The 262102-nt window shown below is 41.9% G+C and overlaps 1 protein-coding gene and 1 pseudogene across 2 annotated transcripts; one reads left to right on the forward strand and one right to left on the reverse strand.

The window, feature by feature from the left end:
* Positions 1-50081: 50081 nt before the first annotated feature.
* Positions 50082-220956, reverse strand: LOC146752385 (receptor-type tyrosine-protein phosphatase T-like). Of its 2 annotated transcripts, XM_085531988.1 has the most exons (10): positions 220849-220956; positions 216140-216224; positions 214626-214846; positions 151155-151280; positions 96044-96315; positions 91824-91905; positions 88791-88906; positions 86464-86638; positions 52069-52362; positions 50082-51427 (listed from the first exon to the last, which is right to left on the reverse strand). In XM_085531988.1, exons 3-10 carry the CDS (start codon positions 214747-214749, stop codon positions 51405-51407), a joined length of 1212 nt encoding a protein of 403 aa, XP_085388114.1. In that variant the 5' UTR covers positions 214750-214846; positions 216140-216224; positions 220849-220956; the 3' UTR covers positions 50082-51404. The 2 variants fall into 2 exon arrangements, with proteins under 2 accessions (XP_085388114.1, XP_085388113.1); XM_085531987.1 differs by lacking the exon at positions 50082-51427 and having other exon boundaries at positions 51611-52362.
* Positions 114129-116491, forward strand: LOC146752386 (uncharacterized; annotated as a pseudogene).
* Positions 220957-262102: the final 41146 nt, after the last annotated feature.

A 262102-nucleotide genomic window follows, 5' to 3' on the forward strand; every position in this document is an offset into this window, starting at 1 on the left:
GCTCAGAAGCAGCAGCCTGCATGAAAGGAAATGCTCTGTGGTTTTCTCTTGATTTGTCCCGTTTATTTCCCATGCTACCCGCACTGGTCTACAGGCACTATAGGGCAGCAGCAGGTTGGGGTTACCCCCAGAGGGTACACAGTAAGATTTAGGACGGGGTATTGGCAACAAGACCTCCTCTGAGGAATCCTCACACAATCCTATGGAACAACTCAGGGGCTTTCCCTGCAATCTCCAACAGCAACAACATCCCTCAGCCCTTCTCTGTCAGATCCAGTTCCCCTCCCTTCGCCCTTTAGACCTGGTTTAAAGCCCTTTAATCAATCAGTGCAGGAGCATTTCAGATGGGGTCATGGAGGAGGCAGACTGCCATTCTTGGGGTGGCCATTTTCCCAGGAGGGCATGGTGGGAGGGCTTGTCCCGTCCAGTTCAACCAACACTTGCATCCACCCAGAAGAAGGCTGTGCCCTCTGTGTCCCACTTGACCTCTGCATGGAGCTTACAGTTGGCAGTGACATAGCTGAGGAGCTCTGGGCATGGATTAAGGGACAGGGAAGTAATGTGCCTTCCTAACTTCCTCCCTGCATACCTTAGCAACTTCCTTGTAATCTCCCCAAGTATCCTGTCCCTTTTTCCAGAGGACGGAGATTCTCTTTTTCTTCCTGAGTCTCAACAATTGTTCCCAGTTCATCTGCACTGGTCTTCTTCCCCTATGGCTCACCTTATGGCATTCAGGGACAGCCTGATCTTGTGCCTTTAAGATTTCCATCTTGAGGAGTGTCCAGGCTTCCTGGACCCCGTTACCCATAAGAGCGACTCCCAAGGGACCTGTGCTACAAGTGTTCTGAACAGGTCAAAGTCCGCCCTCTAGAAGTTCAGGATAGTAGTTTTGCTAGTCACCCTTCTGACATCTCCAAGAATAGAGAATTCTACCATTTCATGGCCACCCTGCCCAAGACAGTCCTCAGCCTTCTCAACTCCTACCAGTCCTTCACTGTTAGTGAAGAGCAGGTCTAGCAAGGAACCACCCCTGGTAGGCCTTCATACCAGCTGAGTAAGGAAGCTGTCTTCCATACAATCTAGAAACCTCTTGGACTGATTCCTCTGCTCTTTATTATATTCCGAGCATATATCAGGGAGGTTGAAGTCTCCCAAGAGAATGAGTGCTGGCGATCGTGCGACTTCAGTAAGCTGCTCATAGAATGCCTCACCCATCAATTCACCTTGATTAGGCGGTCTATAAGAGACTTTTAGCAAGATGTCACACCTACAGGTCTTTCCCCTGATCCTTACAAACATGCACTTCATTCTGAAGCCCAAGCTCTTCAACATCAAAACTCTCTTTAATATAAAGGGCCACACCACCACCCTTCCTTCCTCATCTATCCCTTCTGAAGAGCTTGTAACCATCCATCACAGCACTCCAGTCATGGCAGTGGTCCCACCATGGGTCGGTAATAGCAACTAGGTCATGGTTTTTCGGATGCACAGTTGCTTCCAGCTCCTCCTGCTTGTTGACCAAGCTGCGTGCGTTGGTGTAGACGCACTTCAGCTGAGGCATCTGCCTCTCTCCCAGTTCAAACAGCATTTCCCTAGGCTTATATCTGGTAAGCCCTGTTTTGTTCCCTCCCCCATCGTAGCTAGTTTAAAGCTCTTTCGATAAGCCCCGCTACCGTCTGTGCTAGGATTCACTTCCCCCTTTGAGACAGTTGGGTTCCATTCATGGATAACAGACCATGGGCCAAGTAAACTGCCCTGTGATCAAAGAACTCAAAGTTTCTGGCTCAATACCAGTCTCTGAGACAACTGTTCATTGCTTTGCTTTCCAAGCCTGCTCCGTGTCCCTCACTGCCCCTGAAGGTATAGAACAAAAAATCACTTGATCTCCCACTCTGTGAACTAAATGGCCTAAATTCCTGAAATCTCTTTTTATAGTTTGTAGTCTTATCTAAGAAATTTCATCACTGCCCACCTAAACTATGAGTAGTGGAAAATAATCAGTGGACCTAACCAGCATTGGGAGTTTCCTTGTTATGTCCCTGACCTGCAGCCAAGAAGGCAGCAGACTTCCTGACAACTCAGGTCCAGTCTGCAAATGGGGCCCTCTATTCCTCTGAGAAGGGAGTCACCCACCACGACCACCCTTCTTTCTTTCATGGCAGAGGAAGTCACAAGGCTTGGTAGTGACTGCCTTGCATTAGGTTCCCTCCTAGGCAGATCCTCCATTGCCTCTCCATTCTTATCTCCTTCAGATTTCAGAGTGTCAAACCTGTTGCTTATATGGATCAGTGGTCGAGGGCTATGCAGGCATGGGGGGGCTCCTGTGATGTTGAGCTGGGACTCTCTTCCAACCCTCCTCATCAGTCAGGTCTGTCTGACTGTGACAGGGCAGGGAGTCAACCACTTATCTGGGGGTATCTGCCTGGCAGCCTTCCCTCGGGGATGCCAGCAAGTCACTCCACCAGCCCATCTCCCGATCACACACCCTGATGGTAAATTGTGAGTAAAACCTTGAGTAAAGAGAGAGTTCACCTAGATAAAAGTATGAGTAGAAACCTGGATTGACGTGAGGGTAAACCCAGAGTAAACCCAGGATCCCATCCATCATCATGCTCAGCCTCTAAGGGGAACATTTTCCAGTGTTGCTGTGTAAAAATATAGGTTCCTCACATCTAACCTATGTCTCCCCTTTTTAATTTAAATCCGTTTCCATTTGTCCTGTTATCAACAGACCATCCCATCCTTATTCTAGCGTTAGGCATCTCATCCTCAGATGGAAACCCTGGGGCTGAATTGGGATCAGTTTTTCAAAGAACCACGGGAGCTGCAAGTTCACCTAGCTGAGTTCAGATGTGCACAGTGAGGTGTCTGTGTGTGAGTCCCTCATCTGAATCCTTGGTTTTTATTCCACAGCGACTGCACTGCTCGTACACAGTCTCTCAGTGATGCCCAAGGTGCCTTGGGTGATCCTAGTTTTGTGCTAGTGCTTGTAAACTGTGACGGAAAATCTATGAGATAGACAGCTCCTTCTGGAGCATCAGCTGAGGGCCAGAAGGGAGGTATTCTTGGCCATCCTAAATACCACTGCAGCCCCATGCTTAGGGCACCCAGTGTGTCTTTTGCACCTGATCCCATGGAGTACATAGTGATATTCAGCTTATCGAAAGGATGAGCTCAGAACAGAAGAGGCAGATTTTCCTCTCTGCTCCATCTGTGGCATAGTCTGGATTTCAAGGCATTGCAAAGCTATGGCACATCTATGTTCTTGCAGTGATGACACTTTAGCATGCTCTGGGCTTGCATTTCAATGGCATCTAATAAATCTAGGGTCATACCTGTTGACAGGAAGCTGGCAAATGTTGTCACATTGTAAGGAAGAGAAAGAAAGATGACACGGGCAACTATGGACCTGTCAGTCTCACTACAGTGCTTGGTAAAATTTTGGAGAAAATGATGGTGGGAGTTATGGAAAAACAACTGAAGGACAGGTCACAGACAACACAAGATACAGAGGGGAAGGTCCTATTTAATTTCAGGTCTTTTTATGATACCTTTATCCATTGAGCTGAACAAGGGAAGGCAGTTGATGTAATCCTTGAGGATTTCAGTAGAGCTTTTGATACTATTTCTCCAGCACCCTTCTGGACAGAAATTCCTGCATACAGCTAGACAGAAACAGAACGTGGTGTGTTGTAATACAAGAAGAATTTTACAGAGCAGCAGCCATGGATTGAGATAAGGAGTTCACAGAGCAGCAGCTGCGGAGCAGGATAAACAGCATGAGAACCAAGGACATCTCTAGGAAAAGAATGAATGGCTCGTGGCTTTGAAGGGGGGTTATAGGGTTGTTATTGCAGTAGCTTTCCTCCAATTAGCGTGTGTGATTTTTGGACACCCTTGTCTGTCTCCTTTAAAATCATGGCTTTTCGGGCAATAAATTGACGCAGCTATATGTAACCATATTGGTGTTTGTCTGTTTGTCCCAGCATGCTGACATTTTGCCTTTCAGGTTCACCAGCAGTGGTGGGTGAGCAGTTGGCCAGTAGTTCTGTCCCAAAGGATTATAGTCAGTGGGTTCCATCGGGCTGGTAGATGGTCACTTCCAGAGTTCCCCAGGGTTCCATTTTGGGGCCACTTTCCTTTCATGTTTATGCATATGACTTGCATGCAGGACTAGAAGATGTTCTGAGCAAGTTTGCTGGTGAGACCAGATGAGGAGGTGCTGTTGCCTCCACTGAGGGTGGAGAGGACTTGCAGAGAGATGTGGACAAGTCAGAGAACTGGGTACCAGTTGGTACTAAGCACCAAGTGCATAATGCATAACAAGAACAAGTGCCTGATTGTGCACCTGGGTATACCTGGACATAAACACTGTCTGTATATTGGACACATGAGAGACGTCTGACTGAAAAGGATTGGGGGTCCTGCTCAACATAAAATTTTAAGTGAGTCAGCAGTGTGCCCAGCCAGCCAAGAAGGCCAACAGTCCCCTAAAGTGCATCAAGCAATTTATTGCCAGCTGGGTGGGAGAAAGGTTTGTCCCTCTTTGCTCTGCACTGCTACAGCCTCACCTGGAGCACTGGGTGCACTTCTGGGCAATGCAGAACATAAAGAACATCAAACTATGGGAGAGTGTGCACAGGAGGGCAATGGAACTGAGAGATCTGAAGTTCAGAGTTTCACTGGGATTGACTGCTTGTTCAGACTGGGCCCTTCTCACACCCCACATCCTGTGATGAGACACAGGGCACATGTGGGATATGAACTTTAACAGCATCCTTGCACCACATGCAAATGCTTTTCCCAGTGCTTCAGTGTTCCACCACCCATTGCTTTCAACGTAGTTTTCAACACCCCATTGTATCTTTTAATTTTACCAGAAGCTGGTGCATGGTAGGGGATATGATAAATCCACTCAATGCCGTGAACTTTGGCCCGAGTATTTATTAAGGGAATTTTTGAAATGTGTCCCATTATGAGACTCAGTTCTTTCTGAGGTGTCATGTCTCTATAGGACTTGTTTCTAACAACCCAATATTGTGTTTCTGGCAGTAGCATGGGGTACTGCGTATGTTTCAAGCCACCCAGTGGTTGCTTCCACCATGGTAAGCACAAAACACTTATCACTATGAGATCCTGGCAAGGTGACGTCATTCACCTGTCACTCCTCCCCATATTTATACTTTTGCCTTGGCCTTCCCCCCAGAGAGGCTTCATATTCTTGGCTTGTTTAATTATGGCACATGATTCACAGTCATGAATAACCAGTGCAATAGCATCCATAGTTAAGTCCACCCCTCAGTCTCTAGCCCAGTTATATGTTATGTCTATTCCTTGATGGCCTGAGGTCTCATGGAACCATCAAGCTTGAAATAATTCACTCTTGTTCTGCCAGTCCAAGTCTATTTGAGCCACCTCAATTCTGGCAGCTCGACCTACCTGATGGTTGTTTTGTTGTTCTGCAATAGCCCAACTCTTGAGCAAGTGTGCATCCACGTGACACACCTTTACAATCATATCTTTTTTTTGAGCAGTTATGTTTTTCTACAGTTCAGCAGCCCAAATAGGTTTACACATCTGTTGGCAGTTATTTTGTTCCCACTGCTGTAACAACCCCCATAAGGCATTTGCCACCATCCATGAGTCAGTATAAAGATACAGCATTGGCCACCTCTCCCGTTCAGCCACATCTAAGGTCAGCTGGACAGCTTTTACCTCTGCAAACTGACTTGATTCTCCTTTACCTTCAGTGGCCTCTGCGACCTGTCGTGTGGGGCTCCAAACAGCAGCTTTCCATCTCTGATGCTTCCCTACAATATGAAATGATCCATCAGTGAAAAGAGCATATTTCTTTTCATTTTCTGGTAGTTCGATGTATGGTGGGGCCGCTTTAGCACATGACACCTCTTCTCCTGGTGATGTTCCAAACTTTTTATCTTCAGTCCAGTTCATGATCACTTCTAAAATTCCTGGACGATTGAGGTTCCCCATCCGCGCTTGTTGTCTAATCAGTGCAATCCACTTGCTCCAGGTGGCATCGGTAGCATGATGGGTGGAGGGAACCTCCCCTTTCAACATCCGGTTCATCATTGACAGTCGAGGTGCCAGAAAGAGCTGCATTTCAGTACCAGCTACTTCGGAAGCAGCCCGAGCCCCCTCATACGCGGCTAAGATCTCCTTCTCAGTTGGAGTGTAGCACTCTTCAGACCCCTTGTACGCTCAGCTCCAAAGTCCCGGGGGTTGGTCTTGGGTCCCTCCTGAGGCTCTTTGCCACAAACTCCAAGTGGGACCTTTCTCTCCAGCAGCAGTATAGAGGATGTTCTTTACATCCTGTCCAGTCCGTACTGGCCCCAGGTCCACGGCACAGGCTATCTCCTGTTTAATCTGTTCAAAAGCCTGCTGATGCTCTGGGCCCTATGCAAAATCATTCTTCTTCTGCATCACCTGATAAAGGGGGCTTACAATGAGGCTGTAGTTTGGAATATGCATCCTCCAAAAGCCCACTGCACCCAGGAAAGATTGTGTCTCTTTCTTGCTAGTTGGTGGAGACATGGCAGTGATTTTGTCAATCACTGTTGGGATGTGATGACATCCATCCTGCCACTTTATACCTAAGAACTGAATTTCCTGGGCAGGCCCTTTTACTTTGCTTCACTTAATAGCAAAACTGGCTCATAGAAGAATTTGAATTATTTGCTCTCCAGCACAGCAGCACTCAGTGGGGGTGTGACCTCATTCAGGCCACGGTAGTCTACTGTCAGCCTCCATTCTCCACTGGCTTTACGCACTGGCCATATGGAGCTGTTAAAAGGTGAGTGAGTTTTACTGATCACTCCCTGATTCTCCAACTGGCGAATCAAATCATGAATGGGGAGCAAGGAATCCCTGTTGGTGCGATACTGCCGTCTGTGCACTGTCTTTGTAGCAATCAGTACCTGCTGCTCTTTTATTTTTACTCGTAGCAGCCTCACAACAGACGGGTCCTCTGACAGGCCAGGTAAAAATGACAGCCGCTTAATGTTGTCCGTATCTACAACAGCAATTCCAAAGGCCCAGTGATACCCCTTAGTATCCTTGAAATGCCCTCTTCTGAGGTAATCAATACCAAGTATGAACGGAAACCCTGGGCCACTCACATAGGATGGCTTTTCCAGTCTTTACCAGTGAGGCTTATTTCAGCCTCCAACACAGTCAATTCTTGAGAGATATCCAGAAATATGGATTGATTCTGTCCCTTCATGACTGGAGGGCATTAGGGTGCACTGTGCACCGGTATCCACCAGTGCCTTATATTTCTGTGGTTCTGATGTGCCAGGCCATCAAATCCACACAGTCCAATAAACTCTATTATCCCTTCCACTCCCTTGACTGAGGGCAGGGCCCCTCTATTGGTTACCTGTGATAACTGGAGCAGCCGTACTGGTGGTTGGACTGTTTTGTAGTTCCCTCACCCGTGCTCATAGTACAGGAGTAGGCTGGTCATGCCACTTCCTCATGTCTTCTCTGTGGGCACATAGGTAACACCACAAGGAAACACGTGGTGCAATTGTACTGTTGTTCCTTGCTCGATCTGGAAAGCGTTTGTGTCTAATAGCTGAGAATTTTAATGATACACATGAAGGCTTTATGATCATTAATTTCTTTACGATCTCTCGCCTTCAACTGAAGCAGCAGCTAGGCCAATTACCAAGTGACACCAAGGAGATGAAGTGGCAAAATGGCGATTTATTGAAACAGACACATCCTTATATAACCTACGCCTTTTTGTCTACACCCACTGTATTACACTAAGATTCTTCCAGAATATGGGGAAGGGACTGTCACATCACAACAAGCTACCGTCCCAGCTGTCCCAACAGCGAAGCAACCAGGTAACAAGAGATTCATTCTGGTGCCGTGTGTACTCCTTTCTTACGCCTTGGATTTCAGTCATCTTCAGGGGTCGACAAACAGTAATAGAGATTTCCTCCTCATCACTCTCTTCTTCATGCCACTTTTCCTTTTGCCTTTCTCGGTGCTGATCCAAACCTGTCACCTGGATCTTCTGTTGACTCCTCCTCCACTTCTTTTTTCCGTTCTAGACGTGAGGACATCCATTTCCATTTCTTGCCTTCCACAGGGGCAACTGATATTGTTACTGGTGCCTCCTGTGACTGATCAAAATTGACTTGGGGATTTCACTTTTTGGCTTGAACCTCAGCTCGGAAACTCTCTCTTTTCGGAACAGTGTTCTATAGAGCACGGTAAGCACAAGCCAAGCCCCAAATAAGTCGTACCCCCTTGGACATCTCCAGGGATGAACAGGGCATAAACCTCAATGTCTAAAAGCAACAAACCTACAAGCATCATTCCCCATTGATTCCCCTAGAAACTGTACCAAGAAATTACCAACAAGCCATTTTTGGACTCTTCTAGACCTGTTTTATACCAGCTGTGTGGTATTCACACTTAATGTCTGGCAAGTTGAAGTCACCATAAGGACAAGAGTGCCTGATCCACAGGTACCTCTCAGGTCCTTAAAGAATACATCACCAGTGTCATCATCCCAGGCTGGTGGCCTATGGTAGATGACACTTCACTTCCTCTCCCACAACTGCCCTGCCTGTCACTGATGGTCAGTAACAGTCCATCAGGACACAACAGGCACAGGGCTCTTCCCAACACATTTTGCTAATGCCAATGACACTGCAGCTATGGGACAGAGCCAAGACTTCCAGCTGCTCTACCTACTTCCACCTACTGTGAATTGGTGTATAAACATTTCAAGTGTGCTTCACTGTACCCTATTACTCATGGAAATGTCGGAAGGATCTCAGTAACACACAATCCCTAAAATTCTGGAGACTTCTCCCATGGTTTATCACCAGTGAGCCTGGTTTTATTTCTTTTCACACTTCAAATCATATGCACCCTTCATCCTCCTTCAAAACCAGCGCCATTGCCTCCCCACGCCCAACACAGCCATGTTTTGGTCACCATGGGACATTCTAACGGTCACAACTGCCACAGCTTTCTGATGTCACAAACCACCTCCCTGACAACCGCTATAAATACAGGGACCCTGACAACAGAACATCAGTCTTCAGTAGACTCGCGACTTGGTTGCACGCTTGTGGCCCAAGGAGCAATTCAAAAAGTCCCTTCCCACCTTTTGTGTTGTCCCTCGTGGAGGAGGATGGATCCTCCTCCACCAAAGAAGCCGCGGCTTCAGGGGAGCAGCAGCAAACCTGAGCCGATGGATGTCGATCCACCTGAGAGCAGCGTCGAGCCTATGGAGGTGGACATCCCTCTGGAAGAGGAACCCATGGAGGTGGATCCACCTCCATCGAGGCAGGGCAGGCACCACAACATCGTGTCTGCCTGGCGACGCTGCTACCTCCATCGGCGGCGCACCAGGGGCTCTCCATTTCCATCTTGGCGTTGAAATGGCACCATCCGCCAGAGAGCCCCTGCGCCAGCTGCTGCTCCCTGCCGCCCTTTCTTCCCCGCCCTCCATCCTCAGCCTTCCCCAAGACCTCTCACCTCTTCTTCCCCTAACTCTGAGGAGACGGGAAGGACTGGCACTGCTGTCCTAGAAGCTGCTGCACCGGGACAAGACAAGGAGTCCAACAGATGGCTTTCAGCTTCCTGCAGCCTCCAGCTGAGCCCTGACAAGAGGGCAGGACTGGGACTGGTGTCCTCTCAGCTGCTGCACCACCACAGCACGAGGAGTCCAGCGGACGGCCCCGAGCTCCCTGCGGCCTCCAGGCGCTGGCACAGAAGCTACAGAGGCGGCTGTTCCTTTGGAGAAGCAGAGGACTTGGCTTTGGACGGGAAGAAGGGCTCAAGGGCAGCATGAAGGTCCACCGCAGTTGCTCCACTGGGACTTTTGTTTCAACACTGGGCCACAACCGATTTAAAAGGACAACACAAAGTAATAACAATAAAAACCTGAGCAATTCTTAAAAAAGCAAAACCAGTCTGTGCCTCTCCATGTGGGTACTTGAGGGTCTGCCCAGGCACGGCCTGTGCTTGGTGCTGGGCCCAGAAGGCCCAGGGGGGACAAGGGCGGTGATGATCTCCCGGCACGGCCCCCACCGGGCACGGAGCCGCGGCCTCCGCAGCCTCAATAACCGCCGCAGCCGCCCGGACGCGGCTCCGCATCCAACGTGCGGCCGGGCCTCGGGCTGCAGGGCTGCCCGGCTCTGTCAGCGCCCGACGGCAGCAGCAGGAACCGCTGCGGGAGCTGCACCCAACCCGTGTCCCTGCCCTCGAGGCAGACGCAGCTCCTCCCAGCTGAGGCGCTGAACACGTGCTGACACGTTTCAAAGTGGACAGTAATTAAAAGAAACGTGCTCCATGCCGTAGTTTCTTTCCTTAACACGACCTGTTCATTACAGCAACCCACGAACAGCGGATGGGTTTGACTTCCTAAGCCAGAATCTAAACTATCAATTTCTGCTATAGGACTGAGACCCCCCTACACAAGCACAGAACATCCTGCATTATCTCCTTCCTCAAAGGAAATTTGGATCTTCAGACATAAGAGGACAAAGCAACATGTCTGTCACCCATTAAGCACTCTTACCTACTTCCTTTATATATATATAATATATATAAAGGTCAGCTGGATATATACATACATACATATATATATGTGTATGTATGTATGTATATATCCAGCTGAGCTTTGAAGTTCATGGGTTGAGCATCCTTAGCAGTGTAGCCATTGAAATAGGCTGCAGTAGCCACATATGCTGCAATGCAAGTACCAACTCAGTAAATGCTGGTTTCTGAGCTGCTGCTGAATCCCAGGCTCTTCTGGGCTATGTGTCCAACAGGTCATTTACAAATCACCTTTGGATAACCGCAAAACCCACAGACAGTAACACCAGAGAGCAGTAAAAAACATGGATATGCAGTAAATATGCAAACAAACCATCAGAGAACAAGTACTGAGGAAAGAACTAGAAACGGAGGAAAGGAAATGTTCAGCCACAGAGTTATTGTGCTTGTGATAATAATCCTCCTATCCAAGATATGACAAATCCAACTTCCTAGGAGATGGCTTTGAGAAGTGAAATAAAGCTGCATTCAGCAGCAGTGGACAGAACACATCTGGTGCTTCTATTATAGGCAGAAATTAATACCCAGGTAGAAATAACCATAAATCAGTCTTACTTAGCTCATGAGCTGAAATACCAGCCTTTACATAAGAATACATCTTTGGCATTTCCAATCTTGTACGTCACTGTGATAAAAAGTCAGCCCTGTCAGTTAATCCTGGTCTGCTAATCAGGCAACCTGAGAAGAGGAGCTCACATCCCATCATTCCACATCTGAAGCAGCAGTGTGATGGAAGCTGCTCTGCTTACAGTGTGCATACAAATCTCTTTCCTACTTTTCCAACCCCTAAGTTTTAAATGGAGTACAGGATAATACTAAAAACATCTTAGGTCTGCTATTCATCAATAGCCGTGACATGAGAAAAGGGAACACTCACGTGTCCTGGCCTTCAATTTCTACCTATATCCAGTAGGAAAAAAATCCTTGAGCAGGAAAGAAATTTTTGGCCCACGGATACAATAAAGAGGCAGCCATTCTGCTTCACACTTGAAAGCTTCCAACTTACCCTGACACAAAGATTGCTGTGATGTGATATTTCTGTTTCATTTGAATCTCTTGCAAAATGTCAGTCAGTTTGGGAACATCCCGCAGCTGGATCAGATGCAACAGGAATAGAACACCCCAGTCCCAGAGCTATTCAAGAGTTGGATTTCTGCCTCAGCAACTGGAATACCAATAATGACTCCAGGTTCAGCTTGTCAATGGTACTAAGGTGAGGCCCACACAGCCACAAGCATGGTCTATCCCCTCGTATAGAAAAGAACCACTGAGAAAGAACTTGTGCCACAACAGCTGTGTTCAGGAGCACAGAATGACAGAGTAAGCCTGGCTTTATCCAATTTGACACCTGAATATCAGTGCTCACAGAGATCATCTATAGCCAAGCAAAGACAAAGGGAAATTGCTCTCTTTCATTAGTGACAGACTGCTTCTACCTCAAAACTTCCTTTTCCCAGTCCAGAACTGCAGTATTAATCAAATGGGAATAGAAAGGATTTTCTTTGATGAGTACCTCATGCTGATGGCAAACAGCTGAAGCTAAGTAGATGCAACCCTTACACATTAAAGATAGCAGAGCTGTGAGCTTCTCTCTGTTGTGTTTCAGTCTCAGAAGGTGTATTTTTATGAATGAACACCTGCATAGGAAGCAGAGGTGATGCTTGGTTTGTGCCAGCGTCTTGCTGGAGGCTCAGGGCCTTCCCCACTCCCAGCCCTGGCGGAGCAGCCCCCCACTTGCTGCTCCAAGTTCTAAATTTGCCATTGAATTCTAAACATTAAAACAAACCTTGGTATTCCTTCCATGAATGTATCAGCAGTTGTTTAGTTTAGCATTTCTATCTTTGAATTTTTAGCAAACTTCTGCTTTAGTTCATTCTCAATGCTTGCAATAGCAAGGACTGAGTTCTGTATCTGGATGTCATTTTGTCCACTCCAGGCAAGGCTTTTGTCAGCTGATAGTCGTAGCTGATATGCTTATACTGACCTATTTAGAATCTCAAATGGTTATAAAAGATGGGAAGCTTTTCAAAAGGCACTTCCAGAAGTGTTATTCAAAAGTAGAATGGTCCCATTTGTCAGAAATGTACGTTTGCCCTTTAGCACAGACCTGGTGCATATAATTGCTGACAAACTCCTTTCAAACCAGCTGCTCTCTTTGGGTTTCCATTGCCAACACTGAAAACACACTTTGATCTCAGTGCAGAGGGCATCCATTTTGCTTTAAGCTGCTCAAGAAGAAGAGGAAGTTGATCGTCCCTGGCACCAGCAGCCACCACTGGCTTCTCTTCATTGGAACATGCTCTTAACACATCTTCAATCTTGATAGACTTTAATTTGCCGTAAGGAAGAGAAGGGCAGGAATGAAATGCCTGTGCTGAAGGAGCACAGGATGAGCCCTACAGTGTGAACCGCTGTCATGGTTATGAGGTTTCCTTGCTGCTTTCAAACCATTTTGGATTGTGTTTTAGTACAATTGCTGCACATCCTTTTCTTTTTGTCCTAGCGTAGGTAACCTTGGAGATAAATTGTTCGTGAATCAGCAAATAGTTGCATGTGTTCTTAAGATTTTCTGAAGTGAGATATTTACATCCTTAAATAATCCTAAGAGGAAACAGGTGGCTCTTCAATGTACTTGTGGCTTTTTCAATTACATGCTCAGGCTCACAGAACAGGCACTCAGGGGAGGGTGGTTAGTTGCTGTGTAATTGCCCTGCCATGGTAGGCAGTGTTAGAATAGCACTGAAATCTCCCTTACTAAACAGGAATGCATTGGTTTGCTTGTATGCAATTTGTACTATGGTATTGGTCTTGAATAGCTTTGCATTTGAATGCAAGCTGAACACATTTATTTCCATCTACTTTCACAGTTTACTTTGCATCCAGATTATAAGAACTTGTATGCACATTATGCTACAGACTAAAGAATGTAAATGGGGGCTGTTCTGGGATACACTGAGCAACTGAAACAAGAAACAGGTCTCAAGTCCTCGCCTTTCTCCCAAAGCAACAGAAAAACACTGTAGCTTGGATGGGTGCTGTGGAGATGGTACTGAGATCATTACATCAGAAACACGACCAAAGAGATGAAGGAAATCGGGGTTAGGAAGCAATACATTAATTATTTCTTCATCAAAAAGGGCCTTAAGCAGTCCATGCAAACAGGAGGGTAAAAAAGCGTGCACTGGCATTCTGACACAGGTGCTTTTTATGGTCCCTGTACAATGCCTTGGAGATTTCTCTGTCAGTCAAACTAAAGGCATTCGGATTTGCTCGTTATCTAATGCATCCAAATGAGTTTCATGAGGTCTGGAGACTGAAAGCACATTTGTAAATTAGCAGCTACTGACCTGTGATTGGCCTTCAATGAGTGTGATCAATAGAGTGGTCAGTACCAGAGAGGATTAAAGACTGAAATTCTTCAAGCAAGTCCCAGTGAGATCAATCACATCGTGATCAGAAGTCCCCGAACTATTTTACAACAGATTTCCTTTTAAATACAGCTTTTCCTTAGACTTTTTTTTTTTTTTGGCCACCTGTTACTCAAGGCCTTTTAACTAAAAACCTGTTGTAAAATGAACAAGCACAACAAGACATGTGCTGTCACACTGCTCCAATCATCCACCACATCCATTCTGTTTCCATGCAAGAGGTTCTGTATGACAACCACTCCTCCTGAAGCAACACGTTTTGAACTGGCATCCTTCTAACCCATCAACACAAACGCTCACAAGTTTGTTCATATCTAAGACCCGATATCAGAAAAAGTGACAGAAAAATATAAATGATCCTCTTTTCCAAAACATTACACTTACACAAACATGAAATTTAAATTAGCTCTGCCTCAGGACCACAGATCATTAAGATAATGTCCTCTGTCTCTGTAAAGCATGCTGTAGGAAATGAGCTGGCACTGCAATTTCCGTTCTAATCTTAAATGCCCCAGGCAGAGGTTACTAATTCTAATACATTTCCCAAGACTGAGGTTTATAATTATTATTTTGCTTTTGCTTTCTTTATTTCCATTCAACTATTCATAGCCATATTCTCGGTGTCATCCCAAATTCTTCTTCCCTCTCAATGTTTACAAATGTGTAAATTATTAATTTTCACTCTCTGCCCAGATGTTGGCCAATAGAGGCACAACACGTACATCTAATTACCTCTCCACAACCCACGTCTCTTTCCAGTTCCCTGAGCATTTGGAGTACTATTATTTCTAATCCTTCCAACTTTGCAGCATCTTGAAGATACCTGTGGATTACAACAGCGTGTTCATGAATGCAGCTTCTTCCCTTCGCATCTCTTCATGCTTCAAGCAGAACATGAGATGAGATGGGATGCCCCATCCCTGGAGGCATTCAAGGCCAGGCTGGTTGTGGCTCTGGGCAGCCTGGTCTGGTGGTTGGTGACCCTGCAGATAGCAGGGGGTTGAAACCAGATGGTCATTGTGGTCCTTTTCAACCCAGGCCATTCTATGGTTGTAAGATTCTATGTGCCTCTAAGACCCCTAAGGTCGGTAGGTCCAGCAGTCATTGATGCTGGGAAGCAGGCAGCTACCTGCCTCTTTTTGTCCTCCTTTTGAACTCAGCATCCAAAAATACTGTGAAAAAGAAGTATCTGAAAATGAATTTTAATGCCAAAGTTTGTGCATTATGTGGGGACAATGAGGAAGCATAGACAAATGTCACAAATAAATGATGAGGAAACAAATCTATCAAACAGGCATGGGGGGAGATGGGATGAGAGCTGGGCAGAATGTTTGCAGAACCACTAGAGAAAGGGTCAGATATTTCAAACAGTGCGGACAGAAACAGAGAGCTTGGAAGGTATTTCTGATTGGAAATGGCAGGGAAATTCTAATCTATCCCTTTCAATCACTTCCCAAAACCCTTCTAAAGTTTGTTTATTCAAATGAAGGACTTGGGCCAAAATGTAACCGGAGACATTTACTGCAGCCCAAATCTCAGTTCTAATTCTGAAACAGCAATTACATCTGTGCTGAGATATGCCAGTTTTGCTTTAGAAAGCAGCAAAATACAGGATTCAGAATCCATTTGATTCAATTCAGAAGTTCCCGTGGTACATAAATTAGTTTCACTTCTTTCTCTAATATTCAGCATCAAAATTAAGGGTGCCTCCTATTCTGGGAGCACAAACCGACTGCTGCATGTTTCCTGCTGATCTTACCAAGAACTTCAAGAAACTTTATCCCCACTGAACACCAATGAGCATAAGACTCTGTTTTCTCCCATTTTTATAGTGGCTAATTAGCACGTCGTTGCAAGAGGTTAATAATCTACTGTCTTCCAAGGAGATGTTTGTTTAACAGTCAAAAATCAGCACATGGTTCACATCATTCACTGAAGCAATCAGAACACACTCCAGTCAACACCATTTATCAATGTCAACCCGAGGAGCAATTATATTTCATCCAAGCAAAAATAAACAGGCATCACAGATTGGATGGCACACAAACTACCAGCTGGAAGGCTCTCACCAAGTCCCCACTGACAACCAGTTGTACGCAGGTATTGGTGCTGGCAAGGGAATGGACTTGGTTGGAGTAATTAGAAAACAAAATTAGAACATGCTTGAAGAAGGTAAGTGAAGAACATAAAGCCTGGATGATGAAAAGGAAAAATAACAACATCAACATATATAATTCTGTGCTGTAAAGCCAGCATAACCCCACTAATATAAGCTCTCTGGTGGATGCAAGGGGAAGGACTCCGATGTAGGTTATTTTATGAAGCTAACACATGGAATCACAAGCCTATTAAACATTCAGCACTCTTCTCTGCTTAATACCAGCCACAATATGCTTTATTGCCTAATGTTTATCTCAAAGTGGTACCTGGAGAATCCAGTCAAGGTTAATGCACTGACATGCACAGAGCTCCATGAAGTCATAGGGGCTACTGAGTGATTTAGAATATATTAAGAGAAGTCAAACAGAAAAAGCAGGTAAGATACATATGCATTTGTGTACATTCTATTCTTATAAGGAATATAAGCTAACACCACATGTACCTACTGCTTTGAGAGCCTTATGGCTTTCAGCCACTTCTAACCACACTACCTAAATTTCCCCTCTAAGACCTGCTTTCCTTGCTCTTATGTATGAATCTGGTTCTCAATAGCAACAAAACACTCCAAGCAGGAAATTACTAGATATTAATGAATTTCTCAGGTGGTTTAAGCCACTTAATCTTTGGCCTCATGCCTTATAGTAACACCCAAGGCAGACTATAATCACCCTGAAATGCACTGCTTGATGTGTCTTTATTGCTTAATTATCAAGGTGAGATGCTCATATTTAATTAGGCATTTAATCATAAACACACAACTCTAAGCATTACTACCAAAAAAAGTTTACTTAGATAAATAATTTCTATTTTTGTTGTTGATGTTCCATTCTTGCATGATACCGAATTATACTTCGGAGCACAGCTGTTACCTTTGCCAAATGGATCTTGAAGCAGAAACTATACCAAGCTTTGGCTTATAGACATTAATGTTAGGTCAAACTGCAAAGCTGCCATTTAACCTGACTGCATCTCTCTATGCTCACTATAGACATGGGAAATAAATTACTCTCTTCTTTCCTTTAATGTTCTTGAAGAACACTATGTGCTTTACATGCTGTTCTCCAGACAAAACCACCCTAATGATTAATCTTGCCTTCCAGACCTCTGATTGTTCTTAATGCTTTCCCTTGGGCTCTTCCTATTGCTTTCCAGGTCTTACTTTGCAACATCCAATACTGGATTTGATTCTTCAGCTGCAGCCTTATTAATGCCTTATTACAATTGAGAGATAACAATGGTAAGGGGAACTCGGCTCAACAGCTGAAAGTTATGATGGAAAACAAAGTTTGTCCCTGACAGAGGTTAAAAGATTCAGGGTTAGCATGCAAAGATGTGGCTGTCCAGACTGACCTGCTTCTGGGACAACAGGCATCGTTTTTTCATAGGGTAAGAAGGGTGGCAGAGACCATTTCAGCCCATTCCACACACACTTGAACAGATACACACCGTACTGCAAGTTTTCCACAGACTTCAAGTACTGATTGCAGCATCTGAAGCTTGCCTAGAAACAACAGCTGACTGTAAAAGCAACATACAACAAGCCTTGGGAGATTAATTATTCCATTTTTAATAATGCTGTCTTGTTCCCCAAACACCTGCAGGCCACTTCTTCATAGGAGCCTTTTTGCATTACATTTGCAAAAGCAGTCTGAGTACTGCGATCTCTTTAGGATTTGCTGCAGGTACTTCACAAGCCAACAATAGAGGTAGAAGAGATGAAATCTACTACAAGAGCCCAAAAACTTTGCTGTAAGCAACCTGCCATAAAACACAGGCTGCCAGAAATGTCGCCCTTGGTTGATGAGCTTTTGGGGTTTGTCCATTGTGCTTGTTTTCTTCCTTCCTAGATAACAGCTCACTCTCCTGAGAGATCAGATGTATCATTTTAGACTTTGAGGCATGGAACAATTCATGTACTCCACAGTCACATCTGGAAGCTGATAAAATAGGGAGGAAGATAACCAGTATCTCATAGTAATGAGTGAGGGGAAACAACCACGAGCCACATTCCCACCTGCCAGACCATGTAGGAGCGGCTTAAGGAGAGAGGGAATCATTCTCCTCTCCTCTCCCATTTCCTTGAATCCCATCCCCAAACCAGGCGACCAGCTGGAGCTTATTAGAAACGATCTTCCCCATCTACAACATCAAGCTTTCAGATCCAGACAAAATGAACTGAGTTACAGCGTAAAAGAATATTTTAACATCTTTCTTCTCTTCCTGCACTATTTTAAGACCCACATTTAGAACCAGCTTAATGATCTTAACGTTCTCTTCCACCTGAATGATTCAGTGACTCTCAGAGTTCTGGAAAGCTGAAATGCAATACTACAAATAGGGCTGTTACTTTGGAGGCAGTAACTTACCTCAGACCAGCCACTGCAACTCTAATATTTACAGATAAGCATTTTTCTGGTGTTTGATTTTGTTTAGTTTGGGGTTTTTCTTTGCTTGTTTGTTTGGTGTTTTGGTGTTGTTGGGTTTTTTTTGGCTAACTGGATCAAAAGCTCTCATGTTTGTGCTGGAAATATAATCAATCAATGTTTTCTATTTTATTAATCATATGCAAGAGAAGAGTTCCTGGTTTTACATGACACTTCTGCTAGAACTGGAAGCAGTCCCTAAAACCAAATGTATTGCCTGTGCCTCACACAGGAGCCCATGCATCTTTCTGAGCATCCGATATAGCAGACTAATGGCAAAAGCAGATGAGAAAGGCTGCATAAAGACACACACAGCAGAAACACCACCGACCATCAGCATGCTCTGCCACCTGTGCTCTCAGTCTCCAAAGTTCCAGATATCTTTGAGACATGAACATTATCTGTGACACTCCTTGAACAACGTGGGGTTTGCATTTTATCTTATCAGCCTCTTTCCTACCACTGCCCCACTCTTCCCAAACACACAACATGCATCCCTCTTCAATACACAGCAGTGAAGAAACATAACCTTGGGAAACTACTCTTAAGAAGCTTTTCATTCCAAGCACTGCAGTAAGCATGAGAGGGGGGAGGTGTTCTTTGATCGGCTCAAGATAATTCACTTTGCAATGCGGGACCGTAGGACAGCAAGTTTGATATCCTGCAGTTTGACACCTAATCCTTACAGTGCTGCAGGATGTTTGATCTGTTGGGTTTGACCCAGTGGGCATCCTTTGAAACAGTCCTTGAATGAGCTGCATTTTCTCTGAGTTTAGCTTTGTCGTGTTAATAATTACACTTGTGTTTGGATAATGAACTTAGATTTATAAAAGCGCCTTTCTGGCCTGTCAAAGAAGAGTAAAAAGAAGGTCCTGGCAATAAGCAGCCTCCTCCAGGGCACGAGGAAATGCATGAATGTACCATAAAATTAAAAACCAATAATAAGAAATCGACTGAGTCCCCATTCCAGAAGCAGCCCATTTGCTATTATGAAGTCCTCTCACAGACAGAAACTGCTGACTATTTCACACCAACAGGCACTAAGCCTTTTTTCCTCCTCCTAGAAATAAACATATACTCCCCAAACACACCGAGTTGCAGAGCCTACAATTAAGTACTAAAGTTTGTCATTGCAGTGCTACACTCCCATAGCCTGACACCAACTTCTGTCCATCTGGACAGGCACAGCAGTGCACAACATGACCTTGCACATGTGGGTATTCATGTGTTTGAGACCTCCTATTTCTATGTCTTATTTCTTAGAGCAGAACAAAATATTCTAAGTGCTTTTTTTCCCCACCGAAGCACCGCATAGGAAGTGGTGATCTTTCCCTCATTCACTTTATATACTCTATTGGCTTCCTATCTCACAAGAAGTGAAGAAACAATTGACATACAATGCCAACTCAGCAACAGAACCCAGTTTTAAAACTGATACTTCTCCGCAAACAGTCTGAGCAGCCCTGCTACGTTCAGAATTGCTCTTCTGTCTTTAGCAAACCATTCTAAAATCAGGTATTTCATAATGTGAAATACAGATGTCCATCAGATTTGTTATATATCTACAGTTCTCCCACGGAAAAACGCAACACGAGAAGATAAATGTGTAGCTCCTGTTTACGGGAGCACCAGCTGACTGCAAAACTTCCCATCTTTTTAATCATTCTCAGAAAAGCAATGGAAAACTTGTTAAACAGCCTGTGTGCAGCACTGGGCAGCAGAGGGACACCCTGCAGTGCTCCAGCTCCGTTGGGAAGATGCGTCCTACTAATCTAGCTTGACAGAAGGAACCAATCTCATTCTATCTTTCCACTTGTAAATACTCCCACGTACTTCTCACCTAGTGGACGAGGATATTACTTCTCCACCTCTGAAAGCAATAAGAATTCATAAGACAAGAGAAAAGCTGCTGGTGTGATCCAAGGGAAAGGAAATAAGGTCTTCAATTCCAGTAGCTAGAAGTGCAACTAGAGAGAGCACCTAACCATCAGTTAGCATTCACATGAACATCAGACAAAGGGAATCACTATAATGGGCCAGTCTTGGATGACTGCAAGAGCGGAAAGGAAGCAAACAGACTATGCTTTCCATTTATCACACCTTCCTAGCTCAATTAATGCCAAAGGAGAGGTGTTAAATGGACAGAGCAGCTCCTGGGCAAGGTGCATGTGGGGAAACATAAGAGAAATTTTCTCATTTAGAAAAGAAACAGAACCGGTGGATCAAACCACTCATTGCTTCTGCAGGCCCAGCTGGCAGGGACACCACACTAGAGCCAGCAGCACAGTTTAGAGGGCACAGCAATTAAACTGGCATTTTACTGTCAGGTTGTCAAAGCTGTTCTTTTTCTTCTTTTCACTCTTTTATCAATTCAACATCAACAACTTCCCCTGACATTGCGTATGTGGCGCTGCAGGCATGGAAACCTGAGCAACCGGCACAGAGACTAACTATGGCAATTTGAAAATTATCCAAAGGGAAAAAAAATACCTGAAGAGAAAATACATGATGTTCAAGCAGTTGGCTTTTCCTTCCAAACTGTGCTCTGGGCTGACATTCTCCTACAGTGCCAGGCTGGACTCTGTCTTCTGCCCCAGGAGGTATCGGTGCCCAAACTCTGCAGTGCTCCATGGCAGGGATTTGCTGCTGGCTGTGGGATGCAGCCACGGCCTTACATGGATGCACCAAACCGGGAGGCTCTCAAGAAGTCCTAATCATGGTTCCAAATGAAAGACTTCACCCAGAAATGCCTCGTTTTTGCTCTACTCTTCAAAAACAGGATCTTATCACAATGGAACTAGTGGCATAAATAGCAATAAGAGGCTATTGCATAACTTCTCCTTAACTCACAGAAGATAATTAAAGCAAAAAGCACCAACCCCTTCTAACACCCAGTAGTTAAGAACACATCCAAAGAGAGTCATTAGGGATTGCTGAGACAGAATTTCAATGTTCTTTGAACATTTGAACCTGCACTGTTAACACCTCAGGTTCAATGCAAAGGAATTCACTCTGCATTCCACTGAGAAAAATCTCTCACTTTGCCCTGGGAGGTCACTGCATCAAAACCAGAAGGAAACTACATTAGTAACCAATACCAGCTCATCTGCACAGAGTTAACTTTTCCTCTATCTGAAAAGCCATTTAGGGAAAAGTATTCATACTAATCTGGAAGGAATAAAATGTGTGTGTCCCATTAGCACTGTTATTAATACCTGACTGCCCTGATGCAGCACAAGTATGCAGAACAGAAACAGAGACATAAAATGCGAGTATATTGGCATAAAGCATTTTCTGCCTACATACAGTAGCACTACGAGATTAACACTAATAATGCAACTCCCCAATCCCTCTTAGGGCCGAAGGTTGCTAACAACACCCAAGAGCAGCTCTGGGACAAGACCTGCTGCCTTATTCCCAGCTCAGAGAAAGGAGGGCTGCCAGCTGCATCCCCGAACTCTTAGAAGTGTGGGACCCAAGGAAGAAGAGCTGACATCACTTAGGAGAACTGCTGGTGTAGAAATGAGAGGTAGAATTTTGCAGTTGTAATGTACCATGCATCTTTTCATGCATGGGTGGCACCAAAATCAATAGCGAGGTGCCCTGCATGAGGAAACATACAGCAGTTGAAGCATTGCAGCTTATGGGCAAGCTGATAGACTGACAAAAATCCTTTGATTCCTCCTGGGCAGATCTTTGATGTTTATGCCACAGCACGTTCCGTTCGCTGTTTTTACATCTTCAAAGGCATCTAAAAACATTTTCTCTGGCCAAATTTCCCTCTAGCAATTCATTTATAGAGAAATGAAAAAACGAAACAGAACAAAACAGACAGTGGGGGTGGTGTGAACAACCAAGTTCCTGCCTGCAAATGAGCGGCATCCAAACACATTTGTACTCATCCTCCAGGAAGGAAAACAAAATGAACACCTTGGTTTCAAAGCTGTAGCCGCCCCTCTGTATCTGAGCACCGCCGGGCTGGTGTGTTATTCGTGCCTGGGTTCTCTGCAGTAATACTCTTTCATTTCAACACTGCTGTCACATAAGAGATCCAACAATATCAAACAGAATTTATAGAAGCATACACTGCTCTTGCCAAAGGCTACAGCTATAAAATCCAGATTCTGCCTGCTTTTTTATTGTTTGTTTAATTTTAAATATATAGGGAGCAATAACAAAGTTTTAGTCCATCTATTCCAACGTTATTAGAACGAGGCACTAAATCAAGAAGTTCAATTAGATTTCTGTTTGAGCAGACTGACGTCTAATCTCATCTGCAGCAATACAGCACAAAGGTAAAAGCATAAAACAATACGAGTCAATAACGGATGGTGCTTTGCTACTCTGCTTGTGCATTGTATTTGAAGGCACTGTGGCATTAGAAGGCTCAGCCATCTTCTAATTAGTCACAATGGGCAGACAGAATATTTGCTTGTTGGCTGGCCATGGTTTTATAAAATATTTACACATCTATCACAGCCTAAACAATATTAAGATTGCTTTCTGTTTGCCCCTTTTCTAGTTCACACTGGGAAAGTTCACTGCTCAAAACATTTTAAAAGCAAACACAAAAACAACCAAAGAAAACCACCCACAAACAGCATTTTTGGTCAGAAATTAATTCCAATCCCCAAATCCAACAACCCCTGAAATGATACCACTCTCTACTTTGAAATGCTGCCCATTGACTTCTGTTGCGCTCCCTTTCCAAGCAATGCATTTTCCTTTCTTACACACACACCTCTTCCACAGCACAGAACCAGCTATTGCACACTATTGACATTTTTTATATCGTAGCTATGAAGAAACCTGAGCATTAATTGCACCTATAATGAGCTGCAGTGGGAAAGGTTAGCTACCTGTTAATGCTCTCTATGCAAACTGCCCTCACAACCATCGAGGCTTTGAGCCTCATGATAGCATTTAAACCTCACTGAAGAGCCAAGAGAACAAAGTCATCTGTTGGCAAATGTTTGGGGGATCTTCTGAGGAAGAATTTCCGCAAATGCAGTTCCTCCAACATATCACAGATCATGAGCTCAGGTGTCACTTACTTATAACCCAGTTTCTGGGTTTTACACAATGAAAGGCAAAATAAAATCTCACAGATGTAACCGATGACCTGAACAAGTAAACTCTGTGACCAGCAGCCCTCAGATGGCATCCAAACAATATCCCTGTGCACAAGAAACAGCGCTGTGTTGATGATGCATTTTATCCTCTGCAGTCTGGGTGTGCCCAGTGGTTTGGTTTGGGCTCTGGGTCTGTATGGGGCAGCATGGGGAGCTCCAGTCACTGTTCTGCAGCTGAATTTAGAACACCAGTAACATTACTGAGGCTATTTAGGTAAAAAATAAGACCCTCATCTCTATTTGATACCACAAATGCCAGAGATCAGCCTTTCCTCATCCTACATACTGTATTCATTGAGGTCTTCACTCCCCATGAAGCACTGGAAGACTCTAACAGCGCCTTTCTGTTATGCAAACACCACTCAGGGATGCTTTTCCCATCTTTTTCTACTGCCCAAACATTTTTGCTGTACTTCAGAATGGTGTATGTTCGCTGAACTGAGATGTATTATCTTCTCTTTGCAAAGAAGTTGTTAGCTCTTTTATCCACATCCAAATTGAATTTCATATTGATTAGAAGTTCAGACAGACTAGTGATGTCTAGTTATCCCTGATGGGGAAGGACCTCACAAAATATTTAATTTTTCTATTACCCTCTATATTCAGTGTTTTCATATCACTGTATATTTTATCGCTGCTATAGAATTTTATGTGGGAAAGTCTTAAAAAAACACATTAGGAATAGACATTATAGAACCACAGAATGGCCTGGGTTGAAAAGGACCACAATGATCATCTGGTTTCAACCCCCCCTGCTATGTACAGGGTCGCCACTGCCCAGAGCCACATCCAGCCTGGCCTTGAATGCCTGCAGGGATGGGGCATCCACAGCCTCCTCGGGCAACCTGTTCCAGTGCATCACCACCCTCTGGGTGAAAAGCTTCCTCCTAAGATCCAACCTAAACCTCCCCTGTCTCAGTTTAAAACCATTCCTCCTTGTCTTATCGCTGCCCACCCTCACAAAAAGCCATTCCCCCTCCTGTTTATACACTCCCTTCAAGTACTGGAAGGCCACAATGAAGTCTCCCTGGAGCCTTTTCTTCTCCAAGCTAAACAAGCCCAGTTCCCTCAACCTTTCCTCACAGGAGAGGTGCTCCAGCCCCCTGATCATCTTAGTGACCCTCCTCTGGACCCACTCCAACAGCTCTTTATTAATTTCTGCTGCTTTTAGAAGCAGGATCCTGTTGGTTTCATCCTTCAGACACCATTCACGGTGTTTTGCAGGACACACAGAGATCAGCAGTGCAATACCTGCAGCACCCTCAAGCACTCAGGAGCTAGCTGTCATCTTCCCTGATGAATAACTGTTTAAATCAAACAGCGTATAAGGGTCAAAACTATGAAGCAATGAACCTGCAGCAAATGCTTTTTCCACCTAACAACGGTTCCTTTGAAAATAACTGATGTGCTCCTTTCTTCTAATTAAAGCATGAAATGAAACCACTAGGAGAGATGTAGAACAAGATATGGAAACAAACCACAATTGGCTGCGTAGCTGAACGTGTAACACCAGAGAAAAGGAAAAACCTGGTTTGAAACTCAGCAGTGACTTCGAGGGATGGATGGGAAAGGAAACAGTGTGAAGCAGTGACCCACAAGGGCGATTAAATGCCTGCTCACTCTAACCAAAGCGTTTGAGAAGAATAAGGCAATGCAATTCAATTGGGCTTCTTCATCAAAACACATCTGACTTCAGCCACCTTATGCTGGAGCTATGGAAATGCACTCCTACATTTTAGTTCCAGAGCCAGGAAGGTGCTGATGGGATGCTCAGCACCCAGCAGTGCACACTCACCTTCAGACAGCTCCGTCATTGGTGACACTTTGATTTCCTATCCTGCAGGACTGGCGTGGAACCAAGCACGCAGAAAAAGGAAAGATTAACAATATAGGAAAGAAACAAGCAGTCCCAACATTATAGCAGTGGCCTGAGGGCACATCCTAAGTGTTTTCAAGCATTACTCCAGTGTATTTTTCAAGTATCTCATACTTCCAGAAGCCTCTATAAAATGCAGCCAATACTCATACTATATTGCTGTGGTCACTGCCACAAAATGTGTTCTGGAAACAGCTGGGAATGTTTTATTGCATGGCCTTAATAGGAAGTAGCCTAAAGGTTTATAGGCTTAATAGCGAAAAAGAAATCTGCTGCTCCCCAGCCTTGTTGTTCTGTGCATTCCCATTACTGATGGCTCCATCACTGCACTGTATGAGCGCTGCAGTGCTGCACATTCGCCTGTACTGACATAGTCAAGGTATTTTTTTCCTTCTGCCAGCGTTTCCTCTTCCATCTGTCCCCACACCATCCAGCACCAAGCTCATTTCCCATTTAAATTTCATTCTGGAAACTAAAAGGAATGCTCACAGATCCAGGGCTGCCAACCTGGGATCACTTGGGGTTTCCTATTGAGAAATAGAGGATGAGCTACAACTCCATGAATTGTTTTGAAAAAATGGTTACCAATACTGCATTTAAAAGGATTTCTATATTTTTCTGGTTTTCTTGTCATCTCATAGATGCAAATACAGCCTAATTCTTCAAGCTATATACACACGGGGGCTTCATAAAGTCAAGGTGGGTGGCTGCATGCAGGTAATTAATGGGGTCACAGGACAACAATCCTACCCAAACCAAGGGGTGCTCCTGAAGATGCTGTTTCCCCTTCTGCCATGCAGCAGAACATTCTTTTCCCCCCAACCAGAACACAGTCCTCAGCAGCCATGGGGCACTTCATACTATGCCTGGTCCCAGCAGACTTCAAATAACCCATGGGGAGGGCAAGGCAAAGCAAAACAAAAAAAGCCTTGATGTGGGTCTTTAATGCCACTCACGGAGCACATGAGTGCTGTGAAACAAGGGGCAGGGCCCTCATCCCACATGCACTGGCAAGGAAGCAGAGCTGCCTGTGCTTCTCCTACTGGCCTGATGCTTAAGCTCTCCCAAAAGCTCTGTAAAATCATTGAGTTTCTCTTTGCAGGCCTATATGCAGATTACACAGATTTCCATCAACAGAACAGCTAGGGAAATGAATCAAAATTTAAAGCAGATAAATGTGGAATTATCTGCACCTTTGTATTTTTCAAGCTTCATGCAGGAACTGAACTTTTTGATGCAGTTCCTCTTATCACTTGGTTGGCAACGGTCTCTGAGCCAATCAAACAGCCAGGGTGTGCTCTGCCAACATCATCCATATTCCAAAATCTCTTTACAACAATGGTTCCAAGTTTCAGAACATGGAACACCACCAAATCACACAGTTATCTGCAGTGTGTCAGGTCACATTTACTATGTGTCACTGATTTTCATGTATATGAAATGAACTGTTATAGTCCACGTGAATGCATGCATGCACGCATATGCCTGTCTGCATATGCCTTCTGTCTTCCCATTCTATTTCTTCAGCAAGCCATGGTGTACACCAAAGTGTTCTCTAGGATGTATGGTTTTTACCTGGGAAATAAACCTTCATGCAATGCAAAAGCACCTAAGACTTCTTTATTTGTTTTTAAAAGGGGGGAACAAGCACGTCCTCCTCACGTTTGCTATATGCTGAGCTACAAAAATCCAACCAAGGACTGCTACTGCCTCAGATTTTTGCTTCTGTTGACCTCTGGAAGTGAAATGAGAGGATTCTGTTCTGACTCTTGTGGAAGCTGGCAACAAAACAAGCCCATGAGCAACAGCAGGAAGAAATCCTCCTTCACCTCTGCACACTTGTCTGGGATGCTTCAGCCTTCTTCAGGGGCAGCTCAGGCAGCAAGGAGCAGCATTTCAGCCTCATGTTCCTCACTGAGCTTCTTGCTGGAGCACCCAATAAGTACATGGGTCTTCAGGAAACAGAATTGAGATTGCAAAATTTCACATAGAAGAAAATGGGAGATATATTTTTCTAGCATCTACAAGCTGCTTTTTAGGTAATTATTTCATCTTCTGGCCTTTTTTTGTTTTGTTGTTTGCTTTTTGTTTTAATGCTGATTTTCCCAGGCTCTTTAGTACTACAGACCGTACACATTCATTAAGCTTTAAACAAATGTTGCATCCCAGACTTGCTTGGGAACTTTGGAACAGAACAAGTTGCAGCTGCTGCTCAGGAGCCATGAAGATGCAGCAGTCGTGTCACTCACTGAGCCAGCTCAGCTTCACTCCTGCAGCTGGGTGCTGAGAAGAGGGGAATGTCCCTCTGTTCTCCTCTGCAAGAGGTGCAAGAAGAAAAGAGCTCTTTCCAAACTTGCATCTCCAAGAATGAATCAATATCACTTACTACAGCTAACAATTCTTCAAACAGCAGCCTTGAATGCAAACCTGGTTTTGTTTTTCTCCTGTAGCATGTTCAATCACCTTTACTCCAACTCGAAAGCATTGATCTTTGCACTCCTAACAGTTTCAGTGGAAAACAGCAGCATCTGTCTAAAAAGCAGGCTGAGATAAGCTGCGACTTCTAAAACTTAATCATAAAGATAAGCAATGTAACATAAGCAATGTAACATTATTTTCTCAACCTCATGAACTACAAAAAATGAAGAGGTCACTGAGGTCGAATAAGCCTTTTCACCTTCACCTGTGTAATGGACATGGCTCCTGCAGGGCATGCTGCCGATAAGGATGTATGACATGGACCCGTGCTACCAGCTCCTTGTGTTAAGGTGCTTTCTGTCTCTAGCTGTGATGATACTAAGACAGGGATAAGCAAACTCTGTGAGCTGCTGCTGCCATCACAGAGGGGCAGAGCAGTGGAATAGCAAAGAAGAGCTGTTCTGGAGGCTCCCAGTGCAGCTGTCCCATAACCAAGTGGATCATAGGGAACTGCTCCCTGGGCTCTTCTGGGCCAGTCAGGTGGGTTGAAAGCTCCAACTTTCAGCTTCAGGTTTGCTTTCTGTTCAGACATCCTCTGCAGCCTGGGTCTGATTGAAAGCAGCATGTCAGCGTGGCTCTGGATGGAAGGCTAACGATGGTATTTGGAGAGATATTTAGCGGGAACATATTGCCATATAAAATATCTTTAAGTAGAATGTTAGCCTACTGGGAAGACTCCTGGGCTCTTTAAATTTGTGCTTTTTATTTCTGACTCCTCAACAGAAAATCAGGCTTGCTTTATCATTTAAATCTCTAATACAGCAAAGATCAAAGTGCGGTGCTGCACAGTTTGCGCGCCTGATGAGCTAATCAGCAGCACTGCCTCCAGTTTGGGGGTATGCATAATGTAAGCAACAAAAAGCAAGAGGCAAATAAAAAGCAATCTGTACAAGAGCCTCGTGGCAAACCCACCCCCCTTCAGCAGACTAAAGCTCAGCTGGGCACAGCACAGAAGAGCTCGGCTTTCTACACAACTGAGACCTCACCATCAGAAGCAGCACAGTCCTCTCAGGTCTCTTCCATCTCAGGTTATTTCAGTACTGCTGTACCTGTAACGGCTGCTATTCTGCTATACTTGATGTGACTGCCATCCCAGCGTACAAAAACAGTTCATAAATGTACAAACCAATGCTAATGCGTATCAGAGCATCATATACATGAATGAGGACAGGAAAGCACTGCAGGACCAATACAGAACCTGAAGAGCCAATGCCCATTTTCTTTTTTACCACTAAGTAAAACAGACCCTAAGTACAAACCCGGGTACTGAGCATCCTGTTGTAAATGCCGCTGTGATATTGGGCCACTAAAGTTTGCACAGACACCAACATGCATCTCTGCACAGCGGTTTGCAGGCACAAAGAACTTTGGTTTATGATCGCAACTGAACCACCAGGCAGAAAAAAATGCATCCAACACAAGTTGTGATTGAAAACAAACCTCATCGACCCCAGTCTGACAGAAAACCCAGGCTAATGCAGCGATGCAATGAAAATCGTGTGGGCTCTAATGAAGCCAATGACACTTGGAGCTTCCATGGGGTGTGGCAGACAGACCCGGCTCCTTCCCAAAGACCCAAAGCAACAGATGGAGAAATTAGCTCCCTGCCCCTCAATATTGCTGGGCTTGGAACTGAGGGTGCCAGGGAAGATAATTGCTTTCCCTGCTCTCTTGGAGTATGCCACACTGTTTGCTGACAAATTCTCTTACTCAAAGCACACAGCAGAAAGCCCAGGGCACTGAAGCACTTGTCTGCCTTCGTAAACACATGTAAGCACCAAAACTCATCCCTAGTGCAACATCCAGCATGGGGAGGTCAGTCTCTGGAGCTGGGGATACATCAGCGTGCTGCCTTTATGTGCACTAAAATGGAGAGTTAAGAGATGCCTCCCCCCCCTCGTACCTCAAGCTACTGGTTAGTATATAACGTTCCCAAACAACATTAAAATGCCTGCCGTGGCTTCTCCTGGTAGCCACATTTCAGCAGCAGGCAATTTATGCCTGGCATTGTGGCACAGAGAGGAAAACTGGCTACAAAATGATAATTAAGCATTTTGAATTAATTATTATTATGGCCCTGACATTTAAACTTGTCAGTTCCCTGTAAGAGAAATATGACTGTTAGGGCTGCTTCAGCCTATGGTTCTTTACTTCTCCCTGCGAAACGTTATTTATACAATTAAAGCAAAGCATTTACAAACACATTTACAACCTCCATGTTCCTCAGCACACTGTAGCTGTGCACATACTTTGGTTTAACAACATTAGCAGGCTGAGAATAATGCTGGGTCATTCCTCACACCTAAATGGTCATGGAGACCATCCCTCCCCATAGAAACCCTTATAGAACCACAGAGTGGTCTGGCTTGAAAAGGGCCACAATGCTCATCTGGTTTCAACCGCCTGCTGTGTGCAGGGCTGTCAACCAACAGACCAGGCTGCCCAGAGCCACATCCAGCCTGGCCTTGAATGTCTGCAGGGATGGGGCATCCACAGCCTCCTTGGGCAACCTGTTCCAGTGCATCTCCACCCTCTGGGTGAAAAACTTGCTGCTCACACAAGTTGTTCTGCTTGCAGAACATATCAGTCTGGTGTTTTTTCCAACTGCTTTAACAAGCCACATGTGACTGATCAGGAACAACGCAGCCAGAGATTATTTCCCAAGACATCTCATGTCAGGTAGGTTCAATCCCCAGCTTTGCAGCATATTAATGAGCGTCACCTGTAACATATTCTGCCTTGAGATTATTTATGCAGTGCCCCAGAATTTGCCAAGTGCCATCCTTGATGATTTGCATCCTTAGTGAGATCTGATCATGTAAACCAGACTTGAAGATCTCCATGGGTTTGGACAGAACTCAGCACCTGCCAAAGGCTGCTCACGTAAATCTATTACAGGACTGACACACAGAAACGGTAACATTTGCTATGAAACGACACATTTTAAGCACAGCATATTGTGTGATGTTTCTCCCTAATGGAGCCGTCCTGCTCCTCGCTGTTCATTTAGCAGCTGGTGAATTCCAGCCCCCAGCCAATGCTCTCTCTGTCACTGCTTGACTTTCTATCTTCAGTTTCTTTTCCAGAAGAACTGAGTGGCTGTCAGATAGAGCAGGGCCACCGGACTCTATGCCTGAAGCCACACACACATCGTTTCTGCCAGCCCAGCAAAGCACCTCTGCAGAAGCAGCTCCGTGGCCTTGGTGTGTCAGAGTTCTGCAGGATGCATGTGGTTTCATAGTGGAAATAGGGCATTATTTATAGTAAGTGGCAGAACATTATTTATTCATTTGGCATTGACTGTAAAGACAAAATGAGCCATCATGTCACTCGCAGGACCGTGCACAGCACAGTTCTGCTGCAGTTCAGCACAAAGGACTCCGAAAGTATTTGATGTGAGAATGGTTCTTCAAGGATGTCTACAAGCAGCAGGACGGTAGTGGGAATCTACCCATGCTACTACAGCCCTGCTTTATCAGAGATAATTTGTTGCAGGGCCATTACCTACAACATGCAAAGTCACAGTATTTATCGGAGGGTCTGCCAAATCCTACTCTTTGCAGCACCGTGTGCTCTCCTGCTTCAGAACCTGGCACCGTGTTTCACTTGTGAAGTCATCAACGTGTTTATCTGGAAGATGGGATATTTCATATCACCACCTTCTGCTGTTGAATTCCCAGCAAGGAAAGCAGATGCTATGGAAAATCCTCATTGACAAGAGGCCTATGCCCCCAGCACGAGGGGCAAAAGCCCACTTGAGACACATGTAGCAGCACACAGCATCCCAAGTGCCTTAACCCAGGCAGTGCTAGGACCGGACCTGCCCTTAGCAGCTCCCAGTAGGCAGCACCTCCTGCCCCTGAAGTGCTCCAGCCAACACAAACCCACTTGGCTGCAACCAGCGGTGACTTTAAGAAGATCCTGATGGAAACTGCATCATTTCCATGACCATGGAAGCACTGAACTACTTCTCCTCCCAGCTGCCACTGGAAGGCTCACTGTCCTTTCTCTAGTTTTATCCCTCAGAAAGACCTGATGGCAACAACAGATGCCACTAGAAGATCTTTTTGCACTTCAGTCTGCCTCAGCATCCTTTGTGCAACACTACTACACAGATCAGGCAGGGAACAAACATGAAGGCAGCACCCAGCTGAAGCACACTGTAAACACTGTTAAGTGCACCAGGATATCTGGGGTAACATCTTGTTGCTGTTTACCAAAGAGAGGATGGCAATGTGCTACAGATATCGTAGGGCTCCTACAATTGCAGTACCTAAAATAAACAAAAAAACACTATGCAAAGCAGCATTGCTAATCCTTGTTTTACAGATGGGAAAATGAAATGAACTCTTTATTTCCCCAGTGACTTCCAGGTCCTTTCAGGCTTTCCAACAACTCAGCCTTCCAGCTGAACCAACCCTACAAAACATCCAGTGCTTACAGGCAAAGAAACCAAGTCACAAAGACAGCAAGGACACTTTCTGCCCCTTCAGTCCATTAGAGATAGCACTTGGCAGTGGTCCCAGGGCAGGTAAAACAAACTGAGAGGTCCTCCCCGCACTGCAAGCTTCCAAAAGACTATTTAGATATACCTGTGTTCATCCTGCTCTTGTACCTCACATCACCACCAACATCCTGTACCCCTAGAAGGGCAGATTCTTTGCCCCATGTATCTGGCAATCCCTTCTGCACTCCATGTTCTGAGGTTGTAAGAGAAAAAGAGATTATGAGTGTCATCACTGAGCCCCAGCACTGCACCAATACACAACATGTGCTTCAGTCTTGCACCAATGACTGTGCCGTCCTGCCAAGATGGCCATGGAAACATGTTAAAACAAGAAACACTTCCCTATCCCAAACCAGCATCAACTTCAAGCTCTTGGAGAAAGAACTCAGCTCCAGACTGGTTTAATCTTAATTTTCAGTAGTTTGAAATGCCCAAGTTTGGGAGCTCAAACAAACTTCCCTAAAAGTGACAAATGCTCTCCATTAGTGAAGTGCTATTGCCTCCTCCATGGCCAGTCTGTAATGATGGCCTGTGCAGGGCTGTTCAAGGTCAGGGATCTATTGCTCTGCTAAATATTAATCATGCTGATTTCAGTCATAAAATATGAGGCTATTGAATCCTCATCCATGTGCTTATACATACTGTGTACTTGCCTGCTCAGCAAAACCATCACCAGCCCAGCAGTGATTTTTCTTTCATAATGGTAACATTATGGAGTCTCCAAGGTGACAGAGAACCTATGGCTGGGGACTTCCCTTGCCCCATGATTTTTCACATCACCCTGCAGAGCTTTGAGCGCATGATAAAAGTTCACCCAAAGAAATCTCAGTCTAGACTGTACATGAGCTATCCACCCCGACAAACGCTTGCTGTAACAGATAGCACAATGTCTTTCTTTTTTTGTCTTTTCTTTTGTCAGGGATTCCTTTCTGTTATTATAATCTTTTATCAGCTTTCATTCTCAGTTGTCCACTTTGATTTAAGGTACATCTTTCTCTAGACCAACGAGGCAGCACGAAGCGGGCATATCAAAGATGAAGCCTTATTTACTTGGGAAATGCCAGCTTTGAAGATCTCTTTTTCCCTTAAATGAAGTCTTTCAAAGTCCAGTGTCTGCAATTCCCCACTGAGTAAAATCACTACACTTCTCATGCTGCTGCTTTTTGGTAGTTTGTGATACATCTGGGAGCTCTGGCAATTTATAAACGTGGCATAATAGAGTTAACACAAAATGCTGTTACCTCAGAGTTAAAAACACAATAAAGTTACATGAAGAACAGCGTAAAGAAGGTATTTGCAGAAAGAGTTCTCCATCAGTTCTGCATGCAGCAAGGCCTTTGTTCATAGCACCCATGGGAGAACAGCTGGCTTTTGCAGAACAACAATCCCCTCACAGGGTGACCTTAAAGTCGCATTTTTTCCCCTGTTCTCCTGAATCCTTGACTAAAAGTCCTCTGGTCCTTGATTTAGTTTGCAGCTTCCTCATCCTTCCCCCCCCACCACCAACACCAGCCAATAGCTGGTGCAGCAACATTAAAAATCAAGAGTAACACACTCCTGGTCAGAAGGCAGAATTTGTTGAATAAGTGGAACAGTAAATGAAAAGTGTCAGTTAAAGGACAAGAGAAGCTGTTCTATAACCCAGTAAGGGTTGTGATGAAGAGGGATAAAAGCCAAAGAGGGAAAAAAGCCAATCCTGACGTCATTCGGGTTGGGGGAAACCTTTGCAAGTCATCTGGTCCAACAACTCCACATCCAAAACAGAATTTCAAAGTTACATTCAACTTCAAAATTCAACAGATATATTCTTCTGATCCTCTCCCTGTGCATCAAAAGGATGATTTCACTGTGTTCTCTCTATTACAGTTCACATAACAGCTACAGCAATCAGACACCATTCCCCTCCAGACCCACGTTTTCAGGTGGAACAAACTCATTTTAACTTCTCCTAGAAAGGCCTGGGCTGGAAAGGACCTCAAAGAGCATCCAGTTCCAACAATCACCTACCAAATGATTCAAGTTCTAATCTTTTTCATAGAATTGTTCTTGCTGCACTCCAAAAGCTTCTCGGACTGTTCATATCCTGCCATGCTGCCCTCCCAGCAGATGTTGGGGTTATTGAAGTTCAGCATGGGAATGGTACTTCCAAGAGGGTCTGTGGGCTTTCACAAGACCCCACAAACAGGCTTCATACCTCAAGTCCTGCCAGTCCACAGCTCTGTGTTACCACCATTGACCTGAAAGCAGCCGCACAGCCAGTTCATCCCCATCAAAACTACACTAGCACAAATAAGTGATCTTCATTTCACAAGCATCAAACATTGTAGTGAAAAGAGAGTAGTTGTATTTTACTATCAAAGAAAAAAAATATATATAGCAAAAAAATCACCATACTGAACATATGTTGCTTATGATCTTGGATAGGGAGAAATCTCTCAACGCCCTTCTCATTCCTTGATGTCAGAGAGCTTGCCAGGTTCTCCTTCTTCCCATTCACACCAGAGGTTGGTTTTGTGGGTTTTTCTTTTAGCTGAAATATACTGTATGAAGTTTTGACAGCCTTGACAGCATCGTGTGTCATCCAAAGCTTTCCAGCACAAGCAAGAAAAAAATAGAAATGAAAAGGGAGTATAATTTCATGACTCACTAAGGGACAATTTGTGTGAGAGTCTGCACAGTGCTTTTGGTTAACTCATCAAGATTTTACACCAAAACAAAGCTCCCGTGACTCTACCCTGCTCTCCAAAAAGCAGGTAGGGTCCCCGCATCATTTTTGACAGCTCTCCCTTAAAAACGGAAAGAATCGCCTTGCAAATAGAATTCATCCCTGGAGGACATTAAACCCTGTTAATTTCAGTGGCCTTTATTCTTTATTTGACATCTCAGTTGCCTTGCTAGCAGTGTGGAATCAAGGCTTGATGCCTACTTTGCTGCTCAGCTCACCATGCAAAGAGCAGGTGGCAAATCTATGGATAGAATACTGAAACACAAAGCAAGTCCACAGCATTAATGCTGGAACCACGTTATGTGATTTTACACAGACAGGTTTTCCAGATTGTGACCGACTGGGAGGTGCAGAATTTCATCACATATCTCAGAAGCACCAAAAGTGTTCGGTTAAATCCATTGCTGATGTGTGGCTATTTCAGTCCATGACTCTACGGTGATGTGCACCTGTTAAATACATGCAATCAAACACTAGCTATGTAAATGAATGCTGTCAGATTGAGTACAGGCATTAGGAAGAGATTAAGAAGTCTCTTCAGGAAACTAGTAAATTAACTAATATTGAACAGAGTATCAGGTGCCTCATTAAGAATGTAGAGCAACGTTCCACTGTATTTCCTTTCACTAACTTCTAAATTTAACAATACACTCAACAATTCAAATTCTCTCATTAAACAACTCACAGTAACATGCAATCTGCATTACAGATGTCCAACTCTGCTTTCAGATATGTGCCAACAGGACTCTAGTATGCTGGGCAAAAGTCTAGCCAAAGTTTATCTCAAAAGGTTTAATCCCCATTTCCAGAGGAAGTCCAATTTCCAGTTAAGGTCAATAGAACAAGGCTTCCCTGAATGTGAAAGACAGAAGATAAAATCAAGAAAACCACGCACCAGCAAAGCATGAAGAATTACGTGTCCATCACACTAAACTGTGAGCAACACTGAGCCCATTGAGACCTGGGTCATCTGCATTTCTGAAACCACCAAGATTTCTAGTACATCCAACAGACTCAGCATACATGTGCTGCTTGCAAGGCCACATCTGTGACAGAAAAACCAACAGCACACAGCATCAAGAAGTCTCAGCAGTTTTCTAGAGCCTGGGATTCTCCCCGGAGTGCTCCTGAAATGCCCACCCCAAACACACACTAAACCTCTGTCCTTACTGAAGGCTGTAAGGTCTACATCACTTGATTTGCACCAAAACCTCAGGGAGCCGAGTCTCAAGGAACCACACACACTTTTTATCTCTTTGAAAAGATAGATGGTGAAATAGATACTGAGTGGCAGAACTTGCAGGCTTGTTCTGCTGGAGGGCTGAGAGCAGTGCTGCTGACAGGGCAGTCCCAGCCCAGTCCAAAAGGAAGGACAGCACAGCCTCACCCCTGGCCATGTGCATGGAGCAGAAACTTCGCAGGTATAGAACTACAAGTGACAATCTTGCTCCTCCCCTGGTGAAAACTCTAGTTGAAACTACAGAAGATCATCTTTGCCTTTAAAAAGATTAAAAAGTAATAGCAGCTAACGAGTTCCTGCAGCATTCTATGCTGTCTAGTATTAACCAAGCACAATGTAAAAACGTTGATTCTCCATAAAGCTACAGAAAGCAACAACCATCAGGCAAACTATTCCGTAAAACCCACAAATCCTTCACGACTCGATGTGTTTAATAACAGTACTTCACTCAATGAATAACACACAACAATGACTCCACTAATATAACAATTACTTTTTTTGCTTCCCAACTATCTGCCACTACATAAAGTAGAATTTGGATCTATTATTATTATTAATTTTATTATCTTTTTTTTTTTTTTTTTTTTTTTTTTTTTACAATTACCATTTTTTTCCTCTATTTAGAAACAAATGTAATTACTTCAGCTAGAGAAGACAGAATTACTTCTGCAGCACAGTCAAAACATGCATCAACACTCATTTTCTGTAATTATTTCACAAGCGCTCTGTCTGGCATCATTCTCACATGAAAAGAGTTTTCAGAAGGGCCTTTGGCTACTTGATGCGCGGCGCACAATCACAGGCACAGCTGAAGAATGAAATGAAAGGAAAAGAGAGGTTCTCGCCATTCATTTAACCTTCTCTTTTGGTGTCTGCCTTGAAACGAGAAGTAACTTCAGAGAACAAGATGAATCTCTTCATCCCCTCTCTTTCCCGCTGTACTTGACAAACAGAAGAGTTGCCAATCTCTTCTATGACTGAGAGGTGTCAAAACTGGGATATAAATACATACTGTGTGCCCATGTTTCACTTCGTAGTAATTTATTATTGGAGCACCTTGAAAAGTGTGTTGTCATTAACCTTAACTTTTTGAAATGATCATTTGTCAAGGTTGTTGTCTAGACAGAAAAAATCCAGCTCCCAAATCCCAGGCGAATCAGCGCACCCTAGAATGTCCATACTTAAAACAGTTGCGGAGCTGAACATAACGAGTAGAAACAAACATGGTTTAGAGTAACCTTCAGAAGACAAGAATAAGGCACATCATCGCGTTCACTAAAAGCCAGTAGCATGAGCAGGGCAGTGAGCATCGCCAGCTGAATGCCTGGATTAGCTGGAGCTTTGTTTCTGCTGCACATTGCAAGGAGTGGAAGCTGAGGATTGGAGGAACAAAGCAGGCAAGAGGAGACAGGCTGATCTTGACAGCCAGATTCTTCTCCTCTCTCATCAGTCTTAAGCTAAAATAAAATGTGACACGAGCATGACAAAAGGCTATTCCCTTCCCACTAGCTTCCTAAAGAAAAGATATGCAGGAAGTCCTATGTATTCTTCTAGCCTCCGCTCACGCAAATTCATCCCCTTCTGACACCCACAGCCTGACAACTCCTGCCATGAGCTTTTTTGAATTAAAAAAAAAAAAAAGTTATTTTAAATTCAAATATGGTGACACAGTTATTTTTATACTCCTCTGCACTTCTAAGACAAACTTCCTCCAGGTCTCTTCCCAAATAGGTGCTCTGAGGCATGGATGAGTGAACTGTGCACTCTGCTTCCTCTCTCCATTCATTTTATTGCCAATAGCCGTCAGCATCACAGCAAAACACATTAAACGAAAGGGCTGAGGAGTCAAGAGTGGGTCCAACCTGAAGAAAGAACAGTTCCAAGAAAGTGCCGCAGCAGTGCATCATGCTAATAAGTAATGAAAGCAACGAGGAAGCTTCAGGTTTCAGCAGTACTAAGCTCAGATCATTGCGAGATTAGCGTTCATTTGGCAGGGAAAAAATTAAACTTCTAAAGATAAATCTGTAGAATCACAGACGATTTGTAAAACGATGTCAAACAGTTTGCTATATATTTAAGGGATATTCAATGCAGCGAACAATCGTAAGATCTCCAATCCAGATAACAAGGCGGAACAGAATCTGGATGTTTCAAGAACCAAAGATGAATTTTAATGACTTAGGAGAAAATTGAGAAGGGAAATTGCCTTTCAAATCTTCTTCCACAGCAGTTAACGCTTCAAACTGCCAGTGACTGCACCAGATGAAACCTCATTTTGTCTCATCTCAGGATAGCAGAAACAGTAACTGAGAACCCAGAGCTGAACCTGCGCTGCATTTTAAATGCCACAGTTACTGCGTGGGTCAGGAGTCAGACTGAAACCTCATTTACCACAGACTTGTTTATTTCTGTATTTAGAACCTAAACTAGATCACTTATTTTCACTAAAACTATTTTTTGTATGGCATGCAGGGACAGGAAGGAAGCTGCTCCATTTGCTGTTTGGATGTCAGAGGCTGTGTTTGAAGAGCAGAGGAAGGCCACAGCCTGCTGGCCCTGCAACGAGTCCCATCCAGGGAGCAAGGAAAAGGACTCTTAATGCACTTCATATATTACACTATACACTATATATATATACACTATTAACGCTCAATGCTACAGACTCACTGAATGGGCTACAGGCCAGAAAGAAATTGATCAAACATTTGCAAGCTACTGATAGATACTTACAGATATTATATACAGAAAATTGCTCCTTGGTACTGATTCACACAGAAAGTTAAATAGAAAATTTCTTACTTTCCCCGTTAAATATTAAGCTTAACATCCCTACAATGGAAATGTTTTGTTGCTCATGGGGTTGAAAGGGATTCAAGATATCATTGAGTCCAGTCCCTGCTACAGCAGTTCCCTACAATAGGTCACACAGATGGGCATCCAGCCAGGCCTCGAATAACTCCATAGGAGACTCCCCAACCTTTGTGGGCAGCCTGCCGCAGCACTTCATCACCCTTACATAAAGAAGTTCTTCCACACGTTAGTACTGGACTTTCTATGTTCAACATTAAGGAGGCCATCGCTCCCCGTCCTATTGCTACACAACACCAAGAAGAGCTTGGCCCCATCCATTCGACAGAACACCAACCAAACACCAGTATTTAGACTTGGGTAGAATTAGAAGATTCTTCCTCTTTTGTGCAGCCTCAGCGACACTAAAAACAACAGAAGCCTTCAGTCTTCAAGTTTTGTCACAGAAATGGCTGCTCACCCACTTTTTGTGCGTGCACATTCAAGGATGGAGAAGGGCACAAAGTGCATCCATCCAGTTGCCAAAGTCTGATGCAATTCAATGATGCTCTTACCACATTTCACATCTCCTTCTACATTTATTAGTATTACATCAGTATTTTGGAGCCCTGGGTCCAGTTCAGGTTCCCACTGCACAAAAAGACAGGACTGCAGTTTCTACTGAGCACTTCTATGCACACAGACAACATGCATCAATACAACACACCGCAGGAGCATGATGTCTCCAGCTTCTGTTATTACAAAGGATACTCTATATGGTATCAAATAATGAGATCTTCCACAAAGCTGCTACTAAGCAAGTGACATTGCTTAGATGTTTAATTGCCACACATTTTATTCAGAGGTTTTTTGCCTTTCCCCACACAGATAATTTTTAAAATTTAGGTTCTCGAGCAATTTGACCTGGAGTTATAAAACCGTATCTAAGGAATGTTAATAAGAGTTTGATTATTTGAAAACGTGGTGTTTTCCAGTGACATGCAAGGCCCTAAGGAGCTTAAATATAACCCAAAGGCTTTGCAGATGACACAGTATGAGGGATGAAAAACCCCCATTCCGTGATGCTTCATCCTCCTAGGACAATACCTGGAATTCACGCACTACCCACCTGACACAGCAGTCAAAGCAAGGAGGCACTCGAGAGCTGAAAGCTGGCACAGTGCTTAAAGAAAGCAGAGATCTGAGACTGTGCTTGGAGGGAGGAGAAGGTGAGCTCTTATTCCCGTGAGGATGAAGCATCAGCTCAACTCTGAAATTTAAAAATACTTCTTTTTCAGTGGAAGGAAAAGAGATAATAAAATTTAAAGAAAATAATGGAAACAGAAGCAAGAGATGTTAATGTGAAAGCTGAGCAGCACTCAGCCCAGCACTGCTGTATCTGCAGTAAACTCAACAGCATTCCAGACATCACTGCTCTTCTCCACTAAATTCAGCACTGCATATTAATACCATAATAGCTCTGTATATATATAAAAAATAAATATACATTGGTATAATGCAATGCAAAGGCTGCCAAGAAGCTGTGCTGTTCTGAAGCTTCATGTCAAACCTCCCCTTATAAATGTCTCTCTAGTATGGTACATCTTGACACCCATATGTTGTCTCAGCAGTGTAGGAAACGTAAAGCTTTGCAGATCACACTGACTGGCACAGTTCCTGAGCTCCCACGCTTCCTTTCAAGCAGACAACATACTACACAGAATAAGGCTCCCTAGATAGTCTAGGATAATATTTTAGTGTAAGTAGAGCTAAAATTATTGCAAGCTACATGATTTGGCAATTAGCATTGCAAGAAGCCCAGGAAGCTCAAAGGAATTGTTTGAGTTAATTGCGACCAGGTAAAGAGCAGTGCAGCAAAGATGCTCCTGGTGCTCTACAGAGACAGCAGGAGAAAATACCAGACCCTCTGCCATCAGCCCTGCAGTGCAAACAAATAGCACAGTCCTGGGGCAGCACATCCCACCACCTGCTGACTCTTTTGGGGCTGGACTCGAGGACAAACAGGCAGCAGAACCAACAAAGCAGTTTTTAGCAGCCTGCCCCCCAACTTGCCTTCTAGACAGAAAAGCTGTTGGTTTTACCACTGTGGAAATGTATTCAGTCTTGAAGTGGAGCAATGCAGAAGAGAGGATGCATGTAGATGGCAGCCTGGAGGCACAGCTCAGTGCCTGTGGTTTTTGCATGGAGAACAAAACATCCATTTATGACTGTTAAATACACATGAAAGCATAAGCAAAAAGAAGGTTTAAAAACAAAAACCAGACCAGTTTTCCTGAGGTTGTTGGATGCAGGGAGTGGCGAATCAGATAGATGGTTTCTGACTCCAAAATTTTCAAGCTCTTTGGACCAATGGTACTAGAACTGTCATAAAAATCACAAAAGCAAAGCAGAAAGGGTTTTTAAGGATAGACCTGTCAACACAATCTGGGAATCGCTCAGCTTTGCTGCCCAGAATCCGATCACGTTGTTGTTCCTTCCATGCTCTGAATACACAAGAAGGCAACCTGCAGCTGTGTGAAGGGTGCCCAGAGCATCTCACGCTGTCCTTGTGCTCTCAGGAGGGAACAGATGGACGGCTGCAGGCTACAATTTGCTATTTTTCAGCCTGACTCCTTTGAGAAAGACCAATTGAAAGGAAATGCTGAAGGTGATACACCACCAGTGCCCCAGTCCTTAACCCAGGGGACAACCCAAGGTAGGATTTTTTTTCATAAACCCTTTAAGGTATTTAGGTTTCAAAGCTGTCAACACATTCAAGTACATTATCTGAGGCAATGGCATTTCATGAATCCCATGCAGCTGCCATGCAAAGTATGGCCATTTTTGTCCTGCAATGGAGAATACTGGAGATTTCTTCATGATGTTTATGAAGTCTGTCACTCAGGCAGCAGTTTAATCATGCCTTCTTGGATATATCTTTTTCCCCCTTAACCCCAGGGAGGATAACCTGGTTTTATTTACCTGAAATGGAAAATATATGGTCAAACAGATGTTGGTATAAGGGGGTAACTGTTAAGGTTTGCTGACAACTGGAAAGGTCTGAGCAATCAAACTGTCAATGGTTAAACAGATAAAAGTGACCGTGCCAAGTGGGACAGCTAACTGAGGACAGGCACTCCAGCAGAGAGAAAACCATCACCGAGTGCAGGCAAGCTGTTTGCAGGGACCGGAGGGCATCGATTCCAGGCATGTAAGAGAAAACTCAACTCTGATTTCAGAAATCAGAGATAGAAGAAAATATTATTTGAAAGGAAAGGTTGAATTAGATGAAAGCTTCACAGGCAGGAATTTGTTTAGAATTGAGGCAGAGACAGAGACAGGAGAAAACAAAAATGCATACGGATGTCTAACTCTCCATATTCTTATAGCAGCAATTGCTTGAGATTTCTTTTATAAAACCCTGTCACAAGCACTTCCAATGATGGGCCATTCCCAACGAAATAGCTGGAAGCCCTGAATTCCCCCAGCTGGTGGTTCAGAGGAATCCCCCACCTCCAATACAGACTGCCCAGGGCAGAGCTTCGGCCACAGCACCAGGTTTGGAGTGTCCAGGTCACAGACCTGTTCCTGGATGGCAGTGACAAAGAGTGCCTGCCCCACAGCTGTTGGGCCCTGCTTCCCAGAGCACGGCTGCTGCTTTGGCTTGAAATACAAATGCATAGTTCTACATCTCAGATGCAACACCAGAAACCTCTGGTGTCTCCCGCAAGCTGAGCTGTAGCATCATGCTGCTCTAACGTTAATCTTCCTATTACTCCTGTGAGGAAACAAAATACATAATATATCTATAACGTGAATAGCATAATGCCTCATAATCCGTTCTATCTCACTGTTTATATGATTCCATATGTACTTCTGTGGATACTACCGCTTCCAGATCTGAAACTGAGGAATCAATGCAGCAATTATGGACAAAGAAATGCAGAATTATACACAGGGTTATTTTTCATGCTGTGAATGAAGGCAAGTGCATTGCAAAAACAAAACTCATTATCCATTCTTTAAAATAATTATTTTCATGAAGCCAAAGTATTCTTTAGGATATTTAAATGCAGATTCAATCCAACACCTACCAACTTCACCCAGCATTTTTCTTATGCAAAAACTTCCAACATGTGCACAATTGCACATACGCCAATATTTATGGTGGCCACACAAACTGCAAGTCAAACACCACCGAGATATTTTGCTAGACAAACTAAGTTTCACTGCACATATGCAGACTGACTTTACATTTGTTCATTCCACTGTCATCCGTGTCATCTACAGTTAAGACTCAGGTATGTTCTGTGTTTTTATAACTCCTATTACTTTAACTTTCTCTTGCCACATGCATAGGAAAACAAGATCCAAGGATCTCAGGGTTACTGGAGGATCACATGGCTTAAGGATGAACGCGAGGAGAACATTCTTCATTTTTAATTACTGTCTCTGAGTGAAATGATTGAGAAAATTTCAGGTGAACGTAAATATTTTGTAGCAAACGGCTCCAATCAGAAGGAAAAACAACATCAAAAAAAACCACAACAACCCTTTTCCTGCACAAAGAAACTCAGCACTGAAGTGATTCAGCTCAGAACACACACATCCCCAGAAAACAGCCTGTGATTTGAAACCAATTTTTAGAGTGTTTTTCAGTACAGTGAGAATATCCCCCCACTGCTTTCATTTTAGGTTCTTCCATTGCACTTTTGGAAACGTACCCTTTGCTTAACACATCTAAGCAATCATTGAATGGTAGAATTGCTCAGGTTGAAAAGACCTTAAAGATTATCAAGTCCAACCATAACCTAACCGTACTATCCCAAATCTTAACAACCCTCCACTAAATCATGTCCCCGAGTACCACATCCAAATGGTTTTTAAACACATCCAGGGATGGTGACTCAACCACCTCCGTGGGGAGCCTATTGCAGTGTTTAACAGCTCTTTCTGTAAAGAAGTTTTTCCTGATATCCAACCTAAACAATGCAGTGCCTTCCCCTCTTTCAACAAGTGCTTGCTTTTAAAACCTCCTTGTTCTACTCCCAAGGGACCCCCAGTGTCCCAAAGAAAAGGCAGCAACAACAGGGTGATGCTGCTGATGCCCCCAGCCCCCAGGTGCAGCCCTGCAATACAAGGAACTGCCTGCAGCCTGAGGTTGCACCCCTGCTGTGCTGCAGCAGTGCAGGAGCTTTGGGAGATTCAGCTCCTGATAGGCTGTAACATGCTGTACTGCTTGCTCACCTGTTTGCACAGAATGCAATTCCAGCTCTTTTACACTGAGGTTATTTGCTTCTGTGGGAAAAGAAGTAAATATTTGCTCTGCTGTGCCAGCTGGATCAAGGGAAAGCTATATATTGCACAAACCTTTGAGAGGAGGTAGGAAGAAGGCAGGTATTTGCAGTACACATGCACAGCACAAACTGAAACCAGCAGTGACTGAAAACCACTTTGGAACAAGCAGGAGCACAGGCAGCGCACAGAGGGCTGAGTTTAACTCTGTGGGTTTTAGGCCAGGTCAAAATTCAGCTTTCATGTCTGTGTTTCATGTTCTCTTCATTGAAATTAGGGTGATTTAGAAGGAAGACAATAACCTGTGGAGGACTGAGTATCCACGCTCACAATGATCACAGCACATACAGTATTTGGTACCTGAGATTGCCTTTGGTGCAGCGTTCATTGCCTTGTAGCTGATGTCCTGTTTCTTTGCCTCACTCCCTTCTCTGTTAAAAATAACTCAGTACTAACAACTTACCTATTACAAGCATTGCTAAACCAAACGTACCTTAAAAATTCCACGTTGGACAAATAGATCACTCTAAGACTTCATCTCCAAAGTGATGGACTTCCTCGATAAATAGCCTTCCTTGATAAATAATCTTTCAAGCTCACCAAATATGTTTCTTCACCCTTCCTTTACTCACAAATCAGCTTCTGGAGATCTGGATATATTCAAGGACTCCTTCCCTCCTGCATTATTCTTCATTTTCTAGTAAATGCTGGAAAAATTTTCCAAGTGCCACAGGGAGAAATCTGTTATGTTAAGGTTTCAGAGTTTGTTATTTTGGCACTTGTGGTTCTCCACGTAAATCCCTTTCCAATGGTTTCTGCACCAAGATTTTAGTTTAATACTTGAAGGATTATTGGCAGCTAAGGGGAGGATTTGTGGATGTTGAATGAAGTACATTGTAATAACAACTGTCAGGCTGATTATGATGCTCAGGCCTGTACGCCTCTCCAGCAACATCTGAATACTTTGATATGGTCACAGCTATGGCCTACATGAAAATGTCTAGAGTCAAAAAACAGTCTACTACTAAACATGCTTTAGAAGCACAGCTTTTATTAAATCACAATAAAAAGCTTTTATAAGCTAAAAGCTTATAGATTAAGTTTAAAGGAGGTGAAAGCATTTCCTTTGACTTACTTTGAGCTCAGTGGAATAACAAAGAATTAAGATGGCAGCAAAGCTTCCGTCTCCTATCAATCCCATGGCAAACAAACTGCACCACAATCCAAAGACTGTGGAGCTCGGGGTCTTTGCTTCTCCACCTGCAAAATGCAAACTGAGATACAGAGGGATTCTGGCACCCTCTGAGGAGGGAGGACAAGTCTAGCTCATTCCTGGCTTTGTCATATTCAGATGCCATAAAGTAATGGATCATAGAAGCATCCACGAACAAAAGAGGGGCTAAAAACCCATGCAAACAGACAAACCCACAACGAACTTTCAAGCTCAACCAGGGTGAGATCCAAATGAAAATGAAAAGTATTTATGAAGGTGAACTCACACACCAGCACATAAAAGGCTCTGTACTCTCATACTCCACCTGCTGGCTCTCCTCAGTAGGGATCAGTTGTATTTCTATGTTCAGTTTGGGTTTTCTACTTCTTTTTTCCCCGCTTCTCTCATAAGCTGTGCACCATCCCAGCTGATAGGGGTAAGCTGGAGAGCACTGGGCAGGAAGCCACACTCACCTTAATATTTCAACATCCAGTGGGGAAAAAGTAAAAGGGTAAAATATTCACGGCAATGTAAAACAATTGACAATGTATGGAACAAAACACTTTCTAAATGTTTCACAAATATTTCAGGGTTAAAAGAGTAAAGCGAGGCTAAAGATGCAGTGTTCTATTCAGTTCAGCCCCTACCTTGCTTTTGTGTTACATGCTGGAGCTTCTAAAAAAGCCAATTAAAGTGCCTTTTATTCTATGAAATGTTTAAAATTGGGCACTTTTGGTATACAAACCCTAAGCATCTGTTATTATTTGGGTGCTTTTTCATGCAGACTCGCGTACATCAAAATGAAAAGGCATTAATTTTTCAGCTGCCTTTAGAAAAGCAGAAAGAGAAGCGTAAGCAGGAAGCAGCGTCAGTCCCAGGACAAAGGTAGGTTCATGACTACACAAACACAGAGCTTCATGAATGCTTTGCAAGTGTGGGGTCTGTCATTTCACAATGTGAACTGTATAGAGAGGAAAAACAGCCTCCTCTCTTGGGTCACTCCCCAGTGGAAGCTCAGTGCTTCCCACAGGCACGGCAGGAACACACACAGTGTTCTCCGTTCCAGTTTCCTCCCACTAACTGGGCTTTTCACTCTCGTATAAAGCAACATCTGGAAATGATCATCTCATCGCACCCTCAAAAAGGCAGAGAAGCAGTAATAATATGGTAATAAGGGATGAAATTTTACGAGAGATGGCACTTAACTGAAGACTAAAAGACACCATGCAATTTCCATAAATTGCTTTTAGCAGGGGACTGAGTGACAATCAGGAAAAAAAACCACAACCCCACTCCCGGCCCTTTTTTTTTTGTGCAAATCATGGGCCCGACTTTCAACTGGTGTAAAATGGTGATGTTGGTACAGCAGTTCTGGTTGCACACAAACCCCTGAATACCATTTTGTGCAATGGCACTTTTAGGATCGTGTGGTGAAGAGACCCTCAAATCGAGGATGCTAAAATGAAGCTGCGAAAGCAAAGAGGAAAGAAGCCATCAGCGCGCCAAATATCCGCTTGTTTTGTTGCTCTCCCTTCTTTAAGTGAGCTTAAAAAGGAGAATCGAGCCATTATCTCCCCCCTCTGCATTTCCGCCTCTTCAGATCTGTCAGTTCAGGGTGAAACCCAGATGGGACTTGAGAAACAAGGAATATCAAGAGTGTCCCAACACAGCTGGCATGGAAACAGGTGCCAGGTAGGTTCTGTTCCTTTGGGAAAGAGATGCTGTCCCATCCCCAGCAAGATCTCCTCCTCTTACCATGAAAGCCTCATGCCTTTCTGAAAGGCTGGCCAGCCAGCCCACTCAGAATATGGTGCTATATTCATTCTGTAGTGCTATATTCAAACACCACTGTAGAAAGTCATTAGATTTAACACCAACGGCACCAAGCAGAAACAGGGGGATGTGGAAATGAATAAATAGACTTCAGACTAATAAATAAAAATAACCACTTCAGGATAACAAACTGCCTTTGCAGATAAAATGAAATAAATCCCTAGAATTTAAATCCATCATGAGCAAAATCTCCAGACCAAAACCCTATCATGACTGCTTCTACATTCATGAAAGTATTTATGCAGACTAAGATAAGGGTAGTCAATCCACACGCCTTGGGACAAAAGCTGATCTCCTGCAGGATCAGGATAAAGAAATTTCCTCACCACATGTGTCCTGATTCAGGGCAAAAGGAGACACGCTTTGCTAGGCTCGGGAGCTGCTAGAAGCAAGCCTTAGATCTGTGCCATGCTGATGAACTCCCACAGTAAATCCCAGCTTCTCCTCTGCACACTATCATTTCCCAATGCACTGAATGTACTGCCTGAACTTTGGCTGGGCTTCTCAAGCCTATCCACATAACCTGTCATACTCCAATCTGGCTCTTCAAGAGTCCTGTACTGTGAAGCATCCTGCTTCTCATTTCACCATTTAATTACACCCCTTCCTGCTCCCAGATTCTTTCTGTTCCTTGTAAGTCATCACCTTGTTACAGCTCAGACAACACAGTTGGTTGATGGCATTTTCCTCAGTTCCTTTCTAGTGTCCATAACTCCTAGTTACATACAATCAATCCTCTGTTCTCTGAAAGGTGTCACTTTGCTTTGACCACACTTCCACAGCTGGTGCATCTCTAACCTGGTATTGGCAGCTCCTCCAAGAGACACCTTTTGCCTGGGACACCCCTGGCACCAGCAGCACAAAGACAAAACAGAAACAACTTCTTCCTATGGAACTCAGCTCTTCAAACTGACACCATGTCTGCACTGTCCAGGAGGTCTGAATGTACCTATTATGGGCTACAAGAAATTAAAACCTGACAGATGAGGAAATTGCTCCACTCCAGCACGTCGACAGCCACAAAATGCATGTCATCAGGAAACACTACGCCCTTTCTTGCTGTTATTTAAAGGATAGATGCTGTTCTTCTGCTCCCCAAAAATTAGGAAGTGAGGAGGGAAAAAGGAGAAACCAAGAAACGTGCGTTATCTATTGAATCAATTAGACAGAGAAAGTCATCATCTCTCGTAAAAGGACATAAGCCATTAAGATGAAGTCCCTATTTTTCAATAACACCATCAGACTGTTTCCAAGCACCAACTGGGGATCAAGAAAAAGGAATATCATATTTCCTAAGTCTATTCTTATCTCTCCAGCTGCCATGCCAAAGGCTATTGAGGTGGAATGAAAGCAGAGTTTCAATCATCAACAAAACGCTGCAGCTCACGGACAGAGTCGCTCAAACAGGTACAAGTCCCACAGGCTTTGTGGGATCCACATATCAAAACGCAGATGTAAGATTGTGCCATCCTCAGCAGCTCACCTGCAGGGTTCTGTGGCTCTTGGGAACAGAAGCTATCAAGAGAAGAACAACTCATTTCATTGTGCTATACAAGCCTTTTTTTTGGGGAATATAGCAAAAACCAAACACGAACGGAACATGTGCCACTGAGCCTTGTGCCTTGTCTAGTGCAGTAAGAATAGAAAGTCCCTTACAACATTTACCAATAAAAACAGACAAGAAACATAAGTAAGTAACCCCAAATGTTATTTTCCAACATCAACAGGTAACGTTTCCCATTTAAGGGGAGTTATCACCTTAAAGGTAAATACAAAATGTTTTTGAAACTGTAAAAACTCAGTGTTTACCATGAACAGATGCTTTGGTTGCTCAGTTCACTCAGAAGATGGTGCTGAGCTGAACAGATCATTACTGGGAGCTGTGTTCAGACATATTATTTTGACCCTATTATCCCTTCCCTATTATTTTTGGGGGGAAAACAACCTAATATTTGATATCATCCTTTCCTCTAACTGCTCCTCAACCCTGTGTCTGGTTTTAACCTCCAACAGTCTTTCTCTTGTTCTCTTGTCTCTTCCCTGTGACTGCCAATGCACTGCCAGACCATTTAACCTTCTCATACCCCAAGTCAGGACCTATCACAGCCTATGGAAACAAACTACAAACAAAAATAATCATTTATTTGCAAGGGCAGGGTTTGCCCTTTCCCTGCATCTGGCTTTTTCCTGGAAGAAAGCAAGGTAGGACTTACTTCTCAGTATCATTTCTAAATATCAAATATAAATGAAGTCCTGCAATACCATCCTGTGTGAAAGCAAAAGCTCCACCAGTGGGATAAAAAAAGAAATTATAAAAAATTATATACATTATATATATTATATATAAGTTATAAAAAATAAGATATTATCTAGTTTAATAAAAACTTTGTATTATTTCTGTTTATTTAAAGCAAGACTCGTTACAAACAACATAAAACAGGACCATTTCACCACTTACTGATGACATACAAATGTGTGGGAGTTTGGTACTTCCCTCCCTGCTAAGAAAACACAATGACAAAAGAAAATAATGGGCTGAAAAAAAAGTGGAACTGCTCATCACTGAACTATTTAGAAAACAACAACTCTCTTTCAATTGATGTCATTCATTGGGCGCTGTAAGGAAAACCAAGGAGGTAGCGCTGCTTTCTTCATTCAGTACATTTCTGAAAGCCTTTACTATGAAAATTTTGTATAATTATACCAGAAATAGGTTATTTTGTAGTCCTGCCACCACATATGAAAATCAGGAAATACCACATGTTTTCTTGTCTATCATTTCAGTTAGCCCTTTCTAGAAGGCATACATCTTCAGACAGTAGGGAGGTCTCTTCCTTCGAGTCCATAAAGATCGCTACAAGTTCCCCCACCCAGTGCCCTAAACAAAACATAAATGCCACCATCATCAGCCTTAACAAGCTCTAAATTGCAACATATATTAACAGAATGACCTTCTCCAGTAAGATTTTCATTAGCAAACTAGGACGGAAAACAGCAAGTAGCACCACTTAGCCAATTTTAATAGATTATCTACATCATCCTTTATGACATCAGTTGATAATCAGAGCAAGAAATTGAGCAATTTGGGTTCCTGTACAAGCCGTCATAATGCACAAAGTTAACCACTTTTTTTTTTAATCCTGTATTACCTAGAAAGTATTACCAGACAGGCTTGCAAGTTTGGCTGTCGCAGAAAGTTGGCCTGCAAAGCTGCAAGAAACCCAACCTCAGCATGTCATAATTCCACATGGAGATGCACTGTGCCAGGTTATTTCTGCTGAAGGTTAGAAAATTTGACACCGACGTGACCACAACACTAGTGAATGAGGACAGCTGGAAGCACAGCACATGCCATTTCCCAAAGAGGCCAGCAGAACATCCATACCACTGAAGTAAAGCCTCCAAACATCTGTCTTCTGCCAATGTATAAGTGCTGAATATAGCAAACACCCAACTGCCAAATCCTTATGCTAAAGTTTCCTTTCTATTTTTTTTACCAATCAAAACTTCTCAAAGAGACTCCAGATGTTCACTGCTGTATAAGCCACACAAAAAGCAAAGGCAGTAGGGATGTGCCCCCAGCTCTGCCCTGCACTCTCAACCTGCCAGGCTTCTTTGGCAAAGGAAGAGGATGATGCTAGGGATACTTATGCTGTGAGAGACAGTGAGGAGCACTATTCTTGATTTCCATTAGTGATCCATTTATGAAAATGGGATGAATATACCTGAAACATGAAGAATGTGATCCTTTAATTTTAACTGATAAGTCCAAAATGCTTTAGAAAGATTTTTCATAACCTTGGATCAAAACTGATCTGTTCCAATATGAAAAGCAAAAAGGAAGACACTGTGCAGTATTCAAATAGGTTTCTTTGTCAGAAGGTAGAGGAACAATCAGCACAATCAAATAGAATACAGAAATATATTCTAACAATTCAATGCTTACCGCTTATCCCTGTTGCACAGAATAGCCAACACTGAACTGCTTCTACTTAAGAAGAACACATATTTTGCTATAAACTTGCAGGGTGAAAATGTGATAATAGTCAAGTCCTAAGATCTATTTGCCTACTGGAGAATCAGTTGAAAAGCTCTCGTTTGCTTGTCCGTTTCAACAGAAAGCAGACATACCCTGTGGAAGAAAGTCTTGCAAGCAAACACACTGCATGAATAAAAACAACACTCTCAAACACTTGTCCATGGATAAAAAGTCAAAATATACCTACAGCATATCAAAATCCATAAAGTTCATTCAGATCTCCAAAGAAGCACATCTACAAGAAGGACAGGTAAAGTCCTGTCTGTTAATGCATCAGTAAGCAAACCAAAACATCCATGCAGTACTGGAAAGCAGCAGAAACACTACCTGCACATTTTGTCCTTGTTGTGAGTGGTGGTCCAGGTGGTCCCGTGCCTCCTTCTCCAGGGCGAGTCAGCAGCAGTCTGATCTCATACTCCACATCTGGATCCAGATGCCACAGTTTGTAATTGGGAGAGTCCACAATGTGGGTTTCTGCCCAGTTCCCAGTGGTCGTCCGATACTCCACCTCTTTCAGTATGATGGGCCCGTCTCCGATGATGGAGTTGGCGTTGGGTTTGATCCACAGGTAGGTGGCTCCGACAGCCAGCAGCTCAGGAGGAGCAATAGGAGTTGGGGGTTCTGTAGACAAAAAGAAATCATGAGAGGCCTGAGGCCTTCCACTATGTACCTGTAAAGCAAGTCTGCCCCCAGTCCATTGTTAGTTATTGAATTTTTCCTGTTATTTACCAAATCTTTCATTTGGAATATTCTTTTTATGAAAGTATTTATTGCTTTACAGAAATAAAACAATAAAAAGGCACTATATTTGTTTTGAAGTTATTGCCCCTTGCACTGCTGTATTAATGCAACTGGTAGCATTACCAATGCAGAAACACCACTTCAAAAAATACAGTGCTTACAAAGCAACTTCTGCTGAAAATATAAAGCACAACAGTCATACATTTAAAAGAACAGAAGGTTTGTACTTATTTCCTCCTTTACGCATACACATACTGGCAGTCAATAGAACATAGGAGGAGGAAAAGAAGTCTTAAATAACACAGATTGAGCACACCTGTGTAGTGCTTAAAATGACACAACTAGCAAAGAGCAGAAAACTCAAATCACTTGTTCATTCTGAAGTTTTATAGAGGCAAACATACATGAAAAATAGGACAGATTTGCAGTGAAAGCACTGGCTATTTGTCTGAGAAGGTACTGCAGTTACAAACACTGGGGATCCTTCAGTGGTCCTGCACTCCAGGCACCACTAAAACTGACTGAGAGCTTTGATAGCTCAGAGCTAAAAAAAACAAAGGCACCAAGGATTGACTGTGAACTTGCTTAATTTCATGAGCAGAAGTACCCAAATAAAGTCTGTGTGAGACTTGGAAGAGTGCCCAGATGTCTGAGAAGCATCACGAGGAACTCAGCCACTGAATATAACCTCTGTGATAGAAAAGCAAAGACAAGCACTGATATCTCAGCAGCACCCTGTGACAAAAGCCACTGATGGTCTCCTGAGCCCTGCCTGCCTGATCATCCCCCTCTGTTGGAAATAACACCTGGGTATTGGAAGCCACATGAATAGCATATGCTTTGTGGTTTTGAAAACCCGAGCTGAACTGTGCAAGATTATGAGCAATTTCATTAATTTCATTTAGCTTTTGCTCTGCCACACTCTAATGCAGTTTGCCTTCAGCCCAGAGGACACAAAACCTATTCTCTTGTGAAAACAAGGCAACGAAAAGGACATTTCTCTCTGAGAAAAAAAGAAACCTATGAATGTTACATCACGACATTAATTTTAGAGCCCTATGGGAATTACTCTGCAACTCCCACAGCTGATTCCTCACTGAGCACAGAAAACAGCAAGAGGGCAGAACCACGGGAATGGGGAAGAAAGGAGATGGAGCAACACGGGATGGAGGACCAGAGCACTTTCCCCTCTGGAGAAGTTTTGCAGGTTAACATCTGCTGAGTGAAGAGAAACAAATATACAGAAACCAGCGTAAATACAAAAGTACCAACTAAAACGTTACCTAATTCACCTCCTCTGGCTATCTAATCACAATCAGCTATGCAGTAAAGTTATTTCTCTAAAAATAAAATAATTAGTTTTCAAGAAATGCATGTTGATACATTATCATTAAAAATCACATCATTATAAATCTTAAATTGTTTATTGCTTTTTTCTTGGTGCAAGAGCATTAAAAGATGGACTCACTGATTTTTATTCCCAGTGCAAAAAATGACATCTTGCAAAGTCACATTACAGCTGAGCACAAGACAAATGAAATATTAAGCATCATTCTCCTGGGCTGGTGATGCTTCAACAACAGCATGATCCAGGTTACTCTGGGATTTGATTGCCAGTTAGAACAGATTTATGGGCCTGAGTTTAATTAATAGAACAGTTTGTCCTGCTAACCAGACATTAAAGTCTTGTCTAGCAAGTTTAGAAACTAATATTGCCAAAGCAATTTAAATTAAGACGGCATCCAGCATTACTTCCCTGCCTACTTCAGGACAGATCTAAACCACCTCCCCTCCACCTCTGCCAAAACAGGGTTTCCATTTTCATCTACCCCTTCATTTTTGTCTCTCTAATAACATTAGAGGAAGAGATGTTGCAGAATAATGGAATATTAGGAGTTGAAACTGTTCTCATTTTCCAAACAGAAGGAGCAAAGATGAGCAGATGTAATTGCAATTTTTCAAGACTCAGTAACACCTCACTGCACATAATGGGCTCTTTCCTACTGGCACCAACTGGACAGGAAGCTACTTTTCAATATCACTCTTTGCCAAACTATTGCAAGTGATCTTAACTAGTTATTCACTATTTAGCACAACTAGAACATAAACCAGGACCTTTTTTTGGCCATTATAACTAAACCCACTTGTCAGTTACAGATGACCAGCCTCATGCTAACAGCTTCCTTTTGTAATTAAAACCTTTCTGCAACCTCGATTAACAGGGAAACAGATTGGGTCTGTACACATGTAATTGCAATCAGCAGTATTTTAAGCATCATTTGATCCATCCAGCCCATATTTTATATAGCAAGCTTTGTCCACCATGTTGCTCCCTTTCAGCCTTTATCCCTCTTCCTGCAGACACTGCAGGGAAGAGCACACCTGGAACTGGGCTGCTGCAACTGGGACGGCATCTAGCCTGAATGCCAGTCCCAGGATGGACACAAAAATGAGGGTTCAAGAAAAGAAAAGACATAGTACAAGCCCAAAATAGTTACTGAACATGCATAGATTTTACCCTGCACACAAAGTAGTTCCAATTATGCAGTCAGTGATGGAATTCAGGGTGTACTCTTCTGCCCTCCATAAGAAGAGAAATACTTCACATACAGCACCCATTTTACTCTTGGACAACCGCTTCTGGGTATCTCTACCCTTCTACTGGAATACTTCTCTACCTGACAATTCTAAGCAATTGCTTTAATTGAGCTCAAAAGGCTCCAAAATGAGGGAGAGAAAAGAGGATGAACCGAGTGCTCCGTGACAAAGCACTGGATGCAGCATGGGTGAAAAAGCTTGAAATGAGAACAGAGTTTATGTTCTATACTTAGTTTTCCAGTTATCTGTATAGTTCAGTGGTAAAACACTGTAAAGTGGACCAAAAGATGGAGAAAGTCAATAGAAGACTGCTAAGCTCTGTCCGTTGAGATCAATTGCGAAGGAAAACGGTATTATAGAAGACAAATTATTTGCTGGAGACACCTTCAACACGCTACTTTTTTTCTCTCCCATAAAGATGATGTAAGAAAATGTTATGTTGGAAAAAATCAACAAGTCTGTTAGAAACGTGGCAGGAAGCAGCTGGTCCATCAGTCCTTGGTAGAGGTCTAAACAGTTCTGGAGCTTTTAATGGAGCTCCCAATGAAAACATGAAATGTTACAGATTTTGATTGCTGCAGTGAAAGAAACTACAGTTATCTTCATAGGAGGTGCTGGGTAATCCTTTAAGTAGTAGATCAGTAGATGACCAATGTGTAAGCAACTGTAAAATGTACTAGATTGACTATCATTCAAGTAAAAGGCATGTAGTTGTTCTCCCAGCAGTGTGACAAATACTCCCCAATCAGCAATGACTTTCATCTCGGAAATGCACCCAGAGGTACATTAAGATTATTTCACAGAGTGCTTTTTCTGAACTCTTTTTTGCCAACTTCAGCCCAACTTACCTCTCACATCTAAAACCCCTGTGTGAAAAAGCAAGATGAGATTGCTGAAAACTAAGCAGCCTGTTCAAAAGCCAAATAGAACTGAGGGAAAAACTCCCTTTTGGCAGAAGCATAGGAGGAAGCAGACATGGCAAAAAATGTTTGAAAATACAGTTGCAAGAAACACACTCAGCCTAACTGGAACAGAGCTAAAGCCATTAATTTTATTATCCGTTACTAAATACAAACAGAAACTGTTGATTATATTCCATATGGAGATAATCATAGAAGAGGTAATACCCACTAGGACAACCAATGAGCTATTTAAATGTTGCAGTGAATGTCACTTGCATTAATTCTGTCTGAAAGTTTGTATCATCTTTAAGAAAAAAGAGAGGCGATTCCTGAACAAGCCCTTGCTTATTGCCTATTCTAAACCACTGCAATCCCAGATGGAAAGCAATAATCCCCTCACTAAGAAAAAGACCTGAGCACGAAGCTGGAAAGGAGCACAGCTGAGATCTTGCTATATCAATCCTTGTGAAAGAAGGCTGAAGTTCCATCACCATGACATCCCTGATCTGTCCAGAGGAAAAGGGCAAACTCTACCAAGAGACCTTTAGAAAACCTCCATTGTTCTCCCAGGCACCAGAAAGGAACTGCCAAAGAAGCTGTCTCAAATTGAGACGTGAAAACAGGAGAATGTTGAGGGGTTTTTTTGTTTGTTGCTTTGCTCTAAATCAGAGCTTCTGATTTCTATAATAAAGTAAAAAACGTTCTATGCCAAATTGGCACGCTGCTGATGTTATTTTTTGGGGTTGCTGTTGCAATTAGATGGCTGTTTTTTGCTTTTTGGTGTTTTGAGACTTCATGCAAGTATCTCATGACAGAAGGGAATTATGTGAACAGCTTACATCAATTACAAAATATTCAAGAAAATTAATTGGCAAAACTGAAGCCATGGAATGTTGCTGCTTTTTAAACAGGGATAGAAGAGACTGATCTGAGAGTAAAACAAAAGGGAAAGTAGCTGATGGCTTTACAGAGAGTTAGTTAATACTGGATACTTTTTCTTGCCCTGCTTCCATAGACAGCCATACACATGGGAACACAACATCAGCTCAACCTGATCAGCCCAAAGGTCTGTCACACTCAAAAACCAGTTCCAAGTCTACTTCTAGCAAAGCATAAGAACAGAAGAGTTACATGTTGATTTTCTACAGCACATAGTACTACGTAAGGACTTCCCAAGCTCCCTAAAAGAGTCTCCCAGTATCTGTATCATCCCAAGTAGTTTCACAGGACAAACCTCCAGCTGACCAGAGTCTCCACCTGAACTTAAAAATGCACCAAATGCAAGAACTCAGCTTAGAAATGTCAATAGCCGATTGAATACTGAAACATCAGAACTGTTTTCACTGTCTACTGTGATACAATTCATAAGAGAAAGGCATTAGAAAAAAATCAACCCTGCATTTGCATGTTGGCCAAGAGATGATTTAAGATAAAAAAGAACCCCTATTGTTACAAGGCTCCCTGAGCCATCCAGTCTATACCTGTCACAGTGCTTGATATCCTGTAACATCAGTAGTACATGTCCTGTCTGTAGCCAGAAATCCCAAAGAGCAGCAAGACAGCTGCAGCCTGCCCAGACCCACATGCACACAGCCAAGAGCACAGGCTCCAACTACAAGCTCAAAGACACACAGTGCTTTTCATTCTTTGGCGGTTAAAGAGCTGGGGATGGGGAGCTGCTATTTGCTGGACAAGCAGGATTTGTGTTTCCAAACCTGATATTGCTTATTCCCCTACTAATAGGAACTGTAACCACAATTTTCTCACGGCATCCTCACTGAGCAGGTGAAACGGGTAAAGATGAGGCCAGAAGGCAAATGTCAAGCTTCTTAGAACCCTTTTTCTTCTAATAAAACAAAAACTGCAGAACAGAACATAATTGTGTGTTTTTTGGCACAACAGCCACAAACAGTGGCTACTGAGAATGTACATAATTAAATTTACATTTAAGAATGCAAACCCAGCTGTTTTAAGAAATGAAGTGGCAACACATTGAAGTGCCACTGTTGGGATTTTTCGTACCTCTGTCCTTGAAGATAAATCTGTCACCTTAGCACAGCTGTGTTGCACACCTTGTTTGTAATGACAGCTTCGAGCCAGTCATGTAAATGTCTGAACAGCATCTGTGTGACTCCTTCTACTTTTACACCCCTGTAATGAGCATTTTAAGCTCTGAATCATGGTATTTATATTGCTTATTAAGAGCACGTTACTGTTATAAATGCAGCCATTGAATTTTGCTTTCCAGTGACTGTCTGAACTTCCAGTTCCATTAACTGCACAAAGAAACAGCATGAGGATTTGACGAAATTTAGCATGAGACCATTTCACTGCACTGACAGACACGGTACTAATAGCTCTTTTGTCTATAAGAGAGACATTCAAATCAGTCTCTCGGTAATGCAATAGGCTGACAGCAATGGCATATGTCAACTGTGTTGGAAGAAATGTGCCAGTGGCGTTAATAAAGTGATTCATTAATTCACCTGCATGGGTAAATTGCACCAGTCTGCCTACTCTCAAAGAAAAGTGCCCAGAACCAGCTCTAAAATCAATAATTCTGAATATTTAATTAAAGCAAAAATCCACGGAAGAGAGAGAAGACAATGCCGGGTTTCTACAGTCTACAGAACAAAGATTCATACATCCTAAGGATGCAAAAGCCTTTCTTGCGAGAAGCTGGTTTTGTATCCCGTTATCCCATTTGTATCCCAACACAGCAGTCCCAACCTGCAATCACCACCCTTACAAACATTTCACTTCTCATCCTTCACAAGCACTCCTGCACTGCATGCAGAGGCCCAGCGGGTGTGCAGGTGTCTCGTTGGCCCTCTTGAGATCAACACTGCAGCCATTCCTGGGAACAATCAGAAGATTTTTATGTGCTTAACAATCAAAGACTTACAGAAAGAATGGGAACTTGGCAGGCTGGTACTTAGCTAAAGATCCAGGACACTGGAGTAGTAACTGGGGAGATGCAATTAGATGCTGCCATATTGTTTAATGCATTAGCAAATTAATGTCAGTCCTTTCCATGTGATACTCCTTCCAATGCAGAATTTACTAGCACACAGTAAGTAGCTTCAGTACGGTATGATACAGACCACACGTCATAGCATGTCATCTGCTTCTCACTTTTGCTTTCACGGCTAATATCTCTGCCTGCAAGGGACTGGACACAACATCATGATTTGATCAACTGTCTCCTGTCTTACAACAAAAAGGTCACCTACAAATATTAGCCAATGTCCACCACGTCATGAGGCAGGAATTCCTTCCCAAAAACTGAAGTTGTAGAAGACTCGGTCAAAAGTACTGGCATCAATGTCATGGGGAAGCAGAAGGAGCAGATACAGTGCAGATCTATGTGACAGATTAAGCTAGGAAATGCTTTAGTTTCCAAAAGCATAAGAAACAAAAGGTTGTTGGTATTTACAGTGGGAAAGGTGGAAAGTGGGAGGTTTTGTGTAGAAATGGAATTGCAAGTTGACAGCAAGGCAATCACAGCGATCTGGCTGAGAAGGACAGAAGTGAGAGCTGAAAAGGCACAAGTACAGGAGATCATACAGAGAATAAAAAGCAGTAAAACAAAGCCCATATGTAGAAGAAGCAGGGGAGAAAACATATGCGATCCAGAATGGTGTCAAAGAACTAAACAAAGTGGTCAAAAAACTCAACGCAATGGCAATAAAACAAGAGCAGAGCAGATCTCTGGGGATAGTAACTGTAATCACAGAAAGAAAAAAGAAGCTATTGGAGCAAGATAACCAATATTTGACAAGATGCTCATCTTCTGACACTCCCAAAGAGCTAATAGTCAAAACGTATGGAATTATATCCTTTACATCTCACAGCAGGGTAGGTGTAGTACTTTTGTTCTAAAGAACTTGCAGCCTGATGAGAATGAGGAACACATTCTCTATACATTTCCCCCTTAAAAAGCAGTGGAAATACTCCTCAGTGATTTGAATATGTCTGTTCTAAATTAAGCAACAGAGCTGCCTGGGTTTAAAGAGGGGAATGCAATGAAGTTTGTTAAGAGGTAAGATAATTCAGAAAACTTCTTGAAACCTTTTTGAAAGCACTGCAGTCACCAGATAAGACAGGTGGAACAAACCCTACTTAACAAAGTTTATCAGTGTCATCCTATTAAACAGAGATTTATGAACTTACCCTGAGACCAGAAAGAGTTGGTACAGTCCATCACCCCCTACCAACTCTTCTCCTAATTCTGTTATAGGTTAAAGGAGTGGGGCACGGATACTGATTGGGAATTACCATAGCATGCTATTTCATTAGCCTTTCATACTGTTTGTCTCTCAGAAGCTTAATCTGAATCCCACCAGAGCCTCCAAGGATGCTTTCATTCTCTAATAAAGAAGAAAATAGCATTGGATTAGTTGAACAGTATCTCATTTCCCAGCGTAAATTAAGTGAATTAGATGGAAGACTGCTCTAATTGTAAAGCTTATTACAAGAACCCACATAGATTAGAACTGAATGCTTCTCTTTGAGTCATCATTTGTAGTGTAAAAGAGGGAAAAAAGAAGGTGATTGTAGACTCTCCCAAGGCTCCCTAATGGCTCAGTATTGACGAGACACAACTGTATCAAAAGAATCAAAAACCTCCACTACTGTAGCAAGACACACTCATAAGTATTGTGCTCTCAGAGTGCTAGAAGGCAACCTTTCTTTACACAGATAGGAGTGCACAGGCAGTCTCCAGCTAATCTATGCGAGCATCAAGCTCCCCAGGGTTGCGAGTAATGGCCATTTAACTCATTTTTAATGTTTGTGTGATCTTCTCAACCACAGAATAGCTACACAATGACATCATGACAAGAGAAACAGCATCATGCTCCTTGTTGCTTATGGAATGACACTATTATGGAATACCATTCTTGTTACGGACATCTTTCACGAGAGACTCAACACAACACACTCCTATGTGTTAAGAACTTACATATCCATGAACTGATGGCAATACTCTAAAATTTAATGTGTAGCTTCCATATATTCAAGCTTGTACTAATCATCTCAAGTTCCCTCTATAGTCAATGGAGAGAAATGGACAATTTCAGACAATGTTCAAGGTAACTTTCATATCCAAGACAGATGAAGTCTCCTTTCTTATGGCTGCAACTACTCTGTACAAAGATACTGAAAACTGCATCCACATCCCATTCAAAAACAAGGAATTCTCAACAGCCAGTAGTCAGGGCCAGCTTTAGCTCTATCTCATGCTTCTAACTCTGGGCGCTACTTAAGCTCATATATCATGTGTTATTAAATCTATTTCAGCTTTCTGCATGAACAAGCTGCTAATCTCCCACAGGGACTGCAAATGTAAATTCAACAAGCACAAAAAAGTAGAAAGGCAGTAGTAGTAGTAAACACATAAACCGTGAAACATGTAATTTCAGGTCAACTCAAGTTCAAGCAGCTTCATCAGTTGCTATGCTACTAGCTTATGATGATGGGAAAGGATGGAGACAACAAGATTTTATAGGTTCTTCTAGAGAGGCTATTTAGCAACTTTGGCTTTCTGGCACATCTCTGTCTGCAGAATGAAGGATTGTCTGTCTCTAAGCTGCTGAAATGGCAAGTGACTGGTGGTATTGACTACTATGAGCAGCATGGAACAGTTTGTCCAGATTGATTAAGTAGTTTAATCCATAGCAACCTGCTAGGTTTGCAGGAAAAGCCTCAGGCAGGGTTTTTTCATTTCGTTTAAGGCAAATTGGGGAATTAAAACATCCCACTGCCCTTTACCATCAGCCACCTCTGAAAAGTATGTGAAAGATACTTATGCAAAGTGTAAAAAAGTCCAAGTGTGTCCTAATAGCACACCATGAAGCTCCATTTTGACATCCAGATCATAAAGGGATCTCTTTCCACCCTTAGCTTATATGCCAGACTCTTGTACATACTTCATACCAGCCAGAAAGAAAGAAATCTGCCTATTACACCAAGAAATACTCCCCAAACTGGTTATTTGTATTAGTACTTATGATTTCCAATGTGTGGTGTTGTTGTTTTTATTTCCATGAAGAACAAACTTTCTACTTCTGAATGTACCTAACAGAATACCTGAGAGTCGGTCCTATTAACCCCAAATACACTCCAACAAGATAAGGAATTCTTCAAAAAACCACTTTCACTGTCTAGTCCAAGTAATCTTAATGTAAGTTAAATGGGGCTTCAGACCAAGACCTTCTCCTTGCTGAAATGTTACAGTCCAAAAAGTGCCTGACAATATCCGTACAGCCCTAAAAGCCCCGTTATTTCAGAGATGATACAAACTGCACTCAATTTGTTTTCTATGTATCTGCTACTTACGTTAATCATGTGAATAAAACAAAGAATTTCTTGCAGAAGGGCTTGGTTTGTGGCATGGGGACCCATGAACACTGAAACCTATCATAGGCGTACAGCTCTAATAGAGCACTGCACTTGGGAAACTGCGCCTGTTGACACCGGGATTTTCAGGCCTGATAAATCCCCATTTTATTTAAAAAGTCTCACCCTGTATCATAAACTTCCCCCTGAAAAAGTATAAAAGAGGCATTTCAAAATCTCTTTTGTGTATGAAAGAATCTATTTTGTAGCCATTAAAGAAAAGAGATTGAAGGTCTAAGACAGCAATCTACAGTGGTGAACAATGAATGACATTTCTACCCAACTATTCTTAGAGCTACCAACTGAGTGAGCAGCCAATTGCAGAGAAATTACAGGGGATGAGAAGAGCTGGTAATTTCCTCAGCTGCAGCACAATGGAGAAAATGTCCCAAACACAGAGTGCAGCTCCCTAACCAAGAGGCCAGACCACATCAATAAATCTAATAGTCCAACTAAGCGAAGGCTGGTAGGATATTTCCTTTAGACTTGAAGACCAGCAGAAATCCAAGATCCCAAAAAAGGTGCTGCCATTTTACTGGTTTGGGTGTGCTTTGGCTTTTTGTCAAGCAGTCTCCCAGTATTCCCAAGGATGTCTGTAATTAGTTAATAAACTCTTTCAGTAAGTACATGTTCACTGCTTGTCCTGTTCTCACTGAGGGAGTTAGTTTGAAACAAGATCTCCTATAACCAGACAAACCTGGAAGCTTATTTGGTCATGGCTCCTGGAATACAGACTGTAACTGTAGAAGAGCTAAAGCAGGTTTTGATGTAGTGTACTGTATCTAGAAGTCAATGCAAAATTAGTATTAAGACAACTTGTGTCCTCCACAGACAAGATCTTGTACTTGAGCTTATGCAACAGAACCCTGTCCTTCTTGAGAAGATGCTATTTCTCATTCACGTCGCATCAAGTTTCACACACTTCCTGCATGACCTCAAATCAACTTCCTCCAAATAAAATCTCCATTATAAAAGTGTGTGTTCCAATGATATAAAATGATAGACTAAAATGATTTATGGAGGAACTAATGGATGGAATATTCACTTTGCTACAAATCTTACCTAAACAGAATCTGCAGGTGTCTGAGAACCATCTGCATATAAGACTCATCAGATTATTAGTAGTTTGTTCACTGAAGGACACTTTTCTGTCCAGAGTTTTCTGCTTAAAGTACATTATTACTCCATCTACCCATGCAAATTGAACCTGGGCAATCCTGAGTAGGTTCAGAATCTACCTGAATGTACTGATGTAATGAGCTGAGTGCTTCCCAAATAGTTTAGTTCCCTACAGACAAACATTCAGCGAAGTCTAAAAACAGAAGGGAAAATCTGTTAAGACATGCAAAGACAGCTTTGAAAACAAACAAAAACCCACAACAACCAAAAACTACAATCTCAAAAACACTTCAAAGGATTCAGGTCACAGCGACTCATCCTTTCAAGATGATGTGCTGTGGTACACAAGCTTTGATATACAATCTGTCAGCTTCTAATAGCAACACTCCCTAAGCATGGCCATCAAACAGGTCAAGAATCATCAAGAAAGAGCAGTTCACACATGCCTTCTGGCCGAAACAAGATCTGATTAAACACTACATTATTCCAAAGTGTGATTTGAGACCACTGCTGACAGAGAGGAGTGGATTACACATGTATACATGACTACACACCTGCACACGTTTGCACTGCCATACTATCTGTGTTATGGTGATAAGCACTGCACAGATGAAACTCTACACCAGGCTCATACCTGTACACACAGACAGGAGAACAGGAGCAGCACTGACTCCCAGCAGGAAGACTGGCTGGAACCTTTTTGCACCATCATCCTGTTACCAAGTACTTTGTAATCACAACAGCTAAATTGAGAGCTGCCAATTACCTTAATAGCTAATACGTAATTAGCAGCAGCCTGAACAATGTGTCATCCTGTGAATGTGAAGAATCAGCAACTAAAATGCAAAATGACCAACATACTATTCAGTATGAAAAAGTGTTATGCCTAGCTTAGATGAAAATGATGACTGGAAAAAAATATGTTTTCCTCAGTAAGGGACGTTTATCACTTTGTACAAGGTCTGTACTTCTTAACTCAGTGGAGAAGTCATTAATTTAGATCCATTTGAGTCACTGATGGAAAAACAGGTTTGATTAAAAAAGCCACAGAATTTAGAAAGGTAGGCTGTGAACTCTCAAGCTGTCATTCACATTGAAGCAACACAGCAAAGGCCATATGTTGATTATTTCAGCCTTTGGTACGTACATAAAATTGAGTTAGGGTACATAAGGGGTTTCTTTTTGCCCATTACTTTGTACGTGTGGAACTCCTGCTGATGCAGATCAATGGAGAACTTTAAGCAGACAAGTCCTCCATAAGCTGTCATTTACATAATCATGAACATCTGTGCTAAAAAAGTCAGCAATTTTCTCATTATGTAATTATGAGGCACTGGGTCAAAATTCACTTTTATTACTGTCAGTAATACCTGCCATGTACCTGCTGAAACTCTCAGATTCTTAATGCCTCTCAACATGAAGCAGCATTGCACTATGCCACTGAAACACAGGTACTGTAACAAAGAGCAGCAACAGAAAACATTTAGAACTGTCCTGTTATTATATGAATGGATAAGACCTGATTATACTGAGTTAAAAGTTCAGTTTCCTACTTTCTATCTGCACAAGCAGAAACCTAGTGTCCAAACAAACTGCGGGTAATACCTGATGAGATCTCCCTCCAGTGCAATAGAAAACCCTCTATTTCTTAGACTAGTGTCTAATCACAAGTGAATTGCTGCAGATAATCATGCACCCTAGAGGAGCTAGAGTAAAACACTACAGGTCAAATCTTACCCAAAGTACTTGCACAGCAAAATCTACTGCCTTTGTAAGCACCGGTTAGATTGCATTCCTCAGAGTTCTTTTCAAAGCATACCCCTAAAAACATCTCCTGGTTGAGAACAGGAAGATATGGATTATGGTATAATATTTGGCTTTAACGAATAGCATCTGATCCTCTCACTCGTTAAATATTCATCAGCATAGCTCCTTGCAGAATTGGCTGATTATTTAAGAAACACAAAGATGACTTGGCTCTGTGCCTAATTCTTCCCTAGTTTACTCTGGTACAAATGCAAAATAAATGGAGTTACCACTGTGAGGTAAATAAGCCAAGTTCCTGCTCTTTTGTCCCCGAGTAATCTGAAATATTGATAAATTCTTACCCTTCATAGGCAAGCTGGTAAGAAGATAAGCACCAGAGGGAACTATTTTCTAGCAGTATCTGTGCTGTGCCTGCTCTGAACCCATTTGTTGCTTAGTAGGACCCTGGCACAGCTCCACAGCCCAACAAACATGATTAAAAATGATTTGATGAACTTAGTCTGTTGAACAGGTGGCTATAATGAGCCTGGAGAGATACGAAAACCACTGTCAGCTACGTAGAAAGAGTTGATGCTTTCTAGAAATGTTTCAACACCAGCAGATCTATGAATGTGAGTACAGATAAATGTTGAGCACCCCGCTGGTTGTCAGAAACTGTGATGACCAAGTGTTGAAAGTGAGGTCAAGAGAAAAGAAGCCATTGCACAGCTTCCTTTACTTTTTGCTCCAGCATGAATTAATGAGTAAGTCCTGGGGTGCTGGGAAATAGGAGATTATAAGAGAGTTTGACAGGAAAGGGTGGAAAGGATGCTACTTGGAGACAGTGGTTGCAAGCAAGGCAGTGGAGTGAAGCCGGCCCCTGAGGGTCTGGCTCAGCTCCCCAGCAAGCACAGGGAGAAGCAGAGCCAGCAGCTTGGAGTCAAAATAAGCCATTGCCAACTGGATAAGAAGTGACTGGAGACAAAGGAAGTGGATGGGGAGCTACTCAAACCACTAGGCACGCACTGACAACATCCAGAACTGGCATCTCTGGGGCACTAAGATAAAATACGAGAGTCTAAAATAGAGTTGTCAGTAGATTTTTAGTTTTAAGATCACATAAAACCCCAATTCTAAGAACTAGGCAATAATTTTATAAAAGGAAATAACTGTGGCAGTCAAATCTATCTGGAGTTTCTGAGAAGCTATGTTCATTTGTAGGTATTGGAAACCCTAGATAAAGTATTATAGTATATAACTTCCAGGAAAATTAGTTATAATTCAGAAAAAAAAGTAAACCAGGACTGATGGAACAGATACAGAACCAGACCCAGAACTGTAAGCAACCTTCTGGAATAAGCTCAATTACAAGTTGACTTGATTAATAAAAGTGAGAGAAGAAAAACGAACAGCGGAGATGAATCTGCCGCTTTCAGATTCAGCAAAATTTATTTCACAGGTTTTCCACAAGGAATTGGATATTTAATATGTTTTGTCCATGCCTTCAGCTCCTGCTGGTGATCTTGACAGCGGCATTTTAATTTATTTGGATAACTGTTATTGAAACTTATTCAAGTAAAACACAGAACGCAGTGAATCCATGCAATGATTTAGGACCATTATATATACATCTGTCACAAGCTGCCAGTGTGAATGCGATCTGCTGGGCAATCACTTCATTGGTAATAAAATTCGTGGCTGTATTTTCTTGGGATCTACCAATATTCACTGCATAAAAGCAGCAGGGCAGAAAAACTGAGATAAATTCATGTGGAAAGTGCAAGCATCAGATGAGAAGATAACAACAGTCTACTTCCTCTGATGGTGTTGGAAATGTATTATAACTGGGAATGTAACTCATCTCTGCACATGCATTAAAAAACTCCCGATGATGCACAGATGATAACCTGATACTATGAGGATTACAGGGAGGGACTAGCAGTCCACACATGCACTTCTTTCTTTTTATAGGGTTCTTAGGAGCTCGTTTGGAATTTACCGTGCATGTAAATGCCAAATGAATTTCAAGTACTGTGTTAGCTGCCAATCCATTACACAACCAACGCAATTTTCACTTACAACTCTTAACTGCCTGTGGTACCAATTCTGGATTCTAGTCCTCACAATTCATTGCTTAATATTTAGACAATCTTGTTATCTCATGGAAATCACAGTCCTGATATTTCATACCTTCTCCTAAACAAAGGTGTACTTACAACAGAACATTGCCCACTGTTTTATAAAGGGAACGAGCACACAGGAAGCTGTAAATAAGCTCTGCTCCATAGCAAAGGATTTCTACAGCTAAATGACTTTTACAGACAGTTATTAAATTTAACCACTACAGTTTAAGGTGCTTCTTTATAAGAGATTACCATAACATGGAAGAGCATGAGGGGAAAAAAGCAGCACTGCCTCTCCCATCTAATTAGCTGCCATGACAGCCTCGTATTCTGCCACACCAGTATGGAAAATTGCAACTCCTTCCCCAGGAAATCCAGTACTCTGCATTTTGAGAGCTGTAGGGGTAACTGGACAGATCTACCTCAGTACTTCCTAAAAGGAATTTGCAAAAACACAGAGAAGACCTGCAGCTCCTTGAAAGCATTCAGGTTATAAAAATAAAAACAGAAATCTTATATTAGCTAACACAAGGGAAAAATAATCTCAACAAGACAAGCCTTACCAGTGTATGGTATGCAAAAGCTTTCAGTAAGCTTTAATTTTATAAAGACAGCAGGCAACGTAACAGACCATGAAGAAAGCAGCACACGCGTTGTTCCCATGGCCCACCCCCACAGGTATGCACAAATCTGGGCCAGAATGCAGCGCATAGGTTAAGATCCACAATTAGCTAACTTGACCCATGTGGCCTTTTCAAGTATCTTTGAAGTGCTTTTTACTTGAATTGTGCCTTACAAATCCCTTCATTTATTTGATTCATTGAGTTCAATGCCTCCTTCACACTTCTGGTAACAGCAGTTATCTGGCTCTTCAATCAGTGTAATCCTTCGGGAGACCTCAGTTAACCACATGAAAGGAGGACAGGTATACGAAAGTGAAGAATTTGAAATTTCCATCTGATACAATTAATTACTCGGCTAGGTTAATTTACCACTGCCTTGCACCCAATTCCTTTCTTCAGAAATCACAGCACAGATTTAGGATGATCCTAATGATTCATATTAACCATACTTCAAAGACACAACGATGAAAATCTACCTACCTATTACCTCTGCAGGACAATGAGCTCCTGCAATAGAGCTCAGGTAGAAGAGCAGCAGCACTACCAGCTCATTTGCCTCTGGGCAGCCTATCTTGTTTTCAAATCACTGGAATTAAGAAAGTAAGAAAGATGTCCTAATGTGATATCAGCTAAAAGGAATTACTTCATTCTTCATTGCTCAGTTGAAAGTGCCTGGACATTAAAATTAGTTGTTTGTATAAGAGATCTCTCACTGAAAGAAATTTATGTAGATAATAACAGCATATGCATCTCAGAAGCCGTTATGAAATAAATCTTAAGGCACTATTATCTTGTATGTAAACAAGAAAAAATGCCTAGCAGCTGCATGTGAGCAGGAATTAGTTGGCAGACCTGAGTTCCTTGTATTTCTTTCAGGATGTTGCTACAAATTATTAGTAGAACTACCCATAGAGTAATTTAACACAAAAGGTAAATGCAGTGACTCAACCAAGCACTTAAACAGACACCACAACTCTCCTATACAAAGCCTATTTCAAAGCAAACTTAACAAGTCATGTCAATAAAGGACTGAGAATCTTGATTAAGTGATGTTTGAACTCAACAGTTGAACACAATCACGGCTAGACAAGATACAGATGTATATGCTGATTAAAAAAAAGAAGCAGCAATACGGTTCATACTTGGAAAAATATCTTCTCATTACCTCCACTCTAAGATCATCTGTATTGCGGGATTTACAGGGTACACTGCTATTGCTTCATTTGTTGGAAGGAGCAGTGGCAAATGTGATCATGGATCATTTATGATTGCTCAAACGACAAGCCACTCAGGGAACAGTTAAGAAGAATTGCAAAGTGAATATGCAATACACTTACATTTACAGTCTCTTCTTTTTCCAACAACAGGACAGGATGGTGCACTAACACACAAAAATTCACTCTGTCAGACATAAATCTTTTGATGTGCTTTAGCTTAAAAATAAAATAAAAGTACATCAAGGAAGACCTGGTTTGTGCTATTCCTGCTTTCCTGGTCTTTATAGTTATTGGTTAATCCACATAAGCGCATCCACATTAAAACCAAATAGATCCAGCCTTAGTAAATAATTAATCCCACCTATATTAAACACCACTGAATTCCTTTTGTCATACCAAGCTAACAAAAACAACAGGGATTCACTCTTGGGGCTCTAAGAACTCTTCTTCCTCCTCTTCCCAAGGAAGTAGATGGTTCCTACCAACATAAAGCATTCAGGATTCAGTCATTGAAATATTCCCTGCTCAGTCACTTCACAGCTGGAGGCACGTACTTTATCACCCAAGTTAGATGTTTCTCATCCTATAATCACCACCTACACATCCATTATATGGTGATATTTGTTCATCTGACAAGACACCTTTCCAAACAAAAAAGACCTGGTGCAAACCTTGAGTGCACCCATACAGAACCACAGAGGTGCAAAGAACTGGGCTTCTTTCATTCGTTCAACACATGGAACTTGGGACTGCCAGGTATGCTCCAGGATTCATGCCTGCTATAGGCAGTTTTAAGGCCAGCTTGTTTAATGGGTTATCTTTTCCAGTTGTTTGCCAGAGCTCAGTACCTCTCATAATGCAGTGTGAAGGTTTAGGGGGTTGTTTACTTCCATTAATAAGCTGAACAATAAACTGAACACATATTCAATTGATGAACCAGTGAGGTACAAAAGTATGCATTTGATATTGCAGCAACGGTTCCTTCTTAGTCTTTAAATGTAATGACAGGTCCTGTTACTGCAGTTGTTGTCATCACATCATTCTTTAAGTAATGGTTTTCCCAACGGCTGGATTGAGAGACCAGAATGTTTAGCCTTTAATATACATCACCAAATCTGGTAAGTACAGTAAAGGCAAATCTGGCAATCACAGTAAAGGAGCAGCTGTCAAAAACTGCACTATGCCAGCAATGTGAAGGAAAGCGTTAAAATGGTTTTCCTTTTTCAAAAGCACAGAGGAGTCTCCCAAACTCATTACCTAAGACTATGCATTCTAAAATACCAGCCCTATTGACCTTTCTTGTTAAAAACACACACACAAAAAAATCCATGAAGTAAAAAGGTGACTTCCACACTGCAGAGGTGCCAAACAGAAAGCAAAGCTCCTAAGGAAGCTCTCAGAGTAAAGAAAACAGGGCTTATAATGAGGCAGCCTAAATCGCTTCTGAAGAACAGAGATGAGGAAGGAGGGATATAATTACCCATGATCTGTTATTTCCTTTAAAAGCCACATTACAATAAACACAGAGCTGACTGCATTTATGTTCCAGTCCATCTCATCAAGGAAGTAAGAAGCAAAGAAAGTTTAATACTTAGTAAGTATTAAATGAAAATTTCCAATGAATTGGAGTCATGCAGACCTATTTGCAATGGACTTGTTCTTACCCTGTCTGCAGCTCTTTGCCAATCAGCACGACACAGCCAGACAAAGTGACTGCAAACAACTGCGGTGTGGATAAGGGTAATTGGACAGGGAATTACTTTCTCATTTTTGCCTCTTTCGCTCCTATTTCTCCATAGTTTCATCCTCTCTCTGCCATGTGTGTGGACACGGACAAAAAAAAAATTGGTGTCCTATGGGGTTTATTATTGACAAAGAGTAGATGAAGTTAGGCAGATTACTACTTAATACACTGTATTTGAGTCTGTCATCCTTTCTGTCAGCACCAGGTACTAAGCATGGACGTCCAGCTATCAAGTGTGTACCCTGCCCCAGTACCAGTTAGTTGTTGGCACAGTATATATATATAACCATCCCTCCTATTTAGGCAATATGTCTGGAAAAAAGAAGGGGAGCCTTCTTCCAACTCAGTAAAGGAATCTATACTCCAAGGAAAGAAAGTCACAAACAACCACTTTGCTACGAAATCACAGGATGCTGTTTTCTTGTAACTAGAAGGATTGTGGTTGCCCCATATCTAGAAAAGCTAAGCAGACAAGAAAACACTGCAGTACTAAATGACACATTAAAGGCTTATTTCTCCATAGGCATCCATCTTCCTATTTCAATGACAGCTCACACACCTGTGCTCAGTGCCTCAGTCCCAATTACATCAGATGTTTGACTTCTCCTCTATTAATCAGATGAGATTAACCACAACACAGATAGTGTGGGCCGCTCTCCACAAGCGTCAGAAATAGGCACACACATCCTAGGGAGATAAGACTAATATTTCTTTAGAAGCACCAGAACCTGAAAGGAGGAGGTCTTGAATGCTGAGCAATTATCTTTATCTCAAAGTGGACATTGCTATGGCCTTCACTCTGCCTTACACCTCTGTAAAGGAGGAATTTCACTCGCTTGTAAATAACACACAGATACCCAAGTGATGAGCAGCGCATCCCAGGTCCCACAGTTCATCTGCACTATAAATATCTCTTTTTCTCTAATAATAGCAGAAGTTCTCACTGTCCAGTTGCACAACAGGTGGAAAAACTTACACTTTGCTGAATTTTAATATCTTATCTGCCCTTCAACTTCACTTGCTCCCAAACCTTCTCTAATCAAACTGAGTGCATGCAGACAGAAAAAAAATTCTTTTCAATTGAAACAGTGGCTACAGAAAGGGATTCCAACTGAAAAATTCACCCATCAAAACATTCTGCTTTCCTATGCATCTCTTTAATGAGTCTTGCAAATGCCAATGGAAATGATGGGGCGTCTGATATTTTGACAGAAGCAAGAACGTCACTATGGTAAGAGCTGTCAGCAGGTATTTTGTTTTCTCCCTGAAGAATCAGGCTACAGTTTAGTTTAGGCATTACTTTTTTTTTTTTTTTAAACTAAATATCTTTTATTCATTATTTCCATTTCCAACGCAATCCCGAAAGATGGCATACTTTATTTCCCTGTGAACTAGATAGATTAGAGAATAACAGTGACAGCTTGTGAATAAAAGCACTACAACCATGCAAGATTCAAGTCAGTGGCCAGCAGAGATGCACTAATTGCCTTGCCACTGGGATAACTGAGGGAAACTATTCTGTACACCAATGTTTTCCTTATTAATACACTCAGAAAAATAACTAACAATGCTTAGGTGTAACTATAAGTGAGCAAAATTATACAAAATATTATTATTTCATACACATTGATATAAATTGCATTAATAGGAAAAGATGGCTTTCTGGATGTATGTAAAAACTCATAAAACTCATTGGGCATGACGAGCAATACGTAGTCAGACAGGTGGGTGACATCAAGCACGCAGGGAGCAGAGTATGAGCAGCCATGTCCAATGGATGACTTTGGGGTCTTCCATCACACTAAACGAAGATGAGAAACCAGAGCCAATATGCCACCCAAACCTGGGAGTGGGCACAGGAAAACAGCCACAGGCTGTGAGGTAACTCAAACTCAGTGATGCTTATTTAGCTTACATAGAGTAAGAACTAAACTCCTTTCCCAAGGAAGCGCTTACACATGGCCTTGGTACAGCAGAAGAGAGAGGTCAAAGGAGATTTACTAGCACGGACTCCTCAGAAGATATTTATTAATTGAGGAAGGGTTGAATCAGAAAGAGTAAATACAGGCTATTCCTTTATCGACAACAATACAATAGATGTTTGTGCTAATTGGTTTAATGGTACTTATTCAGAAATGCTTATTTAGTTATTAAAGAAACAAGAGGCACGTGAATAAGTATTGTTAGATGCCTTGAATACTGAAGAGAAGGTATTTTCTACGGCAGACGAATGAGAGAGTGAGTCAGATACTTATGTTCCCTTTCTAAAATAAAATTAGTAAGCTTTTAAAGGAACACACTGCTTCCAGATAACGGAAAAGGACGCATGATTATATCTGCAATTTACAACCAATGTAAAAGTGTTATTATTTTATTTCAGTGGGTACATGGCATTCCTTCCCATTTGTGTGGCCCACAATAGGGATCAACAAACACTTCCTTGGAGAGTGAAATAATTTCTGGAATGGGTTTCCCAGATCTTGCAAGGACATTCACAGCCCTAAAAGTTCTATCTCAAGTCCCTAAAAGTCCTATCTGAAACAAGTGGCAGCAGTATTTCCTGTAGGCTTTTTTTTCTCTCCTAAAAAGTCACAAAGAAAAAGATGTTCTCAGTGATTTTTTTCTTTTCTACCATACAGCACCAAAATAAATCTTGTTACAACATTCCAGCTGATCTAATAAGAACTTTAACCTGCTTGAAACCAACACTCCCTAAGGCTGCATTTAAAGAACAGGAAAGACATTCTGTTGACTAATTATATTTGAAATTGTTTATTCAGTTGGAAAATAAAACACTAATTGCCTATAACTGATGTGAACAGAGATATCCCAGGCACTATGCTAATGGTCTGCTTGCCTTTCACTTGGAAAGACTTGGAAAATTCAAACCTTCCTACCCAGCAGGATTAGCCTCTTGATGGATGATACAACGACCTTGACTAACAGCAGTATTAATCTAGAAAGTATCATGTTTTGCCCTCCTGCTTCACAGAAACACGTGTGACAGAGATGATTTAAGTACGTTTCCTTCCAAGTTGTGTCTGGGAACAGGAGAAAAACTTCTTTTCCCTTGATACAGACCATAGCATGTCTATGCAAAGATCCAAACAGCATCATTGTTTTCTAAGGGCATTAGCAACAGGTTAAAGGTGTGTTTTCCTGATTAGGAGGCAAGGACAGGACTGAAGGAGTGAAATAAGAAAAATGAGGTGATGGAGGACAGATAGAGGAGGACAATAAGTAACTCAGAATGCTGTGGTCGTAGCAGACATTCAGAAGAATAAGAGAAGAAAGTATGGATTTAAGTGCATATAAAGCCCCACAGAGCTAAGGACAACCACCACAACTACAGACTGTGGGCACTGACTAGCAATGCTGCTCAAATCTGCTGAAGTATGTTCCATCTCAAAACAATTGTCAGTGCAAATGAATTGTATATAACTGAATGAAAAGTGAATTTTCTCACTCTAACAGGATACTGATCATTAATAAGAGCAGAGGAGGGGATGCAGGGGCAAGCAGGTGCCAATCAGTGTATTTAAACAAAAAACGTACACCTGCTACACTAATTCAACTTTCTGTTGTGTAGATCTGAACAAAACATCTATTATAAACTGCAGATGGATCCAAACATGCATTCCTACAAAAATCCATTTGCTTTTTCTTCTTGGATACGTATTTCATGCAATATTAACCACACCCCATCCTTCACAATTTTATTACACTAATTAAGTTGGCATTTGTTAATTTTCTTGAAAATTGAACCTAGTGGGGTTTTATTGAATACTCCCTTTTTTCCACCCCACCTCATCCCCCCCCCTCCTCCCCCCCCTAAAAAAAAGGATGGTTCCAAACAGGAATATATTAATGCATATAATGAAAAGAGGGCTGCAGATCCCAGCAAGATATGTGACAACTCATTTAACATATAAATTGTTTGAGGTGCTATTTCAGCTAAGTGATCTTAATGCACTGCCACATTTTATGCCATTAGCCTCAGGGCCCCAAGCACAATCATTTAGTTAGATATCATCTTAAAGTCCCCTGGGTTCATTTTTGCATGCATGTTAACAAATATAGGCTTAGATTTGCAATATGGTAAATGCTTACTTTTGCACGTGTGACACAATGTGGAGTGAGATCTGTACTTGTGCTTGTACTCCAGTATGATGGCATCCACTGTCCTAACTACAGAGATTATTTTAAGCCTGCTGTGCCTAAAGCTACAGCCGCTTTCGAAATGATATGCACATTAACTTGTACAAGTATAGCTATCCTGAGGATGAATTCCAGTCATCTAATGAAATGGCCTTGGAGAACAAGTGCCTCAGTCTCTTACACAGTTCACCCTGAAAGGCAGATGCCTTTGAAGCCATTGAGAGAAAGATCTGCTCAAGTTCAGATAACTCAGCTTTGGCAGACTGGATGCCATCCATTGTCAGCCAACCATCACATTCCTGTTTGAAAGCTTCCTAGAATTATAAATACCACCAGATCCACTGCCTTTGAGTTTGGCGAAAGCTTGTCTCCTGTCTCCATCTATTTACAAGAGTAAATACCCAAACTGATTCACTGCTGTGTACGTAGAACACGTTTTTCCCTTCAAGCATCAAAAGGCACAGGAAACGTGGTGCACGTCTGGTGACATGAATCAATTTGGAAGCAGTATTAGTAAACAGAGCTGCCACCCAGACCAGACATATATAAAGCATCAGAAAACATAAAATTAAAAAGAACACAAAAAAACAGCAGTGTAGGTCTCCAGATATTACATCTTTTTCAAATAACCACTATGTAATATTCAAGAGAAAACAACTGAAGAGAGTCACTGGTGAATCCCAGAATTGCCCACATAGTCAAGACTTGACAGATATATATGACTAAGACATCTCTATCCTAAAAATGAACTTTTAAGATGATTAAATCATGACAGATTCTGCAACAGCAGATGGGACAATAAGAACACATGGAACAATCAATAGTTATGTTTTAAGTTAGATTCTCTCACGCTTTCTACTAATCTGTTATTTGGGTTTTGTTTATTTTTTTCTACACATTTTGATGTAGAACACTATCAAATCATAGTTTGATCAGAAAAGTTGACTCATTTGTCCCCAAAGATATAAACACCTCACACATCCAACTACTAACTGAACTCTCCTCTCAATTTGTGATGTAACTGTCTGGACTCTTGGCTTGTTGGACACAAATGGCAAGAGAAAGAACGTATAGAAGACTGTAACCTTACAAATGTCACTCTGAACTCTTGGGCTTAGTGCCCAAGGAATTTCAGTTTAATGGAGGAGCCAAAATGAAAGAACATTTTGTGTACAACACTCTCATTACTTGTTTTGAAATACACTGGCTTTTCTCTTTTGCTTTTCTCACAAACATATCTAAAGCAAGGGGAATCAATAGTGCAGTCCCACGCAAGGAACTGAACTGTTGTAATTATACATAAACCTCTCCTATTCTGGAGTAACCCTAGCAACTCAAGTGTCTTACTTGTCAATTATCAGTAATTTGCTCTATTCCGTTCCACCAGAATTACCTACTGCTCCTTTCTTTGTTCAGACTGGAAACAGGATAAATATACCTTGCAGCAACCAGAGGGACATTTGTCTGATCTTACTGACAGAAGTTTGACTGATGTAAGGGAAATTATCACCTTGTCTGCAGCAAAACATTTTGATGTGGACAGACAAGTCAATGAGTGGATAACATTATGGCCTGTCATTTGAGTTGCTCCTCTTGAGAGCAGCTAACAGGAAAGAGAAGCAGCAGGTGCATATAAAAGCATAAGAACTGATACAGAGATGTGCAGTGGATTCACTAAGGATAGACACCTTACTTTTTTACTTATAAACAGATCGTACAGCATACAGCCGTAAATGCAGTAAATACGGAAGGCTGCTGATTTAGTGTACACAAACCACTTGAAATAATTGTCTCCCAGAACACATCACCAACTGTACAGTTTTAAACTTCAGAATTACTTTTTCATGCTCTTATGCTGTTCTCAGCTGATGCTTTTTGTGTCTTCCTGTAGTTCTTGGGAGCATCACTGTGGAAGCCCTTACCCAGGGGTAAGCAGTAATTCCATTGCCCAAGTGCTTGCCTCTACCAATGCTTAAGGTTCCTTGCTGAGACTTGAGAGAAGTTCATCCATAACACACACAAGGAAGCAGAAGTAAGCGATTTGGCAAGGCTAAACAAGTAGACAAAGGTATGTGGAAGACTAAGTAGTAGAGTGATGGCAAAAGAAAATGCAAGAGGAAACACAAAAGTGCTTATATTGAGAATTCCAGCCTCAAAACCATGGAAAATACTGAGAAATACTGAGTTTGGAACAAAGGACTGAATAATACCATAATGCCAAGTAAGAGGGAATAAGATCTTCTCAGCACTGCTCACAGGGGCCAGTCAGAAACTTAGAAACAGCAGAAACAAAAGAGAGAATTAAAGAAATAAGCAATTCAACCCTTTTCCATTTTAATTTGTGTCTGTATCCTGCTGAGGGAACAAGCAGTTTGTAAGTTGTAGTCTGCCATGTGATTCAGTATTAGCTGCAGGCTCATAAATAGGACAGTAAAGCACACGCAAAGACTGATTTATAGGATCCAAAGAGAGAGAGCCTAAGTCGTGCAGCTATTTGCATCCTCCTCACATACAAACGTGCACTGATAGAAAGTTTCCTGCCGAGAAAGAGAAGTGAGAGATGCTCGGGAGGGAAATCTCACCTGTAGAGAGATAGGTCTAGTCTGTACAAAGCCAAGAAACTTCATATTATGTTGATGTTTGTTTTTTTTTTCTGCCCTCAAATCCATAGGCTAAGGATTACAATAGAGGCAGGGCTTGCTGCAATCACACTACTTAACTGCTGCTCAGCAGGTTTCTGCCCCTACATCTGAAGGCATCTCTCAAAGTCACAGCAGGGCAGAAGTAACAGGAAGGATGTGAAGTGAGCAAAGCATCCCAGCACCAGTAAAGGAGGGCAACAAGTGGTGATATTTATCATGGCAGAAGATTAACACATCAGATCAAAGCTGAAAAGCATCACAACAGGTTTTGGGGTTTGTTGGTGATCATCTGGGATCTGCATTTCCTCACCTGACAGCTACCATGGATGCTGGGAAATCATTGGCTCAGATAAATTCCTCAGTGGAGCAGGGGGGAAGAAGTGGGACTGCAAAATCTAAATGCAAAACTGCAACTTCGGATATTTTCCTACCTCCAATAATCTCGAAGCTGAGTGGGAGCTGACTGCAGAGTGAGCATTCCTTCCCTAACGCTGAAAAATGCTCTTTAATCTTTTCATTTGGATAGGGCGAATGTTAACGTAACCAACACCCAGCTTCTCCCTGGAGTTCAGTTCTGCCGGCTTTGAATGCAAAGCAGTTCAGCTCCATCATTCAGAGGCAAATACTGTGTGAACTTTAAAAGCCCTGTTTCCCTCAATATCTAACAGAAGCTGGCTGAAGGGCCTCCATTCAGCACACCTGACTTCATTCAGTTGTCCAGTAGCAAATGTAATACTTTTGCAGCAAGCCTATTAGCTGCAGTAACTACTGCATTCCTGAAAGAGCTCAGTAACTATGCTTCCTTACACTCTGTGTGTCTAGCACCACAAACTTCCTACAATCTCCAGTCATCATGATCTGAGGCACCTGCATCCCAATAGAATGAGTTTACTCCCTTCATTTGAAATTCAACCATTTCTCACATATAAATGGAATCCGTGCTGTTTTGCCAGTTTACTCTGACAGGTTCTCTTATTAATAATGACCATTGCACACTGAGAAATCTAATGAATCTTTGCCCACATTTCATATTAAGTATAGCACTACAATTTTGGGCTTTTTTTCCCCCCTCCTGCAACAGAAAAGATATTTTGATGTAGAAAGGATATCCTTCCTGCAGAGATAACAGCTCATATCCACCAATTATATCTAACAAGTGTCAAAGGTCTCCTAATCATACCAGACTCCTCACCAATATCCAGTACAATGACAGATGGTACTTCAAGTGCCTTCTCTTGAATTAAAAGCACTTAACAGGATTGTAACCACAGCATGGGCAAATTAAGAATAGTTCTAGGTTCCATTTGCCAAGAGGTTTGAAAGTTCATTAATAACTTCCCTACAATTAAAGAGGCAGAAGAAAGATGAGTGGAAGAGAGACAGTTAACGACGCATGTGACTCAAACCTTCTGCTAAATTTCATAGTTGAGTCATAAGGTGGGTGGGGGGGCGTCATTTTGAATTGTAATATCATATGAGCATCACAAGCAATCAGCTGTTAGAAAACACCGTACCTTGGAAAGAAACAAAGAACAATGGAAAGTTCCAGATACATTTTGCATGGTGTACATCTGATCGTCTGAGTTGCCAAGCTATCCTAACTGCAAGAACGTTTCCAGCTAGCAAAGGCTTTTAAGATATCTCCTTAGCATTTGATGCTTTTTTTCCTTCCGATAGCAGCACTCCTGAATTAATTTCTTTGCAGCTGCCTTCAACTTTTCTGATGATTTTAAATGGGCACGGAGAGGGCTGTGTGTTCTGACTGCCAAATATCAACTACAGGCATAACCCAGCAGGATCAAACCCTACTAGAAACAGCAGCATAGATTGCAGAACAATTAGCAAAGGGACAATTTTGTATTTTGACTATATTTTAGCCACCAAGCAAGAAAGCTAATGGGGACAATAAACAACACTGGCCAAGTAACTGCTACCCCTCCCATCCCTTTAAAAATAAACAAATGAGAATTGGTATTAGCAAGACTACAGACTGTCATATGAATACTACAGAACAACAGAAGCCTCCAGCAGTGAAAGTCCCTCAACATAAGTTAATACGCTGTACGCCCCAGCAGCAATAGATACTTGAAAATTGCATTACTGCTATCTTCCTCCACGATGTAAGGCAGCATGAAATATACGAAATTACCTTGTCTGTACTTTTCAAGCATGAGTGTAATCCTAGGCAGACTGAAACACATTCATTTGTTCTTGCAAGCTTCCTCCTTCCACCAGCTGAACTGTTTGTTGGGAGCTTTCTCTACAATAGGAAGCTAATAGGTAGATGTTTACTGGAACACTAACCAAAAAACAACATATTATTTCCACCAACTTTTGGACCACATCTTTTATCTGAAGACCAAAACCTTATGTACATTGTTTTGGCAATTTTAAAATACTAAGATTGAAATTGTTATGATTAAACAGCTCATTTATTTACTTCGATTCCCACTTTATCCTTTGTATTTGTCTGATGTGGGGAGACACTTCTCAGAACAGCAGGTAGAAGAATAAGGTTATATAGAAATATGCAGGTCTACATGAATAGCTGATGGAAAAGTCAAGGAATGCCAGGGCAGTCTAGTGAGATGACAAAGTCTATCACACAGCAATGCTTTTCCTTTCATTACTTTTGCTCTTTGGAGATTTCCTCTCCTCTGTTTGGTAGAGGCAGGTAAGAGGGTATAGGACAGGGCACAATTATTTCATACATTCAATACATTCATAATGTTATCTTACTTAAAAGCAGCAAGAAGGCTTCTTCCCACAACAAATCTTGCAGTTACTCAGGTCAAGTTGAGAGGAAAGATTTAAAGAAACAAAACTAAAAACAAACAAGCCTTTTACTAAGTTAATCATTCCCAGCTATTTCTAGAGTCCTCTTCTAGAGAGAGAGAAGATGATAACCCTGGGAGAAGCCTCCTTGCTCCTACAAAGCTGTAACAGCTCTCTCTGCCTAAGACTGGTGAGGACTGCTTGCCCCATGGCTTTCAGCCAGCAGAACCACAGCTCACATGAGCCGTCTGCTCCCTGCACCATCACAACCGGTTCCTGAGATACATCAGGGAGGCTGCAGGTAACCACACTCAGAAAGCACAAGGATTTAATCAAGCTCCTTCACTTCAAAAAGATTGTTTTGTATTCTTTTTTTTTCTACTTGTTATTGCATTTTTATCTTGTATTCAGTTAAGAACTTTATACATCATGAGCATCACGCTTAGAAACATGCATATTAAGAACAATCCTAAGGAACTCAATCCCATGCCTACTTGTCTACCATGCTCAGTCAGGATTAAAACATAACTCCTTAATGCATCTCTAGGAGGAAAACAAACAAATCAAACACCACCAACCTCCACCCCCCCCCTCCAACGCCCTGCCTTCCCCCCATCCCAATCTCCAATTTCTTTCCTATATGCACAATACTGATAGTTCCTGAAACTCAAGTCAGTGCTGTGACAGGAAAGTTGTATTCATTTCCCAAGTGCCTACAATGAAGATAAAGTTCATACAGCAATCTCTGCTTGCTTAGCTTAGAAATTGAAGAGCTATGGCAGAAAGAAAAGAAATTGGAGACCTGAACTGTCAACAATTAGCTTAGGAAATGTCCTTGTATCACAGCTGTAGCTTTGTATTCTTCCCGGAAACACCCATTCTAATTCACACATCCTTGGCTAACGTAAACACTGAAAACAAGGAATACAAACATGGCAACACGACTGCAAGTCCACATTGCACAGTGCAGCTCTGAAAAATGGATCCAGTCTATAATATCATGTATGTCTATCAATCAGCTCCCAAGAAAGGCTTCATTTCCAGTTCTATTTTGGAGGTTAAACAGAAGGAGAAGGAAATATTTTCTTTTGAAATAACACGTATCATTCTTTCTAACTGCCTATTTCTATGAAACAACGGCTTTGTCCTCAGCGCTCTCCCCTCCTCCAAAAGCTATTAAGGCAGAGTGAAAGGAGAGGAAGCAAAGCTCTCAGTGAGAGGGAATGAGTGTTCAAAATCTCATCTCCCCTTTTCTCAGCACACAGACATCCAATGATTAGATCTGAGTTAAAGCAATAGCTATTGGACAACACCAAACTAGATGATTAAAACAGAGTGAAGAGTTCGAGTAATTATTAGCCAGATTTGAACACCAGGGTTTGGAGCATTGCATTCCCTACATCACTGTGACTACAGAGGAATAAAGGAATGGCAGCAGCTTCTTCAGGCACCCCGCAACCACAAAGTCAGTTTCTCATGTTCACTAATTTCATAACCTTCACAAATGGTTCACATCCACACATACACTCTGTGGTAATCCAAAAGAGCAACATTAAAACACACCCGATCAAATCTACACTTAACTTCTCCTGGTGCTGCACACATTAACTCTGCAGACAATCCAGTTGTGTAAAAAGGCAAAGAGAGAACATGAGAGTGTGAGAGCATGAAGCCTGAGGAAAGCCCTCCCCATCACAGCTTTCCTGATACCGCTGACAGTGCCAACGAGAGATGCTTCCCTGTTCATAAAGTGATAACGTGCAGGACCTTGATTAATGCATATTACTCAGGCAGATGAATTCAAATCTACTCAGCAACTTTCACAACCTGGATGAGCCCGATTAATAGCCGTGAGGCACGAAAATTCCTATCTGAATTTCTGCACACTATAAAAAAATATTTTAACAGTGAAATCTAAAAAGCATTTATTTCCGACCATAGATGAGTTTCTCACCTAAATGGCTCCAAGTGAGGGGCCAGGTTAGGATCTTCCAGCTACTCTCAGGCAAAAGAAGATGACTGCAACATTGCTACTATTCTTATCAGTACCCCCAGCCCAGGGATCTGAGTACTGTTATGGCAATAGTTGCTATATTATCTTGTGATGGCAAGGGTATTATGATACATTTAATGAGTACTTTTCATACCAGTATCCTAAGGTACAAAATTATACATGTACTGTGGATGAATATGAAGTGAAAGACTATGGAGTTTATGGTCACAGAATCAAAGAATGGCTTGGAAGGGACCTTTAAGATCACCTCCTTCCAACCCCCTGCTGTAGGCAGGGACACCTCCCTCTAAGCCCAGGTTGCTCAGCCCCATCCAGCCTGGCCCTGAATGACGGCAGGGAAGGGGCATCCACAGCCTCAATGGGCAACCTGTGCCAGTGTCTCACCAGCCTCGCAGTAAGGAATTTCTCCCTGATATCACATCTAAATCAGCTTTAAACTGGAAGAGGGCAATTTCTGCTCATCCTGTCACTACAGGCCCCCATAACAATGTCATCCTAAGGAAGTACATTGAAGTCAATTGTATTTTCAGTCCAGATGCAAGCTCTAATCTGCAGTACATGCATAATGCCATATAATATACTTTCATATCTACACTCCCACTTGTTTCACCCAAGCAGACCTATGGAGGGCCTGATGCAACATCTCTATGGCCAGATCCAGCCTGGATCAGATGTGCGAGACATATCTTTATTTCTTATTTTTTTTAGGCTTTGGAAAGTTCTTTTTCCTAATAGTTCTTCCTGAAGCTTAATAATTAATTGAAACTACTCTGGATACAACTCCAATGGTACATACTGAGACTGGTCAAAATGCAGGTAGAGGTTGTCTACTTCATAATTTTTAATAGTGAATTTGCAAGGTATATCTCTATATATTTAATACTGAAGCAACTTAACCACATACATAGGTATTTTGTCTTAATGCATAATTATTTATTGTTATTTGTTGTCTTGACAGGCATCAGACCAGAAAAGAATTAGAGAAAAAACAGTAAGCAACACTGGGGAAAAAAACAACAACCCACCTCTCCCTCTGGCATCATTGCAAGTATCAGCTTCATGTCTGAAAACCTCAAGAAAAAAGTGACTGATAAACAGATGAGCTGTCCCAAACATCACATGGATGACAGAAAGCCACTCAGCTAAGGAACAGACTGTCTTACATCTGTGTTGAGTAATCAAACACTATAAAAATCAACAAAGGCAAAACTGAAGGGAAAAAGAACATATCCTGAGAGGTCTGTAAAGGGGTTTTGTCGCATACTGCAACTCCTGTTGTGGCAGCATAGAACAGATCTCATAAAAATCATCAGGTAGCAATAAAATGATCTCAAGGGACCTGCTGGTGAGCCAAGACTGCAAAAACAAACAGGTTCAAGAAAAAAGAAGTTACAAATTTCTACCACTCATTAATTTGGGCACTCAAACTACCTGAAATGGATCAGAAAAATAAATCGCAAACAACTTGCCAATACAAACACACGCACAGTTTAAAATGTTATTCACACTCCCACATGAAGTAAGAGGCTTTCTGGAAGGACACTCGAATTGTATCATTAATACAGATCTCACGTGTTCAGATCCTGGACAGTTTTGTAGTATTTTAAACAATCTTTACACAAGCAAAATATGCATTTATTTCAGAATATGGATAACTGCCATGCAGCTTTTACTTAAAAGAAAATTACGGACTAGAAGCATTCCATCTGCATGCGATCAGTACAGCAAGATGTAGAAGCTCTAGGATACTCGAAGCCTGCCCTACACAAAATTACTGTATGAGAGACTGTGAAAGTTAAGAAATAGAGGAGAGCTATTTTCCAGAGGAGCACCAAAGGATGGTAAGGTGTGCAGATGGAAATGATGGGTTTTGCAGGCTTTGTGATTACGATTCTGAAGTGCAAAGAGAAGAATAGATTTACTGCCACTTACAGAAGGTATTTGCACAGACAGTGAACAGCTCTGCAGTGGCAGTTCTCTAGCATTCTCAGTATTGGAAATATAATGTCCACATAGTCACGTATGACAACCAAAGGGGCTGGTTTGTGTTTAATATCACTGGTTTATTTGCTGAAAGAAGTATCTACTGTTCCAATTTCAAGTGTTGAGGTAGTAAATGTATTTCAAATAAAGATTCCTCAATCTGTGTCTACTAAACTATGCAGCATCAAGAACTGTAAATCACTTTCTCATTGCTGTAATAAAATATCTTACGGCTAAGGGAAGCAAACAGATCTTCACATGAGAAAGATATATAGATAGTTTTTTCAACCTTGACCTTTGTTGAAAAAATCCTACATGATTTTATGTTCAGCTAACTGGGAAAAAGCATGCGAGGCAAAGAATTAGCTTGGATTTAGTAGGTTTAGGGACAGGACTATCAATTGAGCAGAACTTCAATTACAGACTAATTTAATGTATACCCAAGTACATTACTGCAATTCAATAAACATCTCTTCAGAATTAAACAATTCCAATTTGCTTTCATTTCAGTCTGTATATATGTGTTGCGAATTTGCTATTACCCACGCTAAAATTAGCCAGACTAGAAGTACTCATCCATGCAATCCCAGTGTTTCACAGTGCTGCATCAAGCTAACCTCAAATGAACCACTTAACTTTGCCTGCTTACTAATACAGCAGCACAGAGCAGAGGAGTGTGCCTTCCCATAACAATATTCCTCTCCTCAAGTTTCTCTGCCTAGGTGTCTGCCTGGGTAATTCAGCAGTGAGTCTACCAATGTCCATCATGTTGGATGTCCAGCCATTCACATTTACAACTCACTCTTCTATTTTTCTCCTCCTCATACTGTTAAACATGAAAGTGTCAGGCACATGCCCAACTCTGCATACTCTAATATTGGTTGCTCTGGAAGACTGCCTTCCCTCTACTTAACAATTTTACAGTACCAATATGCTGCTTTTGGCAACTCGATTTCATTTTAATCATAAGTTAACTCCTCTAACAAGTGAGATAGTAGATAATTTGGTGGGAATTAAAAGCATTTCGCACCTAATCTGAACATTCTCTTCATGATCAGTGTAGCCTGAATATCTACAACATTGGATATTTAAAACATTGTGAAGGTGCTAGTGCTAAGTGACAGAAAAAGTTGCTAAAAAAGTACTACAGTAGAACAAAGTGATCTCATGTCTCCAACAGTCCTCTATCTCCATAACGTACAAAAGTTTTGATCAATAAAACTATATTCTCTGAGAAGATTCCTTCCACCCACATCAGTATTGCCTTCAATAGACACTAAAGCAGTCTAAGGGGAGACTGTCACCTTCTGGTTTGTTCTCCTAAGACACAGTGAGCATCCTTGTGGTGCAGGTTGGGTAACATTAATAAAGCAGCGCAGTAAATAGCATTTCATTCCGTGCATCATGGATGTTCTTAAGCAAATACCACCTTGCACGTGTCAGGCACAGCATCACCTCCTGAATCACAGTTAATAAGAGAGCTGAAACCTCCAGCTTCCATTAAGAGCTACTGATATCTGTACTGTGTGCTTCAGGACATCAACAGAATCATTCCAGATCACCTGCACCCAACAGTCTTGAACAGACTCTTCTGACATGCAACACTACCATAGGATTATTTGTGTCTGATGAAATGTAAAGCAAGCCAGATGAAGCTGACTGACAGATAAACTATTCTGCTGACTGCATTAAAATTATCCACAGCTACCATACATTACTTCAAGAGCTCATGAAGAAGGCTGTATTCAGATAAAGCTTTGATTCAAATACTTGTTTTAAGAAAATGATTGAAATTCATGTCACTTTTACCCATTTTTCCTACTTGAATCTAATAGGATTGAAAGAAAGAAAGGCCCAATAGGACGTCAAATTTTACACACAGTTGACACAGGAGGAAACGCTCAACTAACACCAAGTTGCTGTATTAATACAACTTACCTTTCACTATTAGTTCTGCATAATTTGAAACTCCAGATCCTCCATCTGAGCGAATGACACACCGGTATTTGCTGATGCTGCGCTGCGAAGTGTCAGCAACGCTGACGGTAGCAGAGAAACGCCTGTGGTTGACGACTCGAGTAACCATTAATGCTGTGTCCCTCCCATTCCACTGCTGTGGAGACAGATGAAAACAACTCACATCACAAAGGCACACAAATTATTCACTCTTCGTTACTCTTAAAACTGCTCAGACCTTCACTAGGTTAGATTTTGTACGAGTACAATTCATTCAGGAAAAGACAGCTGGTAACGTCCCTGAAAAATTTACAGGCTTTCTGGGTTTTATGAAGTAGTGGGCTTAAATGTTCTTATATATTTAAGTTTTTTGTATCTACTTAAATTCTGACATATTTTTGTGCGTTTGATGTGTTATGTATACTGAAAAGCCTGGAGAGTGACAGCTAAGACTATTTGTACTGGGTATATCCAGAAGCTTATCCAGGACATGAAAATACTACAAATGAATGCATTTTGTACTCCTGTGAAAATACTATAAGTGAACAGATTTTATAAACCTGTCATTTTCAGGCATAAAACTTTGTTTCCAGAACAATTTAAATACATTGCTTGGATGAACAGCAATGTTTATATGTCCAGCAATCCTCAATAAATCTTTCTCCACCAATGCCATGCAGCATTTTCCCAACTGGAAAAGTGACAGATGATGAATTAACTGGAAATCAGCATAAACACCTGAACTTGCTCAGTTGGTCTATTTTATTAGAAACCTCAATGGAAAACACAGAGTCATTGTGCCAGTTTCCAGTAATCAATTTTGGGAAGTATTTCCAAGGCTGTTTTCATTAAATCCTCCAGTTTAAAAGAATGGAAACCAGGATCCCCCTACCAATGATGATTTCCTCCCAAATCCCTTCTTCTCTTTGGAAAAAAGGTTCACAGTGCTTCAGATCAGAAGTTTTTTCACACACATATAATCTTTCCGTGGAAAGATTTCACAGAAATAATTCAAAAAAAGATATAGAATAAGCCAAAATATGTTTCTGTTAATGCTAAAAGTACAACATAGGCCAATAATTTTCAGGCTAAAAGGTATATTTTAAGATAACAGCTTTAATAATGTACAGTTAGAATGACTGTTATTTTTACAGAACGCCAACCACATTTCGCACCAACACAATCTTTTTCCCGGTATTAATTTTTGTTTACACCATTAGTAAACTGATTCTTGCCTGAGTATTTAGACTAGTGCAAGGTGGAATGATACAAAGATGGTAACAGATATTCAGAAGGTTATTTATGAGGAAAAACTCACTAATATGGATGCCTTCGCTGGGAAATGCTGAAGCAACCTCCACCAGGGAGCAATCTCCAAGAGATACTGCCTCAGTGGTGGTCAGCCCTTAAATGAGGTCTAGAGGAGGTGGAGTCAAGCTCCACCCCTTCTGGGACCACAGCTAAATTAGTCTCACCTGTGCTCCCACAGCTGACCTAACATTTGCCTCAGCTGATTAATCAGAGGTTCAGGCTGTGATTACCAATTTCAAACAATTTTCAACTCAACTATCTTCAAAGTCTCCAGAAGAACTCTAGTATAGAATATGGCAATGCTGGAACTCCACAGAGCCAAGTACTCCAAAGGGCACAAGTAATAACTTTGTCCTTCACTGGCAAACAGCACTCCACCCTTCCAGTTTGCTAAAAGCTCCATTTCTAACTCCAGAACTGAAAATCACTTAAGTTTGTCACTACGTGAATAGCACAACACAGTTTTTGAAGTCCAACCAGTAGAATGAAAATAGACACAAAGAGAAGGAACTCTTTGGTCATTTAGTGAGCAACCAGAGGAACATTCTGCTATCAATATAGAGCCAATGCAGAGCAAAAGCCAACGGAAACTGGGAGGAAGAAACAAAATGAGTACAAACTGGCTTTGTCCTTTTATAACATACCTTAAGGAATGTTTTCATCTCAACATACTTCCCTCAGCCTTTGTCAACAATATTTTTGGAGGGCAAAAGGAAAGAAGACCAAAAATTAAGCAGAAGGGAGGGATTATTGCACCTGTTCTGCCTTTTCTTTTTTATGAAGGAGTGCTTACAGGTCTGAAGATGTATGTTTAGAACTAACATTTTGCTGGCCACTTTTTCCATCTTCTGAAGCACAGTTCTGCATTTTATCATCTTGAATTCTGATCTGGAAACAACTCAAGGCAGTTCTCAAAGGATTTTGATGATAAACATTTGCCCCACCACCCTGCTGTCCTCTGTCTATTTATTTTACTTGAAAAAATTGCATCACTTTACCTGAAGCCAGAGTTTGTCATGCTGGGACCACTTCCCCCCGGCAATGCACTGGAATGTCGCATTCTGTCCCACATTAACCTCCACATTCTGAAGCCGTAAGAAATGAGGTGCTTTTCCTAACAAGAAATGCAAAGAATAGGAAGGGTAGAGCAAGGCAGCGATTGTGTTACACCAACACAGATATCAGAACAAAGCAAGTCATCCTACTCCTGACAAAGAGATTTAGCAAAATAAAGCTGTCCCTCAGTACTGAGCTACTTGGTGCAGAGCAAGGGGATCTTACAGATCTTTCATGGTCACCAAAGCAATTTGTTACTCCCTTCTATTAAGAGTAACTGAGAACATTTTTTCTCTTTAGGAAACTGTGGCTCTACCAAGGGCAAAATGAAATGAAATTGAGGTTGTCAAGTGTGGCTGGCCAAAACAAATTTGTATAAAGAATTTTCTCCTTTCAATTGTATTGACTATCAAATACATCCTGTAACTGTGGAGTAACAATGCCGCTGATATAAAATCACTGATATTAAATGAAACATTGATATTACTGATAAGTGTTGGATTGCTGCACTGGTTAATAACGCCAATATCTGCTTTTTGATGACAATAAATTCAGTATTCGTTCAACACTAAACCACCAACATCCAAATGCTGATATCACCAACATATTTTGTGACAGCAGAAAAAGATCATCTGATTAGCTTTGTGCTTGCTGGGCTTCAGAAGGAAGTTTGTGCACCAACCAAATACTCTCAGAGTAGGACACACAACAGCCTTCTAATACAGTAAGGGTCAGCATTTTTCAACTTCATCTTTACCTTTTGGATATAAGTAGCCAAGGAATTACATATTTTCAGAGCACAAACTAACCTACATTTTTCTATTGGAATTAAATAGGTTCAGAAGATGTAGGCATGTGTGTGCAGGAAGCCTGGCAAATAGATGGTTGTCTACTACAGGCACATGAACAGAAAACCCTTGCCCGCATGCTACGTCAGAGGTTTTTATCTAATTCCTGTGCCACATTCTCCATATGCCCAGTTTGCTGACAACTCAAGCAAAGTGCAGGGATTCTGTACTATTGTGCTTTCTAGGGGTCAGAGCAGCGTGTCAAAGCCAACTGGTAAACCACCTCTGGGTGACAGGCAGCAAAGCAAGTACTATGTGCTGCTTGCAGGCTATTTAGGAGTGACTTCTGCCTATGTTCAGGTATGAGTGAGCTCCAAATCAGGCACATATAGCCACACCAGCCTCAAAACTAAAACATAACACCAATAATTTCAAGTGCCATTCAGGCTCAATCAGAAGCTTCCTCATTCCTGTGCTTTGAGTTTTAACAATTGTAAAATGAACCCGAGGGGCAAAGTAAGTCTGTACAGTGTCACTACTGAACAGCAAAGACAACACTGGGAATCAGACAGAAGTATTTCCAAAGACTGCAGAGAACTCATAGCTTGTAGGGACCTGCACACGCTGCAGGTTGCCAACTGATTTCAAATGCACTGGATATAGTCTGAGTAATTCCAGCTTTGGGTCACCAAGATTGCATTTAATTTTCCAGAGGAACCTGCATGTACTTGGAGATGGAGTTTTAAACATCAGTTTTAATAATTCACCAAGCAGGATTTGGGGTTGCTATATATTTTTTAATCCCATAACCTTCTTGTCTTTGCCTCACAGTTGGTTCTGTGGCCTCTTTCCCAGTAAAGGGATCAGTCACCACCAAACATGCTTTGGAATGCATACACATCATTTGGGGGATTTGTTTGGAGGCTGCCAGTTATCAGCAACATCTGGTCAACGCAGATTGTAAGTATTTCTTAATGAAGTAAATACACCCAAAGGCCCGAGGAACAAGCACATGGTAAATACAAATATAATTCAGTTAAACTGCAATTAACCATACTGCAGTTATCAGAAATGTCCTGTTAAACTTGAGCAGAGCCATGTACCTCACATTGCGAATGGTTGCTATTCTTTGAAATAAAATGGGTGAACCTCACCCACAGAATTTTGTTTGGAAGAGCTGCTGCTCATTTACTGAAACTAAGAACCAGTGAAAGGGGCTGTTAAAGCTCCAACCTGATGGGGGTGGTGGGCTACCTTCCCAAAGGACATCAGGCCACCTGGAAATACTACAGCATCAAAGTTATAAACAAACCTAAATATAATAAGCCAAAGTATCACCCATAAATTCAATTTAATCTGCTACATAACAATTAATAATTCAAGCACTAAAAGACATTAATTTATTATGGATTACTTTTTAAAAATACTATATTTTAAAGAGATATGTCTAAACTCATCAATGAACATGAAAGCTGTTAAAAATCTGTATGCTCCATACACAGTGTAGGGATACAAATGTCCTTGAGCCTCTCAGTAGATGCACAGAGAAACCAAAGAAGTGCGCACACAAATGTAGAGGCTTAATGTCTCTCTATGCTGGAAAAATGTAAGCTGGGCATAGTACAGCTAAGGTAGGAGAAACAGAACAAATATTTCTGAACAGTGTAATGAACCTGCATTAGTTTTCGTTGCTGTGTAAGTCTAAATGAGATTTATTTATTAAATAACTCATGCAGAATCAAAAACCTTTCTTTTGAGAGATACCTTTAGGATATGTCTTTTCTTATTTTACTACTTTATATATCGAACCAATTTGTCTTATTTCCTTAAGTTAACCACGCAGGACATTATCAGAAACATTTAGATCTTTTCCTACAGCAGAACAATTCCGAAACAACAAAACAGAGTTTTATGTTCTTGTGACTCTTCTACAATGAGAAACTTCCACAAACATCCTGGCACAAGTGACCGAATCAGAGCACCTTTGCCTTTTGCACAAATTGTCAAGTTATTTAATTGCACAAGGCTGGCTGTCTTTAGTTGTTTTGGGGGATACCAAAACAGAAGAGATTTTACAGATGGCACTATTGGATAAGTCACAACTTAAGACTGCCAAGCCCAGTATTATAGACTGCAAAGCCTGGTATTTAACGCATTGAGACGGTTAGAAGAACAAAGAATACTCACTGCATGGATGGGCAAGAACTCTGACTTCATCCACAGCTATGTACCCTGGATGTCCTTTCAAAGAGACAGATTCAAATATCACCTGAAATACAAAGAAAAGGTTTTCTTAGAAAGAACTGCACTAGTCATTTGGCCAGTCACCACATTCCACTCCTATTCCAATGTCTGATACATTCAAAGCATTTTATCATTAATAACAAAGGGGTACCTATGCAATACAGCATGAAGACACATGTCAAAGACAGAAAATCAATTTGACACAGATAACAAAAAGAGCAATATTAATTAGGATTAGTGAGAACTATGTACTGCTTCCATTTGGAAGAGCAAAGAAACCAATTACAAACGTGTGCAATTACATCTGATTTGAAGTGTTCTATAAGTACAATACAAATACTGTGTGCAAAGAGTTTGGGGCAGGGCAAGGGGACTCTGGGAGACTGGTAAAATTCAAACTAATTAACTATTGCCAAATAAGCAAAATAAAATTCAGGAAAAAAACAGTATTAAATGCTGTAAAGTTTACAAGGACAAAGCTAATTAATGTGTTCAGCTGGCACAGTTACTACTACTGCAGCAGCCACTGTTTTTGCAGGATAATTCGTGACTATCAAAATCATTACCGGAACACCATTAAGTTTGTTAACTACTAAAAGCCAGTCTTCAACACTGCTATTCCCACTTTAAATAAAATTTGGCATTCCTAGCCTGTCACTATTGAGCCTTTTCTTCATCTCCTCCATTGGAAGATGTAACTCAACAAAAGATTCAGCTTTTTGAATGCCGACCACCACAGCTCAAGCTACAAAAGTGGAGCAGCATGTACTTCATAATCAGGTTGCCATTAATCATTTTGCTTTGCATTTGGGCTTCCATAATTTAGTTTCTACTTATATTCCCATGATATCTTAAGATCTACTCCCTCAGTTCAAAGCATTCCAAGTGGGAGCACTCCTGAAATAAGCCCTTTAGAAAAATGCCATGATAAAAACAGGTAGAATAAAGAAATAAAGGGGAAAAAACAAAGTAAGAAAAGCTCAGGTGCTAGCAATATAAACAGAGTTCTGCAGCAGATGAAGGTGGGCAAAAAATAGGTTGTCCGAAGGATAAGAGGAGGTAGCAAATATCTGGAAGATGATCAAACCATCAATAAATGTTTCCTATGTTCAAGAATACTTTCTAAGGATTGTATAAACAAGGAATAGAATGCATGTCCTCAGTATGGAAATGACAATTTATTTGATAAATGAAAATTCATTCATGATAAACACGGCACTTACTGCTAAGGTCACACAGCAATTACTGTGACTCCCTTCAGACTAGGATTAAACTGCGCCTTCATAGCCACCAAACTTTACTTTGCTTATCTTATAGCTGAGAAGTTACAAGCTTTGCTGAATTACTACCTCAATTTCCTGAAAGCCAAGAACTTGGAAAGAATAATTCCCCGCTTCTTTGAGGTAAAAACAAACACATAGCGGACTGACCTCTGTTAATTAGTGACACAGTTCAGTGTCTTTAATAGAGCACAAAATAACCTAAACCTTGAGTCGGTAGCAGCTGTGTCAGCTTCTAAAAAGACCATGGATTTAATCTTCACATTGCTGCCAAAATCACTGACAAGAGCAGAGGGTCTCAATTCACACTGCTTTGTTTGGACAGCTATTTTATTACCTTTTTAACTCTACTCTCAGATCTCTTTATTTCTCAGTTCAGATTTCCACACTGTTCTCACCCTTTTATACAGTTTTGCACCACTTCAGCCCTGTCAGAGTGGGCAGAGCAGAAGCACCTGGGCTGAAGAACAAGTGTTTAATACTTAACATTTTTGGAAGTTCTCAGAAATTAATATAATTCGCAAATGCAAAGTTTGGCTCTTCAACATTCTTAAATGCTCCTGAGAACTGCAAATACCAAGATTCATTTCATGTTTCCTTACCCATAAACAAACCCACATTTCACTGCTGCTATCTACCAGCAATGTCTGTGTTAGTGATGTAGCGTGGCTCATCTGTCGTGGTACGACAGACTTCTTCAGGCATGGATCAATACAGTACACAGGATCAGTACATCAAAACACCCCTTCCTGGCAGACTGTAGTGCTGTGCTCAGTGCATTCTGGGACTAAGTTAATCCTCGTGGCATGCAGTAATTCAAGAGCACACGTCTTACCTTTCTCCTAGAGCTATTATAGATTTTTCTCACTACACTACAAACGCTCGCAGACTGGGAATCCAGGCACAACTAACTCATGGGCAGAGCTGATAAACCTCTACCGCCATCACATTAATACCTCAGCAGAGTGCTTCTGGATGTAGGTGACTCATACAACCCTTGTGCAGAATTGCCAGACCCAAACCACGACCCTCTGGCAATAGGCCTAGCACTGGTTTGCTGCTACTCACACCTCCAAAGCTCTGGGCACTTGTCAATACCTTGCATCCTGGGCAGTTGGCTTCAGATTTCTCAATGCACACAGCAATTACTGATGGTGTAATTGTTGGGTATTAAGAAAATAAACATTTTTTTTGACGTAGATTTCATTATTTAGGAGAAATACTTTTTTCCCCCCTGTGTTACCTTGTACTTTTGAAATACAGAATATCCATTCAGGCCTCTTCTGCACAAACTGTTCTCCGGGCGTGCAGTTTTGATTTAAAGTTGACAAATAACACTCTCACAGCATAATCTGGATTGTGAGTGTCAATGAGACGTTCCCCAGGCATCGGTACACAGAAGCTTTTATCACCATGCCACCTCTGGACTCCTTCAGCCACAAGTGTTACGATGTAACCAACAGTAATTTTGATAAAATTCCATGATTGCATTTCCCCCCCCACTTTTGAGAGCTTAAAGTTTTCTTTCTTTTTTTCTTTTTTTCCTTAAACATAGAGAGTCACTAGATTGCAGAAACCAATGGACAAAATTAGGGACCAAGGACAGAGCAGACTATCAGATCCCTGACAACATTTTAAGAGCCATACTTTAGCAGAGGGAAATTAGAACTTTATCCATCATAAAGGTGAGGCTCAGGAGAGGGAGAGAAAAAGAGAGAGAACATTTGCATTTTCTGGGCAGGAACCACTCCCAGGCAGTCACTGCTGCCTTTAGGCTCTTCGTTTTTGCACAGCGGTGCAAAATTCTTCTTTGATTTAAAGGATTTTCTTCCTCGGGAAAAGCAAACCTGACCTCTAAAAAAACTTGCAAAAGATGTAATGAGGTTCAGGAAGTCTGGTATTGGTATATCTAACAGTTGGATCTCGTAGTTTGAGATCAGACTGTCTTTTCCAGGTTTTTCAAGCACTGATTACCTGGGTGAAAGATCATTTCTGTTCTCTCTGTACAGCACCTACTACGAAGCAGATTCTGGTTGATGTTAATATGAAAGTAGTATCGATCACTTTAATATGATTTCAGAGCGAGTGACAAGTTGTGCACAGCCCTTAAAACACCACTTCCAGTGCATTTGCATCTCTTTATCCCATATTCCCCTTCACCCTGTACAGTGTGCTCTTATCTATTCTGCTGAAATCCTTGGCTCCTTTTTGGAGGCAGAACATTAAAGTGTTCTACTTTAGCTCAGATTTTACAGACCTACTACCCAGTTATTTAAAAAAAAAAAAAAAAAAGCTTTTCTTCCTACTGTTTTCTATCCGTAGAGCATTCAATGCCTTTTCATAGTTTCTTTTACTGTAATTCCCATCTCACTCATGCTCTTTTTTCTTACACTATAATATGTATTTCTCCTTTTCCTGCAAGGTGTAGGGTGCAATTACCTCCCAGGCACTGTTTTTTTTCCCTTGAATGTAAAACGATAAAAATCAGAAGATAAGAGTTCTCATGTCTTCACTGCTTAACAAGGAGTATATGAGTCCATTGTGTGCATGGGAAGTGCCAATCCAAGTCCGTTTACATGCATATTTCATGATACATAAGTGGGTTCTAACTTTCCAATAATTTACTTCACCTGCCCAGCTTCTCCTCTGTGACCTGAGAACATATGTAAAGAAAAAGGGTGAGAAGAATTAAGTCAAGATGTCTCTATCATCTCTTGCTATAAAACTGTCATATGAAAACTCTATCTGATGCAAAAAAAAAAAAAATGCGGGGAAAAAAAGCTGTATTTAATTTTCAGAAGACTTATTGCTAACAACAGCTCATAGCTCACACCCAGCCAGACACTCAATGGAAACAGACAGAGAAATACTGTGAACTCATACCTGATAAAAATGCGGCCAGAAAGTACTGATGGCAAGCTCTGCCTTCACCCATCCTTCTGTTACAACCCCTGAGACATTCCATATGGGATTGCCCTGTGGTCCTCCGTTCACTTTCACGTAGACATTCAGAGAGCCAGGACTCGAACGATCTCTGCTGGACAAGTAATAATGGAAATCGATGCAATGTGTGTCATTTTCCTTCAACGTGGGCAAAAGTAAGTGAGCTTTCTGCCCGGATGCCCGTCCAGAGCTGTTCACCATCATGAAGGAGCCTGTACACAGACAAGGGAAAAAAGAATGAATACTAAACATCTGCTGAGCTCTTTCAGTTAAAGCAGATTCCCTAGAAAAGTCAATGATTCCTTTAGAAGCCAGCAAACAAAACAGTTCCTCCTAAGAACTCAAACTAGCTATTTTATGCTAGTTGTTAGGTAACAGAAAAGAAAGGAGATCTAAATTACAGGGTATAAATACAAATAGATTCATGGCCAGCTATAACCGCCTTAATTAGATAACTTAGAAATTATAAATACAACTTTGCTTTTATTGTTTTATAACACTGCAATAAAAGAGTCACCCTTAAACAAAGTCATATTTACCTTCCAAGAAGCCACAGGGCTCTCCTACAGTGTACAGCCCGAAATACCTACTTTCCCAAAGGCACATTCAACACAAAAGAATGCTATAAAAGATCACATTCTCAGCTGGCATTTGCCTGCATGGTCTCTACCACCTTAGTGCCAATCTGTACCCGGGAACACTGTATCTTGGTGGTACAAGCTTTGGAAAGCAGCAAGGTGTTAAGAAAACCCAGTGTACAGAGCCTAGATGAATTAGGCTTGTTAGCACAAGAGCAACATCTCAACTAGCAATACAGCAACAAGGACAATTACACTTCTAGGAGGGAAGGACCGGCTGAATTTTACGAGAGAAATCTATACTAAGGCAATTTATGAGTTCGTTAACCCTGAAGCTTGCATCATATTAAGCATGGCACTGGATGTTGAACTCATGTTTTGATTCATCAAGCAGTTATTTTACAGCACATTGTGTCTCAACTCATCTCTTTACAGATGCATCAAGGTGACAAATGTTAGCAATAAGAAAAAACATTATGAGAGTTATTTGATTCAATTCTGTTTAAGGGATCTGCTTTATGTGTGTGCAGACACTCACAGAAAAAGCTGAAGAAAATACCAAGATCCGGGGGAAAAAAAAATCTATGTGTCAGCAGCTAGGCATAATAATTTTTAATCAAATGCAGCCTTCTTGACATTCAGAGTCCTGCTGCAGCTGCCAAGTCATGCTACAAATGTATTTCTCTACTGGCCTCTTGCAGTTCACAGCACACTGTGTTTGAAAAGCCTTGCCTCACTTCTAACCTATTGACTTCCCCAATTCCGTGCCACAGCAGTTTGACAGACACTCAGATGAGCCAGATAAACATTCTGATCAGTTTTGTCCAGTGGACAGCCATACATATTCTATTTTATTTTCTTTTAAGCCACCAGATACCAGCCACTTCCTCACACAAAACTGCTTTTGGTGGTTTGTTGGTTTGTTTCTGTTTATGTGATATGTGTATACATTTTGTAAAGGACTGCAAAGCACGGATGCAGAAGAAAGTGCATCTTTCACAAGAAATCACACACGCTCCTGAGACCTTGGAAAACTCGAGCACAGTGCAGGCACAGCTGGGGATGAGGCGGTACAAGCAAAAAAGCTACAGTAAGGTGCTCTCTAGCGATCCGATCTTTCATTTGGATAGGTTAAAAATCCCAATGGCCCCCAATCCAGAGATTCCAAATTCACAGTAAAGAGCTCAAGAAACAGAAAAGCTGAATCCAAGCCTTCAATTTTTTCTCTAATAATCAAAGTCTGTAAGGTGAGACTGATAAACATTCTCTGTTGATTCACTCCTGCTCTCAGTCAAACTCAAAACCCCCTTCGTCAGTTAGTTTCTCACTGAGTGCTGCAGTAATCTTCTGATCCACCCAAATAAACTAAAATAGTGGCAATCTGAGATTTGGGCTCAGACTGTATCACCTGGGATAATTTATGACCAGGAAGCACAGTTTCCAACAGGTAAGATACAGGGGTGATGCTACAGCCAAAGCAAACATTCAGTAAAGAAGAGGTCATTCATTTCTGTTCCATCTTTGATCAGATCTTAGCACACATCATTTCACTTCTGGGTGTCTTCCTCATCCTTTCCCTATTTGGAAATCCTTATCTATTTGGATAGTAGATGGATCCCTGCCCTAAAGATCTACTCTGAAGCTATACAGTGCCCAGCACAACAGGGTCCTGAACTGTACTACATCAGGCAGGCGTTTCAATGATAGAAAGACTTAAGGAGGATTTCACTTTTACAGATTCACGTATGAAAATAAGGAGCATTCCTCTGGGAGAAAAACATCAGCTTTTAGTAAAAGTTCAAAGCAATAATTACAATTTTAGTTTTTGACACCCACCAAAAATGAATCATACCCTATTTGCAGAACGACAATGGCCTTTTGTACAATAACTCTGGAGTATAGAGCCTGTACATAGAGACTGACACAACGTGAGTGAGTGAAATATCCATCAAGCAAAAAAACACTTAATAAAATAATCAGCCTTCGTTATGGGAAGAATAGCCTTACCAAAAAAAAAAAAAAAAAAAAAAAATCATTGCCATTTGCATGTTATTCACAGCCTTGGTTCTCATTTCTGGATGCCTTAGAAACAAAAACCCACACCCCATAGCATGCCTAGAAATACAAGAGAAAAGGCTCTAAGATCATAACTGTCTCCAGTAAAGTCCTGAGGGGAGAGACTGTTTTACATGATTGTGAAAAAGATAAAAAAAAATTCCACTACTGGTGCTGCTCCCATCTTTAACTGTGCCATCTGGTGTCTCTACCTGCTCTTACTTCCACAGAGACCTCAAATAGCAGCTGCCTCAGGAAGGTCTTTTCCTGCCAGGTCAAGTTGGTGCTCAACACCCCAAGCCTGCCCTTAGGAGGGGATATTATTAAACTTCACCCATGCCATGACTGACAGTGGGTACAAGAACGTTGCTATCTCACAAAATCTCACTGCTGTGAATAATTTATACCCTCTACCACAAATTACCCTCCAAACAAACCTAGCTGTATGTGATTCTCATTTCCCTTCTTGCACTGTGAACCTGAATGCATAACCCATCCCCTACCCTCAAGGACCTTCCAAAGGTTGCTCTGTGTGCTCCTGGACCAGCAGCTGGGATGCACTGACTACCTGTCCATGCCACTAAAGCTTTTCTGGGCAGGACGCATTGCTTACCAGTAGCTCTGAGATCAGCAATAAGTAAACAAACAAACAGAGTTCAGAACAGCCTTTTAAGGACAAGCGTGTTTTGCCTTATTAGCTGTAATAAAAACTGACACATTGCGATTCAGAGCCTGACAGACTTCTTTAACATGAGCGCAGAATTGAAGCTGATGGGACTTCTTTTGAATTTATAGGCCTGTATGTGCAAATAAAAGAGGTACAAGCGGGTCTGGCACCAACAAGCCATTTGTCACATTTCTCACTCATATAAAGAACTAGGGAATGCATTAACGTGTCACAAACAGAAATTATTGATCAATGAATGACTGAAAACCTATTTAAATTTCTCCAGGCATGAATGTGTATAAAACAAAAGATTCCTTGAAGAAACTCTGATTTGGACTGACTTTGAACAGTAATGAGAGCAGAAAAAAACACTGAGTGCTGTTTTTGTTTACCTCCATCTGGAAAGTTCGAATGTCATCACATAGACACTGAAATGGGAAAGTTTGAAGAGAAGAAATGATCTCTGCTGTGTGAAAGTTGTTGGGTTGTTCTGTTTCTATTGGACACAGAAGTAAATGCTCATTAAAGGAGCTGAATATGAGGTCAATTAAATTTAGTGCTCTTGAACCAACAGGTTACATCAGTTAATATCTTGCTGGCTTTGCCACCTTCCTGAATAACTAAAACCAAATGTGCTGCGTTCAGATCAGTCAAAAGCATGGAGAAAAGAAAGATGGTAAATAAATTCATTTTTAAAAATCCATTCAAATGACAGTGAACATAAAAAGGCACTCTCTTATAGTTATTAAACATACCACCGAAAATTGGGGAATTAAACCATGAAGAGCTCTCTAGCTGGCCATAAATTTCAATTTTTCCCCTGCTTGGTGCATAATGATGCCTTGATAAGCTTCCTATTATTGATGCATCTGCAACATATACCCTCTTTTTGAGCTGAAATGCTGCTCTGTAGCAGATGGTGGCTATTGTGTTTACACATCAGCACTTTATGATTGCATTTTCTCACGTCTGCAGTAAAAAAGAAAGCCGTAATTGAGTTTTTAATGGCTTTGCACATTGTTCATTAAGATTACATGAGTGTGTTCTGACAAATGACAGCTGAAGAAATGAGCCACTGAGAACCCCTCATGATCACCAGACAGACCTCAGCTGATGCTCTTTCACTGCTGCCTTTGAAGAACTGCGCTGTTTAAAAGTAAAATTACAGCAACCATTAAAGACTGAATGTAAACTTGAAAAGAAAACTGTCAAAATGCTCAACTGCAAAAACAGCCTTCGGAAACCCTGAGAACCCAAATCAGAAAGTACAGAACTTTCTTTGAAACAGCAAACTCTTTCTCCCAGTACATCAATCTGCTTTTCCAGCAGCTCCATCACAGCACAGGCACTTTTTTTTTTCAGACACAGTGCTTCTGGTTACCAAAGAACAACTCTACCCTCAAAAAGGAAGGGCCTGACACCTGACCCTGTTAGCATGGAATGAAGCAACCTGAAATAATTTCAGTCAGAAGGGGCCTCAGGTAATATCTAAGGCATCATATTTAGTCCATTTCTGTGCTTAGAGCAGGGTCATCTCTTCTCCCCACTGACTCTCTAAAGCCTCCCAGATGGTCCAGTCCCTCTGGATAACCTGCTCCAGTACTTGGCTGCCCTCAGGTTGTTTTTTTGTCACCCCTATAACCTCTCATTTCAGCCCATACCCCTTGTCTCTCACCCTCCAGCCACTCAGTGCAGTAATGACTCTACCCCATCCTGGAGGCACTGAGGTGTTGCTCCCAGGACCCCCCCAAATCTTTCCTGCCCGAGCCTGAACAATGTCATCACTCCTCAACCTCTTGTCCCAGGGTGCTGGCTCCTGCCCTGACCACTCACTCGGTGGCCTTCACTTTCCTCCCTCCCTTTCATCAGAGTCTGTGATGTTGGGGCACCCGAAATTGGACACAATAGGCTAAAGGCAATCTAATGAGTGGCAAGCAAGGAAGGACCACTTCTATTTGTCTGCTGGCTAGGTCCCTGTTAATACAGCCCAGGATGGCATCAGCAGTCAGAACATGCTGATGACTTATATTCAGGCTGCCCTCTACCTGACTAGTCTACGTCCACATTCACAGTATTTCTTCCAGCCTGCCTCTACCCCTCTGGATGGTGGTCCTACCCTTGACTGTATCAACTGTTCCCATAGTTTGATGCCAAACTAGAGATGCCACCAATTACTGCCAGCCAACCAGTGCACACCTCCACAGCTACCACCACCAGCCCAGACCATAACAACACCCTGACCTGGAAACACATGAAGCTTTGTCCTGACTCTGGTCTCCGTAGTTTCATAGCACTTCTTCTGCAGTTGAATTACAGGACCAAGAGAGCTCTGGTAACTTCACATCTTACAAAACCAAAAAAGAAAGAAAGTATTTCCATATAATTGCTTAAAGTTAAAACCATGAAATTCACAGTTCTTCTTCACAAAAAGTTACCATTGTACTTTCCTCATTTTTCTACCCCTGCATGTAATACATGTAATAACAGCTGAAGAAGGCTCAGAAATCTCTTCTCCTGACTGATGAACCACAGCGAGCAGCGCTTGTACAAACTCAGAATTAAACAAGGCGTATCTCATAGCTGCTATCCCTTCTTCAAATATTAGGACAAAATCAGACCCGTGGGTTTTATCTCTCAAATGTGGGCCACACTGAATTAATCTGCCATGGAATAAGAAAGAGCTTGATTCACAGATAAACAGGAATATAAACTGCAAGTTCAGTCCCATATAATTCATGAGGACAATTCATTCACTTGGGAAACTGTTGGATAATAGGAAAATATTTTTTAAAGAGACAGCCTTTATTTGTAAAGACGTTTTCTTCTGGATATTTATGTCGTGAAAAGAATTATGTTGCTGAGGGTTTTTATAAGATAAATCTTCTCTGGAAACAAGACTGATTACATATTGCTTCAGCGACTACAAATATTTGCTGTACTCATTGAAAGGATGTGAAGATTGTGGCACTGTCACCTCACTGACCCTTCTGAAGCAGGGTCTCTTATTAGCAGAGGGACTTTGTGGCCTCACCACCAGCCCAGAGCAGTCCCAAGCAGCTATGCACTCAATGCAGGTATACCTGTACCCAAACTACTGCTAGATGCAGTGGAAGATCAGCACTTAGAGGTTAACTAACATCTGTATGGAGCACAAACACAGTAGTGATACTTAACTACAACTCTGATAACCAAAGAACCTCGATCTAAGCCTCCATCAGATGAATCCTGAAAGCAGTGCCATCTAACAGCCCTGGTCTGTAATAGGGATGATTTATCACAAAGACTCATGATAAAATTTCACACTTGAAGGTGCACAATGCTGTCCAGTGCTATTGCTTACCACTCAAGCCTCACAAGCAAGTTGCTTCCATCATCAACCAGAGGAAGAACACCGGCAGCTGGTGTTTGCTGGAATAACATCTGTGCTCCAATCACCTCTTTCCCTCAAATTTTAATTTACAAAGCAAAAATCCTTGGTATCAGACCCCAGATGAAAGCCATCGCTCATGTGTTACATGTACCTTACAAATGCTCTGCGTACCGCAATGCTCCACAGTCATCTTCAGAATTGTCTTTCCATGTTTTGTAAATGTTTATTTATTGAAAGAGTGACTGTCACAGCCATCAGCCTGTTCCTGAGAAGCAAACAGTGCTGTGGAATCACAAACTATTCTATAAATCTCAATGGCAAACAACTTTTTAATGGATTCACTGCCTTCATTCATTGTTGCTAAGGTCACTGCTGTAGCATGCTTTGAGACTGTCCTTATTCCATTATTTATAAATACAGTATGAATTGCTTTGCAGTACTGCAAAAAAAGGATCCATTAGCAATGAAGTTACCCCAGTTTATCAGATAAATGAATCTTGTAATAATAAACACGTGTCTCTACAATCAAAAGATCAGAAGTCTCTTTGATTTTAATTATACCTTCTTGTTTGCATCATCATTTTTTAAATCGCATGAAAATATACACTAAAACCATGAGGAGTTATTGTTGATTTTCAGTTCCAGTAGTTTGATTACTATTCATCCTATCAATTACTACCTTAACACTTCGGTAAAATGTAGAGAACTGATTTAAACACTTAATAAGGCATAGGTTATTAAATGGGCAAATAAGCAAAATAGAGGGAATAGTCGTAACTCAGCATAATATCTATGTTTAAAGACATTGCAAATCTTGTTCTCAGCACTCAAGAGCTTTATTACAGCTGAGCCTTGAAAGAGAGGCCCACAGGAATGAGTTGTAGGGACATTAGTAAGCCTCAAAGCCTCTTGCAAATGTAGTTCCAAGAAGGCTCAGAGTTCAGCAGAATACTAAATATCTTCTTCACCTGATTTAACCCATGGCCAACTGGCTGCTGCCAAGTGCTTCTCTCACTCATGGGAAACGCAGCATTTCAGTGTAGAACCCCCGGACCCACTCTCTGAAAACACACTGACCATTTATTTAGGTTCCAGGCATGCAAATGCTTGTGTAATGAGCATAATTTACAGACAGATGCTAAAGAACGCTCTCGTGATGAAATGCCAACAACAAATGAGTTCAGAGGTAGCAGTCAGTACAGATTTTTCTGAACAAGTAATTGCTGTTTAGAACGTGCACCTCATAGCTTTGCTTACAAATATGGAACTTACTTTAAAAATAAAATTCCCCATCTCATTACAACTCAATGGCTAAAAATAAAGGTCTCTCCAACCAAGGCTCAAGGAAAGCATGTTTTCAGCTGTTGATTACAAGTCATTAAAGAATTAAATGAGTACATTACAGCTAATGCTATATCAGCTCTTATTGGAGGAAGGGCAGCAAGGCAAAGGGAAGCTCTGCTGCCCCTCTGGACTGGGACAGCCAATGGCAACAGGCTTTGATACGCCTGAACAGACACAGTATGCACTAAACCAGGAACATAATTTCTTTCTGGCTTTGAAAGCTGTTTTGTCTGAATGTTTCATATACAAGTAACGGCCAACAGACATGATATAACAACTTGTAACTACCCGCACAGAGCAACTATCCTGCACTGTTCAGATACAATGTCAGACCAGTCAAAGTCATTCAAAAACAACAGCCCCTCTTTAGAATACACTTTTATTCTCTACTTTTACTTTGTATTTACAGTGTTTCTCATTTCTGGTTTGCTTCTGAACACATTTTTTCTCTCCTCTACACACGTTCTAAAAGATGACTGCAAACTCCGTTATGCCTCATTCTTCAAGTATGCAGCAGACATCTGTTAGATGCAGCCTCATTTGAGAGGTGCGCGGATGGATGGCTCAAGGTTCACAGAACGGCTTGGTTTAGTTTACTTTACTTTCACTCATCTAAGGCCACTGAGATGGAACACCACCAGACACTTACCCTGCTGCTGGAGCTCAAGGTTCTCAGATGCTCCACAGCACCTAACTCTGCATCAGACAAAACCCACTGCCTGTTTCCAGTGCCCCATAAGACAGCCATCTGGAGCACATGTTCATAGACTCCTGGCTTTCTTGCTGTTGCAATTCATAAAAATTCTAAATGGCCATGCAAGTTGGACCTCAACACTTGTGTATTTTCCAAAAGGAACTTTGGAATAACCCTTGGAGTTGGCATGAGGGCTACCAGAAGTATTTTAGCAAAACTATTAGTCTATTAGAAGGTACTAGATTCCAAGTAATCCAAGCACAGTCTTAGTTTCAATACACTGGATTCTATCTTTGCTTAATCATTAAAGACAAATGGCTAAATAATTTATTATGTCATTCCAAAGCATAAGAAGTGTGTTGTACGCCAGCCAGAACCAAATACCTCATTAGCAGGCATGCAGCTCCATTGCTGGCCAACTTTTACGGCCTCTGCAACTTGTGTAAAACTTCCATATGTCTGTCTATGTAACATTCACCAGGCAACCGTGGAGAGATTATTACCGTCTGTATTTGTGACAGAAAACACATATTAAATGCAATGCCAAAAGGCAACTGCAGCAAACAATGTCTGAAGAGGAATTGTTTCTTAAGGAGTTTGTTTTTACGTAACAGAGTTCTGACCATATGGTCACTTATTTACACACTTAAGAGATCGGCACCACAACTCTCAACTCAGAATATGACAAAGGTTGGCTGGTGAGTTATTTTTGTAACAAACTCCCAACTTCACGGAGCTTGGTTTTAACAGAAAGTGTTAATTGCTGTTAAGTCAGTGATGCTATTCTGGGTTTACTGCAGTGCAGCCAACGATGGAGTTTGGCAGAGAGAATTCAGAAAATAATGAAGCCCATCTCACAAGTCACCACACTGTATGGCAGAGCAAGAATTTCTCAAAAGGAGCAGCTCTAAACTGCAAAAGCAGAGGTTCATGCAGGCCACTGTGGAGGCGTATTGGCACAGCAAAAAGGAGCCTCAGTCATTTCAGCCCACACCTTTACCAGCTGTGATCACTGTGATTTGCTCATTCCCATGGGAACTAAATTAAACCAGATTTTTTCTTTTAAACAGGCAATGTTTGTTTGCCTATCATAACCCCTGGTACAATTACAGCAACCTAAGCAGAAGAGTCACCATCCTCATTTCCAAGCATGTTATCCTCTTAGGGTGGTCATTTTCTAGCTGAACATTATTTATGCCTCAGGAAGAGAAAATGAAATACTGCCTTGACTAACACTACCATTCAGAGAAGGTTTAAACTCTCCACAATAAAATACTAGTTTAATCCAAGCAGAAGACATTTCTCAGTAACAGGATGAATAGGTGGCTGGCTCAGAACACAAGGCAATATTTGTGCTCATAAAAAGTCCCAAACCATGCAGTTGCAATTAACGATTACTGAACTGGATCAATCACTACACAGAAGCCTAAGTAAAAGCCCAATAGTTACTGAATATTGACAAACATTTTTACTCAACTTGACAGCTGTACTCAATAACAAAGCTTTTCTTTGAGTAGCTTAAAAGAAGCTGCCTTTGAGCCACAGAACACATCCCTGTGCTTTAGTCAAACAAGTACGCTCAGCACACTCAATGTGCATAGTTTGCAATAGTTGATCATGACTCACTTCATGGTCTTTTTGATAGTAAGCAGCAACAAGATTATTAACATCCACAGAGGCTATTATTCACATGTGGTTTTTGGAGCCCAGTTGGACGCCTGTGTGAATTTATTTATTTTTACTAAATTGCCCAAAAGTGTGTATACATTTATGCCCTGTGGACTGCAGTTCATTTAGAACCTAATAGCGTTATACACACAATGTTAGATTTTGATTAGAAATTAATAGCATTAACTGAATCACATTTTCTGGCCATGCTCTTCCCTGCTGAGAAACATGGCTGTGCAACATCCATTCCAAGCTCCGCAGGTGATACAGACTGAGTTTATACCACTTTTTGGGTGAAAACTTCCAATATTTTACCTGCTAAGTTCTTTGACATAACCTAAATCCACCTTTATCCCCAGAAGGTAACTCAAATGTTGTACCAGCCACACCAAAATAACTGGTTAATGTAGCCATGAATTGACGCCACCGGGACCCCGCTTAAATGAAGAGCATTATTTAGCAACCACATAACAAACACTGCACCAAGTCCTGGCACTTTGGTTAAACACATGGAGCTAGAAGTGACAGAAGGGTTAAATGTACACAAACAGAGATGTTCAGAATGTGACGTAAATAGTTCATAACTTTGCTGAGAAATCCTCAGAGCCTCTAAACACCCAAGTATGCCAGCTCTTCCTTCAGCTCAAGTTCCTCACAGTTCTCAACAAATTTTGCAGTCAGTGCCATGCTACTTATTTAATTGTTCGCTTCCTCTTACAGAATGCAGTTTAATATGCTATTAGGAAAGTCATTTGGGCAATCCTTTGTTAACCTTCTGCCACATTTGACTATTTTCTATCTTCAGTAGCCTTCAAATCCCAAACAGAATTTTAACCCTCCCATGAGGATTATTTTATTTAATAAACTCTCGGGAGGTATTTCAAAAGCTTTGAAATCCCTGGTAAATCCAGTTTTTAATCCATTATTACACTGGCATTGAAGAAATTTCTGTAAATTAGAACGTCATAGTGCTCTGCTGGTTAGTCTGTCATGCTGGATTCACCTAAGTGGATTCATCTATTTGTTATTGTTTTAATCGTTTTTACCTCCAAGCTTTCTAGGATCATCTCTTTTTCTTTATGTTAAAGAAAGAGACTCCTGGCTCTTCTCTTCAGTAGCCAATTAAGCAGCTGTGAAAAAGCACATTAGCAAATCAAGTCCTTCCCCTAAAAAATTCCTCAGAGAATTATGAAGTTTTCTTGTTTGTTACTAAAACCACAAGTGGTTGTTTGACCAAGAATCAAAGAAGGAAAAAAAACCTCCCCCCACACCTCCCAAGAGAAAAAAAAAATAATGCTAGTGCAAAGTAATCAGTTAGGTTACCTGAAGTGTAGATTTCTGTACCTAAAAAAGAACCCAATTACTGATATTCTGATTCTAGCTGACTCATCAGTCCTCAATTCCCGCAGCCAGGAGATTTAAATAAACTTAGAATCTCTTATTACCTTAGTCTGAAATTATCTTTCTACCCCAATTTCAAGTGTCTGTACTAGACCTCAAAGTTATTCTTAATAGGCTCTTTTTATTATTTAATTATTTTTTAAAGTGGAATGTTATTTTTATCTTCAAAGGGACAGCAATGATAAGATTGAATCTGAGTGGGTAAGGATCCAGGAGAAGACCAACAGGGCGAACATCCAGGTGGGGGTCTGTTAAAGACAACCTAATCGGGATGAAGAGACAGACAAGGCATTTCTGTGAACAGCTGGCACAGGCTGTATGATTGCCAGCCCTTGTTCTCATTGAGGACTTTAACTTCCCCTGATAAATACTGGAAATATAACGCTGCACATTAATCTAGACCCACAGTCTAGGAGGCTTCTAGAAGTTATGGAAGACAAACTTCACAGCTGGTAAGAGTGCCTACCAGGGGAGGTGCACTCCTAGACCTGGTGTTCACAAACAGAAGAACTGATGGAGATGTGGAGGCCAGGAGCTGTCTTATGCAGAGCAATCCCGCAATGGTAGAGTTCTCTATTCTTGGGGAAGGGCTAATGAGAATCTCCATCGTTTACTGGATGCAGATGGGTACCTGACCACTCAGGATAATGGCAGCCCATGGCTGGCATCAGTACCCTCTTTGCTGGGTAAAGAACTGGCTGAACACCAGGCCCAGAGAGTGGTGGTGAACAGAGTTAAATCCAACTGGTGACCAGGCACTAGTGGTGCTCCCCAGGGGTTCAGTACTGTGGTCTGTCCTGTTTAAGATCTTTATTGATGACCTGGATGAGAGGATTGAGTGCACTCTCAGTAAGTTTGCAGATGACACCAAGTCATCTTTTATGATTCTATGACTTATTTGCTTTATTCCATGGCAGCCCTAACAATCTCTCTTAGTTCATACTTTCAGTCTTCAAAGATGCCACCAAATGTAGCAACGCTTGAATAAACTTACTTCAGTGTAAGGACAAACAGTAGCATGGTTTCCTACACATAACCCTTCTTAATTCTTCAATTGGAACAGCAAGATAAAAAAGCCTAAAACTCTGTGCGAGACAGCCTTGAAACAACATAAGTATCGAGACTTGAATGGAGGGCTGGGCAATTACAGCAGAACGTTTAAGATGGCCAAGAGGTAAAGTGAAAAATTCAGTTGTATTTTTAGAACATGAAGGAAGTTTTCAGTACTGGCATGAGTTCAAAAGGAAACAGATTTTTCCATAGGCAAAGCTCCCCCTTACCATTCCATGAGCACGCTGTTGAAACAGGCTGTAAACACTTTAGGTAGAAAGAACTCAAATTAAAACATACTTGAGCGGTTTTCTCAGGTTCTGATACTGCTCTAAATGAAGCAGACAAATAAAGCTCCTCCTGAACTCAGCACGATCAGGATCAGGGCCAAATTATTAACAAGCATCTTTCTGAGTAGGATTATCTATCTTTGAAAAATAATTGCTCCTCGTGGCCTTGCAAACAAATGAGCAATTTCTGTAGGACTTACATCGAGCTAACTAGAATTTCCACAAATTCATGCAAACAAACTAGCATTCCAAGCATGGGGACACAATTAAGCTTTCAGGCTTTCAGTTTTCCCATTAATCTCTATTACAGAAATGTACTCTGGAATCCTATTTCTATGCCTCCTGATTTAATATATTGAACTCTATTATTGCAGCTGCAGGAAGCTCTCAAGTCAACACCCTGGCAGAGATTTTGGGATGGAGATTTCTCTAGCATCCACATTCTGCTCCATTTTAGAAATAAGAAAATGCCTCAAAATGCGTCAGTTTTTTTTCCTCTGGTGATCATGTACAACATAAAACGTATCACTTTTAAACTTGTATTTATTAGCATTACTTACGCTTATAACATGATCCAAAAACATAGGCAGTTACATAGGCAAACACATAGTAAAAATATCAGAGGGATCTTAGGACTTCTTCCCTTTCTAGAGGCCACTTTCACTTTGACTGCAAGCAGCATAACTCTATGTGTGCTACAGCAGGGTCAGCATGCATTATTCTGCCCACAGGCACTGGGATGGCAGTCTACCCACAGGTGAAGACTTACAGAATAAATTAGGAAGTTCATACCCCAGGGGAACGATTGTTAAAATAAGCTCAGCATTTCTGACAGCCATGCAACGGTGTTTCTACTCTTGAGGTTTTATGGATGCTCAATTGAAATAACTTGCTTAGCTTGCTCACAGCTGCCATTCACAAGGAGCGCTGATCTACAAAATGCAGCATGGTGAGCAACCTCATGAAACCCATTAGATTTTCCTCTAAATGTCAGTGTACGTACAGGTAGCCTATTGGATCATCGGGCTAATCAGTTTTTCAAGGCAGTGGTATTGTGTTTGGATAGCACATGCATTTCTCAAGCAATCAAGATTACTCAGTTTTTAGTTTTATTTTTTAAGAGCATTTAAACTGTCTTCTGTAGTTACTTGTTAAAGCACTGAGACGCACTGGAATGCAGAGCCCAGTACCCAAAAGCTGACTGTGGAATACTGCCTGAAGTTTACCATCTTTGAGCCAGCGATACACAACAACATGGAGGTACTGCAACCAAACGTCAAGAGCCCAGTGTTGTTACACGCACAGAGCTGTTCCCTTCCCAGCTCTGAACTGAAAGGAATAGAGAATATACTACATTTAAAAAACATTGTCTAGAAGAGCAGTAAAAATGATAACAGCTTAAAACACAGTCCATGCTCAGATTGGCTCTGTATCCGTATCATTTTCAGCAGCTGGGGAGGAAAAGTACCCAAAACAGACAACTGCTGCTTGTGATATAAACATAAAAACTACATTTAAAAACAAATAAATAAATAAACACAAACCCCAAGCTCTTTTCCATTTGTTTAGTCTTTCCTCTTACTTTTGGTATTCAGAACACCATGATGTGAGCCCCCAGAGGAATGGAATTTGAGCAGTCCTGCTGCCTGACAATTTCCTTTGCTATTTTGCCTCCTCATACTGTAAAGGAAGAATCCAATTTCCAAACCTACAGACAGTTCATTTAAAACACATCTTTCCATTTTGAATGTGTACCACTTGCAGCTTGTGCTTTGAGGACACGCAATTATGTTTCACCCTAGTAAGGCAAAGGCTCAGCATATTCCACTAAAACTGGTAACAGGCTGAAGGTTTACATTTTCAACATAGATAACTTGATGAAAGTCTGATTTCACAGCGCTGTGAAACACATACCGTATGCTGAGTGCAAACTTTCCTCCAAGAGATCTTTCTGAATTCCATCCTGTTTTAATTTCCTCCTAACGTATTCTATTCAGAACGCTTTTACTTTAAACAGTTCAAGATTTTAGTTGTTCTATTTACAATAAGGCATAAAGGAATTAACAAGAACTGAGATCATTTGCTCCATTTCTATTTTGCATTCACACAGCCTCCATCCAGGGTGCTAATTTGGTAGAACAGTGGAGGATGATTTCCTCCTGCTCACAGAACCGCTTAGACTCAGCATGCAACAATTTGCCTATCAAACAGTTTGTTAAGAGCTGAAGGGTATATATTGCTCATCTTACTCTAATTCTCTTGGCCATGAGCACACTTATTTTTTCCGTAGTATTTTCAATATGGCTCAATACAATAGTAGATTTTAACTTCTTTCCATTTAGGAAACTACCAAATGACTCTATGTCATATGCAATGGTGCTAGAAATAAAATATCCAGAAGTATCTAAAATTCCAGATAGTACCAGTGCCATAAGGGTACACACAACTAAGGATTTGTACCAAACTCTGACAATGTCAGTGAAAGCACAGCACTTTAAATACGGCATTCACGCTGCCTACAGCTCCAGATACCTTTAAATCACGTGAAGTACAACAATTATGATTTCCAAAAGCCTGGTACATCTTGATTTCTGCATTCTCAACTCATACATGTGCTGCATGACATGATTTCATGCATTCAACCACACAGTTGTATGGCAATTGTAGACATGCTTGTAGCATGTAAAGCCTTTGGTATAGCAACGCATTTGCAGCTCTGAAAAGGCGTGGATTTTAATTACTCATCAATCTTTTGAAGATGTTCTTACTACTTTGACGTCTAAGATGCTCTACAGATCAGTCAAGGTACAAGCCTTAATAAGGCTCTGAAGGTTTTCTTAACCTTTACCAGAAGTGTTGTCTCATTTTTAGCAATGGAAGTCACCAAAGCATGAAGAAAAGCTTACCTCAAAGACCTAAGGAAAAAAACTGAAAGAAAGATTATGCATTGCATATATTATGCAAACATGACCATTGAAAATGTATTACACAGTTTTTCTCTCCTTCTGAATTAGAGTGAGCTGATTTTCCAACCATATCTAACACGAAAACAGATTTTCATAGAAAAGATAACTCTCTAAAACATTGTTTTCCTTCCTCAGCATATAGTGGATGAGCATTACATGCAGAAGGACATGGGAACGTCAAGACAAGGAAAGGCAGGCCTTGCCACCCAGCCTCCAGGGCAGCTTGCAAAGGCCTCTGCTGCAGTGAACATTCTCCCATAAATCATAAGTAGTACTGAAGCTACACATTTGATGTTGTATTTTTCTATTCTCAGCTACTGTAGTCCAGACTATCCCTAATAACTTCTTGAACTATATCCTACAATGCACAGTTTTCAGTACACAAAGCTGATACAAGGAAAGATTCCATTATGACAAGGGTGGCCAAACATTAGAACAAGCCTCCTACAGAGATGCTGACGCCCTGGGCATGTCAGTATTCAAGAGACACTCCAATGCCCTCACAAATTTGTTTCATCCCTAAAGAGGCCAAGAAGCTTTTTAAGTAGGTCCCTGCCAACTGAACCATTCTGTTCTATTCGGGGGAGACAACAGAACCAAGGCACCTTGGTCAAAGGTGGCTGCACTGACAGGGCTTGGATTTCTTGAATTCACTCCTCATACCACAGCTGTTTAATTACTGGAGTCAACAAATATCTATGCCAAAACACTTACTTTGCTCAGGATGATGAAACAGCCAAGGTAACGTAACAAAATACATATATTTGCAGAATGCTTTTATGCACTACTTGAATCTTTGTACAAAGCAGACCCTAGTATTTACAGCAGCCATGACTTGTGCTTGCCGGAAGGATGTGTTAGGGATTCCCTCAGGAATCAGAGGTTACAAAATGATCCCCATGCTCTTGATTCTGGTTACATGTCATATCACAGCTTACAGCCATGTTACATCTTCCACACAGCTCAATAAGGACTTAAACTCCTATCTGTTAAAAATCTAATCACCAGCTTACTCTTGAGTTCTGACATGCTACCAGAGGATGCAGAGGATTTCAGAAGCAAAGGTCACACTCCAAGCTCATCCTATTCAATGCAAGCTATGAGAACAGCTCCAAAAGTAAGGCCTCCTATTTTATTACGTTGGCCCAGGACATCAGAGGCAGATATTGGTGGTATTGATATCCTGGGTTGAAGTTTTGTGACAAATTCCCACCAGCCACCAAGGATTTGAAACTTCAACTTCAATGTTTAAAAGCAACAAACCTACAAAAACCGTTCCCCATTGGTTCCCCTAGAACCTGTACCAAGAAATTACCATCAAGCTATTTTTAGGACCCTCCTGGACCTGTTTTATACCAGCTGTGTGGTATTCACCCTTAACATCTGGCAAGTTGAAGTCATTGTAAGGACAAGAGCACCTGATGCACAGGTACCTCTCAGGTCCTTAAAGAATACATCATCAGTGTCATCATCCCAGAAGGGTAGCAACACTTCACTTCCTCTCCCACAACTGCCCTGCCTGTCGCTGATGAAGGGCCAGTAACCATCCATCATGACACAACAGGCACAGGGCTCTTCCCAACACATTTTGCTAATGCCAATGACACTGCAGCTATGGGACAGTGCCAAGACTTCCAGCTGCTCTACCTACTTCCACCTGCTGTGTGCACTGGTGTATAAATGTTTCAAATGCGCTTCACTGTACCCAGAACTCATGCAAATGACTGAAGGATCTCAATAGCATGCACTGCTTCAAAGTTTGTTGGCTTGTCTGTTTATTACTGTGAGCTGGTTTTATTTCTATTCATCTTTCAGATTATATGCAACCTCCATCCCCATTGAAAACTATGGCTGCTCTCAGGCCATTGCCTCCCCACGCCCAACACAGCCATGTTTTGGTCACCATGGGACATTCTAATGGTCACACTGCCACAGCTTTCTGATGTCACAAACCACCTCCCTGACAACCGCTATAAATACAGGGACCCTGACAACAGAACATCAGTCCTTAGTCGACTCGCGACTTGGTGACACGCTTGTGGCCCGAGGAGCAACTCAAAGTCATTTCCCACCTTCCGTGTTGTCCCTCGTGGAGGAGGATGGATCCTCCTCCACCAAAGAAGCGGCGGCTTCAGGGGAGCAGCAGCAAACCTGAGCCGATGGATGTCGATCCACCACAGAGCAGCGTCGAGCCCATGGAGGTGGACATCCCTCTGCAGGAGGAACCCATGGAGGTGGATCCACCTCCATCGAGGCAGGGCAGACACCCCAACATCGTGTCTGCCTGGCGACGCTGCTACCTCCATCGGCGGCGCACCAGGGGCTCTCCATTTCCATCTTGGCGTTGAAATGGCACCATCCGCCAGAGAGCCCCTGCGCCAGCTGCTGCTCCCTGCCGCCCTTTCTTCCCCGCCCTCCATCCTCAGCCTTCCCCAAGACCTCTCACCTCTTCTTCCCCTAACTCTGAGGAGACGGGAGGGACTGGCACTGCTGTCCCAGAAGCTGCTGCGCCGGGAGAAGACAAGGAGTCCAACAGATGGCTTTCAGCTTCCTGCAGCCTCCAGCTGAGCCCTGACAAGAGGGCAGGACTGGGACTGGTGTCCTCTCAGCTGCTGCACCACCACAGCACGAGGAGTCCAGCGGACGGCCCCGAGCTCCCTGCGGCCTCCAGGCGCTGGCACAGAAGCTACAGAGGCGGCTGTTCCTTTGGAGAAGCAGAGGACTTGGCTTTGGATGGGAAGAAGGGCTCAAGGGCAACACCAAGGTGCACTGCAGTTGCTCCACTGGGACTTTTGTTTCAACACTGGGCCACAACCGATTTAAAAGGACAACACAAAGTAATAACAATAAAAACCTGAGCAATTCTTAAAAAAGCAAAAACAGTCTGTGCCTCTCCATGTGGGTACTTGAGGGTCTGCCTGGCGACTCCCATGTCCCCTCTTGCTCTCCCCAGTGGGAATGGCTCTGCCCCACAGGGTGAGGGCCCAATCCAGGTCTCAGTGCTGGGTAGGAGCCTGGGCACACAGCAGCCCAGGGCAGGCTGCGGGCACGGCCTGTGCTCAGCGCTGGGCACAGAAAGCCAAGAAGGGGGGATGGAAGGCAGCGAGGAACTGTTGCAGATGCCATGGAACTAAACAGGAGGCATTACTTTCAGAGCAGCAGAATCTGAGTTGTTCTGCTGCCTCTTCCAAGAAGCCAGATGCCTTCCTTGTCCCATAAGACCAGATGTTCTGCTTATAGCAGTGACACAAAAACAAAGCAAAGATGAAACTGTTAGTCAGTGGAACACTGATCTCAGCAAGGGTGATCATATTCTTGGTAGAATGAATAAAATCACTGACATTCTACTAGTATGAAATGTCTTTCAAAGTGGGGAGCAAGTCTACAGAAAAAAAAAAATGCTGAAGCATTGCATTAGAATCCCAGCCCTTTTTACCAGCTCCCCATTCTGGATGACCTTTCCACACCACTCTGCACTGCAAACCCTTGTAATACAATTGGAAATGCTTTGCACTGCTCTTTCTGCACACATGCAAGTGGGGTTTTGAGGAAGCAATGTCAAAGGCTATCCTGGCACTAACTAGATTCTTTTTCCTGTTAGGCCACCTGTTTGTGAAGAAGCATGGATTTATCTTGCACTGTCAATACAGGTATTTTTCTACTTGATGAATAAATCATTAGGGATAACAATAACCAAGTCCCATTATTTACATTTACAAGAAGAACTTTCAAGGCTGACACTGTCTAATTTCAAAATGATAATTCATAGACTTGATTTTCTATTTTCTTTGGGGCTTCTGCCTCACCTTGTTAACACATGGAACATACACACACACAACGACCTTGCACACTGATTAATGTAACAAAATACATATATTTGCAGAATGCTTTTATGCACTACTTGAATCTTTGTACAAAGCAGACCCTAGTATTTACAGCAGCCATGACTTGTGCTTGTTGGAAGGATGTGTTAGGGATTCCCTCAGGAATTAGAGGTTACAAAATGATCCCCATGCTCTTGATTCTGCTTACATGTCATATCACAGCTTACAGCCATGTTACATCTTCCACACAGCTCAATAAGGACTTAAACTCCTATCTGTTAAAAATCTAATCACCAGCTTACTCTTGAGTTCTGACATGCTACCAGAGGATGCAGAGGATTTCAGAAGCAAAGGTCACACTCCAAGCTCATCCTATTCAATGCAAGCTATGAGAACAGCTCCAAAAGTAAGGCCTCCTATTTTATTACGTTGACCCAGGACATCAGAGGCAGATATTGGTGGTATTGATATCCTGGGTTGAAGTTTTGTGACAAATTCCCACCAGCCACCAAGGATTTGAAACTTCAACTTCAATGTTTAAAAGCAACAAACCTACAAGCACCATTCCCCATTGGTTCCCCTAGAACCTGTACCAAGAAATTACCATCAAGCCATTTTTGGGACTCTTCTGGACCTGTTTTATAGCAGCTGTGTGGTATTCACCCTTAACATCTGGCAAGTTGAAGTCATCGTAACGACAAGAGCACCTGATGCACAGGTACCTCTCAGGTCCTTAAAGAATACATCATCAGTGTCATCATCCCAGAAGGGTGGCAACACTTCACTTCCTCTCCCACAACTGCCCTGCCTGTCTCTGATGAAGGGCCAGTAACCATCCATCATGACACAACAGGCACAGGGCTCTTCCCAACACATTTTGCTAATGCCAATGACACTGCAGCTATGGGACAGTGCCAAGACTTCCAGCTGCTCTACCTACTTCCACCTGCTGTGTGCACTGGTGTATAAATGTTTCAAATGCGCTTCACTGTACCCAGAACTCATGCAAATGACTGAAGGATCTCAATAGCATGCACTGCCTCAAAGTTTGTTGGCTTGTCTGTTTATTACTGTGAGCTGGTTTTATTTCTATTCATCTTTCAGATTATATGCACGCTCCATCCCCATTGAAAACTATGGCTGCTCTCAGGCCATTGCCTCCCCACGCCCAACACAGCCATGTTTTGGTCACCATGGGACATTCTAATGGTCACACTGCCATGGCTTTCTGATGTCACAAACCACCTCCCTGACAACCACTATAAATACGGGGACCCTGACAACAGAACATCAGTCCTTAGTTGACTCGCGACTTGGTGACACCCTTGTGGCCCAAGGAGCAACTCAAAGCCATTTCCCATCTTCTGTGTTGTCCCTCGTGGAGGAGGATGGATCCTCCTCCACCAAAGAAGCGGCGGCTTCAGGTGAGCAGCAGCAAACCTGAGCCGATGGATGTCAATCCACCACAGAGCAGCGTCGAGCCCATGGAGGTGGACATCCCGCAGCAGGACGAACCCATGGAGGTGGATCCACCTCCATCGAGGCAGGGCAGGCACCCCAACATCGTGTCTGCCTGGCGACGCTGCTACCTCCATCGGCGGCGCACCAGGGGCTCTCCATTTCCATCTTGGCGTTGAAATGGCACCATCCGCCAGAGAGCCCCTGCGCCAGCTGCTGCTCCCTGCCGCCCTTTCTTCCCCACCCTCCATCCTCAGCCTTCCCCAAGACCTCTCACCTCTTCTTCCCCTAACTCTGAGGAGACGGGAAGGACTGGCACTGCTGTCCTAGAAGCTGCTGCGCTGGGACAAGACAAGGAGTCCAACAGATGGCTTTCAGCTTCCTGCAGCCTCCAGCTGAGCCCTGACAAGAGGGCAGGACTGGGACTGGCGTCCTCTCAGCTGCTGCACCACCACAGCACGAGGAGTCCAGCGGACGGCCCCGAGCTCCCTGCGGCCTCCAGGCGCTGGCACAGAAGCTACAGAGGCGGCTGTTCCTTTGGAGAAGCAGAGGACTTGGCTTTGGATGGGAAGAAGGGCTCAAGGGCAACACCAAGGTGCACTGCAGTTGCTCCACTGGGACTTCTGTTTCAACACTGGGCCACAACCGATTTAAAAGGACAACACAAAATAATAACAATAAAAACCTAAGCAATTCTTAAAAAAGCAAAAACAGTCTGTGCCTCTCCATGTGGGTACTTGAGGGTCTGCCTGGAAAATCCCGTGTCCCCTCTTGCTCTCCCCAGTGGGAAAGGCTCTGCCCCGCAGGGTGAGGGCCCAGTCCAGGTATCAGTGCTGGGTAGGAGCCTGGGCACACAGCAGCCCAGGGCAGGCTGCAGGCACGGCCTGTGCTCAGCGCTGGGCACAGAAAGCCAAGAAGAGGGGATGGAAGGCAGCGAGGAACTGTTGCAGATGCCATGGAACTAAACAGGAGGCATTACTTTCAGAGCAGCAAAATCTGAGTTGTTCTGCTGCCTCTTCTCAGAAGCCAGATGCCTTCCTTGTCCCATAAGGCCAGATGTTCTGCTTATAGCAGTGACAAAAATCAAAGCAAAGATGAAACTGTTAGTCACTTGAACATTGATCTCAGAAAGGGTGATCATACGCTTGGCAGTATGAATAAAATCACAGACATTTTACTAGTATGAAATGTCTTTCAAAGAGGGGAGCAAGTCTACAGAAAAATAACACTGAAGCATTGCAGTATAAACCCAGCCCTTTTTACCAGCTCCCCATTCTGGATCACCTTTCCACACCATTCAGCTCGGCAAACCCTTGTAATACGATTGGAAATGCTTTGCACTGCTCTTTCTGCACACATGCAAGTGGGGTTTTGTGGAAGCAATTTCAAAGGCTATCCTGGCATTAACTAGATTCTTTTTCCTGTTAGGTCACCTGTTTGTGAAGAAGCATGGATTTATCTTGCACTGTCAATACAGGTATTTTTCTACTTGATGAATAAATCATTAGGGATAACAATAACCAAGTCCCATTATTTACATTTACAAGAAGAACTTTCAAGGCTGACACTGTCTAATTTCAAAAAGATAATTCATAGACTTGATTTTCTATTTTCTTTGGGGCTTCTGCCTCACCTTGTTAACACATGGAACATACACACACACAACGACCTTCCACACTGATTAACGTAACAAAATACATATATTTGCAGAATGCTTTTATGCACTACTTGAATCTTTCTACAAAGCAGACCCTAGTATTTACAGCAGCCATGACTTGTGCTTGCTGGAAGGATGTGTTCGAGATTCCCTCAGGAATTAGAGGTTACAAAATGATCCCCATGCTCTTGATTCTGGTTACGTGTAGTATCACTGCATACAGCCATGTTACATCTTCCACACAGCTCAATAAGGACTTAAACTCCTATCTGTTAAAAATCTAATCACCAGCTTACTCTTGAGTTCTGACACGCTACCAGAGGATGCAGAGGATTTCAGAAGGAAAGGTCACACTCCAAGCTCATCCTATTCAATGCAAGCTATGAGAACAGCTCCAAAAGTAAGGCCTCCTATTTTATTATGTGGCCCAGGACATTAGAGGCAGATATTGGTGGTACTGATATCCTGGGTTGAAGTTTTGTGACAAATTCCCAACCACCACCAAGGATTTGAAACTTCAACTTCAATGTTTAAAAGCAACAAATCTACAAGCACCGTTCCTAATTGTCATCTACCATGGCCTATGGTAGATGACACTTCACTTTCTCTCCCACAACTGCCCTGCCTGTCGCTGATGAAGGGCCAGTAACCGTCCATCATGATACAACAGGCACAGGGCTCTTCCCAACACATTTTGCTAATGCCAATGACACTGCAGCTATGGGACAGTGCCAAGACTTCCAGCTGCTCTACCTACTTCCACCTGCTGTGTGCACTGGTATATAAATGTTTCAAATGTGCTTCACTGTACCCAGAACTCATGCAAATGACTGAAGGATCTCAATAGCATGCACTGCCTCAAAGTTTGTTGGCTTGTCTGTTTATTACTGTGAGCTGGTTTTATTTCTATTCATCTTTCAGATTATATGCACCCTCCATCCCCATTGAAAACTATGGCTGCTCTCAGGCCACTGCCTCCCCACGCCCAACACAGCCATGTTTTGGTCACCATGGGACATTCTAATGGTCACACTGCCACGGCTTTCTGATGTCACAAACCACCTCCCTGACAACCGCTATAAATACAGGGACCCTGACAACAGAACATCAGTCCTTAGTCGACTCGCAACTTGGTGACACCCTTGTGGCCCAAGGAGCAACATATAAAGTCCCTTCACACCTTTTGTGTTTTCCCTCGTGGAGGAGGATGGATCCTCCTCCACCAAAGAAGCGGCGGCTTCAGGGGAGCAGCAGCAAAACTGAGCCGATGGATGTCGATCCACCACAGAGCAGCGTCGAGCCCATGGAGGTGGACATCCCTCTGGAGGAAGAGCCCATGGAGGTGGATCCACCTCCATCGAGGCAGGGCAGACACCCCAACATCGTGTCTGCCTGGAGACGCTGCTACATCCATCGGCGGCGCACCAGGGGCTCTCCATTTCCATCTTGGCGTTGAAATGGCACCATCCGCCAGAGAGCCCCTGCGCCAGCTGCTGCTCCCTGCCGCCCTTTCTTCCCCGCCCTCCATCCTCAGCCTTCCCCAAGACCTCTCACCTCTTCTTCCCCTAACTCTGAGGAGACGGGAGGGACTGGCACTGCTGTCCCAGAAGCTGCTGCGCTGGGACAAGACAAGGAGTCCAACAGATGGCTTTCAGCTTCCTGCAGCCTCCAGCTGAGCCCTGACAAGAGGGCAGGACTGGGACTGGCGTCCTCTCAGCTGCTGCACCACCACAGCACGAGGAGTCCAGCGGACGGCCCCGAGCTCCCTGCGGCCTCCAGGCGCTGGCACAGAAGCTACAGAGGCGGCTGTTCCTTTGGAGAAGCAGAGGACTTGGCTTTGGATGGGAAGAAGGGCTCAAGGGCAACACCAAGGTGCACTGCAGTTGCTCCACTGGGACTTCTGTTTCAACACTGGGCCACAACCGATTTAAAAGGACAACACAAAATAATAACAATAAAAACCTAAGCAATTCTTAAAAAAGCAAAAACAGTCTGTGCCTCTCCATGTGGGTACTTGAGGGTCTGCCTGGGGACTCCCATGTCCCCTCTTGCTCTCCCCAGTGGGAATGGCTCTGCCCCGCAGGGTGAGGGCCCAGTCCAGGTATCAGTGCTGGGTAGGAGCCTGGGCACACAGCAGCCCAGGGCAGGCTGCGGGCACGGCCTGTGCTCAGCGCTGGGCACAGAAAGCCAAGAAGGGGGGATGGAAGGCAGCGAGGAACTGTTGCAGATGCCATGGAACTAAACAGGAGGCATTACTTTCAGAGCAGCAAAATCTGAGTTGTTCTGCTGCCTCTTCCAAGAAGCCAGATGCCTTCCTTGTCCCATAAGGCCAGATGTTCTGCTTATAGCAGTGACACAAAAACAAAGCAAAGATGAAACTGTTAGTCACTGGAACACCGATCTCAGCAAGGGTGATCATATGCTTGGTAGAATGAATAAAATCACTGACATTTTAATAGTATGAAATGTCTTTCAAAGAGGGGAGCAAACCTACAGAAAAATAACGCTGAAGCATTGCATTAGAATCCCAGCCCTTTGTACCAGCTCCCCGTTCTGGATCACCTTTCCACACCATTCTGCTCTGCAAACCCTTGTAATACGATTGGAAATGCTTTGCACTGCTCTTTCTGCACACATGCAAGTGGGGTTTTGAGGAAGCAATGTCAAAGGCTATCCTGGCATTAACTAAATTCTTTTTCCTGTTAGGTCACCTATTTTTGAAGAAGCATGGATTTATCTTGCACTGTCAATACAGGTATTTTTCTACCTGATGAATAAATCATTAGGGATAACAATAACCAAGTCCCATTATTTACATTTACAAGAAGAACTTTCAAGGCTGACACTGTCTAATTTCAAAATGATAATTTATAGACTTGATTTTCTATTTTCTTTGGGGCTTCTGCCTCATCTTGTTAACACATGGAACATACACACACACAACGACCTCCCACACTGATTAACGTAACAAAATACATATATTTGCAGAATGCTTTTATGCACTACTTGAATCTTTGTACAAAGCAGACCCTAGTATTTACAGCAGCCATGACTTGTGCTTGCTGGAAGGATGTGTTCGAGATTCCCTCAGGAATTAGAGGTTACAAAATGATCCCCATGCTCTTGATTCTGGTTACGTGTCATATCACTGCTTACAGCCATGTTACATCTTCCACACAGCTCAATAAGGACTTAAACTCCTATCTGTTAAAAATCTAATCACCAGCTTACTCTTGAGTTCTGACACGCTACCAGAGGATGCAGAGGATTTCAGAAGCAAAGGTCACACTCCAAGCTCATCCTATTCAATGCAAGCTATGAGAACAGCTCCAAAAGTAAGGCCTCCTATTTTATTATGTGGCCCAGGACATTAGAGGCAGATATTGGTGGTACTGATATCCTGGGTTGAAGTTTTGTGACAAATTCCCAACCACCACCAAGGATTTGAAACTTCAACTTCAATGTTTAAAAGCAACAAATCTACAAGCACCGTTCCTAATTGTCATCTACCATGGCCTATGGTAGATGACACTTCACTTTCTCTCCCACAACTGCCCTGCCTGTCGCTGATGAAGGGCCAGTAACCGTCCATCATGACACAACAGGCACAGGGCTCTTCCCAACACATTTTGCTAATGCCAATGACACTGCAGCTATGGGACAGTGCCAAGACTTCCAGCTGCTCTACCTACTTCCACCTGCTGTGTGCACTGGTGTATAAATGTTTCAAATGTGCTTCACTGTACCCAGAACTCATGCAAATGACTGAAGGATCTCAATAGCATGCACTGCCTCAAAGTTTGTTGGCTTGTCTGTTTATTACTGTGAGCTGGTTTTATTTCTATTCATCTTTCAAATTATATGCACCCTACATCCCCATTGAAAACTATGGCTGTTCTCAGGCCATTGCCTCCCCACGCCCAACACAGCCATGTTTTGGTCACCATGGGACATTCTAATGGTCACACTGCCATGGCTTTCTGATGTCACAAACCACCTCCCTGACAACCGCTATAAATACAGGGACCCTGACAACAGAACTTCAGTCCTTAGTCGACTCGCGACTTGGTGACACCCTTGTGGCCCAAGGAGCAACATATAAAGTCCCTTCACACCTTTTGTGTTGTCCCTCGTGGAGGAGGATGGATCCTCCTCCACCAAAGAAGCGGCGGCTTCAGGGGAGCAGCAGCAAACCTGAGCCGATGGATGTCGATCCACCAGACAGCAGCGTCGAGCCCATGGAGGTGGACATCCCTCTGGAGGAAGAGCCCATGGAGGTGGATCCACCTCCATCGAGGCAGGGCAGGCACCACAACATCGTGTCTGCCTGGCGACGCTGCTACCTCCATCGGCGGCGCACCAGGGGCTCTCCATTTCCATCTTGGCGTTGAAATGGCACCATCCGCCAGAGAGCCCCTGCGCCAGCTGCTGCTCCCTGCCGCCCTTTCTTCCCCGCCCTCCATCCTCAGCCTTCCCCAAGACCTCTCACCTCTTCTTCCCCTAACTCTGAGGAGACGGGAAGGACTGGCACTGCTGTCCTAGAAGCTGCTGCGCCGGGACAAGACAAGGAGTCCAACAGATGGCTTTCAGCTTCCTGCAGCCTCCAGCTGAGCCCTGACAAGAGGGCAGGACTGGGACTGGTGTCCTCTCAGCTGCTGCACCACCACAGCACGAGGAGTCCAGCGGACGGCCCCGAGCTCCCTGCGGCCTCCAGGCGCTGGCACAGAAGCTACAGAGGCGGCTGTTCCTTTGGAGAAGCAGAGGACTTGGCTTTGGACGGGAAGAAGGGCTCAAGGGCAGCATGAAGGTCCACCGCAGTTGCTCCATTGGGACTTTTGTTTCAACACTGGGCCACAACCGATTTAAAAGGACAACACAAAGTAATAACAATAAAAACCTAAGCAATTCTTAAAAAAGCAAAAACAGTCTGTGCCTCTCCATGTGGGTACTTGAGGGTCTGCCTGGGGACTCCCATGTCCCCTCTTGCTCTCCCCAGTGGGAATGGCTCTGCCCCGCAGGGTGAGGGCCCAGTCCAGGTATCAGTGCTGGGTAGGAGCCTGGGCACACAGCAGCCCAGGGCAGGCTGCGGGCACGGCCTGTGCTCAGCGCTGGGCACAGAAAGCCAAGAAGGGGGGATGGAAGGCAGCGAGGAACTGTTGCAGATGCCATGGAACTAAACAGGAGGCATTACTTTCAGAGCAGCAAAATCTGAGTTGTTCTGCTGCCTCTTCCAAGAAGCCAGATGCCTTCCTTGTCCCATAAGGCCAGATGTTCTGCTTATAGCAGTAACACAAAAACAAAGCAAAGATGAAACTGTTAGTCAGAGGAACATTGATCTCTGCAAGGGTGATCATATGCTTGGTAGAATGAATAAAATCACTGACATTCTACTAGTATGAAATGTCTTTCAAAGAGGGGAGCAAGTCTACAGAAAATAAAAATGCTGAAGCATTGCATTAGAATCCCAGCCCTTTTTACCAGCTCCCCATTCTGGATCACCTTTCCACACCATTCTGCTCTGCAAACCCTTGTAATACGATTGGAAATGCTTTGCACTGCTCTTTCTGCACACATGCAAGTGGGGTTTTGAGGAAGCAATGTCAAAGGCTATCATGTCATTAACAAGATTCTTTTTCCTGTTAGGTCACCTGTTCAACAACAGGTCATGGAGGTGCTCCTTGTGAAATGCTGGCAGAGCAGAATGGATGCCAGCTGCAATCCTGGCACAGCTATTCAGCTAACTTAATCATAAAGATATTGTTTTGAAACAAACAAAAGAAATAATAAACGTACCAACTATACTAGCTCAGAAGTCACTACTATGAGAAGGTGGTGAGCAGAATTTCCTGAGTGATTTACTCTGTAACATGGAAACTGTTATTTATGAATTATTCACAAACCTAACTTGACACCTATGAATTTTCTTGGGGTTTCTAATAGTTTGGATTCTGTTTGTGGCATTTTTCAGCTGATGGGTTACTCACTGTTCATTTCTACTCATCACAACTCGTGCCTCCAAGCAACAAAGTCTATTTCTGGATCAGATCACTGAGCCTTTAATGAGCAAGGAACAACTGCTTCCAACATAAATAGCAAACACCATACAGCTCTTTTTTTCCTCCAGGTAGGCAATGCAGTTCTCAATAGCACCCATTTGCCCCAGTCTCCAAGCTTCAGCCCCCAAGAGCCCCCAAACATATTCATTCACACCACAACTGATTTCCCAATCTTTCTCTTGCTTCCAGTTTGTATTTCATTTGGCCTGATTGAGACAATATGACAAACACTCTCAGAAGTGGAAGAGAAACATCAACATCAGCCCAGGGCAGGCAGCCTTTGGCAGCAACACCAGACACAGCGTGAAAGCTGATTTTGATTGGACTGTACCAGTTGTGAGAGATTTGCAGGAAAAAAAAAACAAAACCTCTGTATTTCAATATTCTGAACCAATCCTTTCCTTTAGATGCAGAAAACAGACAGAAGCCTCATCATAATAGCAGACTCAAACTGAAAAAAAATATATAACCACTGATGCATAGGTAACAAAAGCACAGCAACCATATTCCCAATGTATGCGGACAGCTCTGCCTTCAAAGAATTTCAATTTAAAAACATTAGTATGATTAGTGCTTTATTTTACTCGTAAACATTCTGAATTTGGAAGATATATCCTCAATAACCTGTAAATTATTTAGAAGTATTTTTATTTTAAGGAATTTCTTGTCTGAAACAGTGACAGAAAATGTTTTATTTAGTGCTCAATGCAAAATCTGCTTCAAGGACTCTTTAAGCCGTGGGCCTCAAGCAAGCTACAGAGACCCAGTAAGAAACTGGCCTCAACTGCTCTTCTAATCCTTAGGGATTTTAGACAGCAGCATGTCTACATTGCAAGTATCTCTACCATCATCATCTCATAGCAACATCAAAAGCACCATGTCAGCTCAAAAAAAGAGTGATCAAGCGTGGAAGTTTTGCTTAATGGCCATTTGAAAACAACTGCTGGCATGTATTGCTGGTGTTGTTCTAAAACCTACATAATAGTTTCTCAAGTAATTTCTAATACATTTCTAAATAGCTGTTTAAAACATTAAACTTGTCATGTAGCCCATGTCTCAACAGAGACAGCTGAGAAAGCATGAGAAGATTAAGCTGTTAAGGGTTAAATATGTCCATCCAAGGTGATTCCTTCCACAAACACCACAGGTCCTTTCTACACTTCAGGACAAGACAAACAACTCTGTGCTTGTCTACATCTTTAAATCTTGCATTATATCATGTCACTTTTTAGTTTTGTACATGGTTTAGAGCATTCAACTTGGCTATAAAGTCACAAACAACGCCTCTGGCAACCTAAGTCCTATTTCTATAAAACACACATGGATATCTGCCTCCTGTAACATTTTGTTCTTCTGCAATTTTATTTTTTGCTCAGCTCTAATGTTGCTTTTTAACAGCTATGGCTAAGATATCCAATAAAGTGAGACCAAGCAGCAGTAAAAAAAAAACAAACCAAAAAAAAACCCAACGGCAACATAGTTCAATTAAATCTACGAGAGTCCAGCTCCAGTGAAGCAAGACACACTGTACTTGCATGTGATAAAGTGTGACCCTCTAAAATTCCTAATTCCTGCAGCTGTTGCTGTAAGAGGAATTCAGCCTCTGATGGTTTGCTGAAGTCAAGGACTGAGGTTGTGAAGAGAAACTAGGCAGCGTTTCCACCTTTTGTGCAAAACCAAATACACGAACATTGCTTTAAGTGGAGTGACAGAAACATTCACAAATTAAATGAAAGCATTTTCACTGGAATGGAAAAAAAAAAATCCAACAACTCTGTGCCATTATCTTCTCTCCATGAGCTGATGCATCAGAAAGTACAGCATGAGGTATAACAAAGCTCCAGAGAGTACAGAGTCTTTCTGCTTAAGGCACAAAGTAAAAGAGTCCAGGTGGCACAGTAAATTGAAGCATCAGTTTCTCTCTACAAGATATGCAGAATAAGTTGCAGGTGAAGAAGAACTAACATCCTGAATGTTACTTGTTTACTTCCAGAACTGGTTTCAATGCCATCCAAGACACCTGGACAGTCATTTTTATACTGCAAGTATCAATTTCTCTCATTACTTGAATTACCTCAAATATGCGCAGTTATAAAAAACAAAAAAAAATTTTAAAAAAACACAGAAAAAACCCATTACAAACAGGCAGAAGACAAAATTAAGTAAACATGGGATACAAACTGAACACAAGATAGTAAATTCTCCTGAGCATTCAAAGCAAATTACTTTATCCTAATGTTTTAAATGGGTTTTATTGATTTATCTCACTGTTGCTCGAATTTCATATTTAAAGTTCTTCCCCATCTCATTTACTTTCCGCATAGACTCTCTCATGCAGTTTGCTATCAGCTCTCAGAACCTGTAGTGGATTACACTGATGATACATACCATATGCTGAAGTAGAAGTTATTCAAATCCTTTGCAACATTTAGAAAGTGCTAAGATATTACAACGTTTGAAAAGCACTGGGAATGAGAAGGCAGGTTGCAGAATGGGAAGTTCTTTCCTTGGGAAAACAAGTACATCTGATAGAGGCACTCCCTTCAAGACATAAATTCTCAACTGATAAAAACCAGCCAGGCTCCAAGAGAACTAAAGCACCATGTGGAAATCTGGCCTATTGGTTAAGAGGGGAAAAGAAAAACAACCAAGAAATAAATGATGGCAACAAAACCACACAATCAGAAAAGCCCACAAATTTCCACTTCAATTTGCTGTAAGGATACAATGCTGCCTTCATTATCTGCAAAGATCATTTGCCTCAAAGCAAGCACAAACCTTCAACACTTCTCAAGTGTATTTCTTTTCTAGTTAATTGGGAATTAAAACCTCACGCCAATTGGTAGACATCATATGGCAAAGAGGCACCATGAAGTTCATGCCATGTAGCGGTAAACATCCAATTTTTCCCTTAAAAATTATTCTGAGGACCAATTCATTCATCCTGGCTTTCACCAAAAGCCTACCTAGGAGAGACGAAGTCACACTGAGTGATTAAGCAGCACTCCCTGCTGAAGGACTTTCCAAAACTAAAAATTCCAGGGAGAAACAAGTGCACTTCTATGTTCACCATATACAGGACCAAACTGAGCAAATTCCTGTCAGAAGAGATGATGTTTGCCTGATTGATAGAAGAACTTTGACATTTCTTCCTGCAGTAAACCAATCCTCCAAAGAGATACGATGAAACAGAAAAGAACGTTTACATTGGATATCACCTCAGAGCAAGATCAATTTAATCTGTGAACATCACCTGTGGGAAACAACAGAATACCCACCACCAGAGTCACGTCAATGGGAAGGGTGCAGAAGATGGAAGATATTCCCATTGCCATTGTCCAAAGAACTGGGTCACTGACGGTACCAGTTTTCAGTCTCTATCAAATATTACTGACTTCACGCTGTAGTAATTGCATGCTTGATAGAACCCTCCCACAGATTTCAATATGTGCATTTGCAGCATACCTTTTGGAAAAACTGATGGCTTCATGAATAAAAATAAGTATTTAGGTTTTGCCTGCAAGAATTCGTTTGGCAACACTGGGGTTTTTTTTCAGATGCAAAAATCCATATTTATAACTTAGTTCTATTTACCATGATAACTACTGAAATTCTCACTCGACCAAGACAAAAATCATTGCTTCAGGACAGAGCAATGTTTTTAGAGTCTGAAAAACATCACCTGCACAACCAAGGTGTTGAAAATGTTGACCTGTTAGAGCAGCAAGTATCTAGGCAAGCTAATGAGCAGACTGCTTTTTAGTCAAAGTAACACCAAAAAAATCCACAAAATACGACTGTTCAGCGAGAACATGACTTGTCAAATACAGAACGTACCAAACTTTGTTTTGATGATGAGTATAGTTTAAATTGACACCTAGTAGTATAATTAGAGCAAGTCATCAATTAAAAATATAGCAGAAAACAGAAAAAAATAGTAGTACTGTGTATGATGCTCTACATACTGAACTAAATGTGGACAAAGCTGAAATGTGGTTTGGATCCTTTGCCTTCAGCTCTGTTGTGCGTTGTTCAGTCACTAGCACAGCAATACATATTGTTCTTCCCTAATAAAGTTCTGTGCCTGGGGAAGGCTGAGTAAAAAAACAGGATTAATGCAATCTCTGAAGAACTAGAAGGGTTAACCAAGCTATAAGTGCTAAAGAGCTAGGACTGACCAACAGTGCAGACGGAAATTATCTTGAGGCAATACAGTTTCAATCTCATTCATCTTAAATTAAAATGAGCGTGTTTCACTAGAAGCTTTTATTCCACTGGAGAATGACTTCATCTCTAGCTTTTTAGAGAAGATTCTGTGTTCTTGTTCCAAAAGTCTAACTGCTGCAGATATTGAGCAAGGTGCAAACAATCCAGAGTGCTTACTAACTTCGATTTGCAGAAGCTGTTTTTGGGCTGAGATGTCTGTGTCTTCAGAAGAGCGTCTACTAAGAAAAAAGAAATAGAGTATTTCATGTGTAAAACTGTCAAGCAACAGAGACTTTGGGGGAAGGTCCAGCTAAACAGCAAGGTCAACTGGATGCTCATTTTCCACATAACTTCAGTATCCTCCTCTTCTTTCACTCTTTAGCCTGGACTTTCATGAACAATCCCAGTAGTCAGTTACTCTCTACTCTCTAACTCCATTCCAGTGATGTTAGGAGGAGTTAGATGTATAAAGCTCTTTTTCAAAGCAAGTCTGGAAAATTTTTATGGGGGACTGAAGGGCTGCTGGAAAACCACTTTTCTCCCCACACTCTGAAAGTTAAAACTTAGCTAATGTTTTAAAATTGCTTGGAGCATTTACCCTACTCTTCTTGAAAGTCTATTTGATGCATTACTCTTTAAGGAAATGTGGTTAAATTAATGTGCATGGCCCCCTCTCACTTTTAGTTCACAGCTCCTTGTTCCTAAATGCATCACCAGCTCAAGTATTCTTGTAGCATCTGCTCATTTTATTCCAAGCACATTCTTATAATTCAACAAGGCCCTCTGTTGATCACTTTCCTTCTCTGTTTTCTAAATGCTATTAAAATATTATTTTCCTGTTCTCTCATAATACTTTCAGATCCTCAGGACCCCAGACCACTTCAGTTTGACCTTTGCTGAATCCTCATCTCTCTTCTAACAGCTTCTCTATAATGGGGTAAGCTCCACTAAGTACAGTCATCCAGCAGCTATGAAGATACCTTTTGGCTTTTCACTACTTCTGTGTATCCACTGCAGAATTTGTTTGCTTTTCATTGTGCTTTTAATACTGCCAAGCAGCGCATTAAAGGCATCAGCTTTATCCTTTATAATCCCCTTTTTTTTTTTCTATTACTGCCTTTGTGTGCTTGTACTTACACTGTTGTTTTTCAGCTTTTTGTGTTTTATTTCCTTACATTTGTCCAGAAATCACAAATCAATTCTTGTCCTAATCTCTTGGCAGGAACAAATTCTGATCCTTTTTTCCTTCTTTTGATTATAAATACCATTTTTTCTTTTCTTTAAACACTCTGGGTCTGTATTTTCAGCACCCTGCTACATTTTCATATGTCAGAAGATTCCATAGACCAGTTCTAGGACTGATCATTTTGACAACTTCATATGCTACGAAGACCTAATACATATACTTAATCCCAGCTCACATAGTTACTTCAGATCTCCATGGATATTTCTATGGAATAATAATAGTTCCTTTAATGCACACAAACAAGAACCTTCATTCCAGAGGCTGATGCAATTCTCTTTCCTCCTCCTACGGTCATTATCCTTTTATCTCCAGCCTTATACAGAACTAAATACACTGTTTATGTTGCCTACTCGGTCCTGATTCAAGATTCAATTCAACAACTATTCTCTTCTTGCATTTAATATCTCCCTCTGCATCTAGATTGGAAGTCACCTTTCAGGTATTGGAAGAGAACAATAAGGTCTCCCCTCAGCCTCCTTTTCCCCAGACTAAACAGCCCCAGTTCCCTCAGTTGCTCCTCGTAGGCAACGTTCTCCAAACCCCTCACAAGCTTTGTTGCCCTTCTTTGGACCTGAGTGTCCTTTCTTTACTGAGGTTCCCAAAACTGAATACAGCACTCGAGGTGAGGCCTCACCAGTGCAGAGTACTGGGCAGGATGACTTCCCTAGTCCTGCTCATCACACCACTCCTGATACAAGCCAGGATGCCATTGGCCTTCTTGGCCACCTGTGCACACTGCTGGTTCATATTCAGCTGACTGTCCATCAGCACACCAAGGTCCCTTTCCATCACGCAGCTTTCCAGCCATTCCTCCCAAAGCCCACAGGGTTGCCTGGGGTTGTTAAGACCAGAATGCAGGACCAGACATTTGGCCCTATTGAAACTCATACAGTTTACCCTGTCCCATCAATCCAGCCTATGCAGGTCCCTCTGTAGTGCCTTTCTCCCCTCTGGCAGATCAACACTACCTCCCAACATGGCATCATCTGCAGACTGAGGGTGCACTCAACCCCCTCATCAAGATCATTAATAAAGATGTTAAATAGAAGCATCCCCAGCACCGAGCCCTGGGGAACAATGCATTATAAAACACACTGATTGTGATATAAGAAACCTGTCTGCGGGCTCTTACAATATGATTAGGAATTATGTTAGCAGTACATGGTATCTTATTGCACATACTTAAAACAGTCCATGGCTACAAATAAATGCTTTATAGGTAACATTCTCTGAAGTACTTAATATATATGTATATTTAAGATACCAGTAGGATTTACATTTCAAAACACTGAGTTATATATATGAGGGTGGGATTGAAGTACCTGAATTCCTTGAACACTCTGCAGATTTCTATGAGATTTTTCAGCTGATAAAGAAAAAATTCTAACTGCCTCCAAGTACCAACTAAAGCTATTCAGTATATTCTGCATATTCAGCATCGGAATACATGGTTGTATTTTTTTTTTTAAAGAACTCAGAATGTACACAGGAATATCTGTGTCTTTTACATGCTGGAAAAAGTAATCCTAAACATACTGGAATAAAGCAATCCTTGAATGTTTCACTTTGCACTCCAAACCCCTAAGTGGTCACACAGCAACTACCAAAGGCAGAATGATTTTGTGGAAGGAGCAGCTTTCTTCTTATCTGATCCATAAGAGATTACTTCGTTGCAAAGAAACTATATGGATACCTGGGACTTTTTATGTAGAGATTGTTCCAAAAGTAATGCCTCCTATTTATTTCCACAGAAACAACAACAGATACAAAGAGCATAATATCACCATTCGTTAGAGCAAATTCTCACCTATAAAACATTCGTTTTCAACATAGTCATTCACTGTGCAATTTCACCAGTGATGGACAAGAAAAAGCTTGCATGCCATGCATGTCAAAATCTGCACCAGCAGAGATGGCCCAGTGGTTCCCAGCTGCTATGATGGCATTGCTGCTAGAAAAATCTTGTCTACACAGCCCATCTTTCATCACCCTGCACAGATGGAAGTCAGAGGGAGCCAAATCCAGACTATATGGTGAGTGCAGTAGGATAGTCCAACCAAGATGGGCAACATATTCCATGGTCCCTAAACAGGTATGTGGCTTTGTGTTATCTTGTAAAACTGAGACTGTCTCTGGCAGAGTCCAGAAGTTGAAGCTTTCAGCTTATTCAGATATGATGTAATGGTCAGAATTGATGGTTTGTCCAGTTTCCAGGTACTCCAGAAGGATCCTCCCCTTTCCTATTCCAAAGGACAGTGTATGTTTCTTTACCCACTGAGGGCTGCTGCATCTTGAGCTTTTTCTTCGATGCAGAATTCACATCACTCCTCCACAGACTGCCATTTTGACTCTAGCTTGTAGCAGTGATGCCACATCTTGTCACCGATAATGATGCGATCCAGAAAACTGTCACCTTCATCCTCACAGTGGTTCAATATGTCCTGACAAACCTGCATATGGTGCTCTTTCTGTTCCTGTGTGCGCATTTCTGGGACCCACTTGGCACAGGCTTTCCAATATTTTAACACAGTCACCATCACTTCCAACACACTGAAGATGATATTAAGCTCTGTACACAGTTCTCAAGTTGCTCATTCACGCAGATGAGCTGATGGAGACACTCTTCATTCCATGGTGTGACAGCTGTCCAGAATGAGGCTTGTCTTCCATGCTGCTGATATGCTCTACCCCCCACCCCACTGTGCCAACATGCACTGTTTGATTTCCATAAACTTTCAGCAAATGTCAATGAATGTTGATGGGTAACATTTCTTCCACATGGAGGAATTCAGTTCCAAACCTCTGCTTCATACATACTCCCATGTCAACACCGTTCTGTCAGACTGACCCTCTGCTGCCATCTGTCACACAGCAACAAAATTTAACAGGATACTGGTGGGAAGGTTCAACCTCTGCTGCCATCCCACCAACATACACCTCTGATGTTGCACGCCAGCATCATAAAATAGGAGGCATTACTTTTGGAGTAGCCCACATATGAGAAATCAGTATTTGTATTTCAGAATTATACATTACTCATCTCACTGCACAAAAAAAAAAAAAAAAAAAAAAAAGGCCCAATTCTGTTTTAAATGACTTCAAAATGAAAATGAAATTGCTTTGTATCTTCAGATTTACTCCTGGAACAGTACGACCTGACTGAAGGTGGGAGAGAGATCAAAGCTTTCTGACGGCCATTTTCAGAGCTAGAAACTCCACAAACCCATCTTCAGTCCACATCAGTAAGTTAAATAAGCTTACAGGGAGTCTCCTGCCTTCTGCTTGCATTCTGTTTTATAGCTCTAAATGTAATTTAGAAAACAAAAGCTCTGAAAGCAGAGAAATACGGTATATAGCCAACATAGTATTTGGAGGGAAATAATGTAGATGGTCCAAATGTAAAAGCATGTATTCTCCAGTTAAGTACTTGATGTTTACTGTTCCATATAGATTAGAACCATGTCCCTCATGTACATCCTTGCCATTGAATGTCATAGTACAAATCTTGTCCCCAGAAAGATTCTATTGCCTTTCCATTGTATCAAAAACAGTACGTGACTTTGGCAACCAATTAAAAGTAAACAAGTCTTTAAATACCAAACAAGAATAATCACAAATGGCTGAAGGGTTGCTTTTGCTGTTGTTTTAGTTGTTGTTTTGTTTTTAAGTTTAAAAAAAAAAAAAAAAAAAAGAAAAGAAAAGAAAAGGAAAAAAAAAAAGAAGACCTCAAAAAAAATGAGAGCATTGCAAATGAGAGACTAATTCAGGATAATTGCCATCTGGTTTAACATTTGAAAGCTGTGCTTTCTGCATGTGAGACTCATGTTATTTTCAGGGGAGACATCTCATTTGGGCAGGAAAGAAAAACAACCTGGTGACAGTCACAACAGTTAACTCAATGGGGCCCGGGGGCTTTAAATGCAACTAAGCAACTGCTGGGATTAAAACAAGTAAGTGCTGAATACAGAGTTTAGGGGGTGTCCTGAGTAGTTACAGATTTCTTCCACCACTTAAGGTGACACAGACAATACACAGGCTTGTAATAGAGAACCAGAGGACTACTTCCATTTCACTCCCTTCTGCTCCTCAAGAACAATAGCAGAGGAACCATGGGAAAATGAAGCAAATCTACCAGCCGTCTTCCATCAATATACCCCTTTTTATCATAGAATTTTAGAATGGCCTGGGTTGAAAAGGACCACAATGATCATCTGGTTTCAACCCCCTGTTATGTGCAGGGCCACAAACCAGCAGCCCAGGCTGCCCAGAGCCACATCCAGCCTGGCCTTGAATGCCTGCAGGGATGGGGCATCCACAGCCTCCTTGGGCAACCTGTTCCAGTGCATCACCACCCTCTGGGTGAAAAACCTCCTCCTAATATCCAACCTAAACCTCTCTTGTCTCAGTTTAAAACCATTCCTCCCTGTCCTATCACTGTCCACTCTTGTAATTAGCCATTGCCCCTCCTGTTTATATGCTCCAACTGTCTGGCTTTTTTGGAATCCATTCCACAGGTTTACAACTTAATTAACATCTCTAGCAGACCAGGTTCAGTTCACATACAGCATCCAAAGTGGAAGACTGTGTCCAGGTTGTCCATCCAGGCTCAGGATTGTCATCTCCCTGCTCACACAGCCCAGCTCTGTGCATGAAAGTAACCACACGCTGTGCACAAAGGCTGTGGGTAGGGTTGGTTGGTTGGGTTTTTTGATATTCCAAAAAGCATTCCTTAAAGGAGGCTTTTTGCTTTCTCACTGAATTATTCCTATCCCATTACACTACACACTTGTCGTTCAGACCTGCTGTTTATGGGATCTGCCATGCAACAATGTATGGTGATTTTCATTTGTTTCAGACTGCAAAGTACTGCAGGATGATTTCAAGATCAGCACAAACACAGAACCGTATTGTTCTTACAGCAGTGAGAAAGATAGGCCTGGCCCATGGTTATGGGGCAGCTTCATATGGCATTTCACTACTTTTGTCTGCACTTTTACATTAGTTTTAATTAGAAAAAAACTATTTCAGGATGGGGGGAAAAAAAGGATACAGTCACATAGCAAAAACCTGTGAATATGGTTTTACTATAGAAGTTACTGATTTGCAGTACGAGGTACTTATTTATTTATCCAGAGGTTTCGGTTGCACTTTATTAAACACTCAGGAACTGAGTTACTGATGGCAGCAGAAGGATCTCTGCCTCTGTGGATCTAGATCTGCCAATTCACAAAGGGTCACAAAATCAACACCTTTCCCATTTGCGTATTAAACTCTGAAATGCCTGAAGAAACGCATATGTCAGACATTTGTCTGAGCCTTCATTTCCATCATTCAATCTACGTTCAATATGTTTTCCTACAGAACTCAACAGAACCACATAAATCTCATTATATTGATTAATGTGCTATCCACACACTGCTGGCAAAGAAATACCAGAGCATAGAGAAGGAAAAATGCAGAAAATACTGCCCTAGATCAGCCCCCGCTCACACAGTGCAAATACAGTCATGTAGCTGCATCTGCCTTCCAACTCCCAGCTGAAGCACACAGGGCTATGGAGGGGAAAGACCTTTAAGAAGCAACAGCAGCAACATGGGGACAACATACAGAACCTGCATCAGTCTGCAGTCTTTGTTTAACTGATGCTAACCGCAGCTCTCAAGAATTTCCCAGAGCCAAAACCAGGAGAGCAAAGAATTTGCCAGGGCTCCGTTCCACCACATCTGGAAGGCGATTTTTGCTCCTGGCTACATTCTGTTCTGCCAAAATCTTGCTTAGGGTCTTCTGAGCACACTTTAAGGGTTACAGGGTAAGTATTTGCACTTCCCACAGAAGACAGGAGGCAAATCCAACTCCCCACAAAGGGAAAAGAACAAATTTACAACTAAACAATTACTTGTGGTATATTTATCCTAATCTCTCAACACACAAATGTTTTCAGTGACTGGAGGCAGATTGTTTCGCTTATAAGAGATACAAACTGTCAGGAAACAGCAAAAGGCAATTAGTAAATCACTATCGCTTTGGTAATCACTGATGAAATTTCCATGTTTTTTTTTCTAATTCTCTGTTGCTCATTCCCACAAACAAGCACGACATCACCTTGAAAATAAATGCAATTAATTATCTTAGCTGAAGCTTTTAAAACAGAATGGCTCCTAATCTACATTCCTTGGCAGCAATTCAGTAAGGCTGCACTACTGCAATGTTGACTGACTACTGTTGTGGTTGTACCACCATCCCCCTGTTTTCATTCTAACTTTTAAAGACTCATTTACAGAGTTTTTACAGTCCAGTGCTTTGAACTATTAAGTGTCCTGAAGTTGTGGTGAAAAGACTATGGAAAACATGGCTTACTCTGCAATGAAGCATTTTGATTCTGCACTAAAACATCCAATCGCTGTTAGCCCTACATGTCCAGCTACTCAAAAGTGAGCTGAATTCTCCTATGCACTTGAGCTAATTAGCCAATGTGCCTACCCACACTTACGCATTCTTTTCTTAGCACTTCTTGTGTTGGGATTACATCATTTCTGTTTAAGGATTTGGGGATTTCGCAGTATAACAGCAGCCACCACACTACTGATTTACTGCCTTAACAATAGAAACAAAAGTAAACAAACATAGCAGAAATGACCACACTGCCCAGGGTAACAGTTTTCATAGCAAACTTTCAGTTAGACATCCAAAGGCAAGAAAGATGACATGTGTGTATTTTTGATAACGGAATTGGTTGGCAAAATAAGTATTATAATTTATGACGATGTAAATAGGGAGGAAAAATGTAGACTGGTGGTTGGATCTCAAGCTGCAGCACGATGTGATAGCAGACAAAAATCATTTAGTTGCAAATTGGGTACATGTTCTACAAGCCCTGTAATCATTCTACAGCGGGATGACACTCCTATCATAGATGCACAAGAAAGCTCAGCTGTGGTCCAGCTGTGCCTTGTGAGCAAGGTACAAAAGAAAAGGGTGACATCTCTTAAATCAAGCAAATAAGCAACTACATAGGCAACACAGTTCCAGAAGTAAGCGTAGGTTAAGTGAATGAAAAAGCATAGCTGATGCCCTATAAATATCTACTATGTAAAGTATTGAGTAGGCTCTAAAGTTGATATGCTTTTATCATTTTCTCAAGTTAAGCAGTAGTATGTGAGTACATGCATAAAAGACACTGCATTCATGCCTGTGGAAATAATTTGTCATAGCCAGATGAATTCTGGATGGGCTGTCATACTGTACGTATATGGCACCAAGAGATGTTTCTTAGATTTCCTATCTGAGCTTAAGGCAGCTTTAAATATATTTAACATAAAGGAAATTATTTATTGCTTTTACTTTGGGAATAACGAAAAAGTATTCAAGAAGTGCAGGTAGGAGGATTAAATCTGATATCTGAGATTCTGAGGAAAAAAATAAAGCTTTAAGTGTGACCAAGGAAGCCCAACATTGATCATATTCTTTTAACTGAAGTAATATGGGAGAATCATTAGGTTAATTTCAACATGAGGAAAGAGTTGATTTCTGATAACAATGTTAGTAGCTTCTTTCTCCCCCATAAAGAAGTAGCTTGAATAGAGTCCTTGTGAAGGAACTGATGCAATGCTTTATTTTTACTATGGGAGGTATGACCTCTGTTTCAAAGGGAGGCTGTTGGTGAGTTTTTATCAGTACTTATCAGACAAGGGGAAACAAAGCTAAAGAGGGAGCTGAATAGAATACGAAAGCCTAAAGAATTCTTTAGCAATAGTACAGGGAAGGCTCTCCCAGAACTGTACTTAGATCCAAACAACAGTTTGTAACCAGTTCACACAGCAATGATATAATGATTTTAGCTAAATGTTTTCATCTCTTTCTTTATGGGTATGAAACAGAAGTTAAAACCTGCAGACTTTGCTATTTCAAGTTCAGCAATAGGACAGGCTAGAGGTGAAGCCATAGGCAGAACCTACACTTGTCAAGACCTCACATGAGATGAGAAAGGTAACGACTTGATTTAGACCGCACACGTGAAATAACATCTTAAAGATGATGTAAGGGGAAAAAAACAAACAAGGCTACAGTGAAACAGGTAAAGTTCACAATTTCATAGAGTAATAAACTCCCCAAATGGGGATACAGCTTTAATGTACTGTACACTATGATACTCCCTGACATTATCTCACAAACTATTGCTTCTCATCTTATGTCTTATTTAAGCTGCTATACACAGCAAGCAGTATGAGCTCCCAAGTGCTATAACCCTAACTCCTCTGCTGGCACAAGCATGGACTTCTATACATTTAAGTTATAGGAATTATCTCCTATATTCCAAGCCTTGGTTTGCTCTGTCTTTTGGAATAAAGTCATGTCTTTGTCAACTGCATGGACCGTTACTGCATGGAGGAAGATAAAAGAATACAGGAACATCTCTGTGTCTTATTACATACAAAGATTCAACAGCCAGTACTGATAAACTTATTCCACCCTGACAAACATCAGATTACAAAAAAGAACAAATCCACCTTGGGGAAGATTAGTTGAAGAACTCTGAGGCCCTGAATTGTAGAGGCCTTGGTTTTTCAGGGGGTTTGTCACAGTGCAGAAAGAAATTTAGTATTGCTATTGATACTCAGAGATGCTTTCCTACCTCATGTTAAATGTTTAAATATTTGCGAAGAAAAGGGTTTCTCTTTAGATGCAAGATTGGCATGTACACTTTTCTAACAAATGAACAGCTTGAATGGAAAAGATTAAAGTGCTAAAATATGCTTAAAGTTCTAGAAAGAGATGAAATAGATATACTCCATAAATCAGGCCAAATATATATCTTCATAGTCCACACTGCCAACACACTAAAGCATCAGGGACAGAGGAAGCCCTATGTGTAACAGCACTCACTTGTTTTACAGAGTTACAGCTCATTCCAACTGCTTTGTTGGTTTGGAGTGGCACGCTAATTAATACAATCAGAAGAGAAAGTTTCAGAAATCTCCCAACAGCGCACATTAGCATATACTGCCGAGAGACTTGATAGAGTTCAAAGCTTATCTTGTAGCCTACATGCTCCATGTTTGCTCAGAGCAGCAGCTGGCCAAGTGATCTCCCTCCTTCTCAAAGAGCAAAATTAAATTAGATTAGATCATCTATTCTCCCTTGTAGAATTAAGATCGTGCCATGAAAACAAGCAAATTAGCTTTTAAAACCCTGTTTCTCACTTAAAGGGTAAAAGGCTGAGGGATGATTTCTGTACCAATTCAGCCAAGCTGCAACAGAATGCACATACCTTTTTTTCTAGGCAGCCTACAAGAATCAAGTGTGGCCCACTGGACTTGAGGCTGTGAGTAACAGGGAAGCCTGAGGTCAATGAAGAAGGAATCGAGGGAAAAACAGAAACAGTCACAAGGTTTTGAGATAGATGCACAGAAATGGTGTATTTCCTGGGATGGGCTGAAGGACCACAGAGTTCTGAGAGCTGCTTTGTTTGCTGCCATGTAAAAACACTCCAGACAACAAGAAAACTTGGTTCCTAGACAAATTATGACAAAGAACATTTTAGGAAAAGAAACGCTCACAGTATAAAGAATAGAAGGAAAAATGTAAGGGATAAGACTCTAAGGACCTAAAAGTTATCTTGAAGAACAAACGTTTGTGGATGATGAGTGGGATGGAGGATGAACACTTTGAATTCAGATACTGCAGTGATGCTAGATGCCACATTAGAAAAGGCACAACAGTGAATGAAGTTCAAAAGGGGCCATACAAATAAGACCCTACATTTAAAGGCTAGTTGCTCGCATTGCATCACTGCACACCAAGCTGTGGGGTCAGTTGGCACAGATGCGGTTAAACAAGCTTATAAAAATGTGTTCCCATTAAATTACCATGTTGCAGCAATTAGACACACTCCAGAAGATTGTCCTATGCAATCTGTTCTAGATGAACAGCTAATGAGAACTAAGCTAAAATACGATCTGGTTATGATTCCTCTTTTTAATATTCCCTCTATTACTAAACAGCTTAAACCTATAAAATGGAAAGGGTGAAAGATATTTGTCTGCTATGGTCAGATGGAGTAATCAGACTGGCCATGAGAGCACGTAATGAAGGCTGTGGTGCATCTTCACTCAATCAGCCTACGCTGCATCAAGTATAACAAGAACTTAATTTAAGTTATTGTAGCTTGATCAGTTTGGCTCAGGGTGAGCAAGAAGGCAACCTCAGCTGTACTGCCCAGATTCCCCACAGCTCAACCTTCACCACTGTAATTGTACAGATTAAAAGAAGATCTGTTCTGAAAAATCTTCAAATTAATCAGGTCTGTTATTTCAGGATATTGAGGAGTGCCGGCCACTCACTGCCCCTCTGTTTGTGCTTTCAGCATGTTTCTGCCCACTGCTTCTGTTGTGTGCATAGAGGCACAGCCATGAGACTGGACCAAGACATCAGCTGAAACTGCATCCTGGCTCAGCCAACATCCATACGCTGCAGTAGGTGGCATTTTCAAGGATCAAAGGGATACAGTCAGATCTTTAATGTGAAGAATAGCCTTATTTCAGGTGAACTAAGAAGGCTTTTAGACACCTGAGCCATGTCTTTCATTTCCTATTCTGCTTTCCCTAAAACACCCTTAAGATCAACTCTGCCATTTCCTTCATATTAACTCTCATGTTTGCACTGTAAGTAAGACTGAAGGGGAAGACCAGGAGAAAAAAAATCTGTTTCCACAATTAGAAATATAAACCCCTAATAGTGATAGTAAGAGTCTTTGTTCTGTTTGTACAAGGCTGACTCTTAGTACTAAGTATAAGTACTGCAAATAAGGGCTTGACACCTCTCTATTTGTGAGCTGTACTGAAGACATTATGCTAAAAGTCAACCATTTCTCAAGGTAAATGAGAGCTCCAAAGGGCTGTGTCACAGCCTGACATGTCTCAACTCCCTGTGAATTCCCTGTGACTTGACTGGTACCATTTTACTGCAGCTGTTCATTCAATTCAGAGTTCACATCGTGAAACATGACAGTGAAAAAAGGAACTGATGAGAATTCACTGAGTGCAGCTTTTCATTTGAAAAGATCCTCAAACATATAAAATTGCTTTATTTTGCTTAATTTTCCACATTTAAAAGCATAAATTGCATTTATTTTTCTAGTCCATACTGAAAACAAGCGATAATTTGTAGTATTACAACTTTCATCTCAAAGGAATACAACTGCAACAGTTCCCACTCCTTCTGAAAGAGGTGAATGCTATAGAAGGCATTGGATTGCCTAATGCAAGGGATGCATACATTATTTTTTCTCATGAGAATATGCGAAAGCTGTTGCTATCAGCTTCTTTTTGTACACACACAAATGACTTTCAGGAAAACAGACCTTTCTTTTTTTTTTCCTTTTATGTGCTGAATTACATGCACTAAAGATTTACTATTGGAAATGGGAAATGCTGGTATTTCCTAAGAACAAAAAATGACTTAGGGCTCTTAGTAGTCACAGTTCTCAGCAGGATCACTTAACTGAGGTTATTACCATTCAATCCAAACAACCTGCATCCTTTTAAGGACTGAAGTATTTAAAAGCCTAGACTATGTACTCTGCCTATTATGAAATCTCATCTCATTTATTTTGAGGTTGGTGGAAAGGCTTTCACTTATTTCACTACACAACAAATTAGGCCTATGGTAAAGTTAAATAATTAATGACACTGGAATCTTAGATACCGCAATACAGCTTTGTGCTCTGATGCTGAGTCTGGTTTTGTGAGAGAAGTAATAGTAATAATAAAAGTAGAAAGATGAGCTTACTGGGAAGAAATAAAACAGGAAAAGTACTGCATTAGTCAGACAATCATTACAACATACAGTACCCTTCAGTGACTGTATCCAGTATCCACTAAATTCAAAGGACTTCAGGAAAATTCCACTGACTTGGTGTTAAGCAGCTGCGAGGAGCTGAACACCCATAGAGAACTGCCCAAGACTCTGCTATAAAAGCAGATGATGGACTGGACCTTGACTAAACCTTTTGCCTTTCCTGTATTCCATTCAGTCTCTGCTCTGAATGCCTCCAAGGTTTTCCTCTGTTGCTTTCTGATCACTTCTGAGATGTAATTTTGCCTACTGTTTCCTCAGCATTTCCTTTCGTAAATCCTTATCTTTCAACGTTCGCTCCTCATTCACAATCTTATCCAAAGATATCTTATTCATATCTAATCTATCTTGACTTTGGCCATCTGTCCATACAGACTGCTCAGGTCATTCTTCTCTCAGACTTATTCCTTTTTGGGTCTACCTTCTCTAGATGACCTTAGTCATTGTTTTTCCTCTGTTCCTTAGTAGCCACTACTTTCACATTTATCAGTTTTACTATACCAGCTTCACCAGAAAGAACTTCTCCGAGCCTCTTCCTACTCACACATCTTGCTCGTCTTCCTATAGCGCACTTCTTTTCTTGCTCCAAACCTTCTAACAAGTGGAGTATAAAACTATCAATCTTCCCTTTGTTATAGGAAGCTATAGAATTAACTACTTAAAACAAAAGATCTTAGTCACAGGATAAGTAAACTCGTTTTCTACGCTAGCCTTATTTTAACACAACTATATTAACTTCTGTGGCATTTAAACTAGATCATATTTATCCACTTGGAAGAAACCTAACATGAAAAGAAACATTTCTTTCCAACTCTCTAACATTTTCAAGTTTTAAATTAGAAACGTTTTTCCATTACTTTGGTTATACAGCGCCTTAACTTGGCTCTCAAACAACTACCCCATGGCACGTGGACAGCACGCCCTCATAGTCTTCATTGTTCCTAATCTAAGATGCTGAAAAACATCAGTTCCTGACAGAGCCAACAGGTTCTGAGAAAAATGAATATGCCTGGAACTATGGAAGATAAACATGTATAACAATGGATTTCTTGTCCTTCCTCCTAGCATGATGCTGAACGATGTTATGGCATTGCTTTTTAAGTGTCATGGTCTCTCTAATGGTGATAATGGAAAGGTCCTGGCACTCACAAACAGTCCCACTTCTGACTTTTTCCACTGAAAAGGATCAGAAATAGACTCACAACAGTTCAAACGTACCATTTAACACATCAAGTTGCAGTAACTACATGCATTCCCTACATGTTTCCTTCACGGTCATTAAAAGGCCTTCCTAGAAGTCATTCTTTCCACCCTCTTTGATTTATCTTGATATGTGCATGTTCAGAGCAAACTACGCTCCCTTGCTAAGCAAGATGACAGTACCAAAGTGCCAACTACATGGAAGCTGCTTCTGACCTCTCACAACGACGCATAAGGAAAGATTCTATTTCACAATGGACTGACAAAACATTAATAACCGGGATGTAGCTTCCTTCAGAAGCGAGCCTCTGGAGAGCTAAGAGTTCTTAATTAAATCAACTTCTCCTGCATATAACATCACTGTCATAGTTTAATAATTTTGTATTTTTTGCTATCAGTATTCCACATCATAACATCATATAAAGCATGAATAATTTTACTGAATCTGCAACTTACAGAAGAAGACTACATCTCCCAGGGAACAACACGATAGGTCACGGGACCTGGACTCTATATTAACTCAGTCGCAGAACAGACTGACGTTTTTTCGAGTTCTGGCGTTCAGGGCAGTGTGTGGGAGCCTTCAGCCGTTCGCCTAGATTCACAGTAGGCCTCTCGGTTACGGGACTCATTCTCTCTCCTATTTTGCTTGATTCGTTAGTTCAATTTTCAATTTTCAATTATATTGTATTATATTGTGTTTATCCGGTATTTCGATATAGTATTTAGTAAATAAGTGTGCCTCCTTAGATCGTTGCCGCTGTTTTCTTTTCCTAATTAACTTTTTCCTTTCGGCCTAGGGCCCCTCCGGGGCCCACGGCCCCCTGTCAGGGACGCAGGTGGATTTTTAGTTCAAACCGTGACAATCACAGAGTAGTTGGCTGACTTATGCTTATTATTTTTCAGCGCAAGATTGTTAATTTACAAGTCTGTAATTTCACACGTACTTTAATTCATTACTATTTATGGTCCACCCAAAATCAGTAGGTCTAACCACAGAAGAAATCTACTTGGTGTTAGAATACAGGAACACCAGACAGAAATCTAATATTTGGTACGAATCACCCTCAAGACTAATTGCTTAGATTTGCCTTCCTGAAAGCAATTGTGTGCAACAGAAGTAATTGCTCATGGTCTTCACTGCTAGTTTCCCTTGGCTGAAAAGCAAATTATATAGTAATGCAGGTATGATTTACTTACAGATAACCTAGACCAGAGAAAATAAAAAAAATATGGATGACAATATATTCCTCTGAGGGAAAGCTAAATACTAACACTGGGCTGCAAGCGGCTATTAAAGAATCAGCTGCAGTAATAGCTTCTGGGGAGACCCGATAGATAGCATAAGTGTGAGCAATTTAAAAGGTGCAGTTCAAAGTAAGTTCCCTCTAGTTGTTTACAATGTTCTGTCCATCCCAAAGCTGTATGGATAAACAGCTGTATGGATGAAAATCATTCATTTTCCCAATTCTAAGCATTCTTAGGTACACTTACCTAAAATAAAATCAGGGGAAAGATGTAAATCATCCCCCCAGACTCAAGTCAGTTTAAGTTAGTGATGAAAATTCAGAAGAATTATTTACAATTGTTACTATAAAAGCCAACCCCAAAATACAGACACTAAGTGAGATGGTAAAGAGCAGAATTAAAATGCACTGTGAAAAGTCTCCACAGATCCCTTTTTGCTCAGACCTTAAAAGCTGAGAAATTACTTTGAGTTCAGTCCCCAGTCCCCAGGCTAATCTATTTACTCCTATGGAAGTCAGAGAGTGGGAACAAACATATTTCACTCATTCTTAGTAATTTTCCCCCACAAAAAATACTTTTTGGAGAAACAATACATAGACAGCTGAGCCAATTTTCCTTCTCCCCTCTCAGACAAAATTGGATCATGATTCATCATAGACACAATTGGGTTTTAATTTATTCCTTTAACAAGTTTGTTTATTTTCTTGTAAGCAAGTATTAATCCACTCTGACACAGGAAAATGTTAATTCTACTGCACTGCCTTTCAAACTTAAAAAAGCTGAGTCTAACTCACGTTGGTGTTTACTCTAGCCTTGAAGAAATAAAACTAGAAATGCCTGATGTGTGTACAGAGGTCCTCTGTTCTTTGGGTAGGCTAACACTGACTGCACATCACTCCTCTCTGAATGAAACTGAACAATCCTGTCAGTCTTCTGTGTAGGCATAGATGGAAAGTTTATCATCTTCCCCAAAGAAAGCTGTTCCACAATTATTCATTCACACTAACTTCACAGTGCCACTCGCTGCAAAGAAGAAGGTGACACAGGAAAGCATTTGGCCTATTAGAGAAACATAAAACTTCACTCAGTTCAGTGGAGTCCAAGTAGAATTTAGCCATCTGGTATTCAGATATACATCATGCCTATGATGTTCACTTGCTAAATGGTTATTTCATGAAGCAATGCTAATGATGATAACCCTTCTGTTCTTTCAGTGAGAAGCTTAGTGAGCCCTCCAGCTACTGGAACAAAAGTACACGCCCAATTAGATGAGAGAAGAGTCCCCATCCCTTATCTCTGCTGCAAGAGAAAAGAAAAAATCCACTACAAGTTCAAGAGAAGCAATGCAATTCAAACACCAAGCACCTCTCAAGTTAGGTTCATTTCATTGTGTCATGCAATACCAACTCACATACGGAAGTTCACAGGACATGTTTGTGTCTTAACCTTACCATTATCTCAAAACATCTACAATTATAAGGTGTCAGCACAGAACCCTTCTCCATATTCATGTGAAGACTATAGGACAAATGCTGACTGCCATCTCTGAAGAGTGAACCTCTTATTTCAATGTTGCACTTGCCATTAGGGTTTAAACCAATAGGGCAGCTTGCAGTCTCTTGGTACTACCATACTCTGTCTTCTGAAGCACTGTGAAACAGTTCAAATGCTTTAGCTCAGCTGTAAACAGCAAGAGTGCAAATGCAGTACATGCACACTTCCATATCTGTGGTGCAATGCTACTTAGCAGCTATTTGAGAAGCACAACATAAATACACACAAGAAAACCCACAAAATTATGTACTCGTGGCATTTTCCACAAACATTTGCAGCTTCCAAACTGTCGGTTACACATTTCAAGTGAGTTCAACCCTTAGATAACAATGCATCCATTTCTAGCATGAAAATACTGCTGGCTGATAATGGGTCTTGTTGATTTTTGTGGTGTGAGGAAAGGTAAGCTGCCTGCACTCGGTAAGTGACACACTAATGCCACAGTGCTAATTCTGAATGCTCTGATTTCTTCTAACCTTTTAATTCAGCTCTAAGCTCATCTAAATTTGTTTCTTAGATAAACACAATGTCTACTTGATTCAGCCCAAAACAGCAGCGATATTGCTCATCTTTACAGGATAACTATGGATATACACACACACATACATACAAAGTAAACTAGCACTTACACTAAGTGCCAGTTTGTATAAATGAAAGGAAATCAGCAGTTGGGAAGATGAGGCCAGACCTTCAAACTGCTGTGTGCTGATTGCTTTCCACCAAACTTCACACAGCCAAACCAGCAGATTAACAGCCAGCCTAACACTGATGCACAAAGGCACATTGTACCATAGCTTTGCATTCAGAGGACGACTGTATTTAACACAATTAAAGTAATTGCTCCAGTCTAGTCAGCACAGCAAGGTCTCCATTGGAGTTAATTAGTAAATGCCAGTAAAATACTTTGAACATGCAAATGCTAAATGTTAAATACTTCCATTATTAATATATTCTCACAAATGCTGCAAGGGTAGGCAGGTGCAGGGTTCCTGGAATGCTGCAGTGTCATAACATGCAAAGTAAAGCCAGTGTTTTTCTTAGTTTTAACACAAGAACTTGTTCCATGAACCAAGCTTTTGCCTCTGATATACACAACAGCTCAGGCCTTTTTATCAGCAAGGAAGCATCTTCTGTCATTCAACACAGACTAGACCCCCATGTTCATCTCAAATCATCTAATACATAAGCACATAAAGACTAGTTATTTGCGGGGAAAGAAAGAATAAAAACTGCATCAAGCAAATACAAGGAGCAGGATATAACTACGTACTGTAGTCTAAACTTCTGGAACAGAATTACAGCCACACATCCTGCCAAGACTCTTATACAGTGTATCAAACCCCAGCTTGATAAGAGAGCTTTAGGCAAATACCCAAAAAAGATAAGAAGGTAATGACTGAAGGCATTAAATAGAGAGAAGGAAGCAAAACATTCTGAATTAAAAGAGGTTAAAAGCACTGGGTCATACTTAGTCCTGGGAAACAAAGACTTAACCTCACACAGCTACGTCAGAGATAATAAAAGAGAGCAACAACTGATTATTCTTCCTAGTCATAGATAGAGAAAAAAATAATGAGATTAAGCCATAAAAGGGAAAATGGAAGATGAGTACTGAGAACCTTTATAACTCAAAGAGTGGAACAAGTAGCCCAGAGGCTGTAGAATACTCATCACTGAGGAAATTCAAGCTTAAGTAAACACCCATCTGTTATGGAATATTCTGTTATAATCGCTCCTGCTATTGTGCAAGGAGGTGGAAAGAGTTGCACCAAAGTCTGGGGACTAGATACCTACAAATTCATTTATTTCAGGTTGTCTGAAACGTTTATTTGAAACAACAAACATCTGGTTCTTAATCCTCCAATTAACACAGTTTCCAGCCCTAAGGAATTAACCACAGAATTCACGACAAACAGTTTATTTGCTAGCAGTGGTGTAAAACAAATTGCCTACAAACTTTTACATGGCTAATAGAGCAGTTTAATTGTGCTTTTTTTTGTCCCCCTCCTTTGAGGAGCACACTTGGATTTCAAAATAATATAAATAAAAATAGGAAGTCATCCCTGAGCAGAGACCTTTGCAGCAGTGTCTGAGCAGAGAATTACATGGTATAACAGACTCAGGCTCTCATTCATGATACTGACCTCCTCTGAAGAGCACTCTGAGATCTAACGATGAAAAGGACTGTAAAAAGCACTAGATGTTATCATTAGTATTCAGGAGGATGGAATTCTGTGACTTAGTTCAATTCAAAGGGACCAGCTTTCATAAGCTGGTGCTTATGAAAGCCGACATTTTAAACAAGGAAATAGCTCTGAGAGCAACATTAATGTGGGCTGACCAGGATGGGGTGAGGCCACGCTTTTCTGCCAACGTCTCCCAGCAGGTTGCGCTGCAGACTTGTTTAGTATCGTGGAACCAATTTAATGTCTGCTCACTCATGCTTTACCACTTTCACAATACAGTATTTTATGCTGTTTCCAGTCACACAAGAACTGCATAGTGCCTAAAACAGCATCCTGATCAAGAAAACACACATTACTGCTCACAACTCTATGCATTCTTGCACTCCTGTTGCTCCTGCCCATGCTAAAAGAGATTTCCTGCCTCCAGTTGGCCACAGTTGCTTATTCCAACCACTGTTACCACCTTTGACACCCTTGCAAACTCGATGGATTTCCACCCTGCTGCTTTCAGCTGCTGTGGATAAATTAAACAAAATAGAAAGTCAATCACCAAATGTTCTGGTACTCTGGCTTTAAAGATGTCTCTGATTGTAGGAGTGGAACATGCTGTTCATCAGTTTATTTGGCTGGCTTTGCCACTAGATGATTTTTAAGTAATCCTTTATTCTCACAAAACAGACTTTCAAACAATTAACCAATACAAACAACATATGCATTAAGATTCCATCCAGCAATACAGACTCCCAGTAATAGCGCTAGCATCTCTGCAAGCTTAAGGCAGTTTAATTGACCACCATAATTTACCTCGACGTTAGCATCATTTGGACAGCTTTTGAAAACGTATTTTTGTTAGTGGAGAAATGTGTTCTGTACACATTTGCTGTGGTCAACCTTATTTTCCTACCTACTGATTTGACTTTCTGCTCTGCATGACTAGTACTGAGAAAACAATTAGTAAAGCGAAGCACTTTGTCATTGCCCCTCATACCCTTTAAGCTCACTTAAATGGCGTTTCAATATCAGCACACTATAAGTTGTTAGAAGCTTTCCCTCTTCTGTATTTCCATACAATTGAGATATCTGCATTTCTTTATGTTGCTTTTTGTTGTCATTGTCATTAATTTGCAGTTGCTCTAACACTTTTATGGATCTAACTATTAGTGCTACCTGATAATATGGAACACAGCACTAAGAGAAAGAACCACACACATCTCTATCTACTTCTTAATTGGGAAAATCAATTCTGAAGGCCTTGTTAAGAAACACACTGCACTATTCTGGGGTTTGTTTGCCATCCCAGCCTGTTGATTGCCTATCAATTTCTCCACAGACCCAGCATCTTCAGATGATAAAACACTTTCAGATGGAAGCCAGGAAGATAGATTTTTCCTTCACATCTGGAGTTAGCAAAGTACTGAACTTTTCCAGTACAAGCCCTCCCATTAATTCCTTGCCTTCCAGATGGCATCACAGCTATGTCTGTTCCTATTCCTTCAGATCATTCTGAGATCTGTAAATTCAAATAACTGCCATCTCTCCCTAGTTAGGTCTACCATGAACAGGGACTGTGACACACACAAGAGCTGAAGGTGAGGAGATGTAGAAATAAAACTGCCCTCATTGAGAACACATTCAGAATAATGAAATGCATTCTTACAGACAAGACCAGAGACGTAACTTTCAGAATTAACTTTTGGGATACCAGAGTCTAAACAAATAGTCCTACAAGTCACATGCTATGAAAGATTCAGTTACTAACAGTTTCCAATCTAGGCTGTAATTAAAACAAACAAACAAACAAGTTTTCTTATTGTTTTGTTTCTTTTAATAGCTTTAACACACAGGGATGAACACCAGCCTGCCTCTCCATGGCTACAGCAGGGAACTATTGTTACATCAGCTCTCTGTGCTTCCCTTAACAGGCACCTGGCAATTTCAGGCTTCTTAGCCCAATAATTTACAGTCATATAAATACCACAACAACAACACAAGATGTTAATTCTGCCAAGTAGTTCATGCTTGTCAGAGTGCAATCAATTAACTGGAACAAATACTTTAAGACTGCAGTCAAGTTGGCTGGCCAGTTCTGTTTGCCATTGTGTCAATTGCTTTAGAGCAGGGACTTCAGCTATTTCAACTGCCAAAAAAGCACAAACTATGGTTTTCAGAAAAATATAGCGCCTTCTCCTAAAATATGCTTTTCTTCAGGGTCAACAAAGCATTCTGTGGGATTTATGCCATATACACCAACATATAATGTTAGTTTCCATTAAGAAATAAAACCACTGGAAGTTATCATTATTGTGAACTCTTCAGAGAATACTGAAAAGACAGTGGTGTTATGATGTGCTCACAATATTTGTGAGTAATATATAAATGTATAATATACTGACATACAATATATGTCAGTAATCTGTTCAGGGCTAACAGCTGATCCTCACAGAGTAACACCTCTGCTGCTGCTGAGGCTTCTCACTCACCAGTTGGGACTGCAGGATCCATCGTTGGCTTTTCCCAGGTATTGATCTGCTCCCAGGTAAATCCATTGGTTCCCAAGGCCACGCTATAACCACAGTTACTGTAGTGCTCATCAAAGGAACAACCACCTAAAAGCAAGGAAAACACATACATTCCTGCATTAATATTATACATAATCATGACACTAAAATCATTTAATTTCTCACACCTAGGTTTACAGAGGGAGAAATACAGAGGGAGGGGGAACAAACAAGTCATGTATAATATATTTCAGAGAGCAGAGAAGGTATCCAGAAAACAGTTTTGAACGTTCAACCTTTTTGTATCCCTTAGAAGTCTTTCTTCTCACATTGCTGCTCTTCTCCTCCATCAGCTCCCTTTATTTCCACCTATTTTCTTAACATTTTCACGGACAATTGCACATAACAAGCACACGCATTTGGGTCCCAGTGCTGGTATTTACAGAAAACTCCAGGTCAGATTTTTTAAAGAAATAAGAGAAAGAAAGAACCCAAATGGCAAAGACAAGCAAAGTATCCCTATACTACAGCAATACATGCTTGATTTCACTTGAGATTCAAATTACACTGGGTTGGGTTGCACTTTGAGAACTTGCATCCTTCCTTGCAACCACCTCTTATGCTTAATAACACAAAGTCCTATGTGACACATGACTACTTCTCCAGGCCTTTCAGAACTGGACCTCACAGTGTAAGCCTTTAATTTCTCTACAATGGGAGAATAACAAGAAGTGGATAGAAACTGGCATTCACACCTTCCAGACTGTTGACTAAGTGATCTTTCCTACTCCGGTTCCTGAAATACTTGAATGTGGTTCACTGCCACCTGGCAGCTGCCTGAACACTTACAAATCAAGATAAATGCATTGACGGTGGGGGAAAAATATATATTTCAACACATGCTCGTGTGCCAGGCAAACTAATTCAATTAGTTTATCCCCATTTAGTACTAGTGGATCATTACTACACTGCTGAACCTCCCCTTCCATTGCCTCAGGTACATTCCTCACATCTCCCCATCTTGGTTTGCCAAACATATTGTAGTACTGGCTCTATTACATGAGGTAATTTGGGTGTTTGGGTTTTGACCTTAATTATGACAACAGTGTCACTGCTCTGCTTTTCTTTTCTCTTACAGAAGCAAGGAGAAATCTCTGGGCAGTTACTCCAAAGTCAGCTGGACATATCTAACACTTCTGGAGCTGCAGGGACTGAGCACTGCTCAGGGCTACACGATCTTGCTGTGCCAGCCAAACTGCCAATTGCTCCTGACACTAATCAGAGTTATATGCACAGAGACGTTCCCCGCTCTTTACCTTCCCACAGGCTGCATTCCCTACACATGCACAACGAATAGCAAGTACACAAGTGATCTCTGGTTTCAATTCAATAACTGTTACCCAGCAGTGGGTCATTTAAGCATTCTTTAGTTTTAACATGTGTTTTTTTTCTCTACGTGTCCCAAGGAAGACCAAACCCATCTCAGTTACATCAAAATTCCTCATACAATCCTTATTCTGCTAAAGGACTTAAAGTGCACTCCAACCACAAATGATTTTCTAAAAATTCATGTCAAAATTCACACAAATTATTCCTATTTAAGCACACGCTTGAAGGATTTGTTGGATAGAGTACCTGACCGTAGTCGGTGTTGTTCAAGTTTAAAGATTAAGCTTGTCGTAACAGAAAAAAATTGTTATGTTGTGTAATTTTAATATAAATAGTTCTGAGTTTAGCAGATTTTATGACCCTTGCAGCCTTGCCTGCTCCAGCAGAGACCTTGCAAATGTATTTCCTACAGCATTTAAAAGTAGTTTTTGCTTTAAATTTACAGTTCTTGTGAGGCTTTCAGAGCTGTCAAAATGAGCAGGACCGCACTTCAGCTGTTTCCCTCAAGTTTTAATTTAATTTAGGTGAAAAAGTTCAAGTTTAAAATATTAAATGTGCTTATTAAAATGTCTGACAGAAAAAACAGGTGCTCTGGATTGTCTGTGAGAAGCATGCAATGCAGCCAAAAATCACCTTCTCCCATAGCGAGCAGGCACAAGAGACAATATCAAATACTCTGCTCTCCGTCTCCACGCAGGGCATTCTAGTTTTAATAGATTCACTCTAATAGGAGGACTTCAGACAAACTCCATTTACACAACACCTCTCTAAAGCACGCTACAGTACAGTAAGTGGTGCTGTCTCTCAGCTCTTCCTTTGAAGGAGTTGCAAATAAATACTCTGATCAAGACATGCAATTGTACGAGGACTCGAGTACAGAGAAAATTACGCAGGTGCTGATAGTCTCAGAAGCAAAATGAGACGACAACAAAATACAGGGTAGAAGTCCTTATTTAACAGGGAACCTAATTGCTGATATACAGATACAATTAGCCAAATAGATTGTTTTATGTACACAGAGGCGGGTGAAGTTGGAGGGCAAGCTGAACAAGGATAGTGAGAGCTTCTGGAAATTAATTGGGAGTTTCCACTGATAAGAGACAACACCTTAAGAAGCTTGAAAGTGCCTTGAATGAAATTCAAGGCTAACCCGTGTAGTGAGATTGGATAAGAAAGGATAAACCATGGAGAGCCTTAAAAGCAGCTGCAAACACATCTACATTTCTGAAGAAAGAAAAGTTAGTGGAGGAACCACCAAATGCAAAGTGACAAGGCAATAAACCAGATGGATTAATTTACTGGAAGCAGAATTGGAATTTGGAGAGGTGAATTTGCAGGAAATGAGGACAGGGGGGAAAAAAAGCATTGGAGTCGATTCTCAATGCTCGGATAAGCAGAGTGGCTGCACAGGGAGCACACAACGGCTCAATCCTGGTGATCAAGAAGAGGAAAGCACCTGTCGGCTTTGTGCTAGAGAGTGGCAAAAGGGACAAGAACTAAAAGTGGACCTAGTTGGGACGCAGCCATGATCACCCGTGAGCAAGAAAGCTCTTTCTCAAACAATCTGTGCCCTGTGGAAGTGGTCATGCCCAGCCTAGCACAGCCCTGCCTTCTCCTCCCAGAGGTGCCCTGCTGCCAGCCCCCACTCATAGACACCCACTGCAGATATTTAGAGCACCAAACTCTGCTTTAATCCATGCATATGGCCACCAGATCAAATAGGATCACCCCATCCATGCAACCAGCAGCACCCCACTGCCCATGGAGCCCACAGCCTGGTCCAGGCTGCAGCAGGCTCTGAGCAGAGCAAACCGTGCATAAGGGGAGAAGAGAGAGTTTAAAGAGAAGCACAGCATCTTGCCTCTTCTGGGGAATACTGCTGACCCAACTGATGAGTGTGCTGTTATGTTCAAGTGTGTGTGCGTGAGAACAAGCTCCCAAGCAAGATGGCAAGGCAGCAAGGTGAAGGCACACGTGGCATTTGCACAAGTGCTAACCTGCTGGGATGGAGCCATCCGCTCTGCTACATGAGCAGCTCATTGCCAGGTCCTTAGAAATTCAATTACTCCCCACTGATTAATTTCAGTCTAAACAAAAAAATGTAATTACGGACTTTAAATGCCTACTTAAGTAGGGATAGCGACTCCAAAATGGCATAGTAGGCTGAAACCTGCAGGTGAGTTCCTTTCACTGGCAGCAGCACAAGCTTAATATTTACTATTTCCTAAGACATCACCTGTATGGATACCTAAAAGCTACAGCTCTGCAGGAACATAACAAGAGAAGAAAAACCACATAGATAAGTTCCATCTTAATACAAAATCAGCCACTGCTGAAACAAAACTGCTTGACTGCAGAACAGGGATTTTCATTAACAGAGAGAAGATAATTCATTATAAAAGATATCATGAAGTGAATTTAGATTCTAGGTTTGCACGTCACAGCTCTACCCACAGCGTCACAAAGCAGCTCAGAGGAAAAGTAAAGCACTTGCACACCAACCAAAATAAGGTTTGGTGTCTTCGTTAATAATTAACAGGGCTAAGGATTTCGGGATGCAAACCAGAATCTTTCCATTAATCAGCTAAAAATTAAGTGAAGAAATACAATTGCTAAGTAGGGCAAAAAAAGAAAGGAAACTGAGATGACTCTGATACTGTTAAGATAATGCATGTGGTGTTGACCATCTCTTTTCACACAAAATGAAAGCCAAAAAAGGATGAAGTCGTTCCCTTCCTGAAAAGGGTCATATTGAAGCAAATAACAGCTCACACAGGACAGATTAAATATCCCTTGTTTTACACTGCAGGCTTGTAACAATGCCACTGCTCATCTGAGTGATGCTAATTAATCTTGAACAGACCTATCATCAGTTACTGAGTCTTCCCCCGGATTAAATGTAAACCAGCCTTGCATAAATTGAGTGCCTCCTTTGAATATATAATTGAATTTGCAGAAGTGTGCGCCAGGGGGGTGTTTAAATAAGTGCACAAATATGATAAAAAGGACTTCACGCCATTATATCTAATTCAGTAAGCAAAAATAATGGCAGGGCACGTTCCAATTAGTGTTTGATTTATTTATTTTAACAAATCCAATTAGTAGAATGTTTTATAAAGTCATCCAATGTCAAACTCTCACAGACTCACTAGATAAAAAACAATACTTCTAAAGAGGGATAAAGAAATATACTAATGGGAGAAGCCTCGTTGGTTATCCTGTATTTCTAGATACAGACTGAAAATAACACACCCTCAGACAGTTCAATGAGGCATTTACAACATTCCCAGTGTGGGGAGGGGGGGAAGAGAGCAAGAACCTCAATAGTGCCGTTTGTCACCTTCCATGCCTTTGCTTTGGGGATAGAAATTATAACAGCACACACCATTCCAACCAATGCTTTTTCCCTGGAATACTTGTTCTGAAAATGGGTTGAAATTGATTCATTTCATTCTTAGCCTCACAAAATAAGAAGAGAGTTCAGGAAGAAACAGATGGTCATAGAATGAGACAGTGCTTGGGAATTGTAAGACTCCAGAAATTAAAACAAAACCAAACAACGCTCTCTGATCAATAATTTTTGTCTATACTTCACTGAAAGAGCTGCATTTGGCTCCTTAGAAAAACAATTTATTCCACACGATTTGTCTTACAAGAATCCATTTGTAATAAATTTCTCAGATTGCAGACTTCATGTAGCACAGGGTGTGCAAATCAACTTTGTGTTGAGCCACTTCATTTAAGACAGGGTAAATCTTTTCAAGGGCTATTGAGTTTTCTTTCATCAGGGGTGGTAGCTACAACTTCATATACCTTCTACTCCATCCAGAAAGGTTAACACAGAAGTCATCAGAAATACACGTACAAGCAACCAGAAATGCTAAGCTGAACAGATCCAACTTCGACAGACCTATTTCTGATGAGCACTGTCCAGTGACCTCAGCTCTCAACAGGCATCATACCAAAGAGAAGGCAGAGGGTGCTTGTCACTTGAGTCATCATTAGTTTCATGTGTAACAGCCTAGAAGTGATAAGCTTTGTGATTCTGCATAGTACAAGATAGGAAGTTTCAGAAAGGCTCATTCCTCAGAAAATCATCCTTCTGCCATCTTATCAATCTACTGTTGTAACTGGTTAATTTCAATCAATACCTCCTTATTTTCCTGAATTACTTCTATATTACCTGTTTTTTCAAGAAAAAGACTTTTGTAAAGAGAAAAGTTGCCTTTACCATCTCAAAACCTACCACGTGTTCGCTGCATATATTCAGAATATGAGGAAGATGCTTCTCTTTAAACTGCAGGGAAAGCTCTGGTAAGGTTTTGTCCCTCAGTCACCTGAGGGTCTACACCAGAAGAAATTAAGGAGCAGATTCCCCAGCATAAAACAAGGTATAATTTTCTTATGTCAGTTGCTTGAGCTCATACCTAACAGAAATTCAGATAACACAACTGTGAAATGCAAATCCACATTTACCCTTCAAAGTCTTGTGTTGACAGAGCTGCATTTCTCAAGCTATCCAGAAATTTTGGGCTTCAGGAGGAAACACCAATGATTTCTCCAGTGCTTCAAACACATTCATTTCCCCTACAAGTACAATGACTTGTTGGTTCTCTGCTGCCATATCAGTCCTCACTGTCATGGGGTGGATTCATCTGCCACAGTGGAGATCCATTAACTTCCTTTCCATCTTACTTTCAACACAAAGTATTAGTTGGTTTGGACATATGCAAGGGAGGTTTTATCTATTCTCCAATTGTAACGTTGAATTGCTTTAAATATATACACGTTTATAAACCCAATGTTGTTTTAAGCTACAGCACCAAGTCAGTTCACCCAGCATGGCACATGAGCTGGCTCTCAAGGAATCCAGGCTTTGCAAATGAAGCTTAGCTTCAGGCTGCTGAAACACCAGGATTAACTTGCAGGAAGTTTTCGGGCCGGCCTATCTTCATGTAATTAAACTTCCAAGATTAACACAGGTTTTCAAAATCATGAAACATTCTTAGACATTCCCCAATGGCTTTTGTTACACTTCCAGTTAATCATATCCTTTTAATTCATTAGTCAGGTAGCTTTCCACTCCTGTAGGAGGCTTCTGTGCTATTCACAGTATGATAAAATTAAGATTCCTTTTTTAAAATGCAAATTCATAGCGCTTTACTTGACTTTATTTTAGTACCATAAATATAACCAAGTTTTACTTGGCTCCAATTTCTGCTTTTTAAGTTCCACAGCCACCTTTTTCCTCCTAATACAGTTTTATATTCCAAAATTAATATTCAACATTCAGTAACGTTGCTTTTCTTTCCTTCCAGCATCTGAAAAGTGCTGGGTCTGGTAACTCTGTAAATCCGAATGGGGTTATCTAATGTTATGTGTACGGTGCATTACAACCACATTCTACATCAGCTATTCCACTGGAGCTCTTGGATCAGTCAGAACGCTCTACTGACTGACTTTATTTCAGCATTTTATAATGTCACATTGAATAGCTAGATATTCAGCCTGCAGAGTCATTTAAATTACATATCTATGACTTTCCCCATCCACTAAGGCAGCGGAAAAGCTGCCTGAAGGTAGCTCTTTTGCACTTATTTTCTTTATTCTATTATGAACCCTAGCTTTTTTATTTAATTTTTTTAATAAGCCTAGAATTAGTATGTTAGAGCTTCAAACAAGCAGCAGTCATCGGTTCACTCATATTGTGCATGGCGATGAATGAAAACAAAAAGATGGACTATCAGGAATCCCAAGGAGGATCTCCTTGTAGCTGAGATGCTTTCTTTGAAGACTTCTAAGCTACTGTCCTTGTGAGTTCTGGCAATGGAACAGAAATCATGTTAACTGCCACAACAGTGAAAAAGGAAAGCAGTTAAACGCAATCTGGTTGCAATCAAAAGTAACTGAAACAGATTTTTATCACTTTTAGAGAGCAAAAAATTAAGCTGAGATTTTCAGAAGGCATTTTATTACCTCAGTGCTTTTCCCAAGTGAAATAAATAACTCCTTTTCTCTGTGGTAGTTGCTGTCATTCAGTCTGCAATGACCTCTCTAATTCTCTCTGCATCTGACATTCACTGATCCTTCACCACATTTCCAGAGCCAACCTCCACTAACACCTAGCATGATCCAAAGACCACCCCTCCATTTTATACTCATAGAAAGCTACATACAGCATGCATAAAGACAAGGTAGTCATGATTTGATTACAGATTGTGCCCGCATACAGGTAATTTTAAAAATACCTGTTTCAAAGTTTTCCTCTAGAAACTTAAATCCAATAGTTTCATAGGTTCACTGAATAGATTCATAGAATGGCCTGGGTTAAACAGGACCACAATGATCATCCGGTTTCAACCCCCCTGCTATGTGCAGGGTCGCCAGCCACCAGACCAGGATGCCCAGAGCCACATCCTAGTTTGATTCTTTCTGATCAATACTGATTTTTTTTTGTTAAACTGCTTCTGAAGCACTCGTGCAATTTAAGCATCCAGCGTGGCATAGATCTCCAAAGATTGCTTCTTGATATTTAAGCTGGTGTATATAAAATGTAATAGCTCAACTGCATACCAGTCAAATACCAGAGAGTTACCTAGAAAAATGGATATAACCTGTTCAGACAGAATCTCATTGGCTCATATCACAATAATAATAACTTGCAATGAGTGTTGCAATTGACATATCTTGTTAAATTTAATTCTGTGCTTATTGGAAGTTACTCCGAGTGTTTGGCTGCATAAATAAATTTTATTGAGGTCTATCAATTTTTGCAGCTATGAGTTTGCACCTTCCATAGACTGAGGTCCATAAAATACTCTCTTATTTGTTGCCAGCAGTTTCAATTTACACGTAAAGTGCAGGGTTCAAGGATAGTAGGAGATGTGTTTTTAAAACTGTTTTCAGTTGCATCATGATCTTCATTTAATGTGTCAGGAGAGACTCAGGCCTTGAAATAACAGCAGTGAGCCAGCTGCTCTGTTCTCAGGTGCCCTGCAGTCAGGCTGGGGGCAGGATGTCAAATGCTGGATGGACTACGCGAAAGACCTTGCAAAGTCTGGTCAGCTGAGTGATGGCCAAGGCACCAACAATCAGCTGGACTCAAAAGTTAATTATCTGTTACTTGATTTTTGTTTTCTTTTTTAAGTCCATTTATTTTCTATTTTTCACACATTTTGACGTTCTTGAGTGCCCCAATTGCACTGTAATAACAGAAATGCCTTCCAGAATCATAGTACAGTGGGGGCAAACAGCACCAGGAGCCTTGTTATCCTCTGCAGCACACTGCAAACATGGGAATCATGGGAAGATTTGCTTACTTTTAGCCTGTAGCACAAATATCTTTGTCCAAAGAGCAAAACACAGATAGGTGCCAGGAAAGACTAGATCCCTGCCTGATAGCAAACGAGTCCCTGAAAATATATAGAGCTCCCTTTCTGCTTAACCAAATATCCAACTTAGGTATGTGAGCAGAAATGCTAAAGTGCCCCTCTAATTACAGCTTTGAATCTTCAACTTGCAGTGCCAGACCCAGAACACGCATTTAGCAGAGACACAGCTGTTGGCTCCTAAACTGTGTATTAGAGAAGGACAGCAGGGGAAAGGAGAAAAAATTAAAGGCATTAACACAAATGCAACTCTCTAATAGCAGCTCATATTGTGTTAAAAAGGAGGCCACCAGAGCACATCTCACCGCACAGTGTTGTCCTGAAACAGCTGCAACCAGAGACAAAGCAAAGGTAATCTCAAATAATGACCATCAGCCATGTAATACTAAGGCAGTTCCACTAAGGGAGAAAACAGCTTCTCCTTCATCCTCTGATGCAGAAAATCATTTGCTAATAGAAGATTGAGAACAGTTCAATGCTATCCGCTCAGATCCTTGGTTTTAGAGGAATTCCAAACTGCACAAATGGGCTCATTTGTAATGTTTTAAGTTCACTACGCATTTCATTTCAAAATGGGTTCCGGCTGTGCTGTTGTTATAGAAAACCTGAATGGTAGCAGAAAAATAATAAACAGTATGCCCTCATCCAAAGCCTTCCTCCCATTTCTGGGATGGATCTTCTCCATTTTGAGTCTGAAACTTAGAATGCTACGTTTTAAATTGAAACTATTTCTAAAGGAGGATTTTCTGAATTCCTCCGTTCCTACTTCTTAAAATAGCATCAGTTTGAACCATGCCAGGAAGCATTATATGTTTAAAGCACCTCTTCCCAAGATATGAAAGGCAGAACATCAACACAATTACTTTTCAAGATACTCAACAGCCAATTTCTAGCAGGAAACCTTTTGCTGTCATATTTGGTCACGGTTTAAACCTTGTGTCATTGAGTTGAGAGACACGAACCAGGTACCCTGAGCTTCTTATCCCAAGTGCACACAGGTCTAACCTGTGCTTCATGCTCTAGTGCAAACATACTTGGTACAGCTGAGATGGCCCAGGGAAAGGCACCTAAAGATCCAAGTTTAGAACCTGGTCTGAATAGCATTTAACATACAGTAGGTCACAATACATCAATATTTCCTTTGAGTAACCTACAAGGATTTTGTGACGTTTTCTACATAGAGTGCAATACAAAACAGTTCTGCAGTCAAAGATTTCATCACTGTTCCTACATTGAAATAGTTCTGGCTCACAGGTGCGACTCAGATGCACAAAAAGCTCATTTGCTGAAGTCTAATTCTGGAAGAAGTCTTTGCATCACTCTAAGAAAGTAAATCCCTTTGCTTACAGAATTTCTCTTTACAGTAGAGGTCTAACAACGCTGCCTCTGTTAATTAGACAAACACTTACTCTACGATATTGTTCTATCCATACACCATCAAGCCCTAAAAAATTTCTCTCCCACTTGATTTTGGTAGAGGAAAGGGTATTTATGCACACAACTGCATGCACTCGCTTTACAAGATGACACAGGCAACCTCATTAACATGTAATGCATTCCCAGTGTCCCCAGGTGAAAGTGCAGATACTCAGAAGCAGAGATGAAAGCGCCATCCTAAAGATCTCAGCTATGCAGTTAAAATTGAGTGTAAAAATTCAAATCAACTCAGTGTTCTTCAATAATATTTTCATGCCAGACACTGTAATTTTAAAGTAATTGTGTAGAATCTGATTCATTAAATAGATAATGCTTCAAAACATTACAATGATAATATTAACTCAGAAATTAGATTCAGTTTCTGATCAAATGAATTGGTACTAAATATACCCATTAAATTAGAACCACATTGTAACTCCATTGATACTTCAGTTAGCAAGAACACGTAAGGCACTACTGCCAAAAATGTAAGAAATGAAGGTAATGCTTTCTTGGCGTTTGCCCCATGGTCCTTCTCTTAAGAAAAAGCAACTTAAGATCTTTCAGGCTTCAGATGCAGGTTTTAGCATATCACATCAAGCACAATAGTGACAAAAATAAGCTAGTCAGGTATCTCCATTTGTTATTCATGCACTTCCTAGCCTAAGAGAACAAGCATGGTACCGTATCAGACCTTTGTTGATGCCCCTGGGTTCCATCATAATCGCCTGAACCTGCACATATCTGAGGTTGGCAGAAGGAAAAGACAGCAGAGCACTTCATGCTGCTTCCAAAACAGAAGAGTGACAGCAGCACGTCAGACCAAAGGTCAGACATCTGCTAGACGTCACTTGGGAAAGATGCAGAAATAGGACATGCACACAACAGATCTTCTTCAAAACTCCTTCCCAGCCCCAAACAAGCCTCTCTCAAGTCAGTTGTTCTTTCCCCATGAATCTACCCAACCATTTTCAGAACCTTCACGTTTGTGATGCTTCTACAGCTGAACCGCACTCCGACAGCTGGCTACTACTTTCCTGGGGATACTTAGAGATGGGGTGATTTTTGCCCTTACGCAAAGCCATACAAGCACAGGACAGTGACGCTGTCTTTGCAGAGATGGCATTTACCTCATGTGCTGAACTGACACTTTAGTGATGAGAAAGGGATTACAGCGTATTGTTTTCCCATGTAAGTGACAGCGCTTGTCGGGCTGTACCCAGGAGGCATAACTGTTTTAAATCACATTCTGCACTTTGGGACAAGATAGACTTCTCACTAGGCTATCAGCCAACAGTACTTTTTTTTTTCCCTCTCCTTGTGAAGAACTGTCTCTCAGGGAGAAAAAGAATCGGTATACTTGACTGTATTGCAGCAGTTCTAGTAGTTTAAGGCTATTTTAAGATTATCTAATGAAGAGAAACCTGACAATGAGGTCCCAGCTGGAATAAAGATGTTATTTAACTACCTCTGAAAACACTTATCTGTGGCAGAAACTAATAGAATTTCCCAGAACTGTTACCACAATTAACATGGACTTTGAAGAGCAATATTTAACTAGCAGTTATCATTTTATTAGCATAAGGACTAAAAAGAATCAAGGCGATGGGCTTGGTTTCAAATGTAAAGATCATACCAAATCGTTTTGAGTAGTTCAAGTTTTACTTTAATGAAATCTTTCCCCTTTCTTCTTTTTTTTCCCTCCTCCTCTGAGAGATTTTATATCCATAAATCATCTGCATTCAAGTGCAGGACAGCTGGGAACATTGATTTATGGAATATATTTGACCTGACTTATAATTATGTCACCAACTTCCAAAAACACTGCTCCAACCTCAGCGATCCCACTCCTCACAGAATCACACAGTCTTCACGCTGTACACAGAGCTAATTGACGTAACGCTTCTTCTGCAGATTGGATGGCATCACGAACACTGAGTGAATTTGATTACACTCAACACTGAAAACAAGAATAAGTAGAGACCTTTTCTTTCTTCAGAGTGAGTTGACAGTAGCCACTGGGAATACTGCATGCATGACAGCAGCAACTAATGAAGGACTAAGCAATTATTGCTTGAGTCAAGTGCCAGGAATAAAAATTACATCATCTATTAGCAGAAAATCCAGCTTAATTACCTGATCATCTCTACCTGTACTGATTGAGGTAGAAAATATCAAGCCATTCTCAAGAGGACTATAGCCAATGGCATGGCATCCATTGGTATCATCACTTTTTCTTGCTGCTGTCACCAGAGATCATCTTGACGTGGCCTTTTAAGGCTCGACAGAGGGCACCATAGGGAGGACAAAACGATGTAGAAAAGAATATACTTCTAAGTCTCAAGGGGTTTGTACAAAACACTGTTTCACTTCAGTAAAAGTTCTCAGACTGCTCTAGAGTGAGGCTTCCACATCAAGAAAAAAAAACCTCATCAAAAAACACTGTTGTGAGAATGGTATCTTCAGACTTGCACAGGCTACACTCTCCTGAACACAAGAGATGGGGATGTGAGAACAAAGTTTACATTTACCTACACGATGGGAGAAAGCAAACCTGAGCTACCTCACCAAGAGGAAAGCACCAAGATGTTAAGCCATCCTACCACGATGCTTCTGGATGTGTAACTTGGTGACCTGGTCAGTGAAGGGGTGCCCATTAGAAAAATAGAGCAATCTGGAGTGTTTAGAGCATTCTGTTATTTTTCCTTTCTTTCTGTGTATTTCCATGAGGAGCCACTGTCTTTCCGGATTAATAAAGTCACACTCTTGTGGTCTTCTCACAGGGAAAGTTGTCAGTTTTACCAATAATCCTCATAGCCCTTCTTTGCATCTGTAATGTTCTGAATTAATCCTTCCTCTAAAGGAGCACCTAAGTTGTACAGAACATGCCAAATTAAGTTACTTTTTATCTGCATAACAGCATTCTTATTTTACCATCCTTCCTTACAGGAATTCGTTCCCTGCGTTAGGACAAATCTCTCACTCACCTCAATCTCCTTTTATTAATGCTCCAGCAGCTTTTTGTCACTTTCAGCTGATTCTCTATCTTTAAGTAAGAATCTAATTAATCCGGACATGCATGACCTTACACACTGCAATACTAAATTACATCCAATTTCGATTTCACCCCATTTCAAAGCTTTCGTTCCTCCAGTATGATTAATTTACTCTCTTCCAACTGCGCGTCCGTGAGTGCTTATGGATTGCACATCCATTGCTTTTACATCAGGAGCATCAGTGAAAAGAAGTTAGATCTCAAGAATCATCCTTTACTCCTTTAGCCAACTCCTCATATAGAAGAAAGGTATACACAAAGTTAACAACACTCAGGTTAGTCACAGACTCAGCCATTTAATATATTTCTTCTCTAAAGATACATCCAGTCTAACAGTATGCCCATGCACTGGTTCCCTCATAAACTCTATCTTGTAGGATCTTTATGAATGTTTCCAAATACTTCTGATCTAAATTAAATCTTTATCTGGCTGTAGCAATCAACACTGCGCGATTCAGTAGTGACTGAAAAAATTTGTACCAGCTTGAGCCAATCTTTCACCCATCCAGTCCCACAGAGTTTATGACAGTAAAGGTTTTGACTACTTGATTTAATCTCTTAGATAAAGTCAGTGGACTGTCACGCTGGTACTGCTAAAACTGGGTAATTATTTAATAGATTCTGATTTCCAGTACTGTCAAATTGATGCAGTATTTAATAGATAGGAAAGGAATAATGAGAAACAAAGGAACAAGTATACTTGCTCTAAACCCTTCATTTAACAAGTTTCTATTTGACTTTTTCAAATCTTAAGTTACTGTTTTGACATGAAACATCAATGACTTAGAAATTAGTAACTCATAAGTACATTATCAGCTACTTCAAGCTTAGGTCTTCATTCATGGAGACTAGGGTGTAATTTTACAACAATGCTGACACGCACTATGTTTATAAAGCATGTTATTTCTCAAAGTGGCTTTAAAAGTTCATTTACATAAAATAATAATATATATGTATATGTAATACATGTAGACATAGTTAAGAATACCCATAATACCCTGTTTTTGCTAACTGTAAAAGTCAGGAAGTTCACTCCCCGTCTTTTATATGTGGATTGATAATAAGTATTGTTTTTCTGTTTTGAAAATAGAAATCATCTGTTAAGTAACAGTTTAATCACCTGTTTTTCATGTAAGAGCGACTGGCTGAAGACACCAAGTGAGAGTGCTTGGTTAGGAAGCAAGCCACAGAACCCTGTTGAAAACATTAAATATCTACCTTGTTTTATAGCACAACAACATGGTACTATGGTAACATCTGGGGTGTTCTATAAGAGAAACAAAACCACATCACAGAAACTCAAGCCCTTTTTTAAGGCTGTTTTACTAAATCACAATGGAATGCATTATCATCATCCTCTCCATTTCCACAGTCCTCCATTACAGAGCCGTCCAAGTTAAATGGTTATTCTTAACACCCCCAGGATAGAAGACTGAGAATTGGGGAACCGTGATGGAAATGAAGCCTTCTGCTGAGGAGCACAGTCCTCCTGTTACAATAAAAATACTGCAAGATTCTTCATATCATCTGCCTATGTTAATGCAAGCAAGACTTCCATTGCTTACCAACTGTGATGGTGTCAATAAGAAGCATAAGACACATCTGATGATTACTCACTTTAATGGTCCACAATGTACTTACATTTATGTGCAAGGACAATCAGTCCAGTGAGCTTAAAACCTTCTATAAGGCTCCTCTAGACCCAGTTTTAAACAACTATTAGTCATTCAAGATTTTCTCAGAAAGAGAGATTGCACACAGAGAAATAAATACATCTAGCAGGTGATCTTGTTTGTTTCATTCGCTGTAGAATTTCCAAATAGCTTCACGTATCTCCAGGCTCCTGCAAAGGTCACCTAATTCTGCCCATTAACATGCGATTTCCTACAGCAGATGGAGAAAGCTTCACCTGATTTTAATGACCTTTGCAGCCTTCATGAACTCTTAAGCTATTTTATACACACACACACACACACACACACACCACTGTCTAGCATGATACACTGAAAACGTTTTCAAAAGAGATGCAAAACAGATTACAGAGCTAATCATTATCTCTTCTTAAGATTTTTAAGTCATGTTCCTTTTCTGTATGACTTTCAAATAAGTATTATCTGCTTGAAACCCCTCAGAACACAGACATGTACAAAGACACTGCTGGATTATAAATGATTATGTTCTTAATGTTCTAAATTATTAAAATTGCTACCTTTCAGCACCAGTGTCTTCTGGACAAGTATAAAGTGTTTTCCAAGAGCCTTAAGTCTTTTTGACTAAGATATCAATCACAAGTCCTTTTCAAAAATGTCTCCTGGAATGAATATCCAAACCCTTTTCATTTTGCCAGAGATGAAAACTATACCCAGCTGAATATGCAACTTTCTATGCACTTGTATTATCAGAGCACCCCAAGGATTAAATGATGGTCAGGATTTGAACAAATTCATGTTATTGTGCTAAACCTCTTCATTTCTTTGGAATTTTTAATACACTGCATGCTTTAAAGAATCAGTAATGGGTTCCCCAGATAACCAAGGTTTGGTAGTACGCTGGGAGGCTGAGAATTAGGAATCCAAATACCAGCCTGAGATTTGTTGCTAGAATAACACTAATTTATCTACTAAAATGTTGGTTTCCTGTAGGGTCACTGAATAAAGCCCTTGTAAGAAGGCTAAAGGGGGAGAACTGAAGGACTACAGGCATAATTCAGTTTCTAAAATATGGTTTAGCTTCTACAGTATAGTAAAAATAAAATCTGTTGTTATCTATACACCCAATTTGAATTGGGCCATTCACAACGGTGCCAGCTTTCTAAACACCTGGCTCCAAGTATCTGCTTTGGTGACTTCCCCCTTGAATATTTCACAGTTCAGGGATGCAGACCGTAGAGAGTTTGACAATCCTTGAATAGAGATAGAAGTAACTTAGAGTCCTAAGACTTGTGTATCATCTTTCCCTGTTAAGCTATTTTAGGACATTCAGTATTTTAATTTTTCTTTGTAACATTGTTCTCACTCAGCACATCTGCCTTACCTGGAAAACACAAAAGGCTAAGCAAAACCTTGACTGAAAGTTCACAATACCACCATTATCCATCAATCTATAAAGGAAGACAGGTTATAAAAGTAATGTTCTACTTTCTGTGCAGCTACTCTTGGAAAACCAGAAAGTAATGGATGCTTTAACTTCTTTAGGGACCTCAAATGCTCACCGTCCAACAGCAAACAGGCACTTTCAAGATAAATACTGCTTTCGAAGAAAGGGTTATTGTTTCCCCTTTTTCACAGGGCATGTGAAACAAAATAAACACTATGATCCTGTATCATTCATATACTTTCTTTTTAGGCAGATGCATTTCCAACATAGAAGCAAGCATAGACTTCCATCCATCTGTGTTCCCTCTTTTTTCCTTCACTGAACTCCTAACAGAACTCCCCAGCAGCTGACACGCCAAGCGGACTCAATGCTCTGCAGATTAGCAAAGAGACCATAAGTCCTCCCTTTGGTGGAACACACATCTCCGTTCACGCTTCTGACACAACGGAGTCCAACTGCAGAATGCAATGCTTTGCTTTCTGCTATCAGATTGCATTCACACACACACCCCGCCGTCATGTTTGCATTCACGAGTGAGCAAACTTTCAGCGCCTGTAACTATAAAGCTTTCACTTGCAATTTAGGTTTGAAATTCTCTGAAAGGCAAATGATGTTAGAAACAATTTCATAATGTGGAATAAGTGTATCTACACCAAATTCAAATGCATCCTCAGGTAACTATGTTAAAATCACATGTAAGTTCTGAAACTGCTGACTTGCTAATTGACAAAAGCAGCAAAGTCACTTCCCCTTCAAATTGAATCTTAGATAAGAAGCCTATATACAAAAACAACCAGATTTCTCTTCTAGAGGGAAAAGCAGAGTCAATATTTGCCTTCAGTTTCAAGAACGTGAAAAAGCCTTCTAAGTGTGACTCTCTTTTTATATCTTTTCAGATAGATTACCTGACACCAAGGATAATGCTGTAATAAAAGCAACGCAAAATCTTTTTGCTTCACGGGGAGAAAAATAAATATTTATAGACTTTTAATTTGGGCTTATTTGCAGAGAACTCTGCATAGCAGGATGTGCTAGCTATGAAAACAGTGAATAAAAATAGTCAAGGACATAAGAAGCAGGGCAGACGAGGAATCATCATTTTGATGACCTCCTTTGACAACTGCTCTGCATATGAGGAAAACACAACTGGCCTCTGCTGGTATTTTTTGAAAATAAATGGTTTTATTACAACCTTCCAATTGAATTAATACCGCTTGAAGATGTTATCTACTACTGCAACAACCATTATTTTCTCCCCCCAGCTCTTGCTGCTATGCTGAGCTGACCAGAGCCTGGATCTGCCCACCTTTTACCACCTTTTATCAACAGGAGTAGCTGCATTGAGTTTCACCTCCTCCATCAACCCCTTCCACACTCCTCCATCTTCTTTCCCAATGCCAACAACATCATAAAGAGTTCAAATGAAGACAAAATTACAGAGCCATGTTTGTGCCCCCCCCCCCCCCCCCCTTCCTTTTAAGCAACATTATTATGTTGAAAAAATGCACCTCAAGTTGAATTTGAGGGGAGGAAAAGCTCAGTTAAAAAGTCAACTATAGAACCACAAATGGAGAACAATTAGATTGAAGCAAGTTTGAAGGCAGAGGCCTTGTCAGCACTTTCTCACCCTAATAACACCATGATAAAAGCAAGGGTTTAATTGCATTTTCTCTCCCATACAAGTGGACATACTAAAACTGTGTGTGGGAGAGAGGGGAGTTAACTTGATAAATTTTCTAGGACTGCAAAAAGGATGGTTGGTAAATAACAAGCAAGATATATACTGCAGTATGAACTCTCCAGTGCTGTGAAACAGAACCCAGAAGCACCAGGCCTTATCTGAGCCCGTTCTGCAACCATTGCACAATACCTGGGCATTTTAACACATTGGTGCTTCTGGTATACAGCAATATTCTAACATAAACTGAGAAAACTGTGCTTTTTTCCCTGTCCTACTCCATTTGAAGCATTTGGATCCTTCTTCCTCTTCTTCTCCCACAGTGCTCTTCCCTGCACCAGGTGCACTGAAAAGCTGTGGCCATCAGGATCATCTTCCCTTATTACCTGAGCTACAGTTCAGAAAGCCAGGATTCCTTCTCCCTTTGCACAATGCAGCAATTCAAGAAGCTTGTGCTTCTCAAGCAGAATCCTCACGCTCGGTGCATCCAAGCAATGATTTGATCTTGTAATTTAGGGATTCCTCAGAGGAGGATTTGACTATTCTAGAGGAAAACAAGAGACTATCTTTCACAGTAAACAGCATCAGTTCCCCCCAGAGGTGAAGACATATGGGCCCGCTCTGCACCACAGGACATGAGTGCTATAGCTGCTGCTTCTCACAGACAGCCCACAAGTACCTGGAAAAGGGAAGATTCTCTATTTCTCAAACATTTCCCACAAATCAAACTATTATGCAATAGTGTGTTCAAAAGAAGAACAAAAAAAAAACAAAAAACAAAAAAAAACCAAAGCAAATCTACTTTTTCCTGCTTTGCAGAGCTTTGGTCAGTTCACCCTCAGATGACCAAAGTTTATTTACTGTGTGCACTGTACTGTTTAGACATCCATACTTCATTACAGGTGCCAACCTTTCTGTGCCACAGAGCAACAACCACACACAGAACCATCAGCTGTTCTCTCACTTTGTTCTGCAACCAGCAAACCAAACCTCAAGCCCTCGAGCTCGGTAGCCCTTAATAGACCCTGGAGCACAGACAGCAGGTAGCACAAAGTACAATGTTTTTCCTAACACTGCAGAAAATACCCAAGTGCTCTTGACGGTCAGACTTAAAGCAGGATGGAATAAAAATACCACTACTTTTAACACATCTCAGCTGATGCTGAAATCAGCACTTTATTTGGAGCACGTACACAAATCAGGCTCTACCATTCCTCATCCACTGTCACAAATACGATCACCTAAATGTGCTGTCAGGGGGATAAGACAGAGTTGAAGGTTTGCTTCACACTGCTGGCATTCCACTGTTTCTCAGTTGCCCCCATCACCTCCACAACAAGTAGAACCAGATGAATATTTGCTCCATGACACAGATGCCTTGTTTCAGCCAAATCATTCAGACCCTGAAACAATGACAGAGAATGTTAAAAGTATTTTCTTGCTTTCTCTAATGCCTACCACTCATCCAGAGTAAGTCACACTGCTCCTTGCTCTTCTGAGAGGCTCAGGACCTGCCTTGTTAGCCTTGTGTGTTTGAAGAAAGCAAAGCAGTGAGAATGAACACAAATTGGAGCCAACAACTGAAACTTTTGGGGATGCATCCATAGGATTCTTTCTGGTAAGCCACTTAGATGTTTCTCTGCCTATTCTATTTACATCCTCACACTTGCCTGTTTAAACTATGAGGATTAAAGCAATCTGCACTCCAAGCAGCCAATAGTGAACTCACAGGCCCTTTACAAAGAAAGCACGTCCTACATTTACAGAAACAAAACCAGTGGCACCATGGCAACAAGTGAGCAAGCAGTGTAAATTCCTTCTAAAACTGGGGAGCAATCTTACCTCTAATCACACTGATACCAGGTGTACGACTCTTAAATACAGTCATTCCTGGCACACACTTTGCAGAAAGAAAACATTCAACTATGTGTACAAATATTCACTGAAAATATATTTACAGATGTGCACTAGCAATGAAAATTGAATCTGTAATACTGCCTGAGATGATTTTCATTCAAGTGGGAAATAATATGAAAATAATCAACTGTGTACAAAGCTGGGATTGCAAATAAGCACGAGCTTTGAAATAAATACATATACTTTGAAGTAAAAGCACTAAGGACTGATGTCTGTAGTCAACTTCAGCTAAAAAAAAAGCAGAAGTAATCAACTAGATTTGTTTCAAAGCACACAGCTGTCAAACCAGAGTTGTTCTCTACTCGTTTAAAACTCCCTAGCCACAGATACCCTGGAAACATACAGACAAATGGCTAAGAGAACACTTTGAGACGAAGAACTTCCAAATAACACTTAACTCTTTGTTAATTTTTGGTGGAGAGACAAAAGGAAAAGAGGTGGGCATTTGATTTTGGGGGGGAGGGACTGGTAGTGGAAGGTGGTATCGATGTGACTTCAGCAGGTTATAAATGGGAGCTCAAAGGCTCAGCACAACCCAAAGGACCATCTCCAGTAGCTTCCTTGCCTCATTTGCCTTATTTCCTCTTTGGTTGAGGCCATGCAATCAGGTGGGTGAAATAGACTTAAGAAAAACATCCATCATGAAAGACCTGACTGCAGCATTAGCTTCAATGACCTTAAATAAGGAATCATACATCAAAAACAGAGCAATCCTGCATCAAGAAGCTAGAGATGGGGTGGAGGTCTTCCAAAGCCCTTCATCTGTATATTGCTGCTTGCACAAACTCACAACAGCAGTTCAAGCCTGAAGTGCTCTGTCCAAAATAAACTTTTTTTGGAGCAATTGGAGCATGGGGGGTACACCCTGCTCAAGCCCTCACTATGTCTGAAGTCAAACGTCTGAGGTTTTAGAAGTAAACTTTCTAACGTGCGGCCTTGCACCTCTTCACATTCCCACGACTTCATTGCAGCACTTCCCTGTCCCCTCCCAGAAACCTGAACCAGCTGGAGCAGAACAGAGAAGCACTGAGTGCAGCCCCCATCTGGGCATCTCAGTCCTACCTACTTCTCCACTGCTAAGAATTTACTTGAGACTAATTCCTATTTTGAATTTGTCTGAAGTTTCTAATTATTTCTAATTGCTAATTATCAGGAAAATAGGAATATAGCAACACTAGTAGAGATGGCTGAAGTTTAGGGATCTCAGGCTGTGACTATAGATTACAGGCATACAGACAGACTCACACATATAAGATCCTATACTTATTGATAAGAACTAGGTTACAGAAGTTACCAAATTCAGCTAAGGATGTCTGGATTTACATGCCATAAAAGCTGAAAAGGTACCAACATGCAACGCATAGGTTCCCAATTGTTCTGCCTGTCCTAGAATGGAGGCAACTATATGATCTCACACGGTTGCTATAAGTTACAAACACGGTTCTCATTGTCTTGTGATTTGAAACATATGGAAATGTAAAATGTGAAATTGCAAATGATTTCTACATCTTGCATCCAAAATACAATTACCTACAGATCTCATATTTTCTTTTGTGGCAAACAGTTCTGTAAGAGAGCTTATAAGCTTGAAAAAGCACTATGCTTCTGGTCCGGTACTTGCAATTTAAGGTAAAAATAGATTCCACTGCCCTGTACCTCAGTGAGCATATCCACCCTCCTAGTATTACATCTGAAGAATTCTGTATTGCTATTTTCTTCACATGAACAGAAAAGAAAGAAAACAGGAAAGTATTTCCTTCATTGACCCGATAAGCTCTGAATGGCAGACATCCCCACTCATCCTTCCATTAGACAGCCCTCCCCCTCTGTTCAATGCAGACCACCTGTCTTTCCCTACAGACATGCAAGAAATTACCTCCCATATTTGCACTTTCTTCTGTGTAATGAGTAGTTTCCCTCTGTGGAAATGGCTCATCAGGATTCCTAATGTAACATCATAAGAAAGCTGAGTAACCTTTAGCCTCATATGTCATCAGAGAGTGTTTATTACACCTTCCAAACAACCTCAAATCTGCAGGTTTTTGCTGTTTGTACCAGGAAAAACAGTTAAATGTGGCTGTTTTATCATGCCACGTCATTGCTTTCTCTTTGAAGCAGTCCTTAGTACATTTTAACCATCAAAAGAAAGAAACCCAAAGGATTATGCATGGTTAATCCCTGAACCAAAGAACTTCAAAGTTGCGGTAGGTACTGCTTAATAGCAAAGGTTTCTGTGGCTTTTAAAATACAAAAGCTTTTGATATCACGTTAATAATTAACAAATGACAGAGTTGATGATCTGTAGGTATAAACTGTGTGAAGGAGGACCCCACCAAAACTGCATTCATGCACACAGCCTGGCAATAGCATGGCTTGAATCATACAACAGCTTTGGTTGGAAAGGAACTTAAAGATCATCTGATCCCAACCCTCATCGGTGATTAATAACCACTATGAATAATTGGCACAGGATTTCAGATTCTTCCCACCTTTATCCGACACAAACACAGAAGGTACAACTTCAGGCTATGTTAAGCCTTAACAGCTCTTTTCACCCTGAGCAGTGACCTGGACTTTCACAATTCCATTTCCAGCCAGTCAGGCAGGTGGGTTAAGGGTTTCTATGTCCCCACAAAACACACTTTGGGCTTCTCCTACTGATAGCAGGAGCGTGCAACCCCTGAAACACCATCACCTTCTGCTTTCAACCTACAGAGGTTTGAATGCATTACTGTTGATGATCTCATCCAACTTGGCTTCTGGATGCTGCTGTGCCTTGAAGCACCGAGTTCAATCCCCATAGCTACACAGAGTACTTAAATTTCTGTGGCACATGGCACTTTGCATCATGCATTAACATCAGCCCTTTGATATTTTCTCCCTTCCCTAGTTGCTGTTTTATGCGTAATGACGTTCTACTTGAAGTCTGCTCCGGGGGAATGAATACTATGGGATGGATTTGTACACACAAGCTCCAGAATTAGGTCAAGGGCAGGCACCAGCTCTCACCTTTAGCTGCCAACACAGCTCTTAGGGACATGGGGACCTACAGAGGGGCTTGGCTGCAGTCATACAACATTTGCAGTAGAGGGGTCATGGAGAGCCAACAGTAAATAAATAAATCACCAGTACCAGCTTACGTGCATATAAGCTGTCAAACGGGTAATTCAGCAGGCAGCATGCTCCTTTGCTATTGGCACTGCTGGCAGAAGAGCCCACAACCTGAGGACACACTTCCAGTGCCATCTCAGCCTCACTAGAGCTCTTTGGATGGCATGGTGACTTGAAGGAGGGTCAGAAGCAGGAGCACTGCCTGTTACATACACACGGCCAAGACTGAATCTTCACAAGTGCTTTTTCCCCTGCCTATTGTAAGGGCCCACAGGGGAATGTGTCGCTGCTCCTTTCATCAGGAAGCAGCTTTGGCACAGCTCCTTTCACTTTAGCCAGGGCAGAATGCAGACAGGAGCAGGACCTGCTCCAGAAACAGCCACAAAACCCAAAGGGAAGAAGCTGTGCAGTTCCTGGCAATGACCTCCATCCATGATGGAAAACAGAAGTCACTGCCAGGAATAGTCAATGCCATTCCATTCCTCCATGGAGGAGGAGGGCCAATTTCCCAATAGTTAATTGTACCTACATTTTGAATACTCTTGTGGCAATAAGTATCTCATTATCAAAATTAATTAGAAGCTGCAGGAGGCAGAGGAGTGTGAAAAGATGATGCCTTAAACAAAACACCTCAACAGACAGAAGGACAACAGAGTCTGTTGCTTATTAGGAGGGACAAACCTGCCTTGGCTCTAGCAAAGTAAGGATGCACTCTGTCACAGCTGAAAACGAGATGAAAAGAAGAGCAAGCATCTCTCAGGGGAGCAAAGGGACAGCATTAGAAAGTCAAATTGAAGGCATCAGGCTGCATCAAAGAAGCTGAGCCAGGTCAGCCCACCGGGCTACATCTGGTAAGCTTTTAGACAAGTAGGATTTGTGTCTAGGCCACTTTTTTAGTCCTTGATCTCCTATGCCAAGGGGTGAGCCAGGATTTATTCTTTAAAGTTCCTTGGAAGTGATATTTTTTGGGGAGACGGGGTTTGTTGGTGTTTGTTATTTAAATAAAGGCTATCTATACACCCTACATACCCACCCACAACAGCTTACCCGGTCAGTAGAAGAGTCAGAGTTGTTGCCCATCACCCAGATTAAAAAAAATCAAGGAAACAGAGAAAGGTGCAGCCTTATACTGACAATTGTGAGATCACATCTCAGCAGCACTGCAGAGCCAGGAGAACTGGTGCTGCTGGGTGACAGCAGGATCCAGCTGCAGCTTGGTGTCCGCTGCAAGCAGGGTGAGCTTTATGGAACCAGCTACAAAACAGAGCAGTAGCAATTTTTCTCCTCATTCCTCACGTATTTGTGTTTGCAACCATACGGGTGGGTGAATCCAGATCTCATGCAGCCATGGTTGTTTCTAAACAAAGCATGTTTCTGTAAACTAGGGGGATCCATTACAGAGCACAGAAAAGCATTCCAGCGCACAGTCTAATAACGTGTTTTGTCAAATTAGCTCAGTCACCATTCAAAAGAGTCACAATTCTACCCTCTTCCCCCTCCTTTTTTTCTTTCCCCCTCCTTAGAAATAGAAAAAGCAGCAGTTTTAGAACAGATTCTTAAACTCAATTAGCATTTATTATAACTTCCCAGGTACAACCTACGCTTATCTCCCAACAGCATAAAGAGAGGTCTCGTTGAGAGGTTATGATAAAAGTAGTCATTTCACAGCTGATCTCCGCACACTGTTTTAACAGTCCTGCCCGTTTCTAGAAAATCCTGTCACCCTATAATCTTCAGGAAGATTAAAGGTACTTAACAGAGCTTTAAAAACCCACGTGTGCTTAAGGTCTCTTATTAGTCAGGTTTTCCCGAAGCTCACTGTTCGTTATTGCTCACAGTCAGGCAATGCACTTCTGTAATCCCAGCTGTGTGTCAGCTGAGTGTGCAGAGATTCCTGGTGCCAGCAGGTCAGAGAGCATCCCAGAACCATTATGGGATGCAGAGGTGACAGCAGAACAATGTCTGGGGGGTCCTTTGATTGACTCCAGGTTTTCTGCATCCTCCCCCCTGCACAGTCACACCAACGCGATGCTCTTGAGAATAAGGGCGTTCATCTTCCAGGTAAAAATCAAAGCCCTGAGTACTCCTTAGCTCACTGCCTAACATACGCCCACAGAAGAGTGAGATATTAAGCACTACTCCAATAATTAGTGAAGGGCAGCATGTTCCCCTTCTTCCTGTTCCTTGTAACATCTGCTTGACTCACTGTTCTTTATTGTTGCTGTTCTTTGGGTTTTATTTTAAAAGAGTAGGCTGCTCCTATGAGGATTAATAATCTGTGATGGGAGAGGGACACAGCAAATGCTGTGCTGAACTCCCAGCTTTCATTTTCTCATCACCCAAAAGTGGTTTTATAAATGCTCATATAAGGAACAGCCACAGCAGCTCTCTGTGCAGGTGGCCAAACCAGACACGGAGCAGTTTGTATTAGTGTTTCTCTGTCAGCACAACAAGCACTGCATCCTCCCACAGTTCTGAGTGCTCAGACTGGGCTCATTTTGGGGCACTTTAATCTCTGAAGGAGTAGAGAGAGCACCAGAATGCTTCTCAAGAAGAAGAGGGTAAGTGGCACCGTACCTGAATCCATCTCTTTTCTGTTCAGTAGGGAGAAGCCACGGGCCCTGCTGATTTGTTTTGCACGTGGACTCAGTTCAGATGAGCACTACAACTGTCTCCTCAGCTCTCATTCCTGCTGCAGTGGCACAGCAGAGTGAGACCATCCAGAAGGATCACACTCAGATGATCATTGCTGGAAAGGACTCAGCTCCCGGCTCTGAAGGAGCCCTCCAGGTGTAGCAGAAACAAATACTGCTTCAGCAGCATGGTGTGCAGACAGGTGCACTGATTTAAAGGAATCGTTCACAGTTGGGTACTCCTCTGAAGTCTGACCTGCAGAACACACCAACTACTCAAAACAGCAACCGTACCGAGAGATGAAAGTATTGCACAAGAGACTGAGTACGGGCCCCACTTACATGTGCTTGTCAGTGAAGACATTTACATTTGGGCAGTGTGTGACCTTTAAGATTTTGCTCTGTCAATCAGGCATGAACAGAGAAGAACATTCACATCTGAGCACCTTAAAGCTCACCCACCCACTGGCCTCTGCGCCACCAGAATCCACCTGGGAGCAGAAACAGATACATCCAACTTCACCAAGTAGGGTTATCCGGAGCACTTCCCATCCCACCATAGTCTGGAAAGCTGCTTATCTAGGGATGCTTTTAGCTCAACTCTGAAGGGAACTGGGGAACATAAGAAATGTGAGCACTTAACTAAGAACTGAAATTCCTTAATTTCACCTGTTGCTTATAAAGCCATATTACATTTCCATTACAGTTCATGTCTTCTTACTACCAAATATAGTACTAGGAGGAAAAGAATCCCTTTTTAAACTCTGGCAGTTTGGTTTTACCTCCTTTCATCAGCAAGAAAATGGGACGTTACACCTTGCAGCAAAGCATCAACTTCTTTAGTGACTACTCTTGTGCTTTTTTTAGTTGTGGTCAATGAGACATGGCCAGACAACCCACTTCCCTACTGAAACTCGCAGAGTGCAAACACAGCAATCACATAAATGCAATAGAGTTCCTTGCATATACATGGCACCAAGCATGGTGCTTGCAGGAGCTTTATCTCCCTTTGGTCAAAGCATCAAGACACCTCAGCCTTGCCTCTGCAGGCAGAAAAGAAGAAAAGCTTGTGGTTCTTTTCCTAACAGAATCCATGCTAAAAACCAACTGCACAGCTCTGCCTGTAGTTGCCCAGATTCTTTTTATTCCAGTGGCAAAGCACAGATCTAAATTAAAGCTGGTTAGATCTAAATTAGCTAGTTTTTATACTGCTTAGCATCCAAAGATAAGGTCTGCTGGTTATTACTGCAGCTCATTAGAAGCAATTGGGATCAATGAGACGATCTGGAAGACACAAGGCAATGAGGTGGCTGAGCTCGCAACCACGGTGACTCACAGGTAACGGGTAAGAAATAATACCTTCCTAAAATATCACTACAGCACCACGTTCTGCGAGAAAACCAAGGTGTGATTTCCTCAGCCCTTCTGCACACTTAACTCACCCTCTGAAAAATGGAATGCTGATAACTTCAGCACAGCCTGCAGCCTAAGTCCTTCAGGTAACACTATTGGTGGCACGCGGCGATGCCGCACAGAACTCAGCTCATGGCATGGCCCAAGGAGCATCCTATAGAACCACAGCTGGAGGAGCCCAAGCAATGTGCAAAGCCACGGCCAACACCTGCTTCCCTGTATTTGCTCTTGGGAGGGTTTGCCAGCCTGCAAAAAAAAAAAAACCCACCCTGGTTGCCAAGGAAACTGAAATACCACAGTAAGGCAAAGGGAAGAAATATTCAACTGTCAGCGCAGAAAGAATAATTGTTCAGGCTTCCCCACACCTGCGTAAAACCAACACGGGGCTTTGTGTCATTTTACTCCCAACCTAAATTCCTTCCTGCTGGTTCCATCTGATATTTATGAGTGCTGTGATCCAGGAAGGCTCTTCCCTTCCACAGCGGCTGCCTCCCTGTGCTGCGGGAACAGTAACCCTACGCACACTGAGGGGAGGGAGCCCACGCCGCTATGTCTCCATCACATCGTGTCGGCAAAGTGCAGTAGGAAGAGGGGAAGGAAAGGAGAAAACGTCATAATTATCTTTAAAAAATTCCCTTTGGGCAGCACTCCTTGAATACCAATGGCTGCAGCACGACTCCTTGCTATGCAAGCAGCATCGCCGCGTAGCCTCTCTCTGAAAACAGCCAGCCTGAGCTCCACGGCTCATCTGATGGATTATTCCCAGGGGCTGTAAATCACTCACGTTCCCTATTAATGAAAAGCCTGAACAACTTTATGACCAATTAATTGGTGTACTTAGGTAAACGAAAGCAAGAGTAACACATCGGATGAAAGCAACGGAGCAACTTGCCCCGTGCTCAGCCCTGGTGCTGCGGGGAAGGAGATGCATCAAGGACCCTTCCACAACTCCTGACCCACAGCAGAGCGCAGGCTGATGCCCTGGGGCAGTGGCTTTGTATCTCTTCCCCAACTCCATCCTACATAATTTAACCATGGATTTTCAAGGAAGCGTCTGATCTTTCGCCAAGCCAAGTTACTTCCCCAAAAACGCCTCCAGACAGAACGGCACAAGTAAAATGTGCACTTCTCTTTTTCAATCAGTTCTAAATGCACAATGTGCTACCTTCCAAACTCCTTGGATGTCCCTTTGTTCCTGCACTGCAAGAGCAGCAAATAGCCATTAACAAAGAACTGCACAGATGTTGCATTGCCTCTGATGGATTTTTATGCATTTTAAGTGAGTTGCACACACAAAAAAGCCCAACATCAGTGATTTGTATTTTCATTCTGGATTAATCAATGGAATGCATGGCAAAGATAAGGACAAAAGCTAATTTGGAGAAGAGAACTAAGCTCATGTTCAGCACGAGGGGCTGGGGAGGCAGGTGGGGATGCTACAGTGCCAGAGGAAGCCAGACACAGCAGAAAACACTTCTGCTGGGTCATAAGACAATGCAAGGAGAAGGCTGCTTTCCTGAGAGTGGGAACAGGATGCAAAGGTGACGAGTAGCAGAACAGGCCACAGCAACACGGGTGTAACAATCTGATACACACAACTGGAAATCTTCAGTTTGTTTACAGAGTCAGTGTTAAACAAGAGGTTCAACGTGCCACAATACTGTCACTGTTCTGTAGGCTGAAAGAGCTCACTGATGCACAGGTACAAAAACCCCTGGTTCATTTCCCAGTTTTAGGCAACAGCAAACGAACAGCAATGAGGATCAGAGGAGCAGTCTGTGCCAGCTGCTGCCAAACACCTCCATGCTCAGCTTGTGACCTTGCTGGTGCTCAGGTTGCTGCATTGGGACCACACAGTGGGAAAGGCTGCCATGGCCACCAGACCCCCAGATGGCACACAGAGCTCAGCATAGGGTTCATCTCCCATTGCTGTGCTGTGTGCACCTTCCAGGGATGTTATGCACACAGAAGCTGAACAATATCCTATATGCATAGCAGGCCCTTACTTTAGGATGAAGTTCACTTCCTCAATGAAGCCGCTGCCCAAAATCAATGTAAGAATCAGGAGGTGGCTTTGGTTGAGCACACAGTGCAGAGGGAGTGGCCAAAACTTTGCAGCCATGAGAGATCAGTGGAGATTCTCCTCAAAAACTGAAGCTACAACTAAAGCTCCTGCAACATCCACTTCATTTAGGGGAAGAACTCAGAGATGGGCCCAGGTAGCATCCTCACAGAAGCAATCTTCTTGCAAAGGTTAAATTATGGATTAGACGGGATTCCTTGTACTTGCAAAACACTCTATCTGCAATAATTTGCCATCGCTCCTCCTTCAGGCACAAAGGAACAGAGTGCTGCAGCAGTGCCTCTCCCAAAGCCCGTGCCACTTGAGCAGCAAAGAGCAGCTGTGTTACACGCTTGGCATTGTTTCTGATTACAGAATAAAAGGTGATAAACAAGCAAAGGGCACACATTTATATCTACAAGCCACGGCTACATCAGAGAAATCAGAAACAGTGACATTTCCTATAGCTACATTCATTTCTTGTTACGACTTCGCCAGAGCTGGCATACAAAATTTATTTGTATTTTCAATCTTTCTTTCCTTTATAAAGAGGATTGATAGGTTTGTCGGGGCTTTTAAAACTGCAAGAAAACACAGGCAGCTTTCAAAACCAGCGAGGCAAAGCTGAGCTGTTTCTTAATACAAATGTTACCTGAGGTCATTTCCAAAAAGACACAGCATTTAGAAACTGCTGTGTAGACAGATGTACATCTCTGACACATCCCTAAAAACATAAATCTGAAAAACAAAACCAATGACAACTCAGTAAGATGCATCAGATATTTTCTGGGGCTGGATCCAAAATTCATCCATATCAGCAGTATTACGTCAAAAAAATTAAGGAAATTAATCAGTCTGTTTGGGCTGGATGTGGCTTCAGCACACAGTCATGAGTTTTCAAATACTCCATCTCCAGTACAGCTGTTCCTTACAACTTCCAGCCTGACACTGCACTACAGGTCCCTCATTCAGAGCCTCAGAAGACCTCATTCCACAGCACTGCAAAGGATTTTGGCAGGGTTAACTTGGGATGTGTGCAGGGCACTTTGAACACAAACGCACCACGCACTATCAAATTGTTCCTTTTGAAAGAGACCAACCCAAACAACACTGCAGAAAACCTCACCACTGATCCCAACCTCAACCCCTTTCAGCTCAGCACTGGTTTGTTTAGGCATTATGGCTTCCTTGAGCTCTGCAAAATTCATGGACTTAAACCAATTCTGGTTGAAGATACTAATTTCTGTAAATTACAGTCTGCAATGCCCCAGGGTTTCAGGAGAAAAAAAAAAAATTAAGCATTTTGTCTGCTAAAAGGAAAACCAGACAGATCCCCTGGGAATTGCTTAGTTTCTCTGCTCATGCCCTGAAACAGCAGAGAAGCAAATACACACAGGAGGGCACAACCCAGTGCACCCCCTGGGGATGGCCTGGAGCTGCAGCACTCCTAGTCATGGCTTCTCCCCAGCCTACCTTTGGCTGATGGGGCAGGAGGGGCTGTTTGCATTAGGATGTGCAGAATGGAGCAGTTCCTTCCCAGATGCTGATGGCCCAGGGTTGCATGAGCACAAAGATGTGTTTAATTCAATTTGACTTGCTCACAAATAAGACGGCCAGGCCCAGATGCTCTACAAAGCAGAGATTTTAGACACTGATATATGGCATCAGTTCCTAAACACACATTTAAGTAGATGTAAATTATCTGCACATACAAGGTCTTTCCCAGATCTTAACTGCACAGTTCTGCTTTCAGGTGAGAGAATTTGAGTTGAGAGTGAGCTTAATTCATCTGCTGAAGAATTAGTATCAGTTCTGGTGGGGAATGTCATGGAGTGTGCAGGAACGATGCTCAAGCCTTCTTAAAGAAGCAAACAGCAACAAAATACACATCGCTGAATCCTTCCATTGAGTGCTCTATGGAGACTCTGGCAGCTGCTGTTCCCTGTTGTTTCAAGATAAGCCATCTTCCATCTCAGTATTATGAATGGGTCTTTACAAACCGCTTTTATGCTCAAGATCTGTTCAGATCTCAAAGAACTTGAGCAGCTCTGCACTAGAGCGCAGACACACTACAAGGCTATAACAATACCATGGGCACACAGCATCCTTCCACTGCACAGCAAAGACTTGAGTGTAAAACAGGTTAGCCAGAAGAAGCTAACAAGAGCAGCCTACCTTCTTTGCAAGGTCTGCAAATCCCAAAGGTTAAAGGCAAGATTTCTTTAAGCAGCGACTCTATGTCTGTACCAACACATTTCAGAACAGGATTTGGCTGCAGTGCTGCCAGCCAGGATCCTCCCATGACCATACTAAATTAAAGTTTTTCTCTTTTAAAACAAGGCATCTAATGGGTATCCCCTCCCTTAGTGCCTACAGCCCCCAACACCACGCAGCTGGTACCCCACAGCCTTTAACATTTCTGTTCACAGGAGCAAAGAGCTGAATGTGGAGCTGCATCCTCAGCTGATGTGATGGGAACATCTATGCAGGCTCCACTCTGCAGCACAGTGCCAGTGCAGCAGCTGCCACCGTTTTGCAGCCCTGGTTTGAAGGTTTGGCTGGTTATTTTGCAATGTAGAACAGCTCAGCTTTGTATTTTTCTCTGCAGCTATAATCCATACTTCAGTCTCTTCTCCAGCTGCTAACAGCAATTACATTGACAAACAACTTCTTCACAGTAACCGAACTTAAACTCGGTTTCCAATGGCCAGAATACCAAAAAGCCATTGGTGGGACCCAGAGTGCAGACATACAAGAAAGAAAAGCCTAAGAAAGCCAAGCATAATTAATTTAGTCTTTCATAAGCATGCAAGCATACAGTCTCAGTGCAAGCTTCAAACTTCATAAGAAATTGATTAAACAACAGTTCTGAGCCCAGATTGAAACTTTACCAGCTTTGTTCTGACTAGTGAAAGCATCAGGACCAGCAGCCCTGGAGTTTTCACTGTAGTCCTGAGCTTGATAGTAGCCCTGAAGTACCACCAGCAGCTAATGGACGTCTATATGAATAAGGAAATATTTCTAGAGGGTACATGTTTGGCATTGCACACACCAAGATTTACTTGCATTGCTTTACCACAAAAGGGGGCACGGGGAAAGCAGCCACTGCTGCAGAGGGATGCTCACCCTTATTGAGAACCCTGGCATCAGGGCAGCTGCATCATTTATTAAGGAAAAGGAAGTTACAAAAGAGCTGAGTAAAAGCCTGATAATTGATTTCTGGACCACAAGTGAGCCTGAGCTGTTACCGGCTGTGTATTTGCCAATGAAAGGGCAAAACTCCTCTGCTCTGTCTCTAACACAGCTCTATCCATGCCAGAAGCTCATCTCAGAACTTGAAGGTATCTGCATCTATGAATCAATAGCCATGTCTGAATCTGCCTGGAAAACACGTCTGGCATTTCCATACTATTTTTTTCAATAGTATATGAACACCAACTTCATAAAACCACTGTCAGATGTGTCTGCCAGGTATAACTTCATTAAACACATTTGGTGCAAGTTCACAAAGTACAAAATAATCCACCTCAGCAACTTCGCTTCAAACATACAGGAAGGCAGTTGCAAGCTTTAGTCTGTTCCAAAATAGAAACAAATAATTGTTTCTGACCAGGAACTGAGCTCATTAACGGATTGATTTTCACTTCAAAGTTTGCTGGCTCCGCACTTACGTGGATCAGAAGCAAAACCAACTTCAGCTAAGACAAACATGGACTTAGGAAGCAGTAGCCCAGTGCAGAGCTGCTGTTCAGCTTCCATACGGCTGCCGCTAAATGCCTGACTTCTCCAATAGAATGCAGTTAGAGCTGAGTTTGCATGAAGTAGATAAACACCATTACATTACACAGATAAATCCATTGTAAATGTAAAATACTTTTGTAAGCTTGCTTTCTTGTTCTGTAGACTGCATATTAAAGACAGCTTTATGCGCCTAAATATTTAAGTAACCTTCCCCCTCCCCCCAGTTATTTGAACACCAAACACTCACAGACAAAAGTAATAACTAAATTTAATGAAGAGGACTTGCATGATTCACCCAATGGCAGAAACATATAGAAAACAACCAAAAAACCCATATAGAGCATAAACCTGCTCCATTAATGCTCCTATCTACATTGCAGCCATAGCTATGAAGGGCCGAACCCTGCATTAACCTTCTCAGCATGCAGATCTCTCATCCACCGAGAATCAGCTCTTACCTGGGAAAGCAAAGCAAGGCCACATCCAGCACACCAGCTCACACTCATCGTTACAAACTCTAATTAAAACGCTAAATTAAGATGCAAAAAAAGATCAAGCCACTGTCGTGCTGGTTGAGTGCAAGCTCTTCAGAGACGGCAGCCTTACAGAGCTGACTGCAGCCTTACAGGGGCCAACGTCTGCAGCGTGGACTTGTCAAAATGTTCTTCATTAGCTTACATTGGCTCTAAATTACACCAGAGAGCCTTTCACCACTGACCTCTGTGGAAGCAGAATTAGGGCACCACGAGCACAACTCTGAGATCTTAACCTCTGCTAATATTTCCACTGGGTGCTGTGACTGCAGTCACCACACGTTACAGTTCCACCCTGGCTCCTTCCCTGCTCCACAGCCTGTGGTATTTCAGCTTTAATTGACTCAAAAAGAGCAATAATGAAATTCTACAACTCCATTTTTAAAAATTCAAGTGGCTTTCTTAGCATTTCTTATGAGGAGGAATAGATTGAAGCAGTCCATTGCACTCACGCTTCCCTTTCCAAGCTAACTCACTACTTTTTCCACATACATCCACATGCCACTGAAGGAATGAATGGTATCTGATTGGGATGACTTGGGGAGGGCAGAATCCTGCCCTCCTGAGTGTTTGCACTACAGAAGAGCCTCCTGTAGCACCAGCTGGGCAAGCACGTGCCCCACATCTATCCCATGGGATAGAACTGCATCATTGCAAGAACCACTTCAAACCCTACTGGGAAACTTGTTTCCTTTCCTTGAAAGTTCCAAAGTGGGGAAACAAAAGAAGAAAACATCTCTCACCTGTTTGTTTCTACCATGTGCCAATCAAGTCGCTACCACCTACACAACGATTCCTTTTTTGCTGCCTCCCCATCAGCAAATAGATGAAGGATATTGATTTGACTGGCAGAGAAATAAACAGAGAGATTCAGCTTCACTAAACTTTAATATAATATAATTTCAAGTTAAATACGTTCTGGACTGGTATCCAACAAAGCAGTGCTTCTAAATCTGAAAAAACTGATTCCACTTGAAGAACGATTACAGGAGATGGAGAGCAGGAAGGACAAGCATATTTCACTTGAAGGCCAGAGGCAGATAGATTGAGTAAAAACAAAGTACAAAGTCTTACACCAACGCCTGAGGAAAGGTCCTCTCAGCTCATAACCAATATTGAGTTTGTCTGACGTTTGCAATGTATTTACATGAAAGCCCAGCTTCTACTCCATGGAGCACAAGGAGAAATCAATCTCAGCGTATAGAGATAATTACAGTGACCACTCCGATACAGACCAGAATTAATAACAGCATTAAGAGGAAAGGATAATCTGAATTTCTGCTCCTCTAATCTCATCCCTCCCACAACCACTGAAGCACTGCAGCATTGCAGAACATGGGCTGGTAAGTATCCTGAAACAACATGAAATTAATTCAAGCATCCACTCCCCTCACAGTGTCCCCCAAGTCCATTATAGTCCCTGAAACATCCTCTCCCCCAGAGATCTGTGTGTGTAGCCCACTGCTCCAGGGGCAGCATGAATATAAACCTCCAGGTTTTCATACAAAGCCGAACTTTCAGATGAAAGACAAGAGAAGCTTTCAGATGCTGCTGTGGAAACCAAGCAACCAAAGGTTAGGAGCAGTGAGATGCTTGTGATCAAGTGCGCTCACACACAGCTCTTGATTGCACAGAATGCAAGAACCAAGGGAGAAATTTTAGTATAAAGGACTACAGGCCATGCTTCTAGAAGCAGCATTATCCCAAAAGCCACACAAAGGTAATTAGCAAGACTTCAAGCAGCCAGGCCCACACAGCCCATAGAGAACATCAGCCCAGCTTGGCCAACAAGACTATTTTTGTTCTCACGCTGAGCACAGCACCCTCCCCTTGCACCCCACATTCCCAAACAGACACAGCCGGCACCTCCAGCCCCAGATTTGTCCCCCAGGTCAGTGTTACCCACATCCCTCATGCCCCTTCCCCATAGCTGTCCCAGGAGGAGCAGTGCTGTCCCATGCAGCCTTGCCCTGGGGTCCATTTGGAGCACAGCAAAAAGCCATAGGGACACAACACAACCTTCAGGCACAGACTCTCTTCTGCCTCCAAACACACACAGCTCTCCGTGGATAACAAGCTCAGAGTACCAACAGAACTCTCGTCTATGAAAAGCAATAGAAAGCAGCACAAACAACCACGAAGCAAATCTGTTTCAGAGTAACAAGAGATCTTTGTTTAAGAAAACAAAGCCAAACAAACGCACACAGAACCCACCAAAGTTGTGAGCTGAAGCACCAGCCAGAACACACAATGTGTGTGGATTCCACTTCTCTACTACTGACAGTCCTCAGCATCTGCCCAAACGGTGCCACCAGCTAATCCTACATACTTCCCACTGCTACAGTGCAGAGGATGGAGTCAGAATGGATACAAGGATGAAGAATGAGTAGTATTGCCAACATGTATCAACACTGGTACTCTAAAGCACAGTAAATCTGCTGCATAGCTGTGCAGATACCGCGATGTTGGCTCGTTTTTAAGAAGTTGCCAGAATGATGTGCACGAGAGCAGCAGAGAAACGGGGCATCCTTTGTGTGCAAACACTCTCACAGCGGGTGTGTAAAACCTTGGCAACCCCAAGTGGTCCACAGATGTTAAACACTATTAGATCACTTTAGGGGAAGATCATGAAGCACTGCTCTGTCAGATGCACAGCTGCTGTTCCAGAAAATTTCAGATTAGAAGGACACATTTTTTAACAGTAAGGGTGATTAAACGCTGTAGCAGAACACGATGGGGGAGAGCTGCATCCTCTGCATCTCTGTGTTTGAGATGAATCTCTTAAAGACACGCGCAAGCTAAAATCTGTTCGGTTTGATAACAGTCACAGTCCATTTCTAAGCTGTAAGAGAGAGAAAATAAGTAAAGAAGGAGCAGAAGTGCCTGTCAGGAGGTGTGGGAGCAGATGGCCTCTCCTACAGCTCATTCCTGGGAACCAACAAGTTATAGGGATGGTTACAGTACATGGTTCACTTTACAGCCTTCTGAACTTTGTGTCTTAAAAGGACGAGAAGAAACTGCTGAAGCTGAGCGGCATCCTTGGGTGATTCGGTCCTTAATCATCACATAATGCCCCATGGTTTCAACACTGCAAATAGGAGGAAGGTAATAAATTTGCTGTTGCGGAAAACGGGAAGCCAAACATCCTGGGATAGACTGCTTCAATAAAAATCAGAGCAGTGGCTGAGCTTAGGAAAACTCATATGAGAAAGTATTTACTGAAACCTGATGGTTAGATGAAGAGCTTTAACATTCAAGCAGGAAGCTCCATGAGATTTAATAAACAAGCAGAAGAGCAAAGAGAAGCAAGAAGATACAGATCAATAATCCTTCAGAAAATGACTACATTCCTTGATTTAGAGGAACACATGAAAGGGAGACCCCCAAAAAGCTGAAAAGCAGTCTTAATAAAACAGTTCTAATAAGGTTGCTGATGAAAACAACCAGACTATTAAGTGTACCCATTGCTGAGATTAATATAGACAAAACCTACACTAATATTGTTTATATGTTCACATGCCAGGATTTATTTCTAGAAGAAAACAAACCAACAAGAGCATGCTTGTTGATTCATCCAATATTGTTACTCTTCTATTAATTCCTCTGTACCACTGGAGTAGCAACAATCACAGGCAAAGCAAGAAAAGATCTTTGAAGAAACATTGTGATCTGACAGAAATGATGCTCCATCTCTAGAGGACGGTCAAGGTTTCCAGCTGGAAAATCAAGTGTTGGCAAAGAGTACAGAGAAAGGAAGGAAAAGAGAAGGGAAACCAGCAGATCTATTAAAGCTGAAAATATGCAATGGTTTCCTCCCCTAAACCAAAAATAGCACAATTATCATATGCAAAGGCTAGATTGACACCCATTGGCCTCAGAGGTTTTACACAGCATGTTGCATCACGCGTTTTACAAGATCTCCCTTAGGATGTTAATGTGGTTCAGTGGGCCACAAAAGGGAGTTTGCTTCTCAGAGAACTGAAGACCCATTTTATCCAGCTTCTGTGTTTTGTGAGGAAGAATTTTGTGGAAATGGCTTGAGAAGTCAAGTCTACAGAGACACATGATGTTAAAATTGCCTCATTTTAGATAACATAACACTACTGTTCTTAACAAACATTTCCTATGGTATGACAAGCCCTAGATTGAGTTTGAACTATTCTTCTGTTTCTAGCAGAAGTGACTGCCATGGCATGATTGGGAATGCAAAGAGGATTTCAATAAAGCACTTAATCTGTTCAATCTTCCATACACAAGTCCAGAGCTGTAAGAACTTCACCTAACTATAAGACGAAATAAAACCACATTGTTTCAATCTCACAGCTCCTGCTTCCATCACCACCCCAAATGAAGTCTCATGTCCAGTTCTCCCATCCCTAAAGGTTACATATCTAACCTGGGCAGTTGTTCTCTTCACCAGGCCAACCCACAAAACAGAGCTGCAGTGTGCTCAGAGCAATATGTTTGGGACCAATGATCCTTCCACAGAGTAGCACAGATCTGAGCATATTACATAAAAAAAGGACTTGTTCAAGACAACTATTCCACATTGAATGAGTGCTTTAAAATTATATTCTATGTAGGAAAAAAAAACAAACCATGTACGATTTTGTTTTGGATACATGTTTTACTGCTGTTGCTTTCAAAAACAAAAAAGCCATTTTGCGATTACCTTCCTACATAATCAGAAAAATCTTGCCAGTACAAAGCTAAAATATTCTGTTGCTTAGTAGTTCTCATCTCTTAAAACAAGACGGCACAAAGGGACTTAGCACAGCCTCAGAAGCAAACAGTGCATTATTTCAGCATGCTTTCAGAAACAATAATCTCATCTTTACCAGCACTGAGCTTTAGAGCTTATACATCTGTGCAACTGAATGTTTTTATGGCTCTTATAAGATCGTTAGTCACTTTCTTACATCCCTTCTTTTCTTTCACGATAACAAATGAACGTGTCAGCTATACAAGAGGAATTCTCAGACCCTGATGCTATGTTTAGTTCCACAGAAGCACCAGCAGATCTCACGTGCCTCATGGTCATTCACATGCTCAGATGCTGTGGGTACAGTTAACACCTGGAAGCCATAACACAATTTACACGCTTACAGAAATTCATAGTAATTAAACGTCAGGTAATTAATCCCTTAACACTGTGACCACACTTTCTTTTTCTCCCCTTGAAATCCCACTGTCACAAGGACAGTGAAAACAGAGCGCTGGTCCTAGAGAAACACTAACCAGAATAAACAGCCATTGCTTCAGGACTGATCTGTGCTTAGCTGTGGTCTACAGACAGCATTTGTAGAATCATGGTGGGAGACAAGGAGGCAAAGATGTGGCAATTCTGCTTCTTCCATCACTTTCATTTCTCTGCTGTTGTATGGCATGGCAATTCTGAAAGCCTCGTTTCCTCAGAACCTCAGCACTAAGCCTCAGAATGTTGGTACCTTCTGGCAGGTTTACTTTGCCTTGGAGCATCAAATGACAGAATGGTTTGTGTAGGAAAGGACCTTTCAGATCATGTAGCTCCAATCCCCTGCTATAGGCAGGGACACCTTGGGTAACCTATGGCAAATTCTCTACTTTTGATTCCAAATCTTTCAAACAACATTGATATTCATCTTAGTTGTCTAAAGCACTCTGATCTGAGGCAGCAAGGCACACGCTAACTGGACAGGATCGAGTGATCTGCCTTTTCCAGCACAGCTGTTTACGCACTGTATGCTGGAGCCTATTTAAACAGCAAACCAGAAGGAAAAAAACAACAGAATGAATCAGCATCAGAACCTCTGTCAGATATCTATTATTTTATGGAACAGAGGTAGGGAAGGGAGTTTAGCAGAGATCAGCTGATAATACTGTTAAGCTGCACTTCCTAAACTTACAATTTCTGTTCATACAGACAGACATTACCCGAATTTACAAGTGTCCCCAGAGTAATATGTATTACAAATTGGCTTCATAAAGCATCTGAACAGGCAGAAGAAAAACTCGTGCTACTCTTCCATAAGGGCAGAAAAATGCCCCAAAACGTGCAGAACTCTCATACAACTGAAGTTTTAAGGGGTGCGTGTGCTTAATTATTTGCTGAGTTAATCAGCAAAGGCTGCCTTCAGAGGTAGGACAGCACAGTCTAATAATGCTTCAGATGAAGATCTCCATGATGCTAAATATACAGAAACCATTACCCCCCCCTTCTTCCCCACCATTTCCCAAGATTTCTTAAGCTGGAATAAGTCAGAACAAACACAAGCTGCATCCTGTGACTGATGGAACAAGAGATATTGATGAGGAGGATGTAAAAACCCAAATCCATCAGACAGGGTTTATTTATTGAAGTTGAAAGGCTTATCAATGCTCTGCAGCTTGGAGCATGCAGCCCATTCCAGCTGATGCAGGAAAGAAAACATCCCAAGGAGTTGCACTAGAACTCTCCCTCAGCAGAAGGAAGCTGAACCTGCTGCTCTGAACTGCTTCGTGAATTAATGTGTTACTTCTGCCAACTCCTAATGCAAAAAGAAGTCACACGTGACTGCCAGAGAACAGCTTCCCCCTCCAAAAACCTGAACAACCCCATTCCCAGCAAACCCAACCAAAAGCCATCTTTTTTCCTGAAAACATAACATGAGAAAGATATAAGGACTACTTATGCAAGGTATTTTATTTGATTTATAGATGGTTGCATCTCTTGCTACACAAGCCACACCGTGAGTGATAAATTACAGGGATGCATGAAATTACAGAGTACACGTTGTCAGAGATGCCAAGCGAAGATGCAAAGTGCATCCATTCACAACAGCCAGTGGAAATGAAGCTCTTTTTGTTTGAAACGTTCCTAGGTGTACAAGTTCCCTGTGTCTGATTTGTTAGTTTGGGGTTTTCAAGGAGGAAAGGAAAGAGAATACTCTCTTCATGCTCTAGCTATAGAGACTCAGATAAGCAACAGTAGTGCTTAAAGAGTGCTGGTACACCTCAGAAGAGTTCTGCAGCTTTCCTAGGGTTATCCCAAGCACTGAACTGCTGCTGCTGCTCATCCTGTGCATCCTCAGACAGTGGTCTGGGTCCTACCCAGAGATGATCACTTATTCTCTCTTCCACCTTCCTTGCTTGCCAAGAGCCACATGCACCAAGTCCAAGGTGAGAAGCCCAGCTGAGAGGCAGTGTTTGCTCAGCACTAGCACTGCATTGGTGCACTGACAGCTTCTGGACCAAACACCTATGGCCTGCAGGTATATGACAGGAACCAGTGCTAAGTGAACAGTTTGGGGGTAGACTAGATGACCTTAGTGGTCTTTCCAACATTAATGCTTCTAATTCAACAACCACGTGCCCTGCTGACAGGGCACTCACTGACTCCTATCCACATGGATCTCCAGCAAGGCAGAGCTGAGCACAAGGCAGCCCAGTGTCCATACATGCTCTCTTGCTCTTGCAGGGTTGACAGCAAGCAGTAATTTCTAGAGGTAGACATCCTTCGGTCCCTGTCACAGGCCTCCCTGGAGACCAGAAGTCTCCTCATCCTCTGAAAGATGGCTTAGAACCCCAAAGGGAACTGAAAAACCCACCTGATAAATAAGGAAAGCACAAAAGAAACACACCCATGGGGTATTAAGAGTTAAAGAACTGAAGGGAGCAAAGTAGATTTAGTTTTCTTTTTCCCATAATAAGGACCATAATTTACACAATAGTAAAAGTCTCACATGCAAATGCAAACATCACTATAATCCCTATTAAGAAAGCACACAGAGAAATTAAAGCAAGCTTAACTAAGCAGTGTTTGTGAATATTAATGAGCCTAAAAAGCTAAATCCAAGCTTTAAAAGTTCTTTAATATAAAAAAAAAAGCAAAAAGAGGATTGTTTTCAAACTGATTTGTATTTTAAACTGGATGCTTTGCATGCGAAATGCAAGAAGAACCAACTATCTTGCCCTAGAAAAGCTTCAAAAATGAATACAACAAAGATCTTTAAAAACATCCGGATATCTGGATGGAGTCAGCATTTAAGCTGATACACTGAGCTGGGGATGTCACCGGACAGCAGCTCGTTCCAAATCTCCACGCTGCATTTCTATACAGAGATCAAAAGAATGCATATATTTCTTCCTTCCTGTCAGAGCCCCCAGAAGTGAGGCTTTTCCACCTGACAAGTGGAAGCAATGCAATTCGCCGCCCACTGAAGTTTAGGACAAATGCGGAACGGCTTTCACATCTCGCTGGCAGCTCGGGATGGGTTTGGTGAGTGTTGTACAGCCCTCACTTCAAACGGAATGCTTTGAAATCCCACCAACTCCAGGGAGGAACAGAAAGCATGTCAGCCAGGATCCACTTAATTCTTAATGTGTTGGTAACGCAGAGATCTACGCCACCTCTGCTGGCTGCAAAGACAGTAAAGAGACAACAGTACTTGTATTCTGCACGTCATCTCACCCTCATGTATGTGTCTGGGTGAGAGGAATCACCCTTGAGAACCACCAGCTCCTCTCCACTGATTTTTAAAGAGAATTGAGGACTTACTCTAGTGCAGTCCACAGTCCAGCTGTCTACAGTGCTGTCATGGTTTAATAATTTTGTAATTTTTGCTATCAGTATTCCACATCATAACATCATATTAAGCATGAATAATTTTACTGAATCTGCAACTTACAGAAGAAGACTACATCTCCCAGAGAACAACACGATAGGTCACGGGACTTGGACTCTATATTAACTCTGTCGCAGAACAGACTGACGTCTTTCGAGTTCTGGCGTTCAGGGCAGTGTGTGGGAGCCTTCAGCCGTTCGCCTAGATTTACAGTAGGCCTCTCAGTTACGGGACTCATTCTCTCTCCTATTTTGCTTGATTCGTTAGCTCAATTTTCAATTATATTGTATTATATTGTGTTATCCTGTATTTCGATATAGTATTTAGTAAATAAGTGTGCCTCCTTAGATCGTTGCCGCTGTTTTCTTTTCCTAATTAACTTTTTCCTTTCGGCCTAGGGCCCCTCCGGGGCCCACGGCCCCCTGTCACGGACGCAGGTGGATTTTTAGTTCAAACCGTGACAGATTTTGGTGGAGAATGCGGGCAAATTGAGTTGCTGTTTTTCTGTGTTTTCTTCTGTTGCTCTTTTAGCTTTTAACAGAGCTACGAGTTTTTTCCCTGTTAAGGAGCTATCTCGTGTTTGCGATTCTGCACCTGCGAGCTTGACCTTGAAAGTCCAGGCGGACTGCCAATACTCCGGTATATTTTATAAATACTGCTGAGCTTTGTTTTCTTTTACTTTTTTTTCTCTCTATTGGAGGAAAAAAAAATGTTTTCTCTACTAAATTTGTTTTACCAGGGACTGTGTGCCATTGGTTCCTTTTTTGAGACGCTCCGAACATATTGGGTCATGTTTAAGCTAGCCACTTTTTCTTATGGAGCTATACAATTGTATAATGGATTGAAAGCATGGTTAGCAATGCTCACTTCGTATCTGTATACAGCTCCAGAAGGAGCAACTAATGCAACTAATTATACAGAAATGGTGATTTTTAAGCGTGCTCCTCTTTCTTTCTATGAATCCTTTATGCAGTTTTTGAATGATCAGTGGGCCACACTCTCAATCTCCCTGATCTTACTGTTGATTATTGTAATAATCTCACTCAGTATCTGGATTTATAACATCCGGAGGAAGTCTTCTCTAGAACCAGAGAATACTGAGTGGCAGGGAGTGTGGAGAGGCTTTGAAGAGATTCTCAAAGGACAGACATCTTCAGTGTTATGGAGCTTCACTCCTGAACACTTGAAGAATCCTGAGAGTTTGATTGCATATTTGAGGCAGGAATGTTGTGGCTCAGGCAGATCTCAGGAGGCACAAATGATTTTGGGCCTAGCTAATGCTTATCGGGCCTTAGTCAATACCATTCCTGAGAGGGAAGTTTTTGAAGCTGAGAGAGAGAGTCTCAGGGCCGAGAAGGAGAGTCTTAGAGCTGAGGCAGAAAAACTTTGGACTGAGAAGGTAGAGAGAGAAAAAGCTTTTGAAGCTGAGAGAAAAGATCTCCTGTACCAACGAGACTCAATCTGGTACGAGAAAGAGAGTCTTAGAGCTGACGCAGAAAAACTTTGGGATGAGACGGTAGAGAGAGAAAAAGTTTTTGAAGCTGAGAGAAAAGATCTCCTGTACCAACGAGACTCAATCTGGTACGAGAAAGAGAATCTTAGAGCTGACGCAGAAAAACTTTGGGATGAGAAAAGCTCCCTGCAATCCCAACTCAACACTCTCCAGTCCGAGCACAGCGCCCTCCGGTCCGAGCATGACACTCTCCAGACTGAGCGCGATGCCCTCCGGTCCGAGCACGACACTCTCCAGTCCGAGCACAGCGCCCTCCGGTCCGAGCACGACACTCTCCAGTCCGAGCACAGCGCCCTCCGGTCCGAGCACGACACTCTCCAGTCCGAGCACAGCGCCCTCCGGTCCGAGTACAACACTCTCCAGACTGAGCGCGATGCCCTCCGGACCGAGCTCAATGCCCTCCAGACCGAGCACAACACTCTCCAGTCCAAGTATGACGCCGTCCAGTCTGAGTGCGGCACCCTCCAGGCCAAGCATGATGCCTTCCAATCCAACTGCGACACCCTCCAGTCCGAGCACAACACTCTTCAGTCTGTGCATAATGCCCTCCGGTCCGAGCATAACGCTCTTCAGACTGAGCACAATGCCCTCCGGACCGAGCACAACACTCTTCAGTCCGAGCATAATGCCCTCCAGTCCGAGCATAACGCTCTTCAGACCAAGCTCAACACTCTCCAGACTGAGCACACTGCCCTCCAGGCCGAGCATAACGTCCTCCGGTTCGGGTACAACACTCTCCAGTCCAACTACAACAGCCTCCAGACTGAGCTTGGTGCCGTCCAGTTTGAGCGGAACGCTCTCCGAGACCAGCTATGTGCCCTCCAGGGTGAGTTGAATGTATTTAACCAACTACCAGGGGCACATGTAGTCCAATCTGACCAGCCACCGGGGGCACAGGTAGTCCAATTGGACCAACCATCTGGGACACCAGATACAATGTTGGTTGCCCCTGTAAGAGGGCAAAAGACAAAACAAGTTTCAACTCAGTTAGAGAAAATGCAGAAGGAGTTAGAAGAGCGGAGGGAGTTAGGAGAGCAGGACTCAGGAGACTCAGGGGAGCAGGGGGAGTCAGAAGACCAGAAGAAGTTGGAGGAGCAGAGGATGTTAGAGGGGTATAAGAAGATGATAGAGGAGCAGAAGATGATAGAGGAGCAGAAGATGATAGAGGAGCAGAAGAAGTTAGAGGAGCAGAGAAAGTTAGGAGAGAGGAAAAAGAAGGAGGGTTACCTGGAGGAAATAACACAAGCATCAGGGTCAGGGTCAGAGTCAGAAGAGGAGCCAAAAGCTACTTTTTCTTTACGAGAATTTCTCAAGTCCAAACTTGTAGATGGGGCAGCCTCATCAACACAGTTGCCACCATCAACACCTGGGACTCTTGATAGAGCAAAAGGTGAGCAAAGTATTACGACCATTATTGATCGATCTTTTAAACTGAGTGAAATTCGAGATCTAAGAAAGGATTACACACGTCAGCCAAAAGAAAATATGGTCACTTGGTTACTTCGCTGCTGGGACAATGGTGCCAACAGTGCATGGCTCGATGGCAGTGAAGCTCGCCAACTGGGTAGCATTTCCAGGGACCCACGTGTGGACAGAGGTATTGGCACATGCCAAAATCGGTCCTACACCCTCTGGAAGCGGATGTTGATAGCGGTAAGAGATAGATTCCCCTTTAAACGGGACTTGGAGCCTGAGAGAAAGAAATGGACTGATATAGAGAAAGGTATCCAATCTTTGAGAGAAAGTGCTCTGGTGGAAATGCTATACAGCCGCAAGTTCAATCGTAATGATCCAGACCAATTACATGATCCTGAAGCAGTCCGCGTTCCACGACAAATGTGGCGTGACTTTACAAAAGCAGCTCCAGAAAAGCATGCCAGTGCACTTGCATTAGTATATGGCAAAGGGGACAGGAAACCCTTTGTGAATGAACTAATTGGCAGACTTCAGGAACTTGAATTATTTATAAGCGCCACAGAAGTTAATCTGTATACTTCAGCCATTGTCAAAATTGTGGAAAGGTTAAACGAAGTGGAGGGAACACAAAATGATATTATTGACAAATTGGCTAATGTGCCTGATGTAGATGAATCCACGGTGGTACAAGATGATGGAAACCAGGATTTCCACAATCGCCTATTGAGGAAGCTAAACAACATGAGTTCCTCTCGACCTGTATCATCGAAAATCTCAACCATTAAAAAGAGACGTCCTCGTATTCAAGCAAATGACGATGATAAGTCACCTCGAATCAACAATGAGACTACACGTCTTGCCTTGTTGCTTTTCCTCTGTAGTCATGGGGAGGACATGAAGAAGTGGTGTAATTCATCCACTTCTGCACTTCAGGCACGAGTGAAAGAATTACAAGGTGAAACAACTACCAAGGTGAACTCTTCCAAGAAGGGGAGAGTTCCAGTTGCTGCAAGTCAACGAGGTAAACAATAGAGGGGCCCTGCCCCCAGCCAGGGGGGGGAAAGGGACAACAGAGTATACTGGACTGTGTGGATTAAGTGGCCTGGCACATCTCAACCACAGAAATATAAAGCCTTGGTGGACACTGGTGCACAATGCACCCTAATGCCCTCAAGTCACCAAGGGACACAACCAATATATATCCATGGAGTGACTGGGGGTTCCCAAGAATTGACTATGTTGGAGGCCGAAATAAGCCTCACTGGTAAAAACTGGCGAAGGCACCCTATTGTGACTGGTCCAGAGGCTCCATGTATACTGGGAATCGATTACCTTAGGATGGGATATTTCAAGGATCCCAAGGGGTATCGATGGGCCTTTGGGATAGCTGCTGTAAACACAAATGGTGTTAAGCAGCTGTCAACTTTACCTGGTCTGTCAGATGATCCTTCTGCTGTGGGGTTGCTCCAGGTAAAAGACCAAGAGGTACCAATTGCCACCAAAGTGGTTCACAGACGGCAGTACCGCACCAATAGGGACTCATTGCTCCCCATTCACAAGCTAATTCGCCAATTAGAAAATCAGGGAGTGATTAGCAAAACGCACTCGCCTTTTAACAGCCCCATATGGCCAGTGCGTAAAACCAGTGGGGAATGGAGGCTGACGGTAGATTACCGTGGCCTGAATGAAGTCACACCTCCATTAAGTGCTGCTGTACCAGACATGCTAGAACTCCAGTATGAATTGGAGTCAAAAGAAGCTAGGTGGTATGCCACCATTGATATTGCTAATGCCTTCTTTTCCATCCCATTGGCTGCAAAATGTAGGCCACAGTTTGCTTTTACCTGGAGAGGTATTCAGTATACCTGGAACCGTTTACCCCAGGGGTGGAAGCACAGCCCAACAATTTGCCATGGATTGATCCAAGCTGTTTTGGAACAGGGTAATGCTCCTGAGCACTTGCAGTATATTGATGACATTGTGGTGTGGGGCCATACAGCAGCAGAGGTTTCCAAGAAAGGGAAACAGATAATCCAAATTCTTTTGAAAGCTGGTTTTGCCATTAAGCGCAGCAAGGTGAAGGGGCCTGCCCAGGAAATCCAGTTCTTAGGCATAAAATGGCAAGATGGACGTCGTCACATCCCAGCAGATGTGATTGACAAAATCACTGCTATGTCTCCGCCCACAAATAAAACAGAGACCCAATCTTTTCTGGGAGTAGTGGGCTTTTGGAGAATGCATGTCCCAAACTACAGCCACATAGTGAGCCCTCTCTATCAGGTAACACGGAAGAAGAATAATTTCTCATGGGGTCCTGAGCAGCAGCAGGCTTTTGAGCAGATAAAACAAGAAATAGCCCGTGCCGTGGCCTTGGGGCCAGTACGGACGGGACAGGATGTGAAGAACATCCTCTACACTGCTGCTGGAGAGAAAGGTCCCACCTGGAGTTTGTGGCAAAGAGCCTCAGGAGAGACCCGAGGCCGACCCCTAGGATTTTGGAGTCGAGCATATAAAGGGTCTGAGGAGCGCTACACTCCGACTGAGAAGGAGATCTTAGCCGTGTATGAGGGGGTTCGGGCTGCTTCTGAAGTAGTTGGGACAGAGGTTCAGCTTCTTCTAGCACCTCGCTTGCCAGTAATAAACTGGATGTTTAAAGGACAGGTTCCCTCCACCCATCATGCTACTGATGCCACTTGGAGTAAGTGGATTTCATTAATTACTCAACAAGCTCGAATGGGAAAACTCATCCGTCCTGGAATTCTAGAAGTGATCATGGACTGGCCTGAGAGTAAAAAAATTGAAATACCGCCTACAGAAGAGGTATCACGTGCTAAAGAGGCACCACCATACAATGAGCTACCAGAAAACGAACAGAAATTTGCCCTATTCACAGACGGATCATGTCGTATTGTAGGGAAGCATCGCAGATGGAAAGCTGCTGTATGGAGCCCCACACGACAAGTTGCAGAGGCCACTGAAGGTAAAGGAGAATCAAGTCAATTTGCAGAGGTAAAGGCTGTTCAGCTGGCTTTAGATGTGGCTGAACGGGAGAGGTGGCCAATGCTTCATCTTTATACTGATTCATGGATGGTGGCAAATGCCTTATGGGGGTGGTTGCAACAGTGGGAAGATGATAATTGGCAACGAAAGGGTAAACCTGTTTGGGCTGCTGACCTGTGGAAAGACATTGCTGCCCGAATAAGGAACATTGTTGTAAAGGTGCGCCATGTAGATGCTCATGTGCCTAAAAGTAAGGCTACTGAAGAACATAAAAATAACCATCAGGTTGATCGAGCTGCCAAAATTGAGGTGGCTCAAATAGACTTGGACTGGCAGAACAAGGGTGAATTATTCCTAGCTCGGTGGGCCCATGAGACTTCAGGTCATCAAGGAAGGGATGCAACATATAAGTGGGCCAGAGACCGAGGGGTGGACTTAACTATGGACGCTATTGCTCAGGTTATTCATGATTGTGAAACATGCGCCATAATTAAACAAGCCAAGAGGATGAAACCTCTTTGGGGGGAAGGGCGATGGCAAAAGTATAAATATGGAGAGGCATGGCAGGTTGATTATATCACCTTGCCACGATCTCGCAATGGTAAGCGTTATGTACTCACCATGGTGGAGGCAACCACTGGGTGGCTCGAAACATACGCAGTACCCCATGCTACCGCCCGAAACACCATATTAGGGTTGGAAAAGCAAATCCTATGGCGGCATGGCACTCCAGAAAGAATTGAATCAGATAATGGGACCCATTTTAAAAATTCCCTTGTAACCACTTGGGCCAAAAATCATGGCATTGAGTGGATTTACCATATTCCCTATCATGCACCAGCTTCTGGTAAGATTGAACGATTCAATGGGTTGTTGAAAACTATGTTGAAAGCAATGGGTGGGGGAACGTATAAAAATTGGGAGAACATTTTAGCAGAAGCCACCTGGTTGGTCAACACTCGAGGATCTAGTAATCGCAATGGTCCTAACCAATCCAGCTCCCTACGTACCGTGGAGGGAGATAAGGTTCCTGTAGTACACATAAAGAGCGTGTTGGGAAAGACGGTTTGGGTCCTTCCAGCATCTGGAAAGGGCAAACCTCTCCGGGGTACTGTCTTTGCCCAGGGACCTGGGTGCACGTGGTGGGTGATGGACAAAAATGGGAATGTCCAATGTGTACCACAAGGGAATTTGATGTTGGGGGAGTGCAGCCAATGATTTTCCTGTAGATATATAGGTAGAGTCTCAGAAAATATTTCAATTAGGTACAGAATAGTTCAATTAGGTATAGGACTTAAGATAGAGTGGATTAATGTTAAGGAAACACTTTTTCTCTATATACCTTAATTAGGCATTCTGTAAGCAAGTTTTCCATCTGGACTCTATATCCTGCACTGGCCATGCATGTGTAGAGCACACATGGAAAGAAGTATAAGTCAAAAGGGAATCTGCTGTGGTGGCTGGGAAAGGATGAGTGCACCTTGATGTGGGGGACGCCCTACTAGCGCTGCCTTTCCCCTCTACCGCTGACATGTTTTCCTTTTTCTGGCAGTTTTGCCATTTTCTCAAAATTAATAAATAGTAGGTTAGGTTATAGAGTTTTGTTCTCAACTTAGGGATTTGTATGGAAGAAATATAAATTGTTGAGAAAAATAAGGTTGCTGATTATTCACAATTATACATATGAGTGTGTATGTATGTATAAACATAATGTAATGATGTAGAATAAGGGGTGGAATGTCATGGTTTAATAATTTTGTAATTTTTGCTATCAGTATTCCACATCATAACATCATATTAAGCATGAATAATTTTACTGAATCTGCAACTTACAGAAGAAGACTACATCTCCCAGGGAACAACACGATGGGTCACGGGACCTGGACTCTATATTAACTCAGTCGCAGAACAGACTGACGTCTTTCGAGTTCTGGCGTTCAGGGCAGTGTGTGGGAGCCTTCAGCCGTTCGCCTAGATTCACAGTAGGCCTCTCGGTTACGGGACTCATTCTCTCTCCTATTTTGCTTGATTCGTTAGCTCAATTTTCAATTATATTGTATTATATTGTGTTATCCTGTATTTCGATATAGTATTTAGTAAATAAGTGTGCCTCCTTAGATCGTTGCCGCTGTTTTCTTTTCCTAATTAACTTTTTCCTTTCGGCCTAGGGCCCCTCCGGGGCCCACGGCCCCTGTCACGGACGCAGGTGGATTTTTAGTTCAAACCGTGACAGTGTAGTTGCCATAGGAACAGTACCGAGTGAACAGGTGCATGGAAAGCTGTGATATATTAAATGACAGCTACCCTCTGCCACTGCGATGCAGATTGCCATTCTCAGGGTTTATTTATAGCAGGTAGTAATTAATCTGTGTGAATCTCATTTCATTGAGAAGGAAAAAACAAAAACGCACAGAATCATTAGCAAGATTCCTAATTACATCCATACCTTTGATTCTCAGAATTTTGTTGCCATCGGACAACCCTAACACAGAACTACTGGATTATTATTTGTGTGGAGCTGTCATTATGAGAAACTCTAAGCTGTCACCTGTAACAAATACCTTCTTACAGCTACCACATTAAAACTTGCATTAGCGTTGCTGCAGTGGAGCAACAAAATAGTTTTTACCCTTTAAAAAAGTAAAGAAACAAAAAGGAGATATAAGCTTTAGTTGGCTTTTAAATGGAGGCTCCTAATTCTGGAATGGGAATCAAGTGTACAGAAACCTGAATTTAGCCCAGACACCAACTGTTTCTGTGCCTGAAGCAAGCCCCTTAACCTCCGTTTCTCAGTCACTGTCTCTCAGGTGTTAGGTGAACTAAGAGCAAACAGTCTGAAAGCACTTCAAAGATGAAAAAACGACTCGTTATGCTATGAAAGGGATAAGCACTGTAATTTAAATGACTGCATGAAGTAGACTTATCTACCAGGCATACCAGGCATGACAGAGCCTGGTGTCTTAGAGCTGCTTGCGTAAAGTAGATAAGCTTGAGAAGACAAAACTAAACTACATTTTCTGTGGCTGATGAGAACAATGATTCTCATAGCGAGGCAATACTAGCACCAGGTAGAGTACGTGGATCTTGCCTGTGTCTCAGTTTTCATCCTCTTGCTTTCTTATTATTATGTTTATGATCACAGTTAGCAGCAAACACTCCAAGAAAATAGAAGTGATAGAAAATGATCACATTCTCAAAACACTCTTCTAAAAGTTTTCTCAGTACACATCTCAGATGAAAACATACAGTGATTCCCAGTCGCTGTTAGGGATGCTGTTGGAAACATTCTTACAGGCAAGTGTTAGAATCACAGCAGTGTTATGGGATACCCTGCAGAACATTATTCTAGAAATCATGCAAAGGATCCACATCAAGATTTAATTTCAGCTACATTCCAAAACAGCATTTCGTTCGTGGTTCACCAGGTTCATATTAGAACCCTGTAGGCAACAGGTAAACTTGCAGTTCTAAGATAAAGCAAAAAATCACAATGATGTAGCAATTACTCATTTCTTGAATAGACCCAGTTAAATCACAGCATGAAAAATGAAGGCTACATTGGTATATGCCTAACCTGCTGGGAAATCCTCCCATGATAAAATCCTTCTTGAGAATATAAATATTTCACAGAAATGGGTTACACATGGTCTGAACCCTGATATTAATCACTGCCTACTCAGACCCTGACCTAGTTTTTAAGCTAAGCACATTCCACCTTTGCAACAGGCTCTACCAAGCTTAGTTCTGATGCTGGATAATACAGGGCAATAGAGAGAACATAACTCCTGCTATTGAGAAACTAAATCCCCTTTAACTGAGTCTTATACTAGACCTGCCTATATTTGATCAAATCCAAGAGATCTGATGAACATGAATTGAAATTCATTAGCAGTGTTTCCACATCATTATAGAAAATGAGGTCTCAGAACAATGGAAATGAGACTCTTGCAGACGAGACTGTTTCCACATCCAGGCTTGCGTGCTAAAGCTTTCTTCCAACTGGCCAGGAAGACCCACACCATTCTTAGGCTCAAGCAGATATTGCCCTGTTAGACCAGGCACAGCTGGAGAATGGGATGCTGTAACTTTAACTGCTGCTTGTATCCAGCATGAGTCAGGGACACTGAGCAGCCTGCAGACAGTTTATATGTGCTTTGTACCAGTTAAAATGTTGCTAAACTGGGCAAACCCAAACAGATTCCATCCTACTTCACGCAGCAAGAGAGGCCTGAGTATTAATGCAAAACTTTAGTTGGCAGGATATCAAACCTGAACCTCTCAAATCAGCTCATTGCTCAAAAATCCCCATTCAGGCCAATTTTTTTCCTAAGTGTTCCCTGCCTAATTAAAGATCCCAACCTAATTCACAGGTCAGAATTCCTCATGTTTTCCTACATCTGCCACAGGCCTCAAAAAATGAAAGAACACAGAGGCCAGCCTGGCAATTGGGAGCTCACATCTACTGGATGTTAACATGTAACCTCACAAGTTTCATCAGTTCCTTCAAAATCACTTCTTTTATCCCCAGTACCTGAATTGTCAGCTAGGAGAAGCTGCTGATAGCTTCTGAAGCTTACTGCATTACGTACTTGGTCTTCAAAACCAAAACCACATGGAGAACTGGCCTTTGTAAACATGCTTTTTTCACTGTCTCTTCCGGATGCTGCTCCTTTGCTTACTGCACCTCACCATGGAGTCTAGTCCCAGTCAGACTGCAGCTTCCCCCAATAGGACCTCTCTCATTTTTAATCACACAACCACAGAACAGCAATAGTTCATAATGTAGTATATAACAGAGTTATGGTCAATCAAGGACATGGGCAAGAAAAGCACTGAATGGAAAGAGAAAATACTTCATTCTCCCCACCTCTCGCTAAGAGATGTTGAGGGAAAAAAAAAAAAAAAAAGACAAATTCTTTTACACCCAGGAGCTTGTCTTTTTTTTCCTTCCAACTCTACCCATTAGTTTAATAAAAGACAGTACTTGCTTTGCCTAATAATTATTAGGTCTAATGTCAAGAGAGTTAAGGTCTTAGTTAAACTCTATTTAAGCAGGATTTTAAATTTAAGCATGCAAACTTAGCACTCTTTACTGTGAGAGATCCCTTGTGTGCCTGTGTAAAAGAAGGTGGACTGTATGGGTCACTGCTAGAACTCATTTAGAAATAGCAACCTGGATTATTTTTTTCTCCTCTCCCTTAGCAAAACCAGAAATATTAAAATGCAACACATGATTTCCACTAAGCATTGGTTTTTACATGAAGCATATCAAGTACTCCATTTTGAACGCCTCCTCAGGGTCTCCCTTCTGAAGAAGCATCATGCAGTTCTAAGCTAAGGACCATACAACAGCCCTCTTCTGCAAATTCACATTCAGCTTGTGATTACTGTGTCACTTTTTCTAGGTGACACGATGTTTCTGCATCCAGAGGACAAGAGGAAAAGTTTTTCTGTTCTGCTAACGCAGGTTCCAAAGGTCTGATTCCTTATGAATCCATAAAAACAATCTCACAAGAGTTAACGCAGAATCAAAACTTATCACAGACTGATTACACCGCTGGGAAAATTGTCAGTAAAGGAAAAAGGGACCCACTATAATAACCCACATTCAAATTCCACTGCATGGCTGAAAAAGAGTCAGCTAGAATGACATCCAAACAAAACTTAGATTTGTGCAATCCTTGGAAAATACGTAATAACCATCAAGGTTTGTGTCCAGCAAACTTCTGGACAATTAAGGAAACCTTTTGTTGTTGTTTTGTTTTTAAATCAACAGGATTAACAACACACAGGAAATGGTCTTTATGAAGAAATCCAAGGCCTGCCTATCCAACTGTCTGTACAATTCATTGTCCGGTTTACTTCATGCTAACTTTGTCTTTCAGCCAAGCCAGCAAAGAGTTTCTCTATAATATTTACAAGAAAGCTTCATTTCATTTCAGTCCTTTCCCCCAATCCCAAAAGGAAACTTCTCTTTTCTTCATTGAACACACTCCCCTTTTACATTGCTTTGATAATTCCCACTTCATCGGCCTTTGTCAGAACTGTCATCTTTTCACTTCTGGAAAACCTTACTGGGATGTATCTCGGGACATGGCATCAGTGACACTTTAGTGACCACAGAGTTTGCTGTTGAATGAGCCCAACCTGCTGACCCTCAGATTAGAAGTTACGTACCACAGCAGGTCTCTGCTAGAGCTTCAGAGCAAGCAGCAAAACAGTAAAACATTTGGTAGGGAAAGGAGAGGCATCATCAAATAGCACAAACTTTCAATATATGCAGAGACAGGAGGAAAGCTATCCATTGCAAATATTGTATCATTTCGGTTTATTTTCCAATCAGCCTCATCTTTCTCTTGCTTACCAGATTACTGCAAGGCACGGCTGCAGTTGTCCCAGGGCTCCCAGGCTCTGAAGGCAGCTTTCACTGAAGAGAATGGATTTTCCTCATAAGGATCCTCACCCTTCCTGGAAACTCTCAGTCAAGCATGCTCTGTGTGCCACGCACCCTGAACCAACTAGTTTAGACCATGCTTGTTTAGACAAAGAAAAAGGAAAGATCAGATCAAATTTCACTGGGATGTTTGAAGCCACTGAGGACTGCCAGTCCCACAGATGGCAAGCCTAGAAGAAACAACCAGCAGAAAAAATTAAGGGCACAATTATCTCAGAAGATACAATTGTTACAAGGTACGAGTGCACTGTATCCTAAAAATTTATGAAGAAACTTAAATTTATATTTATATACATGTATGTATGTATATACATATACATACATACATAAAATAGATATTCAAAGAGAAGAGATGAGAATTCAGAGCCATCAGCTGCTATGGGACATCGATAGTCCATTGTGATGCAATTCCTGATCATTTTAGCTAATAAGCCAATAGATTGATCTACCCATGCAATCCCTACAAACCCAGCTCTGTGCTCAGCAGGCATTTTGCAGAGGATATTGCATCTTTTTTACTGCAGCTTGAAGTAGATCAAAATTCAATCTCAGCAGAGGCACAACCAACAGCTGCTGCTCCCTAGCACAGAAAAAAGCCATTGGAGTGCTTTTCAAAGCTAACCTTCTCAAGCTTGTGCCTGTGACCTGCTCCCCTCTCCATTCTGACCTCACCCAGGAAGCTTGCCTTCCTTGTAGCACATTCATTTTGTCTCTTTTGCATGGGTTGTACAGGCTGCTGTGTTTTCTTTTCCATCCACATCTTCACCCTCATCCTTCCCCCTACCTTTTTTTTTACTTCTTTTTTTATACTGTGCAGGCAAGCTGCCAGCATTAACACTTTGGTTAAGGACTAAGCTCAATCATTGGCCTGTTTCAATACAAATCCCTGAGCTGCTCTCCTGGGGGAAACAGGTTCTTCACTCCCCACTCCTCATTCAGTTTTCCCTCAGGAAACACCCGGCAGGGAACAGGCAGGGACTGGCACTGTACCCCGGAAGGACAGAGGAATAACTGGCTCAGACACTGCCCTCAGACCCAATGCACCTTCGTTCAGTGAGAAATAAGGTAAGCAAATAAAAAAGCAGGGGAGAAGTTTCTCACCGCTTGCCCTACTCTGCTTTTGGGACATGCATCCAAATAGCTCAGAACTGTTCATACAAACACCTCATAGTGTGCACATCTCCATTAAATCAACACAGAAGCTTTTCCAGATAAATCTTCTCTGGAGAACAAACTTGGAAAACATGTGATTCTATTTCCTCACCTCATTAATTAATGTGGGAGCGTTGTCTGACTCCCACATCCCGATCTGCTGCTGAACTGGTCTCTCTGGGCTGCTCTGCACATTGAGGCTCTTCTCACACATTACCACATGCCTCCTGCTCATCGAGATTCAAGTGCAAAACTCACACATCTATTTTTTTGTCTGTTTACCGATCAAGACGAAGGTATCCTAAATTGACCTTTTCAGGAATTGCTGTCTTTAATACAGTTACTCCTCTAAGAAGCCCAGCCCTACACAACCCTATCAGAGTAGAGAAACAAAACAAAAAAGGGAGAGTGGTGCCCAAGGTTCATGTTCTCCTCCACCTGCATACAAACCATTCTCACTGGATTCTGTCCTTGAAGCAGCTTTTACGCCAGCCTGCAGCCCGCTGTCTCTTGGGCAGAGTGCTTGTACTTCCAAACACAAACACCTTCCAGCAGGAGAGCAATTCTCAGCAGTTCTCCTCTACTCTTGTTGTCTCAAGCATAGCAACCTTGTTTAGTACGACTGAATATTAAGACAGTCTTAAAAACATGTTCTTATCTTCCTCCTTGCCCCACAATTGCTTCTAACTAATGTCTTCACTGATGTAGCAAAAGTTATAAGCAATTAGTAAGTTCTAAATAAGGTGATTTGGCTTGCTGCAGGTTTTTGTTCTGAATTTAAAACTTAAGCATTTTTTCAGTGCCAGCCCGTTGCCTCCAACAGTCAAGACAAACAACCAAGGAGCGAGTTTTAGGACTGAGTCTCCCCTCACCTTAAGAATTCTAATCCACACCTTTTCACAGCACCCTGGTATACCTTGCCAGTGCCTGATTATTCCAGGTCACTCAAACCCTAGCTAGTGTGCGCACAACTCACCAAGGCAGACTGCTGGCTTCTTGCCCCCTCAAATCATCTTCCCAGCTCCAAGGCAGTCACAGGACACACTCAAGATGTGTTTCATGAATAAACTTGTTTGGAGTCACAATGCCCAAACAGGTCACAGAATTAGTCCAAGAAATAAACTGATGTGGGGCAGAGGGAGTGACGTCTTCTTTTTCACCCAGGTCATCTCAAGAGTCAGCTTTCCAGCACAGACCTGCAAACTGCAGCACAAGGCACCTGAACCACATGCCAGCTTTCTCCCTGAGGAAAATAGATAGCAGAGCCAATCCGACTCCTTCAGAGAAGAGCAGCTAGTCAGACAGAAGGAGAGAAGGGACTACTAAAAGCTGAGCCAATCCAGCAATAGGAAGCCAAGTCAAATCCATAAAGATATGTCCTTGGTTTTGGATTTTGGCTTGTTTTAAGGATTTTTCTCGGTGGTGTTCATGTTTGGTGAACTTTTTGTTGTTGTTGTTCTTGTGTTTTGTTTTTTAAAGATAGTGTTCTTGAAGAGTTAAACTCACTCAAGTTCATTTTACAATGAAATCGGAATGTTTTAGATGGAAACAACCTCTTATAAGTGTAATCCTATATTCCTAATAAGCAGAATTAACAGTTCTAGGACCATTGTTCTCTCACACACTGTAATGGAGAGCATTATACCAGCAATGGACCATCTGGAACAACAGGCAGGGAGAGCCTTGGAGGATCAGAATGGATAACCATTTGCAGACTACATGGTTTTGGGGGAGTGAGACTTTAATAGCAGAGTGCAAGCATCTGTTTTCCCAGATACATGATCTGATTTGAACCATGACTCTTTGATACTGGTACCTACTGTTTTACTAGAGCCAAGTGGCTCTAAACAATGTCTATTCAGTTACTGCTAGAGAGAAATAAACAAGTTAACAAGCTTATTTTCAATAAAGTTTAGAATTGGAAGAAGAATCTACTTATGTTGTGTAAATCTCCAGCTAGAAATTAAAATATCTGGACTTGGTTTAATTACATTTTGAATGTGGCCCCCAATAGGACTCTGTAACCTTTAGGGTTTAATAACTTCAGCTCATTTAATGTCCTTTCATTACATTACTGTAGCAATCCAAGAGTAAGGTTTGAAAACTAAAACTCTGTGCTTCCTCCTGGGCTTTCCCATATGTTCACCATCTTTAGCTTAGACTCCCAGGATACTCACGCCAAGTCTTACAAAATTGCCTTAGCAGAACAGAAAAATATCTTCTTTCACTTTATTCTATATACTTATTCTTTGTAGAGGAAGGAAAGGGGAAAAAAAGTTTGCCAAGCAATGCTCTGCTGAGTACCTACAGAAGATCCTGCCTAACTTCATGGAGAAAATCCAGGCAGCTCTCCTCATCCAGCCCCAGGAATAGGTCAAATAGCAAGGTACAGGCCCAAGACTGGCTGCTATGTTATGACCTGTTAAAAGACAGATTGCCCGACTTAAAACCTGCCACTAATAACCATGAATTTGAAAAACTCTGGATGAAGAGTCATAGAATTAACCAGACTGGAAGAGGCTTTTGGAGGTTGCATAATCCAACCATGCTCAAAACAGGGCTAACTTGCCCTAGTTGTAACAGCAAAGGACCCATTTGACAAAGTCTCCTACAGCACCTCCACTTCTCTCCTATGCATTATGTCAAATGAAGTGTTTTAGAATGTGGTTCTTGTGCTGACAGGCAGAATTAAAACATCTGGAGACTACATTTTCACATCTATGAACTCTAATGTCAAGGCAAAAATCATACTGGTGTGCAGGAAAGCAGAACCACAGAAATGCAGAGCGGGAGGCCAGTAGATGGGAAGCACCTCACTGCAGGAACCACTCTGTGCTGACACCACAGGTGGGATGCACATCACTGAGCTTCAGAGCTGATGACTGTGATACAAACATCTACTCTCCCTCCATAATCAGTGGAAAGAAATAAACCTCTCAGGCACAATTAATCTGACCTATTTAAGTGTTGCTTTAAGATAGCAGGAATTGCACTCGAGAATCTTATGACTGTCCTGATGTGATCTCCACTGACTCTAAAGAGACATAGTTGTAAGGAGATGAATCCTACCCAGTGATTGCTTTTACTCACAGCAAACCTTAAAATAGAAATAATGTGCATATGTGAACAAAGCAGGGGTGGAATATACCTTTCAAAGCCAATACCACTCAATGGAGACTGTAAAAGGATAGCGTTTCTCTTACAGTGAATAGATACAAATCTGTACAAAAGACTATAAAAATACATAGACATACACTTATAAGTGTTTCTCAGAGTTCCTTTCAACTACAATTTCTGCATCTCCAGGCAGCTGTCCCCCTTCATTAACAAGTGCGAATACATATCGAGATGCCTCTGACTCCACAGACAAACTGAATTCATGCTTTTACTTTACAGGGTGCTTTAAGAAAAAATATATATGTGTATATATATATATATTTTTTTTTTAATGACACTTCATTAATTTTTTTTCCTAAATCCTGTTCATAATAAACTAATTTCTCATGGCCCAATAACAGTGTGGATAGGAGGATGTTCTCTCCATGGATTAACATCAGGACTGTAAGTCCCAGTGCCACAATTTGGCCATGCCCACACAGACAAGTACTCTTCCCTCATTTGCCACTAAGGAAAGATTAGGACATCGTTTAATTTCTAGACTGTTCTAAATCCAGAACTGCTAGAAACAGAAAAGACCAAGATTCTTTTGATTCAGAGCTACTAGATATTGGAAAACACTGTGAAATTAATGCAACAGCCCAGAAAGGGAATGCAGTACATGGAGTGCTAACGCACAGATATAGAGTCTGCTGGCATATTTTTTCTTGTCTAAAAGCAGCCATAAGAAAGAGGAGCTCTTCAAAGCTCAAAGCCCAAGAGGACATAGCAGTTGCAATGCTCCACTACGAAATGAGAAATGCATGCAGGACATTTCAGCCCTATTGTGAACCTATTTCCTAAGAGAAGGTCAACTCAGAGAGGCACGGAGGGTATTCAAAAGGCAAAAGCTTTTGACCCACAGGAGCTGTTGCTATGCCTGATATGGCTCTGAACAAAGACAACTGTTAAATCCAGGTATTATACACATATAGAGCACTTATACTTGAGTGCATAAAATAGCCACTAGGGCAATTACCATTTAAAACCATAAAGGCAATGTTATAACAGAAGTCTAGTGTTGAACATCCTCTAAATATTATGGTTAAGATTTTAAGCCTGATACCTACTCCACTACAAAATGAACGTGAAAACTGCAGCACCAGACTATAATCCGACGTAGGTTTAATCAAGACTGAAATTTGTCACTACAGACCTACATTTAATTTAACAAATACATAGGTGAAACATCTGTGAATCTACCACGGCAAGTTTCAACTTGATGTTATGCGCCCCATGTTTAACACAGGCCAAAAAGACAAAGCTCTGATGATGGAAAGCCTCAAATCAGGAACAAACAGCTCCAGATTTGTATGGCTTTGTACTGCTGCCACAGCACCCATATATGTCATTTATGTATACAAATCCACTCATACACACTGCTGAGCTATTACCAAATCTTGAAAGGAATTTCCCAGCTGCACAAAAATGAACTACCACTTGGGCTAGCAAATGAATTTGTATGTGCAGCAATAACATCTGATTGATGTCACTGTCACATTCTCTTTAGTTTCAGAGAATTTGATAACCCCATCAGATACTGCTGCTGTGAGGAGAATCCCTATTTGTTAATCCAAATGGCATCTGTTACTGGAAAAAAGTAGAGACATCATTCCTCAAAGATGCAGTTCATATACTGTTGTTCATATATTCCCAGCTAGACATGATTTCAAGTACTCTGAAGATTAAAGAGGAGCTGTTTTGTGTTTCAATTAAGAAACAATTTGAATCAAACAATCAGCTTGCCTGCTCCTAAGGAATTATATTCTCGGTACATATATTTATGCCTACACAAATTACCTTTTGTGCATTCTCCTGAGTGTGTGTGGCATGTAGCTGTGTGTTGAGCTGCCCAGTGGGTGCTGGCAGACACCATACCTCTGTACTCATATTTGGGAGGAAGACGTACCAGCAACTGCCCCTAAGAAGTGTATTTATTGATGCTTGTACGCAAGTATGTCATGATGACCCATCGCTTCAGTTTTTCCTTCTGATCTCTTCCCCTCCCCTGCAAATCTCTGCTGAAGGCATAACAGTCCTTGAGGTATAGTTTTAAAGCAGATAAATGATTTCATTTAGGACTCGCCATAGATCCCTTTTTGTACCCAAGCTATCAAGACCAGACACTATCCTCTTCAATTCTGCTAAAAGAGCAGAATGATACAAGTACAAGAACAGAGGTAAAAGTTGAATATGACAAGATTCATGTTATAGTCAGACATCAATTATATTACAAAAGAATTTTCATTTGTGTCTCTAACAGCTCTAGAAATAAACAAAAGGAAGGCACATATGATTTAAAAGTTACATCCGATTTTTAAAAGCCTGCTTTAAAAGTTCTGATTCCTATAACATATGTAAGAGCATTGAAAGTGGAAGAAGCACATGACTCTAAATAAGTACACAAAGGTTTAATGCAATACAGGGTAGGCAGTGTAACTGCCACTAGTGAAGTTGCAAGAGCAATTGACCTTATAGGACAATGATATTTTAAGTGTCTATAAACTGGTAGTAAAGATGTTTCAACATTAAGTGCCCAAATAAGACTTCAATAATGTTTGCGGGGTTTTTTTTGAGTACTTCATGTTTTACTACACTGCATTTCTGGTAATAACAGAGCAAGTAAAACACAGCTTAAGATTTATAGCTTAAGATGGTCAAGAAATAAAGTCAAAGTTTTCTTTAAACGTAAATAATTTCTGCTCTCAAAAAATAACCTTAAATATCCATTGTTCACTATGCTCTCAATAAAGCAGTCTTTAATGAGACACTAAAATTTGTTTGTGGAGACTTGTTTTGTAACAGCACTGAGGACAAATCTATTCTAGCGTCATGTACAACCGTAACAGTGTTCCCTTTAACTTATCATCTTACACTACATTTTTAAATTAGAAAGACCAGATTATCTTTAACTAGCTAGTCAGCTGCAGCTGATGCGCTGAGGACCCCACAACTTCAGGTTTCTCACTCATATTGTGAGAATGGCTCTTCCTTACAGTTTCAAGCACCCAGGACTGACGAATGAAAACCTAACATGATGCACTCTGCCACAGCTACTGAATGAAATCTTGAGTGTGCAAAGCATCTGACCCAAAGCCCAGATGTAGACATGAGAGGCATGCAAAGCGTTTCCATTCAGAAATGAGCATAACAAAGCAACTTTGATTTCCCATGAATCTGACGTCCAGGATGATCAGAAGGGTGAGCGAGCACAGTGATTTTCAACCTGAGATCCATCATCCAGAGACACTGAGCCTGTTGGCCCAAGCCCCATCATCAACTAATGCAATGTGGGACTCTTAGAGATGCCATGAATTCTGCAGGTTTCATTAAATGCCAGCAACTGACCAGAACATTCATAGGACTGCTCGTAAGTGTGGAATTTTGAAAGGCACAAGTTTCCCAGCCAATCAGACTAGTTTTCATATCTCCTGAGCATTATGTACCAGCATTTCCTATTTCCCTCTGATATTTTTATAATAGAAATTTATTACAAGAATTTAAATTAGCATCAACAAGATTAGTTAAGAGGTTTGTGACTTTACTAGTTTCTAGAGCATCCCCCTCATGTGATTTGACACGTGGCTGAAATTGGTTAAATTAAGTCAATGAAAAAGGGCTTGCATTACATATTTTGTTCAATTGCATCTATGCAGATTCACAAATTCTTCTTGCTTATAAAATGAAAGAGTCTGAAGTTAAATTGGATTTTATGTCATTTCCTTTAGGTTCTGCCCATACGTTAGTACAGTGAGGTTACAAGAGTGTTCAGGAAGAGCAAAACTGCTTTCCAGTTATGATTCTATGAGACTGGGCTCTTCCTACCTCCTCTCTTCACAGCAACAATGTGAAATTTAATTTAATCTATTTCAGAACTGCAAAGACAAGTACTTTTTTAGCAAAGCATAAGAGGGTTATCACTTTGAAGAACCACATTAGGCACTATAGTTCAGTCTTACACAAGAGATTAATTGACATGTGCTGTAGATTAATCAGAATAAGGCTTTTCATTACGAGTGGCCAAACATAACCAAATCACTTTGGAAGCAAATTACTGACTTGCCTAGAAATATATATGCAACAATTGCAAGTTTATTATTGCTGCTTGAGCAAATGAAACAGCCTTTCAAAAACATTTACCTTGATTCTACATGAACCTCCTCTCACCTGCAGAATGCCTACATTAAAACTAAAACTAATCAAAAGCTACTCCACACTCAACAGAGTACTAAGTTGTCAAGCACAACTGGCATTCTCCTCTCAACAGCAGTGCTTGAGTCAAATTTCTGGCTGAAAAGGCTGCATCCTTTCATATACATCCAGTTGATAAACTATGTTCTACAAAGAGAAGTTTAATGAACAGGAAGAAAAGAAATGGAAATAGGAAAAAGAAACCACAGTTCTCCTTTTGTAGTATAGCCTTGTAACAAATAGTGCAGCGAAGAATATAGAAATTCTGATCTTTTGTCACCTGTCAAGGAATCCAAAGGAGGCAATACATGTTGTTGACACTGTGAAACCCAAACTTTTTCGTCTGACTCTCACACCCACTTTGCCCATTTTCCATTTGTTTTTAAATAAGGTCTGGAAAAAGCCCATAGAGCTACCACAGACTAAGAGCACAATTTAGGGCTGTAACACAACAGAAAGCACAACTACAACAGCAGAGGAGCAAGATCACAGGCTGCAACAAGTGAGGATTTGCTCAAACACAGCAGACACAGAAATAAAGAAAAGTAGCTACTTACTTTGAGAAGGCCTCAGGTATACAGGAATCTCCAACAAGATATCCTCACCTTCACCACCAACCCTCAAATGAGGTGTTGGAAAGGGTAGATCTTGGCTCCAGCCCTTCCAATCACTCAGACACATTACATGCACTTAAGCTCCCCTGGGTAGGCCCTGCCTTCCCACCAGGAGCTCCGTCACTGGTGCAGGCTGTGACTCAGCAGTTCTGCTTCAAGAGTATCTATGGGGAATGAAATAGAGAGAAACTTACCAACCACTGCACCGTGAAATTCCACAACATGAAGAGTATTTTCCTGAGTGCCACACCACAAAAGAAAAACCTTCATACACGTGTCCCATTTTTTCATAGGCTATTACTTTTGTTACATGCTTCACCCACCAGAAGGCAAGTTCTAGTTCAAATTCATTTTGATTCAAGTTAATTAGCATTCTTTTCATGGAAAATTATCCTGTGTAACTGCTGACATGTCAGTGCATCACATACTTGTTGATCTTTGTTTGGAAGCGGAGAAAATACATTTTTATGGCATTTCAAAAGAAAAGTACATCCACGTGGAAAAAAAAAAAATCACACACTTGACTATAAAACACAAAAGAACTTCACGTGTACCAAAGCAGCAGCATCTGTACACTCAGCCCAGAAAATAATGTTTCTTTCCTGTGTAAAGTGCAAGTTTCTAGCACAAATTTACTTGGTGCAATTTTGTTCTGGAAAAAAAAAAAAAAAGTTAAAAACTGTTTGGATACACAGTGAAATCAGATGCAGTACATCTTTATTTTTAATGGAATAATAATTGTACCCAAATTTCATATTCAGCCTTTGAAACATTTACCAGGGAAAAAAAAAAAAACAAAGGTGTGCTGTGAAGGTTTTTTCAGCATGACTCATATTGCTGTCATAAGAGTAAAAAAGTTTGAATTGATTTTGGTTGTATTGTTTCTTTATCTATAGCAATTGTCTGTCCTCTACTATCTATCTGGCCACCTACTACTTGTGTCAAACGAAGAGATCATCTAGCAAGTGACCCCTGACTTTGATTAGGACACTGATTGCACTATTACCTGATTGCATATTTGTATTCCTTGTAAAAGAGTCTGAACTACAAGAAGAAAGTATCTAAGCTCAATTTTGAATGAAATATTTTTGTTTTGTTTTGCAATAGATTCACCTCTCCTAGCACCTATATCACACCATCTTCTAGAAGTAAACAAGTGTAAGCCTTAAGTGAGATCTGATTTTGTCACTTATCATCTAGACACAAATGGACACAGAGCAGTCTTGTAAATAAACTTACAGATAAACAGGTAAAGGGCAAAGACCAAAGATTTCAAAACAAGGTTTATATGAATAACGTGTCCTCTCTATGAACTCTGTTTGACAGTGGATTGTGCACATATGGGTTTTCCAGGGCATAGGACAGGATATGTCAGTCAGAATAAGGTCATGAGCCCAAATGCTGACAACTACATTGCATGTGGAACCCAGAGCTCAAATGCCAAGACTGGGACTCACCTTCTGGCATAAACCACCCACGAATCCCAGAGCCAGCAACTACCAGCAACTCATGAGAAATGAAGCTTGCCAGCACGGGTACAACCTGGAAAACAAATCAAGGACTGATTGGCCAGAAATTTATTCCCACGTAAGGAGTATGTTATTTGATTTCCATGCCATTGTTCTTCTTTTCAGAGGAGAAGCTGAGTTATTCAAGCTCAGTTTCTCTTTGTACTTATTCAGTTCATTAGTTAATGAAGGCTTCCTTATATTAGTTAAATTCAGCCACCATTCATCTACCTGTTCCAGAGTTCACAACAGATGCCCTCTGGCACTTCACAAAGACCAGAATCTGCCTCAAAACAGGAATAATATATCTTATGAAAATGGAGATGCTATTGTTCATATGCTTTACCCCTGACCTATTTCCTCTGCACTCACAGGGATGACCTGTTCTCTATAATTTTATACTGACTAAAGCAGTAAAAGGCTGAAGTTTATTGTAATATTCCATCAGTCTTTGTTTAGTCAGAAAGGAGGAAACTGCATTCAATCTGTTTGGGTTCTTACTGAATAGTGAAGAGCTCTGTACTCATCCAAAAGCTGCAGGTTCCTCTTCCTCACTAGCAAACACTGATAGTCAGTTCCCTTCCTCAGGTCTTTTAATCCCTATTCTGCTACTACACACACCAGCTTCATTTATACCCCTACAGGTCACCTTCAGCTCTTCTCTTTCAGTCTTAATTAAAGCAAGTGGGTGCTGCCTACCTGTAAATCTTTCCCAGACTCAAAGCTGCTTCTTCTTCTCTTATTTTAGAGATGCTGATGCACACATTTTCATACTCCCAAACTGACTATCCTTGCTGGCAATCCTAACTCATTGTTTAACAGTTTGTACGGAGCAAACTCTGAATAACGCACTGATGTGTCAATTATGTGGGGTGGCCACAAACTGCTTGCTGACATTCTTGGCAGTGCCAACACACTGCCTGCCTCTTAGCTAACTTAAGTGCTGCTGATTGTTAAAAACTCCACATTGACACCATGAAATGTGGGAAAAGGTACAGAGCTGTGGACACCACCTCACTGTGGGAGCAAAGGGGAGCCCTGCTGCTGGAGTCTTACTGATATTCAATCCCCACAAAAAAACAGAGCTTATTCCTACTCAGAATGTAACTGATCCAAGGCTTTGCAAACTTCCTACTTAAAGATTAGAGACTGCCTGACTCTAACATGGGCCATCCCAACCGTCTCATTGAATAATGGTGCTGATTATGGATCAAAGTCTGGTAACTCAGCTTTTCCATCAGCAAACCCACAGAGGGCTGCTTTCAGTCACCTTTCTGACCAGGGTGTAGGATTGCGCACCAGAAAGTTACCACGTCACTCACTTTCCGTGCTTGAATGTGAACTTCAGGATTCTGCCTTAAATATCCCCAGCTTAGGCATAACCCACTGCTCACTTGTTTTGAGAGCTTCTCTCCTGATTTGCTCAACACAGCAGACATAGTTATTTCCTAATTGCAGACAAGCTCCAGATGTAGGTCAGGGAGTATTTAGCTAGAGGAGGCTAATAAAACAAGTCCCCAAGTGATGGGCTTGTCTTTGTTTCCCTGACATTGCTTACTTTTGAACATCAGAGACTACGAGACTGTTTTGGTACAGGAAGTATGTTATGGCTGATGTAGCATAACAAATACTAGCTCTACATCCTTCTATTTAGGCTTCAATAATGTCAGAGGGCAGAAGTGACAATCAATGTATTTTGCATTCAGCAGAGATGACAGGCAGCTAAGAGCAATGGACAGACACAACATGGCAGAACAGAAGGTACTTGCCTGGAATAAATATCGTCTTTGCTCCAGGCCTTCAAGAAATAACATTTCCGGTTTAGATTAATTTGTAATGCACAATGTATGATTGCAGACCTTGCTTTTGTACACAGACCTGGCCTTAAACATTGCTTGAACTGGTGCTGTCAGTCCTTTCTTGATCATTAAATTTATTTCCTAAAACTTAAGAAGCGTAAATGAAAGGCAGCTTCTGAAAAACAGTATTCAACATTTTTATGGAAAGTAGGTTTCTGGCTCTGCTCTTACTAATGCACCCTTCAATCATAAATAATAAAACTGGTGAGTTCTATCTCTTTTTCAGAAAAGTTAGACGGAACTATCACCCAGTGTATACAAAATAGGGCTTCAAAGACACCCGCTCTGCAACATAATAGAAGAAATGGTACTGAATGATGGATGGGAATCAGTTAAACTGATTTCTGGGACACGTTGTGCATTAATAAATCAGAGGCTGTGTGTTCACTGAAAGAAGCGTAGGAGGCACATTAAGAACTTTTATGGGAGTAAAGAAAAAAAAAGTTAACACTGTATTTCAAAGGAACCTACAGGAGGATTAGTACTAAAATCTTTTTATGAGCACTAATTCTGAGCACTTACATGAAGATCAAGAAAATAGTCAGCTCCACAGGAAATCCTGGAAGTTAATTTTTTTAGAAGACACTGCCGCATTTCACTGCATTTAATGACAACCACGCGCTATTTCTGAAGCGCTCTTGCCCAGCTCACAGCAAAGGTATTAGTTCCAACACTGATTGCTAATTCTAACACTACAAAAACACCTTCCTGCTTAGCAAGAACACAGCTTCAGAAACCAAGAGAAAAGCACTGAAACTAGAATCAAATATACACCTTCATCATGGATCCCAAGAAGTGCCCACTGCAACACTATATTGTGAGCAGAGAGAGAAGCCTACAAGTCCTCGTGACTTGAGTCTGCAGACAACCTCAGTGCTATCTTATCTTCACCTTCCAAGTGGCTGGCTGAACTACATTTAAAAAGGAGGAAGAAAAAAAAAGAAATAAAACTCCTCCCAACCTGAACCAAAGATTGACTCCTTGCAGCTCCCAGGGACACAGAACTTGTGTAGGCAGAGAAATTTCACCGGAAAAAGGAAAAAAAACAGATATTTTGTCTTATTCATTTACAGAACGACCCTGCTGCTAATAGCACATTGAGGGTGCTGTTAGAGGCTACAGAGCAAAATGATTAAGACAACCATAGAACAGCTATATGCTAGGGAAACAACATTTCAGTTAATAAGACAAGATGGTGCAGAAGTCTGTGAACACAGAACCACTCTTCTGTCAATAAACTCTTACCCTGTTTTCCTACTTTATTCAATTACAGACTCTTAGAATAGATGTACCACCATATAGTGGGCTTATATACCATTCAGTTAAGGTAACCTAACCATAAATACTTCCATGATTTCAGTAAATTGGAAAAAAAAACACGGTAAGTGAATACAAAATATGTCCTTCATTTACTGTCATTGTAATATAGTCGAGCTACAACACAATCTTCATTTAGGCAGCTCTAGGTACTAGACCACTTTCAGCAATGGACATGTTATAGCACAAAGAAACACGGGTTTCTTGAAAGCACTCCTGCATCAAAAGCTTAGCATTGATATGGTGTGTGCATTTTAATGGAGTGGATTGTGTTGTGTATTCATCCTACAGCTCATAGGAGACACATTTTCTAGAAAGCTAGTGGTTAGACAGCATTCTTAAGATGAAGAGCAGGCTGTTATGAGAAAACATAAAAACATGATTTGAGACAACTAAACTAGAAATTTAGAAATATATTGTAAGGCTTATAAATAATTGAAAAGAGAATGTTCCAAAGTTTTGATGTGTCATAAAAGCTTAGTTTAGAAGGTGATGAAATTATTTCAATTAAACAGAACAAATGTCAGCCGTGAATGCCTAAGCATTTTAATGTATTCATCCTGTAAAAGTACGGTGCATGCTGAGGCACGGAGGTGGTAGGGGCTCGCACAAAGGCAAGTTATTTGTGAATATAATTTGGACTGTACAAGAAATACGTTCCCAGACTGAGGAAGAGTTTCTCAATACAAAATCTGTAAGAGCTCCAGTGTTGCAGTAGAAAACACTGACTTCAGAATGACAATATACAAAGATGAGGATGCAAATGGTCCAAAGCTACCGAAACAGTTTGGTCATAGCAACAGAAAAAAAAACTTCTTTAACTTGATCCTAATGCACATAAAACAGTTTTGGAACAGACTGATTCCATCGTCTTAAATGGTAGCACTCCCCACCCTGTAAAGGATACAATATTTTGTCTAACATAGGAGAAATATCTAAGTACCTAGTCAGTCCAAAGACAACATTCCCCTCAAGCAAAGACATGAACAAGGCAAAGAAGCTAAGCACAAACAAATACAGTGGGTAAACCTGGTACTCAGATTATTTCCCTTTAAGAAAAAGTGACCAGAGAAAGAAAATAATCAGAAGGCAACAAGCTTTAAAGTAAACAAAAACAACCTGCTGCTTGGGCACTTCAGAAACTATCAACTGTAGGACCCCAAAAGCACTTCAGAATACAGCTGGTTTTGATACCATTTCTTCTTCTTTGAGCCTGATTCCCTCAACCAACCATATCATTGAACTTGATACCAGATTTATCATATTTGCTAAATAGTGAGCATACATTACATACAGGTGAGTAAACAACCTGTGATGGTGCCCAATACTCCAACCTGTGGAATCCAGAGATCCCAAGCTACAGACTGTGTCATATGCATGTATTCAGTATGCTGATGTACAATGTGCATTGTTAGTTATGATACATTTTCAATTTGGCTGCATCTAACAGCAGCACCATGGACTCAGCTGATGTTATATTACCTGTAGATGAAGGTCTTAGGAAGGTGGCTTTGTCACATTGTAGAGTGAGAACCAAAATCAGTACTTCAGGAAAGGTCTCTTTCGGGCAACTTCGTATTCTTACACATCTTCCTGTAGGAGAGCAAATAAATGGATGATACTTGTAGCTGCTCACAGCAGTTCCTAAACACCTAAGAACAAATGGATTTGAGTTATGACAATCATATCAAACAGACAAACATACAGAAAAATATAATACAAGCTCAAAGCACTAAAGAAGAGTGTTTATTACTGGTATTTAGCTTCTCCCAGTATCTTCCAGTCATTCTATCCAGCCAAAAACCAAAGCTTCCAGATCATACAAATAAAACCTGATTCCTTTGCTCCACAGTAATAATAATGTACTGGACTATATTTCATAGAACTTATTTGTGTCCTGCGAAACAGACTTTTCCATGACTGCCTGTTGTTAATAACCTCTCATGGGCTCACGGGAAACCTCAGTTTATGGCACAGGGGGAGAAATGTCTCCAAATAATAGTTTAATTTTAAACTTCTTTGGCAATCCAGCCAGGTGCACCAACCTCACTAAGGAACAGGGATAGAGTTCCATCTAAGAGACTGTCAGATGAGTGGTAACTCACAAAGCCAAGGAAAATGGGTATTTGGTAGGTAAAATCAGGCCTGTTGGAGACTTCACATGGGACAACTGGAAATATCAAAGGCTTGTTGAAGTGCAAGACTGAGCACAGCAAACTGAGAACAGACTACAGTAATAGCACTTAGGGAATGGTGGAAACTGTTACACAATCATTACAAACAGAAAGAAGGCAAAACACTGCAGGTATTCAGCAATTTGTAAGAAACAGCAGCCTCTGACAGGGTGTGAGCTATGTAGACAAAGAATGATTATGGATCTTCAGGGTACAAATGAAATTCATTCCTAGGATTCAAGTGGAGAGCAAGCCAAACTTTTGTGAAGAAAACTAGGAGGAGGTCTCTTCATCACACACAGAGAGGAACAAATTGTGATACTTAAAAAAAAAAAAAAAAAAAAAAAAAAAGTCATGAGAAGCATAGAAAAGGGGGGAAAAAATCTTTCAATAATAATAGATGAGTCCAGAATAATCAAATGAAACCCTTGGAAAATTTAGATATATGCAGCCATAAGCATAAAGCATAAGCATAAAACTACTTAAATCTGCTTTTAATTTCTATTGCAATTTTTATCTGCCCAAAATGGCTATTAGAGTTTGCTGAACAGCACAGTCATTGATATGTTGATACATGATTACACAAGGCACAATGTCACATTTGGCAATCCAAATCCTAATTAATGAACAGTCCTTGAAATAATACTAACTCGAATGACCAAAATTTAAAGTGATGAGCTTGCAGAAGGAAGCAGCATCCCATGATTTCTTTTCCACTGAACCATGAGATCTACAGGAACAAAATAGAAAATGAAAAATAAGGTTTTATGCAATCAAATTAAAGACAAAAGCAGAGAAGAAGAAAAACAATAACAGTTTCTTTATCATCCCGAGCACTGGTAGTAAGAGTAACTTATTCCTCATAGCCTGGAATGTCATGGCTGAAGCTGGAATCGAGAAATCAGCAAGTCACAATCAGCATCTGGTTGATGGCCAGAAGGATGCTCAACATGTATTCCGGTATTAAAGACAATCTACAAGCAGATAATAACGTTGCAGCTTGCCTTACCTAATGGTGTCCAGTGAATCCATATTTCACATCCCAGCCACACTTCTTGCACAGCCATCCTTTACATGAGGATTTCATACATTACAGAGGTAGTTAATCCGATACCAGCAGAAAGCACTTCCAGGCCTCCCATACATGCAGCAACCTATAGTAGCAGTAGCTGCATTCAACTTATAAAACTAAAACCAAGAGCCTCCTATTTCTAGGAATATATTATATGGCGAGGTACAGAGTAAATGAACAATAACTTGTATCTTTTCCTATGTATCATGGATTTAAGTTTTAACGAGAGCGGGAAAAAAAAACAAACACTTTTATAGAGGATTTTACTAAGATGAGTGACACTGTTCTAATTACATTGAATAATCTTGAACCAAAGAATTTTTTCCACTTCATGCCTTTAATGGATTTAAAGAAAATAAAAAATAAAAAAGAAAGAAAAAAAGAAACCCACAAATTACCTTAAGAACTGAATAGTTCTGACGATTAACAATATTTAACCAGAAAAATACTTCAAAGACATAAAGCATCTTTCCAAAATCCCATTCACCCAGCCAACAGGAACAAGCAGGTTGGTTCTGCAGAACAACTAGCAAGGATATGGCCTGCCTCACTGATTTCCACAGCAAAGCTGACTTATCCCAAGGAAGACAGTGAAATGGCATCTGAACTCCTTACAGAAATGTGAAGGAGAACTCTACGGGTGATTTTAAGGAACTCATCTGAGTTCAGACTCCTTCCACAGCATCCTGCTGAAGACCAAGGAGATTTTTTTGCCTAAGGCCCTGAAGCCAGCTGCTGTGACAGCCTGTGCAATGGGGCAAAGACATATCTGATTGCTCTGGATCTGGACCTTCAGGATGTTAGGTCTCACAAAAACTGCTCAGTTGCCTTTTTCAAGGGGCAGGAAAACCCATAGGAATGATACCAAAGCTTTGGTCAGTTACCTTGACATTTCCTATAATACAAGCCAGGTTAAAAAAAAAAATAACAGGAAAAAAAAAAAAAAATTAACAGAAATCTAACATTTGCCTTGTTTCTAATGTTGAAGGACAAATGAACAAAAATAGAAGTGTGGTTTTCTCTTTAATCTTCTCATTTGAGGACCAGACCTAAGAGGTTTCTCACTCTATTCTGCAGTTTTAGACGAGACAACCCTGTGATGAAGGCTCTGCTCTTTGAAGAATCCTTCAGACCTCACATTCTCAGAGGAGAATACAGACAGAGGGACACATTTGCTACAAAATCCTCCCCCTTCTGCATGGCACTCCAGCTACTTTCAGATCTTGGTCCTTTTCTTAACCTTTGGGAATACCCTATTTAGCTTCAATAAGGATGCAGTTTGGGTAGTATTTCCTCACTACCATCTTCTCCCCTCCTCTACTGAGTGCCCCAATTTCACTGAACATGCTTGAAGTATAGATGTCTCTGTGAGAAAGTTATTAAAATAAAACCAAACCAAATCACATTATATCCACAGTCAGGTCACAGACTGAAGAGGTAAGATCTGGACTAGAAGCACTGCTGACTTCCTAAATCAGTTTCACAAACCACACCAAGCATTCCACTGCTCTGCGCCAGCCACCCAAAAGATAAACTGAGGAGGGAAAAGAGAAATAAAGATAAGGCGTGATCACCACGAAGAGGAGAACTGTACACTCAGACACAGAGCGCCTCTACAGTGACACAGGTTCATGCAGATAAATGCATTTCCTCAGCACTTCAATAGAGATCAATAGCAATCCCTTGAGATAAACACCACAAACAATATGCCACCACGGGAATAAATCAGAAGATTAGAAGCAGAAAGGATTATATATGTAAAAGAGCTGCATTGCGTTTATTCCTTGGTTTGTGCAGCAGGTTTCTGAACGTCTCTGAGGAATTCTAAACTGTTCACTTAAGGACTGCTCATTACTTATAGCACTGAAAGGCAGCCACCCCAGGCCCGCTCTCTAGCCTCCACTAGCAATAGAGCCAGCATTGTTATCGTACATTGTGCTTTCCTTGAAGATGTGGCCATGGTTTTCAGATTATACAAAGAAAAGTCTCAGTCCTTTATTGCATAAGGAGAAACATGAATGCACCCTTATGCCAAAAAACTTGATAGCTACAGGACTGACAGCTGGTGTGAGAGCATGATGACACCACTCACTCACCACCTCCCCTCCAGTTGTTTCACCAAATACGACAGTCTTAGCAGACCCTGGCCTGTAGCCTTGGTAGAGGCAGATTTGTCCAGGACAGGTTTATGCAAGATCAGGTATTTCCACTGGATGTAAGACACTTTCAAGCTGGCATCTAAGAAACGCATCCTATGGAGAGAGTTTATCAGGGCTCCTAAAAGCAGTTTACAGTAATGGAAAACCAGTTCCTTAAAAGACAATAAAATAAAATAAAATAAAATAAAAATAGAAATAGGAAGAAATCACACACAGCACAAGTGTTCCTCATGAAAGGTGCTAAGCCTTTGCAGTGCTGCAAGGAGTGCTGTTTTGTACAGTCCTGTTTTTAATTCAATTATCTCAAGCTCTGCTGGAGGTAAGGAAATGCTGTTTTGACACAAAGGCTTTGACTTCATATGGTATACAAGGCTAGAGATGGTAATGTTGGGCCTTCAGAAAGCTTCAACTAAAGTCACAAAATTCAATGAAAAATAGTATGGATTTTCCTTTTTGATAGGCGCAAGGATTATCTTCCATCACTAGAAAAAGCTATAAAGTTATATTCTGTGAGAATACCTTGAATTGATATTTCAAAGGGCTTCTTTTGAAAGAATGATTTATAGATCACAAAGATCAATGGGTCTTTTATCAAAGAAAATGGATTCCTTTTCTGAACCACAAAGAAAAGAATAATGACATCCTAGACCATATTTTTGAAAGTTGTGTACAGCCAAGAAGACAATAGCTACAGCAGGTTACCACTTTACAGCAATGCGAACAACTCACTAATTACAGATGAAGTCCTTACGGTGCTTTGTGGAAGCCAGAAAGCAAAAGTTATAGTGCAGGAAAATTCACACTGAGAGTTATCTTACTCACTCAGCACATATTAAAAATTACATGGAGGTTTTCACTAATAAGTGCATATGACATAATAGAAAAATGGATACAAGTGTGCCAGTGTGCACACTTCATATCTTACCAGAACTCAAAACATGCATTTATGTTAAAGCATGCTCCCTGTATGAATTTTAAGTTACCTACTTCTTGACCACATCCCCTCCTCAGCTCAGCAATGAAATTCCTATCAAGTTTTTATTTGGATAGCCTGGATAGACAGGCTTTCCAAAATTATTTTCAGTGCTCAATGTGGTGGTACAGTTGATCTATTTCCATCATTTCATGCGCATCTGCTAAAGCATTACTCATCACAGCAGACATGAGATTCCCCCATTAGTTTCCTATAGAAAGTTCCTCCAACCCACCAAGCCCCAACCTTTTTCTGCAGCTCATGAGCTCACAGAACAGTCTAACCCATAACCCTTGGCACTCGACAACTGAGCTAAGTCAGGCTTAGCAAGCAAGAAGAAAAAGAGCATATTAAAATAACATAATGCAACCTGCAGCACGGTTTTTTTATTAGCTTAATCAAATAGACATGATAGTAAAGAAGATAAAATTAAGAGTAAATCCTTACACAAGTTTATCCCTTAGATTCCCAAGATATCCAAGGACAACATTATTTCCCCAATATTTTTATCAGTGCTTATTCCTCTAGTGCAGCATCACATTGTGCAAAGGGTACAGTCACAGGTAAGAAAAATCTTACTTCTTTGCTGCTTCCCTTTGTCTTTTTACTCTTCTTGTCGTCGAAAGCTTTGTTCTTTTGGGTTAATGTGGCATGTCTCCAACACAGCCTTGGAAAATGACTATAATGTGATTTGGGTTTGGTGTCATTAAACCTGATTACCAGGGAGTGCTCATGAAAATCCATAATTACCACACAAAACAAAAGAGACTTTTGTTTTTGTTTTGCTGGGGAACAACAAAGAGCTTCACTTCAATTTAACTATTTGGAGTACTCAAGAAAAGTTAGTCATATTTTTCTCCCTCTGCACTTCTCTGGGCTTTGTAAATATCATAAAATACCAAAATCTGCTGAAAACATCAATCTTCTCTCAAAACTGATTTCTTATATAATGCCAAATATACAGTCTTTATTTAAAAAAAATAAATAAAAATAAAAAGCCCTAGAGAACATAATGCGTCTTGATGGATGTGCTAGTGCTTTGGGTACAAGCTGGACTTTATGATTAGATCTATAATAGTGGAGGAAAAAAAGAAAAGTTGGCAATATCAGTGTAGTAAGCATTCAGATAATCGAACTGCCTCACCCCCCAGAACAGCAGTGTTGCAGGAGACATTAACCAGTAGCATGGTTCTCCTCCCCAGTTTTGGGGCAGTTCTACTACCATGGCTGATGGACAAGTGATGTCCACAAACCAGGAAAAGCTGGTTTAAGAGGCTTATAGTCTCTCCATTTGTGTTAGATTAGAAGTTTATGTGGCCACAACCCTGGTTTTAAGCTAGTGGGTGTTCTTGAGCTACAAATGCCACAGACTCCTCCCCAAGCAGCTGTTATATCTGCATCCAGGGTTGTTCACCACAGGGTAAATACTGCCCCATTTTGACACTGAGACACACCAGGAATACCTGTGCAAAGCTTGCTGAACTCCATTCAGACACTTGATTAACTGTCCTCTATCTACCTGAACAGCAGGGTCTGTAGGCTGGGAAGCTGCCCTTGAAGTGCTCTAACATGCAAATTCAGCGCTGTAGGTGGAAACACTTGCTGTAAAATAATATTTGAGGAACTATCCAGCCCTAGGCAGTGAAGCTAAAAGACACTGACAATCTCAGTTGTAAAGTGAGAAATGTAAGAGGTAGACCAAAGTCACCTTCACGTTGTATGAGAGAAGTAAGCAAACTCTCTGTTGATTATATTAGAAGCAGGTAAAATTCCACTCACACATTTGCCCTCCACATGCAGGATGATCACGCTATCTAAATATGTGAAAAATAGCAAGTTTACTGCAGAAGCTCTTGGCTTGCCTCTCATGCACAGATTTGTAGGTACAAGCAAGTACAGCTGATAGATTAGCTAGCTAAAAATTCCACCACTCTCTTCTGATCCAGTTTCGATTAATTCATTAGAAACAAATACCTGCATATCCTCCCCCTGGCCAGTTCCTTTTCAGCCCCACTGTATCAGAGACTTAAACACTGGGAGCCAGGTGAGAGCTTCCTAAAGCTGGAAACTGTCAGCAGTTCAGACTGAAAAAAGCCAGACAAACGGCTCCTGCATTTTCTAACCACTGAGAAGCTTTGGCTGCATGAGAGGTATTTAAGGCACCAAAAAGCTGTATGGTCATGTACAAAAGCACCAAATAACCCAGAGCTTCCATTTGCTTTCCAGTGAAAAAGAAAGCAGAACCTAGCTTACAATATGAAGGTGCATACAACAGACCTGGAGAGCTTTATCACACAAATCGAGTTGGTGGAAACAACCTCTTACACTTGCCACTTCCCCGTCATCTAAGAGTATTAAAAACAAATGAAAACCCCACCTGTTGGATTAACATTGAACCCGGACAAGGGACGATCACTTAATTTAGTAGAAAGTTTAAAACAACCTTCAAGTATCGTCAGCAAAGGCAGTGTAGAAATTCTCCTTTTTGCATGACACAGTTCTGCCAATTAGCCGAAAACTGCAATTACCAGTTCTTTGCTTTATTATTTGTGAAGAACCTAAACTTTCTGAGGATGATAAATGGCCTCGTGGAAAATGCAATGCTCAGTTCTGCTAAATTTGCACTTTTCTGTTGTTTTTTTTTTTGTTCTTGTTTTTTCTTTTTCTTTTTTCCTTTAACTATTCTTCCATGTCATCTTTGAAGAGAAAGAGGCAGGGGCTGCTGGGGGAAACAGGGCAACAGGACACATATCAGGGCAGAAAATGGCAGGGAATGGTTTAGAGAAGAACACAGAGCTGTTCTCATTTAGCTCGCTGACCAGGGCCAAGGCATATTCCTACACCTTCATTAATTAAACAGAAAAGTTAACATTGTTAGCAACATTAAGAACAAAACCTCATTTAAATTGTTCTGAAACAAAATTAAAAATAAAAAAATAAAAAATAAAAAAGCCGATATATTCAGAGGATGACCTTTGAGAATTCTGGCTTCATTAACATTTCAAACAGCAAAGCACAAAATTAAGACAGGAAATAGAATTACAGAGCTATTTGACTGCAGAAGTATATATCATTAGCATGCCCATAATTAACAGGATACCAGTGTTTGTCCCATTGCCTCTGCTAATAATGGTGTAACATGCAAATGGGATTTCTTCTAAGAAAGTTAAAGGGGATATTTAAGTTCATTCCACGTTTCAAGCATACAAGCACAGCCAGACAAGCCCCTTTCTGCTCTGTGAAAGGGATGTCTCCATGCCTGCCTGCCTGCCCTCCCAGACTCCCACAAAACAATTGCAGAGGGAGGACACCAGCTGCTGTGCTTGAGGCACAAAGGCCAGCTATCCAAGGTCAGACATCTTTTCCCACCTCACCACAGCAGTTAATTCTTTGGGGAGCTACCAGTGACCCACTCAAGTGTCATGAAAAGCAGTTCAGAGGCTAACATCACCCATCAACATGATGCCCTACAGGATAGCAGATATCATTCCTCTTACGGGGATCATATTCCTTAGACATGACAGCACAGCTCTGCCTGTCTCTTGTTCAAAATGCTGAGCTCCCATGACATCTGTCCATGACAGTTGTAAGCAGCCACACATCTCCACCGCCCTTACAGTGCTTCTAACTGAGCCTGCTCTTCTAAATGCTTCGGGACTTGGGATCCTGAAGCAAAAGGAGAAAAAGGCATAAAAAATAAAGCTTTACAGGCAAAATACAATTGACCACCCTATGTTAACAAAGGACTCTACTCTGGCCTAATTCACTAGAATAAGACATGAGTGCAACACACTGAAATCAGACTGAGCTGAAGTGCTACCAGGAGTCTTCCTCTGGCATAAATCAGTGAAAATGTCCACCTTTGGGCAGCACACTTGGATCCTTCATTAGACTGCAAACAACCAATTGATGTACAGTTTCCCCACCAGGCAGATAACAAGCTCCTCCTCCTTTACAGGGCAGTGTGCATGGGTTGGTTCATAGTTATCACCCCACTCTTAAGATCATTTCTGCTGTTTTCCCAGTCATACTCAGTAGTCCTCACTGCTGTGAAACATTGCTCTGATATTCTGCCCAGTCTCAATTTCATTCTCTTTCCCTGCGTTAGATCTTCTCAAACAGATGCTCTTCATGGTGTTTGTACTCCCAAGCTGTGGCACCTGGAGGCTGCCTGATTGTAAACTGACAGGATGTAGCATTTTTCCATCTCTCTTTCATCAGATCAGCCTGAAAATCTGGTAAGATCCATCTCTGCCTTGTGATAGAGAGGCGAGACTCAGCTCGGAGTTTCTGAAAGGATCCTGCTTCTTCCGAGGGCACAAGTAAAGGCTGGGTGTGAGGGAGACTTGAAGCATTGCTGCCAGCCCTATAATTCTACGATTAAACAAGTTACATAATTTCAGTCTATTCCCTCTTTACCTCTTTTCCATGCAAACAGCCTGAAGTAGCACGGAATGCAGCTTATTGACTTGTAAGGAATGGGATGGAGAGGGGTAGAGGATTATCCATCACCTCCCTTTCTTTACATTACATCAGGGCATCATTTAGATTATAAGTTTGCTTACAAACTCCTTGATAAAAAAAAATCAGACAGATACTTAGCTGGTCAGCTGCTTTGGTTGCATAATAAACATGGACAGAATTTCTCATCCTCAAGCCATTGTTACAGCACAAACAAACTAAGGGCTAAGGAAATAATTACTGTGGGGCTGAGAGACTCAATAAACAGCAGAAGCTGTGGGATGAACCAGATTTGTTGATCCCAGCAGATAACTACAATTAGGATGTAATATTTCCTTAAGTTTTTGTTTACCCCTTTATTGTTTATCAGTATTAAAAAGGCAATTTATACTTTGCAGTTCTCTAGATCGACCAGTGTATTTCACAGCAGGCAGGTGAGATTAAACTGTCCATTACCACAAGCTGTCCTTTCCCTGTTCTTATATTATCAAAGCCTATTGAGATTAGAGCCATAGGAAACTGGAGGATATGCGTTCATTTGCTTCAAGTTCATAAGCTTATGAAGTTTGATTCCTACACACCTGTAGACTTCTTTAATAAAAAAGCAAAATCCCAGAAGTTCCTTCAATGGTAATGAAAGAATTTAACACTGAGAAACATTATATGCATTTTCTGAACTTTTCCGAGACATCACAGAATGTCTTCCCAGAGTGCCCTAACACAGCAGCCAATTGGAAAAGAAACCTCCTAGAGGCTGACCTGTTTAAATGGGGAAGCCATTTATCCCGCTTGGCAAGATCACAAGAAAAGCTTCAAGCTGCTTTACTTTTCACAGATCCCTTACCCAGCGTCTCCCTCACAAAGCAGTCAGAAGAGTGGTCTGCAGGTGAGGGACGCTTCAAAACGCTTCACTGGCTCCACATATGAGCACCCAAAAAAAGTCTTTCCATGACACATCAGAAAGCTGAAGGGATTTCTGTCTGGAGAAACTCTCTGCACTTTCCTAGGGGTCTGAACCAAAACTTTGAAGCCAGGGAAAACCACATATAAAATAGATTAGGGCTATAGCTGAGTTTGAACCCATGGAACAGAAAGATAAATAAATAAGAATACACTGAAATAAATAGACTCATTATAGTTGCAACATATCTTGTTCTAGTCAGCTTAGGCTGTAGGATTAAACTGACCAATAGACCTTTTTAAGACTCTGGCAGTCTGGAGCCATGACCACTGACCTGGGGAGCCTGTTCCAGTGCCCAGCCTCCCCATGGCTGAAGCCTTTTCCTGATATCCAACCTGAACCTCCCCTGTGTTATTATATAGTTAACATTCAGGTAAATTACTTAGCATGAGCTAATTAAAGTCATAAAATCCACAGGACATCTTGACACCATGACAAAGAGAACAGCATAAGGAAGCAAGGAAAGAATAAGAAATTGCCCACAGAAAACTGCCCATGGAGCTCTGTGTCAGAACGTAGGCATATTGCATAGCTTTATTTCTAGTGTAGGCAGAATCTGTCTTTTTCTTTCTAGACCTCTTGTCAAGACCAGAGAAGTGGCTCTTCCAACCAGAGAAACTTGGGGAAAGAAGGCACTCTGGGCTGCCACATCCTTTTCTGCTCTCTGTGCTGATCAAACTTGGCCAAACTTTACCTTTGGATGCTCACTGACAAGTCCCTGTTAGCACAGAATTAGAAGAATTTATGTGAGCATTTTTCTTAGAACCCTCTACTAGATACCCTTTATAATTCCTGGTCAAAACCTTCTTTCTTCCCACTAAAGCCCCCTGCCACTTAAAAAGGAGAATTGCCTCAGGACAGATGTATCCCTACTGAGAAACCACTGAACACTTCCTGTCCATCCCTTAACTCATGAGTCACATCCTCTGGGGTGTCAGTCAAACACACTGAAATTAAAAGCTTTCACAGCTTGGAGAACACAGTGAAAAGGCAGAAATGTGAAAGAGTGAAGGACTGAAAATAGTTGCTCCTCAATATGATTGATTTTTAAATCCCCCGCTTCACACATATTAAGCAGCAGTCCTGCATATCCAGATGTATGTTTCAGTCAAGATGAATGGGCTCAATAAATCCAGTAAACAGGAAACTGTTGAGGACAGGTGGGCATAATTCTTTTTTCCAGCTCCAGTCTGCTAATTGATAAAGTATACGACTGTTGGCAGTTCATTTTTCTCACCCATTTACAGGAACTACAGCTACATATTCTTATGAAACTCCTCAGCAGCTTTAGACTGCAGAAGCAGGGGAATGGGGGAAGCAAAACCTTGCAGTTTGATAAACATACTGGAGCTAAGTGAAGATCTAATCTGGTACTATGATGGCTGACATTTTTGCAGGGTGAGACCTTTAGACAGAATCTACATCCAGATGCTTCTGTTTTCAGAAGTGGCCAAAATACACATCCTTGTGCTTTGCCCTCCCACCCTCAGATCTGGTAGCTCACAGTGCAGGATGTGTTTGAGGACATCTTTGGTGGGATCAAAACCAGACCTCACAATAATCACATTCAAGTTAATTGCTGCTATTGTGCTTGAGCACAACATCGACTGGAAGTGTCCAAATAAGTACTTTCATTTGGTGCTGCGCAAACTTAAAATTCATTGAGAGCGTCTCCTACCAATGACTCATCAGCAGCTATGGCGAAAACAAAAGGTGCCACATGGGTTTCATTGTCACATTTTCTAAAGGGAGAATTGCCCAAGTGCAAAGACGAGACCAGCTTTCAAAAATAGTACAGCAAGATGTATCAGTGAAAACACTGTCAGCAAAGTATTTGTTTCCCAGAGCAGGCAAGGACTAACACTACAGAAGCCATCTTATAAAGAAGACTATGAAGAATAGCAGACATTGTTCCTGGCAGGATTCAGAAAATGATACGTTACTGCAATGCATGGCACAAACAGAAACGAAGAAGCACAGCCAAGATGAGATTCGGAGTCTATGTTTGCAAGGAGCTTTTACACAGTAAGGGGACACGCTTGAGATTAACAGAGAAGCTTATTAACAGTAAGCCACCTTTCTATACTTACAGAAGTATCAAATCTAATGAGCAGAGGCAATGCCACAGCAGCAGTCCACAGAAGGACCTCAAGTCCCAGGAAAGAATCCAGACTTCAAGGGGCACATGCTGAGTGTGTTCCAAAACTTAGCACTAACCCTGTCTGCTCATCCAATATTGTTCAGCAGCAGCAGCCATCACAGTAGTCTGTCTACTTGTTAAAGTTCACAGACAGCAACGGGAGAACCAAAATCAGTTTCCAGGAAGATATATTACAAAAAGAAACAAGCCCAGCAGTAAGAAAAAAAAATCCCCATCCACTGGTACTGTTGAGTACCAGTCTCCCTGCATAGATGTTAATGGGCAATAACAAGGAATTTTCATTCCCACAGACTTCATGTGTTTGAACCTCATCAAGTATACTTACAGCAACATAAGTAATGTGAAAGAAAAGGCAAACCCTGCGTTGTGACAGACATCCATGTCACCTTTCTGGTCAGGCTAACAGCTGGGCAACCAGCAAAGAAACCAGCTGGGAGGCAGCCAGGCTTGTTATCCTGCAGTAAAGATGCCATAATTTAGCAGGCACAAAGAGAAATCAGAAAGATTTATTTGAGACACTTGAGAGACCCCAGATAGTTTGTGGTAAAGGAGGAAGAAAAAAATAACTGATTTTTCAGTTCTTAAATGGAAGGGGTAAGATTGAGCCAAACACCTGCAGACATGAGCAGCAGTCACCCCTCTTCAGAGGCACAAATTAATCCACACAGAGCCCACGTGCAGCAGCAGGAGATACAGCCAGAGCTCTCTAGCTCTAGAAGGAAACTGTAGATGACTAACTGAGGGCCAAATAGTATTATCATTATTCACGTTGCCTGGTATATTACGCTGTGAGCGGTCCCTTTGGTTTCAATTAGTTGTTATCCTGATGGGTGCTGACTTAATAGCAGATAAATGCCCTTCCTTGGCAAGTGCTGAAATACCACCTTACGTGTTCCTACTGGATGCCTTATTGCTTTGCAGCTCATCAGTGCACTTGAACTGATCTCAAATAGGTCTCAATGCTATACCTCTTGCTTCAGAAGCCAGCTTTTTCCAGAGATGCATACCTTGACCATCAGCAGGACCCAGAGGAGCAGCTGGCCCAGGAACAACCCCAGCACTGAAGCCGTAAAGTTCATGGATTGCTATCCCTCATCTTCTGCAAGGTACATGTTGGTGAAGTGTGGCCAGGAGGAGGAGGCTGGAGAAAACATTTTTGATGTCTCAGTTTTAAGAGTGAGATAGAGAGGTGCTGCAGTGTTAGTTACAGCAGAGCCAGTGAGCTCAGAAGCCACCCCACGTGTTTCAAAATGGAGCTGTTCTGATTTTATATATGCCCTCTGCACAGGGCTGTGTGAGGGTCAAACAATCCTAAACAAAAATACTGAAGATAAACATAAACCTCCAGGAAGAAACATTTGTAAGAATCAGCTGCTACTTTTTCATTTCATAGCTTTTTAGGAGACTTTTACTGAAGGTTTTTTCATGGCTTCAAAAAAGCATGTTAAACACAGACTGGATGCCTTGTATTTATTATGCAGCCACTCTAGCTTGCATGGGAACAAGACATTGTTTTGCATTACATTTTTCTCTTAACATCTCCATTTGTATACAACACTAATCTTGCTCCGTAGCAGGAACAGACTGACATAATGTCTTCTAAAACTGCATGTTTTTCAATTCCAGAGAGGAAAAAAATAAGAAAAAAGAAAGACCAACTTATTATTTTCTCATCCTCCACCCCCATCTTCAACAGACAAAGCAGTTTTCCTATGACCCCAAGGAGCACAGGCCAACAGAGAGTCATCAGCAGAGCAAGCCTGGGGGCAGCAACATTATAGAAAAAGTTGAAGCCTTTGATGAGAAGTTCCCTTTTCATCTGTAACTTTAAGCTCTATCAATTGCTCAAACTGCTTTTTTCACCTCTGATGACTTTGCTGAGCAGAATGGACTTTTCAGCACCAGAGTGCCTAGGAAGACCCCAGAGGTAAAGCTCCAGGTAATATCTTCTACACAGGAGAAAGCAAAGCATGCTCCCAGCAACACCCGCAATGGTCAGCAGGGATTGGATGGTCATGCACAGCTTGTTTTCTTCTTTCCAGCTGCTCTGTTGGGCCTACCTGACAGGTGGGTAAGAGGATTTATCTCCCCTGTGGTAAGTAGGAAAGTTACATAGGAGTTCAAATTACAAAAGTTTTGACTGTATCATGTGCCTGTTCCAGCCTAAGTCTTAAGTAGCTGTCTGACAAACAACAGGTGCTTCTGCTAGCAAAACACATGAGGAAAGATGGGAAAAACAGTCCAAGGGAAATAAGAGGGGAAAGGCTTTACATCTTATGTGCCTTCCTCAGGACTTTATTGGTTGCAGGCTCACCATTAGATGCAGACTGGCTAGATACTGGGGAAAGCAGCCTAGCTCACTATGTCCACCTTGGAGCCAGTGACTTGTATTTTTACTCATGTATTTTTTAATGACTGAGGCCAAAAAACTGCTGGTGTAGATCTAGGAGATGCCAGTGACACCAGCTGGGGACAGCTAATAGAAATGTGTCTAAGTTCGTCTGCAAGAGACCATCAGAAGCCGAGAGAATGAAGAAGAGGAAAAACACAAGTTATTCACAGCATGAACTAGGCACTTCCTACGCAGTCACTCATGGAAATAAATAGTCCCATTTTGACTCTCAGCCATTTATAATCACAGAAGAATTGAAGCCTTGTTACCTTAGAAGCTTGTAGACATTGGAAAAGGAGCAGCTGACTGGCTCCTTTCCTCTTAACCAAAATGCTGAACCTTGGTCTATGCATGCATAGCTCAGTTCAGAGCAGGGAGACCCGCACAACCCCAGCAACATCCAAGCATCTTTTCTCACACAGGGCTTTGGATGACCCAGAAAAGCTTGTAAAACAAGCAGAGATTTTCCTAATTAAATGGAGAGCATCAAAAGCAATCTAAGTTCTTAGAGAAATGTTACAGTGTTTATAAAGGGAAGATGATGCTGTTCAAACTGCTCCTGTGAGGACCATAGGAGCAGCAAGTTTTCAGCATCTAGAGTATGTTTGTCTACTAGATACTTAGTAATATATCTATGTACACTTATTAAAAGTGAAAACATATACAAGCCTTGGCAGTCTAGACACCCGCTGTGGATTTAACACATACTGCTTCTATGCCCATTTATTTTCTCACATGCCTAGAGCGCACCCAACAAAGCCCAGAAGGCTTCAAGAAAAACCTTCTAGGGTGCAATACCACTGCCATAGGCAGAGGTAGAAAATAAATGACTTCAGGTGCTTTGGGAACATTAGTGGTGCTGCAGGCCGAGAGGCAGGCAGTGGAAAATAAATACAGCTAAGCAGCGGGAAGTAGATTACTTCTGCTCCTTCAGGTTTCCCACAGGGGAAGGGGATGGGAAATACGAGGCTAGAAAGGACTCCCAGAGTTACCAACACCCCTAGTTTCCAACTGAGGAAGTTATCCTCTTTCCTTTCAAACTCTTCAGCTCACCCTGCTAACATTGGGAAAAGCAAGCAGCGAGCTCTGGTGGAGTCCTGCACACCGGCTACCACCCACACCCCAGCTGGCAGCTCCAGGGCTGAGATATCTTGGCCAGAGAAAGGAAAAGAAAGCCTCAGGTGGAGCTCCTCTTGACTTGTAAAGCTGACACAACAGAGACTTGGATAGCTTTAGCACATCAAGCAGGCAAGTTCCAGCCATGTGTCCTGCATAGCGCAAGTCTTGCATGGTGGAGCAGGAGAGAGGAGGCACCCAGACATCTTTTGCCAACCAAACTTGTGTTAAACAGAGCTAGGTACCCACCAAAACAGCATACATACACATACCTGCATGATCTGTAGCAGCTATCCTTTGGTGCAGACCTCAGAAGGGCTGAAACAGGGCCTAGGCAGGGGTGGGTAAAGGCCACAGGTGAGGCCTCACACAGCTGTTGGGGCAGAGGGGCCAGCGTGGCACTGGGAGGGGTCTTGCAGCCACCCTCACTCTCTGATGTCCCTCCTTTGCTCACACCAAGGAGTAGTTCACCACTTTTTCAAGTTAGTAGTCAGAAAAAATGCCGCCTCTAAGCATGTCCTTACCAGCTGTAGGCCCGCCCTTGGGGAGGCTGTTGGAGAGCCCGGATTGCCAGCACAGTGAATGTGTGGCACCTAGGAACTGTTAAATCACTCTTCATCAATGATAATCTCTGCAATTGCCTTAAACAAGAGCAGCTTTTGAACAGTCCTCACAGGATGAAAATGCATGAAGACAAATCTTTGTACACTAACAGCCTTCCTACCCACCTGCCTGCACATTCTGCATTGTGCAGGGCAATGACTGCTCCCGAGGATTCAGACTTCCCTCTCTTACGGCTTTTTAAGCCACATAATCCCACAGGAAATTTAGCTATCTTTTAAAAAGCAAAAGGAGAGAAGAGAACACAAACCTCCAGCCCTCCAGCCCTTAGAAAATAGTCCCACAGACACCTCAAAATTCCAAGATAGGGTGAGGAGAACTAATTTGTTTTTTCTTGTTTAAATCTCACACTATGACATTTTTTGCAGCTGGCAGTGTGCTCAGCACTCTTCAGCAGAGCAGCCTTTCTGCATGCTGCAGTACTACCTCTGTGTCACAGGCAAGAGAAAGGCAGAAAGAAATGCATAAGCCTCTCCCCAGTTTCCTCCCATTCTCCTAAGACCTGTGGGTGAACCATTGAACCAGTTGTTTGGAAAATTTCTGCTCCAGCAGGCTTATTCAATCATCCCAAAAAGAGACAGAGGCGAATCTTCAGCTCTCTCATTTTGAATTCACTGGGGCATTCCCCTGTGGAATGTCTCAAAGTACCGAGGGACACAGCCTCTATTTTATCATTATACCCCAACAGTAGTGAGCCCTTCCCCCTTTTCCTATTGGCTGAAGTACTTGGGGTTCACGTTCTTCTCGGTTTGCCTGTCAGCCATCACCCCCAGTAGGTACCCCCCCTTGTTTCCTTTGGTTGTACAGACTTTGCAATCTGGGTTCAGAGTTTGTTGTTTTGCCCAGATTCTTCATTAACATCATATGAAACTAAAAAAGTTTCAACTCACATTTGATTTTTAGCTTTCTTAGTGGAGATATTTTTTGAAATAACACTGTGAAAACATAGGAAATAATTTTTAAAGTAGCACTTGGCTTTTTAACGTGAATAAATTTAAAACTCCAGATTTACTTTTAACTTCTTTGCTTTTTCATTATTAACTTTCCCATATGCTGTACTCATCATAGCCCGATGTAGAAATATGAGGAAGTAATTTAATATGAAGATGGAAAAGGCTTGGATAGATAGAGCAAGTTCAGTCAGTCTGTAGAAAAAATGATCTTGCAATCCTTTCTGACAATGAAGAATGAAAGAACATCCTGGCATTTATTCTTGTCTGGATATCTGGAAGCTACTGAGGGTCTAGCAAGATCGAAGAGAGACTTGTCAGGCACGATGCTCTCAGAAGAGAGTGGAAAGTTGTACAGCCTGCACTCCCAGGAGCAGCGTGACCCATCTTTATGCAGGATAAAGCATATCACTCTGTGCAACAGGAATCTGAACAAAGGGATCTGCAAAGTAAATGTGTTAGGTACAGCAAGCTCTGTATTTGGGGTTACTGTATTTTCATTGCATTGTGAGTACCCAGAGGTCACCTACACTTGCTCCAAATGAGCCCTGATTCCCACTGCACAGCACTAGCGGGAGGTGAAAAAGCCTCTGTGCAGGTGGAGAAGACCTTCTGTAACTCAGGAAAACAGGGCTTCATTGCACCCTGCTGCTAACACTCAACAGCAGTGAGGCAGGTACAAGTCATATGTATTTGTAGACCAAAGGCTTTGAATTTTGTTATGAGAAAGGAAGGAAATACTCGATAAAATTCTACTTTTAAGACTACCTCTCATCCCAAAGTGGTTATCTAGCAAGCAAAAAGGTGTCTGTATTGAAATGCCAGAGCAGGCTGAATTCCTCTGCAGCTGTCAGAAAATGTTTGTTTTCTGCATAAGAAAAAGCTTAAAAGCCTCCATATGGAAGCAGGAAGACTTTTTGGCATTTAAAGAATTAGCACAGAGAAGAAATCTATGCTTCAAGATATTTCTAGGGCTGACTGCAGCAGAACTGCAGGAGGGAAAAAAAAGAAGGGAAAGCAAAGAAGAAAACAAAAGCATTAACAATATGCACATTGACAAGCTACCTGGACAGTGGAACAAAAGTATATTTGGGAGTGCCACTGCTGTGGCTAAAATAATTAAATGAATAAACTGATGTCTTAAACAGTGCTACACTAAAATGGAGCAAGCACAAATTAGTGGCTGTTCAAGAATTGTACACAGAAGATGTTAATTGGAAAGGGTATTCAAGTAACGTAGCACAGCTTGTACTAAGTTGTTTAGGAAAGATATTAGTTCTTTCCTTTAGGTTTATAAAAACATACACAAGGTCTGCAGCCTAGAAGCCATAGCCCACCTATGGCTCAGTCCTTGGGGAAAAAAAGATGTGATACAAGCCTTCCAAAACTGGAGGGATTCTGAAGACCACTGTTACCAAGAATAAGATGTTACTGAGCTAGATTTGCAGCCTCAAGTGAGTCACAGAAGAGAAGCATCAGTATGCTCCAGTTGGAGCAAAAGTGTTGGCTGCTTTCACAAGAGGCTGACTCCAATCTGAAATACAACACTGCCATTCTGCAAAACGTGTTTCTCCCTTCAGTCTTGATGTGATTGCAGCGTGGTGATATTCAGATACTATGAAGCTTAAATTAAGAGTCCATTTGCAGATGGGATGTTATTTGATAATCTGCATCTGTAAGCAAGAAGTTAGAGAAAATACAATGCAGAGCCAAGTTCAGGCACTGCAAACATGCTGTAGCAGTAATATAAAGGAAAACGGGGCAGAGGAAGAGAATATCTCCCCTCAGGGGAAAAGCAGTCTTACTGATGAACGAGATAAGACGATTAATAGCTAGAAGAGAGCAGATCAAAGGCTGGAAACTAAAATCAGTGTTAATATAAGCTGTCCACGCAGGTGACAAAAGCTCAGATCATGGTACAAAGACCAGATCAGATAAGAAAGAAGGCAGAAAGCTAACTTGCTTTTGACCCCTCTTTAAGATGGAAGAAGAAAGAAGCCTAAATGTCAGGCTGCCACACAGAGGGCTGCAGGAAGGCTCACAAGCCATAAAATCCAATCTAAGCATGCATGCAGGTAGCATTAAGGATCTTGTCTCTGCCAGCTCATAGCCAACCCAAACAAGGGCCAGAGCTTCACTTAGGAAAAGGCTTTTCAGGATCTTTCCTGAGGACAGAAAGCATTTGAGCCTCAGGACACTGGTACATGTGTGCTTCATCTTGTGCCCACGGGCACGCTTTAGGAAGCATGAAGACCTGCAGGGGAGGAGCAGAAAGTCTGACTCCAAAGCTGGAAAGAGATGCTACACAAAAGGTCTTGAAGCACAAATATCCTTTAAACAACAATGGTAACATGCACTGGTCTGCTCATAGCAAATATAAACCAGAGACAGGAATTTCTTCAAGGCTACTAAGGCAGAAAGCTCTGTAATTATTATCAGATGCAACAATGCGGGTTACAGTGAAATTTTCACCTCACCGAAGACAAAATACAGAGGTATCTTCAAGGGAGAAAAAAATCAACTGTAAGACATGGAGCCCTCATACCCTTCACTGAATACTCCATTGGTATTGAAGTTTAATAGTGCTGCTGGAGCCAGATGCAGCTGCTCATTGCTCCTGAGTTTTTTACTCAAGGGGTACAAAAGCTAAGGAATTGCCTTGCCAGGTAAGCATCCCTGCTAAGTAACCCTGATTAATCTATCAAATGATGACAGTGCTCTGAAAGGATGAGCAGCGCTGCGATCTTCATGGTTCAAGGCTTCACAGTTGAATGAAATCATCTCTTGTCAGCTTTCCGCAGGCTCTGTCAACTCCACAGATACTGCATCACACAGGTTGAAATCCTGTCTCAGTTAACAAATGCCCTTGCTATCTGGGTGTAGAAGCGTGCCTGGGAAATTTTATGAATGAGGTATTACGTGCTACTACATGAGGTACTACATGCATGGGGAATGCAAGAGAATGGCACCAGTATCTGGAGAAACAGAATATTGAAAGCAGCCTGCAAAAAAGAGAAATCAAAGGTCTGCTCAAGGGGAAAACAGGACAACATGGCACATGGGGTGGGCTTGCAAAGAAACCACTAAATCCCATCACTGCTGGATTTCCTCTCCACAGGTGGCACAGCCCTAAGCAGAACATCTGTATAGGTTGGTGACTTGTGACTGGTCGTGGACACCCAGTGCTACCTGAGCAGATGTAGGAAAAGAAGAAAGCCAACAGGGAAAGATATGAACAGAGACTATCTGGCTGGACTGCATCAGATACAGAGCTCTAAATCTGCTGACAGCCAGAAAGTCTGTTCTCCCTTTTAGCCTACACAGATGTTTTCGTTAAGGTATTAGGTACAGCTCATTATAACAGCATCAAGATGTTTGATCGAGCATTACTGTTTATGGCAGAGAAAGAGCACTAGCTAACAGGGAAATTGGAGGCTCTTTTTCAAATATGCTGTGACTAGCAAATTTTAGCAACCTATGCTGCGAAAACCCTATTTTTTATTGAGGGAACAACATGACCCCATTGTGACAGTATAGGTGTTTACCCATTTTGCCTGGACTGCAGACACAAAAACAGCTTTCTGTACAACAGCACTTATTGTATTTCAGATTGTTCCAAGTCGCCTTTTAGCAGACATACTGCTAATGCTGGAGATGCTAGATACACTGAGGTACAGCAAGGAATCAGTTAGCTGTAGCTCTTAGATATCCCATAGCCAATAGAGAAACACTGCCAACAGGACCCTGCTCTAGGCTCTCTGATGCACTGATGGTAACGGCAGTTTATCGAGATGATATGCCGAGTCTCCAGAGCAGTTCCCAGGTCCCCAGTTTTCCTCCTTTCTTTTGAGTCAGTTTACAAAAGCTGATTGCATTTACAGCTTTGATGAGCTCTGTGCATTCGTGAGAGCACAAATTAAATATTGCTTCAGCATATATGGGGATGTACAAAACCCCTTTGGTACACTGATGTTTTACCTCCACTCTTGCTGGAGGATTACATTTCCACCTCTCAGATACCTTCCTTCCCAGACCATACACATTGCACTAGGAACTCATTCCTGGATCTACAGCAACTTGTAATGTGTATGTAAGGAGAGACATCTGCTGTGGGGGCTCTCAGCCTAGCCCCTTCATGTGGTGAAGTGGTATCAGCCCTATACCAGCCCACACAGGAGCCCCCAGGTGCAGCCAAAATGATGCTCCCTGACGTCCCTTCCTATTCTGGTACTGAACCACCTTACAGCCTCTCTCCCCTGGGCGCCTTTCCTCAGCCCACACAGACACTGGCCAGCACAGAGAGCTCATGGACCTGTGGAAGCAATGTTTCTGCACCAGCTGATCCATGGGCAGCACTTGCTCATATGAAGAGCCTCCTCCTGCAGCCCTGTGCAGACAGCTGGGAGCTGTCACCCTTTGCCTTGCGAAGGCCTAAAACAGACGAAGTCTATTTGCTGCTGTAGCATCACTGAAGTAGCAGAATCCTCATCAGGGTGATGGGAAAGCAAACAGTGAACTGATGGGCAGGACATCCACAGCCTCTCAGGGCTCTGTGTGAGATGCCTACTTTGTTGTCTCGAGGGAGGCGTGCTGCCTGAGGAGCCCATCTTATAAGAAAGCTGTATTTTTAAAAGCTATTTAAAAAAAAAAAGTCTTTCTAAAAAGGATGAGGGATCAGTGAAGTACAAAAAAAGGAGCTGTAATGAAAAGTGCATGAAAAAAACGGGATAGTAAGGAACAGAGAAACTATGCAAGCTCATTGGAGGTTGCTTTTCTTACCACATGTGAGTCTCCCATGGTTTGTTAGTAGAACCTATACCTGCAAGCAGGCACGGAGAAAGCCCACTGTTGTTAACACTGGGTAACCTCTTCACCTGTACTTGAGTTAGATGAGACTTCACACCAAGAACAAAAGAGAAATACCTTTTTGGCACAGCACAGCCGTGCACTTGCATGTCTTGCCTGCAGCCAAAATGTCAAGCACGGCTGCAATAGGCAACCTCTAAGATCACCTTACCTTGAAATTTGGTTTCCTGAAAAATAGGGGGGCAAAATTTACCAGACGCTTTGTCAGATACTCGCTAAAATAACATCATCTCACAATTGTCAAATGCCCACGGATTGAAAGGGTGAGCAGCAAACTCAGCTGGCTCTATTAAGAACCTTATGGAATTTTTGCATGAGTTTGTCCTATTGAAAATAGGGCTTTAGTTATGCTTGGAAGGAGGTGAAGAGATTGTTGTTTCTGCGTTTCATGCGGAAGAGCCTGAAGCACACCCAGTGACACTGCATTTCACTTACCTTTAAACTCTGAATCTACCTCTGGGGACCATAAAGTTCATGCTGAGAAACAAAAACAGCAGAAGAAAGGCACTTCTGAGACAACATCAGAATATTTGAGAAACTCGATGGGGAGGCAGAGAGCACAGGAGTTTGCCATGCAGTCCTCTTGTCAGGAGTCTTTCAGAGAGGGGTGGATCTAGCAAATTAATGTTACTGGGATGATAAAGTTTCTATCACACTGGGAATGAAAAGGAAATCGCCCAGTAACAAAAACAGAGATGGAAAAAGATGCTAAGAGAACTTCACTGCAGCACTTTGCTTTCCTGTAATGCTTTCCCCTTGTCTCTGTGCTGGTTTCTTTTGATCTGTTGGGTCTTCCTTTGTGTCAGCTCACAGTGGGCTGCCAGGAGGCTCAGAGAGTGGAGCAAATCAATTGGTTTGTGTGCAGGCTGGGAGGAGGTGGCAAGGTGGTTTCCAGGGACTGGCACAGCGAGAGAAAGAGTTGCCTTGGCCTTTCTCTACTGGCATCCCAGTGCTGCCATAGCAGAAAAACTTTGAACCAGAAGGTGTGCCAGCAATGCCCATGCTGTAGATCTGGCCAGCTTGGAAAGCACCAAGTAGGCTGGCAAAGTGTTTGTGCCATCTCCTTGGCATCATTGCCAAAACAGTAACGCAGAACCTAAAACTGGTGATGCTTCAGAAAAGAGAGAACAGCAACAGCCCACCGAATCTGTCTTCAGAGCACGGGAAGCCATACCCAAAATTCTGCTCCAGCTGACATCGCAAAGGGAAGCTTCATGTCTCTCTTCAACTCCTAACGCCCCACACAGGGAGAAGGAAGGGAGGCTGCTGCCCATCCCTATGAGCCTTGGCCTTTTGCCTAGGTGTCACAGTGCTGCAGAGGGAAGAAGGACCTTTCCCAAAATGAACTTTCTTATTATCACTATGACTTTTTAGAAATAAGCCAGTGGTTTCTGCTGAGAAATATTGCACTTTTTGTTAGTCAATAAGAAAGGCAATTGAAATCCCATTGCAGCCTCCAGCATGTAACACTCTGAAGGTTAGCTTCAAATGTTTCCCAGTGCAGAATTAACCAGAACATACATCATCGCTTTTACAGGCAGCATCATTTCTGATATCTCCAAAGATAACAGTATGGATCAGGGGGATTATCGTGGCATTAGCTGCTCTGATTACCTTCCCTACAGTTTAATAACAAGAGCACTTAGACTGTAGGTGTATCAACAGAGTTTTAGATTTGCGAGCAAGGAAAGTTGGGGGTTATTAGCAGAACAAGAGGAAAGAAAAGGTCACGCACTGCAATGTGCCTCTCAGGATGCAGCTGACATATTCAGTGGGGCAGGGAAGTGATTTTTCACTACAGCGTCATGAGTATTTTGACGAGAAGCAGTAAGGACTTTGAAGATCCATCTTGTCACATCCGGGCTGCTTTGGCTGCAAACTTAACCCATTAGAAAATAAGGCAACCACATTTGGCAACATCACCGCCTTTTAAAAACCTTACCTACGCTCTGCACACAGTTCACTTTGCTCCTGTTTATCTGCCTCTGTCTACAGTGACAATCCTGGATTGCACTGGTTTTATTTTAATCAGGAAGCAGACATTACTTCCCTGGAAATAAAAAGCCAGAAGATGGGGTCTCTGAAAAATGGTGTCTACTAGCTCCACTATCACTCCTCCTGCCCGACACCTTCCCCAAGGAGCTTCACTGCTCTCCCCAGAGGAACCACAGAATCACAGAATGACCCGGGTTGGAAGGGACCTCGAGGATCATGTAGTTCCAACCCCCCTGCCTGGCAGGGCCACCAAACATACACCTTTACTAGATCAGGTTGCCCAGGGCCCTGTCCAACCTGGTCTTGAACACCTCCAAGGACGGGGCAAGGAACCAACTGGTTGGTATTTTACTGTGGAAAACAGAGGGGTTGCTGAAGAACCTTACAGCTAAAATTACAAGCTACCAATGAGATTAAACATTTTTCCCAGGCGCACTTACCAGAGATAATATAGAATAAGTTTACATTTCTATTGTTCCTGCTCTCTCTGCTTGTTAAAGTGCAGAAGACAATCCGTGGTTGCTTATTTTGTATCTAAGCAACTGTCAGACTCTATATCTACTAATAAGAAAGGGTATAATTATATGCTGCTACTTTAATTAGCAGCAGATGCCTATGTTTATGAAGTAAAATGTAAGATTTTCTGAAGTGCAGTCTTGCTTATATGCAAATTGCAAGAGCACTTTCATGGGTTTTTAAAGCTTTTAGTGGGCCCGGGCAGCTCAAGTGGGAAAGGGCACGGGGTTCACACAACACACTGTTGGTGCTTCAGTGCTTTGCTGCCCCAAAGGCCTGTTTGGGAAAGCTGTGAGGTGAGGGCAGATCAGTGCCTGCAGTGCCCTTCCGACACCACCAGCACTGGAGCAAAGCAGGTGGCTGCCCTGAGCCAAAGGGCAAAAGCTGCCTGCTTTGGGCACCTGCTATAGTGCCCTGGAGACGCAGCTGCAAAGCAGCTGAGATGGGGAAGAATCCTTAACGTCAATTCTTGATCTCATTGAGGTGCTTCAGCAGCACATATTGATGCAATGCAGCATTTCTTTTCAGAAGAAATAACAGCAGGACTATTGCTGAGGGGCTCTGCATGTAAGAGCAGACGAGAGCACCAACAATACAAAATGAAACCCCGTCTCCATGCAAACATGTGCAGGCACAGTATATAAATGAGAATAACCTTGTCCAGGATAGAAAATACTTGTTAGATGAGTCTCTAATTTCTGTTATTCTGTATTTTTAGTCTTGTTTCCATAGAAACAGCACTTGTGATGATACTGTCCTGCAAAGCAGCAAATGGATATACATAAGTGTATGTTTGTATATGCATTCCCTCCTACCTCCTGAAGCTTTGAATGTATTTGCCAGCAAAGTTGGAAGTTCCACGGATAGCCAGATGCAACCAGTTCTGGGAGAGCATCTGGGTAAGGAAGAAGTGATTGTGCAGTTCCCCAGCCAAAGAAATCTCATCAGAGGGCAGAGAGCCTGCCAAGAGGGGAACAAGAGGTGGGCCACGCCATTACTGCCGCATCTCCTTGAGCCTCTGTAGCAAAGCTCATCCTCGCATGGACACCAGCCTTTCTGTCAGCCGTGAGCCACATGTCCATGGGAAATCTGCTCCCATGTCTGGAAATCAAGACTCCCGTTCAGACGCTGGGAAAGTGCAAGAATCCCATGTGAAGGCTCAGCGCACCAACATAAAAACTGATGTCCGTCTTCCTTCTTTGCCCATCTTTTGGGGTCTCTTGCCTTGCTATGCGTGCAATTCACAGATAAAAGGTGGAGCAGCCAACCAAATTTGGCCCATTTCTTCAGCAAAATCCACTGTGCTACCTCTCATGGCCTTACATGCCAGATAAAGGACAGGTCACCTATCTAAATTAGAGAGAAATGCTGATTGTCTGCACTCATATTTCTCATTCTAGAAAGTTACTGAATCCTTTAGCATACCTTTATATTCCTAGATCTTACACCCCTCTGTAGTGGGTGTTATTCCAATCACAAGACTTAAGTTACACAAGACTGCACCCTAGCAGGCAGCAAGGGCTTGCAAGCACACAGCCCTTGCCTTTGTCTTCTCTTCCTGCACTTTCTAATCCCTAATCCACCCTCTGTGAGAGTTGGCAGCCACGGCTGTGCTTGCTGCAGTGCAGGCTGGCAGCAGAGACTCACGCCAGATGCTTTCCCACAGAGCCCGGGTTTGCTCTCGCTCTCACTCCTCAGTTGTCAGTTCTCACTGAAGGTCACCCCAACAGAAAATGTCTGTTTGTGCTTGGCCTTCACGCACGTGGTGTTGAGGCAGCGCTCCTTTAGCAGGTACTGCTACGCGCACATATGGAGCAGAGGAAGCTGGCGGAGTGATTAAACTGCATTAAAATGATCTCGGTATCCCATAGTTTTCTGAATAAAATATAATAAGCAAATGCCATTCTGAAATCCATTTAGGGGAAGAAATATGTTTGCGTGGTTCAAGAAGAGCTTGTCAGTCTTGTGCGAAAAGATGAGTAACTTTTGAAATGTTTTCTTCAGGAATCTGAGGAACAAAATAAGGAAAGTGATCATCTGATCATCAAGCGACGGCTGAGATCCAGAACAGCTAAAAAACCTTGAAGAAGCGTGTTTGTTCCCCTTTCTCAGGACATACTTTTATCGTATTATTAAAACTGGTTGTTAATAAACAGTAACAGTTACTCCGTTGTGTTCTTAAATTTGTATATAGGTGTTTGTTGCAGAACGGCGGGAGAAAAGCAGACGACCACACCTGTCACTGACATATGATCAGCGAATCTCATTTATTCCTTGCCTGCAGGTACCTTTATAATACGGATAATTAGCTCATACATATTGCAAAAGTGCAGCTCATCATTAATTCCCAATTACATACTATCCCCAAGTATCTTAACAGCTTGTTGTTATCAACTGAAAGCTACTCCCTTGCTGAGTTCCCAGAACCATGGCTAGTTTCTCACCATCCCAGGGCATCCTGTTGTTCTTGCTGTCCTTGCAGGTGTTATGGCTGCTTGCTTAGCTGAATCGTGATTACAACCCTTCTCAGCTAACTAGCTGTAAAAAACACTCTCAGGAGAAAGGAAAAAGCAACACTAAAAGAGAAAAGCAGCAGTGAAAGGGAAAAGCAAGACTAAAAGGGAAAAGCAGCAGTGAAAGCGAAAAGAAAGATTAAAGAGAAAAGCAGCAGTGAATAGGAAAAGCAAGACTAAAAGGGAAAAGCAAGACTAAAAGGGAAAAGCAAGATTAAAAGGGAAAAGGAAGACTAAAAGGGAAAAGCAGAAGGGAAAGGGAAAAGCAAGACTAAAAGGGAAAAGAAAGAATAAAAGGGAAGAGCAAGACTAAAATGGAAAAGCAGCAGTGAAAGGGAAAAGCAAGACTAAAAGGGAAAAGCAAGACTAAAAGGGAAAAGCAAGACTAAAAGGGAAAAGCAAGACTAAAAGGGAAAAGCAAGACTAAAAGGGAAAAGCAAGACTAAAAGGGAAAAGCAAAATCAAAAGAGAAAAGCAGCAGTGAAAGGGAAAAGCAGCAGTGAAGTATAATAGCTACAGTGAAAGGGAAAAGCATCAGTGAAAGGGAAAAGCAAGACTAAAAGGGAAAAGCAGAATTGAAAGGGAAAAGCAGCAGTGAAAGCAAAAAGCAGAAGTGAAAGGGAAAAGCAAGAATAAAAGGGAAAAGCAAGACAAAAAGGGAAAAGCAGCAGTGAAAGGGAAAAGCAAAACTAAAAGGGAAAAGCAAGACTAAAAGGGAAGAGCAAGACTAAAAGGGAAAAGGAAAATTAAAAGGGAAAAGCAAGATTAACAGGGAAAAGCAAGACTAAAAGGGAAAAGCAAGACTAAAAGGGAAAAGCAAGACTAAACGAGAAAAGGAAGAATAAAAGGGAAAAGCAGCAGTGAAAGGGAAAAGCAGCAGTGAAAGGGAAAAGCAGCAGTGAAAGGGAAAACAAGACTAAAAGGGAAAAGCAAAACTAAAAAAGAAAAGCAAGACTAAAAGGGAAAATCAAGACTGAAAGGGAAAAGCATAACTAAAAAGGAAAAGCAAGACTAAACGAGAAAAGCAAGAATAAAAGGGAAAAGCAATACTAAAAGGGAAAAGCAGCAGTGAAAGGGAGAAACAGCAGTGAAAGGGAAAAGCAGAAGTTAAAGGGAAATGCAGCAGTGAATGGGAAACGCAGCAGTGAAAGGGAAAAGCAGCAGTGAAAGGGAAAACCAAGACTAAAAAGGAAAAGTGGCAGTGAAAGTGAAAAGCAAGACTAAAAAAGAAAAGCAAGACTAAAAGGGAAAGCAAGACTAAAAGAGAAAAGCAGCAGTGAATAGGAAAAGCAAGACTAAAAGGGAAAAGCAAGACTAAAAGGAAAAAGCAAGACTAAAAGGAAAAAGCAAGACTAACAGGGAAAAGCAAGACTAAAAGGGAAAAGCAAGACTAAAAGGGAAAAGCAGCAGTGAAAGGGAAAAGCAAGACTAAAAGAGAAAAGCCAGACTAAAAGGGAAAAGCCAGACTAAAAGGGAAGAGCAAGACTAAAAGGGAAAACCAGCAGTGAAATGGAAAAGCAAGATTAAAAGGGAAAAGCAAGACTAAACTGGAAAAGCAAGACTAAAATGGAAAAGCAAAACGAAAAGGGAAAAGCAAGACTAAAAGAGAAAAGCAAGACTAAAAGGGAATAGCAAGACTAAAAAGGAAAAGCAAAACTAAAAGGGTAAAGCAGCAGTGAAAGGGAGAAGCAGCAGTGAAAGGGAAAAGCAGCAGTGAAAGGGGAAAGCGGCAGTGAAAGGGAAAAGCGGCAGTGAAAGGGAAAAGAAGCAGTGAAAGGGAAAAGCAGCAGTGAAAGGGAAAAGCAGCAGTGAAAGGGAAAAGCAAGACTAAAAGGGAAAAGAAGCAGTGAAAAGGAAAAGCAGCAGTGAAAGGGAAATTCAGCAGTGAATGGGAAAAGCAGCAGAGAATGGGAAAAAAGGCAGTCAAAGGGAAAACCCAGAGTGAAAGGGAAAAGCAGCAGTGAAAGGGAAAAGCAGCAATGAAAGGGAAAAGCAAGACTAAAAGGGAAAAGCAAGACTAAAGGAGAAGAGCAAGAATAAAAGGGAAAAGCAAGACAAAAAGGGAAAAGCAGCAGTGAAAGGGAAAAGCAGCAGTGAAAGGGAATAGCAGCAGTGAAAGGAAAAAGCAGCAGTGAAAGGGAAAAGCAAGACTAAAAGGGAAAAGCAAGACTAAAAGGGAAAAGCAGCAGTGAAAGGATAAAGCAGCAGTGAAAGGGAAAAGCAGCTGTGAAAGGGAAAAGCAGCTGTGAAAGGGAAAAGCAGCTGTGAAAGGGAAAAGAAGCAGTGAAAGGGAAAAGAAGCAGTGAAAGGGAATAGCAAGACTGAAAGGGAAAAGCAAGACTGAAAGGGAAATCAGCAGTGAAAGGGAAAAGCAGCAGTGAAAGGGAATAGCAAGACTGAAAGGGAAAAGCAAGACTGGAAGGGAAAAGCAGCAGTGAAAGGGAAAAGCAGCAGTAAAAGGTAAAAGCAGCAGTGAAAGGGAAAAGCAGCAGTGAAAGGGAAAAGCAGCAGTGAAAGGGAAAAGCAGCAGTGAAAGGGAAAAGCAAGAATAAAAGGGAAAAGCGAGACTAAAAGGGAAAAGCAGCAGTGAAAGGGAAAAGCAGCAGTGAAAGGGAAAAGCAGCAGTAAAAGGGAAAAGCAGCAGTAAAAGGGAAAAGCAGCAGTGAAAGGGAAAAGCAAGACAAAAAGGGAAAAGCAAGACTAAAAGGGAAAAGCAGCAGTGAAAGGGAAAAGCAGCAGTGAAAGGGAAAAGCAGCAGTGAAAGGGAAAAGCAGCAGTGAAAGGGAAAAGCAGCAGTGAAAGGATAAAGCAGCAGTGAAAGGGAAAAGCAGCAGTGAAAGGGAAAAGCAGCAGTGAAAAAGAAAAGTAGCTGTGAAAGGGAGAAGCAAGACTAAAAGGGAAAAGCAGCAGTGAAAGGGAAAAACAAGACTACAAGGGAAAAGCAAGACTAAAAGGGAATAGCAAGACTAAAAGGGATAAGCAAAACTAAAAGGGAAAACCAAGACTAAAAGGGAAAAGCAGCAGTGAAAGGGAGAAGCAGCAGTGAAAGGCAAAAGCAAGACTGAAAGGGAAAAGCAAGACTAAAAGGGAATAGCAACACTGAAAGGGAAAAGCAGCAGTGAAAGGGAAAAGAAGCAAATAAAATGAAAAGCAGCAGAGAAAGGGAAAAGCAGCAGTGAAAGTGAAAAGCAAGACTAAAAGGGAAAAGCAGCAGTGAAAGGGAAAAGCAAGACTGAAAGGGAAAAGCAAGACTGAAAGGGGAAAGAAGCAGTGAAAGGGAAAAGCAAGACTGAAAGGGAAAAGCAAGACTGAAAGGGAAAAGCAAGACTGAAAGGGAAAAGCAAGACTGAAAGGGAAAAGCAAGACAGAAAGGGAAAAGAAGCAGTGAGAGGGAAAAGCAGCAGTGAAAGGGAAAAGCAGCAGTGAAAGGGAAAAGCAAGATTAAAAGGGAAAAGCAAGACTAAACTGGAAAAGCAAGACTAAAATGGAAAAGAAAAACTAAAAGGGAAATGCAAGACTAAAAGAAAAAAGCAAGACTAAAAATGAAAAGCAGCAGTGAAAGGGAAAAGCAGCAGTGAAACGGAAAAGCAGCAGTAAAAGGGAAAACCAAGACTAAAAGGGAAAAGCAGCAGTGAAAGAAAGAAGAAGCAGTGAAAGCGGAAAGCAAGACTAAAAGGGAAAAGCAAGACTAAAACGGAATAGCAAGACTAAAAGGGAAAAGCAAGACTAAAAGGGAAAAGCAAGACTAAAAGGGAAAAGCAAGACTAAAAGGGAAAAGCAAGACTAAAAGAGAAAAGCAAGACGAAAAGGGAAAAGCAAGATTAAAAGGGAAAAGGAAGACTAAAAGCGAAAAGCAAGTCTAAAAGCAAAAAGCAGCAGTGAAAGGGAAAGGCATGACTAAAAGGGAAACGCAGCAGTGAAAGGGATAAGCAGCACTGAAAGGGAAAAGAGAGACTAAAGGGGAAAAGCAAGACTAAAAGGGAAAAGCAAGACTAAAAGAGAAAAGCAAGAATAAAAAGTAAAAGCAAGACTAAAAGGGAAAAGCAAGACTAAAAGGGAAAAGCAAGACTGAAATGGAAAAGCAAGACTAAAAGGGAAAAGCAAGACTAAAAGGGAAAAGCAAGACTGAAATGGAAAAGCAAGACTAAAAGGGAAAAGCAAGACTAAAAGGGAAAAGCAAGACTAAAAGGGAAAAGCAGAGCTAAAAGGGAAAAGCAGCAGTGAAAGGGAAAATCAAGACTAAAAGTGAAAAGGAAGACTAAAAGGGAAAAGCAAGACTAAAAGGGAAAAGGAAGACTAAAAGGGAAAAGCAAGACTAAAAGGGAAAAGCAAGAGTAAAAGTGAAAATTAGAACTAAAGGTGAAAAGCAAGACTAAAAAGGAAAAGCAAGACTAAAAGGGAAAAGCAAGACTAAAAAGGAAAAGCAAGACTAAAAGGGAAAAGAAAGACTAAAAAAGAAAAACAAGACTAAAAGGGAAAAGGAAGACTAAAAGGGAAAAGCATTCCTAAAAGGGAAATGCAGCAGTGAAAGGGAAAAGCAGCAGTGAAAGGGAAAAGCAAGACTAAAAGGGAAAAGCAGCAGTGAAAGGGAAATGCAAGACTAAAAGGGAAAAGCAAGACTAAAAGGGGAAAGCAGCAGCGAAAGGGAAAATAAAGACTAAAAGGGAAATGCAGCAGTGAAAGGGAAAAGCAGCAGTGAAAAGGTAAAGCAGCAGTGGAAGGGAAAAGCCGCAGTGGCAGGGAAAAGCAGCAGTGAAGGGGAAAAGCAAGACTAAAAGGGAAAAGCATGACTAAAAGTGAAAAGCAGCAGTGAAAGGGAAAAGCAGCAGTGAAAGGGAAAAGCAGCAGTGAAAGGGAAAAGCAGCAGTGAAAGGGAAAAGCAGCAGTGAAAGGGAAAAGCAGCAGTGGAAGGGAAAAGCAGCAGTGGAAGGGAAAAGGAGCCCCGAAAGGGAAAGGAACAGCATAAAGCAACACTGATAGGGAAAAGGAGTACAAAAAGGGCAAAGGCAGCACTGAAAGTGAAAAGGAGCCCTGAAAGGGAAAAGCATCAAAGCAAGGGAAAAGAAGCACTGAAATGTAAAAGGAACGAGCACATGGAGCAGGCAGGTAGGCACAGCAAAGCAGCAAGCAAAGCCCAATCTCTCAGAGGGGGCCTGCTAACAGGAAGCGCAGCTATTGCTCTCCCAAAGAAACTCCACCATTTTGACAGCCAAAACAGAAACTACGGTTTCGGTTCTCATGACTCTTCCCTGCGCTCCCAAATAAATGGTTTCGTGACATCCTCTACCACACTGCAACTGCTCTGAATAATCAATATTATATCATTCATGACATAAGAAACTCACTTTTGCCTGGTGGCAACGACAGTCCATTCCCATCCTGTCCCTCCATGTAATGAACATTGCATTTGGCCTTCTAACAGCCTCCTGGATGAATCCACCAAAAGCAAGGAAGCACCCTGCCCTTATTCTGAAGAGAGAAAGAAAGCAAGGTTCATGGAAACAGGCACACAAGGCTCGCAACAAGACACGGTGCTCCAGATCATGCCAGAGATAGGACTACCACAGTGCCAGAACATGATTTACCACTAAAGGAAACATCTGGGGGCACATTCACAACTTCAGCACAAGCTGTAATGGCTCAGCATATTTAGCTTTCTTATCGTTCAGCTGGAGAACGAGATACTCTGAAGTATCAGTCAGCAAGCACTCGGATGAGCCTGCCCTCTGGTTTTAATGATGACAGACATCATTACTGCCACCTCTGACACCTTACCAGGAGATGCTTCCATTTATTAGCCTTGTTTTGATTCCTTCCATCAGCAGCTGCTCCTAAACTGACCTCCATTCATACAGTGATACCATCAACTTCCAGCACGAGCTGACCTGCAAGACAGAGAAGAGAAAGCAGGATGGCAACAAACACTGACATTGCACAATCTAATATTCTTGAACAGCCACAAAAGAGACAAAACAGGAGATAAACGTATCCGCAGCAACACCCCAGTTCATAAAGAAACGCAACTCCAGCCTGGCCTCAGCAGCCCTTATATATTTCTTACACATTTGATTAAGCCAACTGCAGTTTGAACCAGGAGAATTCACAATCTCTTGCAAATGAGCCATACAAAGAAATATAAAAAAAAAAAAAAAAAAAGGAAAACACACAAACACACCTCCCTGACATGACATCTTGCCTCCTGAGCAGGTCACAGTGTCCATCACTCAGATGTAGAGCAGGGAGGAAGCTGAGACCCCGTGTGTTCCTTGCTGCGCACTCCCATCTAAAAGGTCCATATGCTCCTTGGGAAGCACAATGCCACCTGGGGAAAAGAGAAAGCAGGAACAGGACATGCAGGCAGCTATCACCCAGCAGAAGGCCAGATCCTTCCATCTGTTATCCGCTCCTCTTTTTAGTCCTAACAGGGCCCCAAGGATACAGAAATAGCAGCGCTTAGCAGAAGGACTCGGAGAAGGACCGGTAGAAACTGTCAGGAGGACAACTGGCATCGTGTGGACACAAACAGGCTGTTGGTGCAAGGAAGGAAACAGCACCTGAGCATTTCACCAGACAGGTTCCATCCTCTCTGTCTTCCTGCAAAGATACAAGGATAAAAACCTCATTTCCTCTGAGCAACAATTGGAAACAAGACCAGAAAATTATTCATTCAAAGGCACTTCTAGGAGATGTATAACAGAGTCCTTCCCAGTTACACGAGCTTACGCTGTGGCCTTTGGAGAAACAAGCTGCCTTTGTGGTCCTGAGGGTTCCTTTTTGTCATCTGTTGGGCACAGCAAGAGAGCTTTTCTTGTACAAATCTATGCCCTGTGTACCTTTCTCCATCCCAAAACCTAGAGTTGCGGTGCAGACACTGGATGCTGACCAGAGCAGTAAAAGAACAGAAGAGGGGAAAAGCAGATACAGGTAAGACACCTAAAAGAAAGGAAAAGAGCAGAAGAGAAGGAAGGATACGGTTAAGAACAAAGGACAGAAGATGGAAAGTGCTATAGAGGATTGGACTGGACATGAGCAGATCAGAGCTACACCAAGGTGTGGCTTCTCCCTGTGTCCCTGTCCACCACTGGCAACATCCCCCAATGACAGGGATGATGCTGCCCCAGCAGCTGATGGGGTTGTGGTCTGGGGTTACGTTCTATGCAGAGCCTCCAGAACCTGCTACAGACCTCCAGTTCCCTGCCACTTTTTTTTCCAGGTGTCTGCACACAAGGAACAGGTGTTCTCTATGCCCTGCATGCTGGTAATTAGTGTGGGCAATTACTGTGTGGGAATTGGGGGAGGGAAATTCAGGGGTGGGATAGTGAGGAGGAATTGGAGGGGGCTGGGAAATTGTTTGGGTGGGATTGTAGAGATCAGATATGACTGTGAGGATGGGGGATATTTGGTTGGAAATATTGTCATTTCTATTACTCATTGCTTTGTATAAGTTATTAAATGCTTTATGTTCCCTCTGCTACATCTCTGCTTGCAGTCATTTGTGCAGTGACAAAGGTTCTCAGCTCTACATGCCCACCTCCAAGGTAGGATGGAGCACCACAGATGGCAGTGTTCCACAGCTGCCACCAGCAGCCCCAGCTCGTCCCTCCACACCTGAGGTGTGAGTGGCTGTGAGAGGAATGTCTCTGTGGAAGTGCAGCTCATTCCTCCCCTCTGATGGGGGCAGAAGGCATCTGCATTTCCCTCATGGCTCTTATTTCCTGTGTTACTGTGGGAAATGAGCTCAGCCACTGTGCCTCCCTACTATGGCAAGCTCTGCAGCTCTGCCACTGTCTTTATACTCAGCTGTTCCTGTGTGTAATGCTCCACACTTGGACCCTGCAGAGCCCAAAGGCCTCCTTGGCTGCTGTTACTCACCTGGACATTGAGGGTGCTGTGTCTCCAGTCTGTACCTGCTTCCAGGTGTCACTTGCAAGACACTGCGAGTCCACCTGGTTGGAACTGCAGTCAACAAACACAAATGTGAAAGAAATAAGAAAGGATTCTCTCATTTCACAGGCTTTCATCTCCATTGAAAGATGTTCTGCTGTGCAGCACAGCTGGGAGCATTTCATATGTGCAAAAAAGGGGGATAGGCCCTGGCTGTGCCCGGCCCCCTTCCGGCCCAGGCCCCAAAGCAGCCCCGACTGTGCTGGGTTCCCCTCTCACCTGGGCCCTGCAGTGGCCTCAGCTGTGCCTGGTCCCCCTCTGCTCTGGGCCCTGAGCTGGCCCTAACTGTGCCAGGCCCCCCTCTGGCACAGGCCCTGCCTCAAGCCCCGCCCCCTGTGGGCAGCAGTGCTAGTGCCTGTTGGTTTTGCTCTCTTCCCTCTTCTTTCCCTGTTCTCTTCACAAATGCATTCAGGTCCCCCAGGATGACGTGCACTGACACTGCTGCCTTCTTCCTGCACAAACTTTCTGGGCAGCTCAGCTTTTTCTACAGAGCAGCGTGCCTTTGGAAGTGCTTGGAGGATGTAAACTAACAGCAAGAGAACACTGAGCTCTTCTGGGTCTTTCTAGGAATGGCAAAGAGACAGGAGAATGTGCTCAGGCTCGTGTGGTTGCTTGTATGCAGAAATCACAGTTGTCAACATCTGTGCTGTTTTGCTGTAGGCAGTAGTGTGTGACAAGAAGCCTACAATTATCAATTTAGTGAACGTAATTAATTGTAACAGTTCCCCTTTCTTCTTCCCTTGACACTTGGGTTATGGAGTTCTCCTATGCTATGTGCCGGTGTAATACCTCTGAGCCACAGCACTGTTGCGTTTAGCAAAGCTCATGGCAACAGGCTTTGGCCAACCTCAGAGCTACGTAGATGATGAGAAGATATCCGATGATAGGAGGGAAAATGAACAAGCTCCAAGGTAAGTGTTGTTTTTTCCTTCTAGTCAGCACGCCATCGCTAAATCTTCCATGCTGTGACTTTTATCGTGACAGTGATGATCCCTTAACCTCACACCTTTAGCACAGCACTTTCTGTGGAGATTCCCACCAGTGACAAAGTATTAGTGCCGCTTTTCTGCCTGTTTCTTTTTTGTCTGTATTTTCCAGAATGTGGGTATTTCTTTCATTGCCCACAAACACTGCCCAGTGCAGGAGGAGGCAGGGACAAGAGTCAGGAGCAAGGGCAGAATAGTTTCTCTGTTAGTGAATGGAATGCCAGTGTTTTCTGCATATGGACTTGCCATAGTGCTTCTTACAAGGCCTAACAGTGGGATGAAATGTGCCCTGAAGCAGGTGTGCTTTTTAGGAAGGCAAAAGATAATTGCAAATAATGCTAAGGGGGGCCAGTAAGATGATCAGAGGGCTGGAGCACCTTTCCTATGAGAACAGGTTGAGGGAACTGGGCTTGTTGTGCTTGGAGATGAGAAGGTTCCAGGGAAACCTCACTGTGGGCTTCTAGTATTTGAAAGGAGTGTATAAACAGGCGGGGGAATGGCTGTTTACGAGGGTGGATAGTGATAGAACAAGGGGGAATGTTTTTAAAGTGATACGGGGACGTTTAGGTTGGATATTAGGTTGATGTTTTTCACACAGAGGGTGGTGACGCACTGGAACAGGTTGCCCATGGATGTGGATGCTCCATCCCTGGAGGCATTCCAGGCCAGGCTGGATGTGGCTCTGGGCAGCCTGGTCTGCTGGTTGGAGACCCTGCACACTGTGATCCTTTTCAACCCAGGCTATTCTATGAGTCTATGGCTGTACGATTGTATCAGACCTCAGGGAGTCACGTGGAAGAGACAAGCCTTTGAAATTAAGCTTGATTCGCTTTGCCCCTCATACACCTGATCACTGCATCCCTTACTTGGCAAATGGTCTTTCTGTGGGGTGTAGATGAGGAAAGGGGAGGAGGAAAATAAAGCAGCTGCTTTGTCTTAGAGCTCTTGTTTCGTTGGGGTCTGGCCATATTTTCTGAAACTAAAAGACGATGTGTGAAAGAAGGACGGGAAAGGTGCAAGGAGGTTTTGGTTTTGGTGCTGACTCCAGCTCACTGCTTGCTGCTGGGAAAGGCACACTTAGCTCCAAGGAAGGATGCATGCGTGGAAATCCAGTGGCCAGGGGTAAGGGGTACCCAGCAATAGAGGGCAACGAGAGCTGGGGTGATTTGCTTTTAAACTGCAGCCAGTGAAGTCCTGTCCCATTGTATCTGACATATGTCTCCCCATTCCCTTCCAGTTTGTGCAGAGATGGCATGAGACAGAGGGCATTGCTTTCTGCCAGACTGCAGGAGCAGAAGCATTTCAGGTGCCTAAATGGTTTGGTTTCCTCATTGTGGTGGAATGGGGTACGCATAGAAGGAGGACTTCCATTCTTGGGGTGGATATGCACATGGGAGGCTGTGCAGGGAAGGCTCCATCCTGGCCAGTTCAGCCAGCAGCTGTATCCAGCTGGCAGAAGCCCCAGCCCATGAGGCCGGCAGTGGCCCTGGGCCATAAAGCCACAGTAAGGGAAGCCAACATCAGCTCTGGAGCCTAAAGCCACAGTAAGAGAGGCGAGCACCAGCCTCGGGGCATACAGATGTGAACCCCTATTCATTCCCACTATCTCCCCTGGGACTCCATTGAGCGCTATGAGGCCACATTAGTCTTGACTGGTTTTTAATGAAAATTACAAAACCATGACATCTGCACAAGAGTCACCTTCACTTCCCTGTTGTCTTTTAGTCTTGCTTTTCCTTTTCACTGCCGCTTTTCCCTTTCACTGCTGCTTTTTCCTTTCACTGCCGCTTTTCCCTTTTAGTGCTGCTTTTCCCTTTTAGTCTTGCTTTTCCCTTTTAGTCTTGCTTTTCCCTATTTATTCTTGCTTTTCCCTTTTAGTCTTGCTTTTCCCTTTCACTGCTGCTTTTCCCCTTAACTGCTGCTTTTCCTTTTCACTGCTGCTTTTCCCTTTCACTACTGCTTTTCTCTTTTAGTCTTGCTTTTCCCTTTCACTACTGCTTTTCTCTTTTAGTCTTGCTTTTCCCTTTCACTGCTGCTTTTCTCTTTTAGTGTTGCTTTTTCCTTTCTCCTGAGAGTGTTTTTTACAGCTAGTTAGCTGAGAAGGGTCGTAAACACGGTGCAGCCATAACACCTGCAAGGACAGCAAGAACAACAGGATGCCCTGGGATGGTGAGAAACTAGCCATGGTTCTGGGAACTCAGCAAGGGAGTAGCTTTCAGTTGATAACAACAAGCTGTTAAGATACTCGGGGATAGTATGTAATTGGGAACCAATGATGAGCTCCACTTTTGCAATATGTATGAGCTAATTATCCGTATTATAAAGGTACACGCAGCCAAGGAATAAATGAGATTCGCTGATCATATGTCAATGACAGCTGTGGTCGTCTGCTTTTCTCCCACCGTTCTGCAACATACACCTATATACAAATTTAAGAACACAACGGAGTAACTGTTACTGTTTATTAACAACCAGTTTTAATACTACGATAAAAGTATGTCCTGAGAAAGGGGAACAAACACGCTTCTTCAAGGTTTTTTAGCTGTTCTGGATCTCAGCCGTCGCTTGATGATCAGATGATCACTTTCCTTCTTTTGTTCCTCAGATTCCTGAAGAAAACATTTCAAAAGTTACTCATCTTTTCACACAAGACTGACAAGCTTTTCTTGACCCACGCAAACATATTTCTTCCCCTAAATGGATTTCAGAATGGCATTTGCTTATTATATTTTATTCAGAAAACTATGGGATACCGAGATCATTTTAATGCAGCTTAATCACAAGGAACAAATATGGAGAATGTACAAAATCCTGTTTATCTTAAAAAAGCACACACATCTGAGGAAAGCCTGAAGGCAGCTTTCATTTTGAAATACTTGTTTTCAAAAGAGTATTATAATACTTGTTTTGTGAAACATGAAGCGTTCAGAAAACATTTTTAGCCTCAATCCCTGTAGCTATGACTTGCCCAGAATTTCAGTTCTCGGTTCAGTTCCATGTTCTCAGAACTACAGTGAGAAAAGAAATTGTCTCATCTTCTTCATCCTCTAACAAAAAAAAAATAACATTTTGGTTTCTGCCCCTATCATTCGTCAAATCATCAAAAAATTCAGAGGGATATTACAGTATGGGCAAATGATCACTATGCTGAACAGAAAAAGGACTCTAATATAATTAAAAGATGCAGTTCCAACAGAGCAAGAATGTTCTTAGCACAATAGCTGCCGACAGAGTCATGAAACTGGCACATCAGATCCTTTGCAAGTTGGCTTAGACAGGAGATCATAGTTTAAGCATACCTAAAAAGCTGTCTAAGTTGTGCTCTAGAAAAGCGTGTAGTAGAATAATCCCACTCCGACACACTGAAATTATCTATGATTCCAAATTAGAAGACATCTCCGTGATTGCTACATCACCTACTTAGTAAACTGTAAGCCAGCCAAACACAGAGATCTTTGAGGACAAAATAAAACAGAACAGCGGGAAGACCAACAAGAATGACTTGGTAGAATAAAGAAATACCTCAGTACTTTCAACCTCCCCCTACAAATAGATGAAACCTCCAGTCTGTTTGGACTCCTTAGTAGTTTATTTTAAGCCAAGACTACAGTATAATCGCTTACCGAAGAAGCAGGTATATCTAGAGGGCCAGAAACGACAGTGGAATACAGCTTCCTTTTGCATTGTTTTGGCTTGGTCTCTCCTTCTTCGAGACTTTCAGGTTCGCTTGATTTAGGAGAACTTACTGCTGACATCAGCTTCTTGGCTAGAAGAAATTTGTTTTGATACATAAACCAATCAACTTACTGGTTTTGTGAGTCTTTAAATCAATGAATGCAAAAAAAGCTTTGTAACAAACTTGGTTTATAAATGACACGTAAAATTTAAGTGAAAATACTCAGAAATTGTATTTGTTCATCAAGGTTCTTTATTGCTTCTATAGCTGAAACTGTTTATAGGTTCAGGTACGGCAGCTTAAAGCACGCATTAAAATGGAGTATGAAAGACAATCATGGCTCAGAAGTCGCTGGAAGTCAGAAACTTCAGCAGGAGTTAAACAACAGGCCTAACTTTCGTGCTGACAGAAGCACAAGACAGAACCAACTTTCTCTGTATACTTGTAGGTTTTCACAAATGTAATAATGAATCTCTGAAGAGACGAATAAATGCATTTACTTCATAAATCAAAGGACAACTTAACATGGCAGACAAGTCTAAGAACACATACATTAATAGCCTACAGCAGAAACAAGCCATTCTACAATGTCTAGAAAACATGGAATAAAACTTATTCTACACCAACCTTTAGAGTGTATAATAGAAGGAGAGCTTTGAATAAAATCTCCAACTTTTTGCAGTGTTTCATCCTTCTTTTTAGTCAGTCTTGAAGCATGTACTCGCTTTCTCAGGAAGTAGTCTTTTCCGGATTTCTGTTCAACAGAGATGTGAACATGTGAAACAAGAGCATTGTTTAAACTTCATTTTAGTTCAACGTTATTTTAAGTTGACATTTTGAGCTTTACTACTGACACCTCTGTTCATTATGCTGATGATACCACAACGGCAAGTAATGTAGACAATTTTATACCCTTTAGGGAGTTGTCAAAATCTCAGCTATTTCAAGGCATACGTTTCTTAAAGTTTCTTAATAAGGCAGTAGTTTCTTTAAAAGTAGCTCCCAAGCTGTGGAGTTGTTTCTTACATAAGCTGTTCTAATTACATAAAATAAACAAACATACAAAACAGAAGACAACAGATGGGAAAAATCTACTACTCATACTCTGACCATGCCAAGGATACTGCTATCACATGCGAACATCTGTTTTTAATAACTGCCATGCATATTAATGATATGAACCTTAGTTTAATACAAGGG

The sequence above is a fragment of the Coturnix japonica genome, unplaced genomic scaffold, assembly GCF_054131305.1.
Source record: "Coturnix japonica strain WE unplaced genomic scaffold, WE-NBRP24 Scf046, whole genome shotgun sequence".
Lineage (NCBI taxonomy): Eukaryota > Metazoa > Chordata > Aves > Galliformes > Phasianidae > Coturnix > Coturnix japonica.

Coding starts and splice junctions, on each gene's coding strand:
- LOC146752385 (XM_085531987.1), bottom strand. CDS start 214,749: ATGTGTCTGAGTGATTGGAAGGGCTGGAGCCAAGATCTACCCTTTCCA. Junction 86,639..88,790: donor ATGACAAACTCTGGCTTCAG/GTAAAGTGATGC, acceptor CTGTCTCCACAG/CAGTGGAATGGGAGGGACAC. Junction 52,363..86,463: donor TGCAGAACTAATAGTGAAAG/GTAAGTTGTATT, acceptor TTTTGTCTACAG/AACCCCCAACTCCTATTGCT.